General features: G+C 55.9%; 8 protein-coding genes across 17 annotated transcripts; 6 read left to right on the top strand and 2 right to left on the bottom strand.

Annotated features, from left to right (window-relative positions):
• Positions 1-3,465: 3,465 nt before the first annotated feature.
• On the top strand, positions 3,466-18,925 carry VAX2 (ventral anterior homeobox 2; the record flags this gene model as incomplete). The annotated part of the gene is made up of 4 exons (XM_084286197.1): positions 3,466-3,504; positions 3,955-4,206; positions 9,072-9,259; positions 18,416-18,925. Exons 2-4 carry the CDS (start codon positions 3,957-3,959, stop codon positions 18,923-18,925), a joined length of 948 nt encoding a protein of 315 aa, XP_084142323.1. The 5' UTR covers positions 3,466-3,504; positions 3,955-3,956.
• Positions 18,926-20,129: 1,204 nt separating this feature from the next.
• Positions 20,130-37,934, top strand: ATP6V1B1 (ATPase H+ transporting V1 subunit B1; the record flags this gene model as incomplete). Its single annotated transcript, XM_084286555.1, has 16 exons — positions 20,130-20,262; positions 20,456-20,733; positions 21,864-22,248; positions 30,434-30,489; positions 31,384-31,482; positions 32,839-32,932; positions 34,188-34,265; positions 34,409-34,548; positions 35,438-35,539; positions 35,658-35,755; positions 35,876-35,999; positions 36,127-36,277; positions 36,735-36,817; positions 36,972-37,076; positions 37,549-37,678; positions 37,768-37,934. 16 exons carry the CDS (start codon positions 20,130-20,132, stop codon positions 37,932-37,934), a joined length of 2,223 nt encoding a protein of 740 aa, XP_084142681.1.
• A 461-nt stretch (positions 37,935-38,395) lies between these two features.
• Positions 38,396-45,518, top strand: LOC311209290 (shootin-1-like; the record flags this gene model as incomplete). The annotated part of the gene is made up of 16 exons (XM_084286554.1): positions 38,396-38,656; positions 39,935-39,986; positions 40,272-40,366; positions 40,860-40,980; positions 41,369-41,466; positions 41,711-41,792; positions 42,050-42,144; positions 42,411-42,557; positions 42,767-42,920; positions 43,032-43,137; positions 43,497-43,546; positions 43,705-43,814; positions 44,170-44,217; positions 44,369-44,540; positions 44,713-44,798; positions 45,426-45,518. The coding sequence occupies 16 exons, from the start codon at positions 38,396-38,398 to the stop codon at positions 45,516-45,518; spliced, it is 1,770 nt and encodes a 589-aa protein (XP_084142680.1).
• Positions 45,519-46,487: 969 nt separating this feature from the next.
• On the bottom strand, positions 46,488-51,376 carry TEX261 (testis expressed 261). The gene is made up of 6 exons (XM_084286725.1): positions 51,173-51,376; positions 50,131-50,210; positions 49,716-49,869; positions 47,972-48,039; positions 47,583-47,685; positions 46,488-47,307 (listed from the first exon to the last, which is right to left on the bottom strand). Exons 1-6 carry the CDS (start codon positions 51,240-51,242, stop codon positions 47,192-47,194), a joined length of 591 nt encoding a protein of 196 aa, XP_084142851.1. The 5' UTR covers positions 51,243-51,376; the 3' UTR covers positions 46,488-47,191.
• Positions 51,377-61,666: 10,290 nt separating this feature from the next.
• On the top strand, positions 61,667-64,270 carry NAGK (N-acetylglucosamine kinase). The gene is made up of 10 exons (XM_084285430.1): positions 61,667-61,698; positions 61,994-62,078; positions 62,215-62,313; positions 62,389-62,530; positions 62,640-62,750; positions 62,833-62,945; positions 63,045-63,132; positions 63,453-63,550; positions 63,826-63,904; positions 64,074-64,270. The coding sequence occupies exons 1-10, from the start codon at positions 61,670-61,672 to the stop codon at positions 64,259-64,261; spliced, it is 1,032 nt and encodes a 343-aa protein (XP_084141556.1). The 5' UTR covers positions 61,667-61,669; the 3' UTR covers positions 64,262-64,270.
• A 975-nt stretch (positions 64,271-65,245) lies between these two features.
• Positions 65,246-74,223, bottom strand: PAIP2B (poly(A) binding protein interacting protein 2B). Its single transcript, XM_084286068.1, has 4 exons — positions 74,172-74,223; positions 70,082-70,233; positions 68,823-68,975; positions 65,246-67,630 (listed from the first exon to the last, which is right to left on the bottom strand). Exons 2-4 carry the CDS (start codon positions 70,220-70,222, stop codon positions 67,574-67,576), a joined length of 351 nt encoding a protein of 116 aa, XP_084142194.1. The 5' UTR covers positions 70,223-70,233; positions 74,172-74,223; the 3' UTR covers positions 65,246-67,573.
• A 745-nt stretch (positions 74,224-74,968) lies between these two features.
• Positions 74,969-124,727, top strand: ZNF638 (zinc finger protein 638). 4 transcript variants are annotated; one of them, XM_084286404.1, is made up of 26 exons: positions 74,969-75,076; positions 83,982-85,605; positions 91,415-91,476; positions 91,756-91,794; positions 94,218-94,522; positions 96,108-96,301; positions 97,305-97,451; positions 97,832-97,963; positions 98,267-98,325; positions 98,495-98,538; positions 99,722-99,793; positions 100,497-100,673; positions 100,766-100,837; positions 101,835-101,887; positions 102,596-102,727; positions 102,883-103,011; positions 103,330-103,371; positions 105,557-105,697; positions 106,727-106,852; positions 110,781-110,830; positions 114,658-116,077; positions 116,705-116,773; positions 119,349-120,348; positions 122,751-122,843; positions 123,670-123,788; positions 124,418-124,727. In XM_084286404.1, exons 1-26 carry the CDS (start codon positions 74,970-74,972, stop codon positions 124,475-124,477), a joined length of 6,468 nt encoding a protein of 2,155 aa, XP_084142530.1. In that variant the 5' UTR covers position 74,969; the 3' UTR covers positions 124,478-124,727. The 4 variants fall into 4 exon arrangements, with proteins under 4 accessions (XP_084142530.1, XP_084142529.1, XP_084142528.1 ...); XM_084286403.1 differs by having other exon boundaries at positions 95,967-96,301; positions 122,754-122,843; XM_084286402.1 differs by having other exon boundaries at positions 95,967-96,301.
• Positions 124,728-126,593: 1,866 nt separating this feature from the next.
• DYSF (dysferlin) lies at positions 126,594-210,818 on the top strand. Of its 7 annotated transcripts, XM_084286210.1 has the most exons (57): positions 129,384-129,577; positions 131,557-131,612; positions 132,103-132,194; positions 133,680-133,785; positions 134,144-134,258; positions 134,355-134,548; positions 134,792-134,920; positions 135,116-135,178; positions 135,301-135,351; positions 135,441-135,471; positions 136,511-136,626; positions 136,830-136,956; positions 137,090-137,193; positions 137,516-137,584; positions 137,668-137,711; positions 138,624-138,706; positions 139,844-139,885; positions 140,355-140,470; positions 140,588-140,701; positions 140,886-141,063; positions 141,468-141,592; positions 142,237-142,343; positions 144,868-145,060; positions 145,451-145,606; positions 146,556-146,687; positions 146,975-147,141; positions 147,212-147,326; positions 147,557-147,662; positions 148,087-148,229; positions 149,162-149,335; positions 152,349-152,442; positions 152,661-152,738; positions 155,827-156,008; positions 157,034-157,174; positions 158,256-158,285; positions 158,652-158,678; positions 159,486-159,527; positions 162,203-162,304; positions 163,039-163,200; positions 163,375-163,540; positions 163,853-163,926; positions 168,709-168,771; positions 174,808-174,906; positions 175,578-175,706; positions 176,363-176,518; positions 178,503-178,594; positions 180,601-180,771; positions 181,327-181,469; positions 183,710-183,849; positions 185,772-185,860; positions 186,124-186,219; positions 189,818-189,959; positions 199,007-199,106; positions 200,959-201,137; positions 201,836-201,945; positions 202,287-202,434; positions 207,803-210,818. In XM_084286210.1, the coding sequence occupies exons 1-57, from the start codon at positions 129,484-129,486 to the stop codon at positions 207,839-207,841; spliced, it is 6,336 nt and encodes a 2,111-aa protein (XP_084142336.1). In that variant the 5' UTR covers positions 129,384-129,483; the 3' UTR covers positions 207,842-210,818. The 7 variants fall into 7 exon arrangements, with proteins under 7 accessions (XP_084142335.1, XP_084142331.1, XP_084142336.1 ...); XM_084286209.1 differs by lacking the exons at positions 129,384-129,577; positions 168,709-168,771 and adding an exon at positions 126,594-126,706; XM_084286208.1 differs by lacking the exon at positions 168,709-168,771 and having other exon boundaries at positions 129,385-129,577.
• Positions 210,819-239,843: the final 29,025 nt, after the last annotated feature.

Genomic DNA, 239,843 nt, shown 5'->3' with positions numbered 1-239,843 from the left:
CACGATCCTCGTGTCCGTGCACCTTTCCCCCGTGTCCGTGCCTGGTCCCTGTGTCCATGCACAATTCCCCCATCCACGTCCACGTACAGTTCCCCCATGCACTGCACAGTTCCCCCATGTCCATGCACATTTATTTCGGGGTCGTGCACAGTCCCTGTGTCCGTGCACCTTTCCCCCGTGTCCGTGCCCGGTCCCCGTGTTTATGAACATTTCCCCCATCCATGTCCAAGCCCATTTATTCCGGGGCCGTGCACATTTCCCCCGTGTCCATGCAGTTTCCCCGTGTCCATGCACAGTTCCCCCCTCCATGTCCATGCACAATTCCCCAATGTCCATGCACATTTATTCCGGGGCCGTGCACTTTTCCCCCGTGCCCTCCTGCCGCCCCCCGCCCGCGCCCCGTCCCCTGGCTGCCTCCGGCCGTTATTTCGTTCCCCCGACCCCCGGGTGGGACACGGGGGTTCTGGGGACCCGGGGCTGTGCTCGGGGTGCCCCGGAGCCCCCAGCCGCGGCCCGGCCCTGCGGTCCCCGAGGGGATCGTGCCGGGCTTCTTCCCTGGAAAGAGCCTTTGTTTACGGGGAGGGGACGGGGAAGCTCCCCCCTGCTCCCCGGCCAGCCCCGGCGGCTCCCCGGTAAAGCCGGACCGGGGGAACCGGGGGTCCCCGGGGCTCCCACACCCGCAGGCCGCCCACGCGGGCAGTGGGCCCGGAGAAGCGCGGCCATGCCGAGCCGTGCCGTGCCGTGCCGTGCCCGTAGGAAGCGGCCGTGCCCGCCGCCGGCTCCGCGTTACCTTCATTTCCAGCGGGCCGGGGGTCGCGCAGCACCCGCAGCCCCCCGGGCCTGGCGAGCTGCGGGCGGGAGGCCGGGCACCTCCGCCGAGCTGTAAAACGGAAAACCCAAGGAAATTTTCCTCCCCCTTCCCGGAGCGGCTCGGGGAGCGGGCGGCGGCTCGGGGGAGCCCCGGAGCAGCCGGGTTCAGGAGCCCCTCGGCGGGGTGGGAGCCGCCCGGTACGGCCCTGCCCGGGGCTCGGTCCCGGTTCCCGAGCGAGCCGCGAAATAACAGGCGCGGCGCTAACAATACCGGCACCGCCGGCAGTAATCAAGCGGTGAAACTTCAACCGGGAAGGGCCACGGTCTAATATTGATATTCCGCATTGTTTATTATCATGGGAACTGCTATGATTTATGATTATGAGCCCGAGCAGCCCCGCGCTCGCCGCGGCTCCTCTCCGCCCTGCGCAGCCCGCGGAGCGGAGCGGATCCGCTCGCCTCCTGCGCCCGGGGAACGGCGGAGCCGGCTGGGCTCCAGGCGGGGATTTCCCTTCCCCGGCTGCTCCGAGCACCGTGACCGAGGCAGAGCAAACGCCGGGCGGTTCACGCGAGCGATAGCACCGGCAAGCCCGATAAGAGCAGCAGCAAAAGCGAGGGTGGGCGGCGGGGCTGCGCGGGGGGTGTTTTCCGTGGGGGCTGCGCTGCCTCTGGCTCGGCCCGGGGCTCGGTGCGGAGCCGGGGCTCGGTGCGGATCGGCCGCCCGGTGCAGGCGGCTCTGCCCTCCGCAATCCCCGGGGGGAACGGGCCCGGAGCCCACCCCGCGCATCGCCGCCGGGAGCGGCCGGGGCAGGGCGGAGGGACCGGGGAGGCGGCTGTTTCCCTGGGTTTCGTTAGGGTTTGGTCGTGGGGTTTTTGTTTGGTTTGGGTTTTTATTTGTTTGTTTTATATATATATATTTTTTCCGCTCGGCTCCGGCACGACGAGAGCCCCCTCGCCAGCCGGGCCCGGCGGCGGGGACAGGGGAGCGCGGCCCCGGCCCGGCCTTGCCGCGGCACCGGGACCTGGAACGGGCAACCGGGAGCCGGGAGCTGAGCTCCGCGGGCAGCACCGGCCACCGGCCCCGTCCAGCCGCGACGCCCCGTTTGGCCCCCCCAGCCTCGCCGAGCCGAGGTGCGGAGCGGGGCGCAGCGGCCCTCCCCGCGCGCCTGCCTCCTTCATGCGCCACGCTTTGCCCTTTTCAATTTATTTATTTTTCTTTTCTTTATTTTTAAAATTTTTCTTCCCTTTCCCTCTCCCTCCATCCGTTTCTGTTCGCTCTGCGCTTTCTCCGCCGGTTCCCGTTATTTGGGGGCCGGAGGCGGGTTGCCGCAGACACCGAGCGGCGGCTCGGGGCCCACCGCAGCCCGGAGGCACATTTGGAGGCCTCGCACTCCCCGTCCCCGGGGAATCCCGGAGCTCCCCCCCCGGCCGTGCCCAGGCCCCTCGGCGGCCACGATTGCCGCAGCCCCGGGGGACGCCCGGTGCCGGGCTGCGGAGCCCCCGCTGCGGCGTCGGGGGGCACGGAGCCCTCTCGGTGTCCTTCGCCGAGGATTGAGCTCTCGGGGATGCTGGGCTCCCGGCAATTGGATTAACAGCTAATTTATTTATTTTTAATCCACCGTCATTACAACCGCTTCGATTTGAGGGGATTCAGTGCGCGGCGAAGAGGGGTCCCGCTCGCAGCCCGTCCTGCGGGCAGCGGCAGGAGGTGAAGCAGCGCCGGGTCCCGCTTTCCCACGGGTTTTGCCCCGCCGTAGGGAGCTCCAAACGGAGCCGCGGGTGGGGGGCAGCTGCTCGGGACCCCCGGCCCGGAGGCCTTGGCCGGGCTCGGGGCGAGCAGCTCGGGGTGGGCACGGGGCAGCGCTCGCCTCGGGGCCGGGCCCCGGGGTTGGGGGTTTCAGCGGGGACCAACGCGAGGGCTCGGGGAGGCGGCGGGGGTGACTCCGGCGGCACCGGGAAGCCTCCGTTACCGGGCACCGGCCCGGGGCTGCCGGGCGGATCAGCCCCCGGGGGAAGGAGCGGAGCGGCCCCGGGCCCCCCGACCCCAAACCGGGGGGACAGAGCCGGGCCGGGGCCCACTTCTCGCTTTACTCCTTCCACCCAGCCGCGTTTGGCCGCCGCTGCAGCTCGGCCCGGGGGAGGGGGTGTACGGCTGAACCCGGCCCTGCCGCCTCTCCCCCCGCGTTCCCGGGGCCGTGCAGCGGCCGCCGAGGGGGCTCTTTGTTTGCCCACCGCTCTCACGGGCCGGGAGGGCAGGAAATCGCGTGCTGCGTGCCGGGCAGCCGGCTTAAAACCTCTGCTTCTCTCCCCGCGCCTCCCCCGCGCCGCCGCCGCCGCCGCGGGGCCGGGGATGCGCAGCGCAGAGCGGCGGCGCGGGGGAGGGCCGGGCCGGAGCAGCAGCGCCCGTCCTCCCGCCGCCCCCCCCCGCCCGCTTCCTCCGCAGCTCCCTCCCCGCCGCCTCCCCTTCCCCTCCGTGCCCCCCCAGCCGCCCCCTTCCCGGTATTGATTTCCCCGCACTCGGATCGCCGCCCGGTGCCCATCGCGGCGCGGCCCCGCCGCCTCCGCCGCTGCGCCCCCCCCCCCCCGGTTCCTTGGCCGCCGCCGGTCCTCGGCGGGGCCGGGCCGGGCGCTCTCCATGGGCGGGCAGCGCGGCCCCGGGGGCAGCCGGAGCGCCTGAAGTTTGCCCGGAGCGAGGTGCTGCGGGAGGTGGAGCTGGGGAGGGCACCGGGGGGGGGGGGACACCCGGGATGCGGCGTGGTTGGGGGGGGGGGGGGGCTGTCAAAGTTTGTAACTCCCGTTCGGCCCCGGAGCACCCCCTCCCCGTGGGGTGCCCTGCCGGGGGTGGGGGGCACCCCCCCGGAGCGGGGAGGGGGCGAGCTTTAAATGCCAGCCCCGGGGCCGGCTCCGTTCCTGCAGGCGGGAGGGCGACGGCGGCCGGGGGGCTGCGGCCATGGGGGCGAGCGGGGCGCCGAACCCCCGGCTCTGCCAGGGCGCCGAGCCCCGGGGGGGCCGGGAGGGGCGGGGAGGGGCAGGGGTCTGGGGAGGGGGGGGGCTGCCCTCCCCCCGCCTAGTCTTGCCTCCTCTCTGCCTCTCTCCGTCTCTCTCTCTCCCTCCTGATGTTTGATCCCGCCGCGGCGCCCGCAGGGATGAGCGATGGAGGGGCCGAGCCTGGCAGGAGCCCCCTGCTGCTGGCCGAGCCCGGAGCCCCCGGCCGGGCCCGGGAGAAGGCACCGACCCGGGCGGAGCTGGAGAACGCGCTGCGAAGCGGCGGCGGCTTCAAGGACATCCCGGGAACGTCGGCGGTCAGCCCCGGCTCCTCCAAGGAGTGCGCCCCGGACACCGAGAGCCCGTCGGGACCCGGCGAGGCGGATTACTGCCGCCGCATCCTGGTGCGAGGTACGGCCCCGCGTCCCGGTTCCCCCCCGCAGCGCTTCCCCGCACCCTCCCGGCCCCGCTCCCGGTGCTCCCGGTGCTCCCGGTGCTCCCGGTGCCCCCGGGCTCCGGCCTCCCGGCCCCGCCGCCGCTGCCCCCGGCTCGGCTCCGCGCGGCGGGCACGGGGCCGCTCTCCCCGCGGTCTCCGGAGCGGGGCCGGGGGCGCAGCACGGCTCTGCCCGGCCGGGCCGGGGGTGCAGCGGGGGTCCACGACCCCTGCCCGGCCGTGCCCCGCTCGGGGGACGCGCAGGCAGCGGGAGAAGGGCGAGCGGAGCGGCTTCGCTTTTAAACCGGTGTCGCAGGAGAAAAGCGTCACGGAGCGGCGGCGAGTTAGGGGCTATTTCTTTTTTTTTTTTCTTTCTTTTTTTTTTTTTATTTCCCTTCTTTATAATATCACTCTCCCGGCTGGGGCTGGGGGGCACGCGGCGGGCTCGGCTCGGCTCGGCTCGGCTCTGTCCCGGTAGCGGGCAGCAGGCGGCGAGCAGCGGGCAGCCGAGCATCCCTCCCCGCCGCCGGCCCCGCGGCTCCCGTGGCCACCACCGGCCGTGCTGGGGGCGAACCCCGAAAGTTTGGGGCTGGGGGTGGGCAGCGCTCGGCGACCCCGGGCTCCCGACCGCGTCCTCCCGGGCTGCGCGCAGCGAGACCCCGCTGCGGGAGCCGGAGCTCGGAGGCCGCTGGGCGAGCAGGGCCGGGGCCGCACGGGCTCTGCTCCGCTCCCTTCCCCGGTCCCTTCCCCGGTCCTTTCCCCAGCGCTCGGGGCACGGCGGCAGCCGGAGCCCCGATCCCGGTACAGCCGCGTTCCTCTCCCGGGTTTATCCCGGGTGTCCGCTGGTTCCCAGGAACGGGCCCGGCTCCGCACGGCTCGGCACGGCTCGGCACGGCTCGGCACGGCTCGGGTAGCCGTGGCCCGGCGGATGCTCGGCGGCGCTCGGCAGCCGTGAGCCGCGGATGCTCCTCGGGATGCGCCCGGGCTGCACGGAGCCGCGCTCGGGGCTCGCCGCGCAGCGAGGCCCTTCCCGCATGTCGCGATAGGCGCCTGTCGGGAGACCTCTCCCGGAGCAGCCCGCGCCCTCCCCGGAGGCTCCGGTCCCCCGGGTGGGAGCGGGTGGGAGCCCGGGGCTGGGGGCTGCGGGACCCCCCCGGGGCACCCCCGGTTGGCCGCCAAGGCTGGCGGGGGTCAGGCTGGGGTCAGGCCCGGCTCTGCCCGGGCTCGGCCGCGGTCCCGGCGGGGTCAGGCTGGGAGCGACCCGGGGGCGACCCGGGGTTCGAGGGGGGGTTGCCCCCGGTTCTCCCCGTCCCCGGGTCCCGGCGGGCAGCGGCCGTTTGCACCATCTTGCTGCAGCCGCCATGGCGCGGACAAAATGGTGGCAGGGAGGAAGGGCACAAACCCACCGAGTGCAGCGGGCAGCGAGCGGGGGGCTTGGCGGGGAGCCCCCTGCCCAGCGGAACGGCCCCGGGGGGAACCTGCAGCAGCGGGGCCAACCTGGGACCCGCTGCCGGTGAAGGGCTCGGTGCCAAGCACGGGGCAGCGCCAGGGAAGCCGCTCGGCGTTGATTTCCCAGCAAGTGGTTTTGTTTTCCCCGCTGCTCCAGCTCCCTCCCGGTGTTTTATTTCCACGATCCCAGGGATGGATCACGGTGGGGTGGACCCAGGCCCGCTGTCCCCCGCCTCGCCCCCATCCTCCAGCCGTGTCCCCAGGCTCCACTGTTTTGGGGCCGGGTGCGGAGGGGCTGCAACATCCCGGGGGAACGGGGCCGCATCTCCCCATGTGCCGCTCCCAGCACCGGCCCCGTTCCCGACCTGGGGGGGCCACGTTCCCCCTGGCCGGGGGCTGTGCACACCGGGAGCCCCGGAGACTCAGTGGGGCTGAGCCCGTGCACCGGGACCTGCGCCGTACCGGAGCCTGCGGCTGCCACTGCACCCACGGGTGCGGCTGCCTGGGGTGCTCCCTGCATTTCCCATTCTCCTCTTCCCAGAGCATGGGGGGCTGCAGCAGCCCCGTGCTCATTCTGGGGGCTGGCGAGGGGCTGCGAGCCCCAGGGGTGTCCCGGCAGCAGCGTCGGTGCCGGGGTGTACCGGGGGAGCGCCCCGTGCACCCGCTGTGTGTGCGGTGTCCCCGAGCCTGGGTCTGGCTCCGCTGTGTTGCAGTGTGTGGTGTGTCCCCTCTGTGCCGGGGGAGCCCATGTGTGCTGCTCTGCACAGCGTGTGCTTGCTGTAAAATCTCTGTTTGCCTGCACCGAGGTCGGGTGCCCAAAGCTGCTGCCTGCTCTCCATTCCCTCCTGCTGCCGGCCCTGTCCGGCTGCAGGGCCTCGTTGTGTTTAGCTGCCAAGGAACAGGGCCGGTCCCTTTGGCACCAGCCCTCTTTCCAGGGATTTTAGTCCCAAATTTTGTCTTGGCTGTGCAGCCATCAGCATTCCCGGTCCCCAAGAGCAGACCGACTCACTACAACCACACCGAGGAGGCTGCAAAGCCACCGTGGCAGGACCTGGGGGGCTGTTTGGGGTCTGTAATCCCCTTATGGGATTTCTGCCCTTCCTGGCACTGGGGGCTGGCTGCGGGACCCCCATCCCTGTGCAGACGGGCACCTCACAGCCCCGCTGTGAGGGCTGCAGGGCCGGGGCACGGGGCCCCGCCGAGCCGGCGCGGCGTGCTGCGGCTCGGCACGCATCGCACCCAGCCCGCTCCCCCTCCCCGCGCCCAGCTGGCGGGGGAAATAACAATTAATAATACTGCTAATAATGCCAGCGGGGCCGTGCGGAGCGGCGTAGGGCAGAGGGGCACGTTGCTGCAGCTGTGGCTGGGCAGCCTGCAGGTCCCTGCTGGCTGCTCCGTGCGTACAGCCCCGGCTCTTGTTGTGCCGGGGGGGACCTCGGCGCGGCTGCGGAGCGCGGACGTGGTCTGGGCACCACCCGAGCCAACGCTCTGCCCCTTGCAAAACATTTCCCACCCCGGCGTCCTCATCCTGCTGGAGATACCCTGGGGCAGAGGGCACCTTCCCCGCCTGGCTGGAGGCCAGCACACGCTCCTTGCCTCCCCCAAACCGTCTCCCCCCCCAGCCCTCCCCATGCGCTCTGCGGTCCCAGCGCCTCCTGCAGTGCCGTGCTCCAGCCCGGATCGGGCTCTGGCCACGCACCACGGTGGGAAAACGGCTTCAGGACTCGGGTGCCTGTCTCAAGACAGTGCTTGCTCCCCGCTCCCGTCATCCCCATGCCATCTCCGTCGCCCCCTCCCTGTCTGCTCCTCGCTGTTTCCCCCTTCCTGCCCCAGCAGCTTTTTAATCCTTTCACGCCTGAGTCAGCCGGAAAGAGAAAGCAACTTACCTCCAGCCGGGGCTGCTGGAGCCCTTGGGTCCCGCGGGGCCGGGGAGCCCTGAAGCCAAGGGCTGGGAAGCCAGGGGCTGCCTGCAGCAGCCTCGCCGTGGTTTCCGTGAGTGGTTTTTACCCTGCACGTTGCAGGAAAGGCGCTTGGTGGAACCGGGGGCTTTGCGGCCAGGCTTGGCTTCAACGTGGCTCTACTCAGTGTTGCTGGTGATGAGCGCTGGGCCCGTGGTGTTTAAGGAAAGGCAGCGCAAGGGATGGCAAGAAAAAGGGATTTGTGCTCTGGGAGAGCTGGGGGAGCCCAGCAGGGAGCTTGCAAGGGCAATTTTTAATGCCAGACCCCTCGGTAGCTAGCAGGGTGAGCACCCCGTCAGTGCAAAGTGTTGCTGGGGTTCCTTGGGACGGGCTGCAGGCAGCATCCTGTGGTGTGGAAGGGGCTGATGTGGGAAATGTGGGAGCCAAATCCCCATGTGTTTCCCCGAGGAAGGCTTTGGGCAGCGGCCGTCCCAGCCCGGTGAAATCTGCAGCCTCCGCAGCAGCTGCGAACCCCCCCCCGGCTGCAAAGCCGCCGCGGGTCTCGTTGCTCTCCACGTGCAACAGTTTTCTTCCTAACAAAAGCCTCCTTTACCCTCGAACACAGCCCCGAGCCCCCCAGCTGTTCCAGTGGGACCAGTTTCGGGGGTTTTGCCCCAAAGGGAAGCACCCAGAAGGTGCAGGAGCTGCGCACCCGCTGGGGCTGGCACCGCTCGGTGGTGCCGTGCCGTTCTGGTCCCAGCCTGGGTTCCGTGTTGGTCCTGTTGGTCCCATCCCTGTCCCCCAGCACCCCCTCCCCATCCTCTGGGGCTCAGGAGCATCCCGAGGCACGCAGCACATCCAGAAGTGGGAGAAAACGGCCCCAGAAGTGGGGGCTGCTGGCTTGCGGTGAGAATACTGCAGGGAGAACACCTTTGTAAAAAAGGAATTTCAACAGGGATTTATTTTTTTCCCAATATTCTAAAGGAAGGACATAAACAAACAAAACAAAAACAAAAACAAAAACAATTATTTTTAATTAAAATTCTGCTTAATTTGAACTCTTCCTTGGTATACAACTCTCTTCTGCTTCTGGCTTTCAGAAGCTGTTTTATCTGTGACCAAATGCTTCGTTTTCCTTAAGGAGTTTTTTTTTTTTGGTTTCTATTTTTCATTTTGAAAAAAAAAAAAAAAAAATCTCTGTTTTTACGAAGAACTGTTAACACTCCCTGGAGATTTATAAATCCGCAGCACTTGGGGCCGGAGGGGACAATTGAACTGTGCGGTGTCACCTCTCCTAGCCGCAGCTCGGGCGATTTTTCGGAGTTACTCCTGCGTCAAGCCCGGGAACAAAACCTGCCCCCGGCCCTCGTTGTGCAGCCTCATTTAAGGAAGATTTTCCTCCCCCCGTAGCGATGCTTCGGGCTGGCTCCCCCCGGCCAAGCTTTATCCCCCCGCGGAGGCTCCCCCCTGACGTCCCCTCTCCGCGTTCCCCCTAGATGCCAAAGGGACGATTCGGGAGATCGTCCTCCCCAAGGGCCTGGACCTGGACCGGCCCAAGCGCACGCGGACGTCCTTCACGGCGGAGCAGCTCTACCGCCTGGAGCTGGAGTTCCAGCGCTGCCAGTACGTGGTGGGCCGCGAGCGGACCGAGCTAGCGCGGCAGCTCAACCTCTCCGAGACCCAGGTAAGGGGCCGCTCGCTTTCCCTACCCCGCTGCCATCCCCGGCTCCTCCGGGATGTGGGGAGGGGGAAGGTGGGCGCAGGGGAAGGGGAGAGGTGTCGTGGTGCGGAGCCTGCTGACCCCAGCCCACGGCTCCAGCCCCCAAAAGGGGGGCTTGGTGCGTGCCGGGGTGGCCGGGCGCTCGCTCGTGTTTCGGTCTGGAGCCGGGAGATGCGTGCACAGTGCTGTGTGCGTGGTGCTGTGTGTGGGGCACCCTCACCCTATTTCTTTTTGAGCCAAAGGAGCGGTCGGTTTGCCTGTTAGGGGGGGTTGAACACCCGTGCGGGGTCAGCAGGGAGCGTCCCTGGTGCCGTGGTGCAGCCCCAAAACTCTCGGTGCTGCCCCAAAACGCTCGCGGCAGCGCCCGCGGCGCAGCGTGGCCGGGCAGGAGCGCACGGCGCTGTCGGGAGCAGGCTGCGTGCAGGCTGCCTGGGTGTGATCTGGGGTGGTGAACCCACACCATAAACCCAGTATGGGCACGCAGCCTGCCCCAGCACAGCCCTGCTGAGGTCTGTGGGGTGTGGGGAGAGCGGGGCTGGGCTGCAAGGTCCGGGTGAGTGGAGGTGGAGGAGTTTGTGCCGTGCTCAGGGGGTCGTGGTGATGTCTCCTAAGCAGGAGATGGGGTTGCAGCAGTCTGGGTTTGAAAATTAATGCAAAAATAATAATAATAAAATGAATGGAGACCCCCGTGCCAAACAGCATGGTTGGGAACTACCGAAATAACTCCGTCTGCTCCCTCTGGCCAGTAAGGCACGTCTGGAGACAGCTACGAGTTCTCCCACAATCAGATTGGAAATAATCTCAATTTTCCCCAAAACTCTCCCAGAACAAAACTTCCCTTGCTGCCAGCAGCCTGACCCTGGCTCCAGGCTCCTGCTGCGTGCCGTGCTGGGGGTCTGGCTGCGGGGAGACCCCCACGGCATCCATCCATCCCCCTGCGAGGGGAGCAGGAGGAGCAGAGCCCCCCACACAACCCCAACACCCCCTCGCTCTGCTGGTGGCAGGTTTTTGACTGCAGGACACGTCCCGGGAGGTGCTGGTGGCACGGTGAGGAGCGAAGCGCCCCGGGTCCTGCGCTTGGGGTCTGCTCCCTGGGGACGTGCCGGCAGCACGGCGCTGCCCTGGCCGTGCCGGGGACGAGCAGGGGGCTGGGTGGGTGCTGTTGGCACAGCCCGGGGCTGGCAGGAGGGGGGGGCGCAGCCGTCGTGTCGGGGCCGAGTGTCTGTCTGCTTGGTGCCTCGGTGCTGCGTTCGCCGCTCGGTGAGAAAATTCGCACCCTGTAGGCCACGGCTGTCTCTTCTCCTCTTCTCTTCTCCTTCCCGCATCCTCTTTTCCCCATCGCTCTCCTTCGTCTCTGTCTCCTTAGATCCCTTCCTCTGCTTTTCACGGTGTTTCCTCCCCTGCAGCCAGTTCCCAGGGGCAGCCCCGTGCCCCCCGCCGTCCCTCCCTGGCCCCCTCTCGTTGGCGAGGTGGGGGCCCCGTGCTCTGCACACCCAGGCGTTGCTGTCTGCGTCGGGGAGGTTTTTTGGCAGGAGCTGGGCGATGCCCCCCGGGCTGGGGGCCGTGTCTGTGCTGCACCCCCCACGCTGCCCCCCGAGATGTGGCCCAGAGCTGGGGGCTCAGCACCAGCCACTCCTTGTCCCACGGGGCTCCATTGCCTCAGATAGGGAAAAAAAAATCCAATTTCTGCAATAATTACAGCATTTCTCATTTTTGGGTGGTTTCCCTTTTGGAGAGCAGCTCCCAGGACCCGGGGCAGGCCGTGGTGTAGCTGCTCCATCCGATGCTTCGCGCAGCTCCCAGCCCCCAGCATCCTGTGGCTATTTCTTGGTCAAAATTCGGCATTGTGCTGGCGACTGGGACCGTGGGGCGGATCCTTTGCGCTCCCTCCTTGAATTTCACCTCGAATTTCACTCAGGGTGTCCCCGTGTCCGTCTGCTGGGCTGGGCTGTGCCTTCCCCAGGGGACTGGGGGGACTGCTGGGCACGGGGCGAGCGCCGGGGGGGCACCTCCAGACAGGAGACCCAGCTCCTGCTCCGCCTGTTGGATGCTGCTCTGGCCCCAGCCCAGTGCCGTTTGCGTCCTTTCTTCCTAATTAATCCGTGGAAATGGCAGTTTGGTGCTGAGTTTAATTAGCCCGGAGAGCGCTTCCATGAGCTTGTAAAGCAGCGGCTTGGAAACGCATCCCTGCCCGCTGGGACGTCCCGGTGGGCTCCCTCATCCCCACGGGGACATCCCGGTGGGCTCCCACGTCCCATCGTGGCACGGGGACATCCCAGTGGGTTCCCTCAGCCTGTCTTGGCACGGGGACATCCCGCTGGGCTCCCTTGTCCTGTCTCATCCCGGGGTGGTGTGTGGGGGTCCCCCGAGACCCCCCAGCAGCAGCAGCAGCCTCTCTGCCCTCTCCGGGCTCTCTCCAGGCAGCTCACCCCTACCCCAAAGCGTTGGGGCAAGGTGCCCCTTCTTGGTGCCGTCGCGGGATGGAAAACGCCAAGCGGCGAGGCTGAACGACCCCGGGGGGATGTCGCGGGGAGGATAATTCCTGCAAATCCCCAGGCGGGAGGCGAGGAGGGGTGGGCTGCCCGGGGGGATTTGCCTGGGCCAGGAGGCTTTGCTTTCTGGGTCAGGAGTTCAATGCCAGGCTCAGGTTCAAGTGACACGCCGCTTTGGCCACCAAGGGTCCCTTTTGGTGTGCGGGGCACCCGGGGGGCCCGAGGGGCTGAGGACAGGGCTCGCACCACGCTGCGTGGGTCTGGATCAGGACAGGGTCCTGGGCCATCCTCGGACCCCCGAGCACCCTCCATGGTGCGGGTACCCCCTGCGCAAGGCTTCCAGGATTTTTCCGAGCGAAACAGCCGTGAGAAAGCGCAGGGCAGGGGCTGGCAGGTCTATTTATAGCACGGCAATTAAGACGAGGCTGTTAAAAATTAATCGCACCTCCAGCCATTAACAACTATCAGCACCTGCAGGAGAAAACAATGAGATGACCGGCTGTGGGCTTCTGGCGTGGAGAGCCACGGGAAAGCTGTGGTTTGGAGGGGGCAAGAGCCAGACAGAGCCTGGGGCTGGGGTCCATGGGTCAGAGCCACCCCAAAATGTGCGGGGGCCACCAGGCTGGGCTCGTGCCACGGGGCAGGGCACTCGTCCTTGGTCTGCAGTCCTCAGCACGTGGGGAAGCTGAATTTCCAAAGTTTTGCTGGAAATCCCTTTTCCTGGCCATGCAGAATAGGTAGCTGTCAGAGCCAAGCATGTTCTTTCCTGAGGAGGCATCCATCCATCCATCCATCCACCCATCCCTCCATCCATCCATCCGTCCATCCATCCATCCATCCATCCGTCCGTCCGTCCGTCCATCCATCCATCCATCCATCCATCCATCCATCCATCCATCCATCCGTCCACCCTCCTGTCCACCCTCCCATCCATCTACCACCCAAAATTCACCTTTTTTGGAGTTTTTGCGAGACAGCCGCTCCTTGAGAGGCTTTAGGAGGGAATCCAAAAGGCCTGGGTGCTCCGACAGCCCCCCAAACTCAGCTGGTGCTGAGCAAAATGGTCAATGCAAATAAAGGTGGGAAATTTAATTGAGGTTCGTCTCATTAGGCACTTCCCATTGCGAATGGAAAATAATCCCAGAATTTGTGATTGAAGGCTGGGGTCCTGAAATGTGGGAGGGCGCTGGGTGTTCTCCGAACGAGCTCCGCTGATCGCCGTGGGTACAATTATGGGGAAGGAGTTTCCTAAAAGTGCCGCTTTCTGATGGAAAGCAGTTCTGGTGGGAGTTTCGGGGCCAGCTCTGATGCCACCCCATTTTCTGGTGCCGCTGGCGCAGGGAACCCCAACCCTGAACCCCAAACCCCGGTGCTGCCTGGAGCTCCCACCACACAGCTCCCTGCCCATCACCAGGTCTGTCTCCTCCCCGGCAGCACCTTTTGGATCCCTGAGAATTTTATAGATGGGGAAAACATCCTACAGCCTTGCCAGAGCCTTGGAGGAGACCTGGGGTTGTCCCCACCTGGTTTTGGCACTTGCTGGCTGGGTGTCCCCTAGGAGAGGCGTTGGGGCTGGGTGGAGCAGGGCGCTGCACCCCCCAAATTGTGCCCAGCCCCGTCTCACACAGCCCTGTGTTACAGCATCCTGCGGTGCTCTTGGCAAGCTGGAACAGTCCTGAGCTGCAGGGAGCAGGGAGATTGGGGGCTGGTGTCTGCCTTCGGCCCTACAGCAGTGCTGGGGCAGAGAGGGGCTCCTGGATGAGGGGCTCAGAGCGCGGCGTGGTGGGGAGGGGTCCCAGTGCTCGTCCCAGATGCGCTTTGTTGTGCGTTGTAGGCACAGCCATGGCCTGGAGCACATCCATCCTGGGTATTTTGGAGGGCTCGGTGTGGGTGCTGCGCCCTGGCACTTTTGGGGCTGGGGCTGGGTGCTCAGCGCCGGCTCCCATCACCGCCGGGGCCGGCGAGAAGGCGGCGTCTGCGCGGCCACCGCGCGGTTACAAAACCTCTTGGGCAGGCAGCCCGCCGGCTTACGCAACGCGCGAGGGCTCTGCCGGCTGCGGTGCGAGGAGGAGGAGGAGGAGGAGGAGGAGGAAGAGGAGGAGGAAGAGGAGGAGGAAGGGCAGGCTTCCTCCCACCTTCCCTGCACCACGGTGAGGGGCTGATCCCGGGTGGCCAACGCCGGTGGGGAACCGGCCTCGATCGGCGCGACGGAGGCGCACGGCGCGGAGAGCGGCACGGCACCGGGGTCACTGCCGGGGCAGGGCTGTTAAATAACAAACTGCATTAAAAAAAAAAACAACAAAAAACACAAAACCAGGCGAGTCCCCTGCCCTGCATGCGCCCGGCCCCGTGCTCCCCACGTGGCGAGGCCCAAGGGTGTCAGCACCAGGGGATGGGGAGCTCCAGACCGTGGGGCACGGAGGTGCCGATGGGTTGGGGAGGTGCCGATGGGCTCCGAGGCTCGGTGCGATCCCACCGGGGAGCTTGGGGAAGGGCAGGGCGGCCGGGGGGAGATGGTGGGGGTGAGCTTGTGCGCCTGCGTGAGCGTGTGTGTGCCGGCACGGCTTAGTGAGCAGGGCTGAGGGATGGGACCTGGGTGGGCAGTGGGGGGTTTCAGGCTCTGCTCAGGCAAACCATGAGGGTGCGGGGAAGCCTCGTGCTGCTGCTCAGCCTCCAGCCGGTGCCATGCGTTTGCTGGGTGCCCTGTGACTGGAAAAAGAGGTGTGCAGAGGGGAGGCAGTGCCCAGGGGCCGTATCAGGCTGGGTGGGGACTGGTGTGGGGAGGGAAATGCCGTGGGACCTTTCGCAGAGCCTGGGGCAGCGATGGGCGAGCGGAGCAGGGGGGCTGCAGCCAAAATGCTTCGTGGGGCTCTGGGATGCTCCAAATGCCCTGGGGCGATGTGGGCTCATGCCCTGTATGATTTGGGCTCCCTCCCCACAATTTGGGTTCCCTCCCCACGATTTGGGCTCCCTCCCCACGATGTCGGCTCCCTCCCCACCCCGGCCACGGGCTCCCTCCACCTTTCCACCCCATCGTGGCACGGGGGAGCTTGGCCTGCCGGCTGGGGGCCTTAATCGGGGTTAATCATTTGGAAATCGTTTCTTTTGTAGCCGAGAGGTGTCGGGCAGAGGGCAGGGAGCCGAGCGGGGTCCCGGCGGCCGCTCCCAGCACCGCAGCCCCGGCTCAGCCACGGAAGGAGGTGGCCGGGGGGCAAAGGCTTTGGGGACCAACTGCCCCCCGCGGGGCTCGTGGGGGCTCCTGTGCCTCCCGCAGCCCTGTGAGAGCCATACCCATGGCACGGGGCCCTGTGCCTGCTCCTGATGCTGCAGCAGCATGGGCTTAGCCCCTCGGAGGAGCCGTGGCCCCACATCAGGCTGCGAGCAGGATGCTGCCGAGGGCGCGAGCGTGCGCACGTGGTGCTGCCCGTGCCAGCGCACACGGGTGGGCAGCAGCGCGTGGATCAGAGCACGCGCGTGTGCACGGGGGCACAGGGGGGGCTGCCGGTGCCTGCCTCCTGCCCCAGCCCCTTGAGTGGTTTTGTACACCCCAAATCCTGGCAGCTCCCCCTCGGGTGGCTTTTCCCCGGGCGGTGCAGAGATGCGGGAGCGGTGGCTGTTTGGTTTGGGGGATGCCGTGGAGCACTCGGTGCCGCCGGCACGAGCTGCTCGGGTAAAATCCCACCCAGATGCGGGCACTCGCGCCTCGCTGGGCAGCCCCAGCGCGGGAGGGGCTGTCCGTGTGTCCGTCCCACGGCTTGGCAGGCGGACAGACGGACGGAAGGACTCCTCGGAGCATCCCCACGGTGGGGCCCTGGGCAGCTCCGGTGCTCGGTGACATTTTTTTGAGTCGTTTTCCCAGCGCAGGGGAGCAGGTGGCACCGAGCACGCGGCTCCGCTGCTCGGCTGCCAAGCGGGGAGCCGGGGGGGGGGGCGTTTGGGGACGTCGCTGCTGTGATGTGTGGGGGGCACCCGGGGGCTGGTGGTGCTCAGCTCGGCCTCGGAGGTGGGCTGGAGGGGGACAGGGGGACAGGGGGACAGCCTCGTTTGACCTGGGGCATCTTTTTTTTGTTCCTCTCCCTGCACCAGGTGCAGGGCAGGTGCTGGGGGGTGCGCATTTAAAGTGAAAAAAAAATAAAACAAACCAAAAAAAAATTAATATATTAAATTAATATATTAAAATAATACATTAGAATAACGAATACAATAAATTAAAGCAATCAAATTGGATTAAATTAGCCCCGCAGCCCCACGGGGAGTTCGCGTGCTGCCTCCAGCGCCGCCCGTGGCAGCTCCCGGGCGCTGGTTTCGGGGCTGGCGGTGACCCCGGGGACCTCCCGCAGGGGCAGGAGCTGCTTGGGAGGGGAGGGAGCCGCAGCCCTGCCTTCACGTGGCTCTCAGCACTGCTCCTGCCCTTCCCTTGCCCTTCTCCTGGGAGCGGCTCTGCTCCTGCTGATGCGGGCAGGGGTGGGGAGCGCGTGCCCGCGTCTCCGCCGGGCACCCTTGGAGCTGGCTGCGTGGCATGGAAATTACCTGTCCCCAGCACCAGGAGCCCTCCAGATGCTCTCAGGTTTGCAAACCTCAGCCCGTGCCTGGCCTCACACCACGCCGAGAGCTCTCGCCAGGCTTCTCGTGAGCCGTGTCCCCTCTCTGTGCCGCCTGCCTGCACCGTGCCAGCACGCGGGGGGCAGGAGGTGGGTTTTTGCCAGGACAAAATGAAGCTGCTGCCTCCGGAGAAGACCTTGGCAAAGCTCTGGCTGCGGTGAGAAGCCCACGAGAGGGGAGGTGGGGACGGGTACTGCTGGAAGAGGAAGGGCCGGAGGGGAATTACTCATGGACTCGCCGAGGACCGGGTCTGGCTGAGCTTATTTACGTCTCCGGCGAGAGGGACGCAGCCCTTGATCGTAATGGAGGCTGAAAAGGACATGGATCCACTAATTAGCGACAAGCTGGATATGAACTTCAGCCACGGGGGCAAATGTGATCCTGCTCACCACGACGCCCGTGCAGGCGGGAGCAGCCCCAGCCGGGCAGGGGCACGAGGGCGAGGAGCCCAGCGCAGGGCTGGGGCACAGGGCGCAGAGGGCAGGGGTGCTGGTGCCAACCCAGCCCCGACCTGGAGACCCCTCTTGGTGCCTCCTGGTTCACATCTTAGGAAAAATACCCCTGGGGGGACCCTGCCCACCTCTCCTGCCCCTGCCTCGCCCCCTGGGGCTTGCTTGTCCCGCATGCAGGACACGCTGGTGCCTCCTCTTGTCCATCTCTGCGCGTGGTGTGGTGCTGAGCCCCGGGACGGGGTGTGCGCCCTGCCCCACTCCCTGATGAGTAGGGCAGGATGGGGGCAGCGAGAAGGGGATGTCAGTTTTGGGCACCCCGGTGGCACGGAGGGACCCAGGGCCCCTTGGGATGGAGGCGAGCGGTGGTGCAGGGACCCCCTTGGGAATTTGGGGATGGGTGTGGGCTGCTGGCCCTGGTGCCCCTGCTCCTCCCCGAGCAGCCCCCGCCCCGCGGCCAGCTTCGCGCCGACGTCGGCGTTGTTATTCCCCCAGAAAGGGGCCGGGGGCTGCGACCTCCTGCAGCCCACGGTCCATTAGCTCTGCACTGTGGGCCCATTGTGCCGGGGGACGCGCGGGGGCTGTGCCGCTCGGTGGCCCTCCTGGGGCGACGCTGCCGCGGCCCCAAGGGTGCCAGCCCCTCCTGCCAGGCGCTAACATGAATCTCTTCCCACCCATCTCCTTCCCTCTCCTGCCTCTGCCTGTCCGTCTGTCCCTCCGTCCCCTCTCTGTCTCTTTCTGCCTCTCCTACCCCTCTGCTCTGCCAGGGAGGGACAGAAGCGTGGCGATGCCACCAGCTTAGGGGGTGCCGGGGCAGCCCCGACCCGCAGGCTGAGCCCTGAGCCGGCCCCAGGGTGTGGGGTGGCCGTGGGACGAGGGACCCGGGTGCTCGAGCTCCACTTTTGGGGCTCCCCCGGGCTGGAGGATGGATGGAGAGGCAGGAGCAGGGATGCTCGAGGCAGCTCGGGGAGGGGCTCCCCACCCCGCTCCCCGCGGCTTCACGCCTGGAAGCGGCTCTGCCTTCAGATATTCGGGGCCACCAGAGCCCTGCTGTCCCCAGAGGTGACCCTGGCACCGTAGCACGGCTGGGGACACCCCCACTGCTTGGGCAGGGCGGCAGAGCTGGGATTTTAGGGGTTTAGGGGCACCGCAGGGGGTGCCCAGCGCCCGTAGCTCGGCTGCGCCAGGAGAGCACCCATGGGCGCGGGCAGCACCACGGGACGCAGACCCTGGCCCTGCTTCCCCCTCGCAGCCCCAGAGCTTTGCTCTTCCAGAAATTTGCTCTTCCAGAGCTTTGCTGTCTCAGAAATTTGCTGTTCCAGAAATCTGCTGTTTCAGAAATTTGCCGTTCCAGAAATTTGCTGTTTCTCTGGAACTGGCAGCGGGCTGGGCTCCCCGCAGCCCCTCTGCACGGGGCAGGGGGCTGGGGCGTTTGTTTTGACACGTCTGTCTCTCTCGCATCTCTCACTCTCTCCTGGTTCTTGTCTCTCTGTCCCTGCCCTCCCCGTGCTGTCTTTCTGTCCCTGCCTTTCTGTGTCCCCCCCCCCCACACCTCCTCCTCCCTGCCCCGTCCCCAGGTCAAGGTCTGGTTCCAGAACCGGCGCACCAAGCAGAAGAAGGACCAGAGCAGGGACTCTGAGAAACGCTCCACCTCCACCTCCGAGTCCTTCGCCACCTGCAACATCCTCCGGCTGCTGGAGCAAGGCCGGCTCCTCTCCGTCCCGGCCCCCCCCAGCCTCCTGTCCCCCACCTCCCACCCCGTCGGGAGTCCTGCGGGCAGCGGGTCCGGCGTGGCCACCCCGGGAACCACCTCCCCGGGGCTGGGCGGCCGCGGCAGCCCCCCCGGCACCGGAGCCTTCAGCCTGCAGATCCCTGCCCTCGCCGCCTCCTCCTCCTCCTCCTCATCCTCCTCTTCCTCCTCTTCCTCGGCCAGGCTGCCCGCGGCCCCGCTGTGCTTCGGGGCGCCGCTGCTGGGCAGCCTGCACGACCTGCCGGGCGCTTACGGACTGGGCAGCTCCGCTTTTGAGCCTTACACGCGGCTGGAAAGGAAAGACAATTCTATACCCAGCAAGAAGCCGAGCCCTTAAACGAAAACGAGTGTCAAAAGGCGTCCTCCCCCCTCCCCATCTCCGTCCCCACGCACCCTGCGCCCCACGCGGGGCTCGTGGCGCGAGTGGGGGGCTGAAGGACTTCACCAAAGGGCCGGGTGCTGTGCGTGCACGCTCGGCCCCCTCCCCAGGAACTAAGATCCCACCGAGGACCACACCGCCCACCTCCTCTCCCTAGGGCTGATTCCGAGCCTGGTCACCTCTGTCCGGGTTCCCGGGTGTCCCGGTGCTGCCGCGTCCCCTTCCCACGCCGCTGGATCCGCCGGGGCCACCTCCCCTTCCAGGTCCCCCCCGGGCTCGCAGGACGATGCTGTGGTCTCTGCTGCGGGCCAGGAGCAGCCCCCGGGGGTGGGCAGGGGGTGCTGATGCCCCGTGGACGTCTCCTGCTGTTCGCTCACATCCCATGGAGTGGCACGGGTGAAAACGCAGAGCCCTGCTCCATGGGGTTGTCCCCCGAAGAGCTGGGGTCACCACGTTCCACGGTGCCAGAGGGTCCCGGTGCCAAATCCTGCTCCCAGGGCTCGGCCCCGGGAGTGGTGGGGGTCTCAGGGCTCATCCTGCCTGCGGTGCTGGGGCTGCTCCTGGGCAGCACCGTGCGGGCAGGACCCTGGGCTGGCAGCTCCTGGGGGCAGGATAATCCGGGGGCATTCCCCTGGCAGGACACCCTGAGGAGGCATCCCCCTGGCAGGGTGCCCCGTGGTGGCATTATTCCCATAAGGGTGCCCCGCGGTGGCATTATTCCCTGGTAGGAACCTGCCTCTGAGGATTTCTGTCCGGGAAATGAAAAGAGGAGAAGCAGGAGCTGGAAGCAGAGCCAGCCTTGCAAGCACGGAGCGAAAGCCAGCTTTAGGAGCCCCAAATTTTGCTTTTCCCAACCGAACTGGAAGCGTTTGGGGAAGAGAGGGAGAAAGAAGTCCAAAATAACTCCAGAAACACTCCCAGCAAGGAGGGCCTGTAGCAGGGACTGTTTTTCCTTTAAACCAAGTGTTTCCGTGGCACAGCAGCTGTCCCTCACTCACGCCTGGAGCACTTTACGGGAGCGCGCTGCCCAGGGCGCAGGTGGGGAAACTGAGGCAGGAGGAGGGCTGGCAGGGGGCAGGGACAGAGCCGGGGGCACGGAGGATGCTCCCTGCTCCTGCTCAGCTCAGATCACAGCTCCCAGCCCTGGGGGGGCTGCAGGCAGATGCCCCCGTCCCCAAGAGTGGCCCCCAGTTGCTCGCGGTGGCCCCGGTTCCCCGTCCTCCCTCCCCCCTATCCACACCAGCACCGCGCTCCCCACGCCGCCGTGGCGCTGGTGTCCGACCGAGGCTTTGGATGTCGGCGGGACGAGGACCTTCCCCCTCCCCACCTCACTTAATTTATATTTATATCGCCCTTCTCCATCCCCAGCGGGCTCGGCTGGGTGTTTCGGAGCGAGCGGGGCCGAGCTGGGGGGGGGGTGGTGCTGGGTCCCGCAGGCAGGACCTGCTGGCAGCCCCCCGGCTCTGGTTCTCCCTCTCCCCCACGCAGCCCCCTCCCCGGGCGAGCTGTGCCACCAAAATTTCCCCAGGCTTTCACCCTGCTTCCTCCCCTCCTGGGTGAACCGGGAGGAAATTTCGGGGCGGTTTGGTTCAGAAGTGGCCCCCCTGGCACTGATGTGGTCGGGGACGTTTGGGCTCACTTTGGAGAGCGCCAGGTTCGGGTTTGCTTCCCAAAGAGTCCCCCAAAACCTGGGGTGCCCCGAGGATGCCCTGGGGGTCTCCTGCGCCCCTGTTCCAACTTTGAGGGCAGCAGGGCAGGCAGAGGCTGTAACAGCGAGCACCTTTGGCAAGCTAAACCCAGGGAAAGCTGCCCCAAACCTGCCCCAAGCTGCCCCAAAACCAACCCAGGGGGGCTCAGGAGGGTCCCGGTCCCGGGGTGCTCGCCCCCAGCCCCTCTCGCCCTGCCCCGTGAAGTTGGACCGAGAGGAACAGATCATGTACTGTACGTGAAACTCCAACGACCGGCGTGGTTTCTGATGGTTTCTAATGGTTAATAAAAGTGACGTCCTGCCTCCTGCCTGCCGCCTCCTCCTTCGCCCTCGGTGGCCAAGCTGCCCCCCCCCAAGCTGCAGCCCCCGCTGCTGGCACCCTAAAGATCTTCCTGCACCCCAGAACCTCCACAACACACCCATGGGTGCAGGTCCGTGACCCACACGAGCCCCTGTGACCCCCGTGTCCCCCCCATGTCCCCCCATGTCCCCCCTGTCCCCCCCTGTCCCCTGTGCCCGGGCACCCAGAGCAGACACTGGGTTGGGGGGCGCAGACCCCAGCCCCCTTCCCCTGCACTACCCAGTCCTCACCCTGACCCCCTCCCTTCCCTTACCCCTACCCAAAGCCCCCCGGTTACCCCAGCCCCCTGCCGAAATGCCCCCACCAGACCCCAATACCCTCAGCCCTCCCCACGCCCCTAACGCTCCTAATCCACCCAACCTTCACTCCAAACCCAAACTCCGCCTTTACCCAAGCCTCCCCCGACCCAAATCCCTCCCTTACCTATCACCCCCCAGCCCCTACCCCTACCCCTACCCCCTACCCCTACCCCTAACCCTTACCCCTTACCCCTAACCCCTACCCCTAACCCCTACCCCTACCCCCTACCCCTACCCTAACCCTTACCCCCTACCCCTAACCCTTACCCCTAACCCCTACCCCTAACCCTAGCCCCTACCCCTAACCCCTACCCCAACCCCCTACCCCAAATCCCTACCCCTTACCCCTACCCCTTACCCCTACCCCCTAACCCTACCCTAACCCTACCCCTAACCCCTACCCCAAACCCCTACCCCAAACCCCTACCCCTACCCCTTCTCCTTCCCCTTCCCCTGCCCTTCCCCTTGCCCCACTGCCCTTGCCTTTCCCCACCCCCCTCCCCGCCCCTACCTCCCCTCTGTTTACAGCCAACACAGGGCAGAGCCGCTGCAGGCGGGGCAGCCGTGCCGAGCCGAGCCGTGCCGAGCCGTGCCAAACGGTACCGAGCCGTGCCAAGAGGTACCGAGCTGTACCGAGCCGTGCCAAACCGTGCCAAACGGTACCGAGCCGTGCCAAGAGGTACCGAGCCGTGCCAAGCCGTGCCAAGCCGTGCCGAGCCGTGCCAAGCCGTGCCAAGAGGTACCGAGCCGTGCCAAGCCGTGCCAAGCCGTGCCAAGCGGTACCGAGCCGTGCCAAGCCGTGCCAAGCCGTGCCAAGGGTGCCAGTGGCGCTCCATGGCGGTGCAGGTGCAGGCAGCAGCCCGTGAGCACGCCCTCGCCGTCACCCGCGACTTCAGCAGCAGCCCCCGGCTGAGTGAGTGCGGGGCAGGGCTCGGGGGGCTGCGGGGGCTGGGGGGGCTGGGGGGGCTCCGCCACCCTGCGGGGTGCCTGCGGGGGCTGGGGTCACGGCCACCTCCCCACCGAGGGGGGCGCGGGGGTCCCCACCAAGGTCAGGTTCAGCCGTGCTGGGGGGCGCGGGGGTCCTCTGGGTGATGGAGCCCACCGTAATGGGGACAGTTCTGCCCCCCCTAGGACAACGTGCCGCAGCGTGGCACCCCCCCGGGTCACTGCTCCCAGCCCCAAAACTGCTGGGTGCAGGCACAGCCCTGCTGGGGGGTCCCTGGGCTCACCAGGGCAGGGGGACCCCGCACATCTCCGGGGGGCTGGGGGCAGCTGGGGTCATCTCTGCGCCCCCCACCTGCCTGGGTTCAGTGGGGTCGGATGCGTCAAGGGCATTGGAGGCAATCGGAGGCCCACGGGAGGCCGGGGGGGCTGCGTGCCACCCGCTGTTTGCTGTCAACACAGGGCAGGAGCAGCACCACCAGAACCCGGCTGCGGGCAGCTTCTCCCCGGTTGGGGCTGGGCGAGGGCAGCCTTCGGCCTCAGGAGGGGCAGGGAGGGCAGCGAGGGGCTGGGGCTGCGCCTCAACCCGCTGCAGGCAGCTCCTGCCCTCCCCGGAGAGCCCTAAATTAAACCTGCAGGCACCGGCTCGCGCTGTGCACCCATGGGTGACGGCTTGCTGGCCAGCAGCCCCCGTGCCGGGCTCAAGCAGTGCCCCCACAAACACCCCCCCGTGATGTGCGAGGAGCACGGGGTGCTGGTGGTGCTTGTAGGAACAAGGACACGTCGCCCTGGGGGGGCTGCGTTGGTTTTGGGGTCAGGGAATGTGCCCGGCCTCGCATGGGCATGGTGAGCCTCGTGCCTTCCCCCACTGCTGCGGGGAGGTGGAGGATTTGGAGAGGGGGGTCCCGGAGCTGGGGGACCCCTTGGGACCCCCAGCATGGGGATGGTTGGAAAGGGGAGGGTGGCAGCAGGGTGGGAGGCTGGTGCTGTCCCTGTAGGGCGCACCTGAGAGTGGCATTTGGAAGGGTTTTGGGGACTTTTATCAGGGTCCCCCCCGTGCGAGGCTGAGCGCAGCCGAGTGCCGCTTCTGGGTGCTCCTGTGGGAGCTGCGTGGCAGCTCTGGGGTTGTGCCTGGGGTCTCCAAAATGTGTGACCCCATCAGCTGCCAACCCCACGGCTGGGTCATAGCGGCACGGGGTGCCCGGCGCTGTGGGGTCCCCGTGGGAGCAGCCACACGGCCCCAAATTCACCCTGCCAGCGGGCTGTCACTGGGCAGGGACACGTCCCCAGCTCCGTGGCGGAGAGGACTGAGCCTGCCCTGCCCGCGTGGCTCTCCCGAGAGCCAGGAGGAATCAGCAGCTGCCACAAATCCATTAGCAGGAGCGCGTGGCACAAGCTCTTACCACCTCCTGCCCTTTGCCTTCAGCCACCTCCACGAAAAATCAGCGCGGGAGCTGAGTCACAGCACGGAGCAGGAGGCCGAATTTAGCTCCCTCGGGGTGGGGGCAAGCAGAAAGCCCAAAAAGCACCAGGTTCTGCCCAGGAGGGGACCCGGTGTTCGGTGAGGGCACCGCTGCACCTCCACGGGGCCGGGCTGTCCCTGGGCACCGGGGGGCTGCTGGTGATGGGGAGAGAGACCCCCAGGGCACCCCCTGTCCCCCACCGCAGGGCAGCATCCCCGTGCCCTGCTCCATCCCATCCCCATCCCATCCCCATCCCATCCCCATCCCCATCCCATCCCCATCCCATCCCCATCCCATCCCCATCCCATCCCATCCCATCCCCATCCCCATCCCATCCCCATCCCCATCCCATCCCCATCCCATCCCATCCCATCCCCATCCCATCCCATCCCATCCCCATCCCATCCCATCCCATCCCATCCCATCCCATCCCCATCCCCATCCCATCCCATCCCCATCCCCATCCCATCCCCATCCCCATCCCATCCCCATCCCATCCCATCCCATCCCCATCCCATCCCATCCCATCCCATCCCCATCCCCATCCCATCCCCATCCCCATCCCCATCCCATCCCCATCCCCATCCCATCCCCATCCCCATCCCCATCCCATCCCCATCCCATCCCATCCCATCCCATCCCATCCCCATCCCATCCCATCCCATCCCCATCCCCATCCCATCCCATCCCCATCCCATCCCATCCCATCCCAATCCCATCCCATCCCCATCCCATCCCCATCCCATCCCCATCCCCATCCCCATCCCATCCCATTCCTCCTTCCTTCTGGGCCAGTCTCGGCCCCAAAATCCCTCGCGGACGCCTGGCCCAGCTGGTGCCTGCTCTGCCCCCCCAGGACGGGGGGGGCAGAGCCTATCAGCCCTGTTTTGCCTGATAGAGATGTGACAGCAAGCCCAGTGCTTTTTTTTTTTTTTTTTTTTTTCCCATTTCTTTTTTTTTCCCATTTCTTTTTTTTTTTTTTTCCCATGTCTTTTATTATTTTTTTCCCATTTATTTTTTTTCCCATGTCTTTTATTATTTTTTTCCCATTTATTTTTTTTCCCATGTCTTTTATTATTTTTTTCCCATTTATTTTTTTTTTCACATTTCTTTTTTTTTTTCTTTTTCCCATTTCTTTTTTTTCCCCATTTCTTTTTTTCCCATTTCTTTTTTTTCCCATTTCTTTTTTTTTCCCCATTTATTTTTTTCTTTTTCCCATTTCTTTTTTTTTTCCCCATTTTTTCCCATTTATTTTTTTCCCTTTCTTTTTCCCGTTTCTTTTTTTTCTTTTTCCCATTTATTTTTTTTTCCCCTTTATTTTTTTCCCCATTTCTTTTTCTTTTCCCCATTTTTTTCCCATTTCTTTTTTTTCCCTTTCTTTTTCCCATTTCTTTTTTTCCCCATTTCTTTTTATTTTTCCCCATTTTTTTCCCATTTCTTTTTTTCTTTTCCCCATTTCTTTTTTTTTTCCCATTCCTTTTTTTTTCCCATTTCTTTTTTTCCCATTTCTTTTTTTCCCAATTTCTTTTTTTCCCCATTTCTTTTTTTCCCCATTTCTTTTTCTTTTCCCCATTTCTTTTTTTTTCCCATTTCTTTTTTTTCCCTTTTTTTTCCCATTTATTTTTTTCCCCATTTATTTTTTTTTCTTTTTCCCATTTATTTTTTTCCCCATTTTTTCCCCATTTCTTTTTTTTTCTTTTTCCCATTTCTTTTTTTCCCCATTTTTTTTTCCATTTCTTTTTTTTTCTTTTCCCCATTTCTTTTTTTCCCAATTTCTTTTTTTCCCCATTTCTTTTTTTCCCCATTTCTTTTTCTTTTCCCCATTTCTTTTTTTTTCCCATTTCTTTTTTTTCCCTTTTTTTTTTCCCATTTATTTTTTTCCCCATTTATTTTTTTTCTTTTTCCCATTTATTTTTTTTCCCCATTTTTTCCCCATTTCTTTTTTTTTTCTTTTTCCCATTTCTTTTTTTCCCCATTTTTTTTTCCATTTCTTTTTTTTTCTTTTCCCCATTTCTTTTTCTTTTCCCAATTTCTTTTTTTCCCCATTTCTTTTTTTTTCTTTTTTTCCCATTTTTTTCCCCATTTCTTTTTCTTTTCCCAATTTCTTTTTTTCCCCATTTCTTTTTTTCCCCATTTCTTTTTCTTTTCCCAATTTCTTTTTTTTTTTCCCAATTTCTTTTTTTCCCCCCTCTCTCCGTGCTGCTTGTTTGGTTCACGCTTGGCTGCCGCTGCCATTCTTCGCCGTCCCTCACATGACGGTGCAGGTGTGTATGGGAACCCTGGGCCCCGGCGGCCCTAATTAGTGGCATAGTGCCTGGCCCCCCGCCGGGCTTTTCACGGGGGCTGCGAGGGGCTTGGGCAGCCCCGCGCCGTTTGACAGCGCTGCACAAAGTGACACATCGCACAATGGGCAGGGTGCGAGGGGGAGAGCGGTCACTTAGGGACTGTCGGAAAAGTTTGAGGAGACCAGGGGGCTCGGCTCGGGGCACACAAGGTGCCCAAAGTCGCCCTCGGGTCAAGGGCTTGGTGCCCAAAATCGTCCTCGGGGCAGCAGCTCGGATCCGTGCCCCCCCGTCCTGGGGTCTGCGCCGTGCCCCATTGTGGCCTCGCCGGGCGTTTTGGGTAAAATTTGGGTGTGAAATTTGGATGTGGGACCCCCTTGGAAGGCGCTGAGCCTCGCACGAGTGCTGGGCACCGACCCGGCCACCGTGGGGCTGGTTGTGGCAGCCGCGCACCAGGTTTGTCGCCCAAATTGACCCAAACCCAGCCTCCGGTGAGCCCGTGGCACAGGGGTGCCCGTGCCAGGCTCTGCCCCGTGCCCAGGGCCCCGTGGAGCAGGGTGAGGAGGATGAGGGTGAGGGTGAAGACGATGAGGGTGAGGATGAAGAGGGTGAGGATGAAGGTGAAGGTGAGGATGGTGAGGGTGAGGATGTGGATGAGGGTGAGGATGAAGAGGATGAGGGTGAGGATGATGAGAGTGAGGGTGAGGATGAGGATGATGAAGATAAGGGTGAGGGTGAGGATGATGAGGATGAGGACGAGGATGAGGGTGAGGATGATGAGGGTGAGGATGGTGAGGGTGAGGATGAGGGCGAGGACGATGAGGATGAGGGTGAGGATGAGGATGATGAGGATGAAGGCGAGGGTGAGGATGAGGGCAAGGATGATGAGGGTGAGGATGATGAAGGTGATGACGACGAGGGTGAGAGTGATGAGGATGAGGGTGAGGATGAGGATGGTGAGGAGGATGAGGATGAGGGTGAGGATGAGGATGATGAAGATGAGGGCGAGGGTGAGGATGAGGGCGAGGAGGATGAGGATGGTGAGGATTATGAGGATGAAGGTGAGGATGAGGATGATGAGGATGAGGACGAGGATGAGGGTGAGGATGATGAGGATGAGGATGGTGAGGATTATTAGGATGAAGGTGAGGATGAGGATGATGAGGGTGAGGATGAGGATGAGGATGATGAGGATGAAGATGAGGATGAGGATGAAGATGAGGATGAGGCTGAGGATGATGAGGGCCAGTCAGCGCTGCACTTTGCAGCAGAGCCCTAAGCCGTCCGTGCCGAGCAGCCACCGGGGCAGGGGCAGAGGGCCGGAGGGGAGGGAGGGCAGGGCGGCTGAAGCGGCACCAATTAGCGAGGGGGGGGCCCTTTGTCAGCCTCCCCCCCCCTCACCCCTCACCCCCCATCCCTGCCCTCCGCCGCTGGAGTTAACAGTGCGTGAGCAGCGGGCCGACGGCGATGGCATCTGACAGCAGCTGCGAATTTGGGGAGGGGGCTGCCCGCTTGCCAGGCTCCCCTTCCCCAATCCCTCTCCGCCCTCAGGTTTGGGGCCCCCCCCTTCCCCGACCCCCCCATTCCCAGCCCACCCACCCCGCCGCTCCGGGAATGGGTTTTTCATAACGGCTCAACGTCCTAATTATCCAAATTAGTGCTTTCCGAATTAGTGCTTTCCGGTGGCGGGGGCTTCTCCCCCCCCCCCCCTGCGCCCACCTCCCTCCTCCCCCCTGCTCTCGGCGCTTTCCCTTTCTCCTCTCTTGCCCCCTAACCCCGTCGCGACATCGCCCCGCCGGTGCCGTCGCGATATGTCGCGATATGCTCTGAGAGCTCCAGGTGGGAGCTGCCCCCGTCCCCTGGGGGGACGTGCAGAGGGCAGGTGCCCCAGCCGGGGGGGTGCCCAAATTTTGGGGGGGTGTCACCGCGCGGTGACCCTTGGGCGCGTTCCTGCTGCAATTCGCTCCTCGTTTTGCAGGAAATGAGGAATTTTGCAGGAGGATCCCTCGCATCTGCTTAAGTTTTCCCAAACAGGTCCAGGCTGGGTGACCCCCCCCCCCAAACCCCCCCCCCCCCGAGCCCCCTGGGAGAGTTTCGCCCTGGGTTTTTCAGCGGACCCGGTGAGGAGCAGCCGCGTGTGCGCGAGGACTTCCCCCGCACAAAGCCCCCCTGCGCCCCTCTCCAGACCCACCATGGGGTCTGTCTGTCCGTCCGTCCTCCTGCCCACCCACCTCTGGGGGGCTCAGTCCCCCCAATTTCCTCCTGGGCACTGCAGAAGCCCCCCGGGGAGGCTCCCCCCGGGCTCCCCACGGGCTCCAGGTGACCGCGTGGCCCCGGGGGTCCCTGCCCGCATCCGTGGTGCCGTGATGCTGAGAGTGATGCTGTGGGGCTAGGGGTCTCCATCAACCCCATATCCCTCGGGAACACCCCCCCCCCAGCCTCCTGCTGCATCCGGAGGGCACGGGGATATTTGGGTTTTGGGAAGGAGGGGAGCAGACGAGGAGCTTGGTGGGTCGGGGGGTGCCGAGCGGTGCAGCCGGCGGCTCCGGTGCCCTCGGTGGGCGAGGGGGTCCCCGAGGGGCCGGCGGGCAGCAGGGTGCCCGCAGACCACCGTGGGGTGGGGAGGGGGCCAAGCCCGTGGGGTGCCCCACGTGGGTGGCTCCGGTGGTGGGGAGAGAAGAAAAGAGCCCAACAAAACCTCCCGAGGGAAGGGAAGCCGGGGCGGATGTTTGCGAAGGGGAAATAAAAGGCAGAATGGTCACTTTGGGAATAAAAGGGACAAAAGCAGGAAAATTGGCGGCTGGGTCCCCCCCCCTTTCTCCAGCACGCCAGCCCCCCAGGCTGCTGAATGGGCGGCGGGGCTGGCGGGGGCAGGAGCGGGGCGTAATTGGGTAACGAGGAGCCGGCTAATTGCAAAAGTGGCGGGGATTAACACCGGGGCGCGAGGGTGGGCGCACGGGGAGGGTCCCGGGAGGGATGGGGGCAGCTCCCCGTGCCCCGCTCGGCTTTGGGGATGGATCCTGCCCACGCACGAGGCGTGGGGACACCGTCCCCGGGCAGCCCTGGCCGTGGGGACACCGTGGGGACACCGTGGAGAGGGTCCCCGTCCCCTGCAGACCACCCATCCCCGCAGCTGGAGGGAGGGGGCCGCGAGCTCGCCAGCTGGCCCGGCCTCTCCAATCCTATTAGGATCATGAGGAAATCAGAGAGCCCGGTGCGAGAGGAGAGGGCAGGGGGCTGAAAGGGCCCTGCGGGGTCAGCAAAGCCAGGCCCCGCCGTGGCAGGCGTTCCGGCGTTTGGCACATCGGGGAAATGATCAAGGAGCAGCTGAGGGCCGGGGCAGTTCCCCAGCACCTGCACGTGGGGTTTGTGAACCCGTGTGAACCCCCCCTGGGGTCCCTGCGCTCAGCCCCACGGGTGCTCCCCGCCTTTGGGTCACTTGGAGAGGTTCCTCTGGGACCCCCGCCTCGTCCCGAGCCACCCCCTGCTGGTTGTGCCCCGGGTCCTCCCGGAGGGACACCCCGACCCCACAGGGTGCTGGCACCTCCAGTGGCCCCCAGAGCCTGTCCCATGCTTGCTGGAATCCATCTCCCACTGCCCACCCCGGGGGATTTGCTGGGGCAAGCTGTGCCCCCCGGCTCGCGGCAGGGGCTTGGGTGGCAGAGGACCCTTTGGGTGGCACGTCCCACTGGGGTCCTGCTTGCAGCCAGTCCCAAAAAGGGGCTCAGAGCTGGGTGCTTGGAGGGGTCCGCGTCCCCAAATGGGGCTGGGGACTCGGGCTTGCCCCAGGGCCCCCCCGTTGCAGGATGCTGGGGAGCGGGGGCACCTCGGGGCGCGGGGCCGTCACTGTGCCATGGGGGGCACGGTCCCCATCCTGCCCACGTTGCCATTCCCTGCCCCAAGGAGCTGTGTCTCCTCGTTTCCGTGTTCATTTCCCCCAACAGGTTTAATTTTGCCTGCTCTCCAACCTGGAAAATATCGACTGGCACACCAGCTTTCCGCCTCCTGGAGCGAAAGCTCCCGGCCGGGCCGGGGCAGGCTGGCAGCACTGACTCATTTTGGGCTCTAAATGTCGTTTTGTTTCGATTCCCTGCTGCGTGCAAAGCGGCAGCCCCGGCGCTCGCTCGGCTGCACGTGCAGCGCGTTTGGAGGCTGCCCGTTTCCTCTCTTTCTGCACGTTTTTATTTCAATATTTCGGTGCCAACTGAGATGGAAGTCGTGGGGTGAAAGGGAACTTTCCTAGGGGCTGTGTCCAGCAGCCGAGGTCGAAACTGGCACCGGGGGCACGGTGGGGTCCCGGGACCCCTCTGTGCCATGCCCACGGTGCCCACGGGCTGGGGGTGGCGATGTGGGGAGCGGGCTGGGGGCATCCCCGTGGTCCCCGGGTGCTGACGGTGTCCTCGTCCCACAGCCTACAGGACGGTGTGCGGCGTCAACGGGCCCCTCGTGGTGCTGGACAACGTGAAGGTGAGAGCCCCCTCCTCGGTCCCACGGGGCTGGAAGGGGGGCAGCATCGTCCCACCGGGGGGTGGATGTCCCCAACTGTCCCCTCTCACGGGGACACACGGCCCCAGCACGTCTTTGGCCACCAGCTCACTCGGTGGCCGTGCCAGCGAGTCCCAGTGGTTGGGGGGAGCCCCCTGTGCCAGGGGGTGACCCCTTTGGCCATGTCATTTGGGGCTGGGGGGGGGGACCACCGTGCTGTCCCCACCCGGGCCTGGCTGCCAGCCCCCTTTTGGGGCAGGGAGTGGGCAATGGGGCGGTGCGACCCCCATCTCCTGGGCTGTCCCCTGGGCTGTCCCCTGGGTGCAGCGGGGTTTTGTTGGCTCCTTTCTCTGGCCCCTTTCACGCCGGGCGCGGCAGGATGGAAATTAAAAAGCTCCATGAAAGAGCCGGGCTGCGGCGGGTGTTTCCTTCGCTTTGTTGTCCTCTGTGCAGAGGTTTTTTTTGCAGGGGAATTAAAAGTCCAAAGTTCGCAGCGGCCGAGCCAGCCCCGGCGGCTGAGCGCGAGCTGGGGATCCATGGAGAGGAGGAGGAGGAGGAGGAAGAGGAGAGGAGAGAGCAGAGCCGGGCAGGCTCTCGTGGGGTGAACCCCCTTGGATGTTGTCCCCAGAGCTTGGGGGGCTTGGCTTCCCCTCCTGGGGGGCACGGGGCATGCGGCACTGCTGAGGGCACCTGGGCACGCTCCAGGCTGGGGCTGGCGAGGCAGCACCTTCCCCTTGCTCTTCCTCCTCCTCCTCCTCCTCCTTCCTGAGCCTCTGGGCAGCAGTGGGGTGCGTGGGGAGGCGTGGGGGGCTGCGCCGCGTTCCCAACCATCCCACCCTGACCTCCCACCTCTGCTTGTCCCCCCCCCTTTCCCAGTTTGCCCAGTATGCCGAGATCGTCAACTTCACGCTGCCCAACGGCACCAGCCGCAGCGGGCAGGTGCTGGAGGTGGTGGGCTCCAAAGCCATCGTCCAGGTGAGCACAGCAGGGCGAGCAGGGGCTGTAGGGCACGGCACGGCCCGGGGCTATGTCCTGGGGCTCTGTCCTGGGGCTCTGTCCCCCTCCAGTGGTGGCTGTCCCAACCCTCAGGGCGCTGGTGGCCGCGGCTGGGTGTCCGGGGACAGGCAGGAGCCGTGGTTCTGGCCCTCCAGCTCCTGGCACCTCTGCCCCGATCCACCCCACGGGTTGGGACTGGGGGCTCCCAAGAGCTGGGGGGGTCCCCGTGAGCATCGGGGCCCTCTGTAGGCAAAGGGATCATCCTGCCCAGGCGGCCCCAGTCCTTGCTCACCATCATCATCATCATCATCATCATCATCATCTTCATCACCACCAGGCCAGCGCAGTCCGTGCCTGGGGTTGCCGAACCGAGGTGGCTGTGGGGGCGACCCGTGCGGGACCTCGCTGCTGAGCTTCACCCCTCTAATGCTGCCCAGACCTTTGCAGCACCCTCTTAATCCTATTAGGGAGTCAGCCTCAAAAGGGGAAAAAATAGAAGGAAAAAAGGGAAAAAAGGCTCTGTTGGCAGGAGCTTTGGCAGGCAGAGCCGCGGGCACGCACCCGCAGGCACCGCGCCGTCACCCGGCTTTCCCAAGGCTCCAGGGGGCCCCCGGCTCTAATTAAAGCAGCAGCCTGGAGGTTAATTAATACAAACGGTGTCAAATATTATACGGGTGAAAGTGCCTTGGGTTTCCCTTCCCTGCTAGGGGCAGCGCCGCGATGGGGTCTCGCCGTGGGGCTGCTGCGCTCCCCGCCGCCACGAGCACCTCGTCCCCCCCAGGGGTGCTTCGGAGACACCCAGGGGTCTGGGGGCACGGGGTGTCTCTGCAGGCCTCTAGCACGTATTTATAGGGCGTGAGCTGGTGCCAGCAGCTTGGGAATTTATTGCAGTGACGCTTTACAGGTTGGGAAATATTTACCCAGGCTCATGGACTTGTGTGCCCTTGTGGGTCGGGGGCAGCTGCCGTGTGGTGTGACCCAGGGGGTGCCCAGAGCCAGCGCTGGGTGTCACCACCCCCCCTGCGTCCCCAGGGATGCCCTAAGGGCACCTCGTGTGTCCCAAGCCCCTGCTCCCCAAAGCTGGGGCTGCCAGCGGGGATGGTGACCGGGAGCATCGCCCTGCTGCGCTCTGAGCCAGCGCCTCAGGGGGATCCCTTAACCCTGGCATTTCTCCCTCTCCTTTATCACCTCTCCCTGGTGCTTTTTTCCCCACGAGGGCAAACCGAGTCGCCTTGCTGATGAAACCCAACCCCACAAGAGACCCCCCCGTGCCCCTCTCTGCCCGCTAATCCCCGCTAATCGCCGCTGGCTGGGCTCCTGCCCCGCTCCCTGCAGGTGTTTGAAGGAACCTCGGGCATCGATGCCAAGAAAACCTCCTGCGAGTTCACCGGGGACATCCTACGGACACCGGTGTCTGAGGACATGCTCGGTAAGCCCGGCTCAGCCAAACCCTGCCTGGTCCCAGGACACGGAGCTCGGCACGGCCCGGGAGGGTTTTCCCAGCGGGACAGCCCAGCTCCAGCCCCCAGCCCCGTTATTCTCGGCTCAATCTCCTGACCCCAACCAGGGCTGCACCGTTCCCTCGTGGCTGTCTCCTGCCATCTCCTTCCCAGCTCGTGGGGAGCGGGGAAAACCCGAAAAGGGCAGCGGTAAAGGGCAGGGGGCACGGTGCTGAGCGCCACGGGGCTGCGTGTCCCCATCCCGGCCGGGGTGTCCTCATATCCCCTGTAGGGTTTGGGCAGGGAGGGGGGGGGCTGTAGGATCTGTCCCACCCGCGGTGCTCTTCAGGTGCTTTGCTTTATCGACCTCGGTGCCACCGGGACCGGCGGCGGTGAGGGAAACGGTCAATAAAGCAAAACAAAGGGAAAACGGTCAATAAAGCAAAACAAAGGGAAAAGCAGTCAATAAGGCAAAGCCCCCCCCCGCCTCTCCTCGTGCTCCAGCAATGAATTAGACGGCCCCGTGCCACCGCTGCCTGCGTGCCCAGCCAGCACCAAGGCTGCTGACCTTTCATGCTCGGCGCTCTCCTCGCCCCGTTCCCATCCCCGCCGTGAGCTTTATGTGCTCTGACACCCGCTAACGCTGCCCCGGCCCCTATGGCCCTATAGGGGCGGCAGGTGGGGGGCTTCGGAGCTATCGATCCCCAGCGCAGCCGCTCGATGAGGAGGCTGGGCAGGAGCTGCAGCGCTGGAGCTGTTTGGGAACCCTCTGGCACCCCCCCCCGGAGCCGTTTTGGGGACGTTGGGGTGCCTCGGTGTCACCCCAACCCGGGTGAACCCATGGAGAAGGTGGCGTGGGTGGCATCAGGAGGGCTGCGGGGACCTGGCCCCGTGTCCTGGTGCCTTGCTGCCGTGGGGTTGTGCATGTCACCCAGCCCTCGTGTGCCCACGCCCCGTGGCACCCTTGGGTGCTCCCCATTTCCATTTCCACCTCGCAGCCCCTTGAGCTGCTGCCGGGGGCAGACGTTTTGGTGCTCCGCGCTGCAAATGGCCCAGCAGGGTACTGGGGCTGGGGGCACCCTTTGGGGACCCAAAGCGCTGCTTTTCCACGAAGGCGCAGCTCAGCCTCAGCCACCTCTCTCCCCAGTGCCCAAATGCACCCAGTAGCACTGCTGACAGCCCGGGGGGGGGCACAGCAGCCCCGTCCCCTCCTGCCCCCGGGCTCCAGCAGCCCTCTCCTTGCAGGTCGTGTCTTCAACGGCTCCGCCAAGCCCATCGACAGCGGCCCCCCGGTGATGGCCGAGGACTTTCTGGACATCAACGGTAACGGGCGCGGGCACCGGGTGGCCGCACGGGTCCGAAAAGGGCTCCTTATGAGTTATTAAATACTCTATTAATTATTCTAGTTATTATTCTATTAATATTTTGTGTTATCCGGGGTGCCCCACCGGCCTTTCCTCCTCCAGGCCAGCCCATCAACCCCCACGGGCGCATCTACCCCGAGGAGATGATCCAGACGGGCATCTCGCCCATCGACGTGATGAACAGCATCGCCCGGGGGCAGAAGATCCCCATCTTCTCCGCCGCCGGCCTCCCCCACAACGAGGTGGGTGCCAGGCACACCACTGGGGTGCCTCAGTTTCCCCATCCGCAGTGCCCCCTTTGCTGCCCCATTAAGCCAAGAGCCGCGCTGGGGGGGCAGAGATTTTGGGGCTTAAGAAGCGTTTGGGCTCCACACTCAGTCACACGGTCTGAATTTTTGGGTAGAGCTGTGTCATGGCCTGAATTTTTGGGTAGATGTGTGGGGCCAGGCGCTGGACTCGATGATCCCCGTGGGTCCCTTCCAACTCGGGATATTCTGTGATTCTCCATAAGATGAGCTGTGGGGTTTTCCGATAAGGGGCGCCCCCAATGTGGGGTGCCCTGAGAGTGGGGTGGGGGCTGCAGAGCCCCCCCAGCATCCTCTGAGTGATGGGCGCTGCACCAAAACCACCGGGCTTGGGTGGCTGGGGACAGGGACGGGGACAGGGACAGGGACGGGGACAGGGACAGGGACAGGGTCAGGGATCGCAGCCCCTCGCTCCCCCCGCAGCAGCGGCAGGGCGCAGCGCCAGACGGTGATGCAGTGGGACAGAAAAACGTCCCTGACGGATCGGGAGTGACAGGGGAGAGTTCACACGGCCGAGCCGGGGCTCGGTACGAAGGGCACGGTGGCACGGCCATGGGGCACAGCTGCCTGTGTCCCCCCCCCCCAGGTCCCTGGGGTCCCAACCTCTGCGGGGCACCTGGGGACAGCGGGGACGGCCGCGGGGTGGGCGGCTGGGGATGCCGGTGCCCGTTTTGGGGATGCTTCCTCCTTATTTTTCTGTGCCCCAGCGGCACCCCCTGCCCCTCAGTGGGGTCTGGGCGTGCCGTGGGGCCGTGCCGTGGTCCTGGCGTGGATGTGTCCCCCGTGGCACGGCCCCGTGCTGCACGCCTGCCCCGTCCCGCTGCAGATCGCCGCGCAGATCTGCCGGCAGGCCGGCCTGGTGAAGAAGTCCAAGGACGTGATGGACTACCACGAGGACAACTTCGCCATCGTCTTCGCGGCCATGGGGGTGAGTCAGGACCAGGAGGGGACCTCGGCAAAGCCAAATTGCTTGGGGCACCCCGCTGCTGCCTCTGCCTCCCCGCGCGCGGAGCTGCCGCGTGCCCGCTGAGCCGCTCGCCCCGCAGGTGAACATGGAGACGGCGCGCTTCTTCAAGTCGGATTTCGAGGAGAACGGCTCCATGGAGAACGTCTGCCTCTTCCTCAACCTGGCCAACGACCCCACGTGAGTCCCCCGAGGGGCTTTCTTCCTCCTCCTCCTCCTCCTCCTCTTGCCGGGAGGCGCTGCAGGCGCCGGGTGCTTCCCCCCGCAGCCCCCCGGCATCCCCAGCCCCTCTCCCCGCAGCATCGAGCGCATCATCACCCCACGCCTGGCGCTCACCACGGCCGAATTCCTGGCGTACCAGTGCGAGAAGCACGTGCTGGTCATCCTGACGGACATGAGCTCCTACGCCGAGGCCCTGCGGGAGGTCGGTGCCACCCTCAGCCACCTCCCAGCTCCCCATCCCCACGTCCCCACGTCCCCATGTCCCCAGACCCCCTCTGCTCGCCCCGCTGCCCCCTCCAGCACCGCCCGCAGCCCCCCGCATCCCGCAGGTGTCGGCAGCCAGGGAGGAGGTGCCCGGGCGCCGCGGCTTCCCCGGCTACATGTACACCGACCTGGCCACCATCTACGAGCGCGCCGGGCGCGTGGAGGGCAGGAACGGCTCCATCACGCAGATCCCCATCCTCACCATGCCCAACGACGGTGAGCGTCACCCCGGGGTGCACGGGAAACCACAGGGCTGGGAAATGCCAGGCTGGTTTATTCCAGCTGTTTTGGGGGAGCTTGGGGGACCTGCCATGGCTTTTTTGTGTTGTTTTGTAGCAACACTTGCTCGGTTTCATTTTTGGTTTCTTTATTCCCCACGCCAACTTTTTTTCCCCCTGCGCCAACCCAGGCAGGGCATGGTGGCGCGTGGTGTTACACTGCAGCCAGAGTGTGGTTGGGCTGGGCACGGGACTGGGGGGCACGCAGGCACCCCCGAGGGTGTGTAAAGACCCCCACAGGTCTAAACCCAGTGCTTGCTTGCCCTGTGCTGCGGGACCTGCTCCTGTTCCCCGCTGCATCCTCCGGTGGCACTGCTCCATGCGCCCCGGGCTGGTGGCCGGTGCCGCGGCCGTGCCCACGGAGCAGCCGTGCTCACGCCGCCTGCTTCCCCCAGACATCACCCACCCCATCCCCGACCTGACGGGCTTCATCACCGAGGGGCAGATCTACGTGGACCGGCAGCTCCACAACCGCCAGGTTTGTTCCCGGCGCCGCCTCGGGGATGGGTCCGGATCCGTGCCCCTGGGCTGGGGAGCGCGGCGATGCCGGCTGCACCGGGGCTTGTGTGTGGGGGGGAAAATTTGGGGGCCAAGGGGGCTGGCAGTGTGGGACCGTGCCTGTCACCCCACAGATCTATCCCCCCATCAACGTGCTGCCCTCGCTCTCCCGCCTGATGAAGTCGGCCATCGGGGAGGGCATGACCAGGAAGGACCACGGCGACGTCTCCAACCAGCTGGTAAGGGCTGGGCGGGAGGGCAGCGGCACCCGTTGTCGCTGCAGCCCCCTCCTCCCCTGGCTGAGGGCCGAGATCTGGCTCATCGTGGGCTGGAGTCCTTCGTTTTGGCACCCAGCCTCTCCTGGAGGTGCGGAGGTGCCTGGCCTGGGAAGCTGGAAGTCCCCAGGGCGCAAAGTCCCAGCGGGGCGCAGGGGACGCACGGCTGTGCCTTGCCCTGCTGCAGGAGCGAGGCAGCCGGCAGGACGCTGCTCACTGAGCACAAATTGCTGGGTTTTGGTGCTGTGGGGTCGAAAAATGCCCACAAATGCCCACGCAGACCCTGCTCAGGGTGTCCCCAGGCGTGCCACGAGCCGGGGGCAAGCAGCCAAGCCCAGGATGGAATTTTCCCAAGCTGGGCAGCCTCCAGTTGCAATGCTCTTGCCGGGGCTGCTGGGGGTGTCCGTCTGTCCTGACGGCACCCCCTGCCCCCCAGTACGCCTGCTACGCCATCGGCAAGGACGTGCAGGCGATGAAGGCGGTGGTCGGGGAGGAGGCGCTGTCGGCCGACGATTTGCTGTACCTGGAGTTCCTGCAGAAGTTCGAGAAGCAGTTCATCACCCAGGGTACGGCTGCGTGGGACGGGATGGGACGGGATGGGGCAGAGCCCGGCGCTGCCCAGCCCCTTGCACTGCCCTCCCTGCTTCTCCCCCAGGCCCCTACGAGAACCGGAGCATCTTCGAGTCGCTGGACATCGGCTGGCAGCTGCTGCGCATCTTCCCCAAGCAGCTGCTGAAGCGCATCCCCGAGCCCATCCTGGCCGAGTACTACCCGCGCGAGGCCAAGGCTGGGGGCCAGCAGGCGACCAGCACGGCGCTGTGAGCTGCTGCTGCTGCTGCCCAGAAACTTCCCGTTTCCAACCCAAACGAGAAGGAAATTGCCAGAAATCCCCGTCCCGTGCGCAATAAAGCAGTGTGATCTCCAACCTAAGCTGTGCGCTCCTCCTTCCCACCCCGGCTCCGAGCTCGCCCTGCCCCATTCCCCCCCATGGCACTGCCCCGTGGCATCCTGGCGCTGCTGTCCCACCTTGTCCCCCCCCCAGGAACCCTGCCCCACGCTGCTGCTCCCCACGGCCAGCCCCACAGGCTCCAGCAGCCCACCCAGCCCGGCTCCGTGCCCCATGCTTGGCTGCAGAAAGCTGCCTGCGCTGTGCACTGGTGGCATCTCGCTAAACTACAGCTCCTTTTCCTTTTTTGAGAGGACCCAGGAGGTTTAAAGCCCCCGCGAAGGTGTTTTTGTTGCATTTTTGCACCAAAAAGGCTCAGCCCCGAGGGAAATGGGACATGCAGCTGGGGCAGAGCGAGTTTCAGTTCCCACTCCCCTCCTGCAGCAGCGCGTCCCCCCGGCACCTTCCCTCTCCACAAAGCCTTGTGGCCGGGGGTCCCGCCGTGCCCCCCACCACCTCCCCACTGAGCCGGCACCCCCAGGGCTGCAACAGCAGCAGGAAAATCCCCGTGGGGATGGGGGTGCTCGGCCCCGAGCTGCTGCTGCACGCCCAGGGGCAGCTGCTGAGCCTGCAGCGGGGTTTCACTTCCCTGCAGCAGGCAGGCGAGCACCAGGGAGCTGCGAGCAGGCGGCCCCAGCACCGGGGGGCTCCGGGGGGCACCGGGGGGCACCGGCACTGCTACTGCCATGGACTGGGCTGGGGAAGGTGCCCAGCTGGCAGGTGAGGCTCTGTGGGTCTGGGGTCCCGGCCCTTTCCCTTCCTGGGGGTTTGGGGGCAGCCAGGAGTGGCGGCACGTCCCGAGGGAAGGGTGTCCCCGTGGGTTTTGGGGGGCCCTGCGCTCCCCGAGGGGCTCCGCAGGGCGCAGCCAGCCCCTGGGGGCTGTGGGGAGGGGGGTCTGGGAGGGGTGATTTGGGGCTGCGTTTAGATGTATGGCACGGGGGGTGTCTGTGTGGCTGCCCCCCCATCTCTCCATCCCTATGGGACGTGGGGGGCACAGCCCCAAACCTGCCCAAACCTTCACGTCCCTGGCACGGGTCCTGGGGGTCCCCTGCAGGTGGCTGCGGGTCCTGGTGGTGGAGGGGGGATTACCAAGGGGGGGGATTTGGCTGCCGCAGCGCATTCCCCACCAGATTAGGGCTGTCAGGAAAAGGGTCAGGGGCAGGTGCCGGATTCCTGCCCCGCGGCCCCTGCCTGCTCTGGGAGCTGGTCCGGGGAGGGAAATGCAGGAAAATTGGGGTGCACGGGGGGGTTTGGATGGCCGTGGGCCACCCCGATCCCGTTGTTTTATGGGGCAGAACAGGCAGCGCCTTTCTCTGGGGTCCCCGGGCTGTCCCCGTGCAAGGTTTGGCGAGCAGAGGGGGGAAACTGGGACCAGTGGCAAACTGGTTGTGTTGAAATTGGGACTGGTGGGTGTGGGACACTGGTTTTCAGCAGCAAAATTCGGCTCTGCCACCGGCCCTGCTGCGGGTCCCTGTCCCCAGCCCGGCCACCCCGGGGTCCCCTGGTGCCTGGGGGCTGCTGAGCACCAGCAGCAGGTTGGGAACGGAGCACAAACGCTTTCCCACCTGTATCCCTAACCTCCAGCCGTGTTTCACTTCCCCTGTAGCCATCGTGGAGTCAGACAGCAGCGAGGAGGAGGAGGAGGAGGAGAAGGACGAGGAGGAGGAGGAAGATGAGGAGGAGGAGGAGGCAGCCATGGTGCAGGTGTCACTCTGGGCTCGTTCTCTGCTTTATTTCCCTCCTCCCCATGCAATTTGGAGGGGACAAGAGATGATCTTGTCCCCGGGATGCTGTCACCGGGCTGATCCCACCCCGGCAGCCCCATAAAATTGGGGTCTTGGGGCTCACGCTGGGCACTGCCTCCCCCCCTTCCCAGACCCTCTCCGAGGAGGACGAAGCGAGAGCGTGGCTGGACGACTTCCAGCAGGGTGAGAGCAGCGCCCGATTCCTCCCCAGCACCCCTGGCACCACGGCACGACCCCGTGCGGGGCTGGGGGCTGCGCGCCCCCCTCCCCAAACCCCTTGCTTGGGGATGGAGGAGGTGGCACCGGCTTGGGGAGCGCACCCAAAACGCGCGTCCCGGTGCCCCGAGCGCCGGAGAGGGCGCAGGGTGCCGGGGGGGGGGGGGGGGGGGGAGCGCAGGGGTGGCAGAAAAAGGAGGGCAAAAAAAAAGGGGGGGTGGGTGCTGAGCCCCGGCCCCCCCGGCCCCGCAGCCTCGCAGGCGCTGCTGGCCGAGCTCTCGGCGCTGGAGGCAGAGTGTGAGATCCAGAGGACGTGTCGCCAGCAAGCCGAGGCGTACGCGGCACAGGTAGGGACCCCGCGCCCAAGGGTGCCACTCCGCACCCCCCCGTGCCTTCGTTTTTGGGGTGGTTTCGGGGAATTTGGGCAGCGCTGCGGGCACAGCTCCTGCCCAAGCTGTGTCCCTGCTGCTGCCCGAAGCCGGGTGCTGCCTGGTGGTGCCATGGGGGGGTCTTGTCCCCCCGGGGATGTCAGCAGCAGTTCTGTGCACAAAAACTTCAATTTCTGCCCCACGAACGGGGCTGGAGTTGGCGTTTTTGCTGTGCATGGATACAAATGAGAAAACGAGGCAAATTTCCACCGTTTTCACTGATTTTTCCTGCAATGGGAGAAGCTCTTCCCGATCTGTGCCCCCTGCAGCCATGCACCTTGGGGAGGGGGTTTGGGATTTCCCAGTGGGGTCAGGACCCTGCTGGTGCCCTCCCAGCCCCCGGGGACCCCCGGGGCAGCCCCCGGCAGGGCTCCAGCAGCGACCCCCGGCCCCAGCCCCGGCCTCCCCCCAGGTGCAGAAGGAGAACACGAAGCTGAAGCGGCTCAGCCTGGCCCTGCCGCCCGGCACAGGGGACGGGGACGTGCCCGGGGAGGGGGACGCCAGCCCCGACCCTACCCAGGAGGAGCTCAAGGGTGAGTTTTCGCCCCTGTTTCCGCATGAATTTGGGTGAATTCTGCCCCCAGCTGCGCTCGCTCCCGCTGCCGTTCCCCTGTCGTGGTGGTCACAAAATCAGCTAATTAGCTAATTAATTAGTCCCAGCAGCTCTCCCTCATTTCCCGGAGCCAGGAGAGCCGCTGGGACAAGGGAAAAAGGCGAAATGAAAATGCCGTGGCCCCGCTTCCCCCTGCCCTCTTCTCTTTTCCCCATGCTCACGATTTCAGTTTTGGTTTTTTTTTTTTTTTTTTTTTTTTGTGGCCTGGAGCTCCGTGCTGGGGGAGGAGGGGGCCGCTGTCCCCTTGGCCACCCCGTGCGCCCCCCACGCCTTTTTTTTTTTTTCTTTTTCTTTTTGTTTTGCTCCAGGTCTGCAGGAGAAGCTCTCCTGGCTGCTGGTGGAGAAGAAGGAGCTCAGCATCCAGGTCCAGGAGCTGCAGAGGCAGAACCGGGACCTGCAAGAGCAGGTATGGGGGCAGCCCCCCCCCCCCCAGGACCCCCTCTGCCCCCCTAATGGGCTCGGAGCCCCCCCAGCACCTTCCCTTTTTCCCTTCTTCTCCTGCTCCTTGCTGAGCTGGGGATGGGATTTTGGGGAGGGTGAAGGACCCCTCCGTGTGCAGCCCCTCTCCCTGATGCTTTGGGGTGGGGGGGGCTGGGGGCAGCAGGCCCCAAACCCGGGGTGCCAACGGGGGGGGGTTTGTCCTGCTGCAGCTGGAGAAGGAGAAGATGGAGAGGCAGAGCCTGAGGGCGGCCCTGGATTCATCCCAGAGGACCCTCAAATCCTTCAAGAGAGGTGAGGGGGGTGCAGGGGGGTGCTGAGCCCCCCGGGCACCACTCCTGGCCCCCCTGCGCCCCACCAGGGAGGTGCTGGATGGCTCCCAGTACCCCCAGTACCCCCAGTGCCACCAGCCTGGTGACCTGGCTGAGTGGAGCCAGCGGAAACCAGAGGCGATGCCAAACCCCCTGAGCAGGGATTTGGGCATCCCGAGGGGTTTGTGCCCCCCCCAACACCCCAATCTGAGCCCCCTTTCCCCCCCCTCCCCGTGGCAGTGTCCCAGGTCGTCACCCAGGATTACTGCGAGGCGCTGCAGAAGCTGGAGCTGGAGCAGGACCTGCGCCTGCACGCCGAGGCCTTCGCCCACAAGGTTTGGATGGGCTGGGGGGGGGCACCCTAGGGTGCTGGGGGGGGGGGGGGCGAGCACCCTACGGTCCATCAGAGAGCGGTGGGAAGGGGCAGCTTCACCCCAAATCCTGCGGGGAAGCAAAGTCTCCTGCCCATCGTTGCGCACGGGGGTGCCGCCCTGCAGCGCAGAGGTTTTTTTTGGGATTTTTTTGGTTTTTTTTTGGCTGCGGCACGGCGAGGGGCTGAGCACCGGCCTCTGTCCCGTTCCGACCTCATCCCCCGGGGCAGATGCTGGTGGCGAAGAAGGAGGCGAGCAGGCAGAGCAGCATCCTGCTGCAGAGCGCGGGGCCCAGCGCCCAGCTGCTGCGGGCGCTGCAGGAGGTGGGCAGCCTCACCAGGGCGCTGGAGGAGGCTCGGCAGCAGCACCAGCAGCAGGTGAGGGACGGCACCGGGCACCCCCAGACCTCTCCATCCCTCTCCACGCACCCATTTCCACCCCCAGAGGGGGTTTTCCCCTCTTGGATTTCCACCGTTGTGCACCGAAAGGCACCCAGGGGTGGGCTGGTGCTCGGTGCGCCTTGGCACGGTGCGGGGGTGGCCGGGGAGGACCCCAAATTCTCTGCCCCTCGCGCGTCTGCCCGCAGGTGAAGGAGCTGGAGGAGCAGCTGGGTGCGAGGCCGCGGCAGGAGGAGCTGGAGCTGGCCAGGGCTGCGCTGGCTGAGGCCGAGGAGGGGAGGCAGGAGTTGAGGGCGCAGCTGCAGGAGGCGCGCAGGCGGCTGGAGGAGCTGGAGGCGGCCGGTGGGTGCTTCCCCACGACCCCCCCCGGGGGCTGGGGGATTTATCTGGGCACGGGGAGGCACCCCCAGAACGCCCACCCCCCTCTGAGCACTAAATGTGGCCCCATCGCAGCGAGGTTGCAGCAGGAGGAGCAGGAGGGGGACCTGGCACGGAGCGAGCCCGCGCCGCCGCCGCCGCCGCCACCGCTGCCACCGCCTGCGCCCACCGTCCCCGTGGAGTGAGCAGCACCCGGGGGGGGCTTTGGGCTGGTCTGGGCTGTGGGGGCACTGATCCTGCTCCCCCCCACTCAGGGTGCTTGTCCCGTGGGGCTGTGCCGTGTCCCCGGGGTGCCAGGAGGGCAGGGGGAGGATGGGGCCGAGCTGGGCGCAGTGCCGGGGGGCTCTGGCTGGGCACTGGGGTGGGTGAGGTGGGGACGGCTCTGAGGGGGGAATTAGTGGGGTGGGGGGCTTGCCAGTGCCGTGGGTGGAGCAGGGGATGGGGGCTGTGGGTTTGGCTGCTTTGGGCTGTGTTGGGAGCAGGGATTGGGGAGCAGCTCCTGCAGGATCTCAGCCCTCTCCCCCCCCCCCCCCCCCACAGCCCCCTTTTGGCGCTCAGGCAGAGGAAGGGGCAGGCCACCCCGCAGCACCGTAAGTCCGAGAGCGTGGCCCCAAACTCCTGCCCTCCCCCCCTGGCATGGGGGCACCCCCCAATTCCCAGGGGATTGCTGGTGATGCTCCCGACACGGATGGAGGCAGGAGCACCCCCCCTGCCCGGCACGGCTCCCAGGGGGGTGCTCCCCACACAGGGAAACCGGGAGCCGGTGATGCCAAAGCCCAAGCCGTGCAGGAGATGATGGAGAGGATAAAGAACGGGGTGGTGCTGAGACCCGCCAAGGAGAGGGTGGCCCTGAGCCAGGTAGGAGACGTGGGGCTGGTCGCCTCCAGACCCTGTTCCATAGGGGAATGGCCCCGGGGCTGGGATTTGGGGTGCTTTTGGGGAGCAGCAGCTGCTGGGTGCACCAAAAAGGGGGCCAGGACCCTGCTCCCCATGTGCCACGTCTGTAGGATCGCTGCTCCCAACGCAGGGATGCGCAAATGGGGACGGGCAGGGAGCTGGAGCCTTTACCCTGAGGGTTCCCCATCCATCCTGGCTCATCCCAGGAAACCCTGAGCTCCCCAGCCCCGGTGCCTGCGTCACCCTTGGGACCACGGGCACGGGGGGGATTTGGGGTCGGGGGGACGTGGCCACATCTCCTCCTGTCCTCCCGCAGTCAGCCAGCAAGCGGAGGAGCGCGGCGCTGGAGCTGCGGGGCATCCTGGTGAGCAGCTCTGTCCCCAGAAAAGGGGTGGTGGCAGAGGGGGGGTGCAGGGACGAGGGGCAGCGTGGGGTGACCCAGACGGAGCTGGGGTCCCCCCCCGTGGGCCGTTCCCGCAGCCCCCCCTCCCCAAGCTCGCTGTGCCATCCCCTAGGGCGCCATGCGCAGGGCGAGCAGGAGGGCGAGCGGGCACAGGAGCAGCGTGCGGGGCCAGGACAGGCAGCTGGAGGCCATCCTGCAGCGGCGCCGCCGGGCCATCGATGTCCCCACGTCCCCCCCAAGGCCGGACAGCACCGAGCCCGGGGCTGGGGGCAGGACGGAGCCGGGTAGGGGCTGGGGTTGGGCGCAGAGGGGTTGGGGGCTCGGGTTGGGGGCTCGGGTAGGTGGCACAGATCCGTCACGCAGGACCTGCTGGCGCTGTCCCCGTGCTCACAGCAGCCCCTTGTGACAATGACACCCCCCCTCTGTCTGTCTGTCTGTCCCTCTGTCTCTCCCCAGGCCACGAGGACGCTGGCAGAGCCGCTTCCCCCAGCCCCTGGCACGGGGATGGGGCCGGGGACCCCCTCCAGTTCCGACCGCGGGCGGTGGGAGGCATCTCCCGGAGCAGACCCTGCGCCTGGCAGGCTGGAGGGGGGGAGAAGGAGGAGAGGGGGCAGCCCCAAACCCACCCCAAACCTGCCCGGAGCGGGGCGGACGGAGGGGAGCAGGGCTGTCCGTCTGTCCAGCCCTCCGTCCGTCCTGCTTAGGGGGAAGAGCCGGCCACCAGCCGTGTCCCCGGGGCCACCAGGACGCAGCTGCTGGCTGGGGCACGGCAGCGCAGGAGCAGAAATCTGCCCAAAATTGGGGGAACGCCGCTGGGGGGGATGCGGTGGACGAGGACATTTATCGCTTGCTTTGTGCTCATTTCCTTCTGCTTTAATTAAACCCAGGTGGCACCGGCCTCCCCCTGGCTCCTTTGCAGACCCCCTGGTGCTGGGGGGCTGGGGCGCAGAGCGAAGCCCCCCAGGGGGGTGGCACCCTGGGGGCTCGCCCTTGGCCACGGCGCGGTGCCAGCAGCTCGGGACCCCCCCCGGATGCCCTAAAGCATCCAAGCAGCACGGGGCAGGGGCTGGGGGGCTCAATTCTGGCTTCTGGAGGTGCCCGGGGATGGGCACGGCACCGGGGGGTGACTTTGGACCCCCTCAGCCTCCGCTTTCCTTCTCTGCCTGCAGGAAGAAATAAAAACCCCAAACTTCCCTCTGTGGCTGGCGGGGAGCCACGCGCCTCGGTGTGGGATTTTAAGGATTCTCCCTGTTAAAAATTGACGCCTTTTGGCATGGTCGGGGTTGATGGAGCTGCCCCTTGCTGCCAGCGACCTGCTGGTGCCTCGTTGCGCTAATTAGGGTGCGCACCGTGCCCGTGTGGCTTCGTCTGGTTTTCCTTTTAAATATCCGCGGGGTTTTGCTCGCTGTCACCCCGCTGTGGGACCCCTCAAAATCCCCGTTAAGGTGTCATTAATATCCTAAATGCCCAGGGATCAGCACGAGGAGCCTGACCCCGTCCCTGTCCCCGCTGCCACCACGCAGCGCCCGCTCCAGCCCATCTGGCGGTGCCCGAGGCGCGGGGAACTGTTAAAACACTTCGGAGCAGAGCTGTGAAGACGTGGCTGGAAGGAGCCGTCCCCCCCCCTGCGTGTCCCCTCCCGCTGTCCCTGTCCCCGAGGTGCCCCCGCAGCCTCCCCCTCCCTCCTCTTGCCGTGAGTTTCCTGCAGAAATTCCTGTTTTCAGCATCATTCGGCGAGCCTCCTCCTGGAGCAGGAGCACCCGGAGCTGCAGCGAGGGATTTGGAGCTGGTGGTGCCAGAACTGCACCCAAGGGTGCACCGCGGGGCTGCCGAGCCCGTCCTGGCACCCACGGGGACCCGCAGGCTGCAGCTTTGGGTTAAAAACCACAGCAGGAGCCTGAGAGCACCCCCAGGAGCTTCCCGCAGCACGGGCAGCAAACTGCTCACCCCCTGTCCCATCCCTGCTCCTCGCCCCACACACACCGAGGTCCCCTGGGGACGTCCCCTTCTTCTCCAGAAACAAAACCCAACGAGCAGCGATGTCCTCAGGGGATGTCACATGAAATAGGGGCTGGGGGGGCAGCCCTGCACCCAGCTTCGCAGGTAGTAAGGCAAACAAATTCACCATTTTCTCAGAAACTCCTTAAAAACCATCCCAGAACCACCACCCCCGCGCTCCCGGTGAGCCGCCGCAGGCTGAAGCTGAGCGCCAACAAAGCACAAAAGGGAAAAAAAGGGAAAAAAGGGATTTTTTTTAATGATCATAGGAAGGAACAAAGGGCTCGCACCCCCTTCTCAGCAGGATCATCTACTTGTTTTGGAACTGGCAATCAGGGAGGCCCGGCGGGTTTAGTAGCGCAGGAGACCCCGAGGGGCTCGCCCAGCAGCTTCCAGGCCCCTCGGGGAGTTTTCCAGCAAAACCAGGGCAAAGTGGAGATCTCCAAAGTTAAATCAAACAAAACCAAAGGCTCTCCTTCCTTCCTTCCCTCCTTCCTTCCTTCCTTCCACCCCCTGCTGTCCCGGGGTGCTCCCCGTGCCGCGGTGCCAGCAGGCGGGGGCGCAGGGCTCGTCCAGAGGCTGGTTAATTTTATTTTTATTTTTTTTTTTAATTAATGGCTCTGCGTAAACCTCAGTGAAACGTCAACGTCCTGCTGCTGTGCCAGGGGAGCCAAACCACAGCGCACGGCCTCCAGCCTCGCACCCAGAGCGGGCGACGGTGCCTGGCAGGTCCCTGTGTGGGGCACCGGACCTTCCTCACCCTCCTCCTCCTCGCAGGCAGTCCCAGGACGTCAGCAGAGCCCGGCCAGTGCCGCTGCTGCCCGCAGCCCCCAGGTATCCACACGTTCCCAGCAGGATCCTGGCGTGGGGACCGCGCTGCCCCGCAGCCCTGGGCACATTTTGGGTCCGCCCGGCCCCGGCTGCCCCCCCCCGGGGCTCAGTAAATCTTCTGCCGGCTGGGCAGGATGGCCTCCTTGATGAAGGAGAAGATGAGGAGGATGCCGGAGCGTTTGCCCCTCTTTCCCTTGGTGAAATAGTTGGAGACGACGTCATCTGAGCAGAAAAAGGGAAGAAAAACCCAAATCAGCGATCGCTGGGGCAGGTCCTGGGGTTCGGGGCAGCGCACGAGCGGGGTTTTTTGTGCTTTGCTCCCATCTGGGCAGCCCAGATCCTCTGATTCTGAGGCTGAAACATGAGGGGAAAGCCCCAGCGAGAGCTCCAGAGCACCAGGACTGGAGCAAAACATCCCCCCCCAGCCCCAACCTGCCAAAAAACCAGAGCAGCCTCGCTCTGCTCCTCCCCCCAGGCAGCAGCGCTCCTTTCTGCCCCGGTTTTGGGAGGATTGGACGGCAGGATGTTCTCTCCGGCCGACAGGGAGACGAAAAAAGCAAAGGGGATCAACCAGAGGCAGAAGGTGAAGTAAGCCAGGACCTGCAGGCAGAGCACAGGGCGGTGAGGCAATAAATTCACATTTTCTGTCGGGTTTAAGGAGGTTTAAGGAGAACCCGTGGTGGATCTGGGCCTCCACCCCCCCTGCAGGCGTGAGGACAGAATAATCAGCGTGCCCGAGGCATGCAACGAGGAGCAATTATTCCAAGCAGGAGGTGGTTTGGGTTTAGCTTGTAAAAAAAAAAAAAAAAACAAAACTTAAAAAGCAGTATTTTTTTCTATTTTTCCTAATTTTTAGCGTCGAAAAAAACCAAAATCCACCCCTCACCTCGGAGAACAGGTAGTATTCCTCTGCGAAGTACTGGAAGGCCAGGTAGTGGTTGAGGACGACCAGCACTGCCGAGGGAACGCAGCAGGGTCAGGAGAAAAAGGACAAATCCCTCCCCGTGCCACCCGTCCCCGCACCCACATCCCCCCTGCACCCAGGGGATTTCTGGCTGGGCATGAACCGAGCGAGAAACCTGGGTTTTTCCTGTGTTTTTCCTGTTTTTCCTGTGTTTTTCCTGTGTTTTTCGTGTTTTTCCTGCGTTTTTCCTGCGTTTTTCGTGTTTTTCCTGCGTTTTTCCTGTGTTTTTCCTGCGTTTTTCCTCCGTTTTCCGTGTTTTGTTCCTGCAGTGCCCCCCTGCGTGTCCAGGAGCCGAGCAGGACGGACAGACAGACGGACAGAAGGATGCCCACACAGTTTAAGAGGCTGTGGGGAGGCACACTAATAACTGATAACTCACACTAATAACTGATAACTCACACTAATAACTGATAACTCACGGGCACCGCGGTCTCACGGCGCCCCACGCAGGCACTGGAGGCTGTGCGGGGTCCGAATTTGGGGCAGAAACCCCTGCCCACCCCCTGCACGAGCCCCTGGGCAGGACGGGGACGTCCCAGAGCCACCATCCTGCAGGGATTTGGCCCAGGAGGTTGCAGGCACCGGGGTTGGAACCGAAAAATCCACAGCAACGGGGCTCGGGAGCACGGCAGGAAGCAAAACCCGTACCTAAAAGCAGCAAAGCTCCTTCCTGCCTGCTTTTTTTTGCCCAAATCGTGCTGAATTCCCACCTGTCTGCAACCCCAAATGTTTCTTTCCAAGCTTTTCCCTTCCTAGAGCAGCTCCCCACGGCCACGCGCTCCTGGCGGCCCAGGACAAACAGGCGGGGAGGCCGCAGCCGCCCCCCCGCGCCCCATAAATCGGGATTAGGGTTCAAAGCTCAAAGTCCTGCGGCTTCCCGAACCGCCCCGGCAGCTGGGGTGCAAAACCCGAGCCCTCAGCAACGCCCCGAGGGAGCTCCTGCTGCCCCCTGCCACCCCCTATTGCCCCCCTGCCACCCCCTATTGCCCCACGCCACCCCATATTGCCCCCCTGCCACCCCATATTACCCCCTGCCACCCCATACTGCCCCATGCCACCCCCTATTGCCCCCTGCCACCCCCTATTGCCCCATACTCACCCCCTATTACCCCACGCCACCCCATATTACCCCACGCCACCCCATACTGCCCCCTGCCACCTCCTATTGCCCCACGCAACCCCATACTGCCCCACGCCACCCCATATTACCCCACGCCACCCCATACTGCCCCCTGCCACCTCCTATTGCCCCACGCAACCCCATACTGCCCCACGCCACCCCCTATTGCCCCACGCCACCCCCTATTGCCCCATGCTCACCCCCTATTGCCCCCTGCCACCCCCTATTGCCCCCTGCCACCCAGTATTGCCCCATGCCACCCCCTATTGCCCCCTGCCACCCCCTATTGCCCTGTGCTCACCCCCTATTGCCCTGTGCTCACCCCCTATTGCCCCACGCCACCCCGTATTGCCCCCTGCCACCCCCTATTGCCCCGTGCCACCCCGTACTGCCCTGTGCCACCCCGTACTGCCCCACGCCACCCCCTATTGCCCCGTGCCACCCCCTATTGCCCTGTGCCACCCCCTATTGCCCCACACCACCCCATACTGCCCCCTTCCACCCCGTATTGCCCCCTGCCACCCCGTATTATTGCCCCCTGCTCACCGCAGGACAGGATGAAGTTGGAGGAGGTGAGCACGATGAAGGGGAAGGTCTGCAGCAGGCCGAAGTAGACCAGGTTGGTGAAGAGCCCCACGCCCACCATGAAGCCGGGGAAGCGCTCGAAGAGGTAGAGGCCGACGAGCACGGCCGTGGAGAACTGCAAGGAGAGAGGAGGAGCAGAGGGGGGGTCACAGGAAGGGTCCTGGGGGGGGCACCAAGCAGGGCTGAGCCCCCCCCCAGCTCCTGCATGGAGTAATTGTGGTGTGAGCAGAGGAAAGGCAGCTCCTGAGCTGTTTTTATTTAAATAAAGAGGCAAAAACCCGGCTGTGGGCACCCCTCAGAGGTGGCATCGGTGTCCCCAGCGCCCCGAGGGGGGGGGGACAGGATGGGTGTCCCCCCCTGGCAGCCCCGCACTCACCCAGATCATGTATTTGATGATCCTCCTGGTCACCACCGTGTACTCCTCGATCAGCTCCGCCAGGTAGTAGAGGCCGGCGGCTGCGGGAGGAGCAATGGGGTCAGCCCCCACCCCGTGGGGATGTAGGGGGGGGTCCCTGGGGAAGGAGGGGTGCGAATGGGGGCACCCAGAGGGACCCCAAACCTTGGGGCATCCCTCAGGAGCTCTGGGGTGCCTTGGTGACTGTGGGGGTGCCTGGATTGGGTGGCACCGGGGGGGCTCGGGACCATAGGGACCCCCACCCTGTTGGGACCCCCTACTCCCTGGAGACCCCCCCAGTCCCTGGGACCCCCACTCCCTGAGGACCCCCACCCCATGGGGACACCCATCCCCTGGGACCCCCAAAACCCTAAGGACCCCCACCCCTTGCAGATCCCCAGCCCCTGGGGACCCCCAACCTCTGAGGACCCCTACTCCTCGGGGACCCCCACCCCATGGAGACCCCATGGAGACCCCCTGGGGACCCCCCCAATCTCTGGGGACCCCCCCACTCCCTAAGGACCCCCTGGAAACCCCCACCCCATGAGGTTCCCCCCACCCCCTGCGACACCCCCACCCCTTGGGGACCCCCTTGAGGACCTCCTGGACACCCCTACCCCCTAAGGACCCCCTGGGGACCCCCTGAAGACCCCCACCCCCTGCGGACCCCCACCCCTTAAGGACCCCCTGGGGACCCCCTGAACACCCCCACCCCATGGAGACCCCCTGGGGACCCCCCCAATCCCTGGGGACCCCCCCACTCCCTAAGGACCCCCTGGGGACCCCCACCCCCTAAGGACCCCCTGGGGACCCCCTGGAGACCCCCACCCCCTAAGGACCCTCTGGGGACCCCCGGGGGACCCCAACCCAGCAGCACCCGGGTACAAACAGGGGGACAAAAAAAAAGGGGACACGGGGGACACCCGGAGACCCCCCCCACCGCCCCCAAATCCCCCCCAAACCCCCCCTAGGACCCCCAACCCCCCCCCCAGACCCCCTCCCAGGGCCTCCCCCAGCCCCTCACCGATGGCCAGGGTGACGAAGGCGACCTGCAGCAGCAGGGACAGCCAGCTCAGGGCGTACAGGAACCACATGGCCGGGCCTGAACCGAACCGGGCCTGAAACCGGGCCTAAACCGGGCCTAAACCGGGCCCCAACCGGGCCTGGAACCGGGCCCCAACCGGGCCGGGAGCGGGGCCGGGCCCCGCCGCTGCCCACGCGGCGCCGGAAGCAGCGAAAGGGCCCGGCCCGGCCCGGCCCCCGCCACAGCGCCCCCCTGCAGGCCGGGAGGACCTCGGGCCCGAATTTGGTTTTGGGGTGGGCCCTGGAGGGTTTTTTGGGGGGACCCCAAAGGGCTGAGGGGGTCCCCGGAGCGCAGAGGGAGCCCCCACAAAAAGGGGGTGTGGGATCACGCAAAGCGCAGGGGGCAGCTCCTGAAGATGGGCGGGGAGATAGGGAGGAGGCCCCCGCAGCCGTATGGGGAGCTCTGAACTCATATGGGGGCCCTACACTCATATAGGGACCCCCTGCACTTATTATAGGGACCCCCTACACCCATATAGGGACCCCCCCTCACTCATATAGGGACCCCTACACTCATATAGGGATCCCCTGCACTCATTATAGGGACCCCCTGCACCCATATAAGGACCCCCCCTCACTCATATAGGGACCCCTACACCCATATAGGGACTCCCTATACCCGTATAGGGACCCCTACACTCGCACATGGACCCCAGCACCCCTATAGGGGGCCCCCTTCTCCTCCACAGGAATCCCTACATCCATATAGGGGCCCCCTACACCCATATAGGGACCCCTGAACTCATTATAGGGACCCCCTGCACTCATTATAGGGAACTCCTACACTCATATAAGGCCCCCTTTCATCCATTAAGGGACCCCCTGCACTCATTTCGGGACCCCCTACACCCATATAGGGATCCCTACAATCATATAGGGAATCCCTACACCCATATAGGGACCCCCTACACTCATATAGGGACCCCTACACTCATATACAGACCTCAGCACCCCTATAGGGGCTCCCTTCTCCCCTAAAGGAACCCCTGCACCCATATAGGGACCCCCTACAGTCATTATAGGGACTCCCTACACTCATTATAGAGAACCCCTACACCCATATAGGGACCCCCTGCACTCACACATGGACCCCAGCACCCCTATAGGGGCCCCCTTCTCCTCTACAGGAACCCCTGCACCCATATAGGGACCCCGTACTCTCGTTATAGGGACCCCCTACACCCGTACAGGCATCCCCTACACACATATAGGGACCCCTTGCACTCATATAGGGACTCCCTACACTCATATAGGGGCCCCCTGCACTCATTATAGGGAACCCCTACACTCATTACAGGGACCCCTACACTCATATAGAGACCCCTACACTCATTACAGGGAACTCCTACACCCATATAGCGACCCCCTACGCTAACATAGGGACCCCAGCGCCCCTATAGGGGCCCCCTTCTCCTCTACAGGAATCTCTGCACCCATATAGGGTCCCCCTACACTCGTATAGGGCCCCCTAATCTCATTATAGGGACCCCTACACTCATATAGGGACCCCCTAAACCCCTATAGGGATCCCCTACACCCATATAGAGACCCCTACACTCATATAGGGACCCCTACACCCATATAGGGACCCCCTACACTCATATAGGGACCCCTACACCCATATAGGGACCCCCTACACTCATATAGGGACCCCTATACCCATATAGGGACCCCCTACACTCACACATGGACCCCAGCGCCCCTATAGGGGCCCCCTTTTCCTCTACAGGAACCCCTGCACCCACATAGGGTCCCAGAACCCCTATGGGGACCGCAGGCTGGCCCCACATCGGTGTCTCTGTGTCCCTACAGAAACCCTGCGCCCCTATAGGGACCCCCTGTATCCATACGGGGACCCCCACATCTGCCTCCTCCAAGGGGGGCACCCCAGGGAGAGACCCCAAAGAGGGGACTGTGGGGTTGGGGTGGTCCCACAGCTTGGGGACACAGAGGGGGTCCTCAGCCCTGTCCCACCCCACGTACTGGGTGTCACTGGTTTGCACTGGTTTGCACTGGGCGGTGTGTTGGGATCCTGGCTCCCCCCCTTCCCCTATACTGGGCGCAGGGGATGGGGTCCCACGGTGTCCCCAGCACCACCTCCAGCACCCCAAATTCATCTGGGGTGAGGGGGGGGGGACACCCCGTGACCCTCCGGGGCAGGGTGCTGGGACCCCTTGGGGTGGCCTTGGGGTCCCACTGGGGAGCAGCACCCCAAGGGACAGGGGGACAGGGGACCTGGGGACAGGGGGATATGGGGACACAGGGATATGGGGACAGAGGGATGGAGAGACATGGGGACATGGGGACAGGGAAATATGGGGACAGGGGAATATGGGGACAGGGGGACAGAGGGATATGGGGACACAGGGATGGAGGGACATGGGGACAGGGAAATATGGGGACACGGGGACAGAGGGACATGGGGACAGGGGAATGGAGAGACATGGGGACCTGGGGACAGAGGGACATGGGGATGGGAATATGGGGACACAGGGACATGGGGACAGGGGAATATAGGGACACAGGGACAGAAGGACATGGGGACACAATGATGGAGAGACATGGGGACCTGGGGACAGGGAAATATGGGGACACTGGGACAGGGGGACATGGGGACACAGGGACACAGGAACAGGGGGACACGGGGACAGGGGAATATGGGGACACTGGGACAGGGGGACATGGGGACACAGGAACAGGGGGACACGGGGACAGGGGAATATGGGGACGGAGGGACATGGGGACAGGGGGACACGGGGACACAGAGACATTGGGATGTGGGGACAGGGGAATATGGGGACACAGGGACAGGGGAACATGGGGACAGAGGGACATGGGGACAGGGGAATATGGGGACACAGAGACAGAGGGATATGGGACATGGGGACACAGGGACATGGGGACAGAGGGACATGGGGGCAAGAGGATATGGGGACACAGAGACATGGGGACAGGGGAATATGGGGACGGAGGGACATGGGGACAGGGGGACATGGGGACACAGAGACATTGGGATGTGGGGACAGGGGAATATGGGGACACAGAGACAGGGGAATATGGGGACATGGGGACACAGGGACATGGGGGCACCAGCACAGGGCAGGCAGGAGCGCAGCGGGGTGTGTGAAGGGGTCTGTAGGGGAAACGGCCCCATTGCTGCCCACAGCACGAGGTCACCGCGGGGCTGCAGGAGCACCGAGCCCAAACGCTGTGGGGTGTGGGGTGTGGGGTGTGGGGTGCCCACCCGGCCCGCTGTTATGGGGTCGTGCACCCCGAGCTGTTTGTGCGGGGCCGCCCAAACCCAGATTTGTGCCTCCCGGCTGCGTCTGTGGGGTGACCCCAGCCGGCACCGCGGGGCTGCGCCCGCAATCCCAAAACCTCCCGGTTCTGGTGGGGGTGTTATTGGTGATTTTTTTTTTTTCCCGTGTTTCCACCAAAAACGCACGTGGGGCTGCGGGGCCGCCGCTCCCAGCAAGCAGCGGGGTCAGCGCGTGGGGACAGACGGACAGAGGGACAGAGGGACAGACGGACATCCCGGCGGCCCCGTTCCCTTCCCCATCTCTCCCAGAGATTTGGGATTTTCCCCGTGCCCCCCCGTCCCCCGGTTTGGGGGCGATGCCGCGGGGTGCGCTCCCCCCGGTGCGCAAAGCGCCCGTTTGGGGCCGGACACGGCGAGCACCGGCCCGTGCCGTGCCGATGCAAACTGGGATGAACTGGGAGCTGTGGGAGGGTTTTGGGGGGGCTGGTGCTGACCCCAGAAATGTGACATCGGGGCGCATCGGCACCGCGTGCCACCCGCTGCGCCTCGGGCACCTTGGGCACCCCGGGCACCCCGGGCACCTTGGGCACCCCAAACACCCCAAGCACCCCAAGAATCCCAAACACCCCAAATACCCCAAACACCCCAAGCACTCAATTGGGGCATTCCCCATCCCAGGATGTCGCAGCCACCGGGTGCCGGGTGCTGTCGGCGAGGTGCGGGCGCGCAGCTCTCCGTTCCCACAGTTTCCATCGGCTGCAGGGCTGGGCTGCCTTGTATTTTTTTTTTTTCTCCTCATGTTTTTATTTTTTATTTTTTATTTTTCTCCTTTTTTTATTATTTTTTTTTCTCCTTTTTTTTTTCTTTTTCTCCCTTTTTTCCGGTTCAAGCCAGCAACAAAATGGCTGCGAAGCCTGCCTCGGCGCTCGCTGGGGAGTTGGCTTCCAGCGCTCTCGCTGCCGGGGCAGCCAAGCGCAAAAAATGTGCGAGTTCAGCCGGGGAGGAGGAGGGGGAGGCCCCACCGGCTGCCCCCCCCCCTCACTTTGCCAGCTTTTTATGTGTTTCACAGAGCTTTTTTTTTTTTTTTTTTTTCTGCTTTCCCCCCCCCCCCCCGCCTCCCCGCTCACCACCTGCCGCGGCACTGGGCACCCCTGGCGCAGGGCTTGAGGGGTGTGGGGGGGGAGTTATGGGGCTGGGGGGGGGGCAGCATCCCAAACGCTGCCCCAATTCTGGCTTCCCTGTGTTTTTTTTTTCCCCATGGGGAGGGGGCTGCCACCCCCTTATGTACCTGTGCGCCCCCAGATATTTGGGTTTCTCCTCCCCACCCCTCAGACCCCGTGGACCAGGGCTTGTCACCCCCCTGGACATCCCCCCCAGTGGGGTAGTTTTGCTTCCCACCCCCTCCCCAAGCCCCCTGCGTCCCCATGGAGGGGTTTCTGTGCCCCCCCCATGGCTCCACGCATCCCCACAGCTGGGATTTTGCCCCCCAGCCCCATGCATCCCCAAGGGGTGGGGGAGTTTCTGTGCCCCCCAGCCCCATGCACCCCACAGAAGGGGGTTTCTGTGCCCCCCAGCCCCGTGCATCCCCATGGAGAGGTTTTGGTGCCCCCCCCCAAGTCTTCAAGCATCCCCACAGCTGGGATTTTGCCCCCCAGCCCCGTGCACCCTACAGAGAGGGGTTTCTGTGCCCCCCAGCCCCCTGTGTCCCCATGGAGAGGGGTTTCTGTGCCCCCCAGCCCCGTGCACCCCACGGAGAGCTTTCCGTCCCCTCTCCACGCATCCCCACGGCCGGGATTTTTCCCCCCACAAACCCCGTTCCCCAAAACCCACGCCGTGACGCCACCCCACGCGCGCCCCCCCTGCTCCATCCCTTATGCATCCGTGCCCTGATGCGGGCTGACAGCCCGGCTGCGCCCGGTGCCCGGCGCTATTTTGGTTGACGCTAATTTGCTCTGTGTAGGGCTGGGGTTCAGGCTCCGGTCAGCCTTGCCTGATATTATCTTCCCGTTTGTTCCACTAAAGGTTTTCCTGTCAGCTCCCCTTAGCCTCCGCGTGCTCCCCGAACTGTGAATGCGACGCAGTTTGGGACCGCCACGCGTCAGCCTCGCCGGCCCGCTGGGGGCACCCCGGGGTGGGGGCACCCCCGCCCCGCTCCCCAAAACCGCCCCGTGCCGGGGGTTTCAGCCCCATAAGGAAGGGGGGCACACGGGGATGTGTGGGGGATGTGGGCACCCTTGTGCTGCACCCCCTGCCCCTCTGGGAACCCCCCCAGCATGTCCCTGCGCCCGGCACAGGAGCCCAGCGCGTCCCCAGCATTTTTGGGGTGCTCGCCCACCCCAAAAAATTTTTGGGGTGCTGCACCCACCCAGCACCCACCCAGGGGTCCGGCAGTGCCCCCCACATCCCCGCAGGTGTCCCCAGCCCCCTGGTGTCAGCGTGGCGGTGGTTGGGGACCCTTTGGGGGGAGGCCTGGGGGGGGCTGCGTCAGCGGGGGATTAGCGGCGCTGGATCCTCTTAGCGCCTGCCAGGCGCCTGCCAGGGTTTAGCAGCCCCTGACGCCACCGCAGCCGCTCCAGGGTCCCCAGGGCATGGGGGGGGGGACACGGGGACACGTGGGGACGAGTGGCAGAGCCCAGGCTGACCCCAAAACCACCGGGTGCCGGGGTCCCCAGCTGTAGGGTGGCTCCTCGGGGGTCTGCGGCCACCAGGAGCCTCCGGGGAGCATCCAGAAGCGCCGGGGAGGCCGGGGGCAGCCCAGTGACACCAGTTTGGCTCCAGATCCCCTCCTGGGAGCAGCCCCCGCAGCCCCCCAGCCCCTGCCCACCCCATTAACTCACTTTCCAGCCTGGCCCCCGGCAGCCGGGCGGGCGCCGGCGCTAAATAGGTCAGGGCTGCGGCGCTGCCGCCTGCACCGTGGGCGCCGTGACCCCTGCCCTGCCCGGCCCCCAGCACCCCCCCCCCGTGTGTGTAACCCCCCATCCACACCCCCCTGCGCCCCCCGACACCCACGCGTGCGCCCGTGCCCTTCCTGCAGGTGGGGAAACCGAGGCACAGCCCCGAACCGAACCAAACCCCGTGCATCTGTGGGGTGTAAAGGGGCTGGGGGGGTGTGGAACTGCTGGGGGGGGCAAAGCTCTCGGGGCTGGGAAGGGGTTTTCCTCTCTGGATTTGGGTGAAGGTGGCGGGATTTTAGCCAAATCCTCACCTGGAAGCCGGCTGGAGCTGGGCTGGGGGTGAGCGCACGGCTCGAGGGCGCAGCTGGGGGGGCTTTGGGCAGCAGCGCCCGCCCCAGGCAGAGCAGCTGCATGAGCCTGGCCCCCCCCAAAAAAACCTCCTTGTGCCCCCCCTTACACCTCCCCATGTCCCCTTACACCTCCCCATGCCCCGCTACCTCCCCATGTCCCCTGTCACCTCCCCATGTCCCCAATCTCTCCGTACCCTCCTACCTCCCCATGCCCCCTGCTACCTCCCCATGCCCCCCGTCACCTCCCCATGCCCCCCGTCACCTCCCCGTGCCCCCCGTCACCTCCCCGTGCCCCCCATCACCTCCCCGTGCCCCCCCCTTCCCCACACACCCCCTCCCCGTGCCCTTTCAGCGTTCACCTCCGCGTCCCCTTCACCAACGTCTCGGTGGCAGCCAGGTCTCCAGCACAAATGCCACCGCACCCGCCGGCGGTGCCGTGACCGTGCGGTCACCCCGTGCTCCCAAGGTCCCTCCGTGGGTCCCAAAAAGTTGGGGACCCCCCCCCCGAGGCCCCAAACACCCGCTCGGGGCCGTCGGTGTCACCATCCTGTGTCACCGTCCCGGGGCAGGGGACGCCCAGGCTGGGGGGTGCCGCGCTGAGCCCGAGCTCCTGAACAAAGAGGGGTGGGAATGGGGGGGTGGGGGTGGAAAAAGGTGGGGGGGGGACGGAGGGGTGGGTGCAGGGGGGTGGAGGAAGGGATGGGGGTGGGTGGTGGGTGGATGGGTGGATGGGTGGATGGATGGATGGAAGGATGGGTGGATGGGTGGATGGGTGATAGAGGGGTGGGTGATGGAGAGGTGGGTGCTGGAGGGGTGGGCGATGGAGAAATGGGTGCTGGAGGGGTGGGCGATGAGGGGATGGGTGCTGGAGGGGCAGCAGGACGGAGGGGAGGTGGATGGAAGGAGGGCTGGGGGGGCTGGCCGGGTGCCACAGCGGGAGCGGAGCGGGGAGAGAGAGAGGCCGGGAGGGCAGGGGACGGCTGGGGGAAGGACGGACAGACGGACAGAGGGACGGACAGACGGACAGAGGGACGGACAGACGGACAGGGCCCAGCTTCACCTGTGTGTCCGTGGCTCTGTGGGGTTCCCAGCTCGCTCCAACCTCACCCCTCTGCTCCCCTTGCCCGCTGGGCGCCCCCCGGGACGCAAAGTGCCCAAATCCGACCCCTCTGCGCCCCGCTTTGAGCCCCCACCGGTGCCCCCCGGGGGAGTTGGGGTCCCACCAAACCCTTCCCACGGCCGGGGCAGGATCACTTCTCTGCGAATCTTCCTCCTCCTCCTCCTCCTCCTCCTCCGTGCGCCCCGTTTCTGGCTCCAGCCCTCTCCAAGCACGCGGGCGAAGCGGCCGCCCCTGCGCACCGACCCCCCCCTGGACCCCCAGCCCCTCCAGGAGCAGCTTGAAGCTTCCAGGCCTCCCTCCGTGTCCTGCCTGGTCCTGGGGGGCTCTCCTGGAGGTGAGGGTGACCCCGGCACCCGTGGGTGCCCAAAAAATGACGAAGCGAGGGCTGGGTGCGAGCTAACGAGGGGTCCCCGTGCTCGGCGAGGTGTCCCCTCTCCTTCGGGTGCCTTCACCCACCCCATTCCTGCCTGGCGATGTGACCTGTGGGGTTTTGGGGCTGGGAGGTGATGGAGTGCATGGAGGGGGGCGTGCAGCCACCCCAAAACCTCCACGTTTCACCCCAAGTTGTGTGGGGGCACGCGTCTCCATGCGCCCAGGCTTCGGTGTGAGATGGGGCGAGCTGGAGGCACGGGGCTGGGAACTGGGGTTGGGAACTGGTCTGGGGATGGGATTGGGGACGGGATTGGGGTTGGGGACAGGGTTGGTGACAGGACTCGAGGTCCTGGCCACGCTGCACTGCTTGGGGACAGCTCCAGCCATCCCCATCCCAGCTCCTGCCATCCCCGCTGCCTGTGCCCTGCGCCCCAAATCCCTTCCCAGCCCCCAGGGCAGCCCCAAACCCCTGTGGGGTCAGCGCCCTCCGTCCCCACGGGCCTGGGGGGGCACCCCCGGACTCACCCACAGCTCCGGGACCCTCGGCAGCAGCCACCAGCTCGGCTCCAACTGTGCCACAAGTCCACACAAAGGCGGCCCCCCAGCCCTGTCCCCGTCCCTGTCCCCGTGTCCCCGTCCCCATCCCGGCCCCCGCCAGGGCAGACAGCCTGGTGCCACCAGGGCTTAATGAGGGCGCGAGGGCGGTGGGCTGGGGGGGGGGGGGGGCTGCACGCTCCAGACTCACCCCCCCCTTGGTGGGACCGCTGCTTAACCCTTCCCCTGCTGCTCCTCCCTGTCCCCACCTTGGGGGACAGCGGGGAGGATTTTTGGGGGGAAGCCCTGCGCCTCCACAGCTCCCCGCAGCAGGTACTGGGGGGGTCTGGCTGCAGGTTTCCCCTCCGGGACCCCCCCAAAAAGTGCTTGGAAAGGAGCCAGGCGGGGACTCCAGACTAACAAAGTGCCCCCCAACATCCCCACCCCCCCAAATATCTCTGCACCCCCCCAATCTCTCTGCCCCCCCCAGCATCTCCAGCTCCGTGCAGAGCATCCCCATCCCACCAGTCCCTTTTTACCACACTGGGGGCGCAGCACATCCCCCCCCCCAAAAGAAGCTCCCCCTCGCTGGGAACCCCCCCCAGGTCCCCGACACCCCCCACCCCCTGTGCGTCCCCCATGGGTGCTGCAGGTGAACCCCCAGGCTGGGGGGGGCCCACCAGTGCCCAACTGGGCTGGGTGCTGGGCTGGGGGCTCCTCTTGGTGCCCCCCCACGTCCATAGGACCCCCCCCCCCAGCCGCAGCACCTCTGGGCCGTGTGCGTGGTGCAGAGGGGCTCCAGCCCGCGAGCCCCCTCCCCACGCCGGGCCCCTGTCCCCGTGCACCCGTCGCCGCCTTCTCCACCTCCTCCTCCCTGCCCCATTTCCTTGCGCTCGCTCTTTCTGTTGTGATGTGCCCCCCATCCATCCGTCCGTCCGTCCGTCTGTCCATCCATCCCTCCATCCATCCCATTATCTGTCTGTCCACCCATCCCTCCATCCCTCCATCCATCCCTCCATCCATCCCGTTATCCGTCTGTCTGTCCATCCCTCAACCCCTCAACCCTTCCACCCATCCCTCCATCCATCCCTCTGTCCATCCCTCCATCCATCTGTCCTTCTGTCTGTCCGTCCATCCATCCATCCATCCATCCATCCATCCATCCATCCATCCATCCATCCATCCATCCATCCATCCATCCATCCCTCCATCCCTCCATCCATCTCATTATCTGTCCGTCCGTCCGTCCGTCCGTCCATCCATCCATCCATCCATCCATCCATCCATCTGTCCATCCATCCATCCCTCCCTCCATCCCATTGTCCGTCTGTCCATCCCTCCATGCATCCATCCATCCTATTATCCATCCCATTATCCATCTGTCCGTCTGTCCACCCATCCCTCCATCCATCCATCCGCCCATCCATCCCATTATCCGTCTGTCTGTCCATCCCTCCATCCCTCTATCCCTCCACCCATCCCTCCATCCGTCTGTCCGTCCATCCATCCCTCCCTCCCATTATCCGTCTGTCCGTCCGTCCGTCCATCCCAACGCCCCCATCCCCGCAGTCCCCACGTTTGGGCCGGGTGCTGGGGGGGCGCTTCCCCTGCCCCTGCCCCTGCCCCTGGCCCCTGACGCGGGGGGGGGCCGCCGGGCTCTGGGGACCGGGCACCGGGGGGGGCAACAACCGGGGGGTCCCCCCCTTGTGCTGCGATCCGAGCCTGGGGTTTGGGGGCTCGGGGGGGGGGGGTCCGTGGTGCCGTGTCCCCGCCACCCCCGTGTCCCGGCGCCGCCCCCCCCCCGCCTCCCGGGCGCGGCTTCTCGCGGGGGGGCCGGAGCGGGGCGGAGCGGGGCGGAACGGGGCGGAACGGGGAAGGGGTGGCCACGGGGGGGGTGGGGGCTGGCGCCATGGCCGCGCTGTTCGGCGGCGTGGAGGGGTGAGAGGCTGCGGGGGGGGGGCCGGACCCACGTCCCCAAACCTCTCCTGACCCCCCCCCATTGCTTACAACCCCCCCCCGCTGTTTGCCCCCCCCCCGCTGCTTGCGCCCCCCGTGCGCCCCCGTGCGCCCCTGGTGCCCCTTGGGGAGGTCGCGGTGCAGGGCCCCGGGGGGGGTAAAAGCCGGATCCGTAGCCCCCACCCTAGGGATCCCCACCTGGGGGGGTCATTGGGGGGGTCTTTGGGGGGGTGGCAGCAGCGCAGGGCCCGGCAGTGACCCCCCCGTGTCCCCACAGAGGGGGCACCCACTCCCGGGTGGTGCTGGTGGCGGCGGACGGCCGCGTCCTGGCCGAGGCGGAGGGGCCCTGCACCAACCACTGGGTAAGCACAATTTGGGGGGGGGGGGGTCCCCCAAACCCCGAGGTGACGGTGGAGGAGCTGGGGGCCGTGGGGTGCCCCCCCCCCACCCATGGGGGTGCTGGCGGGGGGCTCAGTGCTGCTCCCCGGGGTGCCCAAGCTGGTCGGCGCCGCGGCGTGCGCGGAGAGGATCCAGGAGCTGGTGAGCGAGGCCAAGCGCAGGGCGGGCGTGGACCCAAAGGTGCCTCTCCGCTCGCTGGTGAGCCCCCATCCTCACCCATTCCGCCCCCCCCAAGTGTCCCCCCTGCTCTGGGTGACGTCCCCGTGGTGGCAGGGGCTGTCCCTGAGCGGGGGGGACCAGGAGGATGCCATCGCCCTGCTGCTGGCGGAGCTGCGCCGCCGCTTCCCGTGCCTGAGCCAGAGTTATCACCTCACCTCCGACGCCCTGGGGGCCATGGCCACCGCCACCGACCGTGGTATGGGAAGGCCCCGGGGGGGGGGTGATTAAATTCCCCAAGGGTTGACCTTGTGGGGCGTTGTATGGGGCGGGGGGTGCCGGTGTCCCCAACGCTGTCCCCACCGCAGGCGGCATCGTGCTGATCTCGGGCACCGGCTCCAACTGCAAGCTCATCAACCCTGACGGCTCGCAGACGGGCTGCGGCGGCTGGGGGCACATGCTGGGCGACGAAGGCTCCGGTGAGGAGGAGGAAGGGGGCTCGGGGAAGGGGTTTGGGTTGTTGTTGGGGGGGGGGTCTCACGTCGGTTGCGCGCCCTGCAGCCTACTGGATCGCGCACCAGGCGGTGAAGATGGTTTTCGACTGCATGGACAACCTGCAGGAGCCGCCGCACGACGTGGGGCACGTCAAGCAGGCCATGTTCCAGTACTTCCAGGTGCCAAATTGGGGGCTTGGGGGGGGTCCCAGCATCGTTCGGGGCTCATTGGGGGGGGTCCCAGCATCGCGCAGGGCTCACCACGGGGCCCTGCCCCAGGTCTCGGACAGGTTGGGGCTCCTGACGCATCTCTACCGCACCTTCGAGAAGGCCAAGTTTGCGGGGTTTTGCCAGATCCTGGCAGCGGGTAGGGCACCGTGCGGGGCTGGGTTTGGGCCCCAAAGCGGGTGGTGGCAGCCCCGGGGGTGGCGTTCGGGGTTGCCACGCTGGGTGCCCGCCGGGGACATCCCCGCGTCCCTCGCTGCTGGCCCCTTTGCCCCTCGCGGCCCCCAGCACCCCAATTCCCTGCCCCATCACTGCCCTTCGCCCCAAGTGCCCTCTGCCCCTCGAGCGATGGGGAGCGGCCGTCGGGGTGGGGACGGGTGCCAGTGAGCATGGGGACACCGTGAGCTGTCCCCGTCCCCATCCCCGACCCTGTCCCCATCCCGCTGCCCCTCTCGGCGCCAGGTGCCCAGGCAGGGGACCCTCTGTGCTGCCACATCTTCAGCAAGGCCGGGGAGGTGCTGGCTCGCCACGTGGTCGCCGTGCTGCCCAAAATCCACGAGGTGAGAGGTGGGGGACGGGGACGTCCCCCGCTCCTGTCCCCGGGGTCCTTGGGGGGGGGGCTGCGGGACCCCCTGCTCCTGATGCGCCATCGGCACGGTGCCCAGGAAGCTGCTTGGAGCAGGGGTCTCCTGGCCCTTGGGGGGGTCTCCGGGTCATCTGGGGGGGTCTCTAGGTCTTGGGATCTCCTGGCCCTGTTTTTTTTGGGCCCTGGGGGTCTCCTGGCCCCATTTCCCCCCCACGGAGGGGGCTGAGCTGCCGCCTGCTCCCCGCGCAGAGCCTGTTCCAGGGGGAGCTGGGGCTCCCCATCGTCTGCGTGGGCTCCGTCTGGAACAGCTGGGACCTGATGAGGGAAGGTGAGCGGGGGCACGGGGGGTGCCCCACACCCCGTGGGAGCTCCACGTGTCCCCCCGAGCCCCCTGGTGACAGTGGGGGCAGGATGGGACCCTCCCCGTGGGGGACTCCTTCACCTCCCGGGGGTCCCGGTGGCTCCTGCCACCCCAAAACCTCCGTCCCCTTGTGTAGGATTTGTCCGGGTGCTGGCGCAGGCTCGGGGGGAGCGTCCCGGGGGTCCCTTCACCCATTTCAGCCTCCTGAAGCTGAGGCAGTCGTCGGCGCTGGGGGGGGCCAGCCTGGGGGCCAAGAGCATCGGGCAGGCGCTGCCCCTGGACTACGCCGCCAACGTGGACGTCTTCTACAGCCACCGCTTCTAGAGGGGGATTTTTGGGGGGGTTTTGTACAATAAAAGGAAGGAAGGGGCCGAGCCGCTGCCTGCACGGTGCGTCGGGGCCGAGGGGGAGGAGGAGGAAGAGGAGGAGGAAGGCTCCTGATGGCCACGACGCGCTCCGGGCGCAAGGTGCCACCGGTGGCCACCAGCTCCGAGTTGTGGTGGTCCCCTTGTCACCGCGGTCCTGGTGCAGCTGCCATGAGGAAGGGGCCAGGTCAGACCCCGGGGCAGGGTCTGAAGCTGTCCTTGGGGGTGTGGGGGGGACACGGGGGGCTATGGGGCCACCCCGCTGTGGTGCCCACGAGCCCTGGGGAGATGCAGGCACGGGGAGGTTGTGGCCGGGCACATGGCGTCCGCTGGGGCTGGGGTAAGGGCTGGGGTTGGGTTGGAGGAGGAAGGAAAGGGAAAAAAAAAAAAAAGGGGTGGGGAGAGAGAGGAGGGGAGGAAATGAAAATAAGGGGGAAAAAAAAGGGGAGAGAAAGCGAAGGGGAAAAAAATAGGGGAGAGAGCGCAAAGGGGAAAATAAAGGGGGAAGAGAGAGAGCAAAGGGGACAAGGGGGATAAGAGGAAAAGGGGAATAAGAGGACATGAGGGATGAGGAAAAGGGGGATAAGAGGAAAAGGGGGAAGGAAGAAAACAAGACAATTATTTTCTGTGGATTTTGGGTGGGCTGGGGAGGAATCGGCCCCTCCAGGCTGGATGGGAGGTGTGGGGGCTCTCCATGGGGCTCTGCTGCAAGGCGCAGCCCGATGGGGCTGCTTTCTGTCAGCTTCCAGGCTGGGAATCGCCTCCTTTGGCTTCCCAAATTGCTTTTTGGCTTGGTTTGGGTTGGTTTGGGTTGGTTTTGGTGCTGCAGGTCTCGTGTCTGCTCACGGAGAGGAGGAAAACCTCGCGGGGACAGGCGGCGCGGGGCCGAGGCGCGTGGCACCGAGCTGGCACCGAGCTCACCCAGGGCAGATTCCTGCACTCCTCGATTCCAAACCATTTTTATTTCTCATAACGCCGTGTCCAAAATTTACAGCACGTCACCGGAAGGTCGTTTTGTAGCTTGCTTTGTGTTTTTTTTTGGGTAAGAAATCAAACAGAAACCAAGAAAATAAAAGGCAGGGGGTGCGCACCGAGCTACGGATACACCAAAGGCTCCGAGCCCGCGGGCTGGGGGCAGCTGAGGGGTGCTGGGGGGCAGCAGGGGCGGTGCTGCGGGCACCAAAATGCCCCAAAATCTGGTGGTGGTGCTCGGGGGCACCAAAATACCCCAAAATCTGGCGGTGGTGCTCGGGGGCACCAAAATGCCCCAAAATCTGGCGGTGGTGCTCAGCCCCGTACCGGTTTGGGGACGGGGGGCTGCGCGCCCCACGGTGTGCCGAGCTCCCCGGCTGCGTGCTGGGTTGCTGTGGGGTGAGTTTCCACCTCTGCAGCCCCCCAGGGATGGGTAATCCCCTCCCCAATTAACCGGTGTGGTTAATTAAAGGGAATGGTTTTGGGGGTACCGCACTCGGGGTGGCCGTGCCGGAGCCCCCTGCCCCAAATTGCCGCCCCCGTGGGCACTGCGGGCAGCAGGGGGACACTGCCCTCGCCCCCCCAGCCTGCCCCGTGGCCTCGCCCCCGGCCCCAAAAGCGGGCTCTGCCCTCCCCCGACCCCAAAACTGGCCCCCGGAGGAGGTGTCTGCTCTCCGAGGGGCAGCAGGGGGGGGGAAAAGGGCTCCCGGGAGGTGCAAGCCCATGGCTGGTACCTGTGGAGTTTGGGGGTGATGGGGGGGTCCTCTCCTTTATAGGGGGTCCTCCCCTTTATAGAGGGTCCTCCTCTTTATGGGGGGGGCCTCTCCTTTATAGGGAGTCCCCTCCTTTATAGGGAGGTCCTTCCCTTTACAGGGGGTTCTCCCCTTTATGGGGGGTCCTTCCCTTTTATAGGGGGACCCTCACCTTTGTAGAGGGGCCCTCTCCTTTATAGGGGGGTCCTCTCCTTTATAGGGGGTCCTCCGTTTTATAGGGGCCCTCTCCTTTAATAGGGGGTCCTCCCCTTTACAGGGGGGTCCTCCCTTTTATTGGGGGGTCCTCTCCTTTACAGGGGGACCCTCACCTTTATAGAAGGGTCCTCTCCTTTATAGGGGGGCCCTCTCCTTTACAGGGGGGTCCTCCCCTTTTTGGGGGTCTTCCCCTTTGTAGGGGGTCCTCTCCTTTATAGAGGGGTCCTCCCCTTTATGGGGGGTCCTTCCCTTTTATAGGGTGGCCCTCTCCTTTATGGGGGGTCCTCCCCTTTATGGGGGGTCCTCGCCTTTATAAGGGGGTCCTCCCGTTTATGGGGGGGTCCTCTCCTTTACAGGGGGTCCTTCCCTTTACAGGGGGGGGTCCTCCCTTTTATAGGGGCCCTCTCCTTTACAGGGGGCTCCTCGCCTTTATAGGGGGGTCCCTCCTTTATAGGGAGGTCCTCCCCTTTATTTGGGGGTCCTCCCCTTTATAGGGGGTCCTCCCCTTTATTTGGGGGTCCTCCCCTTTATAGGGGGTCCTCCCTTTTACAGGGGCTCCTCTCCTTTCCCAGGGGGGCTGCTGGAGACCAGCTCCGTGCTCTCCGCTCTGCCCCACGCCTGAGCAGGGGCCGCGTTCGCTTCTTTTGGGATTGATTTCGAGGAGAAGCGAAGGTGCAGACGCCTGTGATGCCGGGTAAGCTCGAGGGGAAATATTTTTTTTTAAGGGCAACGTGCTGTATGGCAGAAGCTCTGCCCCCAAAAGTGGGAGGGGGCCGGGGGGTGCAGGTCTCCGTGCCGCAGGGGCGCCCAGGACCCTCCAGGCACGCAGGGTGCTGCCCCCTCAGCACCCACCCCAGGGATTTGGGGTGTACCCAAATCCCAGCACCCACCCCAGGGATTTGGGGTGCACAGAAGGCTTCTCCTGGCCTTCAGCTACGGAAATCCTAAGGGAAAAATGAGGAGCCCCCGTGGCTTTGGGGCGGGCAGGGACCCCCCCAAAACCAAACCGTACCCGGCGAGGGGCCGCGGCGCAGCCGGATTCCGGCACGGACCTGAGGGCTGCGAGTCCGAGGAAGCCAAAAACCACCCCAAAAAGTGCCAGAAGATGCCAAGGAGGAGTTAAAAAAAAAAAAAAAAGAAAAAATAAAAAAAAAAAAAAGGGAAAAAAAAGGAACTGGAAAAAGGGAAAAAAAAGGAAGTGGAAGCGCGGAGCGAGATCCTGCTGCAGAGCGCGGTGGCTCCCGGCCCCCCCCGTGGCCCCCCAGTGCTGTCCCCAACAGAAATGGGGACACGGGGACAGGGGGACACAGTCTGTGCTCAAGCCCCCCCCCTCAGTACTTCACCCCGGGTACGAATTCCTTGGCGTCCGGGTTCAGGTTGCTTTTGCTCTGCGGGAGAAGCAGGAGGGGGGGGGTCACCAACAGCGGCGCCCCCCCGGCGAGCGCTGCGTCCCCCCCGCGGACCCGTCCCCGATTTTTGGGGTTCTGCCGGGGGTTTCCACGCACAAAAAGCCTCCCCCAGCCCCCCCCGCGCCCCTCGAGGTGCTGCTTAAGGGGTGGCAGCTCCGAGGGGTGCGCTCCCAGGCAGGGTTTTGGGGGGAGATTTTGGGGACCCCCCCCCGCGTCTCCGGAGCTGCGAGGTGCCTGCAGCTGCACCGAGCACTGCTGGCAGCAGAGGGAGGCAAAGCAGCTCCAAAAATACCAGTACGTGAACTGGGAGCTCCATAAATACCAGTACATGAACTGGGAGCTCCATAAATACCAGTACATGAACTGGGAGCTCCGTAAATACCAGTACGTGAACTGGGAGCTCCGTAAATACCAGTACATGAACTGGGAGCTCCGTAAATACCAGTACGTGAACTGGGAGCTCCGTAAATACCAGTACATGAACTGGGAGCTCCGTAAATACCAGTACATGAACTGGGAGCTCTGTCAATACCAGTACATGAACTGGGAGCTCTGTCAATACCAGTACCATGAACTGGGAGCTCTGTAAATACCAGTACATGAACTGGGAGCTCCGTAAATACCAGTACATGAACTGGGAGCTCCGTCAATACCAGTACATGAACTGGGAGCTCTGTAAATACCAGTACATGAACTGGGAGCTCTGTCAATACCAGTACCATGAACTGGGAGCTCTGTAAATACCAGTACATGAACTGGGAGCTCCGTAAATACCAGTACATGAACTGGGAGCTCCGTCAATACCAGTACATGAACTGGGAGCTCCGTAAATACCAGTACATGAACTGGGAGCTCTGTCAATACCAGTACATGAACTGGGAGCTCCGTCAATACCAGTACATGAACTGGGAGCTCCGTCAATACCAGTACACGCACTGGGTGCACCCCAAAGAGCCCAGCTCCGGCCAAAAGGCACAGAAAGGTCCCCAGGAGGGAACCCCCCGTGGGTGTGAACCCACAGCCCCGTTCCTACCCCAACTGGTTATGGGATGTTTGCACCTTGAGGGATTTCCCCTAAAACGGGCGCCCGTGCGCAAAGCTCCCAAAACACCCCGAGGGGCTCATTTTGATGCCCGGGGGGGGGTGGGGGGGGGGGGCAGCTCCCCCTTACCAGGATGTCCTCCGAAGCGTGGCCGTCGGCGACCCCGTTGAGCTGCTGCTGGGGCAGATCTCGCGAGGGGATGAACCAGTCCCGGTCCTCTTCCTCCAGCATCTCCTGGAAGCAGCGGTCCAAAAACTCCTGCTCCTGCAGCTCCTCCTCCACCTGCCCAAAAAAAGCCCTGGGGGAAGCGCAGAGCCGGGTGCCCCCCCCCCCCCCCCCCCGGTGCCAGCCCCGATTTGGCACAAATCAGGGCACCCATCGCACCCCGGGGCCCCGTCAGCTCCCCAAAACGCTCCCCAAAATTTGAGAGGTCTCCGCGTAGCAGGAGGGGATTTCGGTGCTGTGGGGTCACCTCCCTTAACCCATCGCTTGGAGCCGGGCTGGATTTCCTCGGGGAGGTGTTAAAAGTGATCACGAGCGAGCGAAAAAGCCCCCCAAACCGCCCCGATTTCTGGAGAGCCTCCGTGCGCCAGCCCCAGGAGGCAGTTCTGGCCCCAAAAGCCACCCCACGTCCCCACCAAGCCACCCCAAACCCTCCCCACAGCCGGGTTTCCAGCGGCCCTCCTGGAAAATGCGCAGAGAGACCCCAAAAGCGATTGTGGGGATGTTTTTTGGGGGGGGGGACACTTCGTGGAGGGGACGTTTTTGGGGGACACTTTGTGGAGGGGATGTTTTGGGGAGGACACTTCTTATAGGGGAGGGAGGCTCTGCCCTGAAGCTGGACCCCTGCCCGACACCGAGCGAGGGGGGGAGGAATTGGGGGAGGAATTGGGGGAGGAATTGGGGGAGGAATTGGGGGAGGAATTGGGGGAGGAATTGGGGAAGGAATTGAGGCAGGAATCGGGGCAGGAATTGGGGGAAGGAATTGGGGCAGGAATTGGGGCAGGAATTGGGGGAAGGAATTGGGGCAGGAATTGGGGCAGGAATTGGGGAGAGGAATTGGGGGAGGAATTGGGGAAGGAATTGAGGCAGGAATCGGGGCAGGAATTGGGGAGAGGAATTGGGGGAGGAATTGGGGAAGGAATTGGGGAAGGAATTGGGGGAGGAATTGGGAGAGGAATTGGGGGAGGAATTGGGGAAGGAATTGGGGCAGGAATTGGGGCAGGAATTGGGGGAGGAATTGGGGGAGGAATTGGGGGAGGAATTGGGGCAGGAATCGGGGCAGGAATCGGGGTGAGGAATTGGGGCAGCTTCTCCTCCGCTCTGCCCTCTCCCCCCCTTCGCCCCCAGAACTGTGGGGCCGTGGCCTCCCCCCCCAAATCTCTCACCTGCCTGTCGAAGTCCTCCTCGTTCTCCATCCACATGTACTCTGCAAAGGGGTTTTTCTCCTTCTCCCCGTGCCCGTTCCCGTTCCCCACCTGCTCCTCCGTGGTTTTGGGGCCGGGCGCCGCGGTGCCGGAGCCATTCATCGTCCCTGCCTCTGGGAGGAAAGGCACCGGGGGGGTGGGGGGGTTTGGGGGGGGTGTTTGGGGGGGTTGTAGGGGGGTTTGGGGGGGTTGTAGGGGGGTTTTTTGGGGGGGTGAGGCCCCGGGTGGCTCGCGGGTGCTGCGCTTCCAGGAGCCACGTCAGCCGGGAGGCAATGGGGCAAGCGCGGCAGGACCCGTGCCCCAAAGGGAACCCCCTGCCCCAAAGGGAACCCCCTGCCCCAAGGGGAAACCCCCTGGAGTAGGGGGGTTCCAGGGTGAATCCCCTGTCCCAAAGGGAACCCCTGCCCCAAGGTGAATCCCACACTCCAAGGGGAACCCCCCTTCTCCAAGGGGAACCCCCTGCCCCAAAAGGAACCCCCCTGCTCCAAGGTGACCCCTCCTGCCCCAAGGGGTGACTCCTGTCCCAAAGGGAACCCCCTACCCCAAAGGGAACCCCCTGCCCCAAAAGGAACCCCCTGCTCTGAGGGGAACCCCCCTACTCCAAGGTGACCCCTCCTGCCCCAAGGGGTGACCCCTGCCCCAAAGGGAACCCCTGCCCCAAAGGGATCCTCCTGCCCCAAGGTGGAACCCCTGCCCCAAGGGGAACCCCTGCCCCAAAGGGAACCCCCCTGCCCCTAGGGGAACCCCCCTACTCTAAGGGGAATCCCCTGCCCCAAAGGGAACCCCTTGCCCCAAAGGGAACCCCCTGCCCAAAAGGGAACCCCTTACTCCAAGGGGAAGCCCCCTGCCCCAAAGGGAACCCCCTGCCCAAAAGGGAACCCCCTGCCCCAAAGGGAACCCCCCGCCCTAAAGGGAACCCCTGCCCCAAAGGGAATCCCCTGCCCCAAGGGGAACCCCTTACTCCAAGGGGAACCCCCTGCCCCAAAGGGAACCCCCTGCCCAAAAGGGAACCCCCTACTCCAAGGGGAACCCCCTGCCCCAAGGGAATCCCTTACTCCAAGGGGAATCCCCTACTCCAGAGGGAACCCCCTGCCCCAAGAGGAACCCCCCTGCCCCAAGGGAACCCCCTGCCCAAAAGGGAATCCCCTGCCCCAAAGGGAACCCCCTGCCCCCAGGGGGTGTCCTCCTTTTGGGGCCGTGTCCCCGCGTCCCCGCTGCCCGTTTTTATTTTCGGGGGGGCCATTCCACAGCCGTTCGCAATCTGTAGGGCCGGCCCCACCCTACAAGACGCCCGCAGCACCCAGCGCCCTCCAGATTTGGGGAGCTTTGGGGAGAATCCGGGCAGGATTTGGGGAGGATTCTGCAGCCCCCCAGAAATCCGCGGTTATTGGGGCGGATCCGGAGGGATTTGGGGTTTTTCCAGCAGGAATCGGGGCTGGAGCCCACCAGCAGTGGTGGGAACACGGTCGGTCCCCTAAAAGCCAGGAAGGGCTCGGCAGTTTGGTTTTTTTTTGGGAAACTACCAAAAAAACGCCGCTTTTGGGACCTTCTGACGGGGCCAAATGGGGTCCGAGGAGCCCCCTCCCGTCCCATGGGGGCACCTTGGGGTGCACAGGGCTCGGCAACCCCATAAGGAGCTGGAATGGGATCCTAAAACCCCCCCCGGGGCTCGAGGGCGTTGGTCAGAGGTTGGTGGGGAGGAGGAGGAGGAGGAGGAAGGAGGAGCCGGCAGATCCCATACAGATCCCATACAGATCCCGTACAGATCCCATACAGATCCCATACAGATCCCATACAGCTGTGCCACCCTAAAGCTGGCCCCGAGCCCCCCCCACACCCCGTTCCCAACCCCTCTCCCAGGCTCGAAGCCCGCCCGGGGCCGTTTTGGGGCCGTTTTGGGGCCATTTTGGGGATGTTTTAGGGTCGTTTTGGAGACCCCCGGGGTCCCGGGGCCGTGCCGAGGGGCTCCGATTGCCGCGGAGGCGGCGACCCCACAAACGGGGCTGCTTTTGGGGTCGTCCCCCCCCCCCCCCACTCCACGATCCCAAGCGGAGGCAGCCACGTGGCCGAAAAGCCGAGATTTTGGGCAAAGGAGAGCTCCGACAGCAGCGGGGGGGGGGGGGGTAAAAAAACGGAACTTTTGGAGAGGGCTTTTTTTCCCTTTTCCTCGGAAAATGAAGCCCAGTTCCCAGATGGGGCCTCGAGGACGGGCTCCCGAGGGGCACCCCAAACCGGGCAGTGGGGCCGGGTGCTCCTGGCACCCCACAAGCCGGCAGCTTCGCCCCCCATGGGTGTAGGGTTTCTGCTCTTTTTGTAGGGTTTCTCTTCTTTTTGTAGGGTTTCTGCTCTTTTTGTAGGGTTTTTATTCTTTTTGAAGGGTTTCTGCTCTTTTTGTAGGGTTTCTGCTCTTTTTGAAGGGTTTCTGCTCTTTTTGTGGGGTTTCTCTTCTTTTTGTAGGGTTTTCGCTCTTTTTAAAGGGTTTCTGCTTTTTTTTGTAGGGTTTTTGCTCTTTTTGAAGGGTTTCTGCCCTTTTTGTAGGGTTTCTACTCTTTTTAAAGGGTTTCTGCCCTTTTTGTAGGGTTTCTGCTCTTTTTGAAGGGTTTCTGCTCTTTTCCCTTTTTTTTTAGGGTAACGAAGCAGAGGGCATTTTTTGGGGCATTTCACACACATCCCCAACACCCAGCCCTGGGTACAGTGGGACCGGGGTCCTCACAGGACCCAAACCCCAAATCCCCTCGCCCAGCACCGAAGCTCACCCCACACCGATCCAGAGGTGCGGGCACCTCCCAGGCTCTGGAGCCCCAATTTTGGAGCCACCCCAATGCCGGGCCCCATTTAGGAAGCCCTAATCCCGAACAAGGAGTCCCCAAACCCAACGGTACCGGGGTTAACACCCCATACCCTGCAGTGGGGACGCCGCGTCCCAGTGCCACGGTCATAAAAACGCTGCTTATGGGGCCGCTGGGGTCCTCTGCCCCTTATGGGGTCCTTGGGGTCCTCTTCTCCTTATAGGGTCCTTGGGGTTCTCTGCCCCTTTATGGGGCCGTCAGGGTTCTTTGCTCCCTATGGGGTTCTTGGGGTTCTTGGCTCCTTATGGGGCCTTTGGGGGTCCTCTGCCCCTTATAGGGTCCTTGGGGTCCTCTGCCCCTTATGGGGTCCTTTTCTCCTTATGGGGTCCTTGGGGTTCTCTGCCCCTTATAGGGTCAGTGGGGTTTTCTGTTCCCTATGGGGTCCTTGGGGGTCCTCAGCTCTTTATGGGGTCCTCGGGGTCCTCTGTTCCCTATGGGGTCAGTGGCATCCTCTGCCCCTTATGGGGTCCTTGGGGTCCCCTGCTCCCTATGGGGCCCTCTGGGTCCTCTGCCCTTTATGGGGTCTTCGGGGTCCTCTGCTCTTCATGGGGCTGTTGGGGGTTCTCTGCTCTTTATAGGATCCTTGGGGTTCTCTGCCCCTTTATGGGGCTGTTGGAGGTCCTCTGCCCCTTATAGGGTCAGTGGGGTTCTCTGTTCCCTATGGGGTCCTTGGGGGTTCTCAGCTCCTTATGGGGTCCTTGGGGTCCTCTGCTCTTTATGGGGTCCTCGAGGTTCTCTACCCCTTATAGGGTCAGTGGGGTCCTCTGCCCCTTATGGGGTCCTTTGCTCCTTATGGGGTCTTCGGGGTCCTCTGCTCTTCATGGGGCTGTCGGGGGTTCTCTGCTCTTTATAGGATCCTTGGGGTTCTCTGCCCCTTTATGGGGCTGTTGGAGGTCCTCTGCCCTTTATGGGGTCCTCTGCCCCTTATAGGGTCAGCGGGGTCCTCTATTCCCTATGGGGCCATTGGGGGTCCTCTGCCCCTTATGGGGTCCTTGGGGTCCTCAGCTCCTTATGGGGTCCTCGGGGTCCTCTGTTCCCTATGGGGTTTTTGGGGTCCTCTGCCCTTTATGGGGCCATTGGGGTCCCCCGCTCCCTCTGGGTGCCCCCCCCTCCCCCAGCCCCATCCCGGGACCTGGCCCCGCCCCCCCCGCCTGGCCCCGCCCCCCCCGCTCCCGGCGCCCCCCCCCCCGCCCCCCCCGTACCTGCGGGGCCGCCGCCGCCGCCCGCCGCCGCCGCCGCCACCGGGGCCCCCCCCGGCCCCGCCCCGCCGCACGCTCATTGGTCCGCCCCCGCGCCGGCCGGCCAATGAGGTTAAAGCGAGGGGGTGTGGCTTCGAGGGAGAGGGGCGGGGTCACGGCGCCGCTCGATGCCATTGGTCAGCGGGGCGCCGAGGGGGCGGGGCGGCGGAGGGTAAGCCCGCTCGCCCCGCCTCCCGGCTGTGCCGCCGCGCGATTGGGCGCGGGGATTGGCGTTCTGGCCAATGGGGAGGAGAGGCGGCGAGAGGCCGCAGGTGATTGGCCGAGCGCGCGCGCCCCACGTGGGGCAGCGGGAGGGGGGGGCAAAGAGCGGGGCGATGTAAACAACACCCCGCTGCCCTGATTGGCGGGCGGCGGCGCCCAATGGCAGGAGCCGTTACAAACACCCAAGAAGGGCGGAGCTGAGAGCGAGCCGCTGATTGGCGGAGGGCGGGCGAGCGCGGCGGGGCGGGGCCGCCGGTGGCGGCGGCTGTCACGTGGCGGGCGCGTGGCACCGGGGCTGCCCCCCCCGCCCTCCCCGGGGGTCACCCGGGGTCATCCGGGGTCACCCGGCCCCGCCCGCACCCCCCGAGGGGGTGACCCCGGTGGGGGGGGGGGCAGCCCCTTCCCCGGTACCCCCCCGGTAACCCCCGGTAACCCCCCCCCGGTACCCCCCCCGGTGCCCCCAAGGGCGGGGCCGTGCCCCTCCCCGAGCCCCCTTTGGACGGCGCCGCCCCCCCTGGGCCCCCGTTGCTCCCCTCCGAGATGCCGCCGGTGGGTGGCGGAGGCTCCGTGCCCCGGCAGAGGGGGCCCGGGACCCCCCCGGTTCTTCCCCCGGTGCCCCCCCCGGTGCCCCTCGACCCGTTCCGGCGGTGAGTGGGAGGGAACCGGAACGACCCCGGGCTGGGGAGGTGGGGGGGAGGGCAAATTTCACGTCCCCGGGGGTCCCAGGGGTTTACCGGGGGGTCCCAGGGGTTTACCGGGAGGTCCCGGTGGTTTACCGGGGGGGGGGCACCGGGGATGGGGTTTACCGGGGGTGGGGGGCTTGGGGTCCCCCGTAGGACCGGGTTCACCCCGTGGGGGGCTCACAGCACCGGCTCCGGACCCCCCAGCCCCGTGCTGTGCCTGCCCCCGGTGCCCGGTGTTATACCGGGGGGGCACCGGGGAACGGGGTTTACCGGGAGGGGGGGTCGGGGTCACCCCCATGGGGGGCTCAAAGCACCGGACCCCTTCCCCGTGCTGTCCCGGCCCCTGGTATCATCCCCCGGTGCCCGGTGGGGGTCCCGGGGGGGGGGGTGAGGTGCCACCCCCCGAGGTGTCACCGGGGGCACCGGGCCCGGTCCCGGGGTTCCCGAGGGCTCCTTGTATGGCCGGGCTGTGGGGCGGTAAAAATAACCCCGGGGTGGCACCGGGGGGGGGTCCACAGGTACCGGGTGTCCCCCCCGGTGTCCCCGCAGCCCCATCGGTGTCCCCGTGACCCCACGGGGGCACTGAGGGGCCCGTCCCCGGGGCTCCCGGCAGCCCCCCAAGGTCACTGAAGGCCGGCGGGGGCCCGGCGGGGGCCAGGGAATGTCACCAATGCGGCGGGACGGGGGCACGGGGACATGGGGACGACTCATCCCGGCCCCAGCTGCAGCCACAGGAATTTTAGGACGCCACCGGGACACCGGGGGCCCCGTCCCGGGGTGGGGGGGTGGCAGCCGGCAGCCCCCCCATGCCCCGTCCCCTGCCCGCCACCTCCTCCTGGTTCCCGTTTGGGGCCGCTGGCTTTGGGTTCGGGCACGCTTCTCCCCCCTCCTCCCCGTCCCGTTGGTGTTTTGGGGTGGATTTGCGCCGTTTTGGGGTCATCCCTTTTTGGGCTGGGACCGGAGCCGTTTGCTGGCCCTTCCCAAACCGTGGTGGCCCTGCGCCCAGCGGGGTCTGGCCCTTGACCCCCCGGGGGCACTGGGCTATGGGGCACGCGGGGAGGGGAGCGCGGCGGCGGCCGTTTGGGATCGCAGCGAGGAAATTTGGGCGTCGCTGGGAGCTGCTGAGCGGGCGCTAATCCCGGCGCCTGGCCCCGTGGCCGCCGGCCAAGCCCTTTTGGGACACGCTCGAGACGTTAACCCCGGGATGAAGCGGTGCCAGGGGTGGCCCTACAGGGACAGGACCCGGCACCGGGGCTGCTGGCTGGGTGGGCAGCACCAGCACCGCGCCTCCCAGTTCTCCCAGTGCTCCCAGTACCCTCCGTCTGCCTGCAGGCACCTGTGCCAGCCTCATGCCGATGAGTTCACGCTGCTTAAATGCTGTCGGGACGTCCCAGGGCTCCTGTTGCAGCCACCGCCGTGCCCTGGGGTGCAGCAGGGGGCAGAGAGCAGAGCCCGGAGCTGCCCTTCCCGCTGTGATTTTGGGGGCTCCCAGCGCTGGGTTGATGCCCTGGCAGCATCAGCGACCCCTCCTCTGCCTGCTGCTGCTGCCAGGCCCAGGGTTTTATCTCCTGGCAGCCCCAAACACCTCGATCCCATGGATGATCCACCCCGGAGAGGCTGCGGGGATCTGGCCTGGCTGCGGTGCTCCCAGCTCAGAGGCACCATCTGCTGGGAATCCTCCCAGCCCGGAGCTCTGACAGCTCCAGGACCGAGCAGGGAAACCAGCTGAGCAGGGAGGAAGCACATCTCCCCCAAAACAGGCTGTTTTTGCCCCAGAGATCGGGCCAGGAGCAGCAGCAGCACCCGTAGGGAACCAGCTCCCAGCCCCATGGAGCTCCCCTCCCCAGGCTCCCTCCTGCTGCTGATTTTGGCTTTTCTCGTTTGCTGGGCAGTTTCCAGCTCCCGTGAGCTCTTTTTGAAGCTTTTTGGGTGTTTTTTTTGGTGTTGGGGGGTCTGCAGGGACCCAATGTGCCGTGTCAGGTCGCAGCTGAAGCCATCAAACCCATTTCCAAGGGTGAAGTTTGGGAACACATCCAAACTGCCCCAAACTGGAGGTGGTTCGGGGGCAGCATCCGAGCCTTGGCTGTGGCCGGGAGAGGGTCAGATCATCTGAAACTCCCCCAAAACTGTAAGATTTTGCCTCATATCCCTTTTGCCTCCCTGCGTTTTGCATCTCACGACTTCTGCAGCTTCTGGCAGGAGCAGAGCTGGTGTCAGCAGGGCAGGGGCTGGCGGGGCTGTGTGAGCAGCCCGGGTGTTTACATTCCCCAAGCTTATTTAGTGTTTCCCTCCTAATGATGCCTTTTAAGACCACGCTTCTGTAATTGCTGAGCACCCGCGGGGACGGGGCACCCCTCTGCAGGCTGCTCCCTGTGCTCACCCCACACAACCAGGCGCAGAAATCAGTTTTTTGGCTCATTTTCCTCTCATCGCACAGCCTCCTGGGGCTTAATCCGTGCCTTCTCTCAGAGGAAACCCCCCTCAGCCAGCTGGGGAGGCCTCCAGGTGCTGGAGGCAGGAGGAATTTGGCTCCCTTGGAGGAATTTGCCTGCTTTGTGCTGGGAGCTCGGCGTGTTGTGACTCCAGCCGTTTTTTTTTTTCTTATTTTTGGCTGTGTTTTTTCTCACAGCTGTCAGGGCAGCACCACCCGCAGGAGCAGCACAGCAGCGCTGCGCAGGCTGAGCATTCATCTCAGCTTTTATTATGATTATTATTATTTTTTTATAAAGCTTTTGACCCAAACTGTTATTTCCCAATGAGACGTTTCAGCCTCCCAGCAGGTGCTGGGCACCGTCTGCCTTTGGGAGGCCCCTAAAACCACTGATAACTCCGGCAGAGCTCGGCGGTCTCACCATAAAAGCTGAACCCCTCTCCTAACCGACAACCAATTTCCCGATATAACCTCCCAAAAATGACTTTCCCAGCGAGGACCGTCCACGGCAGAACAGACGCAGGCACACGTCAAGAAATTTAGCCACAAATTCGATCCCCAAGCCTAGGAAATACAGCGTCCAGCTGTATTTTTACAGCCCCAGCTGTGTTTTTCCACTGCTGCAGGGGAAGCGGGGAATGCCTGCGGTCTGCAGCAGGGCTGGGTGGCTGCAAAAAGCCCGGAATATTTGGAAATCCGACCTTTAAAGGATTCCAGGCGTGATGTGCTGGAGAGGAACTGAGCAGGTTTGGAGACAGAGAGCAGCGAGCTGTTTGTGTCAGCCTGGCTTTGTTCAGTGTCAGCCCGGCTTTGTCAGGAAGCCGAGTGCTGGTGAATCGCTCCCGGTGGCCGCACACAAACTGAACTGAGCCGAACCGACCCGAAAGTGCCCCAAATACGCCCCAAATACCACATTTGGACCCTGCTGACACAGGCTCTGTGTGGGCAAATGGGGTGGTGTGGGGCAGGGCTGGTCCCGTGCCTGCTTTGTACCCAGACTTTTTGGTTGGGTACAGTCACCGTGATGGAACAGCGACGTTTTGGGGTGACCCCACGGTCAGTTTTGGCATAATTTGGGGTGTTTTGGGGACAATGTGGCAGCCTCGCAAGCAACCTTGGGGCTGCCTGGGGAGCTCCCTGTACCCACAGCAAGGCAGCTGCCCACAGTGACGGACCCTTTGGGACTGTAGGGCCAGCACCAAAGCTACGGGTTAATTGCGGTTGGTTAATCAGGCAGGGTTAATTGTGTTTGGGGAACCGTGCTTAATTATGGAACTGTGCTTAATTACGTTTGGGGACGCGACTGTATTAGAGGCTGCAGCCTGCTCCCAACTACCAGGTGTTAACGCTGCTGCTGCAACAGCCAGCACACAGCTCAGGGAGGCTGGGTGAGTCACAGCTTCAGGCTCTTTGCCCGTATTAATTAAAAAAATTAAAGGCAGGCGCTGCAGCCTCATGGACGCCTGACGGGATCCTCACGCCCGCTTGGCGCCGCCACCGCGCTCTAAAATGGCGGCCGCCGCGTGCCGCTTATATAGGGAGGCGCGCTCCCGGCATGCCCCGCGGCACCGCCGTCCGCCCCGCCCCCTCAGCCGCACTCAGCACATGCGCACTCCCGCTCAGGCTGCGGGAGCGCGGCCGCACACGCGCAGTGCGAGCGCGGTGCCCTCACCGAGAAGCCCCACCCTCCGCGGCGTCATGCGCGCTGTGCGCATGCGTGCCCGACCTTCTTGCTGCTCTCTGCGCCTGCCCAGAGCCCTAACGGGGGGGGGGTGCGCAGCGCGCATGCGCAGTGCGCATTCCCGCCGCCTCACGGCCCCGGTGCGGCCCCGGTGCGGCCCAGCCCGGCCCGGTTCGGCCCGGCCCGGCCCGGGGAGGCGGCGGGGAGCGGCGGGGGGCAGCCGGGAGCGGCGCGGAGCCGAGCGGAGCCGCTGGGCTGCGGTTTCCCGGAGGTAGGCGCTCGGCCCCCGGCCGCCCCCGGGCTGAGGGGACGCACAAAATGGCGGCGGGGGGGGGTGTGGGGGGGGTCGGGGCCTGGTACCGGGGCCTGGACTCAGTCCTGGGGCCTGGGCTCGGTCCCGGGGCCCGGTCCCGGGGCCTTGGGGTGCTCAGAGCGTGGGGCTGGGTGCTGGCCGGCAGCTGGGCAGTCAGCCTCTTGGGAGCGGTTTGTTGGCTAAAGGAGGCGATAATGGGTTGGAATTGGTCAAAAAAGGTGAAAAAGCAGCAAAATTCTCTTCACGCCGGGCAGCGGCGTGGTCTGGGTCGTGGTGCTGAGGTGGGAACCTGCGGATGGTCGGAGAGCAGGCTGCTTCGGAAGGTCAGACACATCCATCCTCAGTGTACGTGCCCCCAGATACAATTATTCCCATACAATAACGTACCATGGTCAATTTTTAAATTTATTTTTCTCCAGGGTCACTTAAAAACGACCTAAACAAGTCATTAAAACCAATCGTGTTTTAAACCAGCGTGGGCGATTGCTTTGTTCTCATATATCCCATCCTGGCAGCGAAGCACGGGGCCGGTTCTGGGCTGTGTCCCCCCCCCGGTATGGGGTCAGTCAGTGGGATCTTCAGATACCGAGGTCTTGAGGCTGTGAGCTCTTGCAGAGGGCGGGTGTAGGAGCGAGGTCGTTATTTTCCCCGTTGAAGAGGCACCCCTCGAGGGCAGCCAGCGTCTTTGATTGCTTTCTTGTCCAGATTTAAAAGGGAAAGCTGCCAGCCCTGACAGAACAATCGTGCGGTTTTGAAGGGTGGAGGACGTCAGGGACGAGGCTGCTCCCTCGGCTGCTCCCTCTCCTCTTCCAGCTCGTACACCAAGTGATATCAGCCCGCGATGTTTGGCCAGGGGTGGGGTTCCAAGCGGCTGCTGCTCCCTGCATTGCTCTTCCCTCTTCTGTTTCCCCCAAATTACTGTTTGTCTTGGGGCTGAGTTCAGCAGACGCTGCCGTACCCACGCTGACACAGAAGAGCTCCACGGCTTGGTGTGGAGCAGGCAGCACGCTGGAACATTTTCCCAGCGTTTCAGGTTTAAAGGTAAATAAAATGCTTTCTGCTTGCTTTGACATCAGGTTAATTACCGTGTAAGGAGAGGTTTTTAAAAAGGAGTTTTAGGCAGCAGTGTCTGTGTTTGCTCTGTGTCTGGGGGACTCCACGTCGGGTGTGCAAAGCTCTGAGTGCCTCAGAGCTGCCGTGTGTGTGCAGGGAGCAGCCCGCAGGGTTCGTGGTGCTTGAAAATTTGACGTGGAAAGTAAAAATTCCCTAAAAAACAGTCATTTTCTGCTGTGAATATGCAATAAGGGTGCTGGAATGACCTTTTTTTGGCTTCTTTTAAGAACTACTTGCTGAAAACCTTGCGCAGATTTAGTTATTTAGTTATTTGGAAGGCTGGGACAGACTCTTTGGAAGGTTGCAGGGAGCTGTGCTGTGCGTGCTCTGCCTCCGGCCGGGCTGCTTTTTGCCTTCCCAGGCGCTCGTTGTTCATTTGTGCTTTTTCTCCCCTCTGAGTAAATTTGTGAGTAAATTTGTGCTTTTTCTCCCTCTGGGTGCCTGCAGAGCTCGTGTCCTGGTTCCTTGAGCAGCTCGTGAGCCCTCCCTGTTCTGTAAGCCCCCAGGGAGGTGCTCCAGCAGGAGGATCTGCCTGGGGAGGATTTTGGGGTGCTCCCCACAGCTCTGTGGGGCTGTGATGGGGTCGGGGGAACCACTCGGTGTCCTCAGGGCTCTCCCCCCGGCTGGGGGTGGGCAGGAGGCTGGGAGGGGACAGGCAGAACAGCCAACCCTGCGGGCTGAGGGCTGTAACTGCCACAGCTCGGCCATAAAACTGGGCCAGAGGGGTGTGGGGCAGGGGCTGCTTCGTGGCTTTTGAGGTCGTGTGGTGCCAGAGCCCGGCTGAGCGGCAGGAGGTGAGTGCCCACCTTGTTTGCTTGCCCCTACCCCACGTATTCCCACTCTTCCTCTCACTCTGGGGAGCGAGCGAGTTCAGCTTGAGGCCCTGCTGCCACTGAGACAGCTTCAGGACACGCAGACTTTTTTTATTTCCCACTTTTTCCACCAAAAGCTCGACCTCGGCAGCGCTGCAGGAGCTGCAGTGCCCTTTTCCTTCCCCTCTCTGTGCCGCATCTCCCGGCCGGCAGCGCTGCCGGTGCTCCCTGCGCCCCTGGCAGTGCAGTTCTCTGCCTCGTTACCAGCTTTACTCCAGGTTAGTTAATTAATTAGCTGTCACCTTTATTAACATCCCCGCCTGGGTTGGAGCAGGCAAACTGCAGAGCTAAAAGGGGAAGTGGTGAGTTATCGCTGAGCGTGTGCTGGGGCTGCTGAGACGAACAAGCTGCTGGCAGCCGGAGCTTTTCGCTGCCTGCCACGGGCAGGGCTCCTCTCCCCGTGGGTTGCTTCTGCTGTGTTTTTAGTTTGGAGGCTGAGGGAGCAGGTCTGGGGTGAGCCAGCCCTGAAGAGCTGCAGGATTCGGCGTGTTGCTGCTGAGAAAAATCTCGTTTTGACCATCTCGCTCCGTGAACACCTCGGGTAAAGCAAATTTGCCACCCTTAGAACAGCGCCGAGGGAGGAAGGCTGCAGGAGCTGGAGGAAAGGAGGCTAACACAGCCTGCTGATCTTCAAGTTCAGCTGTAGAAAACTCGCTGAACAGCAAACTGAACTCCAGCTGTTTTGCTTTAAAATGTTTTATTCCAGTGGAGCACTACGGGGTGAGGCGAGCCTGTGCCCGTTTCCCCGCTGAACAGATCGCTCCAGAAAACTCCTAAGGCACGGGGGTAACTTTGCAAATGGTCCCAAAGCAGAGGCCACCTCCTCCTGGCATTTATTACAGACTGACCGTGCGTTATAGCAGTTGTTTTTTTCTACCTGCCAAATCCTCGTTTCTGGCCGGGTTAATTGCCTGCTGAGGGCCCGGAGGTGTGTGTGGGGCCGCGTCTCGCTGCGAGCTGGTGGCGTGGGAGCGTGCCGGGGCTGAAATCTGCAGCTCCTGGAAGTCCCAGCGACGGGAAATCCGCTCCTGAGCTCCTGGCCACGTCCCCTGGGAGCTTCCCGACCCAGCAAACGCAGGTTTGGTTTGCAAAGCTGCACATTTATTTTTAAAATGTTCCCTGCTGCTGCGTTCCTCCTCGTTCTGGGTGGCTCCAATATTGTTCCCTCTCTGACTGCTTTCCAAATTCACGTGCCGGGAGGTGGTTTTGGTTTTGCCCTGCAGTGATGAGGGATCCAGAGGAGAGCGAACTGAAAGGCAGGAGATGACTTCGGGGTTGTTTGCGTGAGGCTCTGTTCTGGCACTGCGGGAGGGGGAAGAGGTGGGAAGGGGTCGGGGTGAGAGCCCCTGGTGCTGCCCGGGGGGGGTCAGCTCCTTCCCATTATTTTCTGAGGGAGAAGGGATGTAGTTCGTGGTCCTGTGGCTGCTGTTCCTTCTTGGGCTGACTTCAGGCTTTCCTCGTTTAAAATGACATAACGGGGTGGGACATAAAACAAAAAAGGTTGGGACAGGTTACAGGATTCATCCTCAGAGTGTGAAACTTGCTGCTCCTACGTGGCTCACCTCTCCCAGGCTACAGCTCCGTGCGGGTTTTGAGTTGAGATCCTCAAACTGCAGCCCTTACGGCGAGCAGTCCTGAGGGAGGCACCTCCGTTTATTGGAAAGCTTCTGTCAGGAGTCAGTTTTTTTTAGGCTGGCATCGCTTTGTCCTGCACCCCCTGGTTGTGGAGGTGCCTGACTGCCTTACGGGACCGAATCCTCGGTGCTTCCAGCCGAAATTCCGGGTGGTGGTTCCCACTGCCCCTCTGCTGGAGCATAGCTCGTTCTGATACAGCCCCACACCTTTCTGTTTCGAGTTGTTTGGATGTAAGATCGTGCCTTTCACATCTGCGGGATGGAAACCTTCCAGGCACAGAGCTCGGGCGCTGTCACACCCCTTGGATGCTTGCAGGGTGTTGTAGCTCACCCGTGGGGATCGCTGCAGGAGTGGCCCCCCGAGCGCTGCTCTGCTGGCTCCAGCTTGATCCCAAAAACCCCACATCCAGGCTGTGACTGCTCCGAGCTCTCCACGTAATAATTTCACTCGCAAGTCCTACTCCGTAAACACTTGGAGAGGGTTTTAATACTTTGGCTTACTGCTCCTGACACAGCTCCAGATTGAAATAAATGCAAACCGTGCCGAGCTGCCGTGTCAAGGCGTAGGCAATGCTGTCGAAAGAGTGTCCTGGCTGGGCACGGAGCTCGTGGGCACAGCTCGTTTGCTGAAGGGCTGTGTGTTTTGGGTAAGGCTGTGCAGCAAAAAGGTTTTGTGCAACGGGATTTCGCTTTCGAAAGCACCGCTTAACCTGTCGCTGAAGCGCTGCTGCCTGAGCTCCCTTGTCCTCCTCCCCGGTTAGAGAACCCGCAGCGTGACGCAGGTGAAAAGATGACACAATCTAACACTTGTCTTTTAACTTTCAGCTTTGTGCTGTTCTTGGAAAGTTTCGCACCACTTGTGAATTCCTTGAACCTTGGCATTGCGAGCCCACTTCTGTTGGGCCCTCCTCCTTTACAGCTTGCCCAAATTAAGACGCACTTGGCCCTCCAGCACTTGACCTCGGTCGCTGCCAGCAGCTCCGCACCTCCTCATGCTCGGTTGGGTCAGGCATTGCTGAAAAGCGCCATGTTTAGCCCTCGAGGAGCGCTGCCCCAGAGGCCGAGAGGACCCAATCCGGCCGGCGCCAAGCCCCCGGGACCTTTTAGGGGAGGAGGCGCAGCGGGGCTGCAGAGAAAACCTGCGCCGGGGACGCCTCCGGGAGCACCGCAGAGATTTTCGGGCCAGGACAGCTTCCAGTGGACGGGCTCGCAGAGGATCAACGTGAGGGTGACTCTGCACAGGGCCGATCCGAGGCAGGTAAAGGTGAAAACGAACCTCCACCAGGAGCAGAAGGGAGAGGCACGCAGCAGCCGCTGGGACAATAACCCCTGCTCGGCCGGGGCCGCCGCGCAGAAGCCGCCCCCCCCGGCCCGAATCCCCGAGCAGAACACGAACGCCCAGAGCCGCTACACGCCCGAGAGCGCCTCCAGCATCCTGGCCAGCTTCGGGCTCTCCAACGAAGACTTGGAGGAGCTCAGTCGCTACCCAGACGACCAGCTGACGCCCGAAAACATGCCCCTCATCCTGAGAGAGATCCGGATTCGGAAGATGGGTCACTCTTTGTCGGGTCTGCATCCTCCGAGTCGCGGAGAAGAAACGCTGGGCGGAACGAGCGGCGCGGCGGTCAAGGGCAAAGTGATCGATTACGGGCACGCCAGCAAATACGGTTACACCGAGGATCCCCTGGAGGTGCGTGCTTACAACAGCGAGGTGCTGAACGAGGATCCCCTCGAGTCGCGCGTTTATAACCCCGAAGCGCCGGCGCCAGAGAGCAGGGAAGACTTCCAACGAGAGCAGAACGTGCCCATGGGCGTCCCGCCGCCCGGCGTGCCGTGCAACCCGGTGTTCCCCGTTCAGGATTTGCTGAAACCTCCGGCTTTCCAGAACGACTCCTCCACCTCCCGCTCCTTTTTTCCAACCGAGGCCGCCGGCAAAGTGTCCGGGCTGTGCTCAGCGCCCGCGGGGGGGCTCCCCGTGGTGAAGCCGGTGTCGCAGCCGGCGGTGCCGCCCGTCATGCCGCCCATGCTGCCTCCCCCCATGCTGCCTCCCCTGGCGCAGCCCCTGCTGCCTCCCGTCATGCCGCCCCTGGTGCAGCCGCCCGTGCCCCAGCACGTGATGCCGCCCATGGCCCAGCCGCCCTTTTCGGCCGAGCTCCTCGCAGCCGTCGGCCAGCACGAGCGAATTCAGCACGAGGCCGGGAGCAGCCAGCCCGCCGCGCAGAGCGGCTCGGTGGCGGGGCAGAAAACCTTCCAGCCGCAGCCCGAGGGGCCGATTAAATCTCCTTTTGGCATCGTGAAGGCCTCATGGCTCCCCGTGTTCCTGCAGTCCGATGCCCAGAAGATCAAAAGGCTGCCCACGCCCTCCATGATGAATGACTACTACGCCACGTCTCCGAGAATATTCCCCCATATGTGTTCTCTCTGTAACATAGAATGCACTCATATGAAGGTGAGTGGCTTTCAAAGATTCTTGCCTAAGTTGTGCTCAGCACCTTACCTGCTGCACTGTTTCATGAACTAATTTTTTTTTTTTCTTTTATCGTGCATTGAATGAGTTGTGCTGCTGCTCGGCAGTCTGGGTGCTTGTGTGCTAATTGCAAACTGCTAGAAACCCTGCTAGGGAACGGTTATAACCCCGCTGCACAGCGTGTTCTCTCTCAGACTGCATTTCAGAATTTCTACGCATGTTATTGTGGTTTCTTTGAATGTGAAATATGATTTATGCCTTCTGCGATGGGATTTCGAGTGACAGAGCAAACCCTTTACCAGTAGGGTCAAATCCATCACCCGGGTGACTAAAATGCGTGCAGAAATCGTGTGCTGGGTCTCAGTGGGGTGGCTGAGATGTTCATATATTCAGCCCCACTCCCGCAAAGTCTGCCTCAAAACAAAGCAGTCTATTTATCTGCAAAAATGTAATCTTCCAAATGTGGTCTGGGTGACATTGGCTGGCCCAGAGACTGAAGGGCAGCTCTGACGAGTACACAAAATGCTTCCATTCATCCGACCTAGCGTTCAGTTCTGGAGCAAGTCACAGTTCCAGCTCCCGGCAGAGGGAACCGGGGAATATGGGGAGAGAGAAAAGAATCCCAAAAGCTGTAGATTTTTCATGAAAGCCCTGAGCTGGATATGTCAGAAATACAGGAGAATGTCATTTAAAATGAAACGCTTCCTTATTAGTTTCATGTTTACAGACTTTAAATAGACATCAGCAAGCTTGGGAAGCCTGTGGGGGACACTCTGCAGTGTGGCAGAACCGTGCAGGACTGCAGGCCCTGTTTGTGCTGCCCGTTACAAAAGGGAGCGCACAATTAAGATGGAGACAGCTGCATTGGGGACTTCAGAGAACAAATAAATGTTCAAGCACTTTCACATGGGAAGCACTGACGGCCAGGAAGAATTGCAGCTGCTCGGGCGGGTTACAAAACTGAAAGGGAAGTTTGATTTAAGATAAAAACGTCTAAAACTGAACAGGGCAACAAATTCGTGTTTGTGTTCATAACTGGGCACAGCGCTTTGGAGAAGTGCGGTCTGTGTAAGTGTGAAGTACTTGGTAGCTTGCGTACTGCTTCTTGCTAAAACCCAGGAAATGTTTTTACTAAAAACCAGTTGACAAATCAGCTGAATTTCTGGGGGAGGCACAGATCTGTAACCCCTCCTTTTAATGGCACTCAGCGTAGTGTGTGTTCTGCAGGCTCCCCGATCCCACTGCACCTTTTCTCCTCGTCATGCCAGCTTCCAGCTCCAGCATACGTTAACTTGATTCTGATATATTTTTTTTTAAATGTATATGAGCTGCTGATTATGCATCACATACCAGTTTGGGACAAGTCACATTCAAACAACGATGTTTCAAAATAATAAGAATAATAATTATTTTTTTTTTTCCCCATACTGCAAGAAATAAAAATCTGTTCGAGCAATGTTAGCGCTGTACATTTGTGAATCCTAAAGCATGAGAAATTCCTCCTGCATTTGTGGTGTGGGTTTACAAATAAAGCTGTGTCTCGGTTGTGTGGCTGGAGGTGCCCTGGACGTTGGGTTTTGGAAGCGATGAAGCCCTTGGAACTGGCAGATGAGCAGTGGTGAAGCGATGGAGCAGGAACGTACAACCTCGTGGGGCGTGAGCTGTGCTAGCACAGGGGCGTTCCACGGGGAACAGAGGTAGTTTGCCACAATTTTGACAAATGTTAGTTCAGAAATAACAGGATGAATTCACAGAGGATGTCCTCCGAGGGCTGTGCCTCTGATGGCTCCAGAAGCCCGAGCTGCAGCCGCCTGTAGGCGGGAGGTGAGTTCTGGGCTGGTGGCTCCCCCGTGCCTGCTGCCGTGAGCCCTGCAAGAGGAGACACCTGGTGAGTGAGGCTGCCTTTGGTCTCGTCTCCCCAGCACACCTCGAGGGGAATCTGCATCTTCAGGAGCTGTTCTGGGCCGGACTGGTGAGGCACGGGGACTGCCCAGTTGCAGCAGGCCGTTTGGGAACGCTGCATTACAGACGGGTGTCTTGTCCCCTGGCAAGTTGGAAAGGTTGGATGGCTTCGGGAAGGAAGGAGATGAGCAAAGAGGATGGCTTGAAACAAGAGCGGACGACGAGTTATGAAGAGGATGAAAGATACCAGGTGAAGAAAACCTTTTTCTCCAACACTTGAAGGGACTGAACATCTGAAAACCATTTGTGGTGTTAAGATAACGGATTTCACAGTAAGCATTCATGTGCTGCACTGCCTTTTGTAGGTTCTTTTAACCCAGCCTTGTGCAGAAGCACAGACTCAGCTAGGGTCCATTTTCTTGACAAGTTTGACACAGAAGCTGTGCTGCCTCTCGGAAGAGAGCTCGAGCAGGTTACCTGATGTCACATTATTGAACTGACAGATTTACAGCTGGCTGCTGCTCCTGGAGGGGCCTGCGGAGCTGCGGGGGCTGGTGGTGGCTGAAGCCTGCTGTCTGCAAAATCTCAGCCCCGTCGCCCTCGTTCTTGCAGCCTGCCTCTGCCATAACAGCAGCGAAACCCAGCCAGGGCTTTGTTTTGGCTTGGAGCTGAAAAATGCTTCTGCTCTTCCCCAAAGCATCCGCTCAGCTCTCCCCGGGGTTTTTATCTGCTGACGTATTTAACTTTGCTTAATTAATGAGGTCTGATGGAATAAAAGCCGAAACGGCCTTGAGAGGTCTGCGGCGTTCCGAAATCCTCCGGAGCAGTGCTCTGCGTGCAGCTCCTGCCGCTCAGCGCTCGGTGCACTTTCTGGTTCTTTTGTGATCTGAGGAGAACCCCGAGCACCTCTCCTGCAGCGCTCTTTGTGTGATCATTTATTTGGAAGTGCTGTTGAGCTACGGCTCTGCTCACAAGTCAGAAGTTACAACATCTCCCAGCGGCGTGGCGCAGCCACCGCGGGTTGCTGTGGGGAGAAGCATTTCATAAGCCCTGCAGCGCCTGGTAGCTTCACACACAGATCTGGCAAGCCAGTCGGTGCTGAGACGACTTCTGGACCTGGGAGGAGTTCTCAGAAGCGTCCCGCGGTGGTTTTTCAGGGAAGAGTTATTTTGTCCTGGGTTAGATGCGATCTCACCTCGGTGTCCTCTGCTTTCAAATGTATTTTCCAGCCTCCCCAACGTATGAAAACATTCCACGAATGCTTCACAGAGCGGCTTCGCTTTCAGCTGGGGGTTGTGGTCATGCTGGAGCAGTGAGGGGTGGTTTCTGTCTCCAACCATGCCCTTTGGGAACAGAGCACGGCCGTGATGCCAGCAGCAGGAGGGTTTGTGTGTACTGGAAGCCCTGTGCTGATGAGTAAAGCACCACATCGCAGGGTCTTTTTCCAGCTAAAACAGATTTAAAGCCAGGGTCCTGGACCAGGTCACCTCCAGAGATCCCCTCTGACCTTACCCAGGCTGCGTTGTGGTGCCCTGGGCTTTACCCTGCACACAGTCCTGCAGCCTCAGGGTTCCCCACAACAGGAATTGTGGCTGCATCACTGATGTAGTGGGACAAAACACGGTCCTGCTCCCTCTTCCTCCTGGCTTTTCTGTAACGTGGGCTGGGCTGGCACAACACCCCGAGACCTGCTGGCCCCCCAAAATTAGGTAACAGTGACAGAGCTGCTCTCCCCTGGCCCATGTGGGTTCGAGGTGCAGTTTGAAGCTGGCTGGGGGCTTCCTCGTGCCGGGAAGGATCCGTCTGGGGGAAGGATCCGTGCGGTGGGACAGCCTTGCCAGAGGGACTGGAATCTTTCCGAAGACTCGAAAAGGGCGAGGAATTAATCAAAGAGGAGGAACACGCATAAATGGAGGCTCCTGCGATGATACGAAACGCAAGAGGGCATCGGCATAGCGAAGAGTTGAAGAGGAGAAGAACGGGGGTTTTGTGAGGGAGGAGAATATCTCCTTGTGGGCCTGCCAGCCTCCGCAGTGCCCGCTGCTCCGGCAGCTGAAGAGCCGGGGAAGCAGAACGGCCTCTGCTGGCCCTCGCGGACACCGGGTGTGCTTTCTGTGCTGGGGAGCGCCTGAAGTCCCCTTGCCTTTCACTTCCAGCAGCTAATTTCAGCCCTTCAGTGATGATTTTTCCATCTAACTTCAAGGCTACAGACAAACAGCCTTCTTACGGATGGGATCGCTCAATAACCGCGTGTTACGAGGACGAAACCAGCTTATCCTCAGGAATTGCTTGCTTTTTTTTTTTTATTTGTACGTGGTCCGTGTGCTTCCTGTGCGCACAGATCTGTAGCTGTGTTGTCCTAGAGCCTGCAAAGTGTTTCAGCTGCTCTTAAACCCTGCATTTGCCATGGTCCCACCGGGGAGGCTGCTGCGGAGGGGCCCGTGAGGGTTGTCTCCTGCTGGTGCTTGGGCAGTGGGAATGTTTGTGTGAGCACAGTGTCCTCCGGAGATGGTTGAGCAGCGTGTCTGCTTCTTCAGGAAATGGAAGTAAGTCTGGTGCTTAAAACGGGCTGTGTTTGCTGTAAAAGCCGTGTGCAGCATAAATAGCTGGGGTGGCTGTCTCGTAGCAGATCTCAGTGCTGTGAGGCTGGGGCTGTAAGCGCAGGGAGCGGCTGTTTTCACCCCGTCCTCTGGGCTGGCAAAACGCACAAAGCTACCCGTGGTCGCATCAATTCCTCCCACCTCACGTGCTCTGAGTGAGCCATCACCAGCTTTCCTTAGAAGCGGTGTGTTCAGCCTTTCTGCCAATAAACCAGAGATGCTGCTCGCTCGGTGTTTTATAACCTTGTATAAACCGGCACGTGCATCCCAGAGAGCCAGGTAATTTCAGAACAGCGAGGCATTTTGTAAAGCCGGGCCTGTCAGTTGCATTATTCACCCGTTATTGTTTAAAATACCGAAGCAGCAGGAAGTTGGCCTTTAAGGATGCTCAGCGATTGTCACGACGACGTGGTACCCTCCTGACACGATCCCTCCCGACGTGATACCATCTGAGAGCAGTCAGCAGCTCTCGATCAGCGAGCTAACCGGAGCAGTTGCTTCCACTGGAGCACCAATTTAGTCCAGCATTACTCCTACAACCACGAGAACAGCCTTGGTGCACAGCTTCCTATAGGGGAACTAAATCAGCGTTTACCTTAACCCCGTGCATAAGAAATTTTCAGGTCTGAGGGCTCCCGTTGTACTTGTGGCTGTGCGATGCTCATCCCAGCAGCTGTTTCCCAAGTAAGGCTTTTGCGAAGGCTTTTTCTGCATAGAAATTCACGGGGGGGTGACAAGATTCATCGGGCTTTTGAATGACCTTTTGTTGGAGCTTGCTCTTCGGAGCGATTGCGCTCGGAGCACTGCTAAGTCGAGCTTCCACAGAAATGAGACTTGGCTCGCCGATAGCACGTTGTGTCAGGTTCTCTGCTGTATTCAGCTTCTTGTGCCGCGTGCGTGTTCATACAGCCTGACAGCTCGTGAAGGCTGCTCATGGCTTTCTCGTTACGTGTAGCCAGCTGCTGGATCAGCCCTTTGTGCTGGAGATGCGGTGACAGCGGCGCAGGGTGCTGATGGAAGTAGCAGATTAATGTAATGCGATGTAATTCTCTACACTTTCCACCTAAATTCCTTCGTGTTCTGCAGCAGCCTTCCATAATCATTAAGCGTTCTCATCGTTAGCATTAAGGAGTGGTAATCTCAAGTGAGAAATGTGACCCCGACATCAGATCATGTGTTAGTAATGTACTAGCAATGGAAGGTAAAGTATGAGAGTGCTTCAGGTTGTGGTCAAATGCTAACGTTTTCCCAGCTAATCAAACTTCTCTGGATGTCTTCTCTCCACCTAGGACTGGATTCTGCACCAGAACACCCCCTCCCACATCGAGAGCTGCCGCCAGTTACGCCAACAGTAAGGAATTTGTTTAAAAAGTTCATTTAGGCCAAAAAACGCTTCCTCTGCATGCACGTGGGCCCTCAAACCGTGCTGGGTGGGTTTCCGTGGTTCAGATCTCAATATCTGAGCACTGTTCTGAATTTGTTTTAGACTATTAAGTGAAGGAAAGCGGCACGTGGTGCTGCTGGAGTCCTGCACGGGAGCTCAGATCTGTAACAGCTGCTGCATGTGAGAGCAGGGCTGTGCCCAGACGCAGCTCTCTTTGCTGACAGTCGTGTTCTCTGCATTTAACAGGTACCCCGACTGGAACCCCGAGTCTCGTTCTTCAAAGAGGTAACTGCCTTTTGCTTACAGGTGGTTTTAAATTTGTCACTGTCACAAGTATTTGGGAATGAAGGCAATGAATTTTCCTGCTTTGTTCACTGACGAGCTGTACTGGCGGCCTCCTTGCCTTTTTGTTGTAAAATGGTGTTGCCCTAAATCCTTTAATCAGGTGAGGGGCATGGTATCCAGAGTTCCTTCACGAGAATGAGAGCAAGCTGTAGGGAATTTCTCCTAACATTTCTTCAATGCACCGTGGGCATTTCTCATAGCCCTGCCTCAGTCTGTCATGATCAAACTGAGGGATTTCGACTTTTAGACTTAAACTTTTTTCCAATTAAGCCGCTCTTGTTAGCAGCTTGAAGTCTATCTGACAGTAGGCTAGCCTGTGTTGGCTCCTTATTCCCCAGCCTTTTTCGCCCATAGATCCCTTGGGAAGCTATAGGATCGCAGGCTGAAGAAGCAGTGGAACTGATGAACTCATGTCTCTTCTGCTTAAAACTTACTCTGTTTACAATTACGTTTTATAAAAACACACCCTGCAGACTAATTCTGCTTGGATCTCAGCAAGATTAAGTTATTCTATTGCCTCAGTGTTTGTGCATACTCCAACTTTAACACAAACAGGAACGATAGGACTTTCATTTTTGCTGCCTTGCCCTGCGACCCCCGTTAATTAGACATGCTTCGTGGGAAGCTGACTATTAGTTGGAAGAAGAAGCTGAAAATGTAGGTCAGGTTAATTTGCAGAGTGCATCCAAGGTCTCTCCAGGTTCATAAACATAGAGCAATATGGTGTTAGAGGGAAATAAAACAAACTTCAGACTTTCATGGAGAGTAATTATACTTTAAAACCTCAAACTGAAATTGCTGCAGAGCTGCAAGAGCTGCTGCTGTTAAACACACCGGGGATAAAGGGAACTGCCCCGAACTGGAGGAGCTAAATGAACTGGACAGACATTTACCAGCACTTTGAGAGTGATCTGTGCTTGCAGGTGGGGCGAGAGCTGTCTTTTTGGGTGGTGCTTCCTTGAGTCCTGGGTGCTGACAGCACGTCTGCAGCTGGGGAGTCAGTGATGGCCAGGCTGTGGGCACAGGCTCAGGGCAAGGTGGAGGAGCTCGCTTGGTGCTGTGACCCTCTGGTAGCTGGCTTTGTGCTGCTTTGTTTTTATAAATGGCTTTGTTTTGCTACTGCATTCAACCATTTCTACGGTGCGCAGGAATACCAGGAGTGATGTGGCTTTTTAATGGTGTTTGAAGGTTGCTAATTAAATACCACTTGTGGGACGCGCTGTGCGGGGCGTGTTGGAAGTCATTTAGGGGACTGGAGGTTTTTCAGCTGACCTCAGCTAGCTGCTGGCCACACAGGTCTTGGCCCCTTCTCCAGTCTGCCAGGGGGCAGCCCTCTCTCCTGAACCTATTCCATTTCAGAGGAACTTGGCCTCTGAAACAGTGATAATAAGGCTGGACGTGGTGCCTCAGGAAGTGCTCTTGCTCTAGCTTGACTTACAAGCCTTTCAGCTGACACGTGTTGCTCACGTTGTGCTAAGACTTCTGCATTTTGTTTGATCAGCATATTTTCTTCCCAGTGGGTCTAGTTGTGCTGGGCACGCATGCCGTGTCAGTCATTTCCTGGTCTGTCTCTTAATTTTGGTGCTAAATTTACCGGTGAGATTCTGCTTTTTGTTCTGAGCTGAAGAGCTGCTCCATCAGCCACTTTTTTTAACGTGAGATCTCTCAGGCACCGTCTGCTCTACCTGGGCAGGGGATGTTTGTCATCGCAGGGTTCAGTACGGGCTGAGAAATTGCCAAGTGGCAGGCCAGTATGCTACGGCCAAGCACTCGTCCTAGCTTGCCTTAAATATTCTGGATAATTTAGAATATACTCTGTGCATTTTCAAGGTTTTCTTTTTCACTCCTGTGATCTGTTCGGTCCTCTAAGAGGACTGTTGCTGTGATGGATCTCATTCCATGTTCTTCATCAGCTTGACATCTCTCCATAGCAGAAGTATGCATTAGGTGTGTATTTAAGTAGTTCTGTGGAACCCGTCTTTCAGTCTCAATCAGTCTTATAAACGTAACAGCATGAGGTTGCCACCTTCCAAAGTAAATTTGGAAGAAGCAAAGTATCTTAATTCATTACTCTTTCATGTATTCTTCTCCTATTTCTGTTCATTTTTCGTAGCCCTGCAGCTTGTAACTTCAGAGTTGTCTTTACAGCTTTCTCTCCATGCAGGTATTTCTCTCCCACTCGCCTCTCAGTTCTATTTAACATTGGTGACGTGGTTACTCCAGAAATAGAAGCATGTTTGTTAATAAATTAGGCTCTAAGCATTGTTGATTTTTTTAAATTTCTCCAGAAAGTCTGTTTGAACAGGCGCAGGTTAATCATTCTCTGCCGTGTCAGAGCTCACTGAATGCCTTTATTCTGCTAGAAATGCTGGTGACAGGAAAGAAAACCAGACCCCGAAGCGGCGCTCCAACTCTGCCAGCCCCAGCCCCAGGCGTTCGAGGGTGGCCGGCTCCAGCTATGTTCTGCGGCGGTCACGATCGCGATCCAGGAGCCCCGGCCGCTTCAGGCCAACAAGACCACGAAGCCGAAGCCCGCGGCAGATGCGACGGCTCAGCCCGAGGCACAGGTCAAGGTCACCACAGCGGTCAAGAAATCTGCTGAGAACAAGTCCGCGACCTCCCAGGTCTTCCAGTAATGACTGGTCCAGGAGGGCGACCCGATCGCAAGGTACAGGGCGGATAACACTTATTTAAATGCAGTGTTACACATTCAAATCGAAGCTTCCTTTAATTTCAGGAAGGCAGAGTTGGTTTCAAGAGGTTTATCCGTAGTTTTCCACCGAAAATCTGTTTTTAAAAACGACTTTTCCTTTTGCTGTTGCTTTGAGAGGAGTGTGCTTAGCAGGACACAGGCATTCTGAAAGATAAAAAGTCTTCCTTGCCTAGTGTCAGAAACAGTTTAATGGTTCCAAACCACTGCTGAACAACTGCCTTTTCTGAGTGTTTGCTCAGTTTTTAAGCCAGTAAAGATAGTCAAGAACTGAAAACAAGCGACATTTGAAAACAAGAGGATGCTTGCTTGTTCAGCATCAAAAAAAATAATTTTGCAAGTGTGCAGAGTAGATGTGGAGAAAGAAAAAACGATGCTCAGAAACTGCATTGCATGGAGGTGGAATTTATGAGGAAAAGATGAAGTTTTCATAAATAATTTAGTTGACATAAGGGCGTGGTACCTGAAAGGCTTTCAGTGAAGCATGCTTCATAACATTTTGTTGCACCACTTTGTGACTCTTCAGTCAGCTCATTTCCTCCAGCTTGTTGTTCTAGGAAATTTTGAGTGAACTCAGTTCCTTGTAATTAATTCTGAGTTCAGTCTTTGCCTGAAATACAAGTATGTTTGAGGGTTTTGCTCCTTTTTCAAATTCTGAAGAGCGAAACAAAGGAATTTCAAAGGATGGGTTCTTTTTTCTTTGACCCGGATACTGTGCCTTTGTGTGCGTTAAGGAAATAAAGAGCAAGGGAGCTCTTACGGGAAAGAAGCTGGAGTTGTGAAGGGACAGGCATTTTCAAAGAGATAGTTATAAGAGCAAAATCCCATTCTAATGTAGCACAATAGGTAGAAGAGGCAATTGATAACCAAAATACAAATTTTTCACCGATCTCCGCAAAAACAAAGCATATGGGAAATCAAAGTTGTATCAGATTGTTAAAGAGCAATTTAAACCAGCACATTAGGCTGTAGGACAAAGTGACAAAGAGCAAGACAGCGAAGAATACTGAGTTTAGCAGAGGGCAGCAAGCCAAAAAGCACTGCAGTGCATCAGTATGTGAGAGAAAGATCAAAGGCTTGAAAAGTTGTTTTCTTTTTTTACATTCCCTGACATGCAAAATTCTGCAGTCGTTCCTTGCTCTGCCATTCGGCTGCTTGCAGATGATATTGCCCATGTCACGTCAGCCTCACTAAAAATGTCAGGTTATACAACAGCACCGTGAAAGTAGTGCAGAGGTTTCTTATTTATAGGCCACCTCTGCTAGAGTGGGATTAAGGTTCTCGAACTTCAGCAGGTTCCAGGACTGAGTCAGGAATAGGGAATGTAGAAACCAGAACAGCAGCGTAGGTGAGGGCTCTTAAAACCAACCAAAAACGGGTTTGTTTTCCCTTCCCCTCACAGACAGAAGGGCAGCTTTGGAGGCAGTAGTGAAAAGTTTAGGACCTGGCTTTGTAGCGGAGTTCAATAAGCATAAATCACTTCAAGCAGCTGGGCTAGGATCCTCGGGATCGGGAAAATCACCATCCTCTCATGGACCCCTAGGGAAGATGCCTGGAAACATGAAGAAGCCGCTGAAAAGCGTTTCACCGAAGGCTGCGAAGAAGGACACGCTTTCTCTGCCTGGGTCAAGTTCTTCTCCTGAAAGTGACGATTCGCCCCAAGACAAAGAAGTGGAAGAGGATGAGGAAGACTTGCCCGCGGGAACCAGCGGACCTCGTCCTTCTCCTTATAACAGGGTGAGTTTCTCAGTATTTTTCCCTGTGATTTGAAGCATTTGCTTTGTATCCCATTGCAGGGGGATCATGTGGGGAAGGATTAACTGTTCTGTTCGCTAATTCTGTGCAATAGATAGTGCTGTGATAGTACAGCTTCGTGCTAAGCACCACAGCAAGCGCTTCGTAACAGATGGGAAGCACTCCAGGAGGTTTGTGTTACAGCAGCAGAAAGAAATCCCAATTAAGCTCGGGGCCCTGTGCTGCTGTGCACTTGTTTGTATAAATGGTGCGTGATGAGCTCTGCTGGAAGGTGCTACCGTGTAAGTATAAGGGGTAGGAGGCAGAAAGTACTCATTTTCATGTCCTGCACAGAAGGCGAGGCAGAGGAACTTCTTACTCCTCTTGTAAGAAGGATTTTAAGCCAGTGCTGACTTTGTCCATCAGATTGGGATCTCTTGGACCCACTGCACCTATAAACCAGGACACGCAGCACCTATAAACCAGACTTTTGTTTTAGTTACTCTTGGGTGTCTGTGGTAGATGCAGTTGTCCTTGGTAGATCTTAGCCTGTAAATGATAAGGGAAGAGAACACTGCCTGCTGATACTGAAGGCTAATAGATAGTGAAAGGAAGGTAGTGGAGTTGGGCAACTCTTTCCCCACATAGCCTAGACAGCTGGAATGACGTTGATTTTTAATACTTAGTAAAAACAAGACGGTTGTACGCTGTTACTTGATAATCCTAGCTGACGTCACCTAATAATCTGAAGGTTGTTATTGTCTCTGCTCATGGCAGGGGGTCGGAACTAGATGATCCTAAGGGCCCTTCCAGCTCAGGCCGTTCTGTGATTGGAATTATGGATCTGTCCTTGTGTTAAAGAGTAAAAGCCTCAAAACACCTCAGTGAGCTAAGCAGTTGGTCTGCTCTGGGGCAGTTTCTATTGCAGATTGTTTTTCCTTTGTTGTACTGGACGTGGAAATTAATGTGGAAGTTGCTTAGTTTTGTTCTATTTTTTACTTTGTAGCTGTTGAGAGAGGAACTGCTGAATTGCGGGACAGTCCTTCAAATATCTGATTTACCTGATGATGGCTTTTCAGATCAGGATATTAAAAAAATCGTTCAGCCGTTTGGCAAAGTCAGTGATCTCATCGTACTGCGCTCTAGGAACGAGGTGAGTTTTCCAGCAGAAGGTGTTTGTGTGAGAATGCAAAAGAAATTGTCAAGCAATAAAAGCTGCAGTACCTGTAACCTCAGCTTGTCCTTTTGGATAAGGCTTCCTGAGCAGGTTGTCATTAAAAATCACAGAAGTAACCTTGGAATAGCAGGGAGTCTTAATTCTGTGATGCTACCTGAGTCTTAATTGTTAATTGTTTGAGGAGCTAGGCTCCCTTTTATGTAATATTGCAGTCTAAACTTTGTCATCAGACTCCCCATGAACTCTGGGAGCACACGCAGTTCTGTCGTGAGCAGCTTTTCTAAAAAAAAAAAATGCAGAAATTTGCATCTTGTGCCTACAATAGAAGTAAAGCCTGAAAGTGCCTTTTATTTTAGGCCTACTTGGAAATGAACTACAAAGAAGCAGTGATAGCAGCTGTGAAATACGGTGAAACTGTGCCAGTGCTGGTGAATGGGAAACGGGTGAAAATAAGTGTAGCAGAAAAGCCAAAGGCATCTCCTGGCCAGGTAAGCAGTGTGTTGGTGAATAACATAATATTTTCTGTGTAGCTTGGAATTTTAATCCAGAAACCAATGTTCTTAAGAAAAATATTTAGTTCTTTTAGTTGAGAATTTTTTAAATTGCTTTTCATAAGCTCAGGTCAAAAAATACACAAAAATCCTCTTGCGAATTTCAGATGTGAGCTTTCTGTTTTGCTTGGTTCAGATTGCTGACTGTGAATAGTATCAGTTTAACAAAATGAAAGATGCAACCTATCCAATACAAAGTACAAGTGATGCGATAAAAGTTCTTCCTTCTGTCTGCTTTAGGCTAAAATGAACATCAAAAAAAAGACTCGGATTGTTAAAAAAGTTGCGCCGAGTACAAAGTAAGTGCTGCATTGCATCCGTTAATGTCACTGTTACTGATAACCACTGGAAACCAGGTGTGCTCGTATCTGTGTTTTACTGGTTTGGAACTTCTAAAGCTATTTTGATATTCATGAATTGTCTTTGAATCTGATTTTTCTTTATCTTTTCCCCATCTGTTCATAATAGAAAACATCAGAACACCACCACTAAGACAACTAAATCTGTTACAGGTGAGGCTTTGACTACCTTGTATCTGATGATACCTTTGCTCTTCATTCCCATTTCTCTGTTTTTATGAGTGCTTTATTTAATAGTGACTGAAAGCAAGCCCAGAGAGGTATGAGAAAGTTAACAGCTTATACTTTCAGCTGTCTTCTTTTTCATGTAACCTGGCTGGCTTGAGAAACACCCACAAGCAGCAATAAAAATAATAATAAATAAATAAAAAAAAGACCCATGCTGATACTCTGTAATTTTAAATATTTGCCCCTGTGTATTCATGATACGTGTGGTGTTCTATCCTCCTTGAAATTTGTGTAATTCTTTGAGTTGCCTTTGATATAATGCATTTAACATTGCTTTTTGCAGCTAGTGCTTCTCAGTGCCTTATTATCCTATACATTCAAGTTGCTTTTAAATTTATGCCCTGGTCATCTAAGGATTCGGACAGAATCAGTTATTGTTACTTAGTCTGGCAGAAACACCTGTATGTCATGCTTTAACGAGTAACTTTCTTTTAGTACTTTACTGAAAAAGAGGACAGATTGTGGCAAATACATGAGAAGCCAATGAGATTTTACAGAAATGCTGGTGTTACACACTGAAAATGAAAACCAAATCATTTTTGCTGTTTATTTTTTGGCTTTCATGGGTGCTTGTTTTGAATGCAATTAGGGACAAGTCACTGTTTTTTGTTTTGCTGGGAAAATTCAATCAGCTAAAACTTACAAGAAAAAAACTTAAGAGGTGCTGTTTGAAGTTTTTTTCATTGGGTGGTACGTCACTTCTGAATCCAGTTTGTAAAATGGAATTACAATTCCTATAGCAGTGCTTCTCAGAGCTGTCTCAGATGGAAACAGTGAATTGCAATTTCTCTTAAATTGCATTTAAGAGAAAGAGGAAATGAACTTTTTTACAGCAGTAGGGTTGTGTCACCAGAATCCTAAATAAATTCATGAAGCAGAGTAACTTCTGTGACTTGCATTCAAGTTTGTTGTTGAATTAACTTATTTTTTAGGTTTTGGTGGTTTTTTGTCATAGCAGTTGAATTGCTGCAGATCAGATGATTTCTGTACATATTTTCATCCTCTTTACTCTTTTTTTTTTTTTTTTTTTTTTTTTTTTACTCTTACACAAATGTAAGACTTAAGAAATAAGCATTTCTGCTGATTTATTTTTGGCTATTTTACATAGGTAAAAAAGAAAAAACTAAGAAATCTGTGGTGACAAAAGATAGTAAGATCAAGAAAACCTCAACTACTGCAGGTAAGACAAATGAGAACTTTCAGTCTTTCCTTGAATGAACACACAGAATGGTTTGGGTTGGAAAGGACCTTAAAGATCACTTAGTTCCACTCCCTGCCAGGGAGCCCAGGCTGCCCCCAGCCCCATCCAGCCTGGCCTTGGGCACTGCCAGGGATGGGGCAGCCACAGCTCCTTGGGGCAGCCTGGGCCAGGGCCTCACTGCCCTCTGAGTGAAGAATTTATTCCAAATATCTAATCTAAACCTACCCGTGTTTAGTTTTAAACCATTACTCCTTGTCCTATCACTAAAATCCCAGATAAGATGTCTCTCCAGCTTTTTTGTAGGTCCCCTTTAGGTACTGCTTTCAGTACAGGTGCTATTCTGCTGCCTTCCACTTCCCACACAAGATATTTAAGGGAGTGAGTCCAAACCTTTCACACCTTTCACAGAGTTTGCAATACAGTAGTCTTTGATAGGTGTGCACTCTTCTCACACCTTGTGAGTTTGCTAATAGTGATAAGCACTGCTGCTAGTAGGTCTGGAATAGCAAAGAACCAGGTAAAGAAGATGATTTTTGAGAAAGCAAAATCATCTTACCCCTTCATGTAAAGACAGCCACAGAGTTGTTTTGTGAAGCTGGAATGAGCTGGTCCTGTATATTCATTTTCTGCTCATTTGTGACAGGAGGTCTGAAAAAATCTTTATCTTGCTGTTACCTTCCAGCAAATTCAGTAGAAAATAAGTCTGAAGATCTTCAGATCTCAACAGAAACTGAAATGGACACTGGGGAGGCTGAGCTGTCCGACCCAAAGAGTGTTACGGAAGCAGACAAAGTTACAGAGGCTGTGAAGGTGGTAGAGACTCCGACCAAAGGAATTGATAATCCTGCATCTTTACTAGGTAATTCTGATACGATGATGCTGGTTTTAGGTTACTTTGCTAGTTGTACGTTACAGAAATTTGACATTGTGGTATCTTAAAATGTTTTGTAGAGAAACTTGCAGAGATGCCTCAGGTGGCAGCGGTGGACTTGGATGAAATTAAGGAGCCTTTAACTGATCAAGGTAAATTGCAAACTGGCAGTGTTTTTTCATTTCTGTCCTAAGCCTCTCTGCTATTGTGAATTATGTCAGAATAGCACCAAGGCCAGGAACTCTTCAGAGACAAAGATGACCCAGGATATCAGAGAAGGAAATTGGTTAGCTTCACTGACCGAAACATAAAAGAACACTTTTATGGGACTGGGACTGAAGAAGAGTGGCCAAAAACCCCTCAGAATTCACATATTTTTAGCTGGCATAGTATTTTTGCCTAGACCTTTTCCGTGCAGCATGGAATTTTATTTGCAGCTCATCAGAGGAAAGGAGTAAGGTCTTCTATGTATTCTGCGTACAGCCTCCCCACTAAATCTTTTAATCTCATTGCTTTACAGTACATGCTTAGGAGCTGGTTCAATAGATCCTATTGTCCCAATATTTGTAACTGATGAGTAACAGAACTTGTTTAAACATGATGTATCTTAATTCTCAGTTATTATGCACATGATAGTGGTGGATGTAAGCATTTTACAATAGAAGGGATTCTCCCTTAACTGCTCTGATTGGTGGTTTCCTGTTCTTTGCTGTTCGTGTTTTTCGGAGTCTCTAAGATTTTTTTGTGGACTTGTACCAGGAAAAAGAAAAGAAAAGAGAAACAATATGGGCATGTGCTGGGCACCTACAGTATCCCAGTATGCCCACAAAGAAATATTGTGGTTGTGATTATTCAGCTGATAAGGCCTTAATGTCAGCAAACCATTTGAGTGTCAAACAAAGGATTTAATTTTTTTTTTTTAATCTTACTTAAGACCATTCTTTGTGAAATCTTTTACAGAGCACTGCATGCATCTCATCAGTGTAATTTGTCTCTGTGAATTAAATGAAGGATTATTTAATTTTTCACCCCTACAGTAGTGATAAAGCATATGGATAGCAAAAGTAGTTCGTAAAGCTCTATAGCATCTAAAGAAATCTGAACTACTCAATTAACAACCTCCACTTTTTAATATATTTTTTTTAATAGAAGCTGCTGTAGCAACTGTGAAGAGTGAGGAATCAACAGAACCAATTAGCAAGGTCAGTCTAAAGGTGCTTGAATCTGTGGATGCTGTGGGGAGAGATTTGGTGCAGGTTTCCAAGTGATGGTTCTGCTGTCAGAAAACCTCTGGTTTACATCTTTGCCTGTTAATTTCTTGTGGGAAATAGTGACTAGTTTGTGTTCTCTGGGCTGGTTTTGATTTGATAGACTTCTGGCTTGATTTCCCACAGTTTGTTGACTCTTTGTTTACATCAAAACTACTTTTTGTGCTGATCATTGCCCTTCTGTGCATTTCTTGTAACCCTCTTATTTTCTCAAGATGCAGAAATTGCATGTACAGACCTGCAGTGTTTGACGTGTGGGCATATCATGGATATAAAGTAATGGCATAATTATAGGGGGGGTTGGTTTGGTTTGAATTTTTGGTGAGATGGCAAGAGAGAGACCAAGGTTTGTACAGAATTAGTTTGACCTGGCTACATCCACAATTTAAGGTGATTACATGACATAATTATGGAGAGGGGTTAAAAAGATGTATAAAGTGCTTTGCTACTAAATCCTACCAAGGCTTTAATATTCTTTGGTTTGGGGGTAATTGCATGCATAACTAAATGCTTTCAAGCAAGTGTTTCATTCAGTTTAATGGTGGCTTGACATAGTAAAAATAAACGTCCTCGTTAGTCATACAGCAGTTTTGGTTTAGAGTTGAAGAAACAACAGTAATACTTCCTTTCATTTGTTTACAGGAACCTGATGATATCTGTGTGGTTCTTATTTCAAACTTGCCTGAGAAAGGATATTCTGTCGAAGAAGTTTCCAACCTAGCAAAGCCGTTTGGAGGACTGAGAGATGTGTTAATTTTATCATCTCATAAAAAGGTATTCCAGTGTGTATCTAGTGGGGTCTCTACCAGGAGTAGCAGGAAATATGCTTCTAACGAATGTAAATGTGATAATGCAGCGTAGCAACCATTGATATGTTTTTGCTAAATTGGAGTTTCTTTTTCACTTTTTTATTTTCTTTATCTTAAAAGGCATATCTTGAAATAAATAGAAAATCTGCAGATTCCATGGTTAAATTTTACACCTGCTTTCCAATGTCACTGGATGGGAATCAGCTCTGCATCAACATGGTGCCTCAGTATAAGACTATAAAAGATGAAGTAAGTAATAAAATATATTGACATTCTATGATACGTGATAACGTTTCAACGCAGAGCAGGATTTTGTGTCTAAGCTGACTTTTGAGCACTGCCCGTTCTGATAGCGTGTCCTACTGAGGACTCATGTTAAATGTCTTTTGGGGTCCTGGTCTGATAACAGAATAACACAGCTGTCAGAAGTGCTCATGCTATCGCTTTGACTAATAAAGCAGGAAAAAAAGTTGTCATTTCAATTAGGGAGTCAGTGATTCCCAATTAGCTAATGAAACCGTATTTTACTGTGTAAATCTTTAAACTTTTTTTTATTTTCTCCCCCAGGAATCAATATTTACTGCTATCATCAAAGAGTCTGACCCTAAGGTAAGCTGCTGGCAATCAAACTATTCTTCAAAATGCTATCAAAATACATTAATATAAATTGGAATCAGCTTCCTTCACGGTGAAATAATAGCTAATTGAGTTATCTAAGCTTGCTGTTGAATTAAATGTTTATATATGTATTCATGGGTGAATAAGCACGGAATGAAAGCAGTAAATGATTGCTTAGTTTAGCTCCATGATGCATGAGGAGCAAGGAATTAAGCATTCCATAGGAGTCCTTAGAGAGCCTCTCCTTTGGTGAGAGCTTTTTCATTTTCTAACAGCGTGCTTGTGACCACTGTAGCTTGGAGGCTGTGCAGTGTTTGCCTGCGTATGCTGGCACCCATTTTTCCTAGTATATTTTATAGACAGGTTTCTGATTTTTTATTTAGCTGTCAAAACTACTTCTGCTGTTGAGTGTAGAGGGTCTCCCTTATTGTCCCTCCTGTTCCTTCAAACCTTGGTGCAGGCTGGCAGTCGGCATGCAAAGCTTTTTTTTAGGCAGTGTAGGCTCACAGAGGTCTTTTCTGCAGGTAGAAGCTAATAGGATAAGGGTTTTTTTTTTTTTCCTTGCTACTGTGGGAAAACATTTTCAAAATATTCGTGATAGAGAGTGAGTTATTGGGTCTGAATGTGTCTCTGGGCTTAGAGCTGTCCTGGGAACTTCACAAGAGTAACTATAAGAACAGCAAAGTCAAAAGCTCACAGCATATGGTTAAAAGTCGTTTTCCAAAGAGCCCTGCCAATGATAAGTCACTTTCCAGGAAACCCCCCAAAGGCTTGAATTTTCAAACCCAAATGTGTTTGGGGGATATCTGTTTTCTCCTAATGATCACAGTTTGGCACTGACAGCTAGATCTGAGTCCTTAATGCCAGTACTCCTGTTGCCATATCCTACATCTGCTTCTGATATGCTTGTGGTGGAAAACTTCATTTTTTCTCTTGGTGAGGTAGTGAATAACGGGAGGGGAACATAGCAAACCTCTCAGGGGTGGGGTGGGAGAGCTTGTTCTTGTTGTCAGGAGGGCTGGTTCTGTTTCTGAAAGACATGCAGCTTCCAAGTATTTAAAGGTAAGACTTATTTAAGATTTCAGAAGTCTACTAGTTCCTTTGGACTTTGTGCTCCAGGGCCATTTCCTTGGAAATGGCACAAAATAATTAGCTCCAGGAGTCCGTATATCTTTGTGCCAGTGCTACATGGCTGAGGTTAGCTTTCCGTGTGCAGCCAGCCCATTCTTAGGTTCTGCACCAGAATCCTTCCTGGTAGGAAGAGACTTGGAGGTCTCCTCTGACAGCCCGTCCCCATGGTGGTGGTGATAAAGGAACCTTCACTAGCAAGAAAAACTTTCCAATTGGAGTTGAATATCCTATTCCAGCAAAGGCTCTGGTGCAAGAAGCTTCTGAGCCTACCACGTTGTGACTGAAGTGCTGCCCTGGGGAGGACGTTCATCCCGGGGACGTTCAGGTTAGCGGGGAAGCCTCCCTGCCTCTGTAGCAGGGTTGGAGCTATTCAGCCACTCGCTGTGCGTGTGTTTTGGATGGAAATGGTAATTCAATCCTTGTAGCAGCTGACTATCAAAATTTGTTCAAATTGTAGCCTGACTGGAATCACAGGTTCTTAATCTGCGCAGGGATTCCGTAAGACTGTTTGGAAATTGCCAAACTCAAGAAATTATATTTGACCAAGGATCTTTTTGTCATTATAAGCCGTTCAAATTAATCAAACTCTAACTTAAAAACCATAATCATATACTCTTTCAGGTGGGTTTCTGTGCCCTGACTGGTTTGAGATCTGACTAGATAATGTGCTTTTCAAAATACCAAATCTTATTTGAACTTCAACAGTATATTGTAGTGTTCCTTAAAGGGACTTTTACTAGTTTGTTTAAAAAATTAAATGGTAATTTAAAATAAAACACTTGGCATTTTTAAGTTTGTTGTTCTTTACTGGGATTTATATCAAATTCTTTTGATGTGCTACATAGAATACTGGAAAATCTGAAAATTCGAACATTGGAATCTGTGAAATTTGTAAATCTGGAAATTCGAACTTTGGATGCTTGTGAATGCTCTTCCTGGGGAGATCTGAGTGATCTGGAAGCTTCCTGTGGCTCTTTCCTAACCTAGTTCAGTAGATGCTTATAAAGAATGCTGGAAAGTTAAAGAAGTCATCGCTTTTCTTTAGGTAAACACCGAAGCTATACATCATCAGTTTGTGCATCTTGGAAACTTACCAGATGATGGGTACAGAGAATTTGAAGTAGTCTGTGTGGGACTTCGATTTGGAAAAGTTGACCATTATGTTGTGCTGAAGAATAAAAACAAGGTAAGTAGGATTTTTTCCTAGCGTGCAGTACCATGTTAAAATAAAAAATTGAGCTTTTAACCTCCCAGTATCAACAGTGCTCTGCTAAGGAGAGACCAGAGTTCCTGAACTGAGTGTAGGCTTTTTTTCCCATTCACCCTGTACAAGAAAATAGCTTATCTTATTTGTTGGGGACTGCAGGGAAGGAAGAAAACAAACAAAAAAACTTTAGGCTGTTATCTAGCCTGAACAATACAAATCAGCTTAAGGTCTGAAAGTAAAGCTTCCCAAGTGGCTGGAAAATTTATTAACCTTTGACATTAGAGAGGTGTAAGTGATGGAGGCAGAACAAATCCCCATGTAGTAGGATGCTTGGGAAAAAAAATAGTTTGGGAAAATGTCAGAATTGCTCTTTTTTTTTTTTAATTCATTAAATGTTTTAAGATCTGTTTTTCAATGGACAGAGACCTTTTTAATTTTTACAGAAACATGAGGGATAATTTATATTTAAAAAAAAAATCTTTAAAACAATGTGAAGCTGGAAGACTCATGTCACATTGTACTTGATAGCTTACAGGTAAAGAAGTGAGAGATTTCCAGTACAGTGTATAAACTTCAGAGTTTAGTTCATTTTTACTATTTTCTTGATATAACACTACTTTTTTTTCTGGCCGTGCACTTCCCTTAGCAGCTTCTGGGAAGATGCTCATCAATTACAGCAAAATCCAAGCTGAATGTGTCTGGGAACCAGAAGGCTGGACACGTGGGTAGGAAAACTCCAGGCTCCCCTGTTCTGTGATACAGTTCTTTGCTTGCTTCTGCAGATAATTCCAACACAAGATTTCTTCCTTCAGCCTCACAGAAAGAAGAGAGTCCACCGTTCTCCATATGCAGAGCACAGGGTTTCATCAAAAATGCTGCTTTCAGCAAATCTGAAATGAGGATGTTGAAGCCCTCAGAAATACTACATATCCCATGCTATGCCTACTTAATTTATTAAACTTACTCTGAAGTAACAGTCATTTGAAGCTTGTGCTTTTTTCATTTCAGGCAATTCTACAGCTGGAGAGTCCCAAGGCAGCTAGATCAATGTACTGCTTCCTGAAACAATATCCCTACAAGATGGGTGAGCATACGTTGAGCTGTATGTTGTCACCTAATGGAGAGTATGCTGAAGTAAGATTTCTTCTTTTTCAACAGTACACTATTTTTGTGCAGTAGTACAGCCTTTCTGTAAGAGCAGTGGGGATAACGTCAGCATTTCCTTCAGTATTTGCTGTTGTGGATGAGTGAAAACTGTGTAACTGTGGGGAGCTGAATGAACTAGTCTGAACTCTGGCATGTGTTATATGTGTGAAAAAGGATGTGTTGCTGGATGGTTTTCTTTATATCTTTCTCTGTTTTACAAACATTGTGGAATCTCTTTCAACTGACAAAAATATTCCATAATGAAAGATGAAGAGAAAAGGAAGAAAGGAAGAAAAGTAGCTGCTTAGTACTGGTTAGAGAAGAATTTATGACTGAAATGATGAGAGAAACTCTATCAGAGTTTGATTTGTCTTTTCACAGTTCATCTACTTCGGTCCTTTTTTGATTCCAGACTCAGTTGCTGTGTCAGCATTGGTCTGTGGGCCTACAGCTGCTGCTGTTTTATTGCCTGCAGATGGAATTACTTGCAGCATCGAACAGCTCCCTGCTAACTTCTGGTGATTTGCTGAAAGAACAGTAAACTGCAGAGCAGAGAGGGGAGTTTAGTGTACATTGCACTGGGTAAAGAGCTCTGAGCAAGAAATCTGAGCCATCTGTCCCATGGCACTCTCCATCTCTTTGTCACATCTTCCAAGTTATGTTTACTGTAGGGGGATATAGGCTGGCTTTTGTTCTTCTGAATTTCAGATAGGATTGCTCTTTGTAGCTTACATTTAACTGCAAAAGCACGGACCAACGTGGCAGGTCAATATGAGCTGTTTTCTGTCAAGGTATAGACCACAAGCTGTACGGTTATCTTAAGCTGAATTCGGTGCTTGTGAGATAGATAAAGCTCTGCTCTTACGAGGGGTTATTCGTGTGAATTCCATCCTTGGAGCTCTCGTTCCCTGCGTGTTCCTGGTCATTTTCAGTGACCTGACTTAGAGACACTGCTCAAACACGAGGATTTGCTGGAGGGACAGGGCATCCCTTCACTGTTACTCACCACCAGGTAGAAGTTTAACTTTCGGTGCTTAATATCAAGAGCATCAGTCTGTCACTTCAACACAGGGAAGTCAAATGTCTATAAATCACTCAGATGCATGCTTCTTGCTGTGCTGACTGAGCTGTCAGTACTCACCAATCATCACAGTTATTTTTTGTGCATTCTTAATTTTATTTTTTGAGAACAGGTTGGGGACTGATCATTGACAGGTATTATAGTTTGTTCTCTGTTGCACTGGCAATTTCGTGCGCTTTACTGAAAAGCATCCTTACTTACAAAGTTTATAGGGTAGCTGTCTGGTGTTTGGGATTTTAAAATACGCAGTGTGGCAGCAGATCTTGGTATGCATTTTCGGTAGGGCTCTTGCAGCTGTTGAGTCTCCTTGCTTTTGGTTTAGGTTGTAGGGTACACAACCACATGTGAGTGGGCACGTGGATGTTTTTGAGCAGATTCGTAGTGCCCCTTTCCAAGGAAATCAGCAGGTGCTGTGTGTGTGTAGAGTCCTGTCTGTGTAGGATCAGTTACCTGTTCCCTGCTCTTCAGGGTGACTCTGAAGTGTCCGTAGGGAGCCGTGGTCAGCCTGGCTGCCCAGCTCTTCCATCCGTACCTTCTGGGCATTCACCTGCAAGAAAGTACGATAATGGTGAAAATGCCTTTGAATTCCATAATTAATTCAGAGAACTGGTTTAAATTTCGCTATGAATGCTCCATCTCTAGCACGTGAGCCTTTTGTTGTGGTACTGTCAGCGTGGTGCCCCAGGAGCCCTGCAGGTGATGCGCTGCTGGATGTGTTAAACCCAGGTGAGCGTGGGGGCAGCGTGTGCTCTCCTCTCTGCTGGATGCAGGAACCTGCATCAGATGTCCCCAAGAGGTTTTTCTTTCCCCCCCCCACTGCAGGACACTGATTCCTGTGTGGGATAAAGCATGTTGTCTTCTGTGCCCCACTGCATTTTGTATTTCTTCTTAAATAGTGAAGTTGAGGTCTTTTTAAAGAACATAAGATAAAGTTGTATCAGGTCATCAGGTGCATTTAAGCGTAATATCCTTTATTAGACTAGCTGGGTAGCTGAAGAAAATAACAAAGTCTTCAGGCTTATAAGCTCTTAAGTCTAAAAAAAATGTAATAAGCTCCCTTAGCACTGAAAAACAAGCAAAATATCATAATTAAATGCTTCTGCTAAGGAACGCCTGGCGAGGATGCACTGTGGGAACACTGAACCAGATCTGCTCGTTGTAGCCGTTCCTGTATCTTGCGTAGCACAGAATAACGTGCCTTTGTTGCTGCAAATGTCTCATCAGAGCAGGGTTTGGTGCCAACAAAGAATGGCATTCAGCTCTCTGTTTTCGAAGTAATATTTCTTTCCAGCTGTGCACTCTGGGGTGATTTGGGGTGCTTGTCTGACCTGGGGATGTTGGGGACGTTGGCCAGCCCGCCAGCAGGGACTGATGCCAGCGGCACAGTGATGGTAGTAGTGGAAGTGCTGCTTAATCAAGTATAGTTCTGGTTTTGTCATTTTGCTGGTAATGTCTGAGTATTAATATTGCTGAAACAACAAGAATACACGTGTGGGGAAACTCAGTTAACAGCGAACGTGCCGCTGGATACAGAATCACCCATCGTCCCTACAGGTGCTGTAACTGCTCTTTGTAGTAGCACTGCCCCAGCTTTCTCACACACATCAATAGAAATCTGTACGCTGGAGGTGTGCTTCCAGCTTTGTTTCTATCTCTGTCTGAGATGGGGAGAAAAACGCCTGTGCCAGTCCCCCTCTTAAAAGGGAAAACTGTGTTTTTCCTTCATTTATTCTTCACTGCGCTTTGAGTCAGTGAGCTCTGTGCGCTGCACATCTTCCTTGGTGCTGGTGCAGAATCTGGATGCTGTGGTGAAATACCAGAGGAGCGTTGAGCTTGGAGCCCCGTTTGACCTAAGCTGTTTTCTCTTCTCTCTCTCAGAAGGCTCTCTGAAGGAAAAACAAAGCTATCTTGAATCTATTACAACATAGCTGGCGCTTTGACACTTACTGTATCTGGAATATCCGTTCTTAGAAAGGGAAAAGTAAAGGCTTCAGAAAAAAATACGTGCATAAATAAAAGAGTAAAGTGAACTTTATGTATATGGAATTAATCTGAAGTTCTTTTATTAGGGATGGTCTTCAAATGAGTTTGTAGAGTGCCTTCAGAGAAGAAATTTCAACACAGCTTTAAAAGTTGTTGGGTTGCTTGGACCTGTGCTGTGAACTGTGATAGCCACAAAGCTTGGACGGATTTTTTTTCCAGATGTTATTTCATTAAAATTATTCTATATATCAGCAAATAGAAAGGCTTGGTCATGTTTAAGCAATCGATACTACTGCAGCAGGTTTGAAGGAATGGAGTCTGGCCTTGGATTTTCTGTAGGTACTTGCTTAACTCGAAATGTGCTTCCTCTTCCAAGAGGTGCGATGCTGCTGTTTTCAGTACAGCACTGAGCTGTCAAGCTAGCTGCAGTTTACCTGAGCTCTGCAGCTGTTAGCATCCTCCCCAGTACAGGAAAGAAGATGCTGTCCGGGGAAAAAAACGTTTAACATCCTCTCTCCCCAAAATACATCCCAGGCCAAAAGCTAATTATTCTGCTCAAAATCCCATCTTGGAAGATGAGGCGAGTGAAACCGCGGGTGCTGTGCCACACGTTCTGCCTGGCAGCCTTCTGGTAAAACCTCTTACCAGCCATGAGCTTCTATGTGTTGTCTTAGGAAGTCCTTGTTCTGCAGTGAGCAATTTTAGACTAGTTTAGTTTACTGACTGTTGATCTTTCAGGTAACACATGCGTTAAATTTGGGTTTGTGGTGTTATTAATTAGCTGTCCTACACAAACACTGTGCTGTTGCTTCTGCAAGTTGTAGGTACTGAACCCTGCTTTTTACCTTGCAGGCTGAAGCTATAAAAAAAGATGTGAAGAAAGAGGAGCCAAGCAAAGGAAGGTATGCCCCTCAGATATTTAAGATTTTTTTTATGTGTACTGTTTATGGAATATCCAACATTAAGCAGATGCTGAGCCACCTCTAACCAAGCATGATGACAAGGCGTGCTGCAAGATGCATCAGCTGCTACCTGCTGTTACTTCTTTCAACCTTCTGTGTGTTCTGTGTGTGCAGGATGTGTGGTGTATTGCTGTAGAGCTGTACTGTTTGTGTTCACCTTGAAAAACGGGGCTTTGAAAGAACGTGGAGGAACGGGGTGAAATCCTGTTTTCTGTGTAGTTCGTTGAGATGTTGTTGTTTTAATAATTATGGCCAGGATTTTACCACAGGTCCTGGAAAGTATGTTGGGAAATACGTGTTGGTAAGACACTTTTTTGTTGTATTTAAGCAGGAAGCGTTACACTTTATTTTGTCTTACAGTGCTTTCCTCTGTCGGAGCACCTGGCTCTATTGTTTCTGTTTCCAAATGCTAAAAATAAACTTGAACTTCCTTGTTTAACTTATTAACATTCACTTCATGCTGTGATACAGGTCCCTAAATTGATTTTAAAAATGTTTAGGTGCTACATTAACATCAGAACCTAGAAATGGGAAATTGTGGTTTTGGTATGTTCCATTAAAAAAAAAAATATTGCTTTACAGACATTGCTTGTGGTAAAATTTCTAATTGTGGAGTAACTATTTGTTGGTTTTTGTCTCGGTTATGTTTTGGGAGTACTTTTGTAAGTGGATAGATCATCGTAAGGGTTCTTGTTAACAAAATGATTTAAGATGCCTTCTGTGACTCAAATTCGTATTTCTGGATAAGATTTGTCATTTTAAAAAAAAAAGCTACCTAATAATTGTCCTTAAATTCGAATTTCAAGTAATGACACTATATATACTGTTACGGACTGTTACGATATTTCCCAAAACCTGTTTCTTTCAAACCAGACACCCCTAATTTCATGAAACTTCTCCTCACGCCCTGGTCAGACTGGGAAGCGTTAGTTTGTGCACTGGCTCTGAACCCCACGTGTGTAGACGCGCAGGTAACCTTTTTGATTGCAGACTGGTGGGCTGTAGCTAGTGGAAATTCAGCCAAAACAATTCTTGGGTGAACCCCAGCCCCTGCAGAGCACCCTGCCGAGGCTGGTGGGCAGGGGGCAGAGCTGACTTTGTCCCTGCAGGTAAGGATGTGCGCATCCTCCTTGTCTGAGGCAACTCTCCTTCTCAGCCTTCATCACCAGACCAGTTTTTTGAGTTACAATCCATAAGAGGCAGAACATAGCTTAAATATTATCATATATGGGAAGTCTTTGCCACATTTTTCTGGGGAGGAAGGGAGCAGCAGAACTGGCACAGCAGAAGGCAACGCCTCCTCACTTGCCTTGGAGGATGTGATGTCAAAAAAAACTTTGATCAGCTTTTTGAGGCTTGGTTTTTGCCCAAACTGAGCAGGGTGTTCATCCAGCCTTGTGCTGACTGACTTGCTTTTAGGACTGTTGATGCGTTTTGTTCCTTTCTGTCCGTTTGTTTTCTGAGCTAACGATAGCTGAAACTTTCCTTCACCAGGTTAAGGATCAAGGTCTGTCCTCCTGCTCCTCCTTAACCCTGAGCCAACGTGTGGGTGGCAGGTTGTGTCTCTGTGGTGACACAGCCTCTGCTCTCCGTGCTGGCACTTCCAGAACCAAACCTCTCCAGGTCTTTCCCTGGCTGACTGGGGCAGCGATGGCTGCAGGGATGTGCTGGGCAGGGACTTTGGTTCACCTCTGTGCTGAATTCTGTACAGGACATCAATCTTGTGGGTCTGTGGGCTTCTCGCCCAGTGCCTGACAGATCTTTTAAGCATCTTCAGGCACCTTGAAGCTTCCTCCTGCTCGCTCATCTTTATCTGCACATTGCCACCTCTGCAGAGTTCTCCTTCCATTGCTTCAGTGTCCACTTTGAACCCATCAGAATATATTTTGGAGGCCACCAGGGCTTTGTCCAAGGCACAGCAGGGCTGCTGGCGTGAGGGGAGGCATAAAGGCTGAGAATCCAGCAACTAATACCTTGTTTGAATTGTGCAGAGGACAACACACGTGTGCTGCTTGCTGTAAGCTGTGTAGTTAGCACATGGCTTTAGTGTTCTCTGACATTTTTCCAGTCCTTATACAAAGAGAGGCTAAGCAGGGTGCAGCTGAGCAAGGTGCCAGAGCCTGTATTCAATCAAGCTTGCCGTGTGTCAGTGACAAGGCTGGGCTCTGAGATGTCCAGGTGACGTTTTGCTACACAGACACGAGGGATCCCAAAGCCCAGTGGTCTGTAGGACGCTCAGATAGCGGAGGAAGTGGCCTGAAGCACTTTTTGCTTTGGAACCCTCTCGGTGTTTAACTGATACCCAAATACCTTTCGTGCTGTGGCTGAATAACCTGACACCACAGCATAAAAATCAGTTCAGCCCGGACTGCTTAAACACCCACGGGGCTGGGTGCAGGGTGCTGGGTGCTGGGTGCTGGGTGCGTGCCCTCCTCTTGTGCTGAGATGCCCGCTGTGCGTCACGGCACGTTACAGCTACGCCACTTCTCACTTGGCTCCGTAAAAGAGCTTTGAAGCAGAACTCACATCCCTTCTTCCTTCTCCTCTTGAGTTTTGGAGCAGCAGAGGACGGTGCCCTTCGGGGCTGGAGGAAACCCTTGCAATTATTGATTTATTTTTTTTTGTGCTTCCACGGCACAGTCTTTAACTGAGTTTGCCTGTTCTCATCGCTCTGGCTCCACGCGTTGTGTGCTCCTCTTGTTCTCCCTTCATCTGCCCCCCTCCAGACTCAGCATTCCTGCCAGCACCAGGCCGCCTTTTATCTGTCCTTCCATTCTCTTGATGAGACCGTACCAAAACAGCAAGCTCTTCTTCCTGTCTTATCTTTCTGAGGATTAACACAAACACACGCTCTATTCGTGTGCCTGGGCTCAGAGAAACCATAGCACAGCCTGCTCCGTTGTGCATAGCCACCGAGTGGGTGTCTGATGCTTCTGTGTTTGCTTCAGCACCCAGCGAAATCACCAGCATTGGTGCTTCTTCACCCCTCATCCTGAGAGGCAGGTGCTTGAAGGATGCTCCTTTTCTTGAGCCTTGTAGGAGAAGGGGCACAGACACCTCTGGTTCTGAAGTCTCCCGAGATCATCTTTGGGGGATTCTTTCTTTCAGAGAAGTGGACTAACTGGTGTTCTCTGGAAGATGCCATGCTCTGCGTGTCATCCTGGGCTTTGGGATTTTGGGAGCTGACAGTGGGATCATGTAGTGAGAACAGGGCCCGGCCAAGGGGAGCCTCTGTGCCTGCATTGTTCCTCGCCGCTGTGTGAGGTCGGTGGAGCTTAAATACAGCGTTATGCCTCCCTCCCCAAACGAGAACAGGCTCTTAGCTACTGGAAGACTTCTCCAGGTCAGTGGCTGCAGCTTCAGACTGGCAGAGCCTCTGTCTGCAGCCGTAACAGAGCTGGTGACACGCAGGGAGGGCGAGGTTTGGTTTTGCTCTATCACAGTCTGCCTTGTAGCAGGGGATCTAAATTGTAGGAGCTCACAGCAGCAGCGAGGTCACAGCAGTACCGGGTACCACCTCGAGAGGTCTGACGACAAGTAATGTAATTCAAAGAGTCTCGAAGTACTGAGGTGGATTAAGCAGAAGCATAAAACTAATCAGCCGTCCGCCTCAGTATTTTAACCATTTTAACACTGATAGGCCAGATTTCCAAATGCTAAGCACTAATGCATCAGGAAATCACCCACCATTGGCGTCAAGAGGTTACTGGTAACTGTAGAATTCTCAACATAGTTTGATTTCTTCTGTTTTTTTTAAATGCATTTAGCTCTGGCTTGAAAAAATATCCAGAGGGATCAGGAGTGGTGCAAACAGCAGCTGCTAATCCTCCAGTAGAGCCTAGTGTGGCAAAGAAAGAACCCATTTCCATCTCTAATGTCAAAGACGAGATGTCAGCAGTACAGATAGAGCCCTCTGAGTCCCACCTGGGAAGAGCAATAAGGGAGGCTGCTCCGAGACTGGCAGAAATGCCCGTGGAGAAGGAGGAAGCCGAACTTGGCGTCGCATCCATCGACTCGGCTGATGCTGAACTGCTCGGAGCAAAGGCAGAAGAGCTGCTGCCTCCTTCCAGCCTGGAGAGAGAAGAGGTACTTGCAGATAACACTAAAGTGGAGCTGGGCAAGTCTGCTGTTCTGTCTGCATCGGAGAAGGAAGTAAAAGCGAGAGCTGAAGAGCTGTCTGCTGCTGCCACTGAGCCACCAGGAGAATCGTGCGATGTGGGGAAGGTGGAAGATGTGCCTTCGGGCTCTGCTCTGAAGCTGCCAGGAGAGAAAAAGGCAGGGGCTGTCCCTGAAGCCGTGCCCCCTGATTTGGATGCAGCCTCAGCAGAGATGGTCTCGCCTGTTGTCACACAAACGAGCAAAAAGTTGGATGCTCTTGAAAAAAATCATGTTTCTGATGCTGTGAATACCGAATGTGAAAAGCCAGTGACTCAGATAACGGAGAAGAAGCCCGCACTTCAAACTGGGGTGGCCGTGGTGGAGAGGAAAGTGGACGCAGCTGGAGCAGCCACCGAGAGGAACCCAGAGGAGTCTGCGCTCAAAGCTGGAACAGCCACGGAGGAGACCCCTGAAAAACTTTGGGGCAAGACTGGGGCAGAGCCAGAGAAGAAACTTGAAAAATCTGTGACCAAGGTCGGGGCGTCCGTGGAAAACGCTGAAAGAAATGTGAATGAAAAGAACGAGGGGAGTTTAAGCAAAGCACCTCAAAATAAGGGAACGGGACCAGCAAAAGCTGATGAAACCTGCAAAGCGCTTCCAGCGAGCCCCTCGTTATCTGTCAAAGAAGCTTCCTCTGTTGGTAAAGCGATTTTAAAAGCGGTGCTGTCTCTTCCTGATGTGTCCAAGGCAAGGGTTCCGGTGAGGAGAAACGAGCCTTCCCTGTGTAAAGGAGAGGAGCAGAAAGCTGCCTCCAAACCTGAGCCCCGAGGACAAGCGGTGGCGGAGAAGAAAATCTCACCAAAAGAAGGGGGAGCTCCGAGAGCTGGAAGCAACCGAGCGAGCCTGGGAGACGGCAGCGGCAAGCCGAAAGTGAGCAGAAGTTCTGTGGTTGATGGCAAGGGAGGCAATGGGAGGAACTCATCTCAGCAAGACAAGGACTCGCGAGTGGAATCTAGGGCTAGTTCAAAACAGTCTCAAGAGGGGGAGAGTAGATCATCCAGCACGAAGAAAGACAACAGCAGCAATAAGGTGAGGAGGGCAGGAAGGCCGCTTCGATCGGTAACTAACTCCATGCTTCTCTCAGAGGTTGAGTATGGGACGAGGAGAGTATGTTCCCCTTCCCCTTCCCATAAATCACTCAGCTGGTCTGGGCCAGCGGCCGAGTTGGAATAGCACGATGGTGGGCAACCAGTTGCTTTTAGCTGCACTGTGTGTAATGCGAGGATGTAACTGGTTTGAAAATGCTACTCGGATAAAATTGCAGGAAGGTATATTTTTGAAGCGAGTCTTTATATTGAGTGTTACCACTTTATGTTCTTGGATTAGTTCCGAATGGGAATCGATAAGCTTTCTGTCCTTTTGTGAGCTGATATTTGCTTTGTCAAGTCCTGCACAGACACTGGTTACTGGAAAGAGGTTCCTAAGCAAGGTGCTGCCTGTGACTTGTTGCTAGAGACTGTATTGCCTCGACTCTACCGCTGACGGTTGGCGTAGCTCTGTACTTGCCAAGCATGTGATCAGAAGCAGAATCTGGACAATTAAAAAAAAAAAAAAAATCATTAAGGGAAGAGTTCGTGGTTTTTTTATTTTTATTTTTCTTGTGGACAGGTTAGATGCCTTAACTGATCTCTTGTCAACTTCTGTCTTAACTTGCAGGCTTCTGTTGGTGGCAATGCTGCTAGACCTTCGAAAAGTGGCAGTAGCAGCAGTGTGAAACAAAAGGAGGTAAGGATCTGACTGTAACTGTTTAAAATACAGATTGTCTGGACAATTTGTGTACTGAGAATCTTCAGCGTTCTTCCTAGGGAATTCCTGCTTTTATTACTGGTTTTTATTACTGGTTGTTAAACAACAGGCATGAAGCTGTAAAGTCACGCCATTGGGGAGAGAAGCTTCAGGAAGTGAGTGTTAAAAGGAGGTGGGTCTTGGTCTTGGATAACACCTGTTTGGGAGAGGAAGAGTTAATTAACTCAGTTAGCTACGTAACATCTTTATCCATCATTGCACTTGTGAGAAGAGGAAGGAAGGTGAAGGTCCTCTAGCTCTTTATAAATGACTTTTATAACAGCAGATAATCAGAATTTCTCCATCCACAGCGTCCCTTGCACGCAAAGGTGTTTTCCACAGATTGTTTAGCAGATTACTGGATGTTTTTTGTGACTTGTTGGTTTGAAGAACTTTGGAACTATTGGCTCAACTCCCAAAGAGTCTCTCTCTTTGATAGCTTGATCTTTAGGAAAGAAAAACAGACAGAAAGCAATAAAAACGTGTGCTGATGAGGTTGTGGAAGTAGAGTTCCAGCATCAAAGCATGGTCTTACTGGGTCAGTAGAGGGTCGCTATGGAAAAAGGCTTCCTGACATAGAGCTGACAACCTGGATATAATCCACATCAACTTCTAGCCTGGCCAGAACGGTGTGTTTGCGAAGTTGGTGGTTATCTGATGTTGGTGTGTGTTGCAAAGCTGGTGTTATCTAATGGTAGGAGATAACGCTTTCTTGTATAAAGCTCCAGACATGTTTTTTTTAATCCCAAGAGCAAATTCTTCAGCATTTGCAAAAAGGTTTTGGAATGTCTTTTACCACTTACAGCTTTATTCTTTGCTGCTGTACAGCTGATGAGAACCAATATCTTTGTTCTTCTTTTCACAGAAGAAAAAATCCAGTGACATTTGATTTAAGTTGAAACATAACCACATTTTCTTGCATTTTCTTCACTCTGCCCACTTTGCATTAAATATTTATAAGCTTTCTGCATCGGGATGCAGGTGGAGACATATGCTGCTCCTGCTTTTGGTAGCTTTAAAACAAGGAGGAGGAGGAATGTAGCCTTTCAGTTTCAGATTTTTTTTTTCTGGAGGTCTGTTTCTAGTATTACTAGGAAAATTCATCTTGCCTTGGCCTTAAAATTCTGCATTAACAACTATTTTTCACTCTTCTTGTGTTGGACACCAACCAGTGTTTGACAGCAGGATACAGATTTTACAAAAAAATAAATCAGAATCATTCATTGAAGAAATGGAATGAATAATATGGGACTATGGATATATGGATATTTGGATGTGTTTTACTGTCTAGAATTAATTTACTTTAATTGCCTTCAAGTACACATCTTATACATCTTACCCCCCATATCCTGTTGTTCTGATGCTAAAAGCAAAGCCTTTTATAGTGAATGAGGCTAACACTCTGTTCCAAAAACATTACTTTGTCTACCGAAATAGCCTAAATGTAATTTGGGTTAATTCAGTCTTTCATTAAACTCAACATTTGTCCATTCATCCTCCTCTAGATGTTCTCAGCTGCAAATGGCATTAAATCGCTGCTAATTCTTTCCAGTAGTCCTGGAATAAATTGCACGAGCCACGATGGAAGGCAGCACGGTCAAACTGCAGGGTAGCAGGAATTTTTGGTACGTGACGCGTTGCAGGAGGATGCTGTGCCTCCAAGTGAGGAGAAAAGGGGGTCGGTCTCCGTCGTTGTACCATAAGAAGGTGGTAAAATGTTTGCCAGAAGGCTGGAGCTTGCCCTTCTGCCCCTTACAAAGCACGGTGGGCACAGGAGGAGCAGCAAGTCTGCCAAGGGGGCTAGGCAGACCTCAACGGGAAGGACAAAATGATCTTAATTTATCTTAAGATCTCTAAGATACCTTATCTTAATTCTTTATTAAGGAACGGGGAGGTTCCAGTCCTGGGAGCCTTCTCCTAGGCTGGGGCACGGAGCTGTCTGAGAACCTGGAGCTGAGATGTTAGAGTGAAACCCAAGAGATGAGATAAAACAGTAAGGAGATGAGATAAAAAGTAAGTCACTGGGACAAAGAAGCCTTTGCTGGATCATCTACTGCAGTATCCTCTGTCGGAGCAGTGCTAACAGCATCTGCTGAGGGAAGAGACTGAGATCTGACACAAGAAAATAGGGTTCTTGAAGGCTACTCTGGAGCTATTCACATTTTCAGTAGGCTTCCTGCAGGTTATTGCAAAAATGCGCACAAGTATTCAGGTTTTTGGCCCTGTTCTTTTCATAGACATCCATATTGGCTGTTCATCCAGCTGTGTGTTTGAAGAATCCTTTGGATTTCCGAGTTAACCTCTGCTTAATGCAAATCGTGAAATAATGAAAACCGTTCCCTGTGAGGTGGAAAGCCTGAGCATTTTTTCTACCTTGGTCAGGTTGAATTTTCTTTCCCTTCATCCAGCTTCTGTCTGTAGCTGTTTGCCACGAGGCACCCTGTGGATGGAGGTAAGTGTGGGTTACGTAAAGCTGAATGTTGAACTGTTCTGTTCGTGTTTTTACACCCTGTAGGAAGAGGAGCTGTTCCCGTTCAACCTGGATGAATTTGTTACCGTGGACGAGGTGGTGGAGGAGAGCGAGTCTCCCGTTAAAACGCGGCGAAACCCACCGAGGGGAAAGAGGAAAGACGGTGCTAAAAACAACTCCTCCTCTGAGCCAAGTTCGAAGAGGAGAAAAGGGAAAAGCTCCGCAGCACGCATCGCCGAAAGCGAGCTGTCTTTTGTCACCTTGGATGAGATCGGCGAGGAGGAGGACGTGGCCGCGCAGCTGGTGGGAGTTGCTAACCTGGAAGCACTCAGCGACCCGCAGGGCCTGGTGGTGGTGGATGAGGTGATTGAGGAGGAAGAGCTGATGGTAGAAGCGGTGAAGGATCCGCAGTCGCTCGTGACTTTGGATGAGATATCTGAGCAGGAGGAGCTTGGCTCCCATAAGGACGTCCCCGGGTCGGTTTTTGAGGAGCAGGATTTGAAAACCGAACCCTTGGTAACTGTAGATGAAATCGGTGAAGTAGAGGAGCTGCCGCTGAATGAGCCCACGGGCCTGAGCATCGAGGATGTGCTGAAGCAGAAGGAGGAGGATAAAGGCCCTGCGGAAGATTCTGGAGAGTTTGTGACCTCTCAGGTGCCCGACGATCCCAGCGCTTTGGTGACAGTGGATGAGATACAAGAAGACAATGAGGACAACCCGCTAGTGACACTGGATGAAGTTAATGAAGATGAGGATGATTTTCTGGCTGATTTCAATCGCCTAAAAGAGGAGCTAAACTTTGTTACGGTAGATGAGGTTGGAGAGGAGGATGAGGAAGAAGAAAACACTTTCCCAGGGAAAAATCTGAACGAAGATGAAGATGATGAAGATATCGTTGCTGTTGCAGGACCAGAAGAAGAAATTGCTGCCATTGCAGGACCAGAAGAGGAGGATATTGTTGCTGTTGCAGGACCAGAAGAAATGGAAATTCTGGGAGATATGAGTCCAGAAGACGAAGATATTATTGCAATCTCGAAGTCAAAAGGTAAGGAACCTCTCGTAGCTTCCATGGGGGAAATAGAAAATAAGATGCTTGTAACCATTGCACAGGGAAGGGACAGAGGCATCCTTGAAGCGAATAGAGGAAACTGGAAAAAAAAAAACAAACCCAAATCTTCCACACAGTCAATAATTGAGTTACTAGGAAGGAAATGAAGACTGGTAGTGAAGAGCAGTCTGAAGGTAGGATACTACATGAATGCATTTTGGGATGTAGCCTTTTCTCTTGATGTAAAATTAAGCAGTATATTCCTCTGAAATGTTCATGTGGTGTTTATGATGGCTAAAAATGGGGAAATGGTTTCTCTCCTAGCCTCTAATGCAAAGCTTGGTAAAGTACATAACACTAAAGATGATCTGTAATCTTTGATTACAGAACCAAACCAAAAAATAAAACGGGCGAGTCAAATAAAATACACAAATACACAAAGTGAGAGCTTCCAAGCTGGGGCTGGAGGGAAAAATGTAGCAGCATACGGTAGTAGGAATAAGGAAAGGGTTAAGAAATGCCCAACAGAACCAAGCAGGGAGAGCTAGATACAACCTGCACACAAAAACACTTCTGGCCAGAGTGTGGGTGGAAGGCTCGGTGTGACGCAGTCCACAAGTGCCGAGCTTTTCTGTCTCTGCTGATGCAGCTGAATGCTGACAACAGCGCCTTTTGTTCTGCTGTGCTGGAAAAGCTTTTGTCCATCTTGCTCTTACTGCGTAGCAGAGGCAACCTGAGCAGGGCAGATTCTAAAAACAGTATTTTAAAGTTTAGTTTCTGTAAACAGTAGGAAATAGGTCAGTTAGCTGTGTACACACCAATAAATATCGAAATGCAATATTATGCTGTAATATTGTTTGTTACAGAATGTAAATTTCTACATGATGAACCAAAAAAAATATTTTCTGTGTTCTATAAGCAAGTAAATTGTAAAAAGACCTCTTTTTTTTTTTTTTTACAATTTTACAAATACAGACCTCTTCTTACAGAAAGATCCGAGCACTTGAGCTGATTTCTGCTGTAGGTGGTAGTGACAAATTATAAAAACATTAGACACAGTAAGTGATTTTAGCTCTACTCCATGTAGTAAAAATCCCAGGCGAAACAGGTGGATGTAGAAAAGTTCTCCCTGAGCTTGAGAAGCTGAGCAAGGAAACCGGGAAGGAGAGGTTAAAGCGGGTTGAGCGGTGTTACTGCGAGTCCTGAAATCTGACTCCAGCAGCAAAATAGGAAACGGGCTCTCAGCTGCTGCGAGGCGAGCAGGGTAAGTGACGGGCAGACTGCAGCAGTGGGTGCAGCGTGCTGAGAAATGCTGGGCTCACAGCAGGCTGGGGCTGCCTGGGGCGTTCCTTAGCAGCTTCCTGGGTTTCATGAGTATGGCCAAAGGCTTCGTTGCCTTAACCTTGCTCAAGGCGTGTCGGCGTTGCAGTTATTTGAACGCAGACGTGGAAGGAAAGCATCTAGTTTTGATGTTTTTGGCCAGATGATCTGTTCCGATAGGCTAAAACCCAGACAGCTTGTTTATCTTGCAGAAGAGGCTGTCGAGCTCCCTGGCTCCAGAAGAATCCTAAAATGTTAATTTAGGGAGTGCCTTGGAGCTGGTTCATCTGGTGACCAAGTTGTGGTTGGGTTTGGCTCTGTACCAAACCTGTGTCCTGCAGTGGCCACGAACCTGGCAGCTTAGTGAGTGCCCCTTGTTAAAGCCAGGTAGCTTCTCCTGTGTTACGCTGTAATTTTGGTGAACCAAAATCATTGGAGAGAGTTTTCTGTTCCTTTTCTGTTTTTTTTTCTGATTTCATCAGTTTAATTATCTTCACGGGAAGGTGGAATTTGGTAATAAATCCTGGTCAGGCCGTTGGGTAGAGAGGTGGCAGCAGAAGGCTGGGATAATTCACAGAAAGAAGGTGAATGCTTTGAAAGTGAGTTCGTGCCTTGCTGGAACAACTTGCTGAATGCGATGGGTGTGCTGCTGGTGGCTTTTTTTAAAAAAACACAATGATTTGTTTTGTTATTTCTAAGTTGAAATACTGCTGTTGGACCTTGAGGTAGTTTAATTCGAGGAAGTCTGGTAGCTTGCCTTAGGAAGATAATCACAAAGTTAGCGTGAAGTCACTGGTGAGAGCTCTGGAGCAGAGCAGCTGGGAGCAGCGGTGGTACAGCTGAGAAGTGGAAGGCTTTTGGGCTCACCAGCACACCAGTACCCTAACTGGGAGCCTTGTCCTCAGGGCTGGTGCCAGGAGTTCCTGAAAATTGCTCTGTGCAGAGACCAAACCGAGTAGGGTAGGAAACAGTAAGGGCCATAAAGATGGTGTTTGTTTCAAGCAGTAAGGAACCATTTAAGTCCAGGATGCTCTAAACTAATGGCTGTCTTTGTTTTATTGTGCATTTCTGGCCTCCAGTAGATCAGCTGGGATCAGGACGGAAAGAACCAGAGCCTAAGCAGAAGAAAACGGTTGCTTTGGATGCATCAAAGGTGCAGAGTGCTCCAAAAGGTAAAAACAAAACAAGCCCAAATGCTGCATACTGCTCTTGTTGGAAAACACCTTTCTTGGTTGTTTCAAACACCCCATTTGCTTCATGGCCACCTAGAGCTTGAAATTCATGGCCCAGAATCTCTTTTTATCCCTACAAATGCACGCTTAACACATTTCTGCTATTGGTTTCATAGCAGCTGCAAAGTTGAAAGTTCATTTTTACTCAAATTTAATTTACAAATAGAGGCTAACTTACTTCTAATTAGCACAGCGCTGGGATTAGAGCAGTAAGGAAACATTACAAGTTCTGCCACCAACTTTCTCTCAATGTATACACGTGAGGGAACTGCTTACATTATAAAAAAAAAAAAAAAAAAAAAAGCATGTGAGTATATAAACACCAAGATTTTCACCTAAAATACTTTTTAGACAAAACCACTGCAAGCATTTGAACTGTAAAAGAAGCTGCTAGGAAAACCTGGATCGTTGCCTGATGGCTTGTGCAATGTTTGTGTGACAGAAAATGTTCACATCGCGTGCTGTGGGACAGAGGTTAAACTTGGTGAGTGGGTTATATCTGAAATGCTTTAGGGAGGGCTAAGAGATGTTAGGGTGGTTGCAGATCCTGAAGTTGGTTGTGCTGTTCACAGACAAGTACATTCCCTTCTGTTTCTTGGAGGTAGGGCAGGGGACCAGCTCAGATCAGAAGCATCATTTTGTAAATACTGAAAAAATGTAACCAACATCCCTCCAGCAATAACAAGTTACATGGATTTGGCCAAAGGAATCTGATTTTTTATTTTTTAAGCTGTGTTTTGTTAGCACTGTGTGCTCTCTCTCTCAGATTTAGACTACCTAGTTCCCAAGGCTGGCTTTTTCTGTCAGATCTGCTCTTTGTTCTACGCGGATGAAACGTCTGTGAAAAATCACTGCAAGACACCGCTCCATCAGCAAAACATGGAGGTAATGCCGGGGCTTCTCCAAACGCTCAGGGGTTCAAAAAAAACACAGCTTGTAAAATGTGTGCTTCAGGGAGTGCTAACAACCTCCTCGTTGGCAGCTGGAGCTCATGGTAATACTTCAAGGGGTTTTAATTTTAAGCTCAGACACAAATATAACTCAGTCAACAAATATATTGCTAATATAAGTTAACAAATATACAGTATAATATATAAATACTTACATATTTACATATAATATTATACATATATATATATTATCAGCTAACAAAAATATTTTTAACTCCTGAAATTAGCCAAATTTATTAACTCTGTAAGGCTATTTGAATTGCTATTTTCTATCTGATGGGCAGAGTAAGGTACCCAGCATCATGTGAACTCCCAACCCCTAATATTTTGCTGTCTGCCCCACGAAAATTCCACCCATCACCCTTTGGTGATGTGGTGTGTGTCCCTAGGGGTGGGGAGTGAGTATTTTTTTTGGTGCAGATGGCACAGAGCCACCTCCAGGAGTTTGCTGACATTTGGCTGATGCTGTTCTGAAATCTGCCCTGGATTTAGAGCATGATCTTATTGTAGCCTGGGGAATAATAGAGAAGCATCACTTCTCACTGTCCGGCCTTCTTTCTGCAGAAATTCATGGCCAAGCAGAAGGACGAGGGTAACAGCGGGGAAGAACGGAGTTCAAGGTGATCAGAGGGAAGAAGAGTTGTTTCAGCAAGTTTAAACTTAGGGTCCAGTCAATTTTGTGTATTTTGCTATGATTTAATTTGTAATTTTGTTTCAGAAGCAAGCATTCATGTTGTATAAATTTGAGCTCAGTATAGACCGACTAAAAGATGTATGGTGGCTTTGATTTGTATATCAAATCATCCGACTCGCAAGAGATTTCTTTTACAAGTGTCGACATGAAATAAATGTTCTTATTGTATAGTTAACACCAGGGGATGGTGTTTGGCGTGGTTTCTTGTCATCCAGAGGGCTAACAAAACACAGCAGAGCTGGGGGATTCACCCCAGAGATCTCCCAGGTGCCGCTTTGCAGGTGACATTTCCCATTCTTTGTGTGCTCCAGTCTTCCTGCCCCAAATCAGCGACCATCGTGGCGAAGATTTCAGCGATAACAATCGAGGGGGCTCGATCGTGCTGGGCTTTCCCTGTCCACCTTTTCCCCGTGGCCTCTGAAGTCTCGGGGTGAAGCAGGACTCCAAGACTGAAGCCATCGGGTGGAGCAGAGCCTGCAATCAGCCAGGGAGGTCACTGTCCCTTGCTCTGCCCCTGGTGAATGAGTTCCTTGTTCCTGTTGGGTTCTTTTTCCCCTGCTTCTTCTGGGGGTAGCAGCGCGTGGAGCTCTGCAGCACGCCTGAACTTCGTAACCTGCCCTTGGGTGTTGCTCTCTGATCACTGTGGGTCTCTGATTCAGCACTACCCGCGTGCCAGCCCGCGCCTGGATCAAAATTAACTTTGCTTTCAGCTTTCATCTTTCACCTCATCTCCTGAAATTTGTGTCAAACTGCGTCGGTTTCTGCTCCTGCATGTCCGGGGCGAGGAAGGCAGCCTGTGGTGGCAGAGATGTTACAGGCTGTGCTGCTACAAAACTCATCTTCAGGCCTCTGGTCAGTGCAGCACCACAACAAACTGTGACTTAAATTATCCTTGGCTGGTTTTCTTTTTTTTTTACTCGGGTCCCTCGCTGGGGAAAGCTCCCCAACGCGGGGCTGCTGCGTGCAGACCCCCCGAAAAGACAAAGAGAGCCTCAAAAGCGTGCAGGAGAGGAATTTAGACAATCAACCAACCCCCTGGTGGGCCAGGGAGCGTGATTCAGGGTAAGAGAAACCACACGGCTGCCTCCTCCTCCTCCTCCTCCTCCTCCTCCTCCTCCTCCTCCTCCTCCTCCTCCTCCTCTCTCTCCCTTCCCTGCTGGCAGGGGCTGAGCTCTGCAGGCAGCGAGCAGCTGAGGCTGGCGTGCTGCTGCTTAACTGCTGCCTCCCCGGTCTGATGAAGAAATCAGAGAAAATTCCCAATTCCTGCCCCAAAATAACGGGGCACGACCTGGAATTTCTTGAGAAGAGCCCGGAGGGAGCAGCTCCTGGGCTGCTGTTTTGGGGTGGGGGGCTGCCCCCTCCGGCCCCCCTCCGTGCAGCGCTGCTGTGTTTCTTCTCCCACTTCTCTCCCCCAAATTTTTGCCCCCAAATCGTTGTCCCCAAAACCACAGCCCGGCTCATCCCGCAGCTACCAGCATCTGAGGGGTAGGGGCTGTTTTTGGGGGGGGGCTCCGTGCGCCCCCATCCCCTGGGCACAGCTCTGGGGCTGCAGCCGCAGCCTCCCGGCACTTTTGGGTGAAATCCGCGGGCTTTTAGCAAATTTTGCTTTGCGTTTTCTGGATATTTAGCTTGAGCAGCCCCAGCTCCTTACTGGGGGCTCTCGAAAAAGGGGCGAGGGTTGAGTGGGGGGGGGCACGGGGGGCTCCTGGGGGGGCGCAGGGACAAAGCAGGGTGCAAGGGGGACACCGCAGGTTTTGGGGTGGTGGCCTCTGAGTGAACCCAAGCCACAAACTGGGATTACTGGGACACGGGACCGGGGGGGGGTGGGGTGGGCATTTGGGGGGGGGGCCCTCCCTGCCCCTCCAGCTGCGAATCCCGACCCCAAAAAGCTCCGAGGGACCAGGGGGGGCGCCCCCCTATGGGGGAAAACCGAGGCAACCCCGGGCTCCCTTCGCCTTTAAGGGGCGGGGGGGGTGACGGGGGGGGGGGGGGGTTGTGCTGCCGCAGTGCTTGGCCGGGGGGGGGGGGGCCGGGAACGGGGTTGGGATCGGGATTGGGATCGGGGGGGGCGATGCTGCGCGTCTTCGTGCTGCGGGCGGACAGCCTCCGCACGCCCGATGCCGACATCAGCGACGCCTATTGCGGGGTCCAGTTCCGAGGTGGGGGGGGTCTGGGGGGGTCTGGGGGGGTCAAAAGGGTCGGGGAGGGGTTTTAGGGGGGCGTGGGGGGGGGTTGGTGTCTGCGCGCCCCCCACCCCCGTGCTTGGAGAGCCCCCGGGGGAATGGAGGGGGTCTGATGGGAAGGGGGGGGTCTGAGGGTGGGGGGGGGTCTTGGTGTGGGGGGGTCGCGTTATGGGGGGGGTTCCGGTATGGGGGGGTTGTCCAGGTGTGTAGGGGTGTGGGTGTGGGGGGGGGTCCGTTATGGGGGTCCCATGCATGTATGGGGGTCCCAGTGTATGGGGGGGTCCCGTTATGGGGGTACCGTGTGGGGGGGGGGGTCTCAGGATGGAGGGGGGGGGGGCATGGGTGTGTGGGGGTCCCTGTATATGGGGGGGGGTCCCAGTATGGGGGGGGGCGTGGATGTGTGGGGTTCCCGGTAGAGGGGGGGTCCCATTAAGGGGGTTCCGTGCATGTGCAGGGGTCCCACTATTTGGGGGGGGGGCATGGATGTGGGTGGGGGGTTCCCAGTACGGGGGGGGTCCCATTAAGGGGGTCCCAGTGTGTGGGGGGGGCAGCACGGAACCACTGCGGGGCCTTTTTTGGGGTTGCCTCTGGCCTCCAGCCCCCCCCCCAGCAGCGGGTCCGTGTGTCACGGAGCCACCCACGGCCCCCCCTGTCCCCCCCCCCTCGGGGGCACATAGCTGGGCGGTGAGCGCAGCACCGGGGCTATTTTGGGGCTATTTTGGGATGGCGCTACCCAAGGGACCCGGGGGACGATGGCCGTGGGGGGCTGCGGGGTCCCAAATGTGTCCCCCCCCCTCCCGGTGGGGGGGGTGACGGGAGAAACGAGGGGGTGTGCGATGCGTCGCGGCTGGTTCGCGGCACCCCGGGGGTTTTGGGGTGAAAAAATGCCTTTTTATGGCTTTTTGGAGAATGGGGAGCGTGTGTCCGTGTCCGTGTGCCCGTGTCCTGGACTCTGCAGCCGGGGCGGGGGCATCTCGGGGGGGGGCTTCCCAGTGGCAGGAGGTCCCCGTCCCGCTGTCAGGGTGCTCGTTTTTGGGACCCCCCCCTCCTGCAGGGCTCAGCTCCAGATTTTTTTTTAATTTTCCTGCTTCTGTAGGGCTGGGGGTGGCAGCGGGGCCGTGCTCCCCCCACGCTGCTGGGGTTGTGACACCCCCGGGCCCCCCCCCAGGGTCCCCGATGCAGGGAACGACCCCTCCTTGCTCCATCCCCAAGCTGTGCCTTCGGGTTGTGTCACCCCTGCTGCCCCACCAGTGGCTCCCAGTCCTCCCAGTTGTCCCAGTTCCTCGCAGCGTCCCCGGCTCCTGGCGCTGTGACATCTCCGGGGCTCGTGGCGTTCCCAGGCCTGCTGCTTTGTCATTGCTCCTGCTGCCACCTCCTGCAGCTCGGTTCTCCTCGCAGCACCCCGGTGTTTGTAGCATTCATCGAGTCCTTGTGCCCAGTTATCCCAGTGCTTGCAGCACCCTTGGGTCCCAGTGCCCCAGTATCCCCAGTGCTCACTTATCCCAGTGCCTGCAGCACCCTGGGTCCTGGTGTCCCATTATTCCCAGTGCCTGCAGCATCCCTGGTCCCCGTGCTCTGGGCGTGCAGCACCCTGGGGTCCCGGTGCTCCGTTATCCCTGCTGCTCTGTTATCACAGTGCCTGCAGCACCCTTGGGTGCCAGTGCCCCGTCATCCCCAGTACCTGCTTATCCCGGTGCTTGCAGCATCCATGGATCCTGATGCGCCTCTATCCCTGGTGCTCTCTTGTCCTGAGGGGTGCAGCACCCTTGGGTCCCAGTGCTCCGTTATCCTCAGTGCCCACTTGTTCTGGGGTCGCAGCACCCTGGGGTCCTGGTGTTCTGTTATCCCCGGTGCTCTGTTATCATGGTGCCTGCAGCACCCTTGGGTCCCAGTGCCCGCTGTCCCAGGGCGTGCAGCACCCTTGGGTCCCGGTGCTCTATTATCATGGTGCCTGTAGTCCCGGTGCTCTGTTACCCTGGTGCCCTCTTGTCTTGAGGCGTGCAGCACCCTGGGGTCCCGGTACTCTGTTATTCCCGGTGCCCTCCGTCCCAGTGCGCACAGCACCCTTGGGTCCCGGTGTGCCCTTCTCCCCGGTGCCCGCTGTCCTTGGGCATGCAGCACCCTTGGGTCCTGGTGCTCCGTGTGCTCTACTATCACTGTGCCTGCAGCACCCTGGGGTCCCGGTGCTCCGTTATCCTCAGTGCCCACTTGTTCTGGGGGTGCAGCACCCTTGGGTCCCGGTGCGCCCTTATCCTCGATGCCCACTGTCCTTGGGCGTGCAGCACCCTTGGGTCCCGGCGCTCCATCCTTGGTGCCTGCTGTCCCGGGGCATACAGCACCCTTGGGTCCCGATGCTCCGTTATCTCCAGTGCTCTGTTATCACGGTGCCTGCAGCACCCTAGGGTCCTGGCGCTGCGTTATCCCCGGTGCCCTCCATCCCGGTGCGCACAGCACCCTTGGGTCCCGGTGCGCCCTTATCCCTGGTGCCCGCTGTCCTTGGGTGTGCAGCACCCTTGGGTCCCGGTGCGCCCTTATCCCCGGTGCCCCCCTCCCCGGTGCGCGCACCCCGCCGCCCCCTGCACCCCCCGCCGCTGCCGCACCGAGGCGCTCCGTGGCACCGCCCGGGCGCCTCCTCCAGCGGCCGGGGAGGGTCGGGGCGGGGGCCGGGACCGGGACCGGGACCGGGAACGGATCCTGCCCGGTGCGGGGCCCGGCCTGGCCTCTCTCTCGGTGCCCTGCTCGGCCCCCCAGCCATGCTGCGCTGCTTGCTCCAGCGAGCCAGCCACCTCCCCAACCTAGAGAAGGGGGACAGGCAGAGCGACCCGGTGGCCAGCCTGACTTTCCGAGGTGAGGGCACCCCAAATCTGCCTTTTGGGGCTGGGGGACGGGGGTGGGGGGCAGGATTTTTGCTTTGCCTGGGGCGAGTTATCTCCGTTTGCAAATTTTTTTCTGCAAAGCCCGGGGGCCGCGGGGTGCCCGGACAGGACGTACGTCCTGTCCGGGCACCCCGCGGACCCCGGGCTTTGCCAAGCTCCATCCTCACCCCAAATCCTTGCCAAATTCCCAGGGGACCCCCACACGCTCCCCATATCGACCCCCTCCATCCCCATCCTCCAGCACATCCCAGTGCCTCGCTGACTGGTGCGGTGCATCCCTTGAGGAGGGGGTCCTCGGGGTGGGCTCTCCCCTCAAGCTTTCGGGGTGTGCAAAGTGGGGGGGGGAGTGAAAAATCCCAACGCTTTGGTGGTAGTGGGGTTTTTCCCCAGGGGAGGAGCTGGGGGTGAGCATTCAGCGCCGTCCCCAGCTTGTGGCACAGCGGGGAGACCCCAGAGGGGCTCAGCGGGCACAAAGCAGGGTGGTGCTGCAGGGCGCTGCGCCCTTGGGTGCCCTCTTGGTTGCTTTTGTGCTTTGCTCTGATTACGGGCTTTTAATTGCTAGCAGGGGATTTGTAGTAAATACCCAAATAACCCCGTGTCTCGGGGTCCATCCTGGTGCTGTTGGCACCGGGGGGGATGCTCAGAGGCTTTCCTCTGGGGCAGCGGGGCGATGCCTCTGCACCTCGAAAGCGCACGTTGGGAGGATGTTGCTTCTTTGGCACCCACTTCCTGGCGGTGGAAAATGTCCATTTTTAGAAAAAAAAAAATAAGGAAAGGAAAGGGATGATGAGTGGCTTCTGACCAAGCCTTTCCTGTGCTGTGCTGCGGGGTGGGGGGAGCGCGGAGCTGCGAGGTCCCAGGGGGCTCCCAGGGGTGGGCTCCATCCGATGCAGAAAACAGCTCAGGGCCAGAGCCTGGAGGCACGGGGGAATTCCAGGGCTGTGCACAGCCAGGAGGCACTGCGAGCAGGAGCTGTGCCTGACACGAGGGATGTTCAATGTCTCCAGAGCTCGAGGATGTTCCCCAGAACCAGACATGGTGTGGGGATGCGTCCCGTGGGGCTGCCTGCCAGTGCACGGAGCCCTCCCTCCTCCCGCTGGCTGAGCTCAGGGCCGGAAGGTGCAGCGGTGGCTCTTGAAAATCTGAAATAGGAAAAGCTTAATTTGGCAATGCTTTAAAAATTAAAATCACAAAAATAAAATAATAATAAAAAAAAAACAACCAGGGGGGCTGCTCGGAGTGCGTGGTCTGGGCTCCCCGGCGGCACCGCGGAGCCTCTCCGTGTGCGCCTGGCACCGTACGGCGGGGCCGGGGCCACTCGGGGTCCTGTGGGCTTTGAGTCACCGCTATTGTTCTCCTGCTCTTCCTCTTCCTCTTCCCCTGGGCTCGCGGCCGTCCCTCGGGTTCGGTGTGAACCCGAGGCTCCGGGTTTGGGCGGGGGGCACCGCGGGCTCTCGGTGCTGGGCTGCGCTCAGCCGCTGCCGCCTGGCTCCACGGGGACAGGACGAGGTGGCATCGTCCCTGTCCTCACCTCCTGGGGGTGTCTGGGCCACCCCCCTGGTGGAGCCCAGGATTTTCGCCCCGTGCCATGCAGTGTGGGGGCCCTGGGTCCCGGATGGGACAGGACTGAGGTGCAGCGAGGGGCTGTCCCGCTCCCCGTGGTGCTCTCCAGCCCAAAAAATTCTCCCCGGAGCATTTTTAAGGGGAGGCAGAGCCTCCTCCCTGCCCTGCTGCGGGGAAACTGAGGCACGGCACAGCGAGAGGATTGCCTGGGGTTTTCCTGGGGCTCCCAGGGCAGTCCCAGAGCCCAGCCTGTGCGCAAAGTTTGGGCAGATCCTGCCCCCGGGAGCCTCTCACCCCCCTGCTATTCCCCCATACACATACTGGGGAGGGGAGAGATCTGAATTTTGGGGCCGTTCCCGTCAGACCCATGTGCGTTGCTCCCCACAGGCGTGAAGAAGAAGACAAAGGTCATCAAGAACAACGTGAACCCAGTATGGAACGAGGTGAGCGTGGCCCCATCCCCATCCCAATGAGCCCGGGGCTGCCTCGGCTCCACGAGGACACGGGAACGGTGCGGGACGCATCCTGCCGGGGGCACGGAGAGCCGTGAGCTGGCTCCGCACGGCCCCTCCGCTCCAACCTCTTCCCCTTCCATCAAGATCTTATCAGGGCCAAGCACGCAGATTAAAAGAAACGGTATAAAAATACAGCAGCTCGCAGGGAAAACAAGTGGTTTACGCATCAGCCTGGCCCAGGGGAGGATATTTTTTCCTTCTAACCCTGACCCGAGGGGGTCAAGGTTAAAAAAATGGCTTTTGGCGAGCGAGCAGGAACGCAGTTTTGGTGCAGAAATGCTGCGTGCCAGCTCCCATCGGTTTTCTCCTTTAGCTTTTTAATTAACCCGTGGCAAAAACCCGTGAGAAGCACCGGCTCGGGGCTGAGCTTTCCTCCTGCAAAGGCAGCTGATGCCCGCTCCCCTCTCCTCCCCTGCAGGGCTTCGAATGGGACCTGAAGGGCACGGCGCTGGACCCTGGGTCCGAGCTCAGCGTCGTCGTGAAAGACCACGAGACCATGGGGAGAAACCGGTAGGAAAAGCACTGGGGCGAGCCCCGGGCAGCCTCCCCGGCTCCGTTTTAGCTCTCCGTGCATGCCCGAGGCTTTGCAAATCGGAGCTGGGGGGGTGGTGATGGACTGGTGCATCGCTGCCCCTTTTGCAGCGGGGGCTGAGGTTGCTGGTGGGAGGCGGGCGCCGCATTTCTGGGCTGCTTTGCACAACATTTGGGGAGAAAAAAAAACAAAAAAAAACAAAAAAACTGCTCGGGGCACGGAGCACGCACACAGGGAGCCTTGTGCCCGCCGCCTCCGCTCGTGGCCAGGCTGGTGCCGCGAGGCCACGGTGATGGGCGCACAGCCGAGGAGGTGCCACGGCTCTTTTTGGCCAGGCTCTTCTTGGCCAGGCTCTTTTTGGCTGCTTACAGGAAAAAACAAAAAAAAAAACAAAAAAAAACTTGGAATTGATTGATTTGTGGGCAGCACGTGGTGGGAAGCGCGGCTCTGCAGCCTCCGGGACGGGGAGGGTGGCCGATCCCCGCTTCCAGCGTCGATGCTGCTGCTGGATCTGCTGGAAATTGGGCTCGGTCCAGCTCGGTGGCTTCGTGCCCTTCTATAAATAGAGGGGGGCAGAGGGGAGGAGGCTCCGGCTCTGGTGCAGGCACTTCTTGGCTGCCTGCGGGGGGGTGCAGCCGCTCCTCTGTGCGCCCATGGAGTCCCCATGCGGACCCTCTCCTTTTTGCTGTCCCCTTCCCCGCTGTCTTTTTGCCTTCCCTACGGAGACGGCACCGAGCTGCCCCTCTGCCGGGGTGCTGCCCCATCAGGGCAATTAGCAGCGACCCCGCTCCTCTTTTGGGGGGCACGGCCCTATTTCCGTGACCGTCTGCAGAGGAAATGGAAGGAGACGGGGAGGGGAAGGCGGCCCTCTCCCCGTGGGAGAAGCGTTGGGGCTCTCCAGCCCTCCTGAAGTGGTGGGGAAGGAAACGGGAGCAGCAGAGCTGGGCTGGGCGCAGCCACGGCGAGAGAGTTTCCCCTTGATATAGGGGAAGCTTGATATAGCCAACGGGATATATAGGGCAAAATTGCTCCCGTGGTGGTTTTAAAATCCACCTGGATATCACGGGGAACAGAAACCCGTGGAGAGCTTCGATTTCGTGGACTCCTCCACCCCGCTGAACCCCCCCAGGCCGTTTCTTTCCCCGTTTTTATTCTGGGTGCAGCTGGCACAGAAAGTCCATCCAAGGAGCTGGCAGCTCCCTGCTCCCCAGAGCGGCTTTCCAGGTGCTTTTTTTTTGTGCTAAAAAGGGCACAGAGCCCCCACAAGTCCCCACGTTGCCTGAGCAGGGCAGGCAGCCCAGCCCCAAGGCTCCGAGCATCCTCCCAGCAGCATCCAGGTGGGGACGTAGCCGTTTTTCCCCCAAATCTGGGAATTGAGCTGGGAATTTCCAGCAGCTGCCCCCATCCCCAAAGCGGTTCCTTGACCCCTTCCCCTGCTCACCCCTGGTGCTCTCGGCCCCCAGGTTTTTGGGAGAAGCCCGCGTGCCCCTGCGAGATGTCCTCTCCTCCCCCAGCCTGGCGGCCTCCTTCAACGTCCCCTTGCTGGATGCCAAGAAGCAGACCACCGGGGTGAGTCCCTGCCCTGGGGGTGGCCGTGCCATCCGCTCCTCCTTAAGCTGCCCCCTTGGCGTTCCCATGTGGGCAGCAGCTTTTTGCCCCTGGGGCCATCGGTAACCCCGTGGCCCTGACCCCCAGCCTGGCAGGACCCCACTTTGGGACCAGTTGCCCCATCCTGGACCCTTCAGCTTTGCTCCACGAGCTCGGGGAGGGGGCAGCAGGAGGACACCCCCCTTCCACGGGGGCTTCCACGGGGACCCCATGAGCTGCGCCAGGGGGGTCACCCCCTGCACCCACATGGGACCCCCTCCTCTGCGCCTTACAGGCTGTGGAGAGCTCTGTGACACCCCTCCTCTTATTTTCTCCCCAGGCTTTCCTCATCCTGCAGGTGTCCTACACCCCCCCTCCGGGCGCTGCTCCCCTCTTCCCTCCTCCATCCCCCCCTGAGCCATCACCAGGGGCTGCTGAGCCCGACATGGTCACCGGTAATGAGAGCGCCCCGCGGGCGGCACGGGGGGACACGTCCCCCACAGCCCACCCCAAGCCCCCTCAGCAACCTCCCTGCCCCCTGCCCCGCGCAGAGGCGCCCACCGAGGAGGAGGAGGCTGAGGACCGGCCGGCCACGGGGGACGAGACGGAGCCCGCGCCCTCGGGGCCACCGGGGTCCGAGCCCCCTTCGCTGCCCCGCAAGCCCCCGGTGCACCACGTCCACGGGGTGAGGCGCAGGAGGAGCTCGCCCAAAAAGCCCCTGTCCAACAAGCCGCAGGACTTCCAGGTGAGGCGTGGGCAGGTTTGGGTGCATCCTTCTTGGGGTATCCGGGTCCTGGTGCATCCCTCTTTGGGGTATCTGGGTCTTGGTGCATCCTTCTTGGGGTATCCGGGTCCTGGTGCATCCCTCTTCGGGGTCCCTCTTGGGGGTCCCGGGTGCTGGTGCATCCCCCATGGGGTACCCAGGCAGTGCCCGGTGCCCACCCTGGCTGCCCGCTGAGCTTTTCCCTTTCTCCCCCTCCTGCTGCAGATCCGGGTGCGGGTGATCGAGGGCCGGCAGCTGCCCGGGGTTAACATCAAGCCCGTGGTGAAGGTGACGGTCGCGGGGCAGACCAGGAGGACCAGGATCCGCAAAGGCAACAGCCCCTTCTTCGACGAGGTGAGGCCTGGGGGGAGCTTTTGGGGTCAGGACCCGAACGGAGGCACCGGCACAGCTCAGGGGCCGGGGTTTGGCTACCAGGGGCTGCAGCCCGAGCTGCACCAAGCAGACACTTTGGCTCCCCGAGGTGTCCCCCAGCCCCACGGCTGTTTGCACAGGGTGCTGGTGCTCAGCCCTTTGCCCTCTGCCCCGCAGACTTTCTTCTTCAACGTCTTCGAGTCGCCGGCCGAGCTGTTCGATGCGCCCATCTTCATCACGGTGAGCCTCTCCGGTTCCTCCCCGGGGGGATCGCTCGCCCCGTCCCCTCCCCGTGCTGCCCGGGGACCCATCCCTGCCCCATCTCGGTGCTGCACTCACTGCTCTGCCTTCTCCTCCTGCAGGTGGTGGATTCTCGGTCATTTCGGGCGGATTCGGTGCTCGGGGAGTTTCGGGTAAGGCTCGCGCCTCTTCGCCCCCGATCCCAGCCTCTGGGGCTCGCAGCGTGCTCGAGCTCGCTTGCTTTCCTCTTTGTTTTTCACAGATGGATGTCGAGACCATCTATTCGGAGCCAAGTGAGTTCAGCAGCTGGGGCTGCTTGCTGCGGTGGGGGTTGATCTCTCTGGGTGACAATTTTTTGGGGTCAAACACAGGGGAAAAATGCACGCAGCCATCCCGCTTATCCCTGGCTGCCTGTACCAGAGCGGCAGAGGGGGTCACAAAGGAAGGATAAAGTGATGCTTATCGAAAATTTCCCACCCTAATCCCTGCAGAGAAACGTGGGGTAACCACACAGAGCTAAGACCTACGAGGCTGATAAAGGGAAGTGTGGTGCGGGGTGCTCTTGTGCCCTACTAAAACCCATAGCAGCCTCCCAGAGGGCTCAGAGGGAGCAGGGCCATGGCAGAGTGCCTTCTGTGGGTGTCCTGGCCTCTGGAGGTGCCCTGCAGTGGCACTGACAGGTCACCAGAGGACCAAGGGAACCCCTCTGGTTGTCCCCAGGGACATCCTTATGAGCGCTGCACCACCAGTGGCACGGTTTTTTGGGGTACACGTGTCTGCTCCTTAGGGACTCGGGGATCGCTCCCCTTCCCCGGGGCTGCTGCAGCTCAAACATCTCAGTTCAGCCCTGTCCTGAGGCTGTGCCCCGGGACGGATCCACCTTGTGCTGCTTAAACAGTGCTGTGGTGGCTGGGGAGGGGGTAACGCGCCCACCTGGGCACCCTGGGGGGCTTGGTGTGACAGCGCGAGCACATCTCACCGACGCTGGGCAAAGCCATAAAAATACCTTGGAAAAATCTCACCTACATTGGGTAAAACCCATAAAAATACCTTGGAAAAATCTCACCTACATTGGGTAAAACCCATAAAAATACCTTGGACGAGCCCTGACCCACCTGGATCACTCCTAAGGGCCAGCAGGGGGTGACCGATGGGTGACCAAGGCACAGCCACGCGCTGATTTGAGGAGTAAAGCCACAAAAATGCTTGGGTGGCTGCCGTCTTCCTCGATATTTTACTTCCATCTTCATTACACTGAAAGAGGGGTGATGGAGATGACGTTTTTCCCTCCACGAAGATCTCACCATCCTTGGGTGTTCGTTCATTCCCCAGAGCACGCCTTCCTCAGGAAGTGGCTGCTGCTCTCCGACCCCGAGGACTTCTCCGCGGGGGCCAAGGGCTACCTGAAGGTCAGCCTCTTCGTGCTGGGGCCCGGAGACGAAGCTCCCGTGAGTATTGGTGTGGGACAGATGGATGGACGGATGGATGGACGGATGGATGGACGGATGGACGGACTGCCCAGGGCTGCTGAACCCAAGGGAGCTGCAGCCTTGACCTGCCCTGGTCTTGGGTGCTTGGGTGTGGGGTTTTGCTGCTCGTATCGAGGCTTTGAGGAACGACTTTTTGGGTTTTTCCTCCTCTCGCCCCACAGATGGAGAAGAAGGAGGTCTCGGAAGACAAGGAGGACATCGAGGGGAACCTCCTGCGTCCCACCGGGGTCACCCTGAGAGGGGCTCACTTCTGCCTGAAGATCTTCAAAGCTGAGGACTTGCCCCAGAGTGAGTGTTTCCCCATCCCGTGGCGTGTAGAGGACCAAGGGTGCCGATGAGGAAGCTGCACCCTCAGCCCTATCCCCGGGACCTCGACGATGCGGTCCCCGCGGCCCTCCCAGCGCCTCCTTTTTCCCCGCAGTGGATGACGCCGTCATGGACAACGTCCGGCAGGTCTTCGGCTTCGAGAGCAACAAGAAGAACCTGGTCGACCCCTTCGTGGAAGTCAGCTTCGCGGGCAAGATGGTGAGGGGCCAGAGAGGGGTCCCCCGGGCTGGGGACGTGGCGGTGGGTCGTGGCACGCTGTGGTGACAGGGACATGGGGAGGGTGGCACGCCTGGGTGCACCTTGGTGTTCTCTCCACCGGGCTCTTCTTGGTGCTGTTGCATTAGGAAGCCACTGGGGGTGGCTTTTTGGGGGTCCTGGGGCGAGACCCCTGAGCAGCCCGTTGTGTCCTCTGCCTCCTGCGCAACGCAGAGCCCCACGGGCCGGGGACATTGAAGGGAGCCTTTATTTTGGGGATGGGAGACTCGAGAAAAGTCACCCCATCCCGCTCCCACACCTCCAGCTCTACTCGAGGATCCTGGAGAAGAACGCCAACCCCCAGTGGAACCAGTGCCTGACCCTGCCGGCGATGGTGAGCGCCGTGCCCGCTCCCGGCTGCCCCCCAAAACCCCCCGGAGCCCCCGGCCACCGCTCACCGCTCCGCTCTCTTCCCAGTTCCCTTCCATGTGCGAGAAGATGCGGATCCGGGTGACCGACTGGTGAGTGGGGACGCGGCCCCGGGATGGGGACAGGGTGCATGAGGGTGTTGGAGGGGGCACCAGATCCCCTTAAAACCCAGGAGGAGCTGGGGGGGTGGAGATGCGCTCATGGAGCAGGAGATGCTTGGTGCGGGATGGGTTTGGGACAAGACGTGGGATGGGTTTGGGACAAGATGTGGGAAGGGTTTGGGACGTGGGATGGGTTTGGGACAAGATGTGGGATGGGTTTGGGATGTGGGATGGGTTTGGGACGTGGGATGGGTTTGGGACGTGGGATAGGTTTGGGACAAGACATGGGATGGGTTTGGGATGTGGGATAGGTTTGGGACAAGATGTGGGATGGGTTTGGGACAAGACGTGGGATGGGTTTGGGACATGGGATGGGTTTGGGACAAGACGTGGGATGGGTTTGGGACGTGGGATGGGTTTGGGACAAGATGTGGGATGGGTTTGGGACAAGACGTGGGATGGGTTTGGGACGTGGGATGGGTTTGGGATGAGATGTGGGATGGGTTTGGGATGTGGGATGGGTTTGGGACGTGGGATGGGTTTGGGATGTGGGATGGGTTTGGGACAAGACATGGGATGGGTTTGGGACATACTATGGGATTGGGATGAGACGTGGGGTGGGTTTGGGATGGGATGTGGGATGGGTTTGGGACATGAGAGGGGTTTGGGATGTGGGATGGGTTTGGGACAAGACGTGGAATGGGTTTGGGACGTGGAATGGGTTTGGGACAAGACATGGGATGGGTTTGGGGCGTGGATGGGTTTGGGATGAGATGTGGCTGTGTGTGAGACATGGGACGTTTTTGGGACGGGACGTGGGACGTGTCTGGGACATGGCTGTTTGAGACATGGCTGTATTTGGGACACGGGATGCATTTGGGACGAGACGTGGCCGTGTTTCAGGGACCGCCTCACGCACAACGACATCATCGGCACCGCCTACCTCTGCATGTCCAAGATCTCGGCGCCCGGTGGGGAGCTGGAGGGTAAGGGCTGGTGGCAGGACGTGGCCCTCGGTGCATGCCCACGGAGCCGTGCTGCGTGCTGCTGGCTGGGCTTGGTGCTGGCCGGGAGGAAGGAGCAGCCGGGAAGGGCTCTGCCAGGTCACCGGGGCTGGGGGAGAAGCCGGGGGGGGCGCGGGCAGGGTGCTGGTGGTGGCTCCATCCCGCGGGGGTGGCCCTGCTGGATTCGGTCCCTGCTGCTTCGTGGCCCTACAGATCTTCGGGTCCTAATGGGGCCGTGGGGAGGGGTGTTTGCAGAGCTGCAGACGAGGTTTTGTGTCCTCCTTTGCGACCAGAGGTGGCTGCAGGTGGTGACAGCGGTGTCACCGGCGCAGGAAGGTGCCACCTCTCCCTTCTCCCACTGATGGGTCCTCCTCAGGTGGCATTTTGGGGCTGTCGGGGTGGGAGCTGAGGTCCAGCCTGTGCTGAAAGCGGTGTTTGAGGTGCCAGGAACCTTCCTGAGTGAAGGGGCCACCGCGGAGGTGCTGGCAGGGACCGCGTGGGTGACGCCGACCGTGTCACTTGTGAGGGACGCGGGATGCGCTCGTGGCGATTTCTCTGCTTGTGGGGCTGCTGCGAGCCACGGCGGGGCTGGAGCAGAGGCTGCCCTAAGGTGCACGAGTGTCCTGCTGCTAACGAGCCTGGTGAAACCTCCTGCCACCTGCTGCCCTCCTGAACCCTCGCCCTGCTCCCTGCAGCAGCCCGGCACCGCAGCGTGCCCAAGCTGTGCACGTGCACATCGTCCCCGCGCCTCCCCGCTTTGAAGTGTGGCTCCCGGGCTGGTTTGGAGAGGGAAGAGAGGGGCCAGGGAGGGAGATGAGGAGGCTGGGAGGGGTCTGTGGGACTGGCAACCCCCAGCTGAACCCCCCCCTGCACCTCGGCTCTGTATGGCTTCTGCAATGCACGGAGCATCCTTCATCCCTCGGGGCTTTCATACGTGTCCTGCAGCCCCCAACCAGCCTCACCCTTTCTCTTCCTCTGTTGGCACCGAGAGCCCACAGCAGTGCCGCCTCCTCCTCCTCCTCCTTCACCTCTTCCTCCTCCTCCTTCTCCTCCTCCATAACCCGCTGCCCTTTCCGTGCGCTCCCCCTCCTAACCTCTCTCCATTTCTTTGTGCCTCAGATGAGTTTCCTGCTCTCGCGAAGCCTCTGAAAGCCGCAGACCGTACGTCCCCTTAGCCTCTCGGTTTGCAATCGCCGCCCTGGTAATTTTTTTTTCCCCTGCTGTCATTGCCACCGTTAGGGCCGGAGCGTTGGCCAGAGCTGGGAGCACCTCGATGGGGGAAACCTCCCACCCTGGGAAGGGCTCCGGTGTCCTCCCCTCGGTGGCTTTGGGGCATCCCCAATGGTTTTGTGGTGTGGTGGTGTGTTGTGTGCCGAGCTGTCGGGGTCCGGCGTGGTGCTTGGGAGCTCGGAGCAGCACCACGCAAAGGGTTTCAGCTTCTCATCAGCTTGAGGTGCCCAAAAACCGAGCGCTGCTCTTCCAAGCGCTGTCCCGTGGCCTGAGGCACCCCGGGGTTGCTGGAAGCCCACGCAGCACCCCGGCAGCTCCCGGACTCGCAGCAGATGCAGTGTTTTGGTGCCCACTGATGTGGGTTGTGGGTCGCTGATGGATTCTTCCCTGTGCCCCGCAGTGGACGACGGGCTGGGCTTCCTGCCGACCTTCGGCCCCTGCTACATCAACCTCTACGGCAGCCCCCGCGAGTTCACCGGCTTCCCCGACCCGTACGAGACGCTCAATTTGGGAAAGGTGAAGTCGGCTTCTTGCCAGAATTGCTTTGCCCGATCCCTCAGCGAGGCCGAACGAGCGGAGAGGTGCCGGGGACGGGCCCCTGGGTGCTGACCCCGTCCCCGGTCTACCCCCAAGGGCGAGGGCGTCGCGTATCGCGGCAGGGTGCTGGTGGAGCTGGAGACCCGGCTGGTGGAGCACGTGGAGCAGAAGGTGGAGGACATCTCCGCCGATGACATCCTGCGGGTGGAGGTAACGGGGTCGCTGCCGTCACCGGGGGTCCGTCCTAAATCCCACCCCAAATTCGCTCGAGGCACCGCGTCCTCTTCCCAGCCGTCACCTTTTCCATCTCGGGGGCTTTCCCGGGTTGGTGTCTGGGGACAATGGGGGGGGTCCGTGCGTAGACCCCATGTCCCTGTCCCCGTGCCTGTTGCAGAAATACCTGCGCCGGCGCAAGTACTCCCTCTTCGCCGCCTTCTACTCGGCCACCATGCTGCAGGACGTGGACGATGCCATCCAGTTTGAGGTCAGCATCGGCAATTATGGCAACAAATTCGACAACACCTGCCTGCCCCTGGCCTCCACCACGCAGTACAGCCGGGCCGTGTTCGACGGTGAGCCGGGGGGGTCTCAGGACCCAGCTGGACGTGGATGATGTCTGGTGGGCTCTGTCTGAGCGAGGGATGGGGCCAGGAGGACCCCGGAGGTGTCTCCAAGCTCAGCCACCGGTGTGCATGGAAATGGGTGACCAGGGAGGCGTGGGGAAGGCAGGAGAGCTCTGGGCATGGAGTATAGGGTGGCCACCCAGCCCTAACAGTGCCCCATTCTTCTCAAGGGGGAGCCAGTGCTTTAGGGTGGCCTTTCCCTGGGGGCTGTGGTGTGAGGTGTCCTCACCACGCTGCGGTTCACGGAATCCCAGAACCATCTAGGTTGGAGGAGCCCTCCAAGATCTGGTCCTGAGCAGGAAGGTGCCTGTCACCGTGATGTCCCGAGCTCACCCGTGTGTTGTGCCCTCCAGGCTGCCAGTATTACTACCTGCCCTGGGGCAACGTGAAGCCCGTGGTGGTGTTGTCGTCCTACTGGGAAGACATCAGCGCCCGGACTGACGCTCAGAACCTCCTCCACCACACGGCAGACAGGCTGGTGAGTGCCACAGGGACAGGGACGGGGACAATCCTGTCTGCATCCCACCTGGGGACACGGGGAGGGGATGGAGGCCATCTCCGTGCTGGGTCAGGTTTGGGGTTTGTGGGGTCCCGGGTGCCCTGCTCAGCCATGGAGCAAAAGGGGAAAGGGAAATGGGTGTTCCTTGGAAAAGCCCTCGCCTGCGGAGCTGCCTCTGCTGGTGCCAGAGCCTCGGGGTGCAGGAGCCCCGGGATCAGCAGGGGCTGGAGGTGCAGCAAGCCCTGGGCTCTCTGCTTGCCCAAACCCGGGCTCTTTCCTCTCCTTCTGTGGCTTCCAGCTGGTGCGGGGCTCAGCACGGTGCTGGATGGGAAGAGGTGGCCACCCTCACCCCTGTGGGGTGACAGCGGGGTGCGTCGCTGTGCTACCCACCAGGGAGCCAGCGCAGATGCCAGAGGCAGGGCTTCCTTCAGTTTTGGGGCTGTTTATGGGATTTCTTGCCGTGCTGCACACTCATTTCCCCAGGGAGCTCCAACAGGAGCAAATCCGAGGGTGCAGAGCTCTGGAGCCCTGGGTGCTTGCCGGGAGGCTCCTGGAGGTGGGGAGGAGTGGGGTGCCGGGGGTCCCCCTGTGCTGCTCCCCCTCACCCCCCCCGTGTCGTGCAGGAAGCCAACCTGGAGAAGGTCCAGCTCGCGCTGAAGGCCAAGTGCTCATCGAGCGAGCTGGACTCCCTGGGCGCCCAGCTGCTGGATGATATCATCGCCGACTGCAGGTACTGCTGCCAGCCCCTCCGTGCCGTTTATTGCGAGAGCACTTGTTTATCTTGGAAGGGACGACTTCTTCTTCCTTTTTATTTTTTTTTAATTTTTTTTTTTTAATGCTGAAAAAAAAAGGCCGGTCGTTTGCTAATGTTTACTTCAAAGGTCGCTGAGCCAAGGCACGGAGTTGGAGAGGTGGTGGTGAAGGCAAGTCGTAAATTCCCAGCCCGGCTCACCTGAATGAGCCGCATTGTGCCGCGGGGCCGGGGCCCGAGCCCCCGCTCTGGGGGGTCGCCAGGGCCAGGAGCCACCCCCTTGGTGGCTCCCCGAGGGGTTTTGAGGGTGCTGTGTATGAAGCATCCTTGCAGAGCACCCGGGGGCTGCTTGGCTGTGCCCGTTGTGTGTCCTGTGGAGGGGATGGAGGTGTTGGAGACGTGGGGCTGGATGGTGTGGGCATCCCGCAGCCCCCCTGCCTCCACCCAGGGCAGATGCAGGATGGGTTGTCATGGGGCTGAGCTCTGCTTTCATCTCCTACGTGGTCTCCTGGGGTATCTCCAGGACTCTCCCCATCCCCAGGGTGGTTCTTGGTGCTTCAGCTCAGCAGAGAGGGAGAATTTGATCCTCCCCACGGTCCTTGAGGTCTCCAAAGCTGCTGGGACCAGTGTCCCCCAGCTCTTCCAGCAGCCTCCTGCACCCCGTGGTTTGTGCTGCTCACTGGAGGTTGGGGAGATGGTGCTGAGCCTGCTGTGCCCTCCTGGGGCACCCTTTTGGGTTCAGCACAGAGACCCCAAGCGGGCTGGCCCTGCTCCAGAGACCTCTTGGAGGACACTTACAAGCCACACACTCGCAGGCCTCCCTATTTATTTACTTTTGAGCCTCATAAAGGAGATGTGTTTCGCCCCACACACACTCTGGCTCTGCTGGAAAGGTCAGCGCCGTCCTCGGGCTGTAAATCCTCCCCATGCGCAGGACGTGACCCGGGGGATGAGCCACGGAGCTGGGTTTTCCTGAGGTGCTGCATCCTCCAAACCAAAATCAATTAATGGGGAGGGAGGGGAAGAACGTGGCAGTGAGCTGTGCCAAGCCCATGGCTCCCCTTGCTCCTTGCCCCTCTCTGTGCTCAGCTCCTGCCTTAAGTGGCTCCGGAGGGGCTTGGCACGGGGACCAGGGTGGTACACGGTGGTGGGGGCTGCTGTGACAGCTCCGATGGCTTTTTTTGGGAGGGTTTCACCCCATTGCATGCTGTGCCCTGGGGGATGAGCAGACCCATGCAGCTGGACCTCTCTGTGGTGGCTGGGCTGGATGGCTGGGGTCAGGTTGGATGCGCTCAGGCGGGGCAGAGCTCATCAGAAGGAATTTGGGCTGGATTTTGGAGCGATGGGACAACTCCAGCTGCTCCCTGGTGCTTCCCTGCTCTAATGTGAGCGTGGCACGGGTCTCTGGTGGAAGGGCCCAAGTGGGAGGCGATGTCTCCATCTCCTGTTCCCGATAGGAAAGCAGCAGCATGCCTCAGATCGCCTTCCCAGGTCTGTTTTCCCAGCTTTTGGGTGAAGGGAAATGCTCCTTCCTGGGCAGGAGAGGACTTGGCAGTGGCACCCAGACGGACAGAGCTAGGGATAGAGCAGTGGCAGCAAGCCCCAGAACCAGAGGCACAGCATTGCAGCATGGCCCTTGGTGCCAATGCTCTGACCTGGAGCTTCAGGGGCTGCTCCTGGCCCTGTTCCCACCACGGTGATGGCCCCAGAGAGCACATTTGGCTCTTCCCTGGTGATTTGTGCCTCAAGGGACATCAGTGCAGGACCCATGGCTCTGCATGAACTCGATGCTCCTGTCTATTTATCTTTAATCTACTTCATTGTGCTTTTACATTTTGCTTGGTTGAATCCATTGCTTTCCATTTTCCCATGGGAACACAATTTAAGTCCCTGGATCCTCTGGGGTTTTATAGGGTTTTAATGCACCGCACACACCCTCAGTGAGCAGGCGGCTGCCGAGCACTCGGTGCCCACCAGGCTTAACCTGTTCTGTGGCTCCTTTTCACAGCTTTATAACAAATTTTCTCCTTGTGTAGCTTTACTGTTTGTCTGTCTGACATTGAATGCAACTGCCGTGAATATTTTTAGCTTGGGTTTATTTTATTTTCTCTGTCCCTGCACGGCTGGTGAAGCACGTTGCGGTGTGCGGGGTGGGCGAGCAGCGTCCCGCCTGGCACCGTGGGGAGCAGCTCCACTTCATCACCCCATTTTGCATGGAAAGCCCTAAATGTCCCCATCCTCCTGAAACCTGGATGCAGCAGCTTGAATCAATTCCTATTAAAATGTCCACGTAGTGTGCAGGGCGATGTGCACGGCTCGGCCAGGCTCCACGTGGCCCCTTCCAGCGACGTCCTTGCTCTCAGCATCGCCGTGCTCCCCAAACGCATCTTCAGGGCCTTGTTCCTTCTTTGTAAACTTGCCGAAAAAGAAGGAAAAAAATAAAAAGAGAAGCCCCCAGCGAGGGTGAGGCTCCCAGGAGCTGACACCACATCTCTGCCCGCAGCGTGCCCCTGCCTGATGTGCTGGGGAAGCCGGCCAGCACCCACCTGGACCAGAACATGTACCGCTTCCGCAGCACCAACCTGGAGCAGGTCGTGCAGGCGGCTCTGAAGCTCAAGCACGAGGACTTGAACCTGCCCGCGGTGCTGGAGCAGGCGGAGGACTGGCTGTGCAGGCTGAAGGCCATGGCGGAGGAGGTAACGTGGTGATGCTCGTGGTGATGGATGCGAGCGATGCCGCGGTGCTGCTCTAGTGGGGAGCCGAGGCGATGTCTGGGTCCCCGTGCAAGGATCATCCCCGTGCCCCCACCTCCCTTTAGGAAGGTTTTGCAGACAGCCGTCGAGGTTTAGCCTGGCTCATGATGCAGCTTTGCCAAAAAATCCTCAGCCCAAGCTGCTGCAGGGGGCTGGGATGGCTGCAGGCGCAGGGTGCGGGGACACGCGGGGATGCTCTGCTCAGCCGTGGGCTCACGAGGTGGCAGGGGGCCCACATGCCATGTCCCCTCCATGGGATTTTGGGCATCCCTGACTCAGATACATGTGCCTGTCCTCATTCCGTGATGCTCAGCTGGCATCCATCCCTTGCAGCCGCAGAACAGCCTGCCCGACGTGGTGATCTGGATGCTGCAGGGTGACAAGCGTGTCGCCTACGCCCGCGTGCCGGCCCACGAGGTCCTCTTCTCCAAGAACATCCCCGGCTGCTGCGGCAAGAACTGCGGGAAGCTCCAGACCATCTTCCTCAAGGTGCGTGGGCTTCTCATCTGTGTGCACGCGTGCCCAGATATACTTATTTTTTTTTTATTTTTTCCTAAAAACTGAGCGGGGAGACCTGTAAGGAGGAAAACGTGAGTCAGGGCAGTCTGATTGCAGAGCCTGGTGAGCCTGGGGCTCGTCCCCATCCCATGTGGGCTGCAAGGACAAGGAGATGCTCCGTGCCTTGCCCTGTCCTTGCCTGGTGGAGCCCCAGCCCCACTGCAAACCCAGGCTTCGTTCTGCCCTGGCCATGGCACCCCAGCACCGGGTAGGGTTAAGCTCTGGCTCGGAGCTTAAGCGAAGATGGGTGCAGTTTGGCCCAGTCAGTGCATTTAAAAAAATGTTTTAATATTTAAATTTTGTAACGTTATTTAATGTTTTTCAAAATTCCTGACCCTCCGCCACCCCACGAAATTTAAGCTGTGGCCTCCTCTGCCAGGCACTTACCGAGCTTCTCGCATCTCCAAGGATGTTTCTTTGGCTTTTTGCTGCGTGCCAGCCTGGGAGCAGACAATCAGTGCCGAACAAGCTCTGAAAAAATAAAGTGGAATAAAATAAACTGAACAAACCCCAAAACCCCAAGCCCAGCTGGCAAGCAGGAGGCAAACCAAAATATATTGCTTTTTTTTTTTCTGCACTTCAGCTCGGGATGGAAAACTAGCATCACTCGAGGGGAAAAAAAAGTGACCGAGGGAGAGAGAAAGGGCAGCGAGACGTTTCCTTTCTTGTTTTTTATTTTTTATGCTGGGCTCACTGTCCTAGCCCCTTCTCCCCATGACACAGCACCCCAACCCCATGCTGTGTCTGTAGGCTCCTGCTGCCCCACCCAGGGTTGTGGGGGCTTCGTAACCCCCACCCCACAGCAGATTTTGGCCTCCCATCCAGCGTTCCCCCCTGGGCATCCCACACGGGGATGTTAACGCGGCTCCGTCTTGTGCAGTACCCCCAGGAGGAGGCAACGGGACCCAAGATCCCTGCCCAGATCCGGGTGCAGCTCTGGTTTGGGCTGTCTGTTGACGAGAAGGAGTTCAACCAGTACGCCGAGGGGAAGCTCTCCGTCTTCGCCGAAACCGTGAGCATCTCGGGGGGACCCTCCCCGCTTTTCCACCAGCCTAAGCAATGGAGAGGTTGGAAAGGAGCTGTGAAGCCCTCCTGTGCTGGCCCAAAGCTTACTCCCCTCCATCCTCCTGCTGGGGGTGAAATTTGGGGGTGCCCACAGCCTGGGGGTGGGCTGGGCTCTTCCCTGCAGGTTTGTCCTCAGGATACGGGCATTATTTGCTTGATTTCAAAGTATTTCCTACCAGGGATCTGCGCTACCAGTCTCACCCCATTAACACAGAAACCTCTCTGCCCCCTCAGTACGAGAACCAGACCAAGCTGGCACTGGTGGGGAACTGGGGCACCACCGGCCTGACGTACCCCAAGTACTCGGACGTCACGGGCAAGATCAAACTGCCCAAGGACAGCTTCCGACCCTCCACGGGTTGGACCTGGGCCGGCGACTGGTTCATCTGCCCGGAAAAAACGTGAGTGATGTTTTTTTGGCAAAACTACAGGGCTTGGGTGGGCTGTGCCCTGACCGCTGCTGCTCCCCAGGCTGCTGCACGAGGCGGACGCCGGGCACCTGAGCTTCGTGGAGGAGGTTTTCGAGAACCAGGTCCGGCTGCCCGGGGGGCAGTGGATCCAAATGGCCGATGCCTACACCGATGTGGTAAGGACGTTGTGGGGTCGGCGGGGTTGGGGGGTCACCAGGCAAGGCTGCGGGTGCAATCCCTTGGGTTTGACCCCGTTTGTGCTCACTGGGGGCTGTCCCGCAGCCTGGTCTGGAGTGGGTACAGCCAAAAGGGCCGAGGGAAGCTGGCACGGGGCTGCAAGGGTCAGTGCCACCCTGAGGTTTTTTTTTTGGGACTGTTTGGTTGGGATCCCCGCTGTGTCCCACAGAACGGGGAGAAGGTCCTGCACAAGGACGAGATCGAGTGTCCTCCGGGCTGGAAATGGGAAGATGTGGAGTGGGACACCGACCTCAACAGGGCCGTGGATGAGAAAGGTACAAGGAAGCAGCTCGGGGCAGTTTTCATCCCCTTAGCTCTGCCCGTCATGGTGTTCCCTCCCACGGTCCCATTGGGTACCAGGGGTGACGAAATCCCCTCTGTGGCTCTCTGAGCTGCACCAGTGGCTTCAGGAGAAGGGGGTCAACCCTTGGGGGGTCCCTCACCCCCCTTTGCTCTGTCCCAGGTCTGTGGGGTGGGCAGCCACAACAGCATCCCTCCCCTCGCTGCTGGGGAAGGGCCTGGCTGGTCTTCACGGGGGGGCTTTTGGGGCTTCTTTGCCCAGCGTAGGGGAAAACCACCTTGTGCCCGGACAAAGCTTGCCGTGAAAACTGCTCCAACTCTGGGTGTGAAGAGAGCCGGGAGGCCGGCGGGGGGGGGTGGCGGTGGCCTCTTCACCCGCGTGTCCCCTTTGTCCCCAAGGCTGGGAATATGGCATCACCATCCCCCCGGACCGCAAGCCCAAGGCCTGGGTGCCGGCCGAGAAGATGTACCACACCAACCGGCGGCGGCGCTGGGTACGGCTCCGCCGGAGGGACCTGGCGCAGATGGAGGCCATGAGGAAGGTAGGCCGGGGCTGGGGACAACGGGGGTGGGAGCAGCTCACGGCCACGTCCCCGTCCCCGTCCCCTCCCTGAGAGCCTGGTGGTGCTTTGGGGCCTCTGTGGTTTGCCCCTGGGGGTCGACATCTCCCAGGGGTGGAGGCCTCTTTGTGGGGTGAAGCTGCTTAGGGGAGAGCTGTGCTTGCAACCAGGGCTGGCCCAGGTCCCAGTCCGCCCCAGTCCCAGTCCTGCTTCCCTCTAGGTGGTGCAGTTGGACTGCGAATGCCACCGCAGCGCTGCCGCTGTTCCCTCCGGCAGCGAGGTCCCCAGAATATTTCCTCCTGGTTTTCCCCATCTATGCACAGCTTTGGATAGAAATCCTGGGGTGTTCCCTGCCACCCCGTTTGCCAAAAGGGATGCAAATGTCCCGGGGAGGTGACAGAGATCTGGGGAGAAAAAAAAAAAACCCTTTGTGTCCTCATGAATGATGCCCTGGAGAGGTGACCCCATGGTGGCAGAGCTGTGGTGGCCGCAGCAGGGGTCAGAGGCGGTGGCACAGCAGGGGACAGGCTGGGATTAGGGAAGCAGTGGTGCTGCCAGGGCTGGGAAGGATATGGCCCCATCCTTGCTCTGCTTGGGCAGCCCCCAGCCCAGCGAGGACCTTCTGCAGGTGGGCTTCACCCAGCGGAGGGTCCTGAGCTCCCGGCAGGGACCTGGGCACGGCACGGCTTTGGGGACCCCGCAGCAGGCAGCAGCTGGAGGATGCTGAGCTCTGGGCTTGGATGGGCACAACCCTGACCCCACAGAGCTCAGGACGACCCCACACACACGTGGGCATCACCCATCGGCTGGGCTGGGGTCCTGCTCTCACCCATGGAGGGCTTTTGGGGGTGGTGGGACCGAACCACCCCACCCCAGCCACCGGTGCTGAGCGCCCTTGGGGTCCCGTTTGGCAGCACAAGCAGGAGGAGCTGGACGGGGAGGGCTGGGAATACGCCTCGCTCTTCGGCTGGCGCTTCCACATGAAGCCCCGGCGCACCGATGCCTTCCGCCGCCGCCGCTGGAGGCGCAGGATGGAGCCCCTGGAGCGCACCGGTGCCGCCGCCGTCTTCGCCTTGGAGGGGGCCCTGGTAGGTACCCGCCCGCCGCCCGCTGTTTGTTTAGCTCATGTTCTGGCTTTCCTGATACTCGGGATTTCATAATCCGTTGGCTTTTCCAATAGCTGAATGAAAACCAACCGCGGCAGCACAAAGCCCCTATTATTGGGCTTTTTTTTTTCTTTATTTTTTTTTCTTTTCCCCTTTTGGTTCTTTTTTTCCCCCCTTCCTCTGCTCCGTGCTGTCCTGCGCCCTGGACAAGGGCTGAGCCATGACCTGTCCAGGACGAGCTGCTCTGGGGTGTCCTCTTGCATTGGAGCTTGGTGTACATTGGCTGGCCCCATTTGGGGTGTCCTGGCTGCCACCCACCCCTGTGGGGACCGGCAGGACACCTGATTTCATCCTCAGGCTCATCCATCCTAGTTTTGGCCAGACCAACCTCCTTCTGCATCAGCTCCACCCTTTTCATGGCACTCACGGGGGCTCTGGCTGGAAAACCCCGTAACGTTTTAAGCCCCCCGGCTGTGTTTATCCCCCCCAGTGCTATGGGATGGGGTGTCACTGGGTGGTGGCTGCCCCCTTGCAGAGGGGCTGCTGGAGGGTGCCCACCGGGCTGTGCCACTGCAGTGCGCCCGTGGCTCAATTTGGGGGGTCCAGGTGGGGGACATCTGATGGGGCAGCCTTGGGGCTGCTCCCGTAGAGCATCGTGGCCCCAACGCAGCCATCCAATCCCCCTACTCCAAGCTTGAAGTGTAAATTTTCTCCACTTGAATCTCAGCACAATGCAAGGAAAGCCCTCGGCGGTGTCAGGTCCCAGGAGTTTGCAGATTTGTGCCCTCCTGGCTCCTCTCTCACACCCGGGCATATTTCGCAGGGCGCTCCAGTTCCCGATTTCACACCGCAGGAACGAGGGCGCTGAGCCAAAGGGGTGCTGAGGATGAGGAACACGGGGGGAGCACTGAGGGCTGGGAGGGGTCAGCGCTGATTTTTCTCTGTTTTCGGTGCTTTTAAGTGCAGGCAGCGGGAGGCAGCTTCCCTTGGCTGAGGCGTGCAGGGTCCAAGGCTCGAAGCACTTCTGCTGCTCCTAATCTGAGCGCGCTGAAGCAGAGCAGGGATTTTGTCAGGAGAGGGAGCCCGGAGCCTCCCCGAGCTCAGATTTTACCCATGCTGGGGACTGTGATTGCCACCGATTCCTGGAGCCTCCCGCAGCCCCTCCTGCCTTCTGGCTCCTGTTTTCCACCACCCTCTCGCCCACGTCCCCGTGCCCTTCTGTGGTCGTGGCTGGGTTTGCCTGTGCGTGGCGCAGGGAAACCGAAGCGGAGGGAGGAATAAAGAGCAAAATCAGGCAGAACACACCAGCACCCCATTCCCTGAGCTGTTCGTGAGGGTTGTTTTCCAACAGGCAGGTGACACCGAACACACCAGAAGGAATGTGTCTTGGATGCAGGAATGTGCACGGGACTCGGGGTTTCAGTGGGGAGTCTCAGCCCACGGGGCTGATGCCCACAAAGCACCCGGAGCTTTTGCTTCTCACAGTGGGTCCAAGCTGATGAATGGGGAGCTCGAGACCAAGCAGCTGGTGCTACAGGAGGCTTTTAGCACCCGAAATATTACAACATTTGCAGAACTGTGCTGTCATCTCCAGCTCGTGAGCTCCTCTCCAGCCTGCGTTTCACCCTGCGCCCACCCCATGAAAGCTGAGCATCTTTCCAAGTCCTTTCACTCCGGACTGGGTGGCTTGGCCCCCACCTCTGCCATATCAGCCTGCTTCCCTCTCGGGGATGATGTGTCCTGGTTTTTCTGGGACCTGCTGCATAGCAGCTGGCTCGTCTCTGATGGTTACAGGAGGAGACAGACCGCAGCCACGGCTCCTGGGAAGCCCCAAGCTGAGCTCTGCAGCTCGGGGCCGTCTCCAGTTTCGGATGGAAATCCCAGAGGCTGTTCCCCGGAGCTGCGAGCAGCCCTCCCACCCCGTGAGCCTCATTTCTTCTGATCCTCCTCTGAGCAGCAGCTGAGGGAAGCCTTTTTGGCTGGAGGAGAGCTTTGGGGTTTCCGTACCAGCCTGGAAAATCTTGCCTGTCTCCACCGGCTTCTGCGTTCACCCCATCTTTGGCTCTGCACCAGGTGTGACCGACCCTGGTCAAAGGGGGCTCCAAAGTGGTTTAGGGTGGTGGGAACCCCCTTTTGCCCTGCTGCATGGATCTGGAGCATTTTGGAAAGGCAAAAAAGCCTCTGCGGACCACCTAAGCTCCTGACCTGTTTTTGGGACTGAGTAGCTCAGGGATCCAGAAACTCCATCCCAAACCCTCTTTTATTTTTCCTTCCCTTCTCTTTTTTTTTTTTTTAAACACTCCCGTCTCTCCCTAGCATCTGATAACTGAAAATACTCAGAGATCAGCTTTACCCTGCCTGGAAAGCCATCTTTATGCTCCTTTTCCTGCAACTATTTCAAGCGGGACGTGGCAATTAAGAGGTGCTAAGCGGCCAAAACAAGAAGAGGAAAGAGCGTTGGCCAAGGTCGGCCCCGGGCTCCTTCCAAGCAGCGGCCGGGGCGTTTCTCTGCGCTCGACACCAGCTGCATCGCTGTTTGCCGAGTTTATACTCCATTAATTTTGCTCACAAGGGGACTTTGTGAAATCGCTGTAGCCGCTGCCCCAAGAAGAAGAGTGCTGTGCCTTGAGGAGGGGCTTTGCTGAAATTTGGGGGGGTGGCAGAGGAGCCAGAGCCCATCGGCTGTGGGTTGGGGTCCCTCAGCTGCTGGGTGAGGAGGAGGAGGAGGAGGAAGCAAGGCAGGGGAAGGCCTGATGCACACAAACCTGAGGCCATCTGATTCAGTGGCTCTAGGGCTTTGTCGACCCATCCCATTAACTCCCAGCATGGTATGGGTCAGGATCTGGGGGGCAGGAGAGCCCCAGGGTCACCCCATGGGTGTCCCCATGAGCCCGACATCCCCTCAGACACCTCTGTGGACCAGCACCTGCAGGGGTCCCAGTACAACCAGTATCTCATTGTCTCCCAACCAGTCTCCCATTGCTTGCTCTTGCAGGGGGGAGTGACGGACGACCGGAGCGATGACGGCAAATCTGTGTCCACCCTCAGTTTCGGTGTCAACAGACCCACCATTTCCTGCATTTTTGACTGTGAGTCCCCAAGGGGAGGGCAAAATTCTCTGGAGCAGCAGCGTGGGGGCTCCGCTGCGGGCACCCCATGGCCGGGCATGGCCCCAAATCTCCTCCAGTGCCAGCGGGTGGGGATGGATCTGGGCACAGCTCCTTCTTGGGGATGTGGGCACGGACTCATGGTGCTGCCAAAGCTCACCCTGAGCTCTCCCCTCACCCATTTCCCGTTCCCCTGGCAGATGGGAACAGATACCACCTGCGCTGCTACATGTACCAGGCTCGGGACCTGATTGCCATGGACAAGGACAGCTTTTCAGGTGAGCCCAGCTGCGTGCATCCACGTTTGTGCTCGTGATTAGCGCTCTGATGAACGCCAGTGGGGTCACTGAAGCAAATTTCTGCAGTTTTGGGGTGTTTGTAGGGGTGTTTGGCAGCCGTGCAAAGGTGCAGTGAGCACCTGGGCGCACGCAGGCACCGTATCCTGCATCCTCACGAGGATTTCTCCTCCGAGCTAAGAGCAAGGGGCTCATGGTTTGGGGCTTGCTGCGAACCAAGGGGCTCTGCTGAAGGAGAGAGACCCCGTTGGTTAGGAAATAAAAAGTTCTTTTGAAAATCTGTGTGGGAAAGAAAATACCTGAGAGTGGCAGATGGGGGAAGATATCTCAGAAAATGGGATGAAATAGGAGATGAAGTTAGGATCAGGTGTATCATGCCGGAGGTCGATGGGTGCTGGTTGTTTGGGTGCCGAGGCTGCAAACAAGCATCCTAAAAACAAGGTTGCTTGTTTTTAGGAGCATTTTGTTTGTAGCAGGGGCAGAAGCGTGGCTGTGGAAGCGGGGACATGCTGGGGGCTGTCCTTTGGAGCCCGAGGTGGGTGAGGACTGGCCCTGCAGCCAGGTGGCCCCACGTCCTTGTCCCCATGGCTCTTTGGTGCTTATGACTCGAGCTGCCTTTGTGCACGGCCGTTAGTGCTTCCGTGTCATTTTGAGGTGGAAAAACAGCAAAGTGGGGATGTTGCTATTTATCCCTGAGTCAGAGCCGAGGCTGGGGAGATGCAAAAAATCCCAAGTGCTGCATGGTGGGGCTGTGTTTGGGACATGAGCACCCCTCAGCACCCCCTCAGCAGCGGTGCCCACAGGTGGGCGCATCCTGCACCCCCCGAGACCCTCGCTGTGGCCACCCCACTGTGGGGATTCACAGAGGGACCGGGTTTGGGATTCCTCCTGGGGCTGACACGGAGGTGATGATGGACCTTGGGTGGGATGCAGGGACAGTCCCCAGAAGCTGTGACATCCCCGTGCCGGGCAGCAGGACCGTGGTCCCGGGGGGCTCGGGCTCCCCCCGCTGTTTGGAAGCAGAGGGGTGCGAGGTAGGGACAGAAACACCCCGGAGAGGTGCAGGGGCACCCAAACAATCACCCAGTGTCTGCGCCCACCGAGGTCCCCTCTCCACAATGGGGTTGTTGTTCGCAACGGTGGGGACCGAGGTGATCTCACGGCCCCGATGGCGGAGCGGGGAGGGAGTCCCTTCCCTCGGAAAAACCCAGCCAAGGACAACATGAGTAACAACATGCCACAATGTGGAATTGTGATCTCCGCTGCCTTAACAAAGCATAAAGGAGTTCATTAAGGGGGCTTTACACAGTTATAAAAATAAACCTTCTGTGCACACGAGGGTCCAAACAAAGGGGCTTTATGGAGGCCTCCTTTAAAAAGAAGAAGAAGGGGAAAAAAAAAAGAGCAAAAAAGCAAATCCAAACCCATGTTTTTTTTTTTTGTTTATTGTAACGCATTCTGCTTTCCTCTTACTGGAAAAAAGCGCGTAAGTGGAAAAGGTTCTTCCCAGCGTGAATAGTGCTCGCTCCAGCCGGCCACCTCGCAAACAGCCCGGCTCATTAAACACGTCTGCTGCGGTCCGGACGCCAAGAAGGAAAATACATCCCCCGGCCCCCCCAGCCTCTGGCAGGGGGAGGGAGCTGGGGGATGCTGCCCTGCTCCGCCAGAGCCTGCTGTGGGGTGTTTGGGGCTGAGCTCCATGCCCAGGGCATGCAGGGGTTGGTGTGCGCCCCTGTCAGCTCCCTGTGCTCTGTGTGGGGGGCACAAGAGCTCCTGTGGGGCTGGGGTCCCCTCCTGGGACTGTGGGGTTTGTGTGGTGCCGAGCGTTGATGGGGTCTGCCGTGCTCCTGGCCACCAGCAGCTCCCCTGGGGCTGGATTTGGGGTGACCTGGGGGGGACCCCAGAGCGTGCTGGTGGCTCTCCATGCGCTCTGTGGTTTTCCTGCGTGTTGGGGTGGGACATCAGGCTGGCTGCCCAGAGCAGGGCTGGCCCGTGTCCTTCTCCAAGGGTCCATCAGGTCTCTGGCCACCGTGATGTGCAGGTGCCCAGAGCCTTTTTTGGGTCAGGTGAGGTGCACCCGTCCTGGAGATCTCATCCTCGACAGGGACCGGTAGGTGCTGCCAAATATAAAAGGGTCTTCAGCCCCCATGGGGCCTTACAGCGTGACCCCAAATGTAAAAGGGTCTTCTTGCCAAATATAAAAGGGTCTTCAGCCCCCATGGGGTCTTACAGCGTGACCCCATGGCACGATTTTGGCCTCGGTCCCTGTTCTGCCACGGCTTGCCCTGCCTTCCTGAGGCTGCCTGGAAGGGAAGGTGTCGGAGGGGTCTCAGATTTCAGGTTTCCTCCGCTAATTGATCTCAGGCTTCCTGTGTTAATTGCTCGGGCTGTTGATGGAGGCTGCTCCTCACTGCTGCTGCCTGTGGCGTTGCCCCAGGTGGGGGTGAGGCTGTGGGAACAGCACCAAATAGTGCCCGAATGTGCCCAAAATCTGGGCTCTGTGAGGCACCTGCAGCTCCCCAGGCACCTGCATGGGGCTGGTGGCTGTGAGGTCTTGGGGAGCCCCAGAGCCACCCAGCCCAGCAGCTAACTGGGGTAACTGGGACAGGGTTGCTCTGATTTATGTGGTCTCAGGGGATATCTGAAAGGTTTGGGACAAAATCCTTCGTTAAAAGTTTTAAGGAATGGAAGCTGCATCGGAGAAGAAGGAAGGTTTTTGCATGGATTCTTTGATTTTATGAAGGTTTCTGCACGGATAAACTGCTAAGTTGTGTGCTACATTGTGGTTGTCTTGCCCCAAAAAGAGCTGCAATGAGCAGAGATCTGGACTGGCCCTTTATGAGGAGCAGCTCCACAGGCTGAGACTTTTGAGCTTGAAAAGGGAGGATTTAGGCTCAGCAGGACGGAAACTTGCAGAACTCCAGGTGCCCTGGGTGGGTGGGGGTGGGCTGCTCCTCTCCTCATGAAGGGCCTGGGGGGTCTCGGAGGGAGACAGCACTGCAAAAACCACGAGGGGAGCCTGTTTGTGGTCTGATTCAGCCTTTAACCTCTTGCCCACCGCCCCTTGCAGATCCGTATGCCATCGTTTCCTTCCTCCACCAAAGCCAGAAGACGGTGGTGGTGAAGAACACCCTGAACCCCACCTGGGACCAGACGCTCATCTTCTACGAGATTGAGATCTTCGGGGACCCCCAGAAGGTGTCCGAGTCCCCTCCCAACATCGTGGTGGAAATATACGACCACGACACCTACGTAAGTGCACTGGCATGAGCTGAGCCTTCGTGGTATGAGTGTGCTGGGGTAAACGGGAGAAATGCCCAGCACCATTCCTGCCCTCCGGGGTGCAGAGCTGTAGCATCTCTGGCTGGCTCAGGCACCGACCTGGACTCTTGGATGATAAAAATCCAGCGAGTGGCTGTGCCAATGATGCCCGTGGTGCCCTGCTGTAGTTTCCAAGGCTGCAGGGATGTGCTGTGTTGCACAGCAGCCCCGTTAGCCATGGTTCCTTGTGGAAAAAAAAAAAGCTTGGGACAGGATTTAAAGCAGTTGTGGGAGTAGGAGGACCATGCACTGTTTGCCCAGCTGCCCACAGGATCCAAAGTGCCTTGTAGTGATGGCATTTTGTAGATAACCCCAAATGCCACAAGGGCAGGAGGGCTTTCAGACCCCGTGTAAGAGCAGTGCACAAATGCACGGCACCATCAACACCTCGAGAACATCTCGGTGCATCTCCCCTCTCCTCTTTTCCATCCACGTGGGCTCTCGGGGTGGAGGTGGTGTCGTGCCCTGCAAAGAGGGCCCTGACCCTACTGCTGACCCCAAGGTCCTGCTAGCTGCTGTGCTGGGACCTAAGTTATCACGCTTTTTGTCACTCCTGGGAAAGCTGGAAGCTCCTCGGGGTGGCAGCTGGAGGTCCAGCTGGGGGCTGCAAACGGGCTCATTGGGAGCTGCTGGTCCTGCTCCTGGGGCCAGCAGCTGGACTCGATGATCCTTGGGGTCCCTTCCAGCTTGGGGTGCTCTGTCATTGTACTCTGTGATTCTGTGTCACTCTCAGAGCTCCTGCTCTGAAATTGTGCCATAGCAGAGGGATCTCACCTCCCGTTTAAGCCAAAATGTGCAAAAAGGGTGCGTTTCTAGCCCTAGCAGTAACAGGGAGGAGCTGGAAAACCTGGGTCTGTATGGGCATCCGAAATCCTCTTTGGGTGGACGGGTTCCTCGTGGGTCAGAGCCGTGTTTTGTGTCTGAGGGGAGCTCCCTGTCCCTCTGCTGCCTTGCAGGGTGCGGATGAGTTCATGGGGCGCTGCGTGTGCAAGCCCAGCCTGCAGCGCTCACCACGGCTCTCCTGGCACCCGGTCAGCAAGGGCAACAGGAGCGTTGGGGAGCTGCTGGCGTCCTTCGAGCTGATTCAGAGGGAGAAGGTGAGCTCCCCGTCCTGCTCTGACTGCAGTTTTGGCTTCTTCCCTCTGTGTCTCAGCACTTTCCCAGCCTTTTCTTGGTTCTGTTACCCCTGCTGGGCTCAGCGCCTCTCCGGGTGCCCCTGCGCAGCTTCCAGAGCACTGGGAAGAGGCTTGGTGCTGGATCCAAGCCTTGGGGTGTTGGTTTGGGAGGTGCTGCGTCCATCCAGCCAGCCTGGCCAGGCTCACTTAGCTCCGAGCCTTGGCACCTCTGCGCCGTGGGAGGAGCCCAGAGCATCCAGCCCCAGCTCGCTGCCCTTTGCTCAGAGCAGAGTTAATTTCCGGAGGGGATTTACGAGAGCTGCGGTGGGCGGTTGCTGCTGCAGCAAGCTGCCCAGCTCTGCTGGCTGCTCACCTAACGAGCCGCAGGGGATGAAGGCTGCACCGCGGAGCCAGCCCGGGCTGGAGAGGCTGCTCTTCGTGCCCCGTGCGCTCTCGTTCCCTTTCCACCTTTTTCATCCCTTGCTTTTCCACTGGCTGCAGCCCAGCTCTGCCTCCGTGCCAAGGGAAGTGGATGGGAGCCTCCATCTGCCCCTCCTGCTTCCCCTTCCCGGCCCCCAGGTGCTAATTGGGAACGGGGTCCCGCAGCTCCCTCCTCTCCCCCCCTGCCATGTGGGTCCCAGCGCTGCTCCTGCACGCTGCTGCTGCTGCCGGGGATGTGCTGGGGCTACTGGGGGGACCAGGGATGTGCCCACATGGGGATGCTGACATCGGCCATACACCAATTCTGGCTGCATGGAGCTGGGCAGGTTGGCAGCCACCGGTGGAATACGGGAGCTGATGTCCAGGGGAGGTGGTGAGGGGATGCTGTGTGCCACCGGGGAGGTTTCTGCTGCCAGGACAGGGCCGAATCATCTGCACGCTGCCTCTGCTGCCTCCTCACCCCATGCAGACACTGCAGGACTGGGTGGGAGAGGTTTTGGTTCTGTGCAAGGACCTCACTTGATCCCAGCTGAAGGCAGCCTGGTGGAGGCAGAGCCCAGCTCCAAAACGTTTCTCATCTCCAGGAGTGCAAACGACAATTGTGTGTTTTTCTTCTCCACAGCCGGCTGTCCATCACATCCCTGGCTTCGAGGTAATGCCTCCCTCCTGCTTGTAACTCCTCGGCCCTTCACCTCCAACTGTCCCCTGTGGTCCCCTGCCCCAAAGAGCTGCTGGGTCTCAGCAGACGTATTCCTGCCCTGAGAAAATTCAGCATTTCCATTGCGGAGGGCTGTGCTTCCCAGCACGCTTCCTACCCAAAAGCCCAGCGAAGGCATTAACTGATGCTGGCCTTTTGAAGGTTTTAAGTCACCTCCACTGATTTCTTACACTGAGCCAGGGGAGGCAGAGATTTGGACAGCATCCTTTTCCCATTTGGCTATCAGCTGCAGTTTAAAAATCCTAAAAGCGTATGGTTTGGAGCTGTTCTAACTCGACTTTCTGTCTCTTCTCCAAACAGAACGAGCTCTCCTCCAGTCTGGATGAGGTGAGTCTGGAAGATTTTTTTATCCCCACGTCTCGGAAATTGTTACAATCCACGGGGCAGCCACTTTTCACATGGGTCAAAGTCATTGCATCAGGATTTTAGTAACGAGTGGTGACCAGCAGGATGGGTGGATGGCTCTGCCTGTAACTCAAAAAGGGCTCCCGAGGCAGGACATGTTGGGTGGTATTTAATTAACCTTTGTGGGGTGTGTGTGCATGAGGTCTGCTGATGTTCCACCTGGCCAAACAAAGCATGTGAAAGCCCAAATGCTGCGCTGACCTCTCACTGGACCTCAGCTGGAATCCCCCCTGAAAAGCTTGCAGCTTTTTTGGGGGGAATTCACCATGAATTGTGGCATGTGCTGGTGTGTTCCATGCGCTCTACACGAAATACAGACAAAGCTGTACACCCTGCAGAGCCCATCGCTGGCTGAACCGAGCACTGCCAGGGTGGGCTGGCATCTTGGAAAGCCCAAGGCAGGGAGCTGAACGAGGGCACCACGCTCTGAGTGCTGTGGTGGCCCTAGGAGCCAGGTAACCCCCAAATCTGGTGCGATGAGGAATCTGGGGCATGGAAAGAGCTTGGCCACCCTCTGAAGGATTGGATGGCATGAACACATCTTTGCAAAATCAGTTTCTTCCACCCAAAGTGGAAGTTTCTTCCATCAGCCGTTCCTGGTGGTGCGGGAGGGCTCGTCTTCGTGCTCCACGTGTGCTGAGGTGGCTGAGCTCGTGTAAACGTAACCATCTCTCTGCTCTTTCTCCTCCATTTCTTGCCACTGCCATTTCTGGACTGGGCACTCCACAGCTCTGCACCCCCGCCTTGTTCTACGAGGGGCTCCTTCAATGGGTACCTTTTATGCTCGGACACTCGGCTCCCCTCTGTTCCTTTGCCTCTGCCCAGAAAGCAAATCCAGACGCAGCCTGGCCTCACCCCCTGCCCTGCAGGAGCCCCCTCCAATCCAGGTCCCTCAGGTTGCATCCCAAAGAGCAATGTTGAGAGCCCCCGGGGGCAGCCAGGCTCATGCACACCTCAAATTTGGGTTCATGTTGTGGCTGGATGGCCAGGCTGGCACCAGACCTTCTCCTGCCTTTCTGTTTGGTGGAAGCAGGAGCAGCCCTTTTAGGACGTATCCCCTCCACGCACTGGGATTTAGCTTTAACCTTGAATTGCTCAAATAGGGAGAAGTTGCCAGTCATTGTTTCAGCTGGGCTGAGCCGCGTGGATTTTCGCTCACCTCTCTTCTATCACCGCGTGAAAGGCAGGGTTGGGCGAGGTGGCCTCCAGAGCTCCCTTCCACTCTGATTCCCCCCAACTTGGCCCCGCTCAAAGAAATTCAGCTTCCAGCTGCCCCCACGGGCCTTTGCATGGATGTCTTGTCCTTCTTGCTGTGTCTGGGAGTTGCTTGTTCCCTACTATCACCCTGAATCCTCCAAGGTGCCTCCCTGTGCTGGCTCATCCCCAGGACCCTTCCCCCTTTCTGCCCCAGCTGGTGAAACCTCTGATGCTCCAGCAGCGATCTGGGAGAATCACAGCCCCAGCTGGAGGCATTGCTGTGCTGGGAGCCAGCCGGGTGCTGTTGCTGGCAAAGCTGCTGGTGGACCCTGCTGATGGGGCAAGCAGGAGCTCTTTCCCCAAGGCTTTCCCCTTTTCCCTTACGGATTTGCCAGAGGACAGGAAAAATGAAATAATCTTTAGTCCAATGGCTATAAGGAAATGCAACACATGGCATTTGTGCCTGTGGAAATTTAGAGGGGAAAAGTACTCCCTTTTGGGGAAGAGATCACATTTTGAGCCTTCCTCAGGGCTTGGAGATGGGCTGACTTCTCCAGCTGTGTCTCTGGTGAGCCTCTAAAATGCAACTTAAGCACAATTAAAGATAGAAACAATTTTATTATTATTATTATTTTTTTCACCGGGCAAGGACAGGCTGAGGCTTGTCCTGTTTCAGCCCCTGCTTGGGCACCTTGATGTGCTTTAGGTGCAGTGTGTGACAAATGAACCTGGGGACAGCTCTCCAAGGGCCGTGCTGTCCATCCTGCCACCCTAAGCCTGACCCAGTACACAAAATTAAATTCAGCAGCCAGCAGCAGCTGCCACTGCAAAGCAGAGCTTAACATCTGGTACATCCAGCATGCCACCGTGGAAAACCCCTTTGTAGTGCAGTCATCTGCACATGCACATAAGCCCCAACCAGTCCCATACTTGAAATGCATACACGCTTAATTTAATGCAATAATGCTTCAGCCTGAAAAGGATGCCGCTCTCCTAAATTGGTTCCAACTGCCCTTGGTTGAGGGATGCATTTTTAGAGGTTTTGCTTTCATTCCTGCCTTTTTGGTGAGTCTGAACTCAAAGGTCCAGGTCAAGAAGAACCCAAACCCTGGAAGGGCTCTGAGCCCATCCTCTGTCAGCAGCCAGGGAAATCTGACTCCCTCCTTCCTCCTCTCTGAAGGCAAATTTTGGGTCCCTCGCCTGCTGTCCAGACTTAGTCTCAATCCTCCTTCCGCCAGCACCTGAGCCCTGTCCTGGTGCCTGCATCGTTCTCTTATGGGATCTTAAATCTTATCACAAAAGTCCCCACAAAAACATACTTTTTAGTGCTGACTTGGGGTTACTCCTGCCATTAGTATCCCAGGAGTACTTTATATCCAACCACTTTCAGTATTAATTCAGAACTGCCCTGTTGTAGGGACAGCTGATGGGCAACAAGTGGGCATTCCCCTAAACCTTTATATTTACCAGAGCAGATGGACTGTTGGGGATTCGTAGGGTTAGTAATTAATTAGTTTAGCATCAGCCACGTAGCTCTGTAAACTGTGCTTTTAGCGAGTTGGTGGTATTCCTTTATTATTATAAAAAACAGATACATATTTTCTCAAATTCCTTAGAATCCAACAGCACCAGTGGGATCAGGGCTGCGCTGTGTTAGGATAAAAGGCAGCCCTAGCTCAGGAAAGCTTCCGATTCCCTCAAAAGAAGATACAAGGTGGGAACACAGATGCAGAATAACATAAATTTATACATTGCACACAACACAGCAATAAAAATCCCGTGCTTTCAGGCCTTGAGAGGTGGCAGAGGTGTTTTACTGTGAATAATAACCTCTGCTGGTTGGACTTTGTGGTCGTGAAGGCCTTTCCCAGCCCAAATTGTATGATTGTGTCGTGTGCCCCTTCTTGCAGCGGGGGTGATGCCAGCCTGCGTCCCATCGTGCTGTGCCCGTGGGGCTGTGGGCTCACTGCACGGAGCTAACTCCAACTCCACTAATTCTCCCCCTGCTGCTGCTTCATCCTCTCTCCATCCCTCCCCATAACCACCTCACCGTCAGCCTGGGCTGGGATAGATGTGCTTTCATCTCCTCCTCCCCCAGAGGAGAGTGCGCCTCGGTTGGGGGCAGGAGATGCCTCTCAGTTCCCTTCAGTTCTCCCAAGCAAGAGGCGCTTGGTCTTTCCTGGGCTCAGATTAAAGGGAGGCGATGGGGCTGGTGCCCCCCCTGACCCTATTACCCTTCCACCCCACAGTCTGCAGACTCCGACCTGCCGTACCCACCACCCCAGCGGGAGCCCAACATCTACATGGTGCCCCAGGGCATCAAGCCGGTCCTGCAGCGCACGGCCATCGAGGTGAGTGGTGGGGAGCACACGGGGGTGAGACCCAAAAATGGGAGCTGAGCAGATCTGGTGGGCACAGGGTCCAGCCAGCGCCGTTTTTTTCTGCCTTCTCCTCGCAGCACCTGGAGGATTTGGCTCTCCCTCGCGGTGGGCCAACCTTTGGGTTTGCCTCCCTTTGCTGAGAAGCTCGGGGCAGACCCAGAGGGATGAGTTTGGCTCAGTCTTATTAGAAATGGCTAAGTCTTCAAAATAGGATTCAATAAAAAAAATAGGATTTATTAAAAGAATAGAGGTAAGCAAACAGCGCTGGGTGCACCAGGAGTCTCCGCTCCACCGGGACGCACACCGGTTACATCAAGTAGCTGATTTTTATGCTCCTAGACTAATACATATTCATTACTAACACTTCACGAGTAATTAAAACATTCCTCACCAGCCATTCACAGGGACAGTCACACCTATAGCCGTGTTAAGTTAATCTCGAAGAAGACAGAAAAAAAAGGCTGTAACTGTTAGAAATAGAAGTCCGGAATAACAAAAGCAAACAGGTTCATAAATTTGAGGAGTATTTTCTGAAGACTTGATAAATGGACTAGAATGAGGGGGAGACTGGGATGCACTGCATCTGTGGCTCAAGAATTAAATTGCCAGTGCAGGGCCCAGAGGCAGACAGGACTGTTCTTTATGGACACGAATTGTTAAAACATTCCTAACAGCCTTGTCCTCCCGTCCCTCTCACCCTGCAGATCCTGGCCTGGGGGCTGAGGAACCTGAAGAGCTACCAGCTGGCCAGCGTCACCTCGCCCAGCCTGCTGGTGGAGTGCGGCGGGCAGCTCGTGCAGTCCTGCGTCATCAAGAACGTCAAGAAGAACCCCAACTTCGACATCTGCGTGCTCTTCATGGAGGTGGTGAGGACCTCGGCCCCACGGGGTCACCATCATCATCGGGAAGGGACCTCCGAGGGCCTATAAAACAACCCTGGGCTTGAGCTGATTCTGCCCTGCTCAGCCTCGCCTCCCTTTGGGCAGTTTTGGGGTGGGTGCTGTGCGTAGTGACGTGTTCCCCCCCGTCTCTTCCCGCAGCGTTTGCCCAGCGAGAGCCTGTACAGCCCCCCCATCATCATCAAAATCATCGACAACCGGCCCTTCGGCCGCAGGCCCGTGGTGGGGCAGTGCACCATCCGCTCGCTGGAGGACTTCTACTGCGACCCCTACCACGAGGAGGCCGACGGGCCCCAGGAGCACGCAGGTACCCGTGGTGCCAAGCCCACCACCAGCTTCCCCCCTCACCCTGCCCCAGGAGGAGCTGAGGGTGGCTGTGTGCGTGGGTTTTAGCTCAACACGGCTGTAAAAGGCCTGGGAGGTGCCGAGGAAGAGTCTGGCTCTGGGGTTTGTTGGTGGGTTGTGTCATGGCCAAGCCCCATGGATGTGAGCTTTGGGTATTGTGAGGGCTCTGGGCATGGCCGAGGCTGCTCCTGGAGCTTGATCTGGTTCTGGGTTTGGTTCTGGGGTCCGTAGCAGCTGGGTGTCCTGCTCATGCCCGTGCTGGCTCCGATTGCAGATGACGTGAGCCTCACGCCCAGGGACGACGTCCTCATTGACATCGATGACAAAGAGCCCCTTCTTCCTGCCCAGGTATGGGAAACGTTGCCACAATTTCTTACTTTGCAAGTATTTTGATGTGGGGGGACTTGTCTGGGTGCAGGGCTGGGCAGAGATCAGTGCAAATGTGGGGTCATGGTTAGTCGTTGCCTTCTTTTCCCCAATGTTGCTCATTGTTTGCAGCTCCAGTTTCTTGGCAGAGGGCTGTGGTGGGTACTGGGGCTGCTGGATGGCAACTGGATGTGCTTGAGCTGAGCTGATGAAGGAGAAACATGTTGCTGCTGTTGCAGAAAGCAAATTTGGGCATGCCGTGAGTCTGGGGGCTGCAGGACACCCACCTCCCTCTGCCTGCAGCTGTGCCCTACAGGTTGGCCTTGTAGGTCGTGCCACCGGGGCTGCTGTTGCTCCTTCCTAAAGTGTTCTTGGCAATATCTGGCCACACTGGTGGCACTGGTGCTGCTGGTGCTTCGCATTTTCTCATGCAGCTGTGGCCTTTTTGAGGCAGAGACCTCTCAGTGCCAGCGTGTGCCTTGATGCACCGAGCCAGTGGGGACCCAACAGAGGGTCTGGAAACCCTGGCCCGACTGCACAAGTGTCACTGGGAGGGAAAAGCAGCTCCAGAGAGAAAATACAGCTGAAGGCCTAATTGCCTTTCCGTGTCCTTGCCGTTGGTGGATTTGTCTTGACTGTTTACAGTTGTGCTTCATCTTTGTATCAGCAAAGTAACTGGAGCATGTCTGCAAAAATCACGGCGAAACGAGGCTTGGAACGGGAACCTGCGCTGCTACGAATAAAAAAGCAACACCTTTTCTAGCCCAGTGCAGAAAGCACTTGACAGAAAAGCGAGGGCATCACCGAACAGCACGGGCAGGAGGGCTGGGACATGGCGCATGGCTTTACCCCTGGTTTGCTGGGTGATGCCGGGCAAAAGATGCTGCTTTGTGGCACGAGGAGGTGATGTGGAGAGGGCACTGGTGGTGCTGGCAGGGTTTCAGGAGGCTGCTTGCCCTCAGCCGTGCCCTGGGCTGGTGGCAGCAGGGGGAGTTTGGTGGCATTTGTGGCACGGACCTGGTGCTGCAGGTGGGGTGATGATGGTCAGTGTGGTAGCTGCAGCTCTGGAGAGCTGTGATGACATCAGTTCTGATTTTTTAATAGCAAAATCTACCCGGATTTCATTTTAGATGGATGATTTTTTTTTTCTGGTTTGTTCTGAAATCTATCGTTTACCTTTTATTTTCTCTCCTCTGAGGGAGCAGGGGCTGCTCAGCCTGCAAAGACACCTGCAAAGTCCCAAGAGAGAATTGTGATTCCCTCTGGGAACCTCTGTTTTTGCCCCAAAGATCCTTTGTGAGCTTGGGTGAGCACAGCGGGGGCTGCAGAGGGTGCTGACCCCCCTGCATCCAGCTGGGGACCCCCATACCAGGTCCCTCCCTTGGCCAATTCTTGCAGCACGTTGCTGCTCTGCGGGTGGGGGGCTCCCAGCTTGCACCATCCCCTCCTCTGCTGGTGTCTGGGTGGCACAGGGCAGCACCCCAGGGTGCCCCCACCCACAGCACCAGGGGTTGCCCTGCTCTGCCATGCCCACCAGCGCCCAGACTGCCCTGATCAGATCACGTGGGTTTTTAACAAAAAGGCATCTCTTTTTCAATGATTTTATGGATTTTTCTTTTATTTGGAGGCTTTCCTCGCTTTATTTTTTAGGGGGGAGAAATCAAGAATGGCTTTCGTGTTAATTTTGCTGCAGTTCATTCTCTTACAGTCTCCCCCCGAGACCCATTCGCTGTTTTCCTGTTTTCCCCAAATTTTGTTGCACCTGGAGGCGAGGGCAAGGAAGAAAGAGAAATGCAGGGCTCACGCTCTTCAATTTGCACACCAAAAATGGCACGATTTCAAGTTTCTTTTGGCTTCCATGGCTTTTATTGCAGTGAGCTTGGATAAGAAAATGAAAAAAAATCACCTTTACTGGGGGAACAACCCAAGGCATGGCCCTGGGGGTGCATCCCTGATGGGAAATTCACGTGTTTTTTATCCACAATCATGGAAATCACCCTTTCCCTAGCTCTGATGTTCTTCCCTGAGACCTTAGGGTGCTGCTTGTCCTGGAGGAGACCCCCCCACACCATGGATCAGCGTTTCATCCTCAGCATAGCGGGCTCTCTGTCCTCTCCTTGCCTTGGAAATTAGGGGCACCGCTGTGTCTGCAGCAGGGTGGGACCCAGCACGGGGACCTGGTGTGCTCCGTGCCGGGTCTGCTGGGAGGAAACGAGGTTTCCTACCAATATGGAGGCAAAAGGCATTTCTAGAAGGTGACAACCAGAAGGTGGGGTGCCCATCAGGGCTGGTGGCTGTGCCCACATCTTCCTGCAGCGTTGGTCCCCCTCTGGGTGCTGCCAGAGCCACGGGCGAGGAGTGCAGCGGTGAGGTTGTGGGGTACAGGAGCAGGTGACAGCGGGTCCTCTGGGGGGCTCCCATGGCTTTTCCATGGGCTGGGTGTTCAAAAAGGGTGTTCAGCCCTTCCTAGGTGACCCCGGGCACCCTCTGCTGCTTGCTGTGTGCTCCCTGGGCAGCTTTTGGCTGCGCAGAAATAAATCTGTCCGTAAAAAAACGCGGCACACCTCCACATCCCGGCATCCAGGCCTCTTCACTGCAGGTCTCCCGGTTTGCTCGCTGCTCCCACAGTTAGCAAAGGCATCCAGGAGGGCATTTCTGGGCGGTGGGTGCAGGGGATGGGATGGAAGTGAAGGACCCAAGCACCAAGAAGGGCTGTGGTGGCACTGGTGAGGCACTGAGCCGAGGTCCCTCAGCTGGGGCGTGCAGAGCGAAGTGAGGTGAGCCCTTGCTCGTGTTTGACTTCCCTTTAACCAAAATAAATGACAGCACCGCATTATACCCTTATTATTTATTTTTTAATTTCCAGCAAAGGTCAGAAATGTCTCCCTAGCAGTGTCCCCAGGCCTGGAGGCAGAGCCCTGTTCCCCCAGCACAGCAGCACCTCCCTCCCCAGCCTGCCCCTGCAGTGCAATACCCTGTTAGCAGGAGATTTTCATTATCATTCCAGCTGTGTGGGCTCAGGCAGGTGTTATTTTGAGACCCCTGCGGCTCCACAATAGCTGCCTCATGCCCTGGGGCACTTCTGAGCCCACCAAAAGCATCTGAGCCTCGGCGCAGCCCTGGGGCAGGTCAGAGCCAGGCAGGCAGAGGGAGGTGGCAATGCCAAAACGCTCTTTTTCAGCATTTTCAAAGTGCAAAACTTTGGCACTTCTTCACTGAAACAAACATTTCAGCAACAAAACACCCTGCCACGAATCCGATTGCTCCGGCTGACCCCAGATGGCTTCTCCTCTGTTTGTTTGTTTGTCTTTCAATCCTGCCCTTTGTTTGCAGGCAGGGGAGGAGGCGGCTCGTTCCTGGAAAGCCAGAGCAGAATTCCCACCATCTCCCTCCCCCAGCCTCCAAATCCTGGCCCTGGCCGCCGTCCCTCCCCGTGCCCACCCCTGCTGGTGTCGGAGGTTGGGTGAGCCACGTGCTGGTGGTCTGGCACCCGTGGGACTTCTCCTGGGGACGGTTCCTGGGACCCCTGCCCGTGGTCCTTTTAGCACCGTGACCTTGGCCACGGGAGCTGCCCGTGCATGTGTGCATGGGTGTGCTGCGTGGGGCTCCAGAGCCTCTCCCCGTCCCTGCCAAGCCTGGCCCCGGTCCCTCCCCTGGTGGATGAGGGGAACAAAGGATCACTTTGTTGTCCTCCTCCGAAAGAGAGCAAACAAACAGACACAAAACCCCTCCGTGCCGGGGCCGCCGTCCGCCTCCTCCAAGCGGGGTGGGCAGTTCAGCCCGAGGTCTGTCTAAAACACGGCTGTGCACACGTGAACTGGGAGGAACAACGCAAAGAAAAGCTCCCAGGACTCACAGAGAGGCAGTTTTTCTGCAACAAAAGTCTCCCAGGTTCTTCCTTTCGGGTTTGCCCCTCTGTGGGATGCGCACGCAGTTTGGTTGTGCAAGCGCTGAGCGTGCACACGCAGCTGGGGCTCCCTGCGTGCCTCTTGTCCTTGGTGCTCTTCTCCTGGGTCCCAAACCCTGAGGTCCACCTGCAGAGCTTCTTTCTTCTTGATAAAAGTCATGAAATTGTCATCACCTGCACCAGCCTCTGCCGGGCTCCCATTTTAATGGGAAGTGAGCCCAGAGAAATCTTTCCCCCGTGGAGCAGCTGTAAATTCAGCATCTTCTGCTTGACCCAAGCTCTGCTGGTCAAGATCAACACCCAGCCCCAGCCCTGCCTCCAGGACGGGTCTCCAGCAGCCTCAGGTGCTCTGAAGGCTGCAGGCAGGGCTTGGGGCTCCCAAAATCACCTTGAAGGAAACGTGTTCAGCTGCAGGACGAGCTGCACCTGTGCTGGGTATTTTGTTGGTACCAGACCTCGGTCCTGAGCTCCCCCAGCCCCGCTGCCCCCCTTTCGGCTCCAGGTGACCCCAGCCCTCGGTGTCTGCAGCAGGAGATGCTCTCCTGTCCCGGGACACATGGACAGCTTAGCTTTCCCTCGTGGCTTTTTTTATATCATGTTTTTTTTTGCTGCAGTTTCCAGCCAGAGACTGGGATAACCCCTCGCTTTCACCCAAACCCTGTCCCACTGGAGGAACATTAACGAGTGCTGTAACCCAGACCCCGCTCTCCTCCTGGGGGTGCTCGGTCCGGGGAGGGGGAGGGAAGGTGGAACATGTTGGGTTCAATCCTCTAATTTCTCCTGAAATGTGCTTTTGCTGATGTTTGTTGACCGTTGTTTCTCTAACCCCACTGACAACCAACCATTTTAATTTGTAGCTTGCGGAGGGTTTGACCAGCTCAGCACTAATTAACATGCCAGCTTCTCGGTCCGAACCTCATGTAGGTATTGCTTCGTTTCTAACTTAATTGCTCGATTAATTGTTTTAATGAACGGTACATTTATATATGTATATATATATTTAAAGATCTGCCAACAGGGGTGTTTCTTTCAGCGAAGGATCCCCCTGCTGTCCCAGGAGCAGGGCAGATTCCCCTCCTTTTTCACCCCAAGGCAAGGAGTCTGGGTCGGCTGGATCAGCTGCCTCTTGCTCAGCCTCCTGGGGCTGGCAGGATCCTGCACGAGGTCGGGGTCTTTCCCTGCAGGAAGGCTTCAGCTTGTTGGTAGGGTTGGTCAGCAGCCCAGTCTTGGTCCATCAGGTGTGCAGGATGGTGCCCTCAAAACACGGAGACGGGGCAAATAGGGACGAATTCCTCCTTGCACGGCTTCTCCTGCTCCCTTTATGTGCAATTCCCGAGCAAACCAGGCTCTGGGGATGTGAGAAGTGCAGCGAGGCTGCTTTGCCTTCTTAGAGCTGACAGCACAGGGGAGCAATTTTTTTCCAAGGGTGGAAAAAAAGTTGAAAAGAGCAAAATCCAAGCTAGCAGATTACTTGGGGTAAGAGTTGGGTTGCAGCTTCTCACGGCAGCTCTACCTTTTGCACGCAGAAGCCCCCCCAGGGGCACCTTGGTAGGTCTGGCACAGGGTTGGAGGCACGTTGACCTCCGGGCTGGCTCTCCATACAGTACAGATGGGTGCTTTGTTGGCCCCATGTGCACCCCTCCTGCACCCTGGACTCTCTCTGTGCCCTCCCTTTGTGGTGCAGAGGGTGGCAGTGCTGGATGCCGAGCCTGGAAACAAAAGGTCCATAAATAGCCTCCCCCCTCCCCGTTCATCAGCATTTTTAATTTACACGAATATGTTTTTATTTTACTTCAAATAAAAATTCGCAGGAGGAAAAAAAAAAAAAAAAAAAAGCTGCAAACCATTAATTTAAAATAAAAGCTACGGAATATTAGGCAGTAATAAGCCCCTTCTCCTGGCCTGCACCAGGACCCTCCAAGGCTGTGATTAAATGCAATAAAGCTCGTGGTGTAGGGAGCAGCTGACGTTCCCGGGGGAGCCGCGCCACCGAGGCGTCCCGTGCGCCTTCCTTCCTGGCTCCTTCTCCTTTATGGCCGGGGATCTTCGCACGAAAGCAGCATCTTCTGTGGCTGCAGAACGAGGCATAGGGACTGCAGCTGGTTAAATGCTGGGAAAAAAAAAGCTTTTATGGCCAAAAATTGCAGCCTGGTGTGGAGCATGCGAGGGAGCTGACCGCGAGCGTGAACGCCCTGGAGCAGGGGCAGCGTGGTGGGACCGCATGGACCTGCAGCCCAGGCTGCCCAGCCCCTCGCTGTGCTCCTCAGCAGCTTTTTTCCTTCATCTCGAGGGTGTTGCTCAGCTCCTTCCCAGCAGGGTGCCGAGAAAACCTTGAAAAATCTGAGAAAACCTTGAAAAAAATGAGAAAACCTTGAAAAACCATGAGAAAACCTTGAAACAACCCAGGCACAGCACTGACATCGGCTCAGGGCTGCCAGAGCTGGAGCCTGCCCGAGTGCAAGCCCTGAGCCTGCACTTGTTTGTAGCCAGGTTTGTTCCCCTCCTGATCCCATCCCTCTTCATGCTCCTCTGGTACAGCCCTAGCCAAAGTTGTAGAGTCAGAAAAATCCGAAAATGCTGGGGCTGGAAGGGACCTTAAGGACTATCTAATTCCCAAAGAGACTGATGACTTCCTAACGCCTCAGAACAAGCCTTTTGGTGAGCTATTTTACCCTCCCTGTAATTATCCACAAATAATTGTTGGGAGAGCACAGGGGGCTATAGGGTGCCATGGACCGTGGGCAAACAACAAATAAACCTGGTATTTTTTGGGGCAATAGTGGGGTTGGGGGCAGTTTCCACCCCTGGCTTCCTGCCTGACCTCAGTGCCATCCTTTAAGCTGTCCTGGGCCCTGTTCCCTCATTTGTGCTGTTCAAACGCTGCCGTTTGCATGGTTTAATTTGCTTGCCCGTGCTAATTAACCCGAAACATATTCGGATTTTTGTGGGTTCATTTTATCCAGAAACCCTCGTTCTGCCAGCGGGGCTCTGCGGGACTTTGTGCCCCGGGTACCTCTCAGCTGCTCCTTGGGCTGTCCTGGTGCTCCTTCTGAGCAGCACAAATGAGCTGGGTGGGTGAGTGTGGGTGGCAGGAGGTGGGAGCTGGGGGTCCTGGTGTGCAGGAGAGGTGTGGAGCACCCTTTGTAGGACCGTGCGCATCCCTCGGGCTGATGCCCGTGCAGCTCCTGCCTTCCCAGCGGCGCGATGGTCTGGCCAAAGGTCCCCCCTCCAGCCTCACTGTGCAGGATTTGGGCACTTCACGACCATTCCCAGAGGAGAGGAGCTCACAAGGAGCCCTCGGACGTGGCTGAGCTGCAGCAAGGAGCCTCCCCGCTCCCTCACGAAGCGCCACGAGGTGCTTTCTGTGGGTTCCTCGTGCCGTTAGTTTGGCTTGCGGTGCCTGGGTTGTAAGAAATACAAATAACCCATCAAATGGCAAGTTAGCGAGGCTAACCCAAGCCAAAAAAAAAAATAAAAAGAAAAGAAAAAAAAAAAGAAAGAAGTCAGAGTCTGTAAACTATTTGGAATAATTGGTTATTTGCTGTGTTTGCTAGTTCCAAATCAGAGCACATATTTTATGGCTTATCCTGTTACTGTTAGTTGGAAGGGCTCTGGGTGTTGGATGTCTCCAGCTGAAAATGGGTGCCAATAGCCCGTGCTGCAGCACAGCCTTGCCCCTGGAGTGCTCTGGGTGTCCTTCTCTCTCCTGGCCTTCTGTCCACGCTCCGGGGACATCCCTGGCACTGCCACATCCCCGGTGCAGCACATGGGGTCTGGTCGGGAAGGTTGGTCCTGTCCTTGCCCAGCCCCAGGTGCTTGCTCCTTTGGATTTGAACAGGCTAGGAAACAACAGCAACAAAAACCACACAAAAAACTCACGCCGAAGACAGTTTCGCCCACTTCTGAGCAAAATTAACAGCAGGTGAAAAAAAAGAAAAAAAAGAAAACGGAAAGGTGACACAGCGAGAAATGGGTCATTTCCCTTTTTCCATCTGAGAGTTCACACCGTAAGGGTTAACCGAAGGATGTGCCAAGTCATCTTGCAGCCTCCTGGTGTGGCTGCGTGTGCTTTCCTCCCTCCAGCGCTGCAGCAGGTGGGAGCGACCAGCTGGAAGGAGCAGGAGAACCCCAGGGTATCCCAAAACCAGGTCCCTCCTGGGGAACAGGTCAGAGGCCGAGGGCACGGGGAGGTGCTTGGTGTTTTGGTGCCTCGGTGCCCTGCCTGAGCGCACTGGAGCGGATGAGGAGCACTAATGGGATGCTCTCCGAGGCCGAAATGCAGGGTGTCATCTCCTGCAAAAGCAGGGTAGCAGACAGCTTTTTTGGAGGTGCATCCATAAATGCCCGAGCTGTTTCTGCAGGGATCTTCTCATCCCATCTGTGGAGCTTACTCACAGCAGGAAATCTGCCTCCCAGATGTGAGGTGTGAGTGCGCTGGAGACCGAGGCAGTGGCTTAGCTTCTTTAGAGGCAATATTTCTTAGTGCTGTGATTAGCTGTATTCCCACGGGGAAGCCTGTGTAATCATTAGAGACTGTGTAATCGTTAGAAGAGCAAAAATGACTATTAGGATTTCAGTTATCCCATGCCTGCTCTGCTCCTGGCTTTGCTGCCTGGCTGTGCCTCAGTTTCCCTACCTGCGAGGTGGCTGAGTTTCACCAGGACCCTTACACAAGCTCTCAGGTTCCCACAGCTCCTTTTGCTCTGGACCAAAATGTCCTTTCCAGTGAGCTTTGTGGGAGCTGGGTTGTGTTGGACAGCCCCAACATCCTCCTGTCCCCATCTGGGGATGCAGCTGGTGCCTGGGCTTGCAGGACGAGGGAACCCAGCACTGGGGGAGAGAACGGTGCTGGCTCAGCCCCCTGACAAAAACGAGGTCACAGCCAGTGCCTTGCCCCCGTATGGAACAAAATGAGATGGAAAACATCCCGGCAGCTGCCGGGAGGACACAGGTCTGCATGTCGGGGTCTGGAGGAAGGAAGGATTTTAATGCCCTCAATAGCAAAGTGCTTAGCCCCCGGGTAAAAGTCCTACACGGAGATCCGGCACAGCTTAAACCCCGTTGTATCCTCTGGAGGGGACTGCTGCTGGCTCTGCTGAACCCAAGGCCTGATCCAGAAAGCCCTTCAGGCTGTGTCTGAAGAGCCTTGTTGACTTCAGAGGGATTTGCACACTCGGTTGAAGTTAAGCATGTGTCTGAGTGATGCTGCTGTGTCCAAGCCACAATTCCAGAAATGCTTAAGAGGGAAGTTGCAGCATGCTGGTGAAGTTCTGGTTTTAAAGGTATTTTTATATATATATTTTTTTTTGGAATCCAACTGTCTTTATTTTTGGAAACGGCCGTGCCTTTGCCCATAAGCCAATCCTGCCTGCAGGGATGCCTTGCTGGAAGGGGCTCTCTGCTGCCCTAAATGCTCACGGAGCTGCTGGGAGACTGCAGGGACGGCCCCGCTCAGGCTCTCTCCTGATGAAACGGCCACGATTCCTCTTCCACTGCTCCTGGGTTATAAAACAACTTCCCCATTTTAGCAGCAAATGCCGAAGCTGGGCACTTTGGAGCCCGAAGGGGATTTCTTTTGTCCCTGCGCTGAATGGAGAAGGGTCACCACCCTGCCACCAGGCTCAGGGCACTCGGGGTGCAGCTCACATTAGGCTGGTCCCTGTGGGGGCAGCAGGTGGGGGAAGAGAGGATGGATCGTGATGGGGAGAAAGCAAATCTGGGAAGCATGACTGCAGCTCACCACGGCTGAATGAGCTTCTTTCCCAGCCGAAACTGTAGGCTTTGGTCACTTGGTGTGAAATATGGCCAGCAGCGATGCTCGCCCCTGGGCTGTGCCCTGCTGAAGCCCCAGGGGATCCCCACAAGGCTTGGTGAGGGCATGTGGGGTCCTCGAGGTCCCACCCAGGCTCAGGCACAGCTCTTGGAGCATCCTGCAGGACAAAACCACCAGGGATGCTGCTGGCTAAATGAAATCCCTGAATCAGTTGCTTGCACGCTGGCTTTTCCATTTGAAGGCAAATGAAATAATGTCCTTTGCTATTAACATTCCAGCTGCTCCCCTTGCCTCTTTTTTTTTTTTTTTTCTTTTTTTCGCTTTTTTAACATCAGTGGAAATCAGCAAAAAATATCTAACCAAATTCTTTGTCTTGGGGCTGCAGAAGATACCATGGGTAAGTCGTCAGATTAGTTTAAGTGCTTTCTTTGTAACCCGGTACCTGTGGAATGCCGTAATAAAGCCGCGATGGTCAGAGTGTAGCTTTTTAAACAATAAAACAGGGGAAGCGATGAAAGGCAACATTAAAAAAAAAATAAAAAAGAAGAAGAAAAAGGAGGCAGACGAGGCCTCAGAGTTAATTTATGTAATATTTCTATTAAAAACAATGTCTATTCAAGACAGCAATTTAGAGTCTGCACTGCTGGCTTCAAATATAAATCCAATAAACCTCTATTATGATTCCTCCATTAGGTCAGTGTGATGGAATTTTGTGGACTTCTAAAATAAGACATCATTATTTTTCAGGAATGTTTCATGAATCACAGGCAAAGCCCCTTCATCTTCGCTTGCTTTAAATTTCAGCAATGGTGCTCTTATAAAAGGTATACGTTTTCTGAAGCCGGCAGCCGGCTTTCTTTTCGGAGCAGCATCCCCAGAGCTGAAATCCAATTTGCACAGCAGATGAGGCAAATGCACCTTAGCAGCATCGTGTCCATGGGTTGTATAAGTTCTGCTTATTTCTGTTTGTAGTATCAATGAGAAGAGGGTTATGTTCTTCCTGGGAGATGTACAGCACCTGATGACCATTATTTTAAGTGGAAGTGGCATTTATACATTCATTTTTTTTTGTACAGGTGGGGATGGGGTCTGCTTGGGTGGGGAGCTGGATGGTGCCGCTGGCACTGGTTGTCACTGGGGTTTGCTCGTGGAGGTGTGTGACTTTGGTATCCCTGGCTGCCAGGAGGAAGAATTCATCGACTGGTGGAGCAAATTCTACGCTTCCACGGGAGAGAGGGAAAAATGTGGTTCCTACTTGGAGAAGGGCTTCGACACGCTGAAGGTAAGCGGCCTTGGCTGGCCCTGGCTCACTGGATGGGAACTGGCCGTGATGTTTTTCCACTAGCTTTGGGGCGTTAATTATTTATTTAGAGAGTTTAAGGCTTTCTTTCTTCCAAGAAAAAAAATAAAATAATTTTCCCCAGAGAGCAGGTAATTTTGTTTTCAAAAGTAGCTGTTTTATTCTGTTCTGAAAACTTGATTTTCTTTGCAAACTACTGTCTGGTAACTTTCCACTTCGCAGCCTTTAAGTTATTGTCACTTTACTAAGTGGCGGAGGAGATGGGGAGTTGCCACCCTGGAAGGTCTTTGGGAAGAACAAGGAGAGCCAGAGACTGCTAAGAAAAGGGGAGATTTAGGTGCCTGTTACGAGAGGTGCCAGAAGTAACACAGGAGCCCAAGCAGGACTGAAGTGGGGAAAACATTGCCTGCTTGTAAGGAAAATGCTCCCAGCGAGGAGCCCTCTGGTGGATGAAAGATGCTCTGGGAGACCTGGGCACACTCTGGGTCCTCTCTGATGTGCTGTAACTTTTACAGAGTTCCCAAAGGTCTGCTCCTCACCTGCCCTGGGGGTGGCATTTCCTCCAGATGGAGAAGCTCGGCTCCGTTTTGCCCCAGCTCTGCCCGGGAGCAGTCCCTACCCTCGCCCTCTGATTCTCCTTTCTCCTTCCCCAGGTCTACGAGACGGAGCTGGAGAACGTGGAGGACTTCGAGCATCTCTCCGACTTCTGCCACACCTTCAGGCTGTACCGTGGGCGCTCGCAGGATTCCAGTGATGACCCCTCGGTCGTGGGGGAGTTCAAGGTGTGACAGCCCCTTCCACACGTGGCCGGGTGCTAAGAGCTCTGTCTGTGAGGGTATTCATCCAGTGCAGGGGAGCGAGGGAAACTGCTCTTCCTAACACACTTGGAGCAGCCCTTAGCCTGCTTTCAGGAGAAGGATTTATTTTCTTTAGCTGCTTTTTCAGAATTCCCCTTCTTACCCACCACTTCCTTCCCCCAGACAGTACCCAGAGACCGATTCCTGCCACTTCTTTAGAAAAAAAATCAGCTCTGGTGAATAAAACACTTGCAAATTTTCCCATTTTCTCCCTCCCCTTCCCACCCCTCGCTGAGGATGCTGCTGCCTGTCCAAGGGACCTTAAAGTGAAAGCCTCAGCACCCTTCTGGGGAGTGATTTGGGGGCAGCAAGGCTCCCAAACACCTTTTCAATGGCTCAAACAACAGTGAAGCAGAAGAGATAGAGGGCAAGCAGGCTACTGGGGCTCTGCACAGATTTATGACAGGGTTTGCATCAATGCTCAAGCACGGGACGAGCATTGCAGGCAGTTTTCCTCCTTGCTTCTGTCTCCCTGTTCTGTTAAGAGCCCGGCAGGCCCTGCTCTGTGCTCGTAGTGTCCGCATGAGTGTCCACGAGCACGAGGCCCGTCCCAGTGTGGCTGAGCCCCTGTCTCCTTGCAGGGCTCGTTCCGAATTTACCCCCTGCCCGACGACCCACGGGTGCCGGCGCCACCTCGGCAGTTCCACCAGCTGCCGGCCAGAGGGCCCCAGGAGTGCCTCGTCCGGGTCTACATCGTCCGAGCCTTCGGCCTCCAGCCCAAGGACTCCAACGGGAAGGTAGGCTGATGGGTTACGGGGTGGCTCGTCCTAAAATTTAGGAACGACGTCGACACATTGACAGCAACAAGGGGAAAACATTCGCCTTCGTCCTGCCTCCACTGCTACATCTGGGAGTCCCAGGAGCCATCCCCTCATCCTCCATCCCGAGGGATTTTTCAGTAGGGCTAGCTGAAATAGCTAAATTATTTTTTTTTTTCTTTCTCTCTCTCTTTTTTTTTTTTTTTTTCTTGTACCTCGGTGCCAAAGGAAACAAAATTAGGTCTCTCACATGACTGCTCTCTGCAGAGCTTTGCCAGTCTGAAAGAAAAATTCAGTGCAACAAGAAAATCGTGTCGGTTCAAAAAGAAATGTTCATCTTGTTTCAGTTTGAAAAAAAAAAAAATCCCTTAGGGAAAAGTCTTTCTTAACTCTCTTTGCTCTGCTGCAAAATAGAGATTTTTTTAAAAACAGAAAAAAGTAGGAAATATTTTGACACGAACAACTCCAAATTACTTTTTAATCTGCCCGGTTTTTGAAAATGGCCTTGAACTGAGGGTTTTCAATTTCTTAGAAATCTCCCATAAGAGACTCCTGAGAATGAAAAACAAGGAGCAGAAAAAATGCTTTTTTTACACTGAAAACCGAAGCCAATCCTGGCTTGGCCCACAGCCTTTCTCCCTGTGCTCTGGTGTCTCCTGAAGCTCGTCCCAGTCGAGGGCAGACCAAAGGAAAGCCCAGTCCGTGCTCATGCTGCTGACCTCCCCCAGGGACATCCTTCTCTTCTTAATTAATCCCCAAGTCAGAGAAAACTGGTAAGGAGCTTGGACTGGGTGTTTTCTCAAGGCAGCATAAATCACCAAAGTTTTTCCCAGTTAATTTTTGTTTGTTTGTTTTTGATGTTATCCGAGTAAGATGCTGGGTCCCTCTAGGTGTTGGATTCAACCTAGGTGAAAAGTTTTAGGTGATTTTTTTTTTTTTTTTACCCCGGAGGAAATGATGACTCGGGTCAATTTAACCACTTTTCAGATTTATGTCTTTTTCCCTGAATCATGTTAGTTATGAGCGAGAAGCTAAGAAAACTTACAAAAAATAAAAATATAATATAATTTTGATATATTTTGAGATGCACAATGAGGCTTTATGTTAAAGTATGCCTCCATTCTATTTTATTTTTTAAAGTTATTGCATCATATTGGAAAAAAACCAACACATTTTGAGCCACATTTTTAATGAAACAAAATGTTTTTCCTTTGACATTTTGGTCTCTTGCATTCGTAAATCTATTTTTGAGTTGACCCCAACGTTAAAAAAAATAATGGTGACCTCAGGGGAACCCTGAGGTTCAGAGAAGGTGACTCAGATGGGTGAATGGGAACGTCCTGAGGAATCCGAGCAAGCCCAGTCCATGAAACAAGCCTAAAAATAGCTCATTTCATGCTATTTCATTCCTTTTCCACCCCGTGGGCCTCAGAAGGATCTGGACACTTGTCCCACACTGCTAACTGGTCCTTTGGTCACCCCTGAAATGGAATTGCAGTGCATCACATCATGTCACATTCAGCTCCCTCACCCTGGTGCTGTGTGTGGCTGTTGGCCCTCAGTGTGGAAGGGACACCGAGGAAGTGCAGAGGGAACATTTCTTCTCCCCGAGGGTGGGCAAACACCCGCAGTGGCCTCCTGGTGGGGTGGTGGATGCCCCATGCCCGCAGTGCCCAGGCGCTGGGACGATGCCCTCAGGAACGCACCTCGGCTCCTGGGTAGCCCTGAGGTGCTCAGGTGTTGGGCTCGTGGTCTCTGTAGGTCCTGTCCAACCAAAATGAACCAAACTGAACTGTTCTGATATATTTCAGCCTGCCCTACCCTACGGTACCCTACCCCATCCCATCCCATCCCATCCCATCCCATCCCATCCCATCCCATCCCATCCCATCCCATCCCATCCCATCCCATCCCACTATCGCTGTGCAATGACTTCTGCATTTATTTTTATGCCCATCTTCAGTGTGATCCCTATGTGAAGATTTCAGTGGGAAAGAAATCCATAAACGACCAAGAAAATTACCTCCCCTGTACGCTGGAGCCTGTCTTCGGAAAGTAAGTTTTGGTTTGAGTTAAGTCTGGATTCCCTGGGATTTTTATGGCATTTTGAGGGAATCGAGGTGGGTTAGACAGAGCTTTCTCTTCCCTTGGTGCCCTCTCAGCCTTGCTGAAGTGGGTCTGACCTTGGCTTGGTCACTGTCCTACCCCTCATGGCTCACATTCATCTTCTCTTTGGGTCTTCTGAACTATGAAGCATGGACTGGGTCTGCTCTGGCACCAGTGGAGGTGACATCAAGAGGGTTTTTTAGACCTGAGATCCCCCTGTGGAGGCTTCTGCCTCTTCCCACTGATAGCAGAGAGAGTTTGGGGCAAAGCTGTTCCTCATTTAGGCACTTCAGTGAAACGTCTGAAGAAAAGAGATGGTGCATGGAGGTCTGTATGACTGTGCTGTGACACGGGACACCTCCAATCATGTGCCTTGAAAAATGTATTTATAAAATTGATGTTGGCTGGTTGAGTTGTTTGCCTAACCGTAGGGCCACAAAGTTGGGATAAAAGGAAAAAAAGGTAAGGTTGTCTTCAGAAAAGGGTATTCCTCAGGGCTGGAAAGCATCATGGTGGTGAGGCAAAGCAGAGGGAGGCAGAGGAAAGCCCGGTGCTCAGCCTCCACGTGCTGATCAAGGTTGGGTCTCCTTGGCAAGCTGGGGCTAGATGTAGGGTTTTGTGCTCCAGGACAAATAAGGGTCAAGCCCTAAAGCGTGTGAAGTCCTGCTGGTTTTCTTGGGGCCTCTTGCCAGCTCAGGCTGTCAGTGCTGGGACAGCTTCCCAAAAAAACAAGATGCAGAAGGAGATACCCCACGTGCAAGGTTGGTGCAGAAGGGGTAAGGATGGCAAGGGTGACACTGGTGGGGAACACCGCGTGGATTCGACAAGCTGCTTCCTCCTCTTCTGCCAAAGCTCTGCCTTTCTTGTGGGGCAAAGGGGGCTCTCCCCATGGAGCACGAGGGAGCCCAGGTCTGCAGGGAGCTCTGCTTCTGGGGCAGGCCCCCTCTGCCAAACCTGGCTCCCGGCCAGCGGCCGTCTAGACAGCGCGCTGCGCCTCCCACCCCGTCTTTAAAGCAAGACGTAAAACCCAGGTCCTGGCTGCTGGCGGGCTATTAAACCTCCCGTTTCACGAGCTTTTCCCCGGGCTGCTGGCTGCCCGCCAGCTTTAGCTAATTACTTTCTGCTGACCCCAGTTCCTCCCGCGCTCTTAATTGGTGGCATAATCACTCACTTCCCCTCCTTAAAAGCTGCTGCGGGGTGGGTGCTGCTGGTGGAAACGGGCATCGAGTTTTGCCCCTGAATTGATGGTGTTTTGGCAGCAGGTGGAGGGATTCCTGGTGGCGCTGGGTCAGACCCAGACTGTCCTGCTCACCCTCCATCCCACCTTCCACATCTCTAATGTCCATGAGCACAAGCTTTGTCTGGATCAGGGTGTTGTGTTTTGGGAAGGTCTCGGTGCTTTGTGTCTTACCACCCTTTGTTTGAAGAGGTCGAGGAAGGTTTGCTCTAGTGATGACAGAGGGGACAGCACAAAATCCGGGTGCATGGCACTGGCAGGGAGGACAAGGAGGTTTTGGGGGGTCAGTCTCATGCTGACCACAAGCTTAGCCTCCTATTTTAGATGTCTGCTCTTCGGGCTCAAAGGGCAGTTGCTTTTCCAAAGCTGTCATTTCTTCCCCTTTCCCACCCCATGGCAACGAGGATTCCCGTCTCTCAATGCCTGCTTTTTTACCCTGGGTACTGCAGTGGCTGCTGTCACTTCCAATTAGCAGGTGGGGAAACTAAACAGGGCCAAAATTTGCTCAAGGGTAATTCAGCCACATGCAACGGGAAACCCAGAGCGTGCTTACTTGGTGGCATGTCCGTGAGCTAAGCCAGCACAGCACAGCACCAACAGAACCACAGGATCATCTAGGTTGGAAAAGACCTTCAAAATCAGCCATCAGCCTCTAGTACTGTCCCAGCATGGCAAAGATGGCACATCTCCATCTCACGGGCATCTCTTGTTTGCGCAGGATGTTCGAGCTGAGCTGCACCCTGCCCCTGGAGAAGGACCTGAAGATCACGCTCTATGACTACGACCTCCTGTCGAAGGATGAGAAGATTGGGGAGACCGTCATAGACCTGGAGAACCGCTTCCTGTCAAAATACGGGGCTCGCTGCGGGCTTCCCCAAACCTACTGTGTGTAGGTATCTCTGTAGGATTGGGTCTCTGTAGCTGCTGAGGCTTTGCAGTGCTGAGGGGGTCCTTGGGACCATGGCAATGCCTCAGCCCAGCCCTAACCACGGGTCTGCTGTCCTAGGGGACCTGGCTGCTGCCATATTTCACTGCAGAGATCTGTCTCGAGGGACAGGTTCCTGCTGGAGAAGCCCCCCCAGTTTATGCACTTCCCCCAAGCCTTGGCTCTCCTCCAGCAGCTTCAAATAACATGAATCTCCTTGGAGAGATCTGCTACATCCCTGACACCTCTTGGGCACACCACAGTGAGGGCACTGCCCATGCACGGGACCAGCTGCAGGGTGGTGCAGTGGGTCTGGGGGCTATGGGGGCACCCCAACCCTGTGAGCTGGGGCTGAGCAGGGTGTGGGACACGCAGCCCCATTCACCAACAGGCCAAGGTGAGCACGGGGTCGGAGCTGGCTGCACCTTCCTCAGCACAACCCTCTGGTGTAACGCTGCTGTGGCCCCTTATTGAGGCTGGATATTGTTTTATCCCATGCTGTTTTCCCTCCCGTTTCAGTTCGGGACCCAACCAGTGGCGAGACCAACTCCGTCCTTCCCAGCTGCTTCACCTCTTCTCCCTGCAGCACAACTACAAGGCTCCCATCTACAAGTCCGACCGGGTCATCTTCAGGGAGCAGGAGTACATCCTCTCCGAACTGGGTAAGGGGCTGCTTCGGGGCTGCGGGTAGCTTCCCGTTACCCAGAGCAAGGGTTGGAGCTGGAGGCCATGAACACATCACGGGGGCTTTCTTGCCCAGCTCCTTTCTGTGTGAGTTGAACCCAAACCCGGTACTTTGAGCACGGATTCCTCCTTCCCTTGCTGCTCAAAGCAAACCAAAGCCATGCAGGCTGGGAGCAGCAAAGCCCAGCACAGCCTGAGAGGCTGCAGCCTGGCTTCCAGGACCTCACATCTCTGCGTTTTGGGGCTGGGGGCACTAGAGGGAGACAAGATCATACGCACAAGTGCCAGCACAACCCGAGCGAGGTGTGCTGTAGCTGGAAAGGTGGGATCAGCCAGCAAGGAGGAACTGTCACGGGGAGGTAGGGAGGCATTTTTTCGTTTGCACAACCCTCTCCCCAAACACCACTCACACCTGAAGTTTCCTGCCCCCCTTGATGGCATCCTTGGGGGCAGGAGCTTGCCTTTTAGAGGAAACCTTGCTTTAAAGCCTGGAAATGGGTGTTGGGCTCAGGGAGGAGGTGAAACCCCAGACCACGGGGCCCAGGAGCAGCAGTTTGGCTAATGAAGGCCACTACAGGGACAGGAGCAGCCCAGGGCTGCTGCCCGCCTGTGCTCTGGGGACTTGGGGCACAAATTTGTGATACTCGCCTTGGGAGGAGGAGTGGGGAAGCCACAGCTCCTTCCCAGCCTCTTGTTATGCGAAAGGTTTTCAGCCAGGGCTGGAGAGGTGTTAAACCGAGCGGGGGCTTCCCCCCTCTCCCAGCCTCTGCCTTTCACCTTCCTCTGCTTTAATGGCAATCAGTTCAAAAAACAGAACAAAGTCTGATGCTTGACCTCAAGGAGATCTGGAAACCAGCTGTGTGCGCAGAGCAATGTCAGATCTGAACCTGGCGGTATAAAGTGAAGCTATTAAACACGAGAGCATGGGTTTTACAAGCACTGCACCCGGACCATTATTCCATAACCCCCACATTTGTTGTTTTCTGAGAGGGGCTTTTTCTTTTTCCTGTGCGCGCGCACACACACACGCACGCACACCCGCCAGGTTTCCACTGCTTGGGAAATGGCCCATATGTCTGAAGTTAACCACTTCAAGACATTGCCAAGAAAGGAGCTGGGATATATCACCTGAAAGTTGCAGAGCTGTAATAATATTTATGGAGCACGTTTCATTTCAAAGGTCCTCGAAGGTGCACGGCGAGGCAGCCGTGCGCCGGGGCGAGTCCTGCACAGCAACGTTTGGTGGGATGAGGGTCCTGAATTGAGGGGTGGAGAGGACAAAAATGTCCATTGCTAATTGGCCTTGTCCAGCAGTGTGTTTGCGGAGGGATTAGGGGCTGGTGCGGAGTGGGATGAGGATGTGGAGGTGGGTTTGGGGACCAGGATGGGTGTTGGAGCTGTGCTGGCGGTGCCTGTGTTGGCCTCAGCTTCCTCTCATCTCTGTCTTCCTCCCTGAACCCAGCAGAAAATCACAGAATCACAGATAAAAAAAAAAAAAAAAAAAAAAAACAGCAGAAAAGGAGCAGGACCCCACAGGGAGCTCTGCCACTGCGCTCCTCTCCGCCCAGCCAAAGCTCCTGGCTGATTTTAAATCATAAAATCACCGAATCTTAGGTTTAGGTTGGCAAAGACGCATGAGATCCTCGAGTCCAACCATGCCTTAACACTACCAAGTCCACCACTAACCCATCTTCCTAAGCACCACGTCCACACATCTCTGAAATACCTCCAGGATGGGACCCCACCACGTCCCTGGGCAGCCTGTTTCAGTGCCCCTTGGACAAACCTCTGCTGAGGATGGGATTGAGCAGCAGGGCAGCAGCGTGGGCTGGAAGGCTGCTAGCCCCAGCTGCTGTAATTTCGGGCATCCCAAGCCCTTAGAAGCACTTCAAGCTGGATCAACCCCCAGATTCCCCTTTCCATGTGCTTCAGCTCACAATGTTTCACTGTTCTGGGGCTTGCTGTGGCTGGGGTGGGATTGTGTGAGCCCCTTTGCAGGTCCCTGTCCCACAGAGCAATGGTTTGCCCACGTGTCCCCCTGGGACCACGTTGCCCTGTGCCCTTCTCCTGCTCGCTCCTGGCTGCAGCGAGGTCAGTGGGGCTCCTGCTTGCTCCTGGTGCTTCCCCTGGAGCAGCAACCCTTGCAGAGCCCCCCTGGGTTGCTCAGCACCCTGCCCGTGGCGTGGCGTGACCCTGCTCTTGCTCTGATCTGTTGCAGAGGATGGCAAACCCGTCAACCCCCACCTGGGGCCGGTGGAGGAGCGACTCGCCCTGTACGCGCTGCGGAAGCAAGGGCTGGTGCCGGAGCATGTGGAGACCAGGGCTCTCTACAGCCCCCTCCAACCAGAGATTGAGCAGGTGAGTGGTGCTGAGAGCTCAGGATGAGACCAGGAGCATCATTTTCCCTTCCACCCGGTGCTACCCAGGTGAGATGTTCTCCATGGCTTGGGTGCAGCCTTTGCAAGGTGCTCACGGCAGGAGGAGACGTTTCTCGGAGAGGTTTTGCTGCTCCAGGAGAGGTCCTGCTGCTCCAGGAGAGGTGTGCATCCCTGGCTGGCTCGCTGCAATGCCATGCAGGGTATATCTGCCCCAGGAGGTGGTTTTCCAGCCTACAGGACAAAGCAGAGCTCTTGCTGTCAAGCACAGGCTGGAGCTCAGCCCCAGGGCTGGCTTGCTCTGAGTGCTTGGAGAGATCGGCTCCAGCCTCCTGGAATAGGCGTTCACTTTCATCAGCATTTGCTCACAAAAGCCTTTTTTTTTTTTAAATTTTTTTATTTATTTTTTTGGGAAAGCCATTTCTGATCTGCAAGCGTCGATGTAGAATTTCTCTGTAATGATAATGCTCCTGCAGGCTCCTTTGGCAATGCAGCAGGATTTCTGCAGCAGGAACAAGTCCTTGGAGGCATCGAGTTTTAGTACTATTGCAGACTGGATATTTTTCAGCCAAACAAAAGCTAAACGGGCTTCTATCCAAAACCAATCAAAACCCAGGTATCCGTATTTCACCTAACCCCTTTTCTTTGATTAACATGTATGTGGCTTTATGCCTTTGGACCAAAAAGTGCTGCTTCCCGGAGAACACAGTGATTTGTCCTCATCTCTCTTACATGTTCCAGTTGCAGAGGCAGTTTCGTGGGACTGGCTCTGCAGCTGGTGTAACCGTGCACAGCCCGAGCTCCACCACTGCAGCACCGTTACCTTCCCGTGGTTTGTTTTTAGCCAGTCCAATGAATTTGCTGGCAGAGGTAAACGCACTGCCAACGGCTCTAACACCTTTTCATGCAAATTCACCCACTGAAGTTCGGGATTAGAGGCAGGAGGTGGCTGCTGTCAGCCGCCCAGTGGGTTTGTGCTGTTTTTAGTGTCATGGTAGTGTTGGAAGGGTGTTTCCTGCATGTTTTGGGCTTGCAGATGGGCAGAGCAATTGGGGTCTGCCCTGCTCTGGTGCTGCTAATCATGAGTGTCCGTGGTGGTGGTGCTGGGTTTGAGGGGATTAACCTGGCTGGCTCAGCAGGGGTTGCGTTGGGCACAGCTCCCAAAAGCATGGCCCCGACCCGCTGCAGACCCAAGGAACAGGCTGGCTCTGCTGGGCTGTTTGCAGCGAGCTTAAAGGGTGGATTTTTAAAGTTTTCTGCTGAAATGGAAGATTTTCTTGCCAAAAAACAAGCAAACCACAAAGCCCTCTGTGACGGGCTGATTGTCAAAGGATGCCTTTTTTTTTTTTTTTTGCTCTAGACCCTTGAGACTGTACAATAAAATATTTTATTGGCACCCATTGGTGTTTTACAGTAAAAGGGACCACCTAAAAAACGACCCCCTGAGATTTTCAGCTGCATTTCTGCTGCTTTTTCCCTGGAAGGATTATTTGAAAGTGGAATTAGCTCTCCTCATCCCACCCTCCAGTCCCATGGTCAGAAACCCATAAACCAGCCGTTCAGCTGGTGGCCACTGGTGTGACACTGTGGAAAATAAGTGAGCTGCTTGCTTCTCCAGCACCTCCCATGGACCCAGCCCTCAGTCTGGCCCTACGTAAAGATATTCAGCCTTGGAGAACAAACCTGGAGTGCACCTTCAGCTAATTCAGATGACCTCTTATCACAGGCCATTGGTATATACCCCACTATCACTAAAATACCCAGTGACACTTCTCCAGTAAAGAAACCTGGGTTTGCAACAAAGGAACTGTGGAGCACTTGGTATTTTCTGTGCTGGGTCCTACTGAGGAGGTGAATGTGACCCAGCAGGCTCACCAGGCTTCACGTCTCTTTCTTTGCTTGCAGGGAAAGCTGCAGATGTGGGTGGATCTGTTCCCAAAATCTTTGGGTCAGCCCGGTCCCCCTTTCAACATCACGCCACGCAAAGCCAAGAGGTGACTTCTTTTTCCTTTCTGACCCGGAGCAGGGCTGGTTCCTGCACCTTCTCTTTGGGGGGAAGAGGAGAGGGCTTGGGGATGCCGGGTGGGGAAGGATCCACCTGCTCAGCTGAGGGATGTCTGAGCAGGCTTATCTTCAGGGGAAAAATGAGTTGAATCTGAACTCCTCCAGCTAAATAGCTGAATAGCATGACCGGGCTGTTGGGTGGACTCCTGACCAAGATTTCCCCCTCTCTCATGTCTCTCCCGTGTGCCTTCAGGTTCTACTTGCGCTGCATCATCTGGAACACCAAGGACGTCATCCTCGATGACCTCAGCATCACGGGGGAGAAGATGAGCGACATCTACGTCAAAGGGTAAGCCACCCCACTTCTGTGCCCTCCAGATACTACAATCAGAAGGCACAAGAGCAGCAGTGGAGGAGTTAATGTGCAGCAACACTGCTGCGGTAGCACGAAGCCCCCATGGGCTGAAGGGGCCGTTCACACCTCTCCAGCTATGGAGCCAGCTCCTTGGCAGCCACCTCTCTGCTGGGCTCCTAATCGCTTCACCTTGTCAAGGTTTTCTCTGCATCTCTGACAGTCAGATGCTCGCCTTGCAGCGTTTACATTTAGAGAGATGAGATCTGGGGAAGCAGCCCAGCCATTCGAGAGGGGGACGCACGCTGCATTTCCACCGCGCGGCTCTTTCCCGGCTCCTCTCCCGGGACGGCTGCGGGCTTGTTCCATATACATAGGTTGGCTTGTTGGGGTAGCTGCTTTTTTTGGAATTCCCTTTTTTCCTTGAAACACACAGAAATGTGGCAACCAGCAGTAACTCCTCTGGCACATTCCCTTCTCTGCCTGACTCCATTTATGTTTTATCTTGTGTAAAATGGTGCAATCCCAGCCAAGGGACTTACTTATTTTGTGCGTTCTTTGGATTTATGGACAGGAAGAGGTAGGATTTTGAAACAGACTGTAAATCCCTTTTTTACAATCCCAATTTTCCTCCTGTAAATCCAGAATGCGCGCTGCTTACCTGGTATTCACATCAAGTGCATTGTTATCAGCTCCAGCTAAGCCGCTCTGTGCACCTCGGGGCTCTGGAATAGCAGTGCTTGCAGGGGGCTGCTGGAAAGAGAGAGCATCCAGCGCCTGGGGAACCCCTTGCTGGGCTTTTGTCACCCCCAGTGACCAAGCAAGTCTCGCAGTGCTGTAAATGAATTAAAAATCTTGCTTGACTTCTTTATCTTCCCCCCACAAATGGCTGCGTCATTCCCATTTCTGGATAGGGCATAAATAACCCTGCGAGCGGAGGAGGCAATGGGCCTTCCGTGTGTAAGTGTCTGCCCCACAGACAGGGGCTGGCAGAGCTGCGTTCACCACCATGACATGATGCAGCTGTGGTGGGGAGCCTGGGTTTGGGAGAACTCGATGTGTAAGAAGCTGTTACCCGGGGCTTTCCTCCAGGAGAGGTCTCACAGCACTCCTCTGAGGAGGCTATCGCCAGCGTGGTCCCCATTTTACAGAGAAATCACCCACTAGGCAATACCAGGACCAGAATCTCAGTGATTTGGGCACTGTCTTTTATGTAACATGTAAATTGTTGCCTGCCAGTTGGGGAAGTAAATTAAATAGTCACTTTTCTATCACGAGTAAGACAGAAGTCACCAGCCTTTTATTTTAATGAATTAACAATGTTATTTATTGATAGTCTTACAATAGCATGAAAAGGTCTCAACCACGTTTAGGTCTGGTTGTGCAAGGCTGAGTACAGAAAGACTCCTTTTCCCAAAGCCTTGTGCTGAAGGCAGACAGAAGTGCAGGGAGACCACATTCATTCAGAGCTGGAGATGGTTTGGATTTAAGAGCTCTGTCGGTCCCTGTCACAGGTGGGGGACATTTTTGTATTATTTTCCTCGTCAGATTTTCAATAAAGTTTTACTTCACTGATAGGACAGATCAGCCAGGTTTTGTGGGAGGTGGGAAACTCTTCCTATGAGGTTTTCCAGATACAGTGAGACAAAATCAGGACTGCTCTGAGCAGGTTGGGCCAGAAGTTTCCAGAGTCCCCTACCAGCCAACCACCACTACTATGATGTATCTGATATTATCCAGTGTCTTTAAACCTCATCTTCATGCCTTTTGGGGTTCCTAAATGAAAGGATGGCCTTGGTCCTCCCAGATCTAACATGTGCGCTGAGCTCAATGAGATGTCTGTTTGCTTCAAGAAGAAAGTCACCTCTTAAATCTAGGAACCCAACATTGCTTTTGGATATTGCAGGTACATTAAGGTGTGTGGATTCAGAAATGACTGGATGAATTGACAGGCTAGAAATCCACCTGCTCCTATTAAGCACAAAAATGTTACCTACATGCCCAGGAAGTCTCTGACCTGCAAGTCACTGCAGGCTGGAGAGGTGTTGGGAAGGTATCGTGTTAGGAAGGTGTCATGTTTTGGGAAGGTGTCATGTTTTGGGAAGGTGTCTGTCATCTTTTAGGAAGGTGTCATGATGTGCTTGCCCTGTTCCCATACTCATCCATGGAAGTCTGTGCTTGGCCCCAGTCAGAGGCAGGACACTGGGCAAGATGGGCCTTTGGTTGGTCACCGTGATGTTTTTAGCTCTGGGACACCGTGATTTGGATGCTTTTCCTTTCTGGCAGTGGGGAGAGACAAAACAGTGCCAAAGAGGGATCTGAACCAGAGCTCTCCTTCGTCCTTTTGCTTGCTTGCAAGGAGAGGGCGCTCACACTGCATCCTCCAAGGAGCCCCGCAGAGCCTGGAGCAGCGTGGATAAACACCCAGGCTGGCCATTTGCATCCAATCAGATCAAATCAAATAATCCGGCCACAATTTAAGCATTAGCGTAACCTCATCACACAATTCCCAGTGCCACCGAGCCCTGGCTGTCCGCGTAGCACATGTGCCTGTGATCTGTAGGATGAACATGAGTAGACCTCCCCGTCTCCCGCAGCACATTTGGGGCAGAGCACGTGCTCCTCGCAGGAATCACTTGTATAGCTGGGCAAAAAAAAAAACCCACTTATTTTCAATTTAAGTGGAAAACAATCAAACGAGATAATTGTTTTCATTAGAAATTCCCGCTGAATCTTTTGGCTCCCCTCCAGGAGGGCTCTAAGTACACAAACGGCTGTGCTTTATTGTGTTGTTTAGTTCCATTGATTGCTGAAGACCAAAAAAAATTTGGACGGGGGAAGAGAGCAGAATGAAAACCCGACACTTGCAAAACTTGCAGCTGGAAAAAAAAAAAAAAAGTAGTTGTGGAAAGTTTTCAGTTTGCCCTTGGACTGGTTGGGGACGGACCACAGCAAGCTCTTTTAGCACAGGAGGGGAACTGGGCTGCAAGGACCCCAGCAGGAGCAGCTGGGAAGCCCCTGGCCACAGCGGGGTGAGGCCACTCTGGGATTTTCAAGGGTATGAACCCTGGCCATTTAGGACTTCCAAACAATCATTTTCAAGGAACTGATAGAGAACACAGGGAAAAAAATGACCCTTGGACTTCAGCGTGTTGCCTCCATCGAGAGAACAGGTTTTAGAGGCTGTGAGGTCAGTTTGTTGGGGGGGCTGCAGAGGGGAAAGCAGCTCTCACCAAGGCACATTAGAAGCTGACATGGGCTTATGGATGGGCAAGTGACAACTTGGAGCCAGAGCTTAGAGCTGTGTTGAGCCTTTAATACATCCACAAAGCTTAGGGGAGGGAGAGGAACAGACTGGAGAGCTTCTCAGGCTGTTGCCACCAGCACTAGTTCATCTCCAACACTGCAGGAGCTGCTGTATTCGCTCTCAAGTCTCCTATGGGATCCAAGTTACCCCGATAGAGAGCAGCCTAAAGCATTCAGGAGGCTGAGAGAGGTTTTATCAATAGCTTGTGGCCTCAGAAACACTGAGTGAGCTGCTCCAAAGCCCTCGCCGTGCTTCCAGTTCCTCATGCAGTGTGTTTGCGTTTTGCAGCTGGCTGGTTGGCCACGAGGAGAACAAGCAGAAGACAGATGTGCACTACAGGTCTATGGGAGGAGAAGGCAACTTCAACTGGAGGTTCATCTTCCCCTTCGACTATCTCCCCGCTGAGCAAATGTGTTACATTGCAAAAAAGGTGAGTGTTGCTGGGCAGGCGTTTCTGCCTTCTCCTGGTATCTCTGAGCTGATCTGCCTGGTCTAAGACCTGCAGAAGTGCAACACGCTGGGGCTACGCAAGGCTCAGCCTTAACTTTGTGATGTTTGAGACGCGGGGTGGTGGACAGGTGGGAATATTGCTTTTAAAAACATGCTTTCAAGGGAAAATCTGCTTAAAGGTGTTGGTGGTGCTGCCTCTTGCTTTATGATTCAGCCACGGAGGGTCTGACTCCATGAAGGAGACCCCAGCTGGAGGCTCCCTGTGCAGCCCAGGGAATATCTGAGACCCCCAGCACTCAGCACACAGCTGGGATGGGACCAGCAGCTTTCCAGTGCCCCCCACCAGCCTGATCTGCACCTGGGCTGCAGGGATACCAGGGGGAAACGAGTCCCAGACCTCACACAGGGAGAAAAGACTGCAGTGCCCTCAGCTGGAGGACAGCAGGTCTTCTGCCTCCTGGCGAAAGTCAGTGGCCACCAAGTTGTTGCTGGAGTAGCGGGGAGCATCTGCCCCTTGTGCTCTTATAGCTTTGTAGGGGAGGAGGGGGCTGGAATGTGTCGTTGATGCAGAGATGGGAAGAAAAGCTTTGGTTTGGGATTCAGTATGAATCTCTAAGTCAAAAAGTGTTATGATTTTGGCCTCCTTGTTCCTACACCTGTAATTGAGTATTGCTTCTGGTATTTCTTAGATAAGCTAGTGCAGTGCCGTGGTGGCAAACGTGGACTGGGAGTTGCAGGGAGGGAAGAAAGCAGAGGGATGGAGATGGGGTGGATACACAGAAAAATGGGCCTGGCTCGCAAGGAAAGCATTAGCAGGGGGAGACCATTCACTTAAACTTCCAGCTCAGATCACCTGGAGGTTAACAGGCGTGTCGCTGGGTCTATGTGGACAGTGGGGACAATCCCTGTTTTGGAGATCTGGTCTTGTTCTGTGACATTTCCTAAAGCTCAGACCCCTTCAGCCACTCTGTCCCAAAGACAGCTCGTTGCAGCGAGACCATCTGCATCCGCACAGCTCACCTGGGACCCCCCTCCCAGATTTTTCCTTGCTGGTCCCAGCACGGCCCGGGGTGGAACTGGCACGCCAGCGGGGAAGATGCTGAGCAAATTCCCAATCCCTCCAGCCAGACGATCCCTGCAAAGAGGCCTCGCTTCAAAATGAATTGCCGGGTAGTTAAACTGATTGACAGAATCATAGCTGTACCCATTTCACGCTTCATGTTAAACAAATCAAAAGTACAGTGTGTACTACATTCAATTATCCCCCTTTGAAAAAGCAAAGACCCCCCTATAAACCGTTTAAGAAAATACATCCCACTGTGCTGATATTGATTCTCCTCCGACCACATGTCTGCCAACACTGTATCAGAAAATAAACAGCTTGTAAAACCTCTCTGTAAAGGAAAAAATAATGAATGAAAAGCCATGCTTTGTATTTGTGGGACACATTCCGCTCTGGCAATTTTTGATCTCGCCATGTGCTGTTTGAACTCCAGGTTCATTACTGCTGCTGTAAAAGCCCATGCACTGAACTTTAAACGCAGGCGATGGAAAGTGGAATTTAAATCAAAACGGTCAGATGGCAAATTCTGAGCTGCTAAAAGCCACCTGCACCCAGCCTGGCTGGTGTTGGCTCTCAGAGGGAGCACTGCCGGGAGAAAAGCAGCTTTCAATTTGCTCTCCTTTGTTCGCTCCACTCGCCTCCTCGCTGCTGGGGTTCCCTTTGGCATTAGAGGATGGACCGTGGGATTGAATCACCTCAACCCAGATTGGGAAATCATCTCCCAGAGGAGCAAGGATGCCCCTGCGCAGGGCAGTCCTCGTGATGTTTAGTTGTGGTGTGCAGTCCTATGGGGAGCTGGAGGCCCACAAACCCTGGGGAAAAACGGGTGCCACCTGATGGAGCCAGCCCCTGCAGCCTTGGGATGGGCAGCAGTAGCCGGGATTGTTCTGTCCTTGCCACAAAGTTTGGGGAAATTCATCTCCAAAGCGTCAGAGCTCTGGGATCCCTTGGGGTTTCACGGCTTTGATCTCCTCACTGCACCTCAAGGGAAAGTGGGAGCCTGGAAATCCCACAAACAATTCAACTTACGGACTGGAAGTGTGGGTTCCTGTCCCTGCTTCTCTGAACTTTTTAGCCATCTCAGAATGTTTTTTTCCAAACATATCTTCTCTTGATGGAGTAAAGTTGTAAAGATTTTGCTTCTGCTTCTGAGAAAGGAGCTTACCCCATTCTGGATTTCAAAAAATTCCCCACAAAAGAGGAATTCAATCTTTGGGACAGCTCACGTGAAAACATATAAATGCATGTTTCTTTAAGCATCCTCTGTCAGTATTTATTCAGAATTACCTTCTTCTGTTCCCCCTTCTCATTTTGCCACCTCTCTAGCAGCCATGGACAGGTCAGACCCTGCTGTTTGCATTCCCACAGCACTCTTGCAGCTCTCTGCATCCTGCAAGAGCCCAGCTTTGCAAACTGCAATTTTGCCACTGGTTTGGTGAAAGGGCCAATATGCAGCACACATTGGGGCATCACTACATTGCAGGGGGAGCTAGGGGAGCGAATAGGTTTGGTGTCCACATCAACTCGTGGAGGAGAGGCAGGGACGGCCCCGGGTCCCAGACGAAGGACAAGGTTCTGCTGCCAGCCAGCAGGGAGCAGAGCAGATGTCTGCAGGGTTTAAACCTCAGATCCCCAGGTCTAAGTCTGGCAGCTCTCGACTCTCGCAGACAATGTTATCAGATGGTCATGGTGCAAGCAGAGTCTACGGAGAGCGCCGCCGAGATGGGCTGGATGTGGCTCAGGTTTCTCTGGGCACCCCGTCAGAGAGGCGCTCAGCTCCCGCGTCTCGCAGGCGCTGTGGAGGTGGAAAATGCATGAAATTGATTTTGAAATGTTCAGCTGCAAGTGCCAATTACAGCGGTAGCTGCACAGGGCTGCCAAGTCTGAATCTGAGATGTCCTCCAGGGCAAAAAAAAAGCTTGACACCGAATGTCTCAGCAAATGTCATCTGCACAAATGAACACTCGGGGTTGAATTTCAAGAGCGTCTCCATACACGAGTTAAAAAATCGTGGTGCTTGAGAGGACCTGGAAATAAACCATTAGGTTGGAGTTTCGAAGACCTGGCTGGGGGGTTCATATGCCAGCTGAAAAGCGTTGCAAAAAAGAAATTCCATTTGATGAGCAGAACGAATACGGGAACATTGTCAGCAATTTCAGCCCCGTGCCGTGCCATGTCACTGGCAGGAGCCAGACCAAAGCACAGAGTTGTTGTCTTCGTTCTTGTTCTGCTACTAGTCTTGGGGGTTTGCTGTCAACAACAGAATGAAGAGCTAATGCCAGAGCAGAAAATGTGCTGTTTTGTGAGGGTGTAGAGCCATTGGAAGGGGAAACATCCCACTACTGTGGAAGAAGCTGCAAGCATCAGGCTGGTTTGTTCAGGCTGGGACAATTGTGGTGAGGCTCTGCTTCAGGGAGCTCTTGCCTTCATCTGATTTCTTCCCCTGTGTGCTCTTTGCTGAAGGGGCCCGTCCGAGGTTTGAGGTTAATTGCAACCTACTTGGGTGCAAAAGCAAAGTGGCTTTAAGTTGGAGGTTTAAGCTGGCATGGTTGTATAAAACCTAATTTGGATTCCAAGCTGGTGAGCGCTGCAGCCTGCCTTGCAGAGATGCCTGCTGGGCTTCATGTCACCTTCAGCCACAGAACTGGGAGACCAGTACGAACTGGTGGAGGTCAAAGCTCACTGGGAGACGTCAGGGGTCGGGCACAGAAGTGGCAGGGGAGGAAGAGGGCTCTCAGTGATGCTGAGTCAGCAGATGTCAGGAGGGAAATTTAGGTGGTTGAGTGTGCTGTGCTGCCTGGGACACTGGGAAAAAAAACAAACAAAAAACAAAAACAAACAAACAAAAAAAAAACACAAACAAAAACAAAAAAAATCAACAATATTCCAGAAGGTCAAGCCCAGGGGAATCTCTTCTTCCAGTTTTAACTGCTTCTTAAAGCAGGAGGAGGTGCTACAGTCAGCAGGTGCTTCAGGCACGGAAATCCTTGCTTGCTTGGAGATGCTTTGTTAATAATGAACAGCTCCAGGGACAGATCATGGTATGGAAGTGGCAGAAGTGATAATACCAAATAGATGTGATTCGTGTCCTCAGACAGCTGCGAAGCTGGCAAGTGGAGGGAACAGCAGGTTGGTGTGCTGTTGGCCCTGTAACCTGGCAGGAAGATGCTTCACTCCCCATCCTTTTTAAGAACTGATGCAGGACGTGTGAGTACCAGAGCAGGCAGTGGTGGGAGCATGGCTGGAAATAGCTGGTCCTAGAGGATAATCCCAGGAGTAACCCCGTGGCTGTGAGATATTGGTGCTGCTTGCACATATCTTTGAGTAACTGAGGTCCCATGTGAGTAAGGTGCCGCTGGTGCATGCTGTAGCCTCCACGTTTGCTGGCTTTGGATCTGAGTATGACAGCAAACGTGATATTTGGAAGGCCTTTTATAAAAACTGATCAGCTGGTGGCTTCCTAGAAATCATATCAGCGACAGGCTCCTCAGGAAAGAGGTAGTTTTGGGGTTTTTAACCTGCTGGGAAAAGCGGGGCAGAAAGGGCAGTAACTCCCTGCTCCAAATGGTGCCGTGAATGGAGCTGAGAATAAATTCCTCGTTCCCTGGAGCTGCTGCTTCCCCAGCTCTGCCTGGTTCCATCCATTCTGCTTGCTTTGCAGACTCACTACAGCATCCTGACACCTTCTGGGCACTGATGGCTCGGATTTGTGCAGGGTCAGAGCCTCACCTGGGACAGATCAGGCGCTGCTTTCCTCTGCATGAGCAGAGGATGAGGGGATGGTGCCAGCACGGGGTCATGCAGTGACCTTGCTCTTGCAATTGATTTTGCAAAGGGGAGGCTCCTGCTGGGCAGCAGCAGCTCCAAGTGCATGGCTCTCTGTTGTTTAATTTCTATAAAAAAAAAAATGCCAGGAGTGTGAGGTTCCTGCAGCTGAATTGCTGCGTTTTCCCATTTTCCCCTCATTCTGTTCTGTTTGTCACTGACTCTCCAGGGTGTACCAAGAAGTCTCTGTGCCCTGGCTGGTTTTGGTTTGAAATTCAGCGTATCGAGCACTGATTTTTATGAATAATAGATAATATTTCGTTAGACTGAAATTTTCATTCCTCTTTAGTCTTAGGAAGTGAAAACAAGATTGCTGCTTTTGACTTTGGACTTTTTCTTTTCTTGGTTCCCATCCTTTGTCGTGCCCTTCCCTGTTTTCTCAGGGACATTAGAAAGCAAAGCAAAATGCAGCATGTTCTTTTTCTCTCAACGTATAGCCAAAATGCAACGTTTTGAATGTGCTCCAAGTACTTTTTTTCTTTTCTTTTTTTTTTTTTTTTTTTTTCAAGAGAATGTAATTACACAAGTCAGTCATAAATTAGGTATTTTAATGGGGCCAAAACCAGCAGACACAATGACACAACAGTCTCCATAATACGCCGAGGGCAGCAGTTGTGTCCTGGGATGCGCAGGCACCCTCTGTGACATGCCACAGGGAGTTACCGCTCCAAATTTTGCTTTCTGATGGATGTGTGGAAAGGGATGAGCAAAGCGTGGCCGTGTGGAGGGCTGCAGGTCCAGCTGAAGGTTCCCAGCCTGGCCAGGACTGGGGTGCAAAGCTTGGGGCACCCTGGGTGGCAGCGGGATGGTCCTGGAGAAGCCTGATCAGCTCTGCCAGAAGGACAGCGCGTGGAGGCTGGGGAAGCAGCCCTTCCACAGGGACAAAGGTCGGAGAATCGACTTCTCAGCACCTCGAAGGGTGGCCCTGCTCAGCTCCTGCAGCAGGAGAGCATCCTCTCGGCCAGCCTCCGAGGGGCTCCTGCATGGCCGGGGACTCTGATTGCTGTGGGGCCAGGGCCTGGAGCTCTCCTGCACCGAAATGGGCCAGGTTTGCTTGGGCATTCATGCCTTCCCCCCTCCCCAAAAAAGCAGGGTAGCTCCTTACTTTGTATTCTGTAGCAACAAGCAGCCCAGAAGAAATGCTGCCCTGTCAACACTTTCCTCGTGATATGAGCTTTTTTTTTTTTTTTCCCCTGCCTCCCCTGCTGCATTATTCAAGACCGTAAAATATTCACCGGCCTCCCCTCTCCACCCCCCACCCGATGCAAAACAAACCCCCCAAACAATAACTCAAGCCCCCTTCCCTCCCCATGCCTTGCAAAAAGGCTAGGAAATAAATTTCTGGCCACGGGTTGTTTTTATAGCGAGCCTTCAGAGCTAGCTTTAATCACGGAGGCAGGTTTCACACCGCCTCGAAATGGACCCATAAACTTTGCTCAGCATCAAATTCCTCCTTCCTCAGCCCGCCCGCCCAGCTCCGCTCCGCCGTGTCCCCGGCTTCACGGGGCTCGGAGGAGGGAAGCTTCGCCACCAGCCAAAACCACATTTACAGGCTTTTTCCACAGGAAAGGCCAACGCTGTAGAGAGCTGCTAGCATTGTACCAGCTCTGCGTTGCCACCCGGGATGGGGCTGATCCTGCCCAAATCATCCTTGGTGGGGCAGGGGGTCCCCGGCAAGCCGGGGCGCTGCTCTCGGGGCAGAAATGGGGTCTCACAGGACCCCAATCTTTTTCTGGGTTCCTGCTCTTTCCCCATCAGGGCTGGCACGGGACTGGGTCCTCCTAGAGAGAACCTTTCCTGGGGAGCAAAGCTGCCACCCTGGCTCTCAGAGGGGCTGCTCCAGTGCTGAATTTCGCTCACGTTCGGCTCCAGGTGGATGGGATGGTGCAGAGGGAAGGTCCAAGGTGTGCTCCTAGAGGTGCCTCAGCCAGCAGCAACGTGGTGATGCCCTCGGAGCACGGACACGGCTGGTGGTGGTGGTGGAATCAGCCTCCGAGCTGGGGACGGCAGCGCTAGAGGGGACGAGGCACTTGTTGGATGCTTCGTCCTTTCCCAGCCTGAGCATATATGGGGTGCCTGGATCGCCCCTGAAAGGCTCTGTCCCTGATCAGAGGGAGCCTGTGCCTCCAGGGGCTTACCATGGGAGATGTCCCTTGTCCCCCATCCTCTGTCCCCCATCCTCTGTCCCCCATCCTCCTGTCCTCACCCCCAGGAGAGCCCCCGGCCCCCAGTGATGCCATCTGGCTGCCTTCTGCTGGCACAGCTACCTGGTTCCTCGGGGCTTTCTTCTCTGGATGACTAACAGCCCTTCTGCAGAGCAGGACCCGACCAATATATGGGAAGAGGAAGAATCACCATAAGCTCTTTCCCTTTTTAGCAGTTTTAATTTAAAATGAGTTATTAGCTGGGAATACACGGCCCTCCCCCTCGCTTGAGTAAACACACGTTTTAATACATCTCGGCGAGCGGTGGGGGAGCAATGGAAGTTTCCATTGACTTTTATTTTATTTTTCTAGATTATAAAATATTTAAAATGCATAAATAAAATGCTCCGTTGCAAAAATGCTGGCGTGTTTTTCCTAAGCAAGGCTGGGAACGGAGCTAAATTGAAATATAACCGTTCAGGGTGATCTCTTAAAGTCAAACCAGTTTCAATGGGATTTAAGTGCCTCCCTCCACCCACAGGCTCCCTAGTTGAATATTTATGTTCTTACGGAGTGTGACACATTCTTTTTTTTTTTGTCCCTTCGTATATATATATATATATATTTATATATATTGCACGATATAATGAATCAGTCTCGTAGCCACAGCGGTGAATTTATGGTGCTCCGTATGTGTCGTGAATAATGCTGAAGTTTCCTGGTTTTAATTAAATTTGTTCTCTTTATGATACTGCCCTGTCGCAGGCGTGCAGCAGGAGGCCTTGCCCACAGGACACACCTCTGAGCGTGTGCTGCTCCTCTTTGCACGCGTTGGCTGGAACCAGAAATAACAGGACCTCAGCTTTGTGAGCGTCTCTGTCCCACTCCCTCTGTCCTTACACATGGTCCTAACCTTCAGGCATCTTCTGGCATCCCAAAAATGATACGAGATCCCCGTTGGGAAATGTTACTGGTCGCACAGATTGCAATTTTCGTGGGATGGACAAGGATCCACCAGATGTTACGATGGTGTGACCGCAAGCCTGCAGGCACAGCAATGGGATTCCTGAGATTCCCCAACCTCCCTGTTAGAGAAACCTGGTTTAAATGTTCCCCTCCATCAGCATTTTGGGGCGTGATGCTCTGACTACCCAAAAGGCAGAAGGCAGGGCATCTGGCTGTAGTAATTGGGCCACTGAAGTTGCAAATTTCTCATGGGTGCCGGCTGTTTTGTGAACCAGCTCCTCTCCAGAAAGCAGAAATTGCTCTCCCAGCCTATTTCTGAGCTGGCATTTGGATGCCAGGCAGGGCCTGTCCCGTAGTGCTGGGGCTGGGTTGCAGAACTGGTGGATGATCCTTGCACCATGCAAGGGCTTGGTAAAATTATGATAATTGCAAGGGACGATTCCAGTGTGATTTTCATTCCAGGTGCTTTGCAAACAGGCATCTGGGACTGCGGCAAAACCTTTCCAGGGGTTGGCACAGCAGCTCTAGAGGCAGAGAATAGGCAAAAAATGCCAATCGGATAGAAAAGAGAAGTGTGTATAGTCACAGACCTCACATTATTAGGAGTGAAATTAGGTGCCACAGTGCCACCTTTTAATTGATTATCCAGGGAGCCAGACTGGTCCCCTGGCATCACTGGTGCTCTGAATCTCTCCTTGAACCTGGATGTCCTGATAGATACAGCAAGCACACTGTGCAGCTTGACAGCAGCCCAGGGTGATAACAGCAGCAGAATTATGGGGATATAACGTCCAACTCTAACGTTGTCATATTGGTCCTGAAAACAAAAACCTCGGAGGTGAGCAGAAAAGATGAATAAGGTCATTTGAGAACTAAGGAGCTCACTGCACAGTGAGCTGATGTGGAAGCCTCAATCTCGGTTATGTTATGGGATTTCCACGGCTGTGAGATGAGAGTAGCCTGGGTCTGCCCACTTCTGCTAATGAGCCTTTTATTTTTTCCCTGGTTTCTCTTCTGGTCTGATTTTAGGAGCACTTCTGGAGCTTGGACAAGACAGAAAATAAGATTCCGCCGCAGCTTATCTTCCAGATCTGGGACAACGACAAGTTCTCTTTTGATGACTACTTGGGTAAGTCAGGAGAGGTTTTGGGCTCCGTCCCCACCGAGGCAGACACAAAGGAAACAATTACTGAATCTTTTTAGGACACAAAGAATGTGCACAAGACCAATTTAAGCCACTGAGCAGGATCTGATGACAGCCTAGGCTCAGGACTGGTGATAACTGGTTCCTCTCAGCCAGATTCCCAGTCTCTGCCAGCAGCAGCCTTTTCCTGGGCTGAGCTGAGCTCTCGAGAGCATCACCAGCTCCAAAAGGGCCCCAGTTTTCTGGGAGGCCACGAGAAGAGATTTTATCCTTCTCAGTGGGGGCACTGAGAGGCTGCTGACCCCGCTACAAGAGAGAGCCCACCAGAAACAGCAGCAGTGTTGTCCTAATTTCCAAACCTCTCCTCCTTCTCTTTTAAAATCTCTTTCCCCACTTTTCCATGATTTGATCTGTGCTGAAGTGTGCTCGTCAGGGCTAACCTTGTGCTTGAGCTGCAACCCCTGGGTAGGATCACCATCCTGGCTAGCCTGACTTGGGTTAGACATGAACACAGCTTCATCTGTGGGGCACTGCCAGCTTTGTTCATCATCCCCAGAAATCCAGGTTTAGGCCAACTGAAAATAAAACAAGAACATCCAGTAGGAAAGAGAGTGGAGCCATGCAGTAGATTATCTGTGCAGAAACTGGAGGCTCCAGCATTATTATTATTATTATTATTATTATTATTATTATTATTATTATTATTATTATTATTATTATTATTATTTTTGGTTGGACATTGTTCTATCTTTCTTTTGTGTCACCCCAAAAAAAATCAAACATCAAAAGCTTCACTGTGGTAGTATGTGATGAAGATCCTTTCAAATCCTCTCTTTGATTAATTACGTGGGCTGAATGCCAAGATAACCTTTCACAAGGTGTGTTTTCAGTTCTGTCTCTACTCATCGTGAGTTTTTGTTCACTCACCCCTATGACTGCCAACAGTGAATTCTCTGCAAATTTCAGCAAACAAAAGTGGTTCTCGGGTTTTGTAAAGCACATTTCATTAAAGGACCTCAAAAGCGTGTTTCACAACAAACCCAATCCATGCTGTTATTGCCATTACTCCCAAGAAACTGTGGCACAGAAAAGGTAAAATGCAAACAGGCTCCTGCCTGTGCCACCCAGTGTAAAAGGCTGCTGGCTGTCAGCTGGGCACCAGGAACAGCCCCTTTGCTTGTCCCTGGCCCTTCCCAGCCAAAAGGTAAATTTCTATAACTGGGAATTAAATGCTGGCACTCTCAGCTAACGCTTGAAGAATTGAGCTCAGATTTCCTAAAGGCTAGAAAAAAGTGCTAATTGTGGGGTTGTTCTTTGTACGAGGAGGAAGCTGTCGTTTTTGTGGGATATTATTCTTATGTAGTTTGCTGCAGTTACTAACCTTGGCGTGGCAATAACATAACCTGCCTAGAGATCTGTGAGTCTCCTGACTAATATTCATCTACTTGACTGCCCTGTGGATGTGGACAATCTGAGTTTTACCTAAATCTCCTAGTCCTCTCTGAAAATCCTAGCCTGCCTTGTTGACCTCAGTGCAAGCCATCCAACGTTATAGCTGCATACAGTCAGCAGATGTTTTACAGCCTCTTCTACAAGGACTTCGTGGCTCAGGTCTTCCGAATGGTGATGATCCCATAGCGGTGATGCTGAGTGCTCGAGCTGTAGGCAGAGCCACGAGCTAAACCCAGTGCTGTGCTTAGAAAATCGAACCAGACTGAGCCTGCTCCCTCCCATGCTGTGTGGGTGTCTGCCCAAGCTGCCAGAGGTTGCTGCAGCGGGTATTTCTTCAGGGGAATAGTCCTTGGGTTAAGGACCTGTTGTGCTTTCCTCCCTGCAGGCTCCATTCAGATGGATCTCAACAGGATGCCCAAGCCTGCCAAGACCGCAGAGAAATGCTCCCTGGAGCTTGTAGATGAGAGCTTGTCCTCAGGTCGCTTCGTGTCCCTCTTTGAGCAGAAAACTGTCAAGGGCTGGTGGCCCTGCGTTGCTGAGCAGGATCAGAAGAAGATCCTGGCGGTAAGGCCTTTTGCACCCCTGGGTGTTCTCTTTGTGCTTTCTCTTTGGGGACTCGCTCAAAGTGTTGAGGAGGAGCACGGCTGGGCAGGCACACGGGGGAAGTCATGGCCAGGGCAGGGAACCCAGTCCTGGCCTGCAAATTTCGCAAACCAGACCAGATCCAAACTGGGTTGTTTCCAGGATTTGCTCAGCAACATGCACACGCCTCAAAGTAAATTGTTTGTTCTGTTAGATTTTTAGCTGCTGTTTTTGGAACATGCCACCTCATTTGACCTCACCACGACTATTCTTAATGCTCTTGTCTTGCGACAAGTACAAGGGAAGGGGTTCGACTGTCAGACAGATGCACCTAAATCCAAGTGTCTGGGCTCCAACTGGAGTCAGTGGGGGCCATTTGATGCAGGTGAGGGAGGCCAGGCAGCAAATTAAGTCATTCACCAAAGCTCCCTGATTCAGTTGCCTAAACTTGGCTGTCGATGGTACCTGAGATGCGGTGGGATATCTGCTGAGATCAGCACACTGGGCAGGTGAAGGATCTGTATGAAATTGCTCTTGCTGAGCTCCTCAAGGTCCCTGCAGGTAGTGGCTGTGCTACGGTCAAAGTGCTTTTTTTTCCCCCCCCATTAGTGTTTTGCAACATGCCTTCATTTCTCACCTTTCTGCATATTTACATGCTTGGTTTTGTTTAACCCCCGCAGGGCAAATTGGAAATGACTTTGGAAATCGTGGCCGAACAAGAGCATGAAGAGCGGCCAGCTGGCGTGGGTCGGGATGAGCCAAACATGAACCCCAAGCTGGAGGACCCCAAGTAAGAGCATCTTCAGGGGAAAAATAACCACGGGGGCACAGAGCTCTCAAGGAGGAAGCTGAAAAGCTGGGTTCCCAGTCTGAGGTCTGTCACCTGCATGGGGCTTGCTCCCACGTAGGCTCTGCTGATGCTCAGACGTATGAGCTGAGACAGTCCAGGAGGGCTGGGAGGCCAGTCTGGACCTCCAAAAAGGCCATTTAGTGTAGTCCACACAGGGGGATGTGGGTTTCCAGGGGGAGCAGCTAATTCTTACAGCGAGGAGCACTCCTGGGGTTGGGATCCAGCAGGATGAAGGTACCACGAAGCTCACTCAGCAGTGACCTCAATTTATTTGGCTGCAGGCGCCCAGAGACCTCCTTCCTGTGGTTCACCTCCCCGTACAAGACCCTGAAGTACATCCTGTGGCGGCGGTACAAGTGGGTGCTCGTCCTGGCCATCGTGCTCTTCATTTTGCTGCTCTTCCTGGGGATCTTCATCTACGCCTTCCCGGTACGATGGAGCTGGGAGAGGAGAGGGGGGCTGAGCAAGGTCTTGGTTGCTCCCCCAGCTCTCCAAGGTTGCTCAGCCGCTGTGCTGACAGAGGTCCTGATGTGGGTGGCTGCAAAGTCCCAGGGAACAGCCCTGTGACATGCCAGAAAGGGGTCTGTGCTCCTGCTGTCTGCCCCTGGGTGCTCACATCCTTGTGTTTCAGTCCCAGTAAACCCAGAGGTTAACTGGGTGTTTCCATAGAGGTTTGAGCTGCCGATGTCGGAAGAGTTGAGCGCTGGTGGGAAAATCCCCGACGAAAAAGCAGCCTAATTAGAAATACAGCCATTTTACAGGGCTGAGCAGTGGCAAGAAATGGATCGGGCTGTAATTGCTTAAAGATGCAGGGGAGTTTATAGGCATCCAGGCAGCCCAGTCGCTCATTATCAAGGCTTGCAGCATGTTATACCAATGTAACATCTGAAACGAGAGGGAGGGTTTTCACCTCGTTAATCAAGCAAGTGGCTTTTTCTTGCCTCGCTGTCAGTTCCACTGGCAAAACAAAACAAATAAATAACGGAGCCCTGGCCTTCCCATTTGGCTTGGGATGGGTTTCTGTATCCTCCTCTGTTTCTACAGCACTGGCATAATTCATGCTGGCTCTTGGATGCTTTTTCCCCTCCTCCCAGACTGATAAGAAAAATGACCCGCCTCGCTCTTTCCAGCACTTAACAAATTCTGCTCCATGTATATGATTTTTTTTTGTTGTTTTTTAAAGAAAATAACTCATTGGGGTAATTTATAACTCCGTGCGAGAGAACGTGGCTGCTTTCTGCAGATGGCTTTGTGCGCTCGCAACGCGCAGCCGACGAGCGAGGTGTGGAATTTCTCCTCGCCATCGTAATCACTTTCAGATGAGCTGACGTTGTGCATGCTTGGCTGTTCCCATCTCAAAAACGGGATGGGATTAGATCACGGCTCTCCCCGTATCCCTGCATCATGGGGTTCTTCTGCTGGAGAAACGATTCCCGAGGTGCTAGGTAGTGTGAAGGAGGAAATAATCGTACGAGTGCCCTTCCCTGCACTCCCAGCCCTTTGCCTGCCATGCAGCAGCAACCGAGCCTTTGTGACCAAGAAGAACTCAGAAAACTTCAGTGCTCCCCTGAAGCTGCAAGTGGCTTTGCAGCCGTTCCAGTGGTGTCATATAAAAACAATGTTGAGAGAAGCAAAAAATTCACAAACTATAAATATTGATTTACGCTCATTATTACTTGGGATTTTTCCCCGTTTCCTGGCTAAATGTTGTTGTATTTAATTTCATTTTGGTTGGGTCAATTTTTAGTCATATTTCGAATAAGTAAGGCCGTGTTTCATGGAATTTTTCAGTTTTTATGTGTTTGGCCAGCTTCCCCTAGATTTTTGAGGTCACTGGTTCTGTATCTACCCGGAGATTTAGTTGCTTTCCCATTTCATCCAGCAGTGCATTTGGCAGTAGCGCTGGTGGTGGTTTGCTGTGAAGGGTGCCCCTGGCGTGCTGACCTTTGGCAGAGCTCACCATTACATCCCTGATTAAAATGCACCAAAAAGCAACCCCTCCTCACTTCTTGTCTGATTTGCGTGCTGGTGGCACCGTCAGGCCCTGTTTAAAATCAGAGCCGTGCTCTGCTGGGTGCTGTCTACGTGGTCCTGGCACCCTGCAGGCAGCTCTGGGGTCCCATGCTGCAGGTGGGGGGCTTTGTGTGCACCCTGTCCCTCTCCAGCTGGGCAAGGGTGGTGGCAGAAAGACCTCAGGGGAATCCCATTAGGGTCCACGGACCCTCAGTCTAAGCAGGCTGGGGGCAAAGACCCCAAAAGGCTGCTACAGGGGGCACCCAGAGGTGCAGGTATTCTTCTTCTGTTTCTCCTATCCTTTTTGCTGTGACTTGGTGTGAACATCTCATCTGCAGCTTTCTGCTTGTTGGGAGCTTCTCCAGGACCTCCAGGGTCCTTCCAGTGGTTGCTTCTCAGGAGATGGTCCTCAGCTGGGCAGGGGTCTGGGAAACACATGCCCACCACGTGTCCTGGGAAAGTTGTGGTTCCTCTGCCATCCCAGAGAGATGGGAATCTCACCTGAAAATGAACCCGGGGCATTTTCATTGGCCTCTGGTATGAAAATAAGTTTTTTTATTTTTATTTCTTCCTATCCCTCATACAGTGATGAAAGCCTCAAACCACAGTCCCGGCTGTGTGGTCGAAGTAGCTGGGAAGTCAGAGTGAACAGCCTGTTTGAGAGCCTCGTGCTCCCACCTGAAGCAGCGACGGGCTGTCCGTGGTCCCCGACAGTAGTTCCCAAATACGTGGGTCCCAAAAGCTCAGGTTTTTCAGTGAATATGAAGAAAATGATATCTCAGTCTTGTTCAGAATAATCATTGAGCAGTGTTGCACACCCCCAGGAAGCATTTTGCCCATTGAACAGAGAAAATATACTGCAAAATTTAGAGCTAATTCAGGGAGTTGGAAACCTTTGAAGATGGTTTGTGCTTTGAATCACAGAATCAGAGAATGTCCCAAGTTGAAGTGAGTGAAGAATACCCCGTGCAGAGGTGAGGAGGCTCTGGGGGAGCTGTGGGGTGATGAGGAGGTTCACCAGGACCCGTGGGGAGCTGGGAGGGCTGTGGGATGGGAAATTTAGGCACAGGTTCCTAAGAAATTGGTCGTTGTTAGTGCAGCTGTTTACAGAGCAGCTCCTTTGAGTGGGTGAGAGGCCACTTCCAACTGGAAGGCCTTTTGGGTTTGGGTGGAAAACTGCATGGTACTGCAAATTTCCATAAAAAAAGACTGTCTTGTTTTTACAAAAACGGGGAAAAATGTTGAAAATCCGATATTCTGAGGTTCTTCGTTTTTAACTGGGGCTTTTCCACCCTGTCTTAGTGTCAGGTTTCTCGCCGGCTTGCCTCAGCTCTCTTTGCAGAGCGTTTGTCATTGTGGTCTGTGCGAGCTGGGGCACTGGGAATGGCATTCCCTGGATGCTTCCTACGTGATTTCCTTAGGCAGGCCTTCGATCCAACCTGACATCAGGAGACTTTTTCAACAACAGACATATAATGCGACCCAGTAGCTGGATGTCGGAGTTAGAGGACCTATTCCAGTGGAAATAGGACACTAATTTTTGAGACCAGGGTTAATTCACCATTGGAACGGTTTGCCAAAGATTGTGGTAAATTCCTCATTGCTCCAGGCATCCACGTATGGAGATTGAATGTCTTTCTACCAGATAATGCCCTAATTCCACCCCATGTCCCTGTCCACCAGGACATCCATGGCGTGATGGGGGCCTTTTGGAGAGGATTGCTGACTGTGGTGGGCTTTTCCTCCACTGGTACCACCACCAACATGAGCTCTGCCTCTCTGGGGGAACGCTTAGGGAAAGTCTTGGGATGGAGCTGGACACAAAGTCAGAGGAAAAGGTTATAAAAGTCCAGCCTTGGCTTCTGCAGCCCCAGCGCACAGGGAATATTGCGGTGAAGTTATCTCCCCGGAGCAGGGATTATTGTAAAGATTTTAGTGGCTACCACCATAGAAAAATGTAGCGCGGCTTCCAGCTGGAGTCAGCTCTGTTTTGCAGCACCATGAAAATGTTTACTACCTTTTAAAGCTCTGTTTGTGTTCTGCAAGCCCAGTGTTGCTTCCATTGCCATTAATTCTAATTACAGCTTGCTTTCTTCGCTGATTGATAATCCTGCTTGGCTTTCAACACTTCGTTAATACAAATTCATAGCTGGACAGAAAACTTGCTACCCTCCAGAATGCAACCAGTCAAATCATAAAAAATAGAAGCATTTTGGAGGAGAGACTCCGAAAGACAAATGGATGGATAATTAATTCGAAGGTTATATTCCACTGGAGGCTTTTCTAATGACTTCTGGTAAACTGCCCTAAGTTTCCTTGCCTGATTTATGGCATTATTAGAAATCCTCAATTGGCAAACTGCCCCATAATTTGCTACACGTTGTAATTTATCAAGATGCTTTTGGTCAGGCTTTACTCGTGTTGTTTTTATTCTCTCCCCTCCTCCAAAGAGCTTGCTGGTAAACCAGCGTTATGCTTTGTTTCCAGATACTTTTTTTTTTTTTGTTAAAGCACCGGAGTGATAGAACATCCTGTACCAATTAACTTCAATATGCTTGGGAGGCTCCTTCCAAGCTGGCCAGTATGTGGTCGCGGGTGTTTGAACCAGAGCTACTTTAAATATAGCTCTCTCCAAACAGCCCAAGCATGTGTCTTTGTCTGTACTTTTCGCTGCGGTCTTGATAAGAGGCATTTACACAGCTTAGCCTTTTTTTTTTTTTTTACAGCGTTGTCATCTTTCAAGGAAGGAATTACACGTGTAATAGGCTAAAATGCCGGAACACCTCATTTTCCATGGCAGCCCCATGCTTCACTGCACTGTAACAGGGGCAGCAGAGATCCCAGGAATGGTCACGGGAAGGTCTTGCCTGGGGTGTGTGCGCTCAGGAGCCAAACTGCACCAAACGCTGGTGCTGAAACAGATGGCTGAGACGTTGAGGGACACAGACAGGGCAGAGAAAAAAAAAATCCAGCAGTAGGTTTGCCTTCAATGATTGCCTTTGGCAGACTCCTTGGAGGCAGTCCATGGACCCGCAGGCTAGGCTTATGCTGAGAAACAGACTCAGGATGGTGCAGGGCTGGGGGACCGCTCTGCAGATGTCCTGGCACAGATGCCTGGGGACCAGGGCCAGGACCCATTTCCAAGGGTCCACCCCAAAGGGCAGAGCAGACAAGGTCACCTCTTTTGGGGGACAGCAAGCCCTCAGGATATGAAGGCAGGGCTTGAGTAGTGAGTACAGCATCAGGGATCAGAGCAAGGGGGGAGGTTGCAGCCGGGCACCAGGAGGATGCTGGCGGGGAGGTGGCATGTTGCTGCAAGGAATGGAGATGGGGAAGTCAATCTTTCAGTTCTAAACTGCCAGAGGGAAGATTTAGATTGGGTATAAGGAAGAAATTATTTATGTTGAGCGTGGTGAGGCACTGCACAGGCTGCCCCAAGGAGCTGTGGCTGCCCCATCCCTGGCAGTGCCCAAGGCTGGGCTGGATGGGGCTGGGGGCAGCCTGGGCTGGCGGAAGGTGCCAGGGTTTGGACCTGATTTTGTTTAAAAGTCCCTTCCAACCCAAACCATTCTGTGATTCTGTGATTGAGTGATCTTAAAAACTGCTGGAAGGGGCAATCAAAGTCCAGCAGTGACTCCTGGTGCTCATCCCTCTCGCCTGTCCTGAGCACAGCCCTCCCTGCAGTTCCGTACCATGATCCAAAACATGCTTTGACGTCCACTTGCTGCCCTGCTCTACCTGCTTCAAATCAGCCTTTCTCTGCCTTGTTTTTCCATTCCTCTAGAACTACGCTGCTATGAAACTGGTGAAGCCTTTCCAGTGAAGCTGTGCTGGCAAACGCATGAAAGGTCCGGTGCCTGCCTGGGGATTTTGGAAGGAAGCTGCGGCTCTGCGCTGGATCTCATCAGCAGATGGAGCTGGAGATGGGGCAGCCTCTCTCCAGCCCAGGCTGCTGCCAAAATGAAGACACGACTTTCCCCAGTGCAGAAATCCACCTGCAGCACTCACCTCGGAAGCAGTGCGTAAATAAGACCTGCTCAGAGATATTTCTTATTTTTCTTCCTTTTTTTTTTTTTCCTTCTTTTTTAAGTTAAGCTGTTCTGATCTTGAATGCTTGAACACCAATGCAAAGCTGAAGAGGGTGGGTGAGAAAAGGACCTTTTCATGTATAGCCCGTGAGCACACAAAGATGCAGCAGACCTTAGAGAGGGAGCTTTGGGCTGCTGGCGCGAGCAGCGTGTGCCTGCTAAAATCTCTCAGGTTCTGAGCACACTTTTCTTTGCACTCCGAACAAGCCTTAGTTTTCCTTTGCCGTGTAATGTGTATTATCTGGTTTATAATATATAAAGTTTACCAAAGATGGAATGTGCTGCACAGCCTGAAACCCTGGGCTCTTACGTTGCCTTCCCAAAGATCAAAAGCCATGAGACAGAGGACCCAGGGGAAAGGCTCTGAGATCCAAAACCGGGGTTGGTGGCAATTGCTAAATCAGAGCAACTGTTGAATTTTGCTCTCGTGAAGGACTGCACAGTCTGGCCTGTGTGTTTTGGAGCTTCTTTTTCCCCCTCGGTGGCTCTTTCCCCTCCAAGTGCCTCCTTTCCAAGCCAGTGCTGCGGTGGCAGAGAGCGCGGGGCCAGGCTGAGCCCTGTCCCGAGAGCAGCCCCAGAGCAAAGCAGGGCACAGGGGCTTTGCCTTCCTGCTTTTCCCTGCCAAATGCAAGCCCTGCAGCCACAGCTCAGTGACATATTGGTCTTTTTTCTCCTGTGCTCCCAAACATGCTTAAGCAAAGCAGTACAAAAAGCAGACTGCAGGGCAAGCTGTGAATCTCGCTGCTGCTGGGCGCTAATGGGGCAGATAACCCGTGGCTTTGGAAGCAGGCTCGTCTGCTTTATGCTTTATGAACAAAATATTATACTGCATATCCTGCAGGTCTTGCCCTGCCACAGAGCAGCTATGGCAGGGCTGGGATGGCAGCACTGGGACATTTCTGCTGTTCCCTGTTCCCTCCTGTCCATCCGTCTCTGCTGCTGCAATCCCATGGAGCGATGTGGACTGAGAGGGACTTCTAGTTATTAATAGCTCTGGCTCATGTCATGCTAAGATGCTCATCAAAGCAGCATTACTCTTGAATTTTCATCCTGCGTCCTCTCACCCTGCAAGGAGCCATCTCCCAGCACGGGGCCACCAAGTGTGAAAGCAAACATCCCCGTGCGAGACAGCCATGCTGCTGCTCTGCCCCTGCTCCATCCCCCCGCAGGACCTGGTTCTGCCTTCAGCAGGACGAGGCATGGCTGCCTTGGGTCCTTTTGACCCCAAAAGCTCAGCATGACACGTGAGAACAAGTAGCAGTGAAAAGTGATCCTGGGGGATCAGAGTTCCTCAGGACAAACTGTGCTGGTGTAAGCTCCTGCCCCGCTCCAGCAAGGCACTTAAGCCTGTTCTTAGCAGGAGGCAGGGAACAAGCACATGCCTAATTGCTTTGCTGGATGGGGATGCGATGCGTTGAGCATTAAATCCCTTGTTATTCAGTACTGTAACAGCACCCAGATTGTCCGGGGCAGCTCTCTGCCATGTGTGAAGACAGCGTCTTTGACATGGAGAGCATGCAGCTATAAAACCTGTCCTCGCTGCGGAGGTTTGGCTCATCCAGCATCCCCCTTCCAAAAGCAGCTGGTGCTCAGCTGGTGGAGTCAACTCTGGGCTTTCCCACCCCAGGGTGGGTGTTTCATTTGGCATTTGTTCATTTTTTTCCCAAACCCTCACTCGCACCCACACCCCATTTATTAGCTGCTGCCAGGCTACCAGGTCTCGGTCATTTTTTTCTGTGACGCTTCCCTGCTGAGGATCCGGTGAGCTGAGGGCAAATGGTGCTGGGGTTTGTGCCTTTCTGAACGAGTTATAATTCTGTGAAAATGCTGAAAATGCTGGTGTGGTTGGTCCTTGCACCTCTTCCACCATCACCCAGCTCTGCCCAGGGGTCCGGGTATCTTGCTGCCTACCTGCATGCCTCGCTCCCCCATCTGCAGTGGGAAATCAGGCCTGGTATTTCATTTATTTGTTTCAATTTGCAGAGTCTGTAAAGTTTCCCATCGTGGCATTATTGCTCCATGACCCCCACCTGTTTCACAAACACAGTCTTGGTGCCAGGACCCCCAAAGAGACGAGCGACCCAAGCTTGAGTTCAAAGCACTGCTCGTACCTGGATGCTTGCCATCCAGCCTGCCACAACCACCGCTGCCTATCCCAGCACAGACAAGCAACCCTACCCAAACACACCCACGTGCCACCTCCCAGAGCCTCTCCCAGTATGAAACCTTATTTTATTTCCCAGACCAAACCAGCAGCTCTTCCCTGGCAAACCAGAACGGGTTGTCAGTGGTGTGAGACAAAGATCCAGTGGAAAAGGAAAGGGTTACATCCCCACATGCCATCCTCCGTGTCCCAATCTGGGCTCTGGAGCTGATTTTCATGCCAAGAAGACTCCATGGGCCTGTGGTGGGCAAAAGCAGGTCTGAGCATCTGACAACATCAGCTCAATCTCATTTTTTTTGCTGCTTGAACAGCCACAGCCATCTGTTCGCCTGGCAGTGAGCCCTCTGTAGCTGGGTTAAGTCTCTCCACCGGAGCCAGCCGGGGGTAGGAGCTGTGTGAAGTCCGTCCTGTGCCTCCCTGTTATTTGGGATTTGGACAATTTGGGGTTTGGATGATAGCCGGATGATGTCTGTATCACCTGTCTATGCCTTATATACAATAACGCGAATTTCACTGTGGTTACAAATGAAATGCTCTGAAACCTTCTACCTCCTTGTGTGTGTTTTTTTTTTGAGTTGATGGAATTAGGGCGCCTTCCCTCCCTGTTGTGGGGATGCAAAAACGCAGCTGGGAGGAACAGGACGGGGCGTGATGGTCACTGAGCTCCTCTTTTCTCACCGCTTTGCTAATGTTGCACAGGAACAGAAGCTCCTTTTTTTTTTATAAACCCAGGCACCCAAAATAAGCCTGCTAAAAACCAGGGGTGACTGGGGAGAAAGTGAAGGGCTGGGCAAGGGGAGAGGGCAAGAGACTCACAGATTTCACACTCCTGCAGCAATGGGGAGGGCAGAGAGAATTCACTGCCTTGGGCAGGTTTAGGAGGGGAGAGGGTGGAGGGGTCAGAGACGCCCAAGGATTAATTCTGGGATGTTTTTTGGAGCTGGCTGTGTCAGGGAGATGCTCCAGATGTGCTGGGGAGATTGCTGATGAGATTGGGGCCATTTGGGAATCCCCAAATGCCTTTCCTTTCCCTGGCAGGGTGCAGGTGGGTGCTCCCTGCTTTGGCACAAGACACCCCCTCCACTGCACCACATTTTGGGATGGTGCCTGGGATGGAGGGAGGCAGGGGATGGGAGACCTGAATGTCCCAGGCTTCATCTGAGGAAGATGCAGGGCTTTGAGCAGGCACTCTGAGCCAGCATCACCCCAGCCACATCTCCCCAGCCCCACCACAGCCTCTGACAGCCCTCAAGTAATGGAGTTGAAAATCCAGGAGGTCCTGGGGGGGAAAGGGGACGTGTCCCCATGCTGAAGGCACGAGAGGGGGGGTCCTCACTGGGGCAGGAGATGGGGGGATGGATCTCACGTCCCTGCCTGTGCCTGACTGTCTGTGGGTGAGTGCAAAAGTGAACTGCAAAATGTTCCACGGCTTAAACACGTTTGTGCCGCTTGATTTTCTATTATTTCCTCGGCCTTCAGCTTGATGCTGTGTGTAATTGAAGGCTGGAGATGGGAAATGTGAGAGCTCCTCTGGGGCAGCCGTGACAGCTCCTGGCCACGAGACGAGGAGCGGGGGAGCTGCCACCCCGCACGAGGCTGAGCCCCATTGATCCAGAAAAAGCGTAGCGAAATTGCTGAATTGCTTTTTCTCCTCAATAATGACGATTCCGTATTAATCTCCTGGTCTGATTTGCTCAGAAGAGAGAGGTCTCTACCCAAAACAGGGGCTTGTGACGAAGCTGCTTGAGTGGGCAGTGGTGCAGGCACAAAGGGCATCTGTAGAGAAGATTGTTGTGGCCTCCTGGCCCCCAAAGCAATAAGCTTCAGAGAGGAGGGTGGAAATAGCCTTGAGTGACAAAACTCTTTTGGTTTTAGCTGAAGGTATAGCCCCTAAAACCACTCCCAGATCCCAAAGGGTGTTTGCTGGTCCTGGAATATCCTCCCTGGTACATGAAAGCACAGAGAGGGTTATGATGAGTCCAAAAGCTGCTCTGTTGCCTCTGGAGCTCCCGGACAGATATCCTGAGCTCCTCGGTGATCCTGCAGCACCGTGCCACTGCAGCTGGGGCAGCCGCCAGCCCCGTCCCTGTTGCTGTGATCTGGCTTCGTCCCAGACGAGCCAAACTTTGTGCGCTTTGGAGGCGACCCGTGGAGATGTGTGCACCGACTGCTGGGCTCTGCTGCACACCAAGCGGGGATGGAGACGCTCGAGCAATGGGGCGTGAAACTGCCGTGTCCTCGTCTCCGCCATACATTAGCTTCCAGGAGGAAAATGAGCTTTATTCATCCCGTCTGCTTTTCCCATTCACCCAGCCTCTTCGAGTGAGCAATGATTTAAGCACGTGGTGCAGCAGGCCAGGCACAGCCCCAAACTCCCTGTGCCTTTGGGTGCAGCTCGGGCTCTCCGTTTGCCTTTGGTTTTGCTCCAGGGAGACCCCGGCTGCTCTGCTCCATGGCACTTGGTGGCTCTGTTCCTGCCTTGGAGCAGCATCAGGGCTCTGTGTCAAGCGAGGGGCACGGGTCATACTGACAGGGGTGGGGGTCCTGGCCCCAAATCCTGCAGCTCCTGGGACCTTGGTATCCTGTGCGTGCCTGACGCTGCCCTCCAGCTCTGCTGGTGGAGCTGGTGCTTTGCTCAGCCTTGTGAAGCTGTGAGGTTGGCGTGGGGGTGAGAGCTGGGGACTGTTATGCAGTGAATGGCTTAACTCCATCATGGGCTAAATTTTGGGGGTGAGAACCCACATCCAGCAGTGCCTTTGGGTCCTGCCCACATCCCCAGTGGGGTGAGGAGGCAGAAGAGTACCTCAGCCTGCTTTTCTGCTGGAAAGCTCCAGATAAGAACTACCTGATGTGATAATTACTCGGTACTTACAAACATTTTTTACAATTATTAACACTGTGATAACAATAAAACAGTCATGCTGAATTTGCTGGAGTTACCAGGGGCTCGGTCTGGAGTCAGGGATCTGAGGTGCTGGGAGCTTCCCATGCTGCATAAAAATGATCACGGTCTCCATAAACGTGAAATAATCAGTTTCCCTCAGGCAGTGACCTGAGTGGGGACTGGAACAAGACAAGGGCACAGCCGTGGCCCTTCCCCACATGGGTATCAGGTTTTCCAGCTCTTTGCAGCCTGGTTTAATGCGAGTGTGCAGCGCTCGTCCCTCTTTCCGTGGGCACCTGCTCAGCCTGACATCTCCCGCAGCCCTACACGTGTGATATCTGTATGGCTTTTATTTCAGGCAATATACACATCATCCAGACTTTGGGGTGATGAAGTGGTCCCCATAATGGATGGCCGTGGCTGCTGCTGCTTTGCTGCACCAGAGGAGCCAGGATTGAAGGTCTGACACTGCCCCAACCCCGTCTCTTGCCCGGGGCGCAGGGCGCAGACAGGCTGTCTGTTCCCACGGCCCCCAGGGGAGGAAGGGGCATGGGGACCGTTCCCCCTCCTGGCAGCACTGGCAGCACTCGGCTGGTCCAGGATCAAGACATCAAAGCGTCTTGTCTTGCTTCACAGTCCTGGAGGAGTCGTGGTGCGTTCAGCCCCTAGGAGCTGATGGGACCCAGCTGAGATGTTTATCTGTGGTTGAGTGAAACCCATCAACAAGTCTGGAGAACATGGGCTGAAAATTTCTTATCCCCTCGAACCATGACTCTCGGACGCTGTGAGACACAACAACTGGGGAAGGAAGAAAACATGACTGTGGTCCCGGCTGGCATCCTTGTACCCTCCTGTGAACTTGGTGCCACAGAGCGAGGCAAAATCTCCGAGCAGACCCTGAGGGGGCTGAGCTTTTCTGTGCACAACAGGGACTTTCCCTCACCAAGTTGCAAATATAAAGCTAAAGGACTGCAAAACAAGTTACACAAAACAGGCGGTGCTGATGGGCATTATTACCCCTCCTTTGGCATTTCTCCACCCTCCTGCTGGATCGGAGGCAGAAGAGATCAAATGGTTGGAAGGTGCTGCCCATGTGCTGTGTTGTGAAATAATTGTGCCAGGAAAACATGAAAGTTGACGATCGTAGGTCCCACACTTTGAAGAGAATCAGTGCCACACCAAGGAGAAGTGCCTTGTGCTGTCTTTCCAGCATGTCCACGGGTTTTAAGGCACAGAAATGTCTCAGCTGCAGCCACCCAGCCTGCAGGCAGGACACCGACGTGCTCCATGCCTTAGCTGTCCACAGCCGGAGAGCTCTGGTTTTCAACATTTTAGCAAGGGCCTGAAGACAGATTGTAGACAGGGTGAGTCAGTCTGCTCTGAGGGACGAGTGGGGACGTGGAAACAGAGGGACTTTCAAATCAGAGGTCAGGTAGGTTCACAACAGAAGTGCTCCTCTAAGTTGCGTGTGGCCACGCTATACCTTCCCTCTGCTTTCCCCCTCTTTGGTCTTTTCCCACTCTCTGCTCCATCCTCTCCTCCTTTTTCACTTGTGGTTTGCCGCCAGCTTGCATCCAGACCTCATCAAAGGGCGCCATCCCGGGAGGGGTGGAGAGTTACAGCCCCCAAAATGAGGAAAGCCCAGCCTTTGCAAAGCTGGCTTTCCTCTCCCACTTCATCCTTTGTTTCAGAACATGTGTGAAAGAAATTAATCTGTTCTCCTGCCTCCTGACGATGGGACATTTTTTAAATTTTATTTTCCTTTTTTTTTCTGGAAATAGCATAGTTCCATGCTTATGAAAATAGGAGGCCAGGGCGCTTAAACTGGATCAAGTGCTCGGGGCTGGCCCTGCAGCCAGTGGAGGAGGCAGCATCCTCTTCCTCCTCCCCTTGTTTGGCCTTGGAGCAGACTCAGGGTTGTACTTCTGTCTGAGGCAAATCCAGACAAATAGGATTTGGTGGATATGGAAAAGGGGAAAAAACCTGAACAATCAAGAGATTTATGGTTGTTGTTTGCCAACGAAAACACAGCGGGAAGAGTCATCTGCTTGCAATGTTGATGGCTGTAGGCTGGAAAACAAAGCCTGAATTGATTGTCCTCCTCTACAGTCCGCAGATGATAACTGGCACCTGCCAGGATGAGTCACTGCAGCTGAAGAAGGGGTCTCAGAGTGGTGGGATGGATCTGTCCAGGGACTCTAGAGGGAGGGGAAGGTCATCAGTGTGGCTTTGCCATCCATCTCTTCCACACTGGAAGGTTGGTAAGATGCCTCTCAGCCCAGATCTGGTGCAGCTTTCCTCACCGCAGCATGCTGCAATCCATCCCTTCTTCATCACCCAGGGGCCCAAGAGCAATCTGGAGTCAGACTCCTCATAATTTATTTTAGAAGTTATGCAATCTGAAAAAAAATAATAGAAAAAAATAATATAAAGGCTGCATTTTATTTTTTTGTTTCTTTCATAGCTGTCTGAGTCATTGTGGATTTGAAATTCCAAGATTTTCTTTGCAAGTACAAATACTAAAAATACACATTTTTACACACAAGAACTGCCATTTTGACATCTCCTTCAACTCCAGCACCATTTCTTTTAAGAAACACCCGAAAACCAAGTCTTGTAGGCAATGGATACAGCTGGTATCAACTTCCTAATGTCTTGAACACAGGAAACCACACGGTAATGTCGGAGACCTTTACTAATCCCCAAGTGGTTCATAAAGAATGAGACCCCGAAACAGTAATCCCCTTCTTTTCCTCTCTTGGCCATCCCACCCAGGTGATGGGGGATTGACTCAAAGCAGGGATTCGACCCAGGTTCAGCCCATTCTGGGCAGCTTCAGCCATCCTGCAGAGCTTCTGGGGGAGTCAGGCAGGGACCCGGAGCAAATGCAGGGAACAGAAACATCTGGGAGAATGGAGATTCCCTAAAGGAAGAGATTAGAAGTTGTCACAAAGGCCTAGGTTTGTTTAACCAGCAAGAGGCTGATTCAGAAGACTCCATCTGACAATCACAAAACCCAGCTTAGTAAATCCCAACTGAGGAGACAAGCTAAAAGGCAATGCCGGCAGAAGGGAGCAAACAGAGTGGCAGTAGATAAATTCAGGCTTTTATTGCATCTAGAGACATCGTTTGACGTCGTGCTGGGCCTTGGCCTCCCCTCAGGCCTAGGCCCTCCTCCATGCTTCATCTCCCCATGCCCCAGGCTTTCCACCGCAGAGGAGGCATTGCGTTAGGCCCAGCAGTGATCTTCAAAGATCTCAGCTCCTGCTGGGCTCACTGGGCTCTGCTCTTCAGCTGCTGATATTGAAGCACGAGAGTTGGCTCCAGCTGCCAGCTTGCTTTGCACTGTCCCCAGCACGCTCATTACTACCTCCAAAGTAAAGATGTTCTGCAAACCACTCACACCATGAATCTGCTTCCAAACAGGCAGCAGGATTGGGTAAAAGCAAATCCAACTGCATGCTTGCCTCTTTCTGGCAAAGCTGAACCTGCCAGGTGCTTCCAATCCCAAACCACCACACCGGTGGGTTCAGGTGGCTGTGAGTGATTGCTCTGGGCCAGCCCCACTGTCTTCATCTCACCCACACTGAAAGGCCATGTTTTAAGTGTTCATTTTGTCAGTCACAAGTAAAGTTCATGAACTAAAGCCTGGATTCAGAGTGTTTGGAGCTCCATCAGCGAAGGAAGTTGTGTGTTTTGTCCCTGCCTTCATCATGGCGTGGGGAAAATTCCCCTTTGCAAAGCTCTGGGCTCTTCTGACCTCCTGCTCTGCAGACTCGAACAAAGCCAGGCGACCTGGCTAGACCATGGACACCATGTTGGGCTGTATAAAAATTAAAAACCTTTTCGTCAAGTCCTATCCTGTCCCACCCTGGCAAGGAGAAGCAGAGTCTAGGGAGGATCCATAGTAGGAAATCCATTTCTGTTGTGCTGGTGGGTGTATGAGATGTGCCAGGCTGCCTAATTCAGTGAGGTCTGCTTGCTATTAAAGTGCAGGAGACCAGCTGAAGCACTGGAGAGCATTAAATGATATTTTTGAAACTGCCTGTTTATTTTTATATATGGAGAGCTGTGCAATGAAGACACCAGAAGAAATAAAAGCAAAGAAAGAAAAGCTAGCGGGTTGCAGAATGGAAAAACATCAAGCTAACAAACACGTCTTCCTTCTCCTGCATCCCAGCCATGGATAGCCCCTTAACAGATATATCAGCTTCTTCATCACTTGAGGTAATGGAGTATCCAGACTTTGTGGCTGGAAAATCAATAATTTGTGTGGGATGAAATGTGCTTTTTAGCTTAGTTTGAAAACACTGCCTGGAGCATGGCTGGCAGTAGGCTTATCGTCCAAGCCTGCCACCTGTGAGGCCTCAGAGCAGAGCTAAAAGGGAGGAACAGAACAGGAAAGAATAGTTGAGTTGGAAGGGACCTTCAGAGGCCATCTAGCCCAAACCTAAATGGTTTGAAGCCTATCAGTTCCTGAAGGGGAACGTACGCTGTGTTGTGCTGGGACAGGGTGGCTTTGAGGAACTCTCTCAAGTAGGTTGGCTAAGGAGAAGCAAGTACTAGAAAGGGTGAAAGACTTTTCCTGAAATTTTAGTGAAATGCACATCTAAAAATGATCATTTCACTCAGAAGTTCTCACAGGAATCCGGGAGGTTACTGGTAGCAAAACCAACCCATTCTGGTTTAAGATGGAACAAGAAAAGATCACATTTAGTGGTTTTGTGTAACCCTTACTTTCTGCCACCTCCTGTGGTAGCAACAGCGAAACTCAAACTGAAAACATGCAGCCAAACAAAAAATGTCCCCAGCTACTCTTATTTTAGCCAAAGCACTGAGGATGCTCCCTGTCAAATGAGTTACTAACATTATTGTTGTTGTTATTATTATTATTATTTAGTGATAATACTGCAAATAATGGTCTTCTTTGATGTTACGCTTTTCTGTCAGAACAATGAGGATACAGCAGTTAGACCAAACGTCCATCCTGACCAAGGATGGGCCCACTCACCATCTTGCCTGTTGGTGAGTTTTGCAAGCAGAGCACAAAAGCACGCAGAGCACCTTTCCCTTCCTGTACCCTCCCACTGCCCCTTGAGATGCCTCTGCTGAAACCAGAGGTAGAACAAGAAGGGAGAACCAGACACAAGATAAATCCATAGCCAGGGATGCTGAGGGCTTGTGAATTCCTCAGGAGAGATGTCTGGCCGACTTGGGCTGTCCTGGGGTCCAAGTGACAGAGGTATTGGGTCTCACACTTTTCCTTTGGGGTTCTCATGATCCAAATACAGTTATTTTCAACTCAAAGTTTTCCTCAAAGTAAATGAATCCCTGCATAAAAAGGTTTTTGTGTGACACTTTTTGTATGCTTTGTGTATGCCACTTGATAGACCTTTACAACTACAGCTGAGATTTTTTTTTCTTGATGAAACAAGAACTATGAACTTTAAACCTCACTGCAGATTGGCCAGACTGAAAACTCAATATTTTTCTCAGTGAAGTGAAAAATGAAACAAAGCCCATTCAAATCCCTCTACCCTACACACTGATTCAAAAAAAAAAAAAAAAAAAGCCATAAAAACTTAGCTAGACTTTAAACTTGATTAAACTTACTTAATTAAAAACTTTGAGATTGAGAATGTTAAAAGCAAAATGTAAAAAAAATCTTTAAAAATTGCTTGTTGGCAAATTCTGAAATGAAAAGGAAAGGTTTGAAGCTTTCAATATAGATTTATGAAAACATTTCAACTTTCTCTGTTCCCCTCCCATTCTCCTGAGCTGTGACCAGTTGTGGTTTTTAATAATAACATCTGGGACCCCAGCAATGATGGAGAGACACCACACCACGTTGATGGGAAGGGAAGCCCACTTGGAGGAGACATGTCGTGACTTCCCTGTGTAGGCACACAAGTGTGGAGGCAGAGCCCAGCATCTGGAAATCGCAGGCAGATGGACCTGGGAGGAGGAGATGCCTGGAAAGGGAGTGGGAAAAGCCTGGAAAGACCCCGAGTGTGGGCTGGGAAGAGGCAGGAGGGGCATGGTGGCCATGTGTGATCCCACAGCTCCAGAGCATCACTCCTCTGCAGGGAGTGTGGGCTGGGAGAGCATCCCAGCAGCTGCAGCAAAATTATCTGGTGTGAGGTCTAATTCTGAGCCATAAAACCCATGGCAAGGGGGAGCTGGCCTGGACAGTGCCTTGGGCATGAGGCAGAGGATGATGTGGGGGGCTAAGGTCCTGGGAAGGTCTCCCTCTGCTAACTGGTCATTTAAAACACTGAGGTTTAGGTGGGTTTTGGAGCTCCCAGGTCTGGATGAGCTGGGTTTTTACTGCCTTTTGACCAGTTTGTGTCCCTCTGGCAGCACCCATGCAGACTGCTTGTGCCATACAATGCAAATAGAATGTGGTGAGGCTCAGCAGGGTGGAAAATAAAGGATATTGTGACTGTAGGGCTGAGACTGTGATGAGGGACAGGTCACCCGCATGCTGCTCAGGGAGAAGGAAGATATCTTATTAATATAAGTAAGATGTAAGTAAGATAAGCCAGATCCATGAGGAATAGCAGCAGTGGTGGGATACAAGATCATTTTGGTGGCCGCTTTCAACCCACCATCTGCTCTTCAATCCCAGGACAGGGCATCCCTCTGTCCCCTTCCCACAAGCGTGATGGAGCAGGAAGGCACGGGCTCTCTGTAAGTATTGATCACCTCCCACCTTCCTACCAAAAAACACCCAGTGAACCCAGTGCTGAAGGAAAAACCTCTCTGTATCGGCAGCGAGAGTATGGGAACAAGGTGATAGAGTGGATGAGGATGGAGAAGGAAAAATGAGGTTTATGACCGACAGAGTTAAACAGTTGAGACCTTCTTCTCCACCTCCTCACCAGGTTATTCTGGCACCATAAATCATCCAAACCTTGATGGCAAGAGAGCTGCCAACTTGGAAAAAAAAATAAAAATTGCAATGATAGGGGTCCAGTTGCTCTGGTTGGGGATTTGGAGCAATGGAAGTCAGGTCTGGATTTACACAAGTGTTGTGCCAAGTTGATGCACGAGTACAAGTCTGTGCTGTGCACTTTATGGGGTCTGTGATCATGCTGCAGGCCAGCCAGCGCCGCAGGCACCCGTGGCTCAAGGAGGGAGAGATCCTGGTGTGTTTTACAGTAACAAAACTCCCCAACAGAGGGAACAAAATGTAGACTCCTTGCTTTGATCAACACGAAAGCCATGCACACACATCTCGATGGCTCTTGCAAGGGGAATGAAACCACTGAGGGGCTGGCAGAGGAAAGGGTTTTGTTCCATGGCAGCAAGCAGCTACTGTTAAGAGGAGCAAAATATTTGCTGGAAGAAGATGAAAAGAGGCAGCTGCCACCCAAGATAGAGCCTGCTGTGACCGATGGAGGCTACAGAAAGCAGAACAAGGAGGGAGGGGAGAGGCCATTCTGGTGGCTCACCTGGGCCACAGTGCTCTGCCAACCCCACTCTGAGGTGGTTCAAGAGGGGGGATATCTGTTTCCCTTCCCTTCCCTTCCCTTCCCTTCCCTTCCCTTCCCTTCCCTTCCCTTCCCTTCCCTTCCCTTCCCTTCCCTTCCCTTCCCTTCCCTTCCCTTCCCTTCCCTTCCCTTCCCTTCCCTTCCCTTCCCTTCCCTTCCCTTCCCTTCCCTTCCCTTCCCTTCCCTTCCCTTCCCTTCCCTTCCCTTCCCTTCCACAAAATGGGAGGAGAAAGGGTGGGAAAAGCTCAGGGACACGGTGAGGATGAGGAGGAGAGAGGCTTCCACTCTTCTACCGGTGGAAACCTTCAAGGAGCCCTTGGATATCCTCATTGGAGTGGTCAAAGAGTAGAAGGCAGCTTGCAGAAGAGCCTCCTTCCCTCTGAGCTCATTTATGGCTCCTTCAACGTGGGCCTTGGAGCAGCTCAGGCTCATGAATGATGAATCCTCCCAGCCCTCCTGGAGGGAAGGTTGTAACCAGTGCCAGGAAAAACACTGGAATTGGTTTGGATTTTTTTTTTTTCTTTTTCTTTCTCTTTTTGGTAGCAAATAAAAATTTGGTAAAACAAAGCATAGACTTTCTCTGAATAGAGTTTGGTGACACCAGGCTGTGCATTTGGAGAAAAGAAGTTTAAAAATAAAATAGGAAAAGAAAAAGAAGCTTGTTTGAAAATGTGGAATTACTTTGTTTAGACCTTTTTGGAAACAAAACATTTTGATGTCCTGATGTGAAGCAATTCCCTGTTTTGAAATTTCCTTCAAGTTATTTTAAGAACACTGAAAAAAAACTGTCTTGAGATTGAAAGAAAACATTTCATTTCTGGTAGAATTAATTTTAAAGAGTGTGTTTTTCAGAATTGCTGGTGAACTGGAAAATTCATTATTTTTTCAACTTGCCTTGTTGCCCCTATGGGAAAACGGAGTCCAGGGACACGAAACAATTTATCCAGCGACTGTCAGGGCTGGGACTGCTGTCGAAATGCTGGTTAAATACACCAGCTAGGAACACACACTTCTGACCACCTCTGATCTCGGGGCGCTGCCTCGCCACGTCGGAGCGAAGCAACCCTCGGGGGTCAATCCGTGTCATCCCAAACGTGGGGGGGGTTCGGCTCTGTTGCCCCCTTTGTGCAATAGCAGTAATAAAAAAAGGGATCCTGAGAAGTTTTAAAGCCTGTTAATCATTTCCATCCCGCTCTGTAGCTTGGAATAGCAATCATCGTCATCGTATCGATGGCTGCGGGTCATTTGCCTTGGCCTTTGTGACGGCGTGGATGTTCCAAAACCCAGCTAAAACCGAGCAGCTCATCGGGGAACATTTTCCTGACCCGATGCAAACAGGCATGGGGGCAGCCTGGACTTAGCCTGGGCACTACTCAGATCTATTTACCTGAAGAAAAATCAGAAATAATGATGCTTTTTTGGAGAAGGGAGCCTCCAACATCCTCCACTGGGCCACCTTATTGATGGGTTAATTAATTACAATGGCTTCATTACTCATTTCAGCACCCGTGGTTGAGTTTGCTGGGGGTCTTTGCCACCGCTGCCCCTCAGACTCCCCCCAGAGCAGAGCAGGGTAATGCACACAGCACTCACTGCTGGCCAGGCTCTGCTTTATCACCTGTGGGAGCTGAACCCCTCTCCGGGGTCTTTGGGGATGCTCAGAGGGAAATTCAACTCTGCAGCGGCCGCAGGTAAGTTATGAATGGTAGCGATCAGCCCAGCAGCCCCTGCGTTAGCTGGTGTGATATTAAAGCCAGCATACCTCACACTTAATTTTGGAATGCGCTGCAGACTCTCGGTTTTAATTGGAAATGCTGTGTGAATGCTGTGGCGATGTGGAAAGGTGTGTGCTTTGGCCCTTGAAAAGGTGTGGGAGACAATGCGAGGTCTCGTGGGGAGTGCACAAGCTGGGATTTTTTGTTGGTGTGCTGGGGAGAGGAGCAGGTCTGCCCAAACCTCCTCCAAATTCTGTTTCTGAGCTCTTCCACCCTCTGCTTGCCATCACCAGCTCACGGTCACCTCCACAGCCCTGAGGGCTGGAAATGGGAAAAGCGTCATAATCTGTGAGCAATGAAGCATTAAGATCTGTACAAGTCCTCCAACATGTCCACTATGGACTTAAATGTTCTTGGTCCAATCTTCAGGAAGGAAAACTGGCGTTACCTACATATATTAATGTATATTTTCATCCCAGCTCGACAGCAAACACTGAATCTGAGTTTTAACTTAGGTGGAAGGACAGTTCTGCTGTACGAGGAGCTTTTCTTCTCCAGGGAGGGCAGAAGAACCTCTCTGAGGTGCGTGTATCACCTGGAGAGCTGATCCTGCTCTTCCAAGGATGCTCAGAGCTTGCTGGTGTCTGGGTCTGATGGGCTTCATGCAGTGGTGGCAGGGTTCTTCAAAACCACATAGGGGTGCATCTCTGCTGGATGGAGAAGGAGCTGGAGGAAATGAGTTTGCATCGTGCCACCTGCCCTGTAGGTGCATAAAACAGTGCAAAATGGCCCATTTTTTGGTGCTAAGGAGTCTCCATGGGATAAACTCAAGTAGGTACAAGGAGGGATCTTACAGACCACACATTTTGACATAAGCTCCCACACCCTTCCTCAGTCCCACTGTACAAACAGATGTTTTTCTACATCTGGGCCATAACCACCCTGGCCATGGATCTGCTTTTGGGTGCCTCTTCCCTGCTACAGCAAAGAAATACCAGCACTGCTCAACCTGGCAGGGGATTTATGTGGGTAAGCACAGCTAAGTGCCTGTGCCCGCTGGTTTCCTGCAATGACTTCTCCCTTTCGGGTCCTTCCCTGCTCGAGGAGAGCAGGTTTCCCCCCGCTCCCTCCCTCCAGCAAAGCCCTTGGAAGAGCAGCGCAGCTCCTCTTACAGCGCCGCAGCCTCCGCATCTATTTTTAAGCCTCCTGAGGACAAGCCTGTGCGAGGAATGGAAGCCCAGCTGTAAGGGGAAACCAGAAGAGAAGGTGCCAAGCAGACTTTGGTCTCGAATTTATGCATAAAAAAAAAACAAAACAAAAAAACGCTCAGAAATTGGTTCCAGATAAGGGGTGACCTACTGGGTCTGACAGCTGCGCCGAGCACAGCTGCCACCGCGCCGCCGAGCGCATCCAGATGTGCGCCCCCCGCGCGCCGCCAAATTTTCCGCCGGCACCGCGCTCCCCCGCGCCAGGAGGGGCCCAGGACGGACGTGCTGACATGATGGATGGCTTCTTCCTTCACCCCTGCCTCTGGAGGGGCGATGCTTTTGGGTGCTGGGAAGTTCGTGGCAGCTCGGTTCTCAGCGTCACCACGTCAGCTCTCTGCTTGTCCCTGCGCGGAGCAGGTCAGGCTTTCAGAGGACTTTCCCCATCTTCGCTGCTGATTGTGGCAGCGGACCCCTGTCAAGCCACCCTGCTCCTTATTTCCCCTGTGCCCCTTCATCAATCTCCTCTGGGTGGGCTTGCAAGCTCTTGGAGCTTGGGCTCCTGCACCTAGCACCTGGGTGAGCTTTGGTTTGGGGCAGGGTGCCTAGGAGCTCCTGGGAGACACAGCGAGTGAACTCATCTGGTGGGCAACTACCACACAGCAGTGGAACTAAGCTTGTGTTTAGGAGATTACAAATACTTCTGTGGTTAGAAATAAAATAAACACGCCGTAAAAGACAGCCCATCAAATAGTCATTTCTAGAGATTGCTGCCATCCAAAAATCGCTGCCTATTTCTGCTCCCATGCCCATACGAAGCTAACTCCTCTTTCTTGAGGTTTATGTCATCGAGAAGTGTATGAATTAAATGCATTGGCCTCGGGGGCAGCCGGCACCAAGTATCACTAGACAAAGACCATGCACAAGTTCAGAATGGGCACTACTCTGCCCCCAGCCACAGAGCTGATGGCAAAGCACAGAGGAGAAAGGCAAAACAAAGCAGCAGAGAAGGCAGAGTAGTGGCAGCAGACCCCTTAGTTTCACAACTATTTTTTCCACCAGCCAGCATTGCTTTTATCCTGTGCAAAGGCTGGAAGAAGCGTCCAACCATTTCCTTCCTGTGGCCACTCGAGCGACATCTCCTGCCACGCAGAGGGCCGTGCCATGGCAGGTTGCACAGCAGCGAGTGGCCCCACCAGGCTACGGGATGGGGACTGGGCTGCAGCTTTCCACGTGGGGAGCCTGCCTTCGAGAGGTGATCCCAGAACATCTCAGTGCCCCCTTGTCCCCTACCAGTGAGCACTTAGTGGGGAACAGCAGTTACACGGGTGGCAGATACCAAAGCGAAGGCTGTAGCTTGCAGTAAAGCAGTTCAGTCATCCAAACCCTTGGCTTACAAATAGTGTTTCCCCTGATGCGTGCTCTCTGAGCTATTTTTCCCCCCAGTCTGGCTGTTCGTGCAGTAAATGAGATGTTCACCTCCAGGTCCAAGCTGGCTCTGCTCGTCTGGATGCGCTGAGTCCTCCCAAGTGCCAGCTCCCAGCCTCGTCTGCTTGTGGTTCTGGCATTGCTAGAGGGCTCAGTGGGCCAAATCCTCTACCCAGGGACCCTGCACAGCAGCTCCACATCACCCTGGCCATCTTTTGGACCCTCTGTTTTTCGCTTGTGTGATGGCATTGCTCTGCATGCCCCAGCCCATAGTCTCAGAGATGGATCTGGCTGATAAGGTCAGGCTTGTATGTGGATCAAGTGTAGGTTTCCAGACCAAGATGTCACATATAGCTTAGGCTCTGCAGGCTCAGATATTCCCCATTTTCTGCCCAAATCGTGTGGCACGAGCCCAATGGGTCTTATTTGTTCAGTACTTTGATTTGCGGATTACGTGGTAAGGAAAGTTAGTCACCCCGCCACAGGGGGACAAAAGTCAACTGTCTAGTGTGGAGGTTGTAACGAAATTAGGTGGAATACATCGGGAATTCAGAGGTTTCCTTGCAGACAAGCCATCCCAGTAGCTGTTCTCCAAATGTCCCTGCCAACAAATTCATCCATGGTAAGGGAATGTTATATAGTCCTCAATAAGTGGATTTTAAGTGAATATTGGAATGTAAATTAAAATGCACCAGAAGTCTCTGATCTGCATTACCCCAAGGGCTGATGGTTACTTAGCCACTGGAGACAGCAGAAGAGAAAGGCCCCTTCAAATTGTTGTCATCCAAGTTGAGAGATTACCAGTTCTTCAGTTCTCCTTGTAAATCTTTTTGCCCTGGAAAAGAGCACGAAAATCCAGCCGGCATTTAAGTTCTGTGGTTTGGTAGACATTGCCAGAGGAATGGGAAAAATGGCACATAGAGAGAAATCCTCCTCTGCTGAGAGAGGAGTAACAAATAGCTTTCACTGGGGTGGAACAGCCAGAAACCCTGGGAGCAGATGTCCCAGGCGAGGCTCCCAGCTGTACCGGTGACCTGACCAGGAGTCCCAGCAAGGCACGCTCCCCTTTCAGAGCTGAACAGACCATAACAACAAAGAGTAGCTCTGGTGTCATAGCAGGAGACCTAAACCCAACTGGAGATTGTTGGTTTGCATCCAGAGGCTTGGTTCAGCTCAAGACTGATAAAAGTTAGTTGTTCGTGTCTCCCCATGCAGTGCTGTCTTTGGGTCTTGCTACACCTGCCCACAGCAGCTGAAACAACACCCTTTGGGTATGAAGAGATGCTTGAAATATCAGGGATCAACCCTTTAGAGGCCAGCGCCCTTCAATTGCTGTTCCTCCAGGAAATACACAGGGTTTCTCTGAGATGTTTTCACTGGGTTTAATACAGACCTACTGGCCTAATTCACCCAGAGGTCTTTGGATGTGTCAAAAAGCTTTCAAGTTCTGTAGGTTGCCTTTAAATTCAGTACAAGAAATTATTTGGTCAAATCCCAGTGGGTAATAAAGGGGTTTCTTCTGGACAGGACCCACACCCATCCTCTTTGCCTTTTGCCAGCACGTGACTTCCCTACCAAATGGTACCAGAATTGTTTCCTGAGGATGCTTTGGGAGGGGAATCGTGTCAGCCTGGTCTTGACCCTGTGCAGGGCATCATTTTTTCCTGCCCTGGTGTTACAGTCTGATTTGGGCATCTGCTTTTGGTCACAGTGAAGGAAACACAGGTCTGGAGACATTTTGGTTTGACCAACATATCCACACTTCTCTCTGTGGTTCTTCAGTTCTTGGTGTCCAAAGGGACAAGGGATTTTTTTTAGAACGCTTGATCCTAGTTCATGGAGTGCAAAAGCTTTCTCATCTTCTACTCACATCGAACAATTGTATTTCCCTGGTGTCTGGTGCTACACCAGCCAACAGACCTCCCAGGCCTCCTGCCCTGGGTAGATTTGCTCCTGTCTGGCACTGCCCCACCGTTCCTCCAGGTCCTCAGCCCCCCTCATCCTTATTATTTCACGTAGGACAACCCAAGCAAGCTGGAGGCACAGCTTTAGAGGGGATTGGTGACACTGCAGCAATGCCACGATGGCTTTTCTGGTTGGGAATGAAACCATGCTCAGTCTGGGTGGGACCCAGCAAATCTCTTGGCAGGCACCTGGAGGCTCTGCAGGAGCATCCACGTGGCAGCCAAACCAAACCACATGCAAATGAGTTCGGAGAAACCCTCCTGGTGGCTGCCTATAACGGGGAAGCGTTTAGGGCTGCAAAGTGCCCGCAGGAGTTTTCAGCACGGCTGCACCCTCGGTCCAGTTCGCTCTTGCAAAGGGTGGCTGCTGATTTCGGGTTAAAATGATGGGCTATAATGATGGCTGCAGAGGCAACCGTAACCCCAGAGAGGACACCGTCTCCCCCCAGCTCCCTGCTGCTTTTCCATCTTCCTCTGTTTATTCCTTCCTGATGAATGTTCATTAGCAGCATTGTTAGCAGCTGTTGGCAAAGGGCATTTTTTGTCAATTTGCAGCAGGGGCTTAAGAGGAGAATGAAAAGCAAAGCCTGGCTTTAATTTAAAGCAAGGCCACGAGGCATCTGTGATTCTGGGTACAGTAGGCAGTTGCTGGTGGGGAGGACTTAAGTTTCAAAACAGCCTCATGGTGTAGCAAGATTTGGAGGCCTGCTTGCAATTTTATCCCTATCCCCATCCCCCAAGAAAAAAAAAAAAAAAAAGGGAGAGAAAGCAAAGAATGTACTCTCAATGTAGCTGAGATTTCATATGAAAGGCCAGATTCAGCCCAGGCAACCTGTGGCAACCGGTATATTTAATTGTATATGGTAATGCAGTTTTGATTTTTTTGTTTGTTTCCTTCTCTCCTTTTCCTTTTTCCCTGAAGGGTCATGACTTGTGAAAAATCACAGTTGGATACCATGGGAATCTGGCCCATTTAGAGTCTGGGTGCCATTCCCTGCTGCTCCATAAATACCTGTTGCAAAGTAAATTATGGGGCAAACATGCTCAGGAGGCAGTTTGGGATAATTTCCACCTTTAGGCTCTTTCCCATGCCCTGAGCATGACCTTCGGGAAGAAGAAGGAGGAAATAAGAAGAAAAAAAAAAAAAAGAAGAGTGAAGACTAGAAAGAAAAAACAGCTTTCTTCCTTACAAAATGAATGAAATATTAAATCAGAACTGAACCATCATAATGGTTAGTTTTAATCTCATTAAATTTTCTGCAAGGAGATGGGAGCAACTGTTTTTTGCACCTGGAAGAGAGCTGCTGCGTTTGCCACTGATGGAGCCTGGGATAGGTTTGAGGTCTGTCTGTATTTATAGCACTAACTCACCCTGTACTGTCCCCACTTAAAAAAAAAATAAAATAAAAATTATTGGATGTGCTGGAAATTAGAGTATGTTCTACCTCTTTCCTTTGTGAAGGCAGTTTCGGATGTCCCTGCATGAGTTATGGATCCACCTCTCACTTTAGAAACTGACTTTGGCTGCTGAGAAGTGAAGTCTTGGTGACGCCCAGTGCCATGGACCCTCAGCCTGACACCCCTGAGGGGTCACACAAGCAAGTAGTGGTTGGTGATGGTAAGGTTTGGTCCCCAAATCACTGGGGGCAACAGACACAGAGGAGCATTTGATGGAGAGCCAGGGGACTTGCGTTACCCATCTGCAAAACCTGCGTATCTGACTGTAGCTCCCTCCAGTGTGGACCAGTCCTGCCCAGTGCAGCCCAGTGCCAGAGGCTGTGTCTGATGTGATCATCACTGGTGTCAGGCTTCTGCTCCACCAGCTCTGGACCCACATAGCCTCTCCACAGCTCCTGGGTGTCCTGTGCCCGGTGCTGCCCAGCGCTGGCTCTGCACTGCTTCTGCCCAGAGCTTTGAGAGGCCTTTGGGCAAAAATGAAATTTTCCACAAAATGTGGGCAACGAATGATCTTGTAGCACTCGAGAAAAGTTGCAGATCTGTGAGGCATGTTGAACGGGGAAGCTATTTTTAGCCCTGCAATAGCAGGGCCATGGCTGAGCATCGTCTGTTCGTGCCGGATTCTGGCTTTAAGAAACCAGAACCTCTCTCTATCTGTGCTTCGATCTGGAATTTGATTTTTGGCTAAAAAGGCAGGCTTCTTGACAGTGTTTTAATGCTTACTTGACCCAAATCCAACTTCACTTCATCTTGGCTTCCTCAGTAAGAGTTTTCCCCTCTCTGCTCTGTTTTATATGGTTTCCATGCCCTGACACGACCCCCATTAATTTCAGCGTAAAAAGCGTTTGTCTGAAGACAAGAGTTCCCCTGGCTTTTTTCACCTTTTTTCCTCCAAACCTCTGTTTCTGGGCTAATAATTTTTTACGAGTTAAGTGATTCCTAGTGACTAATTTGCAAGCTCCATTCATTATTTCCATGTTGGGGTTTTATTGGCAGGGAAGGTAAACAAGCAGCATTTGGTGCCAAGCAGCCCGCAGCCCCCCGTGAGGTCCATTCCCTCCTTGCCTCCAGGCCTGGCTTCTGTTTGTCTCGTGCCCTATGCCCACAGGGAAGGGATGTCAGAGCTTCTGATGCCTTCTTTGTCGGCTCTGTGTGCTGGTGAGGTGTGTGCACCTGAATCGAAGGGAAATGGGTCATTTTGGGTGCCCGTGCCCAGGTTTGGAGGCTTTAGGTGCTTGCTGTGCACCGTGCCCTGGCTGAGACCGTGACCCCTGTCATCAGGCCCACCTCTTCTCCAGCCCTTTGCAGCTGAAAACCAAGGCAAAAATTCCCTTCTTTTGCCTCCTATTTATTCTTGTCTTCTCCTGCCGAAAAAAAAAATATATATATATATATATAATTATTTTTTTCCAGGCATTGAAGGTTGTTCTTTTGCACAGGGCTGTAGACTGGAAGGGTGTTTTCCATCATCTGCAATCAGAGAGACTTTGAGTTGGCCTTGAGGGAGCTGGATTCAGCTCTTGGCTCCACCATCCCTGCTCCACTCCTGTCCTACACTGCCAGAAAGGTGCAGTTTAGGTCCCTTGTACCTAAATGTGAAGCCTACTTAACCCATAGTTTAATGTCATTTAATCCAATGGAAACAGACCCATTTTTGTCACATTAAGAGCACGTTCAGCTCCCATCCTGCTGCCATCAGAAAGCTTTCAGGCAGGGAATTTTCAGCACGAAGGCCTGGGTTAAGTTTTTGAGAGAAATAAAAGAAGGAAAAATCCATCACTTGCCACTGTTAGAGCATCTTGAACACATTTTTCGGAGTGACTGATATGTCCAAGAATCTCGTGTCTAACCACAGCCCTTTTCACATTTCATCCGCGTGTGATCCCTGCCCTTTCTGGATGCTTTGGCATTTACACCCCGGCACCACGTCTGGGCTCTGGCTGCAAGATCCCAAACACTCCCAAGCGGTGACATTAATGGGCTGTGTGTGACACCAAAACCACGGCAAGGAGCGTGTCCTTGTGAGCAGAAACTCAGCCCAGGCACCACAGCACCCGTGTGTGTGTCGCAGGGGTACGGGCCAGGGGGCTCCCGAGGATGCTGGGGAGGCTCAGATGCTCCCCGTTGCTTTGGCAGGAGGAAAGGGGTGGAAAATGGGATTAACTCTCCAGGGAATCCCAACTGGACGAGTCCAGCAGCCCTTAAAATAACCCTGTGCTCGGTGCCACGTGGCTGATCGATCCCAGATTTCAAGGTTGCTTTTGGGAAGCAAGGAATGCAAACAGCAAGCTCAGCTCGGAGCTAAGGGGGGTGTGGTGCCTCCTGCCAGCAGCGTTCATGTCCCTGGTGGGAGAAATGCCCACCTCTAGGACTGCCAGGATGATTCCAAGATTTCACCACTTGCGTTTATTGTACCTTGGTTTTTCAACTGTGCAAATGGTGATAACATTATTTCCTTCTCCTCTGCCCCTTTGTTTGGTGTTTTAGTTTGGAGGTACCCACCAAGGCTGAGTTTATCCAGCTTTATGGACTTGGAGGTTCAGGACAGCCAGATGAGCCTGAATGGGAATTTTGAACAAAGAGAAAGGGCAACCAAACATTTAGTTTCTTACTGTTTTATTATTTTTATTATTTTCTTCAATATTTGGTTGTCATGTGCAGGAGAAGGCATTTTCTGAGCCATTCTCACCCTCCTTTTCACACATCTTTCACGGCTTCCTCCCCATGCCCCCTGCCCTCCCGCTGCTTCCTACTGCTCAGCCCAGCCGTGGTGATGCCATGGTCGTGGTGAGGCCAATTATTTTCCTCACCCAAAGGGGGAAATAGGAACGGGATGGGGGGAAGTTTCCTGGACCCCCAGCTCAGAGCTGTGCAGTCAGGACGTCTCTTTTCTGCTGGACTTTAAATGAATCTGCACGGTGCTGCTAACAGGGGAGCCCGGCATGCCTGAGGATCAAGCAAAAAGCAAACATTGATCTATCTGGGGGGCACCGTGGAGGAAGCTGGTGACTTGTGTGAAAGAATTTGTGCAAATGCCCAGATCTGGAGCAATCCAAGAACATCCAGATGCTTCTAAGGAGCGGCGGAGTGGATTTGTAGCACATAGAGATAGAAGAATAATGAATCTTTCTTTTCAGCAAATGACCTGAAAAATTGAGAGCTGGAGAAGATTAGGATATTTGATTTTGTTGTATATATAACAAGAAATCTTTTTCAGGCTTTTCAAGCCTGAACAAAAAAAAACACCCACAAAAACACCAAAATAAAACAAGAAAAGAAAGAGTGTTTATGTGTGTGGGGAGTTTATTACAACATTTGGTTTTGACTTGAAACAAAGAGTTCCCTTTTCAGATTGTGGAAGCCTTCTTTATTTAATTTGCAAAAACAAAACTCAGCTTCTAGTTGTTCACCCTGCAATGACTTAAAAAAGAGCCACGTGAACCACTGCAGGCACAGGAGCAGGCACCGACCTGTGCCACCCGGTGCAGTGAGTGGCTCCTCTCGCTCCTCTGCACAACAAAAGCTGCAGCTCTGCTTTAAGCCTTCAGGCATCTCCCACTGATTATAGATGGAGATCAGGGAGCTGATTTGGACATTTTTTTTAATGATTAAAATTAGTGAAGAGCTACCAGTAACCTTGACTACATTAAAGCAGTCGGGCTTCTCGAGTTTCTGGCCACGCAAGGTGCGTTTCTCAGGCTTCCAGTCCCTGCTCTTGTCTGGATTCTCCAGTAGATCACAGTTCCTGGACGAGGACGTGTTGCAGCTCTGTGATGACACACAGGGAGTGAGACACACGGACTGATTTGCCAGGCTCAATGGCATTTCCTATTTTCATGAAAATAGGGAAAAATGTGCAGTTGTGTTAGGCCAGACCAACCAATACCGTGGTAATGTCAGGGCATACGGATGGCAATGCATCTGCAGAATGATTGAAAAATCATGGCTTTCCTGTGACAGGGATTGCATCTTTGTGTTTAATAGACCTTGATGGGATTCCTCTTCCACGCACACGTTCTGTCACCCCCAGAAGCCATGCAGTCTTGTGGTTTTCACAGCTCTGTGTACATTGTGGCTCTGCCCCGTGTGAAACTTGGTTTGTTCTGAATTTCAGCCTGCCTCCAAGAGCCAACCTGCCTTTTTTCTCTCTGCTAATTGAGATAGCAGCTAGACCAGGATCTTAATGGAAAGTCCAGCTTCATTTGTCTCTCATGAGCTGAAGGCCAGGTGTTGGAGGATGTAACCAGAAGAAGACCCATGCAACATGTGCCATGGTTGTAGGTTCTCTCTGCTTGCATTTGCTATGGCCTCTGCAGGAAAAAGGATGCTGGGCTAGGTGAATGTTTGGTCCAAACCATTCCAGCTGCAATCTTACAAAGCAAGCTGAGAAAGTAAGGGAAAACCTTTAAAAAAGAACATCTTTCTTCCTCCTGTGTCCTGCAGGTTCTGCCCAGGAGTATGGGACTCTTTAAGCCTGCATAAATACCAACCCCAGGCAGAACTGAGGGATTAAACTGGCCTCTCTGGAGAGAGGAGAGGATGATGAAGTGTTTCCCCATGAAGCCCAGATTCCACAGAAACCTCCAGTCTCATTATCTCCGCAGAGGACATCCATGAGGTTTGACAAGCCGTAATTGCTTGGTGAGGTCAGGTTCCAGATGCAGCTCGCTTTTTCGCTTTTTCTCCCCCTCCATCCCCAAGGGCACAAGTCAGGGTTACACTTACTGTAACTCGACTCTGGCTGCTGCTGTTGTGAGCAGATGGAGCCGTGCCTGACATCCTCGGGAGCGCTGGGAGCTCTGTTGGTCCAGACCCACCTTAGAAATTGCCATTCTTGCTCAGGGAGCAAGAAGGCAACACCATGAGCCATCACCTCACCAGCCTGTAACTTGCTCACCTGGGCAACCCCATACACCTCTGCCTGAGGCAGACAACATCCTAGAAACAGCCCTCAGAAGGCTAGCAAAAAATTTGGAATTTATCAGTAAATGCTATTTTTAGAGCCCAGTAGCTGAGCTTGATTTTAACATTTTTTTAATACCCCTGGCAAGTAGCCATGCTTAAATCAGTCTTGATTTTAAGCTAAATAAAATCACTGCACATATACATCTGGCTGCTACAAAGCTGTGTTCAGATTTTACCTTTTTCATTATAAAAAATAAAAGCAAAGCCACAAAATTGCTCTTATTAGTGCTTTATGGTTTATATAATATAAAAGTCTTTGCTCATATTTATCCTGGATAGTAAAGGCAATACTTTTGAACCATGATGGAGAGCTGTTTGCACCTGTAGCCTAAATCATCCCAGAGATTCATAACTCGGCATTTTGCCTCCTCTTCTCTTGTCACAGGCTGGGGAAACTGAGGCAAGAACAGCATCTGGGCTGAAGAGGCAACATGCAGAGGCAGTGCTGTTCCTGCTGCTGGTGTTATTTACTGCTCTTGAGGCTGAAGCCCATCAGGCCTGAAAGAGGCAATGGATCCCCTCTGCTACCAGGTGAAGCAGGCTGAGGAAATGGTTGTTTTTCTCTAAACCAAGGAATAGAGAAAACCCTTGGTGGATCTGCTGATGCTCCCCATGAAGAACACAGGAGAGAGTGAGGACTCTTCCCAGAGGTGGCTCACCAAAAAATCCCCTAGCTTTTTCCCTGAAATCCCTGTGCTTTTGCTGTAATCTTTTACAACACTGGTGAGCAGAGCCTGCAGCCCCTTTCCTTTCCATCCCTTGTGGAGAGCATCTCTACAAACATCCCTGGGGGGATTCATTGGGTTAAGCACGGACAGTACAGGTGAGAAGTTCATTGCTGCAAAATGCACTTCCTCGGGCTGAAACCCAGCTGCATGCAGGGGGGACTCACCATTCCCCAAACCCAGCTCCACCAGCTGCCCATCCAGCCCTAACCCAGCTCGGGGCTTCCTCCTTTAGCAGCGGGTTGTAGGTAGGGCTTGCAAACACCATAAAGCAGGCTCAGCCTCCCCCAGGACACCCGAGTCATTTCTTCCACTGCTTGCCGTGCTCACCCTGTGGTACAAAAATAGAAACTTCCACAATGAACTCAACTTTATCCTACTTGTCTGCGAGCCAGCATTTAGGCTACGCTATAAATTATGAACCCAAGTCAGCTTGTGCCAGCCCTTAATTTGCAGTAACTTTATCCCATAAATGCCCCCATTGTTCGGCGAGGTGACACTTTTGCTTTCATTTCTATATTTATAACTTGGTTAATATCCCCTTTTACATACATTTTCTTGGATAACAAAAGTCAGCCTGCTGCCCTCTTCCTCCCCTTCTCCATCCCACCTCAGCTCTCATCCCCCCGGATAGGAAAAATAGTAAAGAGGAAAAGAAAATGAGCTGCAAAAGAAGAGGTGGCTCCAGCCTCGTGGCAAGCAGGGCTTTCCTACATGGTGACGCAAATGAACATCCACTGCATATAAATGTCATCTGCGTTGGGAATGTGTCAACCCACCTATGTAGCTGTTGTTGTCTGATGCAAGAGAAATAACATCCTGGGAGCAACCATAACTTCAACTTTGCCACTATTTTGTGATTTTGGTAAGACTCAGTTTTCCATTGGGGAGTCTGGAAAAGCAGGACATCCCTCAGTGAGGTCTTGCCACAGAGGTTTGGGGCTGGGTTAGGTTGGTTGGGGCTGAGGTGGCCCACCATAGCCTTAAATCAAAGGCTCAGCAGCCTCTGCAACCTTTTGAAGACCTTCTGCAGCACCTCGCAGGACTTTATCTTAAGGTTAGCAAGAGGCTGGGTACCTGCACCATCCAACGTTGCTTGGATGCAGTATTTGGATAGAGAAGTCCCAAGGGACCACGAGGCCAGCGTATGGGACGCGTGCTGGTGCTGAGGGTTTCATACCTCTTTGCGTTGGTGCCTGCATCTGGTTACAGTGAGCTTGCATGCCATCATCAGAGGTTCATGTGGGCTTCAGATGTCTGCTGACGTCTTTTGTCGCTGGCTGGTGACTCAAGGCTGTGGGGGATTTCTCCTGTCCACAGGACCCTTTCCAAAATCGGAGGGCTGCTGGGCTGTGGCAGCAGCCAATTTCAATTAGACATTGATTATTTTTATCCACTGAAACGGGGAAGTCCAACAGCTCCCTCCCGGTGATGGGGGCCAGGAGAACACCCAGAAGGCGCAGGACAGAGGCTGGGTGTTGTACAGCAGCCTGGGAGTCTTGGATCTCTGCTCTAACAGCAGGAGGCCTGAAACCCACACTGAGGGAGATGCCAACATTTGGTGATTTCTGCTCTTTCTTGGCCTGCACCTGGGTCTTATCACAGCTCCCCGAATTCTGCTATGTGGGACCGAAAGCTCTGTGTATGCAACATGTATATATACAACTCTGCATCACTTCTGCTGGTGGCTTGCGTGGGACAACACGAAGCAGATGCCGGTGATGGAGCGAGTGCGTGGCAAACCCATGAGAGGGAGGAGAGCACTGACGGCTGTGGGAGGCAGAAAGCATTGCCAAATTTTGTTTCTTGCTTTGGCAAAAGAGGTTAAACATGTCCCTTCCCCATGCAGCAGCCAGAAGCTTTTCTCCCTGCTGTGACCGCCCTTGGTGGGAGCCCTGTCTTGGCTTTTTTTGCCCCATTCCATGTATTCCACCCACCCTTCATCCTCTTTCTCTCTCCTTTCTCCCCCAGTTCATTCCTTCTACCTCCAACTCGTCCATGACCACAGCTCTCTCCCTCTTCCACCCCATAATCACAATTGCTTTTAAGCTCTCTGGTGCAGGGCCCCATCTTTTTGCTCTGTGTTTGTAAAACCCCGTGCTCAGTAGGTTCCCAGTCCTTTCTTGTTAACCTGGACATTGCTTAAGCCCAAGTAATAAATAATGATAAATCCCTCTGATTTAATAAAGCTGTTCTGCTGATTCTTAATGGAGGTTTTTCTCCTTGTCATAGAGAAAAATGGAAAAAAAAATGGAGCATTTTCTCTATTTTTTTTTTTTTTGAGGGAAGGTGTTCTTTTGAGGTTCCACTCCAATAAAAAGTCTCTGAGAACTGTCAAAATCAAAAGCTTCATAGCAATCTTGTCTCCAGTGACTGCCATTTGCCAGAGGAGACCTGGATTTGTCGACATTTCCACCACCTTACCCTCTGGCTGCCAAGGTGCGGGACGAGTGGCAATGGCAGGGAAGGGACATCAGCACAAGAGGGGGTGCAGGGTCCTGTGGATGCCACCTCTGTGGATGACACAGAGTCCACCAGCTAAGGGTCATGAGTAATTTCCCAAGAAAGAGGGAAGATTTGTAGCTTCTGATCTACAAAGAGAAAGAATTCTAGAAGAACTAATTAAACTTTGCTTCTCTTCTACTAGTTTCTTATGGATGGCAAAATAGCAAATCATTACACATGATAATGTCCTTTGCTTTTTTTTTTTCTCCAGCATAGATTTATCTTTTTTTTTTTTTAAAAAAAAACTATTATTATTATTATTTTTTATTATTTTCCTTTATTTTTATCAGGTAGAAGGAAAGAGCGTTTTCCTCAATAAGAAGAAATCACATTACTGAAATCTTATTTTTCCAGGACGATTCAACCCCAAAATGCTCCAATATTTTCACGCTTTTTCTACACCGAAACCCTGGTTCTGAAATTTTTAACTTCAGAAAAAAGTCTTGGGATGATTTATTTGAAAAGATGATTTATTTGAAATCATCGGGAGCCACTTTGAAATTCGGGAAATGTTACTGGCCATATTTCTGTAGCCCTGCAACTGCCCATGATGTTGGCTCTGCTACATCAGAGCTGAGATCATAGCTCAGGGTGCTGCGGGACCCAAGTGACACCACCAGCCCCCTGGGGGGGACACGAGCCCTTCCTGCCAATGACTCACCTCACTAGGCCAGCTAACGAAGGTAAGAGCCTCACTGAGGAAGCTAATTGTGAATTAATTCTCTGCGGTAGTGAATTAATTCTGTGCGGTAATGAGGCGGCCCTCATTAGTAAACCCTTTCAAAAGGCTTCGCACTAATTCCCTCTTCCGGATGCGTTGGCAAACAAGGAAAACAAGATGCTTTGGGGATGGAATGAAGAGGGAAAACAGGGGAAGGAACTACCAATGAGTGGTGTTTTGGGGAAGGCTTCGAAAGCTCTACAGTCAGACGGCAGGATGCCTCCGTAGCCAGTTGTCTTGGTTAAGAGCTGTTTCTTGCTCTGGGTGGGTTCTTATTTGAGTTACACTGAAAGGAAGCAATTTGCAGAAAGCTTCATTGAGGCTCAAGCATCTGTGGGTTCCTGAGAGCCTTTTGACAATGTCATCCGGCATTTATTTTTAACCCAAGCAGACAAAAAACAGTTCGTTAAAAACTGTCTAAAAATGGGGAAAGGAAAGGAAAGGAAAGGAAAGGAAAGGAAAGGAAAGGAAAGGAAAGGAAAGGAAAGGAAAGGAAAGGAAAGGAAAGGAAAGGAAAGGAAAGGAAAGGAAAGGAAAGGAAAGGAAAGGAAAGGAAAGGAAAGGAAAGGAAAGGAGCCTTTTAAGTTTGGAAGGGATGCTATTTACTGAAAGTCTCATGCTGTACATCCACAGAGACGCTGATTGCCCCTGGGGATGGGAGACTGCCATTACGAGGTGCAGAGGGTGTAACGTGCCTTTCCAGCTGGGGGGCTGATTTATGGAGTGTGCCAGCCTGTGACCCCAGCAGGATGGCTGTTAACTCCCAGCAGTGGAAACCATCACTGCTCCAGGGAGCTCAGCGGTCGGAGCATCATCCTGGTGGAGAGGGAAGGAGGATGGGGAATGTGAACCAAAGGCTTAAGGTCAAAAGATAAAGTACTGTGTGTGTGCATGGACCAGCAGGTAGATGGTCAGCAGGATGCATAGATGGAAACTACAGGGATGCAGTGCTCAGCAGCAGCAGAATTAATGTAAGATTTTCAAGAGGATGTGGAGCCCTCTGTCCTGCTCCAATCCCTGGTTCTCCTACTTTCTTTTCCCAGCCAAATGAAGGTAATGATGTTTGACCTCTGACGGGCAAGGCAGGACTTCCCTGGGAAGCAGGAGCTGAAGCCATCTGCCAGCAATACGTAGAACATAAACCCATGAGCTCCAAAACAAAACTCTATTATAACCTTCATGATTCTAATTAGGATTTTGGTCAAACAGAAAGCCCCCAGAATTTCCTGTGGGATGTTGGGCATCCCCACCCCCTTGCCCATTTTCAGCTTCCTCTCACAGACATGGTTTGCTGCAAGGAATTTAACGCTGCAATTAGGACAAGCCATCAAAATACCAAGGGGAACAGAAAGGGATTGCCTGGAGGTCACACAGGGATGGATATGGAGACTCCAGGAGGGAGTCACAAGGAGACTCCTGCCTCTCTGTCCTTGATGTCATGTTCCTTTTTTCCTTTTCTTTTCTTTTCTTTTCTTTTCTTTTCTTTTCTTTTCTTTTCTTTTCTTTTCTTTTCTTTTCTTTTCTCTTTTCTCTTTTCTTTTCTTTTCTTTTCTTTTCTTTTCTTTTCTTTTCTTTTCTTTTCTTTTCTTTCTTTCTTTCCTTTCCTTTCCTTCCTTTCCTTTCCTTTCCTTTCCTTTCCTTTCCTTTCCTTTCCTTTCCTTTCCTTTCCTTTCCTTCCTTTCCTTTCCTTTCCCTTTCCCTTTCCCTTTCCCTTTCCCTTTCCCTTTCCCTTTCCCTTTCCCTTTCCCTTTCCTTTCCCTTTCCCTTTCCCTCTCCCTCTCCCCTCTCCTCTCCCTCTCCCTCTCCCTCTCCCTCTCCCTTTCCCTTTCCCTTTCCCTTTCCCTTTCCCTTTTCCTTTTCCTTTTCCTTTTTTCCTCCTCCTCCTCCTCCTCCTCCTCCTCCTCCTCCTCCTCCTCCTTCTCCTCCTCCTCCTCCTCCTTCTTCTTCTTCTTCTTCTTCTTCTTTTTTTTTTTTTTCTTTTTCTTTTTTTTCTGTCACAGAATCACAGAAGATTAGGTATTGGAAGGGACCTTGGAACATCACCTAGTCCCTCCCGTCTTCTGTCCTGCTCTGGTCTGGCTACTCTCCTCCTGCTTCCCCCCAGCTCCACAGCCTCCTCTTTCTCCAGAATCACACAGCCTCTGATACACACAAGACAGTGCCATAGGGTGGTGGTTTTCCGCTGGCAGAAACCCAGTGACACAAGGACATGGTCACCACAAAGCTGCAGGGACACCAGCTCCCCGCGATGCTCCAGCTCCCAGTAGCAGCAGCAGGAGCAGCAGCAGCGAGTCCCTGTGCTGCAGAGCCCGTCCCTGGCTTCTGGCAGGGAGGTGGTCGAAAAACCAAACATCAACAATAACCTGAACCCGGCAAAGCCCAGAGGTGCCACTTGAGAGGCAGAGTAGCTGGTGGAGTTCAGCAGAATATTCTCGGGTAACAGCGAGGTTAGTTGCTCCCCGGGGGCAGGTGGGTTTGCTTACTTACTATTAGTTTCATACTAGAAAAAC

This window comes from Netta rufina (genome assembly GCF_964035555.1).
Source record: "Netta rufina genome assembly, chromosome: 4".
NCBI classification, from domain to species: domain Eukaryota; kingdom Metazoa; phylum Chordata; class Aves; order Anseriformes; family Anatidae; genus Netta; species Netta rufina.
The sequence above is the reverse complement of the archived record's forward strand: the minus strand, read 5'-3'. Positions and strand labels throughout refer to the sequence as shown.

What these genes read in the sequence shown, in the direction of transcription:
- ZNF638 (XM_084286402.1), top strand. Translation starts at nt 74,970, where the DNA reads ATGCCGCCGGTGGGTGGCGGAGGCTCCGTGCCCCGGCAGAGGGGGCCC. An exon ending in CAAAGGCATCTCCTGGCCAG is followed by an intron (nt 97,964 to 98,266) that starts GTAAGCAGTGTG and finishes TGTCTGCTTTAG; the next exon opens with GCTAAAATGAACATCAAAAA. An exon ending in TCCATCAGCAAAACATGGAG is followed by an intron (nt 123,789 to 124,417) that starts GTAATGCCGGGG and finishes TTCTTTCTGCAG; the next exon opens with AAATTCATGGCCAAGCAGAA.
- TEX261 (XM_084286725.1), bottom strand. Translation starts at nt 51,242, where the DNA reads ATGTGGTTCCTGTACGCCCTGAGCTGGCTGTCCCTGCTGCTGCAGGTC. An exon ending in CTTCGTCACCCTGGCCATCG is followed by an intron (nt 50,211 to 51,172) that starts GTGAGGGGCTGG and finishes CTCCTCCCGCAG; the next exon opens with CCGCCGGCCTCTACTACCTG. An exon ending in TCATCAAATACATGATCTGG is followed by an intron (nt 49,870 to 50,130) that starts GTGAGTGCGGGG and finishes CTCTCCTTGCAG; the next exon opens with TTCTCCACGGCCGTGCTCGT.
- DYSF (XM_084286204.1), top strand. Translation starts at nt 129,484, where the DNA reads ATGCTGCGCTGCTTGCTCCAGCGAGCCAGCCACCTCCCCAACCTAGAG. An exon ending in CAGGGCCGTGGATGAGAAAG is followed by an intron (nt 147,663 to 148,086) that starts GTACAAGGAAGC and finishes TTTGTCCCCAAG; the next exon opens with GCTGGGAATATGGCATCACC. An exon ending in CCAAGGACTCCAACGGGAAG is followed by an intron (nt 176,519 to 178,502) that starts GTAGGCTGATGG and finishes GCCCATCTTCAG; the next exon opens with TGTGATCCCTATGTGAAGAT.
- NAGK (XM_084285430.1), top strand. Translation starts at nt 61,670, where the DNA reads ATGGCCGCGCTGTTCGGCGGCGTGGAGGG. An exon ending in AGGTGCCTCTCCGCTCGCTG is followed by an intron (nt 62,314 to 62,388) that starts GTGAGCCCCCAT and finishes CCGTGGTGGCAG; the next exon opens with GGGCTGTCCCTGAGCGGGGG. An exon ending in GCTGGGCGACGAAGGCTCCG is followed by an intron (nt 62,751 to 62,832) that starts GTGAGGAGGAGG and finishes CGCGCCCTGCAG; the next exon opens with CCTACTGGATCGCGCACCAG.
- PAIP2B (XM_084286068.1), bottom strand. Translation starts at nt 70,222, where the DNA reads ATGAATGGCTCCGGCACCGCGGCGCCCGGCCCCAAAACCACGGAGGAG. An exon ending in AGGAGGACTTCGACAGGCAG is followed by an intron (nt 68,976 to 70,081) that starts GTGAGAGATTTG and finishes TTTTTTGGGCAG; the next exon opens with GTGGAGGAGGAGCTGCAGGA. An exon ending in ACGCTTCGGAGGACATCCTG is followed by an intron (nt 67,631 to 68,822) that starts GTAAGGGGGAGC and finishes CTTCTCCCGCAG; the next exon opens with AGCAAAAGCAACCTGAACCC.